This window comes from Denticeps clupeoides, chromosome 10 (assembly GCF_900700375.1).
Source record: "Denticeps clupeoides chromosome 10, fDenClu1.1, whole genome shotgun sequence".
In the NCBI taxonomy this organism is placed as follows: domain Eukaryota; kingdom Metazoa; phylum Chordata; class Actinopteri; order Clupeiformes; family Denticipitidae; genus Denticeps; species Denticeps clupeoides.
The window spans coordinates 17,615,866-17,899,820 of NC_041716.1; the positions used below are offsets into that span (position 1 = coordinate 17,615,866).

At 42.5% G+C, this 283,955-nt stretch overlaps 16 protein-coding genes, 1 long non-coding RNA gene, 7 other non-coding genes and 2 pseudogenes across 35 annotated transcripts; 14 read left to right on the top strand and 12 right to left on the bottom strand.

Moving 5' to 3' along the window:
* The first annotated feature begins 10,322 nt into the window (after positions 1-10,322).
* LOC114798678 (ubiquitin-conjugating enzyme E2 H-like) lies at positions 10,323-10,874 on the top strand. Its single transcript, XM_028994567.1, has 2 exons — positions 10,323-10,525; positions 10,619-10,874. Exons 1-2 carry the CDS (start codon positions 10,323-10,325, stop codon positions 10,872-10,874), a joined length of 459 nt encoding a protein of 152 aa, XP_028850400.1.
* A 12,136-nt stretch (positions 10,875-23,010) lies between these two features.
* On the top strand, positions 23,011-23,137 carry LOC114798964 (uncharacterized; annotated as a pseudogene).
* Positions 23,138-25,187: 2,050 nt separating this feature from the next.
* LOC114798961 (uncharacterized) lies at positions 25,188-25,392 on the top strand (annotated as a pseudogene).
* Positions 25,393-26,146: 754 nt separating this feature from the next.
* LOC114798942 (U1 spliceosomal RNA) lies at positions 26,147-26,310 on the top strand. Its single transcript, XR_003751152.1, has one exon. It is a non-coding gene; the product is annotated as a U1 spliceosomal RNA (small nuclear RNA).
* A 5,959-nt stretch (positions 26,311-32,269) lies between these two features.
* LOC114798348 (uncharacterized) lies at positions 32,270-36,996 on the bottom strand. The gene is made up of 3 exons (XR_003751053.1): positions 36,898-36,996; positions 33,192-33,318; positions 32,270-32,931 (listed from the first exon to the last, which is right to left on the bottom strand). It is a non-coding gene; the product is annotated as an uncharacterized LOC114798348 (long non-coding RNA).
* On the bottom strand, positions 34,353-34,516 carry LOC114798943 (U1 spliceosomal RNA). Its single transcript, XR_003751153.1, has one exon. It is a non-coding gene; the product is annotated as a U1 spliceosomal RNA (small nuclear RNA).
* LOC114798956 (U2 spliceosomal RNA) lies at positions 35,276-35,466 on the bottom strand. Its single transcript, XR_003751159.1, has one exon. It is a non-coding gene; the product is annotated as a U2 spliceosomal RNA (small nuclear RNA).
* A 5,126-nt stretch (positions 36,997-42,122) lies between the features above and the next one.
* On the bottom strand, positions 42,123-42,286 carry LOC114798944 (U1 spliceosomal RNA). Its single transcript, XR_003751154.1, has one exon. It is a non-coding gene; the product is annotated as a U1 spliceosomal RNA (small nuclear RNA).
* A 755-nt stretch (positions 42,287-43,041) lies between these two features.
* Positions 43,042-43,232, bottom strand: LOC114798957 (U2 spliceosomal RNA). Its single transcript, XR_003751160.1, has one exon. It is a non-coding gene; the product is annotated as a U2 spliceosomal RNA (small nuclear RNA).
* Positions 43,233-49,935: 6,703 nt separating this feature from the next.
* On the bottom strand, positions 49,936-50,099 carry LOC114798945 (U1 spliceosomal RNA). The gene has a single exon (XR_003751155.1). It is a non-coding gene; the product is annotated as a U1 spliceosomal RNA (small nuclear RNA).
* A 753-nt stretch (positions 50,100-50,852) lies between these two features.
* Positions 50,853-51,043, bottom strand: LOC114798958 (U2 spliceosomal RNA). The gene has a single exon (XR_003751161.1). It is a non-coding gene; the product is annotated as a U2 spliceosomal RNA (small nuclear RNA).
* An 8,204-nt stretch (positions 51,044-59,247) lies between these two features.
* Positions 59,248-98,892, top strand: ndrg3b (ndrg family member 3b). 5 transcript variants are annotated; one of them, XM_028993008.1, is made up of 17 exons: positions 59,248-59,400; positions 72,335-72,414; positions 74,423-74,455; positions 82,919-83,024; positions 83,949-84,069; positions 84,952-85,014; positions 85,180-85,240; positions 91,482-91,568; positions 91,709-91,765; positions 92,810-92,913; positions 93,257-93,322; positions 93,443-93,494; positions 93,770-93,817; positions 93,891-93,926; positions 94,041-94,092; positions 96,397-96,435; positions 97,484-98,892. In XM_028993008.1, the coding sequence occupies exons 2-17, from the start codon at positions 72,358-72,360 to the stop codon at positions 97,654-97,656; spliced, it is 1,155 nt and encodes a 384-aa protein (XP_028848841.1). In that variant the 5' UTR covers positions 59,248-59,400; positions 72,335-72,357; the 3' UTR covers positions 97,657-98,892. The 5 variants fall into 5 exon arrangements, with proteins under 5 accessions (XP_028848841.1, XP_028848844.1, XP_028848842.1 ...); XM_028993011.1 differs by lacking the exon at positions 96,397-96,435; XM_028993009.1 differs by lacking the exon at positions 74,423-74,455.
* A 1,355-nt stretch (positions 98,893-100,247) lies between these two features.
* sla2b (Src like adaptor 2b) lies at positions 100,248-108,484 on the top strand. Its single transcript, XM_028994269.1, has 8 exons — positions 100,248-100,457; positions 102,033-102,162; positions 103,574-103,673; positions 104,359-104,445; positions 106,037-106,140; positions 106,665-106,814; positions 107,158-107,290; positions 107,455-108,484. The coding sequence occupies exons 2-8, from the start codon at positions 102,072-102,074 to the stop codon at positions 107,585-107,587; spliced, it is 798 nt and encodes a 265-aa protein (XP_028850102.1). The 5' UTR covers positions 100,248-100,457; positions 102,033-102,071; the 3' UTR covers positions 107,588-108,484.
* A 264-nt stretch (positions 108,485-108,748) lies between these two features.
* Positions 108,749-116,041, top strand: edem2 (ER degradation enhancer, mannosidase alpha-like 2). The gene is made up of 11 exons (XM_028994719.1): positions 108,749-108,945; positions 109,308-109,418; positions 110,166-110,205; positions 110,303-110,408; positions 110,538-110,663; positions 111,569-111,780; positions 111,963-112,104; positions 112,233-112,357; positions 112,741-112,885; positions 113,874-113,995; positions 115,419-116,041. Exons 1-11 carry the CDS (start codon positions 108,827-108,829, stop codon positions 115,890-115,892), a joined length of 1,722 nt encoding a protein of 573 aa, XP_028850552.1. The 5' UTR covers positions 108,749-108,826; the 3' UTR covers positions 115,893-116,041.
* LOC114798772 (NUAK family SNF1-like kinase 2) lies at positions 116,040-124,317 on the bottom strand. Of its 4 annotated transcripts, none has more exons than XR_003751116.1 (8): positions 124,058-124,317; positions 121,975-122,095; positions 121,681-121,832; positions 120,897-120,962; positions 120,356-120,475; positions 119,694-119,826; positions 117,610-118,320; positions 116,040-117,559 (listed from the first exon to the last, which is right to left on the bottom strand). XR_003751116.1 is itself a non-coding variant. In XM_028994721.1 (8 exons), exons 2-8 carry the CDS (start codon positions 122,063-122,065, stop codon positions 118,038-118,040), a joined length of 744 nt encoding a protein of 247 aa, XP_028850554.1. In that variant the 5' UTR covers positions 122,066-122,095; positions 124,058-124,317; the 3' UTR covers positions 117,899-118,037. The 4 variants fall into 4 exon arrangements, 2 of the variants coding, with proteins under 2 accessions (XP_028850553.1, XP_028850554.1); XM_028994721.1 differs by lacking the exon at positions 116,040-117,559 and having other exon boundaries at positions 117,899-118,080; positions 118,182-118,320; XM_028994720.1 differs by having other exon boundaries at positions 116,040-118,320.
* Positions 124,318-131,399: 7,082 nt separating this feature from the next.
* slc26a6l2 (solute carrier family 26 member 6, like 2) lies at positions 131,400-142,507 on the top strand. 2 transcript variants are annotated; one of them, XM_028993470.1, is made up of 19 exons: positions 131,400-131,715; positions 132,824-132,963; positions 133,364-133,474; positions 133,597-133,775; positions 133,999-134,163; positions 134,506-134,658; positions 134,919-135,001; positions 135,737-135,884; positions 136,134-136,247; positions 136,676-136,753; positions 136,879-136,974; positions 138,733-138,839; positions 138,933-139,002; positions 139,099-139,191; positions 139,294-139,395; positions 139,499-139,783; positions 140,392-140,446; positions 140,861-141,003; positions 141,477-142,507. In XM_028993470.1, exons 1-19 carry the CDS (start codon positions 131,576-131,578, stop codon positions 141,501-141,503), a joined length of 2,289 nt encoding a protein of 762 aa, XP_028849303.1. In that variant the 5' UTR covers positions 131,400-131,575; the 3' UTR covers positions 141,504-142,507. The 2 variants fall into 2 exon arrangements, with proteins under 2 accessions (XP_028849303.1, XP_028849304.1); XM_028993471.1 differs by lacking the exon at positions 131,400-131,715 and having other exon boundaries at positions 132,960-133,296; positions 133,461-133,474.
* LOC114798085 (sodium- and chloride-dependent creatine transporter 1) lies at positions 142,032-152,482 on the bottom strand. Its single transcript, XM_028993477.1, has 14 exons — positions 152,014-152,482; positions 151,073-151,330; positions 148,249-148,380; positions 147,376-147,622; positions 147,054-147,186; positions 146,246-146,380; positions 145,970-146,073; positions 145,301-145,425; positions 145,108-145,220; positions 144,532-144,672; positions 144,066-144,168; positions 143,420-143,520; positions 143,064-143,234; positions 142,032-142,891 (listed from the first exon to the last, which is right to left on the bottom strand). The coding sequence occupies exons 1-14, from the start codon at positions 152,042-152,044 to the stop codon at positions 142,760-142,762; spliced, it is 1,926 nt and encodes a 641-aa protein (XP_028849310.1). The 5' UTR covers positions 152,045-152,482; the 3' UTR covers positions 142,032-142,759.
* Positions 152,483-153,754: 1,272 nt separating this feature from the next.
* p4htma (prolyl 4-hydroxylase, transmembrane a) lies at positions 153,755-166,426 on the bottom strand. Its single transcript, XM_028993478.1, has 9 exons — positions 165,834-166,426; positions 165,010-165,091; positions 157,670-157,848; positions 157,263-157,353; positions 156,313-156,478; positions 155,648-155,833; positions 155,441-155,531; positions 154,654-154,759; positions 153,755-154,171 (listed from the first exon to the last, which is right to left on the bottom strand). Exons 1-9 carry the CDS (start codon positions 166,179-166,181, stop codon positions 153,975-153,977), a joined length of 1,446 nt encoding a protein of 481 aa, XP_028849311.1. The 5' UTR covers positions 166,182-166,426; the 3' UTR covers positions 153,755-153,974.
* LOC114798087 (secreted frizzled-related protein 5) lies at positions 161,840-164,722 on the top strand. The gene is made up of 4 exons (XM_028993479.1): positions 161,840-162,033; positions 162,833-163,005; positions 163,710-163,799; positions 164,345-164,722. Exons 1-4 carry the CDS (start codon positions 161,855-161,857, stop codon positions 164,662-164,664), a joined length of 762 nt encoding a protein of 253 aa, XP_028849312.1. The 5' UTR covers positions 161,840-161,854; the 3' UTR covers positions 164,665-164,722.
* ap4b1 (adaptor related protein complex 4 subunit beta 1) lies at positions 166,229-172,245 on the top strand. 4 transcript variants are annotated; one of them, XM_028993475.1, is made up of 11 exons: positions 166,229-166,290; positions 167,192-167,315; positions 167,405-167,629; positions 167,797-167,927; positions 168,050-168,197; positions 168,881-169,377; positions 169,505-169,588; positions 169,980-170,083; positions 170,517-170,724; positions 171,065-171,337; positions 171,435-172,245. In XM_028993475.1, exons 2-11 carry the CDS (start codon positions 167,203-167,205, stop codon positions 171,860-171,862), a joined length of 2,211 nt encoding a protein of 736 aa, XP_028849308.1. In that variant the 5' UTR covers positions 166,229-166,290; positions 167,192-167,202; the 3' UTR covers positions 171,863-172,245. The 4 variants fall into 4 exon arrangements, with proteins under 4 accessions (XP_028849308.1, XP_028849307.1, XP_028849305.1 ...); XM_028993474.1 differs by lacking the exon at positions 166,229-166,290 and adding an exon at positions 166,663-166,841; XM_028993472.1 differs by lacking the exon at positions 166,229-166,290 and adding an exon at positions 166,663-166,805.
* Positions 172,246-175,803: 3,558 nt separating this feature from the next.
* On the top strand, positions 175,804-181,839 carry LOC114797611 (alpha-1,3-mannosyl-glycoprotein 4-beta-N-acetylglucosaminyltransferase C). The gene is made up of 5 exons (XM_028992498.1): positions 175,804-175,948; positions 177,968-178,070; positions 178,444-178,581; positions 179,127-179,253; positions 180,032-181,839. Exons 2-5 carry the CDS (start codon positions 177,990-177,992, stop codon positions 181,162-181,164), a joined length of 1,479 nt encoding a protein of 492 aa, XP_028848331.1. The 5' UTR covers positions 175,804-175,948; positions 177,968-177,989; the 3' UTR covers positions 181,165-181,839.
* Positions 181,840-184,123: 2,284 nt separating this feature from the next.
* Positions 184,124-185,300, top strand: LOC114798059 (thyrotropin subunit beta-like). Its single transcript, XM_028993437.1, has 2 exons — positions 184,124-184,288; positions 185,037-185,300. Exons 1-2 carry the CDS (start codon positions 184,124-184,126, stop codon positions 185,298-185,300), a joined length of 429 nt encoding a protein of 142 aa, XP_028849270.1.
* A 6,960-nt stretch (positions 185,301-192,260) lies between these two features.
* LOC114798435 (mitochondrial glutamate carrier 1) lies at positions 192,261-195,675 on the top strand. Its single transcript, XM_074933652.1, is given in 10 exon segments — positions 192,261-192,352; positions 192,994-193,119; positions 193,225-193,280; positions 193,764-193,854; positions 193,932-194,050; positions 194,131-194,323; positions 194,400-194,428; positions 194,431-194,553; positions 194,640-194,715; positions 194,796-195,675. Coding segments are annotated over 10 exon segments (993 nt in total). The 5' UTR covers positions 192,261-192,332; the 3' UTR covers positions 194,956-195,675.
* An 892-nt stretch (positions 195,676-196,567) lies between these two features.
* tspan2b (tetraspanin 2b) lies at positions 196,568-210,102 on the bottom strand. Its single transcript, XM_028994154.1, has 8 exons — positions 209,945-210,102; positions 204,978-205,080; positions 201,664-201,761; positions 201,278-201,352; positions 201,088-201,168; positions 199,126-199,173; positions 198,943-199,026; positions 196,568-198,334 (listed from the first exon to the last, which is right to left on the bottom strand). Exons 1-8 carry the CDS (start codon positions 210,011-210,013, stop codon positions 198,269-198,271), a joined length of 624 nt encoding a protein of 207 aa, XP_028849987.1. The 5' UTR covers positions 210,014-210,102; the 3' UTR covers positions 196,568-198,268.
* A 5,178-nt stretch (positions 210,103-215,280) lies between these two features.
* On the bottom strand, positions 215,281-235,325 carry ngfa (nerve growth factor a (beta polypeptide)). The gene is made up of 3 exons (XM_028994324.1): positions 235,145-235,325; positions 217,661-217,756; positions 215,281-216,287 (listed from the first exon to the last, which is right to left on the bottom strand). Exon 3 carries the CDS (start codon positions 216,274-216,276, stop codon positions 215,584-215,586), a length of 693 nt encoding a protein of 230 aa, XP_028850157.1. The 5' UTR covers positions 216,277-216,287; positions 217,661-217,756; positions 235,145-235,325; the 3' UTR covers positions 215,281-215,583.
* A 41,672-nt stretch (positions 235,326-276,997) lies between these two features.
* On the top strand, positions 276,998-281,658 carry LOC114798513 (potassium voltage-gated channel subfamily A member 3). The gene is made up of 2 exons (XM_028994286.1): positions 276,998-279,051; positions 281,169-281,658. Exon 1 carries the CDS (start codon positions 277,040-277,042, stop codon positions 278,552-278,554), a length of 1,515 nt encoding a protein of 504 aa, XP_028850119.1. The 5' UTR covers positions 276,998-277,039; the 3' UTR covers positions 278,555-279,051; positions 281,169-281,658.
* The last annotated feature ends 2,297 nt before the right edge of the window (positions 281,659-283,955 follow it).

Here is a 283,955-nt window from a genome sequence, read left to right on the forward strand (position 1 = left end):
GGGAATAACAAAAACATATAACCGGATATTGTGCCATTTCTTTTGGCCTGGGTTGAAATCCGATGTTGCTCAATATTGTCGATCGTGTCACGTTTGTCAGTTGGCTGGTAAACCGAACCAGTCAATTCCACCCGCGCCACTTTGTCCTGTGCCTGTCCTAACCGAACCATTTTCGAAGATAATTTTAGATTGTGTTGGTCCACTTCCTCGTACCAAAACAGGTTTTAAATACTTGCTGACGATAATGTGTAGTGCCACACGTTTCCCGGAAGCAGTTCCGTTACGCTCACTAAAGGCTAAGAATATAGTGAAAGCCTTAGTGAAGTTCTTTTCTACTTTTTGGTCCAAACGGACCAAGGTTCAAATTTCCTGTCTCGCCTTTTTAAGCAAGTTTGGAGGAATTACAAATAAAGCATCTGGTATCAAGTGCTTACCATCCTCAGTCGCAAGGAGCATTGGAACGTTTTCACAAAACTCTGAAGTCCATGCTCCGTACTTATTGCTTAGCTTCGGCTAAAGAGTGGGATGAGGGTCTCCCACTATTGTTGTTTGCCATTCGTGAAACTCTTCAGGAGTCTTTGGGATTCAGTCCTGCTGACCTTGTATTTGGTCACACCATGCGTGGTCCACTCAAGCTGCTTAAAGAAGCCTGAGTAGCTGAACCATTTACAGAGACTAATGTGCTGGATCATGTCAGTTCCTTCCGGGAACGGCTTCATAATGCTTGAGCTTCCTTACAACATGCACAAGGGTCTATGAAAGCCCGATATGATCAGAAAGCAGTCTCTTCATCTTTTCAGCCAGGTGATAGGGTTCTGGTTTTATTACCACTAATGGGGTCTGCTCTCCAAGCAAAATTCTCAGGTCCTTATGTGGTGGAGTCCCAGTTAAGTGACACTGATTACGTTATTCGCACTCCTGACCGAAAACGTAAAATGCGTGTATGTCATGTGAACATGCTCAAGAAATACGTTATGAGAGACAGTGATGCAACACAGGACAATGTAGATCCACCGGGAAAAGGAGCTGCTGTGTTATCTGTGGCTTCTATGCCCCTGCTGGATGCTTATTCTCCCGAGGAGGATGGGTTACATCTAGAAAATGTTCCTGTGTCTTCGCATCTATTACACAACAGTGTGATCTTACAAAAGTTAGACGCACATATGTCACATTTGCCTCTTAACGAACGGGAGCAGGTTATGATTTTCATTCGGACATATAAGACATTGTTTGGGGATGTTCTGTCATGTTCTACAGTGTTAAAGCATGACATTGATGTTGGTGAACATGCCCCAATCAGACAGCACCCGTACAGACTAAATCCCACTAAGCGTATGGTAATGCAGTCTGAGGTTTATTATTTGTTGGAACATGGGTTCTCTGTGCCAAGCTGTAGTCCATGGAGTAGTCCCTGTCTGTTAGTACCTAAGCCTGATGGTACAGTTCGTTTCTGTACTGATTACAGAAAAGTAAATGCAGTAACTAGATCAGATTCATTTCCATTGCCCCGAATGGAAGATTGTGTTGATAGGGTTGGTTCGGCTCGTATTGTCAGTAAATTAGTGGTTACTGGCAAGTTCCGTTGACTCCCCAAGCTTCTGAAATTTCTGCTTTCGTCACACCAGATAATTTCTTACAATATACGGTTATGCCTTTTGGGTTACGTAATGCGCCAGCGACTTTTCAGCGTATAATGTCTAAAGTGCTTTGTGGAATTAAAAACTGTGATGCTTATTTAGATGACATTATTGTCTATTCGTCCACTTGGTCCGAGCATATCCACACTCTTGACAGCTATGTTCAAGCGGCTGCAGGATGCATCGCTGACTTTGAACTTGCCAAAGTGTGAGTTCGGCAAAGCCACTGTGACTTACCTGGGTAAAGAGGTGGGTCAAGGCCAGGTAAAACCTGTGAAGGCTAAGATTCAGGCCATTCTTGCCTTCCCAGTTCCCACATCGAAAAGGGAACTGTGCCGATTTTTGGGAATGGCTGGATACTACCGGGCTTTTTGTAAAAACTTTTCGGATTTAGTGTGTCCATTGACTGAACTGCTGCGAGGCAGATTACAGTTTAGTTGGAACGATGAATGCCAGAATGCTTTTATGTCTGTGAAAACCCTTCTTTACAGTACCCCTGTTCTTGCAGCTCCTGACTTCCAGCGCCTTTTCAAACTGGAGGTGGATGCCAGTGCTGTTGGAGCTGGGGCTGTGCTGTTACAGGAAGATGTGTATGGAGTTGATCATCCCATTTGCTTCTTCTCAAAAAAGTTCTTAAAACATCAGGTGAACTACAGCACCATCGAAAAGGAGGCATTAGCACTGATTTTAGCATTGCAAAATTTCGAGGTATACATTGGGTCCACCGCACAATTTTTTCTGACCACAGTTTTTTTGGGTGAATCAACATAGTACGTTGATTTTTGGTGGTGGGGGTGTGACGTCCCGTGGCAGACTATGGGTGTTTTCGGTTGTGTGTGTGTGTGTGTGTGTCTCTCTCTCTCTCTCTTTCTGTCTCTTTAATGTTGCAGGGTGGCTCCTCATCAGCCCATGATTGGACTCCTCCCACTTCCTGCCATGACTGGTAGGCTGTAATAGGGAAGAGGATTCAAAATGGCGGCTGTTTTGGGACATAGGAGGAATGTTGGTGAAGAGAAGAGGTGTTGGTGAAAAGGAGAGTGGGGTGTTGGTGAAGATAGAATGTTTGTGTGAGAGAAGAATATTGTTGGTGAAGTGAAGGATTGTGACCAGAAGACAACACTTAGACTGCCCAGACCTGTTTTGTGTTTGTTTTGTTGTGTAAATGTCTTTGTTTGTAATAAAGTATTAGCCTTAAGTGTTGTTGTGAACTCGATCCTGACCTACTTCTTTTCCTAGGTAGGTCACAGTCGCTTTCCCAAATTCACATTTGGCAAGGTTGAGGGTTAGCGGCGCTTGTTGAAGGCGCTTAAAAACAGACTCTAGAGTCTCAAGGTGCTGCGAAGGTCTCACGAACAGCGAATAAAAGCAAAGGGAGTCCCTCATCCCATTCTTTAGCTGTGTCCAAGCAATAAGTACGAAGCATGGTTTTCAAGGTTTGGTAAAACCTCTCTAGTGCCCCCTGTGACTGAGGGTGATAGGCGCTAGAAACAGCATGCTCAATTCCAAGGTGGGACAACACCTGCTTAAAAAGACATGACAGGAAATTGGACCCTTGGTCCGTCTGCACCACCTTTGGAAGCCCGAATAGTGAAAAGAACTGGGTCAGTGCTTTCACCACGGTTTAGTTTTTAATGAGCGTAAGGGGACTGCTTCAGGAAACGGGTGGCACTACACATCAGAGTGAGCAAGTATTTGTTTCCAACACAATCTAAAATTATTTTCTCAAAAGGTTCCGTTAAAACCGGTATGGGGTACAGGGGTGCTGGTGGTATCGTCTGGTTCGGCTTCCCAGCCAACTGACAGACATGGCATGAACGACAGTGCTTCGCTACATCTGCTTTTAAACCCGGCCAGAAGAAGTACCGCAGAATACGATTGTAGGTCTTCGTTACTCCCAGGTGACCTGCAAAGACATTGTCGTGCCCCAATGTTAAAACCTGCGACCTGAATTTAACTGAAACCACTACTTGGAAAACAGAATTCCAAACCAAATCATCCGCAACCGGAGGAGTCCACTTCCTCATCAAAACTCCATCTTCCTAGAAATACGCCACCGACTTCCTCGTTAAATCCTCCTTACGAACAACCACAGAACGACACTTAACTAGAGACTAATCTTTCTGTTGTGCCCGGGAAAGTTGTGCTTTACTGACTGTAAGTGACAGCTCAGATTCTCCACCAGTGGGGCAGTGGTGGCCTAGCGGTTAAGGAATCGGCCCCGTAATCAGAAGGTTGCCGGTTCGAAACCCGATCCGCCAAGGTGCCACTGAGGTGCCACTGAGCAAAGCACCGTCCCCACACACTGCTCCCCGGGCGCCTGTCATGGCTGCCCACTGCTCACTTAGGGTGATGGGTTAAATGCAGAGGACAAATTTCACTGTGTGCACCGTGTGCTGTGCTGCTGTGTATCACATGTGACAATCACTTCACTTTAAACTTGCCGTGGGCAGCGACCCTGCTGTTGGGCTCTGAGGCGGCTGTGCTGTGGACGAAAAATCTAAACCCGGCGCAGAAATAAAAGTGTCGGCCAAATAGATATCACTCCGCATTCGCGACTGAGCTCGAGTTACTGTCGCAAACTCGGAAAACTGTCGCAAACTCAGCGTCCACCTCGACCGGACTGGGTGACTCGTGGGAGCGTCTATCACTTCCAGAAGAGGAAGTACCTTCCCACCCGCTAAATCATTCCCAAGGATAAAATCAACTCCTTTAACAGGCAGCTCAGGACGAACCGCCACTTTACACAGGCCGGTATATAAATCCACATTTTTACTAAGTGCAGGGGCGCCTTCACGATGACCAACTCGATCTCCTGTACTAAAATATGAGACCCACAGAATGAATCCCCAGAGAACGGTAAAAGACCCTCTAAAATGAAAGACTGGGCTGCTCCGGTATCACGTAAAATGCGGACCGGGACCTCACCTCTGCCCTCCGGCGAGAGAGAGACAGTACCTCGTAACACGAATGGTTCAAAAGACGCATCTAAGGTAGAAGGTGCGTTCACAGCACGAATAAAACCAACCCCTTTTGGTGCAGGTCCTCTTTGCGTGTTTTCCTTCTTCAATGTTGGACAATCCGCGATGAGATGGCAAGTCTCATGGCAGTAAAAACGCGCCCGAGATCCCCGCGGCGAACTAGGTGGAGATCTAGAATATGTTCTGCCGCCCCGCACACCTTCTCCATAGTCCTTTTTCCGTGACTGTGAAAACACAATTTTATGTGTTAAAGAGTACTCGTCCGCACACACAGCAGCCTGTGCTAACGTGGAAACCTTCTGGTCGTTTAAATGGGTTGCCACAGCTTCAGGAATACAATTCTTAAATTTCTCAAGTAACATTAACTCCCGCAGCTGATCCCATGTAGTTACTTCACTTGACACACACCACCGGTCGAATAAAGTTTCTTTTTCTCTGGCAAATTCAGCAAACATAAGCTGATCGGTTTTTCTAAATTTTCTGAACTTTTGCCTGTACGCCTCAGGCACAAGTTCATATGCATTCATTATGGCAGTTTTAACCAGGGCATGATCACAACTTTGCTGCACAGTGAGAGAGCAGTAAACCTCCTGAGCTTTTCCCACAAGCACACACTGTAGCAACAGAGTCCATACGTCTTCAGGCCACTTCAATGTGGTCGCAACACGCTCAAAATGGTTAAAATATTTCTCCACTTCCTTTTCAGAAAACGGAGGTACCATTCTAATGTGCCAATAAAACATTGGACAGACTGTATGCCAACACAAAAGAGGCATACAGTTCATCACCTCTCCCTCCCCTGGGAAGATCTGATCACAACCTGGTGCACCTTGTCCCAGTGTACGAGCCCTTAGTGCGCAGGGAGCCAGCAGTCACCCGCACAGTACAGAGATGGTCTGAGGAGAGCGAGGAGGCTCTAAAGGACTGTTTTGAGTCGACTGTGTGGGATGTGCTGTGTGACGACCATGGGGAGGACATAGACAACATTGTGACATGCATTACTGAATACATAAACGTACGGTGCTACCCCAACAACAAACCCTGGATTACTGCAGAAATCAAGGCCGTCCTCAAGCAGAAGAGGGGGGCCTTCAAATCAGGAGACAAGGAGGAGCTGAAAAGGGTGCAGAGGGAATTAAAAAGACTAATCAGGGATGAAAAGGACAGCTACAGGCAGAGGATGGAAAACCAGCTCCAGCAGAACAATGTCTGCGGAGTCTGGAAGGGCCTCAGAACCATCTCAGGCCACAAAGAAAATAACTCTCTGCCGGTGGGGGATGTGAGGTGGGCAAATGAGCTGAATCACTTTTTCAACAGGTTTGATTCATCTGCCACTGACTCTCCCTCCAAACTGTCCTCTCTAATGCAGCCCTTAACACCTGCTGCAGACACCCCCACCTCTATTCACACCTCCTCTACACCCCCCAGCCCCACCTCTATTCACACCTCCTCTACTCTTCACACCGCTGACTGCTCCCCCTCCCCAACCACGGCATCCAGCACCCATCCAGCACACGGCTCCAGCCTGTCTCTCTCAACCACGCAGGTTAGGAGAGAACTGAGGAGGATGAAAGCTAGGAAGGCAGCGGGCCCAGATGGAATCAGCTCAAGGCTTGTCAGGTCCTGCGCAGATCAGCTGTGTGGGGTGTTGACGCACATTTTTAACCTGAGCCTGAAGCTGGGGAGAGTCCCACAGCTCTGTGGGTACCAGTGCCAAAGACTCCACATCCCAAGGACCTCAACAGCTACAGGCCGGTGGCGCTGACATCCCACCTGATGAAGACCCTGGAGCGGCTGATCCTGGCCCAGCTTCGGCCTATGGTGAACTCATCACTGGACCCGCTTCAGATTGCTTACCAGCCTGGCATCGTTCCCTCTCTCACCTGGAGACCGCTAGGAGCACTGTGAGAATCATGTTCTTTGATTTCTCCAGTGCTTTCAACACCATTCTACCCACAATCCTGAGGGACAAGCTGGAGCACACAGGAGTGGACCTTCATCTAGCCACATGGATCCTGGACTACCTCACTAACCGACCACAGTATGTGAGAACTCAGGGCTGTACGTCAGACACAGTTGTCTGCAGTACGGGGGCTCTGCAGGGAATGGTTCTTGCGCCGTTCCTCTTCACAATCTGTACTGCAGACTTCTCACACAACTCCACCAACTGCTGACCCAGTGGAGGTGGTGAGTGACAGGAGAATGGTGGCTAAGCTGTCATCCCTGTTGGACAACATCTCCCACCCCATGCAAGAAACTCTGACAGCACTGAGCAGCTCCTTCAGTGGCAGGCTACTGCACCCACGATGTGGGAAGGAGAGGTTCAGAAGGTCTTTTCTTCCAACCGCAGTCAGACTCTATATCAAAGACCTCACAGCTGACCACACATACACAGACAAACACACACACTTTGGCACATTCTGTTAAATTGTTAACTGTTTAAATTGTAAATTTGTACATATATACAGATACATATTTATGTTATTTTTTGTGATGCTATTACCTTCTGCTTCTGTCCACTTTCTGCCGTGACAAGTGCAATTTCCCACTTGTGGGACTAATAAAGGTTTATCTTATCTTATCTTATCAACCGACATCGAAAGCAGGTGGTGAGGGATCAGATGAGGGTGAAGAATGGGCATATTTAGAAGCCAACTCGAGCTCCACACGTTTTAATTGTAGTTCGTGTTGACGCTCGCGTTCCCGTTCTTCCCCTTCCCACATTTTAAGCTTTAGCTCATGATCCAACTTCTTTATCTGGAGCTGATGTTCCAGTTCCCGAAGTGCCTGAACTTCCCGTTCGGCACGTAATTTTGCAGCGTCAAGCTGCATTTGTTTCTCCTGCAGCGACATTTCCTTCAGCTGCATCTCGGCCTCTACACTGCCTGCAGAATGTAGTGATTCCTCCACCGAAGGCGGGCTACTGGGCTTAGAAACGGAACCAATAACACCCTGCTCTACCAGGCTGATTTTTATAGCTTTCAAAACAGTATCTTTCAACCGTTTATCCGCACCAGTTATGGGAATTTGGTAAAATTCCGCTACTGCCACTAGCTGGTCCTTGGTGAAACTGTCCAAAAATTCTTCTGACGGACTCTCAGAAAACCCCACGAATTCCGAAGCCATGTTAAACGATTTAACATCGTAAAGTCTACCCGATTACCGAAAGCACTGATAAAACGAAACTAACTATGTGCTACGATAATATTAAAAAAATTTACGAACTGCATGCTGGCTAACAACCACGACCTGCGGTGACCTCGCGTAACCCTGGAAGTCCAGCCCCTACACCTGCCTATACAACACTGCCTACCACCTCGCTAGTCTTCGAGGAAGTACCGGTTTTAGGCAACTTTAAACGCGGAACTCGCGGCTTCTCCCACCAGAGATGCCCGACGCGTACCTCTCCCTGGGGTTTTCCCCAAAAATAAGAAAGGCAAAAAAAAAAGGGTGGTAGTGGCCTAGTGGGTTAGACACTCGCCTATGAACCAGGAGTTCCATAAATTACAGACTCCTCCTACAAAAAGGAAAAACACCAACAAGACAGAACATACAAACCACACGTCACATGATCACGGGACGTAACAGACACATACATATCAATCACATGGTTTCCGTCATTTATAAAAAGTGCTTGAGAGTAAGAGCCTTTGATTCATGAAACAAAATGCATTTTGTTCTTCTGAACAAAATATGCTTTCTGGATTATCATCTGGACCATGTCACTTTATCTTTGCCGTTTAGGTTTTTGAAGTTACTGTTGTTTGAACAGACAACGCTGATCTTGTGCATCTGTCCAAGAACCACAGCACAGCACACGGCACTTTTGTCTGTTTTGGAAACAGTGTGGCAAAAATGGGAATGCATACAAACAATCAGCTTTTCAGCTTTTCTATGATTCCTTTTTTTCTGCGGTAAACAAGGTTAAATGTGCTCGTTGGAGAATCTGTCGAATCGACCCCACATCGGTGACACAAGTAGAACAAAATGACCAAAATACAACAATTTGAATCCCACTAAGCATGTGTGGAAGGGGATGGCAAGAGAATTTTACAATAAAGGGACATCAATTCAAGACTGGATGCCTTTCATGAAGTCATCTTCACTACATGTACCAACATTCCCACCATTTTGTCTATTTACATTTACATTTACAGCATTTATTAGACGCCCTTATCCAGAGCGACTTACAATCAGTAGTTACAGGGACAGTCAGGGTTAAATGTCTTGCTCAGGGACACAATGGTAGTAAGTGGGATTCAAACCCGGGCCTTCTGGTTCATAGGCGAGTGTGTTACTCACTAGGCTACTACCACCCTATTGCTCCCAGTTTATTTGTGCATTTTGAACCTCTGTGTACATTCTGGTTATGATCCAGTAGCACAATAAAGCAAATACATGTAATTTTCCACCTGGCCTTAAGATTTGCATTCACTAATCATGCGATAAGACAAAACTTTATTTATCCCGAGAGCTACATTCTTTTGTCCTATAAACATGCTCAATGCAATGAGAGGAAATAACAATATTCAGTACAGTGTAAGAAAAGGAAGAACAGAACAGTAGTAATAGTGCAATAAAGAGCAATTTACAGTTTTTTTTAAGTGTTCTCTGTTCTTTCTCTATAGTTGATACAATGTTTATATGGGTGGTAGTAGCCTCGCCTGTGAACCAGAAGACCCAGGTTCAAATCCCATTTACTACCATTGTGTCCCTGAGCAAGACACTTAACCCTGAGTGTCTCCAGGGGGACTGTCCCTGTAACTTCTGATTTTAAGATTGTAAGGGTGTCTGATAAATGCTGCAACTGTAATTAAAGTTTTTTTATTAAACGTTGCCTTTATACTTAACATTTCATTATGCAGTTCAAATTGGGTTTAAACAGATATTTCATAAGACTGTAATATGTTGGTTCTGTGAATTTAAATTTGAACAATTGTTCTGGGAAGTAATAATTAAACACACTTTGAAAAACAAGTGAAAAAAAATAGATAATAACTAATTATAGTAACCAAATAATTACTTACGATTTATTATTAAGTTGGAGTAGGTTTTTAAATACAACTGATACCAAGCTAAAGTTAAATTTACAATATTTGCAAATAAAACCCTTTAGTTTAAGTTATTACTGTTATGGCACACATTTGATAAAATATCAATGGGAGTGAGATCCTTGCCCTCTGAGAAACTACTCAAGAAAGAAGCTCAAATCCTATTGGCTGCCTTTTGTCTTTGCATCCTATTGGCCTGTTGTCTGTTATGACTATCCGCGACCGGCCTTCGCGGGAGAAACGAGACTTTTGTAGATTAAAAGTACAAAAAGTACCGTGCACGTTGTGTGTTGTGTGGTATTTTCCGCTGTGTTTGTGAGATTTGCTGTTTTAATTTAGTCGGTTCCTCCCAGCAGCGTTCGGCATCACGTTGAGTTCACAGTTTCTCCTGTCTGTAATGTGATTGGTCGGTGGCCTTATTTAATGCTAACTTTGCCCAGTTCGTGTTTTTAATAGTAGATTATCGCATGGCGCTTGTTATTTTCATCTTCATAAAGTGGCTAAATTGGTCACACTAGAACCCGTGCGACATGTCTTGTCCGTTGTTACAATGGCGCTGAAGTCAGGATCCCCGTTTCTGTGAAGTGTGTGTTTGAGAAAGATTTCCCTGACGCTGAGCAGTACTAGCGCTGTCATACTCCACATTATCGTAATAAATGTCCTCTCCGAACCCGGGCAAGCGGCGAATGGATACCGACGTGGTGAATCTCATTAATAGAAAGCATGAAGTTACCATCCTCAGCGTACTGAACGAGTTAGTAGTGAAATTTTACGGACCACAAGGAACACCTTACGAAGGAGGTGTTTGGAAGGTGCGAGTACATTTACCAGAAAAATACCCTTTCAAGTCCCCATCAATAGGTTTTATGACTAAAATATTCCATCCAAATATTGATGAAGCGTCAGGGACTGTTTGGTTAGATGTGATCAACCAGGCCTGGACTGCCCTTTATGATCTCACCAATATTTTCGAGTCATTGTTACCTCAATTGCTAGCGTACCCTAATCCTATTGACCCTCTGAATGGAGGTGCAGCTGCCATGTACCTGCATCGGCCAGAAGAGTACAAACAGAAAATCAAAGAATACATCCAGAAATATGCAACAGAAGAGGCTCTGAAGGAGCAGGAGGAAAGTGCCAGGGATTCCTCCTCGGAGAGTTCGATGTCCGACTTCTCAGAAGACGAGGCCCAGGACATGGAGTTGTAATGAAAGCCAGACTCCTAAATATCAGAAGCAGACTTATGATATTCATATTAAAACAAGGCAATTTTTTTTATTACTAAACAGGAATTTGTATGACTATATAAATAGCATCTAGGTTAAATTGCACCCTTCCGTGAAGGTTTCTTCATTTCTTTATCATCCAGCCCACAAATATAGCAAAGAGCATTGTCTCATCCATAAGTGGTTCAGGGAAATTTATTTACTCAAAATGTTACTATCATCATATATTTTTATGCATTTAAAAGCAACCCGTACTCTCACATAACATCATCTGCGAATGAGCACCTGAATGTGGTTTTTGACTTTTGACACCTAAAAGGAAAAAAAAATTGTAGCTTGTAGCTTAACTCTAACTTAATTATATATTTGCCATGTTAATATGCCTACTCTGTGTCCTGTTTTTTCTTTGCTTTTACTGTACGGCGTACGGCTCGTACGGCGTAACGCTACTGATCTTATTTTGGGATGACTGAGAAGTCCCCGGTGTTTCTCTCATTGTCATGCACTCTTCATGCAGCACGCGATGCTGTTTCAGGTGGTGAAACATGTTTGTTGTGCTTAGTCGCAATTTTTGTTAAGCATGACCTGCACAACGTGTACATCGTCTTTTCTGAATCCAAAATACCTCCAAATAATGGAAGATGATTTATGTTTTGGCACCAAGTCAAATTCTGCACTACCACCAGCCGCATTATATCCCGCACTCATTTTCTTTCTTTTTCATTTCTCCGCTGTCTCTGTAGTGTGTGCGCGCTGTCTTTAGCGGTGCATTCAAGGCCACTCGTAAAACTGATGTTCGTTGTGTGACTGCCAGAGTTGTATGAAGGGCGGGGCGAGCGCGGGGAGGGGAAATCTATATCGTCTATATCGTTGCTTTTTCCGATAGTAATATCTTGAAAGTTCATATCGAGATATAGATACGATAACGAAATATCGTTCAGCCCTAGTGTTGATGGACGCTTTTCTGCTTTTCGGTTTTTCAGGACTGCACTGCTGTGTCCTCCTCTCTCGTTGGCAAGCTGGCTACAAAAACCGACTGAGTATCCTGGGAAAAATTTCTCTGTAACATTTTCCTACCAGTTTTTGTGCTTTTAAGACTATTTCATTTGCCTGGTCTTTCTGCAACACTTTCTGCTTGAGGCTGAGGAAGGGAGAACTGACATCCTCAGAAAGCTGATGTCATCTCGAACCATCTTGAATTAAAAAAAACTGACAGTGGATGTAACCGTGGTTTCAGCAGGATATGATAATGAATAATCTTTCATCATAAATTGAGAATGTGTGTATAATTTCTGCAGGCAAATTCTCTAGAGTGGGATTCTCTCATTATTTACACAAGGTGCTGCTGTAGTGTCCCATCACATGGACTCTTCTAGCTCCTCCCATCTGGGAGACACTTTCGCAGCATCGGGACCCGGTACACCAGACTGCAAAATAGCTTTTCCCCACATCAGACTGCTGAACTGACTCGCTGCCCCTGATTCCCCCTCACACAAAAACGGACTGTTAAATGACTGAACTGCAGTTTGCATTTTACACATCACTGTCTCGGTGATGCACTATGAACAACAACCTCATTCTCAGGAGTTCTGTCCATGTTGAAGTTAAACTTTCATACTGATTTATTTCGGTATGTCTACTCCATGTGAATATGTCCACTTTGTGTCCCGTTTTTTTCTTGTTTTCACTATAACCGCAGCTTTGTCATCCTGTCTTTCTGTATGCTGGACTGTATAGAGTTAAGATGACAATAAAGTTTACTTGTATTTATTAAGTCCCTACGTCTAGCGATAATACACAGCTTTTGTTGGAAAACATAGAAATAGGGATGACAAGGACTACAGAGAACTGACCAGGGACCAGCAGAACTTCCTCTAGATCAACACTGGAAAGACCAAGGAGCTGGTGGTCGACTTCCGCAAGCACAAACATCCTCCACTATAACCACTGAACATCCAGGGTATGGACATTGAGGCTGTGGAGACCTACAGGTAGCTTGGGGTTAATCTGAAAAGGAACTGGACTGGACTAACAACTCTGATGCCCGATGACTAAGAAAGGTGGGGCTCGTGGACGGCCAGCCAAGGAAAACCCAGGAGGAGGGGTGAGGAGATTATGGAATTTGATTTCCTCAGTGTGTGCATGTGTGTATGATGGGGCCATTGTGAATTCTGGGAGCCAGGCCTTCATAGGAGATCATCTGTAGCAGCCAGGGTCCTGTATCTGGATGTGAACTGTTAACTTTGCTGCTCCACTCTGTGTCGCTCCAGCACTCCGCTGGGCTCTGGGTCTAAGGATGGCAGAGGCTGGACTTGTGCCACAGCTGTTGCTTTGTGTGCCCCGCGACCAACATGTAAACGCTGTAGCAGAAGATTAACCTCCTGTGACAACTGCTCAATGATAGTGGCCTGCCGCAAAACCCACAAAGCTGAGAACTCCGCGGGGTTAATGTTTGGCTCAGTCATTCTGACACAGAAATGAGGAGAGACAGGACAATGAGCACCTGAATGTGGAAACAAAAAAACAGTTTTGGAGAGGCGCAAGGAGGCAGGTGAATTTCCACAAAGTTGATCTGCGAGTGTGGGGTTAGCCCAAGCTGCAATATCCATCTTGTCCTTTTATAGGAGTCAGGTCACCCCATTTCTGCTGCGCTTCTGGTCATGTGATAGTTTCATCAAGCAGCCATTTGTCACGCTCGGACTCTGTGATTAGATGAAAGAGCGAATTTTGGCAGGGACGTGGAGGTCTGACCTCGTGTTGCAGATCGTACTGTGACAGGACATTGGCAACATCCAATTCTGATGCGTCTATTGTTATGTTTGCTGTTTCTGAATGAATACGTGGACTCTCGACACGCGTTTGCTTCATTATTTCTTTTATTTCCGTATACCAACAATGCCTTACAGAAGCACTCACAACTCGGAACACATGCAGAAAGAACACTGCCCAACACTCCCCTTGTGCATATGTAACATCTTTCCACTGACGAGGCAGGTTGAGCAGTCCTTCACCGTAAATTCAATATCCCTGTTGATCCCAGGCCACCACACACTGTCACAGCAGCGCTGCTTGATTTTACAATGCCCAGGTGTCCTTCATGAGCCATGGCCAGGATGCGAGGTTGTAGGCTGCCGGGGATGACGGCCCGCAGTCCTTGTGCCACACAGACCTCATTTCAGCAGGATAGCTCTTCTTTAATCCGATGAAATGGTGCCAGGTCCTTGGGCACTGTGCATGGCCACCCCCCTTGAATGAATTTGCAAAGCTGTGACAGCTGAAGCCAGTTGGAGGTCCTGTAGAGACACAACCTCCCGGAGTGGCCCATGAAACATATGGATAAGCTCTGACTCCAGTATATCTATGGCTGCGCCTGGAGGAGTGTCTGGAGTCGCCCTGGAAAGGAGGTCTGCCACAACATTGTCACGACCGGGGGTAAACAGCGGAGTGAAATTAAATTGGAGGAGTCTCTCCGACCAGCAGTGTAGCCGAAGCGGCCTGTGCCCCGTGCCTGAAGATGAGAGTGCCTGATGTTGTAAGGGCCTGATGGTCTGTGTGGAGAGTGAAATGTCCGCCATATAAGTATATATGCCACCCCTCACATACCCAGACACAGGCCAATGCCTCCTGCTCCCCAACTGAATACTTCTTCTCAGCTGGAGTCAGAGATCGGGAGGCAAAAGCAATGGGGCGCTCAAAACCATGTTGGCATTGAGAAAGGACAGCACTGAGCGCTACACCAGAAGCATCACAGGTCAGAAAAGTGGGACAAGACTGGTCAAACTGAGCAAGCACCAGTGGTGAGGTAAGCTGGGCCTTTAGCTGATGGATGGCTGAGGAGCAGGCTGAGGACCAGGCCCATGGGGCTCTGGTTTTAAGAAGCACGCGGGCTACAGGGGCTGTAGTGGCAGAATTTTGAGGGAGAAAACACAAGTAGTATGCCACCATTCCTAGAAAGGATGCGAGCTGGGCTGGGCCGGAGGATTCAGGGAGATGTAGAAAAACCTCCACATTAGAATGTAATGGTGTGATGCCCTCTCCAGACAGGCTAGTGGAATTTGGAGAATTTTGGATCCACGCATGGCCGGAGAGTCCCAGACTTCTTCCGTGCAAGCACCAGTTTGGAGACCCAGGGTGAAGGCCAGCTCCAGCAGGTTGTTGAGTTCAGCAGTGACTTCATCATGGAGAGCCAGAAAGAGGCGGCGCAATGGCTGAATGACCAGTCGTAGCCAGTTTGAGCAGGGGCTGGTGGTAAAATGAGGTGAGACAGCCCAGGCCAGTGGACAGAGAGGGCCAGCGCTGCTGCCAGGGTGAGCCCACCATGAGAATGGTGGCACCATCCACATCAATCACTGAAAAGCCCCGACTGCTATACAAGTCCAAACCCATTAGGTTAGCCCTATGACGAGAGACGTGAAAAGTAAAAGATGGTAATGTCACACTCTGATACTGAAGCAGTAGGGAAATGGTGCCCACCATGTCTATTTTGGAATTCCTATATCCACTCAGGAGCTCACAGTCAGGGTGGAGGTTTTGATGGGAAAAAACTGCTTGACAGGGGACAGGTTCATGAAGGAGCGTGAAGCCCCTGTATCCAGCAGCGGGTGGAGACGTTGATGGTCGGATGGTGCCATTGTGTAGAGCTGTGAAGGGAAAAATGTATGGGCCTGAACTTCTCATGTGTTATTTGACCACCACCTTTGGTCATGAAACAATCAGAAGACAAATGTGTATCTTACATCTGACCTTGTTGACGCAAAACATGTACATTTACAGCATTTATCAGACACCCTTATCCAGAGCAACTTACAATCAGTAGTTACAGGGACAGCCCCCCCCCCCGGAGCAACTTAGGGATTGTGTCTTGCTCAGGGACACAATTGTAGCAAGTGGGATTTGAACCTGGGTCTTCTGATTCATAGGTGAGTGTGTTACCCACTAGGCTACAACCACCCCTAAAAATTGCATGTACACAGTCCAACAAGCTTTGCCGAATCCAGGGATTTAACCAGGGACCTTTTGATCTTCAGTCTAATGCTCTCCCAACTGAGCTATTTCAGCTCGCAAAAGCTGGACATAAGCTGATAAAGGAAAGATTTAACTTGATGGGCACCACTGTCCAAAGTGGTGCAAGCTTGTTTTTCGACCTTGTATGGCCAGAGTGGTATAAATGCTTGTGAACTGGAATCAAGACTTGGGAGTTCTTCCATGCGCATGGTAAATTAAACTTGGTAATCAACTCAGTTGACTTTCTATATTGCAGCTCCCCAGACGTGACAATTCCCACCACAAGAGCCTTCACCACAAACTTCTCCATGGCCTGGTGTTCACATTTGTACAGTGAGTAGAGGTGACCCCATGGGGGGGTGGTGCCCGGCAGCCAAGTCCCCTGGTCGGTGTGGAGGGAGCTGTGCTGCCTTGGTGGTACTGAAGATGGCCGTATGGTCATGATAATAGAAAGGTACTCAGTCAATGGACTGGGGTGAAACTGGTGGTGGTGATGTCGCACAAAGAAGGGGTTGTGGTTGGAGACAATGATGGTGGGAGAGAAAGTGAAAGTGATTGTGAAATACTGCAGCGCAGCACACCATGACACAACGAAATGTGTCCTCTGCTTTTAACCATCACCCTTGGTGGGCAGTGGGCAGCCATGACAGGCGCCCGGGGACGGTCGATCGGGTTTCGAACCGGCAGATCGGGTTTCGAACTGGCAACCTTCTGATTACGGGGCCGCTTTCTTAACTGCTAGTCCATTGCCCTGAGAGGAGAGACACCACTCCAACACCAAACTAGAGGACCAGCAGAGGGGACTATGGGTGTGATGAGGAAGCTGAGGGGCTTGGTGTGGGTGTCCATCCGAAGGCTGAGAGGGATGGTCCGTGTGTGATGGGGCCAGACGTCACCGGGTGACATCCACGGAGGTAATGTTGACCAGGTTGTGAAGACATTCAAGGGGAATGTGGTGCTGCTTTAAACCTGCAACCCTTAAAAAAAAGAGTTGCTTCCATAACTGCTAGGCTACCACTGCCCTATTTATAGATTAGAAAAACCTTTTAAATTGCCTGATGGCAACCGTTTGGCAGCCCAATGTTCCATATAAAGGAGGGGTTCATTTTTCAAGTAACATTTTTTTTCAAGCAACAACAGATGAGTACAAATACATTGGTAATAACTCATAGAGTCAGATTAACAAGGTCAACGCAATCTCTGATGTCCAACCTTAATTCCATTTTTAGGATGACGGGTGGGCTTTTTACACACTGATTAAAGAAGCAATAAAACTGTGCATCTACGTCATTACTTCAAACTTTGTCAATTCCATTACATTAAATTTCTAAATGAACCTAAACTTTTTATTATACATCCAGCATATTTAACAGTAGGAATGATTTACAATAATTTTAACTGCAAATAGAAAACACTGACAACATGCATGAAAAGCACCCCACCCTCAACGACTACATCCCTTGGCTGCAAGCCGTCATGCAAACTTTAAATACTGCAGGAGCCCTACAGATACAATGGAGCCTTAAACCAAACTCCAAGATCTGGATACAGCCTGTGCTGGCCACTTATGCAAGAAGGCCAGTAACGTTATCCACATTGGGCAAAACATGCATGACCAGCAGGACATGTCCGCCAGACATGTCACCTTAACGACCTCCTCCCCCCTCACAATTCAGACACATACTGAAGCAAACTCCTGGAGTCACACAGAAATGAAGACCCCATCCAGCACCCCTGACCCCCTAAACTGCTCAAGTCAAAAAGTCAAAGTCAACTTTACTGTCATCTCACTTTACACAAGTACACAGAGAGACAAAATGGCGAAGCTTCGGGGATTCACAGTAGGCAGAAAGACATGAAACAAAAGTTCTGTAATGTATGGTTACATGTTACGCCTTTTATATGTTATTTTAATTACGTTAAAAAATTATGTTCTAATAGGAGGTACGTCGTATATAAACCACAGGAGTTTTGCGACAAGTATTGACGGCACATCTGTACAAAAATGTTCGCGCTCTGTTCTGCAGGGGGGAGGAGCTATCTGGCTCCTCTAAACCAATCAGATCTCTTACATCACCAACCCCCCCCTGCAGCGCGCTTTTCCCGTGGTCCATCAGTTCAGGTGAAGACGGACATTCAAGGTAAATGTCTCCAAATGTTCATTTACAAAATGCATGTTTGATCTGAGTAGTTTGTATCGTGTACATGTCTGCAGGTCACGGCGCCCAGAAACAAGTTCAGTTGTGATGTTCTGTGAGTTTAAATTCAGAAGGTGACTTTTTAAAACTGCGCGTTTTCAGTCTGTATTAACTTTGTATGTCGCGCAACGCTGTCGACGTGTTCATTGCTTTACATTTACATTTACGGCATTTATCAGACGCCATTATCCAAAGCGACTTACAATCAGTAGTTACAGGGACAGTCCCCCTGGAGCAACTCAGGGTTAAGTGTCTTGCTCAGGGACACAATGGTAGTAAGTGGGGTTTGAACCTGGGTCTTCTGGTTCATAGGCGAGTGTGTTACTAAAAAGTAGTCTTTAATTTTCTGTTACAGAAGTCCTGTTCAGTACGCGTCGTAATTTATAGATTAAGTTTTAGAGGGGTCATGAAAACCAAGTTACTCTCTTCAGATTCAAATTTTTTGAAAAAAAATGTTTTGAGCTGCCATAAACTGCTTCCTGTAGTTTTTAGTGGGGTAGCATCTTTTTACATTTACATTTACGGCATTTGGCAGACGCCCTACACAAAGTTCGACAACAAGAAAATGACAATTTAATCTAAATATTCTTTAAAGAGGAAGGTCTTGAGCTGTCGTTTGAAAGTGCTCAGTGACTGAGCTGTTCTGACCTCGAGGGGAAGTTCATTCCACCACCGAGGGGCCAAGACAGAGAAGAGTCTAGATGAATGTCTTCCTTTTACCTTCAGAGATGGAGGGACCAGGCGAGCAGTACTGGAGGCTCGGAGTAAACGAGGTGCAGTGCGAGGTGTAATAAGGGCTGTGAGGTAGGATGGTGCTACTCCATGTTTGGCTTTGTAGGCCAGCATCAGTATTTTGAACCTGATTCGTGCAGCTACTGGGAGCCAGTGGAGGGAACGTAGCAGAGGGGTGGTGTGGGAGAATTTGGGAAGGTTGAAGATTAGTCGTGCTGCTGCATTTTGTAGTAGTTGTAGAGGTCGGATGGTACATAGTGGTAGACCAGCTAGAAGGGAGTTACAGTAGTCCAGTCGTGAGATTACTAAGGACTGAACCAGTAGTTGGGTGGCCTGGGTTGACAGATAAGGGCGGATTCGTCTGATATTGTAGAGAAGGAATCTACATGAGCGGGAAAGATTGCTGATGTGAGTTGAGAAGGAGAGTTGGTTGTCTATTGTTACGCCAAGGTTGCGGGCTGTTGCAGAAGGAGAGAGCTGCGAGTTGTCTAGGTAAATAGCAAGATCCTGATGTGGTGAAGAATCTGCTGGAATGAATATTAGTTCAGTTTTGGTGGGATTGAGTTGGAGGTGATGGGCTGCCATCCAAGACGAGATGTCGGTTAGACATGCAGAGATTTTGGAAGCAGCATGTAGATCAGAGGGAGGAAAGGAGAAGAGGAGTTGTGTGTCATCAGCATAGCAGTGGTAGGATAATCCATGTGAGGAAATGACCTCACCAAGTGATCTCGTGTAGAGGGAGAAAAGGAGAGGACCTAGCACCGAGCCTTGAGGGACACCAGTGGAGAGTCTACATGAGGTAGAGGTGGATCCTTTCCAAGTCACTTGGTAAGATCGCTCATCAAGGTAGGAAGCAAACCACTGCCATGCTGAGCCCCGAATTCCAAACCTCTTCAGGATTGACAAGAGAGTCTTGTGGTTAACGGTGTCAAATGCAGCAGATAGGTCGAGGAGAATAAGAACTGATGACAGTTTTGCCAATCTACATCTTTTATGTAGTTTTATGCGCCAGAAACTGCTTCCTGTAGTTTTTCATTTCGATTAATTTTCCCAAACGACAATTGCTGTTTGTTATCCAAACATTAATCGTTCGGGCCAGTGGCACAATGGATAACACGTCTGACTACGGATCTTAAGATTCTAGGTTCGACTCTTGGCTGGCTCGTGCAATTGTGTTCTTTTCTACGGCAGTGGTGGCCTTGCGGTTAAGGAAGCGGCCCTGTAATCCCGATCAGCCAAGGTGCCACTGAGGTGCCACTGAGCAAAGCACAGTCACCACACACTGCTCTCCTGGCGCCTGTCATGGCTGCCCACTGTTCACTCAGGGTGATGGGTTAAATGCAGAGGACAAATTTCACTGTGTGCACCGTGTGCTGTGCATCACACGTGACAGTCACTTCACTTTAACTTTTAACTTTAACTGATCATATTAGAATATTGTCACGGTCAACATACCACCTCCAGCCCACCAGAGGGAGCAAGATCAGCCGGGGAGACAGTGACCCGGAAGCGGAAGTGACGGAAGCGTGCATGTCTGCAAGTGCGTCCCCGAACTCACATGTTGACACAAATTAAATTAGAATTGAATGAAAATTGAACTGAAGAGTGTCAGATTAAATATGTGAACATTTTTTTCTTTTTTTTAACATGTGCAAACAACAGCACACAGAATAGACCAAGAACCGAATCTGGATTCACACGTTGTCAAATTTTCCTGCACCTGCAGCATTTCTGACAACAGACAAAAACAAATTAATAAAAATAATAAAATAAATAGGTTTGCTTAAATAACAAATTAAGATTACAAAATGAAAAAGTTTAGCATTGAGGTTCTCAGCTGTGTATCTGCTTGTCATACTCTGTGTTAGTAGGACAACTTAATTAACTTGCCAGTTCTCATCTAAATAGTGGCAAGTTATTGTTATATACCTTTCTGTTGTAAGTGCTATCCAGCAGTGAGTCGTAATGGCCACAATTGTGCAATTGAGTTGTGTTTTAAGTGATTTTTTTCCTCTCTTCAAAACAGGCATCAATTCTACGGTAATAGTAGGCCCTGATGGTATATCATAATTATTATAGCTAGGCAGCTCTCAAAAACCTTCACCACAGACGACGCTGATGGGCATAATGTCCTTTAGATCCAACTACAGTTCATCAAATTATAGTCTAGAAGATTTAAAGTTGGGTTAAAAGAATGTGATTTGGAATATCCCTGAATTACTACACTTAATGCACAATATAGTTATTACTGTAATTCTATTGCCTATTGACAATGTTTAACACAGAGACCACAGACTAGGCTACAAACAACACAGTTAGTAACCTAAATGATTACTGATATTACCAAAAACTAAATCCCAAAATATACATTTAATATTATTTCATGACAGTTGATACTAGAAAAGGAAGACTTGATTTGTGTAGTTACCATATCAATATTTTGTGTTGTAACCATCCCAGCAAAACTTTCTGACTTCTTTATGGGGGTGTTTCATCTGGTACATCCAGATTCTTAATCTTCTTACTTTTCAATTGTGATTACCAAAATATTACCAATAATCCTAAACACACCTCGACATTCCAGCACTGAGGTTGAAGTTTATTGTCATATGTACAAAGTACAGCGTACAGAGCACAATGAAATTCTTACTTGAAAACCTCTCCCACGTAGACAGAACATAGAACATGATACATAGATGACATAGAAGACAAAGTGCAGCAGCAATAAATAATAAGTCACAGAAGGGTCAATATATCTAAGTTGTATAAGAAAGTGATTGTGCATAATTTAAGTGACAGTGCAGTGCATACTATGTGTTGTATAGCCTGATGGCACTGGGGTAGAAACTGTTTCTGAATCGTGATGTGCGTGTGTGAATTGTCCTGAGTCTCTTGCCTGATGGCAGGAAAGTAAAAAGTGACAGTGCAGGGTGGTTGGGGTCCTTCAGGATTCTATAATTGCATGTGCAGCTATCTACATCGGAGGAGGTGCTGTGGCGAGGGTCAGCAGCTTCAGGCTCCTTGGGGTCACCCTCAGTGGAATCTATCCTCACGGGGAGTATCACGTCCTGGTATGGCAGTTGTACATATAGAATTTGAAGTGCGTAAGAACGTAAACAGTATAAATAATAAAAAAAAAAAAAGTAAAGTGATTGTCACATGCGATACACAGCAGCACAGCACATGGTGCACACAGTGAAATCTGTCCTCTGCATTTATCCCAACACCCTGAGTGAGCAGTGGGCAGCCATGACAGGCGCCCAGGGAGTAGTGTGTGGGGTCATTGGGCTTGTCCGGGATAACAATCACCTCAATGTGTCTACACTTTCTGTAGAGCTTTCTGGCAGGTAGCAAAAAAGGGCAGGACACCAACATGGGGAACGTTCATATTGACCTCTGGCTGCAGACAAAACACAATTAGTGTTTCGTTTGAGTCTTTCTGTGTGATCCAGACAGAATAAGAAATATTCTTATTCTAGCGTTTTACAAGCTAGATGCTAGTTTTGTGCAGCCGGGCCTGTACCTTTGATGGTGATGTGTCTCCACAAACCACCTATGTCATTTGTTATTTGTATTTTAACCTGAGAATCTACAATTAGAAATTAAAGCGAGAAAGTACATATTTAAGCCAAGCCATAACTTTTAAAAGTGACGCACACACATTTTCTGATTGTGGAATGTTAAGTGATTCTTATGGACAATTTTGAATGTTAACCAAATGTTCGTATCATTTCAATGTTTATTCAAAGCGTCTCTCACTTGGTCGGATGTGTAATGCAGGATTCCACCTGTAGGTGGAGAAACGATACTTTTATATATTTAAAAGTACAAAAGACGCTCTGCTTGTGTGTTTTGTTGTATTTTCCGGGGAGTTCGTGTTTTAATTTAGTTTCTTCCTCCAGGCAGCGTTCGGCATCACATTGACATAATTCGCTGTTTATCCTGTCTGTAATGTGATTGGTCGGTGGGCGTGTTTAATGTTAAATGTACTCGCTTGGTGGTTTTAACGCTAGATGATTGCAAGGCGCTGGTTCTTTTCATCTTTTTGAAGTGAGCGATTTGGTGTCAGTAGAACCCGTGCGACGTGTCTCCTCCTCCTGTTACGATGGCGCTGAAATCGGGACCCCTGTCGCTGTGAAGTGTGTGTTCGAGAAAGACTCCCCTGACGCTGAGCGCCGTCGAGTATCGCTTCTCGGCCTTTTGGCTAAGATCAAGTGTAGTATCTGCCTGAAGGCAAGTGACATTGTTTGTGTCCAGAGGAATGGTCCCCAGCGCTTCGTTGATGTGACTGTCCTCGCCGATGGAAGCTTTACGACCATGCTGGAGGCATGCAGAGACAAGAAAGAGGAGGGGTTGAAGGAATACACGATGGAACAACTCTGGTGGGCAGATAAGAAGATTATCACCGTCCACGTCTTCAACCCCTTCCTACCTGCAGAGACCGTCAGGAAATATCTACAGCAGTTTGTCGATCTTCAGCCTGGCCATCGGGAGATGCGGGACGAGCTGGGAATATGGAATGGGAGACGCCAGTTCCAGGCCCGGCTGCGTTCTGATCCCTTGGCTCCAGACGGGTTGTGCCACCCACCGGGCTATTTTAATATCGAGGGGAACAGAGGATACCTGTTTTATCCACAGCAGCCTCCCTTCTGTAGACTTTGCTTGGGTAGGGGCCACACAGCCGACGCCTGCACAAACATGAGGTGCAGGAACTGTTTGGACAAGGGCCACATGGCCAAAGACTGTACCGGGCCACGCCGCTGCAGGATATGTGGCGGTGACGATCATCTGGCCCGGGCCTGCCCCAAATATAAACCTCTGTATTCAGATGCTTTGGTTGATTCCCCTTTCCTTGAAGAGGTTCGGAGTCAGCCGCAGGGGAACCAGCTCTTTCCACCCACCAAGGAGACAGGGTCGGCTGTGGCTCCAGAGACCCTGGCAACCAGGCCCCCTAAAAGAAAAGGGGAAAGTAAAAACAATCTTACGGTTAAGCAAAGCAGAAGGGAGGCTGAAGTATCAGTAGAGGCCCTTTCCCCAGCCAGGGCCTTGCCAAGCACAGGCCGAGAAAGCAACACCATGCCGGCAGCAAGTGTTTTACCGCCAGAGGGAGTCGGATTTTCACCTGCTCCACCCCTTTCCGGTCAGTCCAGTCAGTCTCAGGAAGGACCCCGAGGAGATTTGGAAGAAAAGCAACAATTGGATTACATCGATGAGGGTCTCCGGAGACTGATGGAGTTGGCGGGTGGGGTGGTTGGGTGAAAAAGGGTTTTATGGCTGGGATTTTATAATTTTATAATTTTAATTTTTATGAATGGATTGACCTCATTCCCCAGGGTGCTTTTGGTAAAGTTCGGGATGATTGTGTGTTCGGGATTGGGATGGACGTCGCTAGCTTGTGCTGCTTTGGGGTGGTGTTCCAGTCATTTTTTTGGCGTCCGGACCATCGTCTCGTTTTTTGTCCTCGGTGGCAAAAGTGGCTGCAGTTACATTTTAAAACCTTCAAAGTAAAAAAGATTGCATTTTATTTCACCTTAATGTGTGGGAACGGTGGGTTTGTTTATTATTTATGGGTGTTAGTGTGGATGATTAGGTAAATATATAAAAAGAACATTTTAATGGACAGCAATGATGATTTAGAACTGTGTGCATTTAACAATTTTTAAAGTGTGTGATTTTATTAATGGTGAGTGTTTTATATAATGTGTGTGTTGTGTTTTTTTATTTTTTTGTTGTGTGGTTTATTTATTTATTTATACTGAAAAATAATACACTAATAACATATATGTGTGTGTGTGTGTGTGTGTGTGTGTGTGTGTGTGTGTGTGTGTGTATATATATATATATATATATATATATATATGTGCACTGTACATGGAGAACGTTGTCATTAAGAAGTCCTTTATTTCCTTGTATGGTTTTATATATTTATCTAACTTATTGTGTGATGTGGTGGTGGGGTTATGGACTCTTTAGGGGGTCTCCCTTTTGGTCCCCTTTTCACAACTTATTTAGGTGAGTGTTTGTTTTCAGGAGGCTTTTTTAAGCAGCACACAGCAAGGACACCCTGAAGTGAGAACAGTAGTACCCTGGGGATAGGCCAGGAGAGATCCTTCGCCTTTGGTTGGATACCAACATATGGTATGTAGATTTTATACATGTAAAGAGGCCATGGGGTCATTCCTTTTTAATTTGGTTTTATCTTGTTTTAAAAGTGCCTTAAGATGTCATTTTAATTTTAAAATCTTAAGACTTAAAAAGCAAGACTCTTAATTGTTTTTGTTGTAATTTTAGTAAGGATACTAGTTTGATGTATTTATGTAAATGTTTTGGTTTGTGAAGGTGTGCGTTTGTTTAACATGTGATGGAATTTTGAATAAAGAGATCTTGGAAAAAAAAAAAAAATAAAAAAAAAATCTGTTCTTATCAGTTTAATATCTGATACGTCCCCTACCCGGGGACCATATATTAAATTGATTTTTGGAACAGGGAGATGGAATAGGGGCTTGCTCCGTCCACTCCACGCATCGACCTGGTATTGCAGTACCTCCAGGAACGGTGCACTCCCCACTCGGGGAAATCATGCGGTATTAAAATAAATCTGATTGCGGGAGCGATATTACAGCTTATTACGTGATCATTATTGTGGTGATTGTCGACTGTTATGAGAGCACGCGCGCTGAATAGTGACGTACTGACTGCAGGGACAAAGGACCCGAACTACGTCACTTTATTCGTCGGATGAGATTCCTAATGTCCAGGCTAAAACTAAGTTTAGATCAGTGTCTCGCTGCCTCGATGTTTGACATGTTAGAGAATTTTACAATTTGTCTCTTGTTCGCTATCGTAACTAATCAGATGTCAGGTCGGAACAAAAGTTATAGTCGTTTTTTCTTCCGGACGTTTCTAAATCGCTGCACCGGAAGTAGCACATGGCTAAGCTTCTTTGTTACGAAAAGTCTTGAAATAAAACATGTAGACGAATTTTTTTTTAAATGCAGCTTTATTGTTGTTTATTGCTTTTTTCGGTGTAAACACGATCGCTCGTTTTTTATTGTGTCCTGATATATGGTTATTATTTTCTGAAGGCGGTGGTGTATTTTAGAATGCATTATGGGATGGGTCACATGACACTTCTTGAAAGCTGTTTTCGGTGCTAAATGCTGCTTTTCGTATGTTGCTGGACTCGCAGTGTCGAGGCTCGTTTTTTTCTGGTCGGGGTCCCGTGTGTACCGGCGCTAGATTCGTGTTCTGCCATTACTGCACCGTCGTGGTGACATGTGTTTGTGTTAATGGCGGCGCCTCTCTGGCCGTGTACAACTCATACTTACCTGGCAGGGGAGATACCGTGATCAAGAAGGCGGTTCACCCAGGGCGAGGCTCAGCCATTGCACTCCGGCTGTGCTGACCCCTGCGAATTCCCCAAATGTGGGAATCTCGACTGCATAATTTCTGGTAGTGGGGGACTGCGTTCGCGCTCTCCCCTGACAAGCTGGTTCCAAAGTAACTTTCAGTTTTATTGCATGGAGGATGAAATGTGTGTAGGTTTCTGGTTTTGTGATTCAATTTCAACTATTATGGATTAACAGATGGTGTGTGTGTGTGTTTGTTTCCCTGGGTGTTCAGGTGTCTGATGGCCCTGATTTTGAGCTTCCTTGTTTATCTTTGCCTTTTTCCTGTAAAGGTTGAATGTGTTTGTTGTTGCACGTTTTTCATCAATCGTGACAAAATGGAAATTTGACTTGTTGCGCACAACGCCACACACAAATGCTGGTAGATAAAATGAATTGGTGGCAAATTCATTAAGAAACTTTTTTAATTCCCATTTGGAATACTATCCGTGTTTTGGATGGAGTCCAGTTTGGCCGCATGATGGCGCTGACCGGTGCTGCACGATCATAATGAGCATCCAGTGGCTCACATTGTAACAAGCCCCCCCATCCAATCTCTGCCGAAAGCCAATGAGATAACTGGTGATGGACGGGATCTGCTTGTAAAGCACGTAAACTACAGCAAAGGGGAATTCTGTTATTTACACGAGGTGCTGCTGTAACGTCCTCAACCTCCCACACAAACTCTTCTCACTCCTTCAGTTTGGAAGACACTATCGCAGCATTGGGGTTCGATCGACCACACGGCAAAATAGTTTTTTTCTCACAAGCCACCAGAGTGCTGAACTCACTCCCTGCTTACTTACTGTAACTGGAGCTTTGCCATCTTGTCTTTCTGTATGCTGGACTGTATAGAGCTAAGATGATGATAAAGTTTGCTGTTAGTTTCCCAACAAAAGCCGGCTGTATCGCTAGAAGTATCGTGATATAGTGCTTTGTCAATGTGTTGTCCTAGTAATGGTGCAAGTGAAGAAAATGCACTTCTATATTGCTGTAGTTTACGTACTTTACAAGCAGATCCCGTCCATCACCAGTTATCTCATTGGCTTTCGGCAGAGATTGGATGGGGGGGCTTGTTACAATGCGAGCCACTGGATGCTGGAGCCACTGAGGCCATCATGTCTTCTCACTTCTACTCAGCATCCCACTGGAAACACAAGCAGCAGTCAAGTGAACCACGTCCACCAGTAACATCTGAATCATTGGAAACAAATGCATAACCCCCCGTCCCTGAGGGAAAGGAAGTCTGTAATAAAGAGTATGTGCTGCAGTCCACACACATCTCGCTTCAGGCCCTCGGGGGAGATGCACTATTGCACTATATCGTTTTTTTTAATCTCTCAATCTGCAAAAATCACTTTATGGTCTAGGGTGAAGGGGGTGTCACCTGTTTGCCCTTTATAACATGCTGGCCAAGTTATTAGATTTTGTGTAGTCAAAAAAAACATAAAAAGACTGTTGAATGCAGACACATGCATATCAATCACATGGTTTCCGTCATTTATAAAAAGTGCTTGAGAGTAAGAGCCTTTGATTCATGAAACAAAATGCATTTTGTTCTTCTGAACAAAATATGCGTTCTGGATTATCATCTTGCACATGCCATTTTATCTTTGCCGTTTAGGCTTTTGAAGTTACTGTTGTTTGAACAGACAACGCTGATCTTGTGCATCTGTCCAAGAACCACAGCACAGCACACGGCACTTTTGTCTGTTTTGGAAACAGCGTGGCAAAAATGGGAATGCATACAAACAATCTCCTGGTTCCGTGGTTCTATTGTTCTATTCATCAGACCATTGTTAGAAAGTCCCACTGATGAGGTTTTTTAAAATCTAATTGTGACGACAGCTTTTCTAAGATTCCTTTTTTTCTGTGGTAAACCAGGTTAAATGTGCCCGTTGGAAAGTGGTCATGAACAGTAACAGAGCTTTCCCTGTCGAATCGACCCCACATCGGTGACGCAAGTAGAACGAAATGACCAAAGTACAACAATTTGAATCCAACTGGGCATGTGTGGAAGGGGATGGCAAGAGAAGTGTACAATAAACGGACATCAATTCAAGACTAGATGCCTTTCATGAATTTTGAAAGCACTGGGCATTTCAGGTTGTTATAAGTATTTTTTATGTTTCACTTTGAAATTAAACATTTCACTATTAGTTTGCTACTTTTCATTGATATACAAGCAAGTGTCCTTTATCATATCGCATATTGCAATATTGATCTCAATAATCGCAATATGTCTTTTTCCCCAAATCGTGCAGCCCTAGTTCATTTATACACCACATTTAAACACATCTTAAGATGACCAAGTGCTATAAAATAACTTTATTAAATTAAAAAGTGCAACACACAAATATATTTGTCAATAATAACCTATATGGGACAAAGCACAGAATATACACTGCAAAAAATGCTTTTCTAAACTTTTCCTGTTTTCAGTCCAAATATCTAAAAAATCTTAAATCAAGATACATTCACTAGACACATGAAATAGCATAAGAAATTGTCTTGTTTTCTGAAAAAACATCTGAAAATTAAATGATTGCTTAAAACAAGCAAAATTATCTGCCAATGGGGTAAGAAAACTAATCTTAATGAGATATAATCTCAAACAGAAGTTTTAAGCATCACTTAATTTTCTCATGGAATTTTTCTTGTCTAATATTCTTGATTTAAGATTTTTTAGATATTTGGACTGGAAACGAGACAAAATTCCTAAGTAAGAAAAACTTTTTTGCAGTGTAGCTATACATGACAACACATTGAAAAATGAATGGTCCAAAAAACGCTAGTGAATAAAAACATGTCTTTAGTCTTTTAATACAAAGTAACTATAGCACCCCTGCTTTACTTCTGTTATTAACGCGCTAAAGCTAACTTGTCATGCTTGTCAAGCTGGATAATGAGTTAAACACCAGCACCAGGGACATTACGTTCCTCACTTCAAAACGGAACAAAAGTAGGATTCTGTAGTGACTTACCCTGCTGCTGAACTCCCTTCCTCCTCATCAAACACGCGTTTCAGGTGCAGGATCATTGCCGTGGTGCTCCCGTGCCATGCCATGTTGCTTTTGCATATTTTCGCGCAAGAGAGACCAAGTGTGCTCCGCGCTCAAATAAAGTTGTCTCCGCGTCGTGCGACACAATGCATCGATTAGGAAATTCGTCGCCAACTCTTTTAGTAATCGATTTTTATTGATTCAATCGATTCGTTGTTGCAGCCCTAAAAAACACCCAACAACACTTAGTAACTATAAGATAAAAACTAGTGGTGGGCCGTTATTGGCGTTAACGTGCTGCGTTAACCTGAGACTCTTTATCGGGCGATAAAAAAGATATCGCCGTTAATCTATTCACAAAGTTGGGTTGGGAGCTGGGTCTATACTACGCAAGCCATTGTGCCGGAGTTAAATGTTTACACTAGATTTATAAGTATATTTCTTCTTTCTTGTGTCTTTTAGTTTCTTATTTCCTAAAGACCTTTATTTTTTATTTTGTATACCTAGCACGGATGTATACCTGCACTGTAGGGGGCGAGAACGAGTCTTCGAACTGTGAAATTACTAGAGCTGTAATACTCGGATCCTTTTTAGGATTCGGCTCCCTCTGAGTCACTCACTAAACTGATCCGGGCGTGTGAGTCACTTGAGTGGAGCGCTAACCCGCTATCTGATCCGGATGCGTGAGTCAATTGAGTAAGTACGCACCCGGATCAGAGAGCGGGTTAGCGACCTGGCGGTTAACTTCATCTTCAACCGGACTCATGGTGTAGTTAGGACTCGAAGGATTCGGTTCAATGGAGACCTCAGATTCGTGACTCATGAGTCACTTAAAGGATCCGGGCAATCAACCCGGGTGAGTCATGAATCGCACAGCTCTAGAAATTACCACATCACGTGTCGTGGAAACATGGATGCAGCTATGAAGCCACCGGGTTTGCTTCAGGGAAAATTTATTTTTAAGATTAATCTAGATTAATTTAGATTCATATAGATTAATCTAGATTACAGTGAGATTACTCTAGATTAAGAAAATTAATCTATGACCACCTCTAATAAAAATACAACCTTTTAAAAGAAGTTATTAAACCACTAGAGCAACTCATATTATAAAACATTATGTTTGTGTCTCTGTGAATGTAAACAACATAAACCCCACCATACCCACAAACCCTCAAAATCATATATGTGCGACATCCCGTCAAAGGGCAAAATAAAAACCAGACCTAAAAGGCAGAGCCATACATGTGCAAAGGTTGAATAATAAGGCAAACCTTCCAATGAAAAAACTCATTAACCACTGAGTGTCTTTGTAATGTTTGATGAAACAGTTTTTTACTCTTCTTCTTTTGAAAAATGTGGAGCCCCCATTTTCTTGCTTTTAGGGGTTGCCATTGGGGTCTCTCCTACAGACTGCACTGTATGCGTTATCCTACTCACGTCTATTGGTTGGTCTTTTGTCAATTTCCCCTTCTGTTATCCACCAAAGCATCAGCATAATAAGGCTTGAAGTTAGGGCAGGTTCTGGCCACATGGTCCTGCCCTCTATAAGATATACACCTGTGTGGCCTTTGTCCAGGCATCTCCTACATTGCATTTTGGTGCAAGACTCTGCAGTATGATCGTGACCATGACATCTTCAACAAAAGGGTGGCTGCTGAGGGTAGAGAAGGTAGCCAAAGCTTCCCTCAATTTTAAAGCTAGCAGGCGGATGGCAAAACCCATCTAAGTCCACTGCATAGGGGCGAAGGTGAGCCTGGAATTTGCGTCTCCCATTATAGTCTATAGTCTCAGCTCATCTCTCACATCTTGATGGGCCAGCTGGAAAATCACATATTGGCTTAGAAAACGACATGTGAATTCTGCTGGTAGGAAAGGATTAAAGATATGGACTGTTATTTTGTGCCTATCTAACTAAAAAAAACGTTTTTATCATTTTTATCTATAATTACTCATGACGGTACGGGTGATTTCTGCAAGGCAGATTTAATGCACTTGAAACCAAGTGGGAAGACAAGTTTTGTTTTTGTGTGCTTTGTTATTGCAATTTCAAATATTGTGGTGTATAGACCAGGTATAAGCTTTAGAACTAAAAGCACAATGCATATGTGATATTCTGTCATTGTGAATTGTTCACGGAATTAAAACAAAAAAAGTAAAAAAAAAGTTAATTAAAAATATTAATTGAACCTTTTTTTTTCTTCAATTCAGTGGACATTAAAAAAATTGAAATATGGAGGAAGCCTGTATTGACTCATAGAGCATATTCTAGTGCAGGGGTCACATAACTGCCGGTGCAGAATCCTGACTTGTGGCTTTTAACATTTTGTTAAGATCTTGCGAGCATTATGGCAAACTAAAGAAAAGGTCCTTTATGTAAATAAGACAACTCTCCATAGAAAAACACAACTGAACATGATGTAGGTGCTTAGGTGCAATCTCATGGTAATTTAGATGGGTCTCAGAAAAGCATGTCTGAAATATGATAGGTATGGCATTAAAGGGTTAAATAGCCCTGTATTTTCTGTGAGACATGTATGCCATCCATGTTTGTTTTCAGTGATCCAGATGTTACTGGTGGACGTGGTTCACATGACTACTGAGCATGTTTCCAGTGGGATGCTGAGTACAGAAGAGAAGACATGATGGCCTCATGGGAAATCAGCATTCAATGGCTCCGCCCATCCAAACGCTGCCAAAAACAAAAAAGATAACTGGGATGGAAGGGATCGGCTTGTAAAGCACAAACCACAGCAACATGGAAGTGTATTTTGATAGTTTGCACCATTACTGGGACTATGCATTAACATAACGACATATCACGATACTTAAGATAAGTTTATCCTTTATTAGTCCCATAAGTAGGAAATGTACATTGTCATGGCAGGAAGTACAACAGCAGCAAAAGACAATACTACCGACACTATGTCAACTGTATAATATAAAAGTTCAGTTTAAATAAGCAAATAAAGAGTCCTAGAATAGCAAAATAAAAAAAGTGAATGTAAGTTTTAAAAAAGTCAGTATATATATATAAAAAAAAAAAAAGGTAGATATACACATATTGCACTTAAGATAAGTGGAGATGTATTGGATATGTGTGTTTGTATGGCAGTGGTTGGCAGGACAGACCTTCTGAATCTCTCTGTCCCACATTGTGGGTGCCACAGCCTGCCACTGAAGGAGCTGCTCAGTCCTGTCCGGGTCTCCTGCATGGGGTGGGAGATGTTGTCCAACAGGGATGATATCTTAACCACCATTCTCCTGTCACTCACCACCTCCACCAGAGCTGGCCCTTCGGATCAGCCTCATCCCGGGGGTGGCAATCAAAAAACTCAACCACTGAGTGAACTCCTACTGTCTTTGTAATGTTTAATGAAACAGTTTTTTACTTTGCTCCTTCTTTTGCTTCAGATGCTACCTCCCCAGCAGACCACACAATAAAAGATGGCTGAGGCCACCACAGGATCATAAAAGGTATTCAAGAGTGGACCCTTCACCCCAAAAGACGTGAGCCTCCGCAGCAGGTACAACCTGCTCTGCCCTTTCCTGTACAGGGCATCAGAGTTGTTAGTCCAGTCCAGTTCCTTGTTCAGATTAACCCCAAGCTACCTGTAGGTCTCCACAGCCTCAATGTCCATACCCTGGATGTTCAGTGGTTGTAGTGGAGGATGTTTGTGCCTGCAGGAGTCTACCTTGGTCTTGTCATGTTGATCTATAGTAAAAAGAAAAAAACGGGACACAAAGTGGACATATTAACATGGAGTAGACATACCGAAATAAATCAGTATGAAAGTTTAACTTCAACATGGACAGAACTCCTGAGAATGAGGTTGTTGTCCATAGTGCATCACCGAGACAGTGATGTGTAAAATGCATTTCACAGTCCGTGTTTGTGTGTGGAGGGGGAATCAGGGGCAGCGAGTCAGTTCAGCAGTCTGATGTGGGAAAAAACTATTTTGCAGTCTGGTGTACCGGGTCCTGATGCTGCGAAAGCGTCTGCCAGATGGGAGGAGCTAGAAGAGTCCATGTGATGGGACACTACAGCAGCACCTTGTGTAAATAACAGAGAGAAGACCAGGGAGGACACAGCAGTGCAGTCCTGAAAAACAGAAAAGCGTCCATCAACACCACGTTTCACAAGATCTCATTATGATCGTGCAGCACCGGTCATCATGCGGCCAAACTTGACTCCATCCAAAACACGGATAGCGGCGTGGTGCGCAACAAATCAGGGTTCCTGTTTGAACAGAAAACATTTTGTCACAATCGATGAGAAATGTCCAACAACGAACACATTTAACCTTTACAGAAAAACGGCAAAGATAAATGCGCTTACGAAGCTCAAACTCAGGGCCATCAGACACCTGAACACTCAGGGAAACACACACACACACTAGCGGGCAGCGGTGGCCTAGCGGTTAAGGAAGCGGCCCCGTAATCAGAAGGTTGCCGGTTCGAATCCAGATCCGCCAAGGTACCACTGAGGTGCCACTGAGCAAAGCACCGTCCCCACACACTGCTCCCCGGGCGCTGGTCATGGCTGCCCACTGCTCACTCAGGGTGATGGGTTAAATGCAGAGGACAAATTTCACTGTGTGCACCATGTGCTGTGCTGCTGTGTATCACATGTGACAATCACTTCACTTTACCTCTGTTATTTGGACAATTTTACATGCATTATTAATTTCACTAGTTTAGTGTTGTCTGTCTCATTGTCTACATGTTTTTGTGAAATGTTTCTCCTGCACTGCCCGTGTCCCGTTTGCACTTCTTGTCAATTTGTTTAAATGTGGCACCACATTTCATGAGTTACGTCGAAGCGTCTGACTACACTTCTCTGAAAAAAGATTTAAGTTCATATTTACATTTACGGCATTTATCAGACGCCCTTATCCAGAGCTACTTACAATCAGTAGTTACAGGGACAGTCCCCCCCCTGGAGCAACTTAGGGTTAAGTGTCTTGCTCATTGACACAATGGTAGTAAGCGAGACTTGAACCCAGGTCTTCCGGCTCATGGGCGAGTGTGTTACCCACTAGGCCACTACCATCCTATTGAGTAACAAAACCAGAAAACTACACATATTTCATCCTCCATGCAATAAAACTGAAAGTTACTTTGGAACCAGCTTGTCAGGGGAGAGCGCGAACGCAGTCCCCCACTACCAGAAATTATGCAGTCGAGATTCCCACATTTGGGGAATTCGCAGGGGTCAGCACAGCCGGAGTGCAATGGCTGAGCCTCGCCCTGGGTGAACCGCCTTCTTGATCACGGTATCTCCCCTGCCAGGTAAGTATGAGTTGTACACGGCCAGAGAGGCGCCGCCATTAACACAAACACATGTCACCACGACGGTGCAGTAATGGCAGAACACGAATCTAGCGCCGGTACACACGGGACCCCGACCAGAAAAAAACGAGCCTCGACACTGCGAGTCCAGCAACATACGAAAAGCAGCATTTAGCACCGAAAACAGCTTTCAAGAAGTGTCATGTGACCCATCCCATAATGCATTCTAAAATACACCACCGCCTTCAGAAAATAATAACCATATATCAGGACACAAAAAAAAACGAGCGATCGTGTTTACACCGAAAAAAGCAATAAACAACAATAAAGCTGCATTTAAAAAAAATTCGTCTACATGTTTTATTTCAAGACTTTTCGTAACAAAGTAGCTTAGCCATGTGCTACTTCCGGTGCAGCGATTTAGAAACGTCCGGAAGAAAAACCGACTATAACTTTTGTTCCGACCTGACATCTGATTAGTTACGATAGCGAACAAGAGACAAATTGTAAAATTCTCTAACATGTCAAACATCGAGGCAGCGAGACACTGATCTAAACTTAGTTTTAGCCTGGACATTAGGAATCTCATCCGACGAATAAAGTGACGTAGTTCGGGTGCTTTGTCCCTGCAGTCAGTACGTCACTATTCAGCGCGCGTGCTCTCTTGACAGTCGACAATCACCACAATAATGATCACGTAATAAGCTGTAATATCGCTCCCGCTACCACAATCAGATTTAATTTTATACCGCATGATTTCCCCGAGTGGGGAGTGCACCGTTCCTGGAGGTACTGCAATACCAGGTCGATGCGTGGAGTGGACGGAGCAAGCCCCTATTCCATCTCCCTGTTCCAAAAATCAATTTAATATATGGTCCCCGGGTAGGGGACGTATCAGATATTAAACTGATAAGAACAGATACTACACTTGATCTTAGCCAAAAGGCCGAGAAGCGATACTCGACGGCGCTCAGCGTCAGGGGAGTCTTTCTCGAACACACACTTCACAGCGACAGGGGTCCCGATTTCAGCGCCATCGTAACAGGAGGAGGAGACACGTCGCACGGGTTCTACTGACACCAACTCGCTCACTTCAAAAAGATGAAAAGAACCAGCGCCTTGCAATCATCTAGTGTTAAAACCACCAACCGAGTACATTTAACATTAAACACGCCCACCGACCAATCACATTACAGACAGGATAAACAGCGAATTATGTCAATGTGATGCCGAACGCTGCTTAGAGGAAGAAACTAAATTAAAACACGAACTCCCCGGAAAATACAACAAAACACACAAGCAGAGCGTCTTTTGTACTTTTAAATATATAAAAGTATCGTTTCTCCACCTACAGGTGGAATCCTGCATTACACATCCGACCAAGTGAGAGACGCTTTGAATAAACATTGAAATGAGACGAACATTTGGTTAACATTCAAAATTGTCCATAAAAATCACTTAACATTCCACAATCAGAAAATGTGTGTGAGTCACTTTAAAAGTTTTACTGACCATTTGAAAACCCCATTTTCAATGTTTGCAGTATTGCTGAAACTTCTTCACACTATTACAGTATCTAGAGCAGCAGCAGAACTTTGTCAATGGTTTTCAATTAACTATTCAAACTCTAGTGTGTATATTATTTTTGTTTGTTGTTGGTCAGGGAACCATGTCCCTGTTTATGCCCCCCCCCAAAAAAAAAGAAATTTCAGAAAACGGGCCATGGTTTAAATATGTACTTTCTCACTTTAATTTCTAATTGTAGATTCTCAGGTTAAAATACAAATAACAAATGACACAGGCGGTTTGTGGAGACACATCACCATCAAAGGTACAGGCCCGGCTGCACAAAACTAGCATCTAGCTTGTAAAACGCTAGAATAAGAATATTTCTTATTCTGTCTGGATCACACAGAAAGACCCAAAACTCGGATGTAAAGATCGCAAATATCATAGCTTACCACTTACAAAACGCGTGTTCATGACTCCCCGCAAAAATGACGCCTAGACTCCGCTTATCAAGTATAAGATTTAATCTGTAAATAATGGTGATAATTTAACGACTAGAACTGAACGGGACTTAAAAAACGTAAAAGAAAAACTTTTACTGCAAAACTAATCTCCAAACATGAAAGTTACTAAAAAAAAAAAGTATAAACCCATCAAATGAAACCATTTAGCGTTTCTCGACATACAGAGTTAATACAGACAGGTAACGTGGAGTTTTAAAAAGTCACCTTCTTAACTTTAAAACCACACAACTTCGCAACTAAACGTTTTCTTGGGCGCCGCCTGCGCTCGTGAGCAGCAGACATGTACACGAGCAGCACGACACAAACTACTCGGGTCAAATATAAATTTTTGTTCATTTAAATTCGGAGGCACTTACCTTGAATCCTGAACTGATGGACCACAGGAAAAGCGCGCGTACAAGGCGTGGGTTGGTGATGTAAGAGATCTGATTGGCTTAGGCCTGCAAGATAGCCCCTCCCCCTGCAGAACGGAGCGCAAACATTTTTTTGACTGATGGTGCCGTCAACACTTGTCGCAAAGTGCTGTTTGTATTCGACGTGCCTCCTATTAGAACGTATGGATTCAGCGATAATGTATTTACATAATTAAAATAAAACGTGAAAGGCGCAACCTGTGAGCAAACATTACAGAACTTTGCATTGAAGCACTTTTTCACATCATGTCTTTTTGCACACTGTGAATCCTTGAAGCTTCACAATCTCATATATGACTTTGAGTCACATTTAATTTTTTAATAAAATATTAAATGAAGGCGAGAGGGCACCACAGATCACGCATGAGAGAATGTGTGTGTTTATACAAACATGGCTGAAGCCTAAGCTTTTTTTTTTTTTTTTTAGATTTTTTTCCCCAATGCACTTAAAAATGGCTGCTGACATCAGATATAGTGTCAAAAGTGCAACTTTATTGCTATGATTGTCCTCAAGAGTTAAAATGCGTAGAATCCCAAAACAAAAAGTAAATGAGGCTCTGTCATTCGACAATTTCAAGCTTTAACCCAGGTTTAAGCAAAAGTGCAACAGCTTCACAGTAGCTTAAATGTTCTGTTCAAGAAATCAGATAATTACAAATTTTGTAACATATAACATAATTAAAAAAAATAAACTCTTCTCAGTATAGTGTGAATATAAAAAATGAAACATGCCTGTGGCAGACATATAGCCTGCTCAAAGAATGAACAAACTTTTATCTATAACAAGAAAACAGGTGCTTTGTGGCTGAGTAAAACTGCATCTCCTCCAGCTCACTGCGGATCTTTTCCCGAGTTGTATTGTACAGGTGAGGCAGCGCTACATCTGCGAAATACTTGCGACTGGGGACAACGTACCTCGCATCTAATACTTTCAGCATGCGATTAAAGCCTCGCTTTTTGACTGAATAAATTGGCAGCATGTCTGTGGCGATATAAAACGTGATCGCGCTCCGTTCTTATCATAAGGCACACAGTTTGTAAAGCTGTCAGGAAGTGTAGTTTGCTTTTTAGCAGGTGTGCTAGAGGAGCCGTTTTCTTCGGGATGTTTATTCCTCAGGTGCTGGAAAAGATTTGTTGTACTGCTGCTTCCAGTATATATTTTGCAGCAAGGCTTCGTCTGTCTTTCATCCGCTGCATCAAAACCAAACCAGTTCCAAATGACGGAATGACCTTTCTTTGGAAGTAGTTCTCTGCTACACGCTGTCATGTTGTTTTGACTGTGTTACGCGGGGCGGGGGGTGGCTCATATCGCGCTGCGGTAACAAACAAGGACGAAATGCGGGAAAGTCCAAAAAAACTATTGTGGCAAAAAAAACTCGAGTTTGCTAAATAAAAATAGTTTTAAACTACAAAATAGATAAATCGATGAAATCGATTTTTTCCCCAGCCCTACTACATACCCAAATCAGAAGCCTTGGATGAACAAGGAGGTGCACGCAACAATGCCTTCAGATCGGGTGATGCACAGGCCTACAGCATTTCCAGGGCAAATCTGAAGAGGGGCATCAAAAAGGCCAAGCACTGCTGCAAACTAAAGCTAGAAGAGTACTTCTCCAACGCTGATCCTCGACACTTGTGGCAGGGCATTCAGGTCATTACAGACTATAAACCCAGCAACTCAACCCCCACAACCACAAATATCCTCTTTTTGAATGAACTTAACGACTTTTATGCTCGCTTTGAAAAGAGACAACAAGCAACCTTTTGTCAGGATCTCCTCCTCGACCGACCACTCGCCCATCACACTCGCCTCCTCAGATGTTTGCACTGCACTGAGCCGGATCAACACGCGCAGGGCTGCTGGACAGACATTTTTAACATGTCCCTCGCCCAAGCAGCTGTTCCAACATGCTTCAAATCCACCTTTACTTTACTTTACTTTATTTAGCAGACGCTTTTATCCAAAGCGACTTACAATAGGAAGACACCAGCAATTCTCGTTCGATTTCTATAGAATATCGAGTTTACAAACTAAGAGCCCTGATAAGGCTTAGACTTGTCATTGAAGAGCATGCTCGGAGATTGTTGGGTGCTAGACTAAGAAAAATTATAATGTATTTATACATTTTGTATTTGTTTGTTCAATGTGTACGCATGTGCTTGTGTAAGTGTTAGATTTGTCTGTAATATTTTTGGAATAAGAGGGTTTTCACCTTCTTCTTAAAAGTGGTGATAGTCTCGGCTAGTCGTGTGGAGGAGGGCAGGTTGTTCCACCAGCCAGGGACAACAACGGAGAACAGACATGATTGGAATCGGAGACCCCGTGAAGAAGGAATTTTTAGTCTCCTTTCGTTTGCCGATCTGAGAGAGCGTGTAGGAGTGTAGCTAGGTAGAGGTGTGTTGATGTAGGAGGGCGCAGTTCCATTTACAGCCCTGTAGGCAGCATCAAGGATTTGAACTCAATGCGAGCAGCTACCGGGAGCCAGTGGAGGGAGGTAAGAAGAGGTGTAACATGGGTGTATTTTGGCTGATTGAAGATGAGACGGGCTGCCATATTTTGGATCATCTGGAGTGGTTTTATGGTGACTGCAGAGGCTCCAGCCAGGAGAGAGTTACAGTAGTCGAGTTTGGAGATGACCATTGCCTGGACGAGGAGCTGCGTAGCCTGTTGTGAGAGAAAAGGCAGAATCTTGCGAATGTTATAGAGAGTGAACCTGCAGGATCTGGAGATCGCAGCAACATGATGGTTCAAACTCAGTTTGTTATCTATCCAAACTCCAAGGCTTTTTGCACCTCTATTGTGCCAGTGCCGAAACACTCTAGCCCAACATGCCTGAATGACTGCCGCCCTGTAGCACTCACACCCATAATCATGAAGTGCTTTGAGCGGTTAGTCCTGGCACATCTGAGGGACTTTCTCCCACCAACTCACACCAGTTTGCTTACCGTAGCAACAGGAGCACAGAGGATGCAGTCTCCATAGCGCTGCACTCTGTACTCACACACCTGGACAAGCAAAACACATATGCACGGATGCTGTTCGTTGATTTCAGCTCAGCATTTAACACTGTCATCCCATCTAAGTTAATCACTAAACTTAGAGCCCTGGACATTAATACCTCACTTTGCACCTGGATTATGGACTTTCTGACCAGCAGACCACAGCATGTAAGATCAGGCCACCACTGCTCCACTACTGTCACGCTCAGCACTGGTGTACCACAGGGCTGTGTGCTGAGCCCCTTCCTCTACTCCCTCTTCACCCATGACTACTGACCTGTGTATGGATCGAACTCAGTTATCAAGTTTGCAGACAACACCACGGTGATAGGAAGGAGGTCCAGCATCTGGCCACTTGGTGCACAGACAATAATCTGCTCCTTAACATCACCAAGACCAAGGAGCTCATTGTGGACTTGCATGATCCCATCCACATCAATGGGATGGCTGTGGAGCCTGTTTCATCCTTCAAGTTCCGGGGGACCCACATCTCAGAAGACCTGTCCTGGATCATTAACACCTCCAGCCTCACCAGTGCCTCTTCTTCTTGAGAACATTAAAGAAAAAACAGCTATCCACTACCATCCTGGTGAACTTCTACCGCTCTACAATAGAGAGCATCCTAACCAGCTGTCTCACAGTGTGCTATGGAAGCTGCACTGCTGCTGAGCGTAAGGCGATGCAGTGGGTGGTGACGTTGAGGTTCCTTTGATCAGAGTACCGTCCCCACACTCTGCTCCCCAGGCACCTTTCATGGCTACCCACTGCTCACAAAGGGTGATGGGTTAAATGCAGAAGACACATTTTTTTGTGCGTTGTGTGTTGTGCTGTGTATCACAATGATACATTTTTTGCTGATAATGGGTCTACACATGCTCAGCCTTTTTCATCTACCAGTCATTTACAACACAACACAAACAATGTCTGCACTGTGTTGATGTATTTTTAATGCATCAAACATTTCTTCTTAGTGTACCTCTTTACTTCCTTATGTCCTAATGCATTTAACAAAGATGCAATCAGCGCTACAGCCACAAAGCAACCTTTAGTTCTTCCAGGGTTACTGACCAGACCAGATTACATTGCACTATTACTACAAAAGGACTTACAGGTGACACCCCCTCCACCCTAGACCATACAGTGATTTTTGCAGACTGAGGTTAACAAAAACATTATAGTGCAATAGTCCATCTCCCCCGAATGTCTGAAGCGAGATGTGTGTGGACTGCAGCATGTACTCTTTATTACAGACTTCCTTTCCCTCAGACACGCCCTACACCCCTACGTGTTGGATCGAACCCAGATGCTGCGATAGTGTCTTCCAAACTGAAGGAGTGAGAAGAGTCCATGTGACGGGACTTTACAGCAGCACCTTGTGTAAATAACAGAGAATCCCCCTCTAGAGAAGACGTATTAACAAATTACACACACATTCTCAGTGTATAATGAAAGATTATTGAGGGTGCAGTAACACATCTTGTTGAGACCAGAGAAACGAGACAGAAGACTGAGGAGGACACAGCAGTGCAGTCCTGAAAAACAGAAAAGTGTCCATCAACACCACGGTTCGCAAGATCTCATTATGATCATCATGTGGCCAAACTTGACTCCATCCAAAACACGGATAGGTGGTAGTGGCCTAGTGGGTAACACACTCGCCTATAAACCAGAAGACCCGGGTTCAAATCCCACTTACTACTATTGTGTCCCTGAGCAAGACGCTTAACCCTGAGTTGCTCCTGGGGGACTGTCCCTGTAACTACTGAGTGTAAGTCACTCTGGATAAGGGCGTCTGATAAATATTGTAAATGTAAATGGACAGTATTCCAAATGGGAATTTAAAAAGTTTCTTAATGAATTTGCCACCAATTCATTTTATCTACCAGCATTTGTGTGTGGCGTTGTGCGCAACAAGTCAAATTTCCATTTTGTCACGATTGATGAAAACGTGCAACAACAAACACATTCAACCTTTACAGGAAAAAGGCAAAGATAAACAAGGAAGCTCAAAACCAGGGCCATCAGACACCTGAACACCCAGGGAAACAAACACACACACACACCATCTGTTAATCCATAATAGTTGAAATTGAATCACAAAACCAGAAACCTACACACATTTCATCCTCCATGCAATAAAACTGAAAGTTACTTTGGAACCAGCTTGTCAGGGGAGAGCGCGAACGCAGTCCCCCACTACCAGAAATTATGCAGTCGAGATTCCCACATTTGGGGAATTCGCAGGGGTCAGCACAGCCGGAGTGCAATGGCTGAGCCTCGCCCTGGGTGAACCGCCTTCTTGATCACGGTATCTCCCCTGCCAGGTAAGTATGAGTTGTACACGGGCAGAGAGGCGCCGCCATTAACACAAACACATGTCACCACGACGGTGCAGTAATGGCAGAACACGAATCTAGCGCCGGTACACACGGGACCCCGACCAGAAAAAAACGAGCCTCGACACTGCGAGTCCAGCAACATACGAAAAGCAGCATTTAGCACCGAAAACAGCTTTCAAGAAGTGTCATGTGACCCATCCCATAATGCATTTTAAATACACCACCGCCTTCAGAAAATAATAACCATATATCAGGACACAATAAAAAACGAGCGATCGTGTTTACACCGAAAAAAGCAATAAACAACAATAAAGCTGCATTAAAAAAAAAAAATTCGTCTACATGTTTTATTTCAAGACTTTTCGTAACAAAGAAGCTTAGCCATGTGCTACTTCCGGTGCAGCGATTTAGAAACGTCCGGAAGAAAAAACGACTATAACTTTTGTTCCGACCTGACATCTGATTAGTTACGATAGCGAACAAGAGACAAATTGTAAAATTCTCTAACATGTCAAACATCGAGGCAGCGAGACACTGATCTAAACTTAGTTTTAGCCTGGACATTAGGAATCTCATCCGACGAATAAAGTGACGTAGTTCGGGTGCTTTGTCCCTGCAGTCAGTACGTCACTATTCAGCGCGCGTGCTCTCATAACAGTCGACAATCACCACAATAATGATCACGTAATAAGCTGTAATATCGCTCCCGCAATCAGATTTACTTTAATACCGCATGATTTCCCCGAGTGGGGAGTGCACCGTTCCTGGAGGTACTGCAATACCAGGTCGATGCGTGGAGTGGACGGAGCAAGCCCCTATTCCATCTCCCTGTTCCAAAAATCAATTTAATATATGGTCCCCGGGTAGGGGACGTATCAGATATTAAACTGATAAGAACAGATACTACACTTGATCTTAGCCAAAAGGCCGAGAAGCGATACTCGACGGCGCTCAGCGTCAGGGGAGTCTTTCTCGAACACACACTTCACAGCGACAGGGGTCCCGATTTCAGCGCCATCGTAACAGGAGGAGGAGACACGTCGCACGGGTTCTACTGACACCAAATCGCTCACTTCAAAAAGATGAAAAGAACCAGCGCCTTGCAATCATCTAGTGTTAAAACCACCAAGCGAGTACATTTAACATTAAACACGCCCACCGACCAATCACATTACAGACAGGATAAACAGCGAATTATGTCAATGTGATGCCGAACGCTGCCTGGAGGAAGAAACTAAATTAAAACACGAACTCCCCGGAAAATACAACAAAACACACAAGCAGAGCGTCTTTTGTACTTTTAAATATATAAAAGTATCGTTTCTCCACCTACAGGTGGAATCCTGCATTACACATCCGACCAAGTGAGAGACGCTTTGAATAAACATTTCAAATGAGACGAACATTTGATTAACATTCAAAATTGTCTATAAGAATCACTTAACATTCCACAATCAGAAAATGTGTGTGCGTCACTTTAAAAGTTATACTGATCATTTGAAAACCCCATTTTCAATGTTTGCAGTATTGCTGAAAACAGTGATTAAAAAGCAACAAAACTGACCTTCTTCACACTATTACAGTATCTAGAGCAGCAGCAGAACTTTGTCAATGGTTTTGAATTAACTATTCAAACTCTAGTGTGTATATTATTTTTGTTTGTTGTTGGTCAGGGAACCATGTCCCTGTTTATGCCCCCCCCAAAAAAAAAGAAATTTCAGAAAACGGGCCATGGTTTAAATATGTACTTTCTCGCTTTTATTTCTAATTGTAGATTATCAGGTTAAAATACAAATAACAAATGACACAGGCGGTTTGTGGAGACACATCACCATCAAAGGTACAGGCCCGGCTGCACAAAACTAGCATCTAGTTTGTAAAACGCTAGAATAAGAATATTTTTTATTCTGTCTGGATCACACAGAATGACCCAAAACGAAACGTGCAACATCCCCTCTGCCGGATCCGGTCTGCACATGCGCAATGGACACTTGACGCAGTAAACTATAGTGTAACCATAAAAACCAACGTGGACCGGGACAGACAAGCGAACACATAATATTTTGTGGAAGGGCCACCAAGCGCCGGTCTGAAGTCGCCCATGAAGCCAAACTAAGGGCGTAATTGTGGGTCTAACATTACAGGTGGGGGAAGGGGGGCAACGCGCAGTCAGCGGGCCCAAACAGGGGGGGGGTCGGTATGTCGAATGTAAAGATCGGCAATATCACAGTTTACCACTTACGACACGCGTTTTCATCATTCCCTGCAAAAATGACGCCTAGACTTCGCTTATCAAGTATAAGATTTAATCTGTAAATAACGGTGATAATTTAACTGCTAGAACTGAACGGGACTTAAAAAAACAATCAAAGAAAAACTTTTACTGCAAAACTAAACCGTCGGGCCTGATCTCCAAACATGAAAGTTACTAAAAAAAAGTATAAACCCATCAAATGAAACCATTTAGCGTTTTGCGACATACAGAGTTAATACAGACAGGTAACGCGCAGTTTTTAAAAGTCAACTTCTTAACTTTAAAAGCACACAACATCGCAACTTCACTTGGGCGCCGACATGTACACGAGCAGCACGACACAAACTACTCGGGTCAAATATCAATTTTTATTCATTTAAATTTGGAGGCACTTACCTTGAATCCTGAACTGATGGACCACAGGAAAAGCGCGCGTACAAGGCGGGGGGTTGGTGATGTAAGAGATCTGATTGGCTTAGGCCTGCACGATAGCCCCTCCCCCTTGCAGAACGGAGCGCGAACATTTTTTTGACTGATGGTGCCGTCAACACTTGTCGCAAAATGCCGTTGTTTGTATTCGACGTGCCTCCTATTAGAACGTATGGATTCAGCGATAAAGTATTTACATAATTAAATTAAAACGTGAAAGGCGCAAAATGTTAGGAAACATGGGGAAATGGTGGCCTAGCGGTTAAGGAAGAGGCCCTGTAATCATAAGGTTGATGGTTCGAATCCCGATGAGCAAAACACTGTCCCCACACACTACTCCCCATTTGCCTGTCATGGCTGCCCACTGCTCACCAAGGGTGATGGGTTAAAGTCAGAGGACAAATAATAAAGAATAAAGTTCACTTTGACTTCGAGTCACATTCATTTTTTTAATAAAATATTAAATGATGGTGAGAGTGGCTGTAATTGCCATGGAACATGTACCTTGGTGGAGGAATAATAGGAAGGCCTGTGGATTTCCAGAAATGCCACAGGCCCAATTCAAGTCTGTGTACAATTTAGTAGTAGTATATGACGACCAATACTGTGACCTCATACCCAGCAAGGACCCTGGGGACGGATCATTTCTCCAGAGGGCACCACGGATAGCGTATAGAACATACACACAGTGCAAATATATATATACACACACACTACAGGCCAAAAGTTTGGACACACCTTTTCATTCAATGTGTTTTCTTTGTTTTCACTGATTCTCACTGAAAGCCTCAGAGGAAGGGGCAGAGGTGGCCTAGTGGTTAAGTAATCAGAAGGTTGCTGGATCTGGCCTCCACAGTCACCGGACCTGAACCCAATCGAGATGGTTTGGGGTGAGCTGGACCGCAGAGTGAAGGCAAAGGGACCAACAAGTGCTAAACACCTCTGGGAACTCCTTCAAGACTGTTGGAAAACCATTTCAGGTGATGACCTGAAACCAAGAGTGTGCAAAGCTGTAACCAGAGTGTGTGTGTGTGTGAGCATCTGCGAGTGTGTGCATATGCAGTGTAGTGTAGAGAACAAGTTCTGACATTCAAACAAATCCTGTTAAATGTTCTGATTTGTATTGTTCTTTATTTTTTTATAAATTATTTATTGCTCTGGCATGTCAGGTGGCACGTTATTTAAAAAAATATATATACTTGGCAGATGTAAAGCATACATGTGTATGTTTTTTGTGTTAGTCCATTTTTATTTTATTTTATTATTATTATAACAGCTCAAGGAGCAACATGAATGCTTTTCTTGTTTTTTTTTTATTTTTATCAGATTCTATGATTAATCGATTATTAAAATAATCGTTAGTTGCAGCCCTAATACACACACACACACTCACTCACACACAAAATGAATACAGATCTGTACTAAAGTGTGCAAAACAAGTTGAATAAGAGATATAGCAGACAGGTATGAATAATGTAATATAACAGTATTTGTATATTTGTGTTAATTAGTGCTATTGCCTAAATCTCTCCTCTCTATCCTCCTCCGGCTCCACAACAATGGGCCCTGTCTGGCGGCTGGAGTTGTTCTTAAATGCTACATGTCTACATGTCGTCCTGGTCCATGGAGATATTGCATGTAAAATGGTGCTAATGTTACAGAAAAAAAAAAAACAATTAGAGGAAAGTGGGACACAATAGAGGGAAAGAGCAGGGAGCGTGGAGCTAGGGGAGAAGAACCGCCAGCATCTTGGGGAAAGGAACCCCTGGAATTAGGTGTGAACTCCCCCTGTATGCGGAACATTAAGCTTCCAAATGGTTGACCTTTGATGTTTTTTTGCTTAGTTCAGAGAAAATCCCTGATACATTAATGCAGTGGTCATCCACAGCCCACAAGATGTTCCTATCTTGCAAGTTGCTATGCTTTAAATAATTACAAAGGGTTTTAATCTATTAATGGGGCAGTGGTGGTCTAGTGGGTAAGGATGCAGACTTGTTTTGAAGGAGGATCCCCTTCCAGCAAGGTGACGCTGAGGTTCCTTTGATCAGAGTACCGTCCCCACACACTGCTCCCCAGGCACCTTTCATGGCTGCCCACTGCTCACAAAGGGTGATGGGTTAAATGCAGAAGACACATTTTGTTGTGCGTCGTGTGTTGTGCTGTGTATCACAATGATACATTTTTGCTGATAATGGGTCTACACATGCTCAGCCTTTTTCATCTACCAGTCATTTACAACACAACACAAACAATGTCTGCACTGTGTTGATGTATTTTTAATGCATCAAACATTTTTTCTTCTTAGTGTACCTCTTTACTTCCTTATGTCCTAATGCATTTAAAAAAAGATAGTTAATGCCTTTATTACACCTCGCACTGCACCTCGTATTCTCCGAGCCTCCAATACTGCTCGCCTGGTCCCTCCATCTCTGAAGGTAAAAGGAAGACATTCATCTAGACTCTTCTCCGTCTTGGCCTCTCGGTGGTGGAATGAACTTCCCCTCGAGGTCAGAACAGCTCAGTCACTGAGTATTTTCAAACGACAGCTCAAGACCTTCCTCTTTAAAAGAATATTTAGATTAAATTGTAACTTTCGTGTTGTACAGAATATACAACAGAGTGAATAAAAAGATGTATTCATAGTTGGGGGTCCTAGTGAACCGGAATTGATCTCTTCATCGATGGTAACTTGAAAGCACGTTGCAAGTCGCTCTGGATAAGGGCGTCTGCCAAATGCCGTAAATGTAAATGTTAATAACCAACTACTGTTCTGTTCTTCCTTTTCTTACACTGTACTGAATATCGTTATTTCCTCTCATTGCATTGAGCATGTTTATAGGACAAAAGAATGTAGCTCTCGGGTGGAAAATTACATGTATTTGCTTTATTGTGCTGGTGGATCAAAATGCACAAATAAACTGGGAGCAATAGACAAAATGGTGGGAATGTTGGTCCATGTAGTGAAGATGGCTTCATGAAAGGCATCTAGTCTTGAATTGATGTCCATTTATTGTACACTTCTCTTGCCATCCCCTTCCACACATGCCCAGTGGGATTCAAATTGTTGTATATTGGTCATTTCGTTCTACTTGCGTCACCGATGTGGGGTTGATTCGACAGGGAAAGCTCTGTTACTGTTCATGACCACTTTCCAACGGGCACATTTAACCTGGTTTACCACAGAAAAAAAGGAATCTTAGAAAAGCTGTCGTCACAATTAGATTTTAAAAAACCTCATCAGTGGGACTTTCTAACAATGGCCTGATGAATAGAACAATAGAACCACGGAACCAGGAGATTGTTTGTATGCATTCCCATTTTTGCCACGCTGTTTCCAAAACAGACAAAAGTGCCGTGTGCTGTGCTGTGCTTCTTGGACAGATGCACAAGATCAGCGTTGTCTGTTCAAACAACAGTAACTTCAAAAGCCTAAACGGCAAAGATAAAATGGCATGTGCAAGATGATAATCCAGAACGCATATTTTGTTCAGAAGAACAAAATGCATTTGGTTTCATGAATCAAAGGCTCTTACTCTCAAGCACTTTTTATAAATGACGGAAACCATGTGATTGATATGCATGTGTCTGCATTCAACAGTCGTTTTATGTTTTTTTTGACTACACAAAATCTAATAACTTGGCCAGCATGTTATAAAGGGCAAACAGGTGACACCCCCTTCACCCTAGACCATAAAGTGATTTTTGCAGATTGAGAGATTAAAAAAAACGATATAGTGCAATAGTGCATCTCCCCCGAGGGCCTGAAGCGAGATGTGTGTGGACTGCAGCTTGTACTCTTTATTACAGACTTCCTTTCCCTCAGGGACGGGGGGTTATGCATTTGTTTCCAATGATTCAGATGTTACTGGTGGACGTGGTTCACTTGACTGCTGCTTGTGTTTCCAGTGGGATGCTGAGTAGAAGTGAGAAGACATGATGGCCTCAGTGGCTCCAGCATCCAGTGGCTCGCATTGTAACAAGCCCCCCCCATCCAATCTCTGCCGAAAGCCAATGAGATAACTGGTGATGGACGGGATCTGCTTGTAAAGTACGTAAACTACAGCAATATAGAAGTGCATTTTCTTCACTTGCACCATTACTAGGACAACACATTGACAAAGCACTATATCACGATACTTCTAGCGATACAGCCGGCTTTTGTTGGGAAACTAACAGCAAACTTTATCATCATCTTAGCTCTATACAGTCCAGCATACAGAAAGACAAGATGGCAAAGCTCCAGTTACAGTAAGTAAGCAGGGAGTGAGTTCAGCACTCTGGTGGCTTGTGAGAAAAAAACTATTTTGCCGTGTGGTCGATCGAACCCCAATGCTGCGATAGTGTCTTCCAAACTGAAGGAGTGAGAAGAGTTTGTGTGGGAGGTTGAGGACGTTACAGCAGCACCTCGTGTAAATAACAGAATTCCCCTTTGCTGTAGTTTACGTGCTTTACAAGCAGATCCCGTCCATCGCCAGTTATCTCATTGGCTTTCGGCAGAGATTGGATGGGGGGGCTTGTTACAATGTGAGCCACTGGATGCTCATTATGATCGTGCAGCACCGGTCAGCGCCATAATGCGGCCAAACTGGACTCCATCCAAAACACGGATAGTATTCCAAATGGGAATTTAAAAAAAGTTTCTTAATGAATTTGCCACCAATTCATTTTATCTACCAGCATTTGTGTGTGCCGTTGTGCGCAACAAGTCAAATTTCCATTTTGTCACGATTGATGAAAACGTGCAACAACAAACACATTCAACCTTTACAGGAAAAAGGCAAAGATAAACAAGGAAGCTCAAAACCAGGGCCATCAGACACCTGAACACCCAGGGAAACAAACACACACACACACCATCTGTTAATCCATAATAGTTGAAATTGAATCACAAAACCAGAAACCTACACACATTTCATCCTCCATGCAATAAAACTGAAAGTTACTTTGGAACCAGCTTGTCAGGGGAGAGCGCGAACGCAGTCCCCCACTACCAGAAATTATGCAGTCGAGATTCCCACATTTGGGGAATTCGCAGGGGTCAGCACAGCCGGAGTGCAATGGCTGAGCCTCGCCCTGGGTGAACCGCCTTCTTGATCACGGTATCTCCCCTGCCAGGTAAGTATGAGTTGTACACGGCCAGAGAGGCGCCGCCATTAACACAAACACATGTCACCACGACGGTGCAGTAATGGCAGAACACGAATCTAGCGCCGGTACACACGGGACCCCGACCAGAAAAAAACGAGCCTCGACACTGCGAGTCCAGCAACATACGAAAAGCAGCATTTAGCACCGAAAACAGCTTTCAAGAAGTGTCATGTGACCCATCCCATAATGCATTTTAAATACACCACCGCCTTCAGAAAATAATAACCATATATCAGGACACAATAAAAAACGAGCGATCGTGTTTACACCGAAAAAAGCAATAAACAACAATAAAGCTGCATTTAAAAAAAAATTCGTCTACATGTTTTATTTCAAGACTTTTCGTAACAAAGTAGCTTAGCCATGTGCTACTTCCGGTGCAGCGATTTAGAAACGTCCGGAAGAAAAACCGACTATAACTTTTGTTCCGACCTGACATCTGATTAGTTACGATAGCGAACAAGAGACAAATTGTAAAATTCTCTAACATGTCAAACATCGAGGCAGCGAGACACTGATCTAAACTTAGTTTTAGCCTGGACATTAGGAATCTCATCCGACGAATAAAGTGACGTAGTTCGGGTGCTTTGTTCCTGCAGTCAGTACGTCACTATTCAGCGCGCGTGCTCTCATAACAGTCGACAATCACCACAATAATGATCACGTAATAAGCTGTAATATCGCTCCCGCAATCAGATTTATTTTAATACCGCATGATTTCCCCGAGTGGGGAGTGCACCGTTCCTGGAGGTACTGCAATACCAGGTCGATGCGTGGAGTGGACGGAGCAAGCCCCTATTCCATCTCCCTGTTCCAAAAATCAATTTAATATATGGTCCCCGGGTAGGGGACGTATCAGATATTAAACTGATAAGAACAGATACTACACTTGATCTTAGCCAAAAGGCCGAGAAGCGATACTCGACGGCGCTCAGCGTCAGGGGAGTCTTTCTCGAACACACACTTCACAGCGACAGGGGTCCCGATTTCAGCGCCATCGTAACAGGAGGAGGAGACACGTCGCACGGGTTCTACTGACACCAACTCGCTCACTTCAAAAAGATGAAAAGAACCAGCGCCTTGCAATCATCTAGCGTTAAAACCACCAAGCGAGTACATTTAACATTAAACACGCCCACCGACCAATCACATTACAGACAGGATAAACAGCGAATTATGTCAATGTGATGCCGAACGCTGCTTGGAGGAAGAAACTAAACTAAAACACGAACTCCCCGGAAAATACAACAAAACACACAAGCAGAGCGTCTTTTGTACTTTTAAATATATAAAAGTATCGTTTCTCCACCTACAGGTGGAATCCTGCATTACACATCCGACCAAGTGAGAGACGCTTTGAATAAACATTTGAAATGAGACGAACATTTGATTAACATTTCAAATGGTCCAAAAGAATCACTTAACCTTCCACAATCAGAAAATGTGTGTGCGTCACTTTAAAAGTTATACTGATCATTTGAAAACCCCATTTTCAATGTTTGCAGTATTGCTGAAAACAGTGATTTTAAAAAGCCACAAAACTGACCTTCTTCACACTATTACAGTATCTAGAGCAGCAGCAGAACTGTGTCAATGGTTTTCAATTAACTATTCAAACTTGTATATTATTTTGTTTGCTGTTGGTTAGGGAACCATGTCCCTGTTTATAAAATAACAAAAATACAAAATTACAAAATAATTTTTTTTTGCCCGGCTGGACAAAACTAGCATCTAGCTTGTAAAACGCTAGAATAAGGATATTTCTTATTCTGTCTGGATGAAACAGAAAGACTCAAACGAAACACTAATCGTTTTGTCTGCAGCCAGAGGTCAATATGAACGTTCCCCCTGCTAGTGTCCTGCCCTTTTTTGCTACCTGCCAGAAAGCGCTACATAATGCGCTGTGAAAGTGCAAGCGCACGTCCACATTACACCGTAAATCTCCAAATGCAGAAAGTTTTTGCTACTTTCGCTTGTTTGCTAAAAGCGGAGGTTTGTATGTTAGTTTTAATATGGTTTATCTTAAATATTATTAATGATTTGCTTGTTTACTTTGTGCATTAGACACATCGAGGTGATTGTTTTTATACTGTTTACGTTCTTACGCACTTTGAATTGTGTATGTATGGCATGAAATTCTAATTTTAAATTCTTCTATTTCTGAAGATGAAAGACTGTGTCGAGCACAATGCAGTGTGGCAAGTGCAATCCCAGCAGTTGCAGAGTTCTTATTTTGAAGGTACCTGATTGCTGGGCAGTTATATTTTGAATTAATATTAATACAACTGAACTTTGCAGATTGCAGAACAGTACCTTTAAACGGGTCATATTAGTGATGTGAAGACGAGCCAAAGTGCTGTGAACTCAGCTTGAATAGAAATTTTATGTGCACTGCTGGAATGTCGAGGTGTGTTTAGGAATATTGGTAATTTTTTGGTAATCACAATTGAAAAGTAAGAAGATTAAGAATCTGGATGTACCTGATGAAACACCCTCAGAAAGAGGTGTTGTGGGATGGTTGCAATACACAACAGACACAAAATATTGACATGGTAACTACACTGGACTACACATGGTAACTGTTGTGAAATAATATTTGGGTAAATCATTTACTTTTAATCATTTAGGTTACTAACTGTGTCATTACAAACACTTCCAAACAGTATAGCATTGACTGAATTTACAAAAGAAAATATGCCTGATCTTTGTATTGAAAATATTTTAGCAGAGCAAAAGGTTAACACACTTTATTATGAACTCATAAAATACTTGTCCTAACCTCACATATTTTAATATAGATGTTTAATATATATATTTCTCAAATCGTCATAAAGGTTTGTTTCATTGTTTCAGATGACTTATTACTTTTACTGTCCTTTAGGTGCAGTGTGACCTCTGCAGTAGATTTCCAACATGCCAAATACAAGAAACACTTGTCCACTTTTGTTTGAGGCAAATGTTCTTTGTTAAGTTTTTCTTTAAACCTGCTTGCTTGTTTTTATTAAACATTTAAAAAAATTTTTTTAAAAACTGAGGAAGACTTATTTTTTTTTATCACATATGATGCCCACAATGTGGTTAAAACCAGCAAAAATACTTTGAGAATAGGACGCTAATAACTGCTACCCCACTAAACACTACAGGAAGCAGTTGCTGGCAAAATAAAACTGTGTAAAAATCTACTACCCCACTAAAAACTACAGGAAGCAGTTTCTGGCAGCATAAAAGTATGTGTAAAAATCTGCTACTAAAGATGCTCATATTGACCGTTTAACCGTTAACCAAAATAATGAACTTTGACTGATTATTACTATCAGTTAAATGGTTTAAAATGTTATATATATATATATACACACACACACACACACACACTTTCGAAGCAAACATCCACAAGCATTGTGCAATGAAGGACAACAAAACGTGCCCTCAGTGTAATCAGGGAGAAGATATGATGCACTGTGATGTAAAGGACATTATGCCCATCAGTGTTGTCTGTGGTGAAGGTTTTCGAGAGCTGCTGAGCTATATTAAGCCTAATTACGATATCCCATCAAGACATACTATTACCGTAGAATTGAAGCCTGTTTTGAGGAGAGGAAAAATAGCTTAAAACAAAACTCAATTGCACAAGGTTTGTGGCCCTTACAACTGACTGCTGGACGGCACTTACAACGGAAAGCTATAAAACAATAACTTGCCACTATATAGATGAGAACTGGCAAGTTAATTAAGCTGTCCTACTAACACAGAGTATGACAAGCAGATACACAGCTGAGAACCTCGCAGCTAAACTTTTTTGTTTTGTAATCTCAATTTGTTATTTAAGTAAAAAATATTTAGTGCAGGCCTATTTATTTTATTCTTTTTATTTATACTAATTGGTTTTTGTCTGTTGTCAGAAACGCTGCAGGTGCATGAAAATTTGACGATCCAGATTCTGTTCTTGATCTGTTCTGTGTGCTGTTGTTTGCACATGTTATAAAAAAAAAGTTCCCATATTTAATCAGACACTCCTCAGTTCTATTTTCATTCAATTCTAAGTTCCGCTTCCGGGTTGCTCACTTCCGGGTCGCTCTCTCCCCAGCTGATCTTGCTCCCTCTGGTGGGCTGGAGGTGGTATGTTGGCCGTGACAATATTCTAATCTGATCAGTTAACAATTAATGTTTGGATAACGAACAGCGGTGGTCGGTTGGGAAAATTTATCGAAATGAGCATCCCTATCTGCCACCCCACTAAAAACCACAGGAAGCAGTTTCTGTCAGCATAAAACTACATAAAATTATGCAACCCCACTAAAAACTACAGGAAGCAGTTTCTGGCAGCATAAAGCAACGTGCAAAAACTGCTACACCCTATGAAGTAGAAAAACTTTTTTTAAGCATAAATCCTTTTACAGATGTCCATTCAGGAGTATGGGTAGGAAATATTGATAACGTAGCAAAAACCGACATATGTAACTGAAAATGTCTGATACGGTAGCAAATTCTGGCAAGGCAGCAAAACAGGGCAGAACACCGGTCTAAAGCAGAAACCACCAAGCCAAACCAAAATAAAACAACAACAAAAAAAAAAAACCTGTATGACTGTGTACGTGACAAATACATTTTGAATTTGAAGAGAGTAACTTGGTTTTCATGACCCCTAGGTGCCAAACACCGCTTATCGAGAATAAAATTTAATCTGAAAATTACGACGCGAACCGAACAGGATTTAAATACTACTTTTTACTGCGCCACGAAACTGTCGTTACTATAAAGCAATGAACACGTCGACTGAAACCATGCAGCGTTGCGCGACATTCGAAGTTAATACAGACAGAAAACGCGCAGTTTTAAAAAGTCACCTTCTTAATTTAAACCCACAGAACATCACAACTGAACTTATTTCTGGGCGCCGTGACCTGCAGACATGTACACGATACAAACTACTCAGATCAAAGATATCCATTTTGTAAATTAACATTTGGAGACATTTACCTTGAATGTCCGTCTTCACCTGAACCGATGGACCACGGGAAAAGCGCGCTGAAGACCCTATAAGGGGGTTGGTGATCTGATTGGTTTAGAGGAGCAAGATAGCTCCTCCCCCCTGCAGAACAGAGCTCGAACATTTTTTGTTCTGATGGTGCCGTCAACACTTGTCGCAAAACTGCTGTGGTTTATATACGACGTACCTCCTATTAGAACATTTATTAACGTAATTAAAATAACATCTAAAAGGCCTAAAATGTAACCATACATTACAGAACTTTTGTATCATGTCTTTCTGCCCACTGTGAATCCACGAAACTCTGTGTACTAGTGTACAGTGAGATGACGGTAAAGTTGACATTCAAATTCAAATTTTATTTGTCACATACATAGTCATACACAGTATGATATGCAGTGAAATGCTTTTTGCGACTGCTACAGACCACAGTATTGCAAATGTTTCAAGTATACAATGAACCAATATGCAAATATTGCAAACATAACCAAATATTACACTTTTACGTCCAAATATTACACTTTTACACTTTTAACATAAAATATGTGTAACTGGTAGGGTGAAGGTGTGCAAATGAATGAAAGACAATGTTTAAAGAAAAGAGTCATAAAAAAAAGAGCAGAAAAGTGATGCAAAAGTGATTTTGTGCAAGGAGTCCGGAGTGATTGAAGGTGAAAGTGCTGGAGTTCTATGTAGTGTTGTTGTTGAGAGCTCGGACAGCCTGCGGGAAGAAGCTCCCCCTCATTCTCTCTGTGTTGGACTTCAGGGAGCGAAAGCGCTTCCCTTATCGCAGCAGAAAGAAGAGTCCATTGTTGGGGTGACTGGGGTCCTTCACTATCTTCCTGATCGAACCACCCTCTGTAGGGCTTGTCTGTCCTGCATAGTGCTGTTCCCGAACCAGGTTGACTTTGACTTTTTGACTTGAGCAGTTTAGGGGTTCGGGGGTGCTGGATGGGGGGTCTTCATTCCTCTGTGACTCCAGGAGTTTGTGCTTCAGTATGTGTCTTAATTGTGAGGGGGGAGGGGGTCGTTAAAGTGACATGTCTGGGGGACATGTCCTGCTGGTCTTGTATGTTTTTCCCAATGTGGATAACATTACTGGCCTTCTTGCATAAGCACAGGCTGTATCCAGATCTTGGAGTTTGGTTTAAGGCTCCATTGTATCTGTAGGGCTCCTGCAGGATTTAAAGTATTGCATGACTTTTATATTTATATTCAACTCACAACTCAATAATTCAGTAATAACTACAGACAGGATCACAATATATTGCAAAATTGATTTATTGTCACATCCCTACTGCTGGTCAATGGCAATAGACAACACATCTGTACCACTGTGACACTGATGGCCCTCCACCAGTGACAGATGAAGGATCTAAAGAAGGTCCTGGGGATCTAAACATGGCTGTGCAACCCATCTAACTGAAGACATTTTAACCATGATTGGTTATTGATACATCAAGATGTTGACAGGATACTATGGTGTGGGTCTGTTAGATTAAACTAATTTTAAGTAAAAACTTAGGCTGTTCAAGTGTAATAATCAGGTATATAGGCCAGAGAAAACAAAACATAAAAAGTATTCATAAAAGTAAATAAAATAAATGTAAAATAAAAGCATTTTGAAAATATTACAAAAAGGTATACACTGGCTGTTACAAAGGATTACAATACAGAAAAACCTGAACCCCAGCTGTAATACCATACACATGCAAAAGGCAACAAGAGCCATATAAATGTCATGAACAAAATCAAAAACAACACATTACTGTAATTTGCGATACAAAATCCCACCCCTCCTCCATTCATTCTCCAACTCTCACACTGTGGAGCCATCTGGTCACCAAACTTCGGCCTACACACTGTCATCATACAAAACCAAATGCACACACTGGTATAACACACCGTAACCTATACAGAGACCTAAACAGAATACAGAAAAGCTTAAAAAAAAAAACACAAAGTCAATAAATTTACATTTTAAGCACAATAAATTAAATAATTTAAATTGGTGCCTTGAAAAAACATGGAATAAATAATACTTTGCTATGGTCATGAATTAACTAATATAATGAAACTAAGTTGATCTATACAATAAATCTGGCGCAGAAACCAGTTGCATCATTATAAAGAAACCCCTACAGTAAAACTAATCTCACACAGAGAAAACAAAACATACATAATATGCATTTAGATGAACAGTCATGTGACTTGTTACCCCAAAAGAGTACATGAAATAAAATTACCAGGTGATACTTTCACTGTGCTGTCCTTCCACATTCTTCTACTGTCTACTGCATTCTTGAAAGTAAAAAACATAATTTTTAATCTTTTTACTTATGACAGTACGGGTGATTTCTGCAAGGCAGATTTAATGCACTCCAGTTGAAACCAATTGGGAAGACAAGTTTTGTTTTTGTGTGCTTTGTTATTGCAATTTTACATTTACATTTACAGCATTTATCAAACTCCCTTATCCAGAGCGACTTACAACCAGTAGTTACAGGGAAAGTCTCCCCCTGGAGCAACTTAGGGGACTCAGGGTTAAGTCTTGCTCAGGGACACAGTGCTAGTAAGTGGGATTTGAACCTGGGTCTTCTGGTTCATAGGCAAGTGTGTTACCCACTAGGCTACTACCACCCATATGATTTATAGACCAGATATGTTCTGATAAATTCATAAGCTCTGAAAGTGCTGGATTTACTAAATCTGTCCCATACGGAGCCGGCTGTACCGCCAAAACATAGGTTATAAAACAAACCTGACAGAGTATGTCTATTTTACCAATACAGCATTTATAGTTTAGTCAGTAGAGGTTTGGTCGATGAGAAAACGCATGCCATGCAAGTTAAGCCATACAACTTGCACTCAAAGTATGTGAGTACCAGGCGGTAAACATTGTGACTCTGCACTGAGGGCAGACAGATGAGAATTTTTTGCAAAGCAAACTGTCACCAGCCCATCACCCAAATGTGCACACAATCCATCAGTGCTCCCGGTAAATCCCCATTATGATCAACCCTTCCCTTTCTTCAATGCTAACAATGACAATATGAGTACAACTGTCCATAAAACATCACCCACAGTGACACAATTGCATGAAAAATTCCCAAATATTCCTAGTAGGTCAGTATTATGCAAATTAAGCAAACCTACTGGTTGCGATACACTGCTGGACCTATACATGCATTTATATACATGCAAAATGTTAATAATCTGTTTTGGACTGTCAGCGTTTTACTTTCATTACTTTCAATTAAATCAAGCAGAGTTTTCTGGTGATCACTATGAAGTTGAAGATCTTTGGAAGATAATGAACAGTACATATAAGACCTGAGGAAACCTTTTGAATATATTGCATTTTATAAAGTTCTGCGAGCCTTAGGGCAAACTAAAGGAGAAGTCCACTATCTAAAGAAGACAACTCTTCTGAGAAAAGCACAACTGAACTTGTTGGAAAAAGAGGTTGCCAAGAGTCTTAAATCTGAAGCTAACAATCATGAAAACAGCCTTGGCACTCGCCTCAAAAATGAGAGGGATCTTTTGTTGGCTGACACAGAGAGAAGAATATCATGATTTGAAGAGTACTGGGGATTGAGGAACTACTACATCAATATTTTGTTTATGTAGCTTTTGTCTAATTAGATATTAACAAAGTTATTTTGCATTAAAAACTGCATTAAAACTACAGACCACAATAATTAGGTTTAAGTTAAGTAGTTTTGTCAATTGTGCTTGTGTATTTGTCTATACTACTGCATCTCATTATTCTTTTCTTCTTAAATTTTTCTTAAGATTATTCTATGGTTTTTCATTGAGAAGAAAACCATGTGCAGAAAACCCTGTTTACTACTTTTAAAATTAATTTTATGTTATTCCCAAATTGAGTACAGTTGAATAATGGTCTAGTGCATCACTGTGATGTCCTTGTAATCATGGCCAACATTTAAACACTTTGTGATTCCAACCTGGGATGACCAACCACATTCCAATATATATTGACATATTTCATAACAATCTCTATCGACTGATTTCTTAATGTCACGTGGTTTTTCGACAGCCTGCGTTCTGCAGTGGCCACCACGACGGCCATGATTAGAAGAAAGAGGCCCCGCCCCCGCGCACCGCGGAACCGCCCAGAGGTGTGGGCGCCACCGCGAGGAGTTCAGACGGCGAGAGCCAACCGTGCGCGCCGCTCGCAGCTCCTCGCCAGCTACGCGGACGTTACTCCAGGGGCTTTTCTTCCTCACTGGACAGCCTAAGTGGGAGGCCAGCAACGCGCTCGTCCGGTGAGCGCCTTTTTACTACTGAATGAAGGATGCGATACCAGCATTTGCGGTGAATGGGGCATCTGTCTGCTAACGGGCTAACTGTGGGTAATTTTTAGCCGAGCTGGCATCATCGGGAACCGCTTCCCACAATGTGTTCAACCGCGTGCGTTGGTTGATATAAAATAGAAATAAAACTCTTCGTGCGTCTGAAAATGCCGCAGCGCCACCGCAAGAACCAATTTGAACACAGAACGCATACGCTAACTTAATGTACTGCACTATCTAAATGTCCGCAGTTCATACTCTGTATATGCGCAATAACATTCGCCGTGTGTGCTTGTTCGCCTCCTTCGTCTTTACCTCACAGGAAAATGATGCTAAACTTATTATTTTTTTCTGGTACTGAAGCAACGTCTCATTTACTATGAATTAAACCTGGCGTTGAAGAGCTAGTTAAATGTGAATTACTTTCCTTGCTGCCGACACTTTCGTAGACTTTACCTGTAGCTTGTGTCTAGTAAAGTGCACCACTGCTGGAGCATAATGTCTGTATTGCGCAGAAATCGGTTCTCCTGGGTTCCGTACCGCCTCCGACTTCAAATGTGATGGTGGTTACGTAAAAATGAGGAACACAGGCATGTTTGTATTGCACGGAAATATTAAGCCTCTTCTTAGGCACCGTGTTGCGCAAAGCGCATTGTGCTGTGACATTAGACGCGTGTATCCTTTAGGGTGTTGGGCCAAGCGCTGCCGTGCTACTAACCCAATTTACCGAAATGCGCTGGAAACAACAACAGCGGCAGCAGCATCAGCCAGAGAGCAAAGCCGAAAGATTATCCACGGCGATTTTGGAGCCCAGATGGCCTGAGATATATCCCCCATCCGAACTGGTCACGTTTAAAGTCTCTGTGTGTTTAAAGTCTCTATTCTGTCTTAGATGACCTGCATGTGCCAACCATTCATATAGTTGATCAGCGCATATATATATATATATATATATATATATATATGTGTGTGTGTGTGTGTGTGTGTGTGTGTGTGTGTATATGTGTGTGTGTTGGAAACGTCTCTCTTTATGAGAATCACTCAAGTTCTCTGGAAACGTCCAGAAACATCTGGTAGATTCTGAAGAGGAAACATCAAAAGTAGGTTCCTCTGTTTAAGATGTCTGGGTTAAGGTTTAACCCAAATATAAACTGAGAGTGATTCTATTGCCACATTGGTCAGTAGGTCTTAATTTTGTATTTTCACTGTTTTCTTTATGGCAAAAGGTTGGTTATTGCCTCTGATTGTGACTCGGTAGTGGTGGGGATCTGTCAGTGTGGAAAGGTCTCACCTAGAACCACCATGTCTATGCAGTTGGACCTTAAACTGTAGCAGATAGATTGCGGGTATGGACAGACAGGGGAAGTTGTCATGGTAACCCGAACCGTGAGGTGGGGGGTTGGGGGGACTCATAAATCAGATTTGGTAGCTTTTGGCTGAAGTGTGATCACCTCAATAAGCAATAAGCTTGAAATGTACAGGTAATACAATAGGCTAAGTGAGGTAGGCTCCATTATTCATGTCTTATCTAGAATGATCAACAGGAGAAGATTCTGCCAAAACTGATGCAAAATTCATTCCTTTCCAAGCACAATTCACAGATGTCTATGGACAGAGATTCTAGAGATTATGTGTATATGTAATGTATATCAAATATTAGCATTAAGCCTTTCCTCTATCTGTCCATGTTGCTGACCTTGTTAGTGGTCTAAGACATACATAACTTTGAACTTTTTTTATATATAAATATCCCGGCCACCCAGTCCCATCAGAGTGTTTTTCAGCCAGCGCTTACATCACACCAAGGCCTCCAGCAGCGCTCGGAGGGGTAGTGTGGGTTTCTGTTCAGGGAAGAGGATAAAAGATGGAGATGTTCCAGTCTGGAGCCTGTTCCATCCCTATTGACCCAGAGCCCTTGGCGTTGGTGGATGGTGTGAGAAAGACGCTTTAGCCTTCTGCTGTCTGGTCCCACCCCCCATCTGAGTGCCACTGTCCTCTTTCAGCAGGCAGTTGCAGCACTCCCCATCTTCACTGTTTTCTCTCCGTCCCACATCCACCCTGTTTTTGTTCTATTTCTGGCTGTGCTCTCTGATATAAGGGGTAGATGCAGTGAGGGGTTGGCCGCCCCCACCCTGAAAACTGTGACTTTTCTGTCTTGTCCCATCATGTCAGCTCTCAGCTGTCATCAGACTGATGTTCTCAGCTTTTAGTGTGAAAATTCTGATCGACAGTTTAATGGAAGGTGGCAGCCCTGACATTTGTGAGGGCACTATATAAGCCCGGCTGTAAATATTTTTCCAGCCGTTGACAGGATTCTAAATTTAGACTCTATTCTCATTGCCAAATTGTATTAGATCTCTTATAAGATGTTAATTTTCTCCTTATACAATAGCTTTTGCTGACAGCCTGGGAACCACACAGACATGATTTAAAATAAATAAATAAAAGATTGTAAAATCAGGCACGAGAGCAGTCAGTGTGGTAAGGCTGACAGGAGATTATTGCACTTTTTAAGCCCCATTAAGCCCAAAGGAAAACATCCTTGGCCTCACTCCCCTTTACCACCCTCCTAATGTCACAACAGTGTTCTGTTATCATACGGGTATTGTAGCCATCAGAAGCCGGAGATGGTGAAAGCCATCTCCTCCCTCCCTCCGACTAAAAAGCGCTCATGACCTCTCCCACATTGTAAAACATGACAGAGAAATCATTAAAAGGCTGTGAAAGGTAGGGTACATTTTTCCTCCCCCTAAAATCACACACTCTACCACCATTCCATTGTCTGCATGGAACATGAGCGCTGAGATGGAGCAGTCTGGAGTACATTGTAGCACAGAGCTGGAGAACATCAAACCCTCACCACTGAGCTGCACATGAATATTCCGCTCTTCATTTGCATCTCTTTGTCTCCCCAGTGTACCGTGCTGGCCTGGCCTGTGCCAGGGAGCTCCCCTTGCCCCCAGAATGTGGGAAGCTCAATGAACGGGCGCCACCAGAGCCCTGCCTCCCACCGGGCAGCAGGCGTCCTAATTATCTGAATTTAAATCAATTTCTATGCCGAGCCGATCGTTGTGTGTGTGTGTGTGTGTGTGTGTGTGTATGTATATAATATATATAAAACTCTGTCAGAGTAAACAAGCAAGGTGGTTTACTTTTAATTTGTGAAAGAACCAGGCATGATTTATTCTTACGAGGTTCATTACAATTGTTCAAACAGACGCAGGTTCATAATTGGATTCATAAATGGCTATCAAAAGAATGTAAACATGCTTGTTTTGCTAGTATATTATATGGTTTAAATAATTACTAAAGCTAGCAGTCAGTGAATAAATGCTTCAGCCGGTTATACTAGCCATTATACTAGTATATTCATCCGAAAGGGGAATCAATTTATTGTTTGTCTTACTTTTTAGTTTTTTTTAATTTAGCTGTGGGCAAATTGGTACCAAGTAAAGTAACTGTGTACATTTTCTATGTGCTGTCCAGTTTTGTTATTTGGCAGATGACATGCATGTTATTGCTTCTGCTTTTGACCTTACCCAAAGGGGATGATGCTTCTCTATCGACTTCTGTCACTTTCATGTCAGCCCAAAGAGTCCATTTCGCAGAAAAAAAGTTTTACTAGAATTTTTTTTTTTTATTCTGCAGATCCATCCATTTAATTGTTTCTTATGATTGAAACATGAAATTATGTAATACTGCTCCTTATTCGACAACTTTGAGTTTAAATTTTATGTTGCATGTTATTGCAACCTTTTGAGGTGTTTTGCTGGTCTGTGGCAGCAAAATATGATCATTGTTTAATTGATTTTGCAAAGAGATATCTTCTTGTCATATACAATAAGAACCAATGCCTTTGATTCTGTGACCCCATCACCTTTGGTTCTGCACCTTTGGCACAGGAGACACATCTCCATAGGTTGGCCTGAATGAATTGTGGCTGTGCAAGATGGTTTGTGAGTGTCACATTAAGACTTTCAGAAAGTAGAGAGAGTGATGAATGAAAAGAGGCCATGGATACGTCTGTAAAACGATAGCTTTCCCTGCTGCTAAGGGTCTCTTTTAATATTGCATGTGATGCGGACCACATAGCATCAGATTCCCCTGACTGGCTCATTTTCGGCTCCCCTGCGGAGATATTTTATTACCTCTGAAGCTTTCAGTGTTTTGAAATATTAAAAAATGATTGCGCTGAAACCAAGTCAGAGGTCTTTGAGATCATCGGCTGAGTGTTCTCCAGAGACTCTTAAAGTCTTTGAGAGCAGACAAGTGGCCTGTGTGAAGTGTCATTTTTTTTCCTCCAAACATCCTATGCTTTCTTTTGGTCTTTTCTTTATGTTCTGTCCTGTTACGTACTCCTTCCGAGTAGTTATCGTAGCACTACCTGTAGCATGTTATTTTAAGGTTCTTCAGGTGCATGAGTGTGTTAGAAATGAGCTGCATCCTAGATCTCCATGTTTTTAATCTCACCTTTTGTTATGGTGTTTAAAAAGCTTTATTTTGTTGTAAAGTGTACGGTTACTCGGTTTAGTATCCAGTAAGTGTCTTCCCTTGAGCAGTTTAATTATTACTAAACGTAATACACTACGTTTATTACGTTTTTTAATAATACACCAAACGTATGTAACAAAACATTTTTTTCCCTTGATATTGGTAGTATCCTCACTGGTTAACACTGAACCAAACTGGAAGCCTGAAACTACTCATTGTAAGTCACTCTGGATAAGGGCGTCTGATAAATGCCATAAATGTAAATTATTATTGTTATTATTATTTTTTTTTCAGTTGGGTTGTACTGGATTGCTATATTGAGGTATATTGAATCGTAACACCATTTAGTTTTCTTGCTGATGCAACGCCTTATTTTTAATTGACATCGGGTTGTTCATATGAGCTCTGAACAGAAATGAAACAGAACATTATTGCCTTAATGTCCTCCTGAGATGGGAGAGCTGATCAGATGTGAAGCTGTAAACACCTGTGCTTAACTCCGCATAACTCCGATTACTATTATCAGTGCCTTGATATTGATGCATCACAATGCAGCCCATAATTTTTCTACATGGTCACATGATTTTTTTTTCCAAATACAAGAGTTAAGGTCTCATACACCTGTGTGGACACTTTGATTTGCTACAATGAGAAGAAAAACGGTCTGCATTCAGTCCATACAGTGAGTGTGGACTGAACACAGATCGTTTTTCTGCTCATTGGAGAAAATCTAAAGCTGAGAGAACTTTGCTCACTGGCACCTTGGTGGCTCAGGATTCAAACCGGCAACCTTCTGACTACGGGTTTCCTTACCCACTAGGCCTTGCATCAGGCTGCCACAGTCACTACCGGCACTACTTTTTAACAAGAATTTTTATACCACCGCCAGAAAATCAACAAGCAACGTCATTATGATGTAATCGGTTATGTTCTGCACTGCATCGATGCAATATTGTCCACGTCTGCACTGCGATGCATCTATTATACAATTAATTTCATTTGTATGATCTTTAATTTCACACGCCTCTCGTTTACTAAATTTAGTTGCGTTAAAATAATAGAAATTCAACACTGAAAAAACACAATGCATCACATTACATGCAGTGATAAATGTACTGGTCAAGTGTCTCCTTTCAGCAACAGGCAGGAGCAAACTGATCAGATCATTTATCTTTTTCAGCTCAGTGAAGCACTTTAAGCATCAATATTGGCAAGTCTAAGCATTTAGGAACAGCAACTCTGCCACAAACCGTGTAAAATTCACAGAGCAGGGTTAGTGACTGAGATAAGAACCATGGTACTGATTTCATAGCTGTTTACTTCCAAACGTCCATAAGCATGTGAGCTCAGAAGCTTGATAGAATGGGTTTCCATGACTAAGCAGCTGCACACAAGGCTCACATCACCAAGGCCAACGTCAAGTGTCAGATGGAGTGGCGTAAATCACACCGCCACTGAACTGTGGAGTGGCCAATTATCCAGATGGAGGTGGGTCAACTTGATATTAAAATCTATAGTACAGGCCAAAAGTTTGGACATACCTTCTCATTGAATGTGTTTTTTTTTTTATTTTCATGACCATTTGAATTGGTAGATTCTCACTGAAGGCATCAAAACTCTGAATGAACACCTGTGGAGTTATGTACTTAACAAAATACGGTGAAAACACGTTTTATATTCTAGTTTCTTTGCTCTGATTACTGCTTTGCACACTCTTGGCATTCTCTCGATGAGCTTCAAGAGGTCGTCACCTGAAATGGTTCTCCAACAGTCTTGAAGGAGTTCCCAGAGGTGTTTAGCACTTGTTGGTCCCTTTGCCTTCACTCTGCGTTCCAGCTCACCCCAAACCTTCTGGATTGGGTTCAGGTCCGGTGACTGTGGAGGCCAGGTCTCCACTTTTTAAGTACTTAACTCCACATGTATTCATTCATAGTTTTGATGCCTTCAGTGAGAATCTACCAATGTAATTGGTCATGAAAATAAAGGAAACACATTGAATGAGAAGGTGTGTCCCAACTTTTGGCCTGTACTATAGATTTTTTTTATTTAATCCTAATTATTATAACTGTATAACGTATATTTGTCTTTTTTATTTATTTATTTATTACAGCATTTACCAGACACCTTTATCCAGAGTTACAATTAGTATTTACAGGGACAGTCCCCCAGGAGACACTCAAGGTTAAGTGTCTTTCTCAGGGACACAATGGTAGCAAGTGGGGTTTGAACCTGTGACTTTGTGGTCTTCTGGTTCAGAGGTTGATTTAGTTTCACTTTTGCAGAAATGGAAAGATAAAAATCATACCAGAAAACAGTCTTATTAGTATCACCTATATGAAAGATTTGTTAGAATTTCTTTTTTACAACTGCTTTGCCTAAAAAAATCTTCTAATCAATGAAAAATAAATGAGTCATGAATTGTTTATAATGTGTATAATGAAATGTTCCTGCGCCATAGTGACTGAACTGCATTTTATTTATTAGTCACCAGTTAACTGAATAACAAGGCATTTCATAGTGGTTTAACTGCCCGCAGACTGGCTGCCAGCTATATGATTTGTTCATGGCCCTGCTTCTAGTCTGGTGTCATCTATAGACTAGTTTTGAGTTACAGCCTGTAGGACTTGCACCCACACAGGAAATGCATCTTGTTGTGGTGCTTAATAATTGATTGAAGGTGGCAGTAACTGAGCTCCCTTCACATGCCCTGATGTGACATGGTTACAGCCACAGAATGGATGGCCAAGGGAGATTTGTGATTGGTTTGTATTGGAAGTTTGACCTGATTATGTCTCAAGATTAATTAAGCGTTTATATCATCAATAGTATAAATATATAAAACAAGTCATACCAGTTCAAATCACAGCAATTGTTCTTTAGTGCAAGTCAAAAAACTGTTGTCTATCATTAGCCCTTTGTTTGCTGGACATCACCAATAATACGTTTTGAGACCAGATATTATTCATTCAGCTCACTGCTGAAGACTAACACTGTGGTGGGTGGAGTGGTATGTTCAGCCTCTCAACTGTCTTCTCCGCTACTGACGTCATGCACTAATCAAACTCGGGTTAACATGCCCAGGGTGGCTGACGCACAGCCATTGCTGTGGTAACAATTGTGCACTTGGGGACAGATCAGTTCTGGCTGATGAGGCTCAGGGGGACAGAGGCTTGTTGCTGTTTTTTTTAAGACAGGCTCCAGGCTCCAGACAGTCTCACATGTATCCTGTACCAGTGAGGCAGCACTTGTGCAAGACGATGTAATTTGCCATGAATTGCTGCCCCTGCTTTGCTAATCTTTCCTCTTCTGTCTGACTGTGGCAGACTCTCGTGTCCTGGCCAGGCCGATTAGAAATCGCTCCAGCTTATCTAACTACCTCTGTAAAGCTCAACCTCCCAGCAGTCAGTCTGAGAGGATTGTTATATTTTAAGGACAGTCTGTAGGACAAAATATCACTACAAAACAGGTTCAACTAGGGCTGAAACAATTAGTTGATTTATAAAAAAAAAAAAAAAATTGGCCTGGAATTTATAGTGACATGTTGTATTACAAAACCACGTAAATGGAATATAATCCATTTGCAGCACAGTGCTGCAGTTCGTCACCTCTAGACTCAAATGGCCTATAACAATGGACAAATGTCCCATGATCATGAGGGTGAAGAACATTCATATTGTGACTAATCACTGTTTTTACCAAAACCAAAAATGAAGAAACAAGGAAGAACCTGGCCCAAAGACTTCATTACAATACCTGTAGATAAACCTGGTTGATTCGTATTTCAAATTAAAATACCACAATATATGCCATATGGAATTTTGTAGTTGATTGCTCAAGTCTGCATAAGAGCTGCTGCCAAATGCTGTAAATGTTAATGATTGTAGAATTGTTTTAATTTGTTGTGTTGCAAGTGATTAGTGGTATAATGATAAGTTGTTATGTTATTCCTTGAGCAATATATAAAATGTTATTTATGTGAATGCAACATTTAGTGAGCAGGTCAAATCATAATCATAGTACATATAATACATTACTTTAACTAAACATTATGCTTTTCTGTGGGCTTTTGTAAAATGTGTTTGGTTTTGTTCTTGTTTTTGACAGTAGTGTTGTTATGTTCACACACTAGCTATTGAACTTTATTGTGTTGTGTGAAAGGGAGAAAAAGGTGATTCTGAAATCTTTCCCCCTGTGACCTGGTAATGTTAGTGGTAATCTCCTAACACCACTCCAGTGGGAATTGGGACAATTGGATTAGCAGGTCATGAGGTTACTGGATGTGATATAGTTGATGATGCAGGGGTACTTTGATGGAGCTGTAGTCACATTATGGCAGATGTAATTGCTACCATATTTGCTCATGCTGAGATTTTGTAGACCATGTAATAGTGTTTAATTCTGACAGATGTTGATCTTAGATGGTAACCTTGTACCTGTTTATTCTCCACAGAGATCAGTCAGAACTACTTCTTACTGTGGATCTTCTTGCCTGAGCCATATGTTGATTTTCTCAGTAGGTCTTGCCCTTTCCTCATCACATGTGTAGTCTTATCTGGGACAGTGGTTGTTAACTCGATCCATCCATTCTTTTCTCAAGTTCATATCTATTGTAGATCTGTTTTTCATGGCTGATTTTAAACCAATGAATCCATACGTTTATAATTTAGAATGTTCCATAGTTCTGTGAATTTTAATCATGATCGCGATTTTGGCTGCCACAAATTAATCGTCAGTATTAACGTTTGAATAGTGGGGCTCAGCTGCATATCAAATCTGGCACTTTCGCAAACCAACCACCGCCGATGAAAAGCATAGTGTATGAGCGAAAATGTCGCACTTTTGCGCCGCGTGTGGCTGTACTAAAGAGCAAACAATGCATATAGTTGTATAAATAAGATTTTATTATAGAATCTTGTATATTATGAAAAGTTGTGTTCAACAATTAACATTATTCATGTTTCAGACCATTTGTCTTCCCACCCACAGAGCTGCTGTTCTGACACCTGTATATATTGCAGTTCATTGTCTATAGTTCTTGACTCATCTATACAAAATGCCTCTGTATATGGTCATACCCTTTCTATTATATTTTCCAAATAATTAGGTAAACAGATGTTAATTTATCATAATAAATATAAAAAAAAATAATTATTTTCTTAGTGACCAGTAGGAGGCCAGAAAATGTTGACAGGATATTTTTTATTGCCAAAAATCAGTAGACCAGTAGTATGCTCCTGTTCCTTGACTTATATGCCTTTTCTGTGTAGTTTTTTTTTTCCTTGTTTGCACTTTATTATTGTGCTCTGCAATTGCTATTTATTTTTTTGTTAGCCCTTAGTCTTGGGTAAATTTAGTTGTATTATTTATGAGTTATTGTGTATTTGAGGTTTAATTTTGAACAGTGCTATAAAAATGTTTTACCTAAAATAATGAATAACCGTGATTATTAATCGTGATTACAATATTGATCAAAATAATCATGATTTTCATTTTGGCCATAATTGTGCAGGCCTAGAATGTACCATTGTGCTCTTTAAATACCACTGTTTTTCTTCTATTATTATTTTTTACAGATTTATTTAACTTTCTTCAGTGTAGACTAAAAATGAAAAAAACTGTGCCCTTGAATAGCTCATTCCTACTGGTTAAATAAATCCAAAATACCATTTGTGGCATATTTCTTTCCAAGAGCCTGAAGGTGTGAACATGCGTACTTGTGTACTTTTTATTTAGTTTTTTTCCTTGTGAGCTTTGGAGTGACACCATTCTGATCGCCGTAATCATACTTTTGAGTCACTGACAATCCATTCATCACAGAAATAGGTTTGTCACAGGATAAAATCTAATCATGTACAAATGGCACTAAATTTTAAAGCAGTCGTGTTGTAATACACGTTGTTGTTATTATGTGACATTGTTATTATTGTTATTATTATAATCACTTTGTTGTATAATAGCATCATCTAAATGTACAATTCATAGTTACAGGAATAGTTCCTCACTTGAGCCACTTGCTGAAGGAGAGTGGGATTAGTGGGATTAAAGACTGCATCTTTGCTGTGAGTTGGATCTTGGCAAAAATCTTTGCCCATTGTACCAGGCAAATAACTTTTTTTAAAATATATATTTATTAGGGCTATAACAATAGACAAACTGAGACCGAAACTGACATTCAAAGGTCGACGATCTCATGTTGCATTTGAAGACCGAATACACACCTTCCAAAACCACTGTTCCATGGACAGCCTGCTCTCATTGCATTACTAATGCAGCAAAGCAAATTTTTTACAACACATTTAAATCATGAAATCATTATTATGTTTACATTGTTGGGCGCCATTTAGTGAATGGACATTCTGGGTTAAATTTTTCTGTAAGTGAAGCCCATATTGCCGCCCTGCCCCCTTCTTGGCACACTGACCACCATGTCACCATGTGTCATCGCCTGCCGTTTTCTCACCAAGCTTTTTTTCCTCTTTCTCTCTCTCTCTCTGTCTCGCCTTCTCTCTCCCTCTTTCCCTGCCCTTCATTGCTCGATTCATTACTGCATTGGCATGAAGTCGTTGGTCATGTGGTGGAGAGGGCAGCTCTGACAGTATGTGTCTCCTGGCCAATAGCCGGTGTGTGTTTTGTTGTTAATCTGACTATGCTGTCTGGCTTCTGTTGAAGCCTGGAGGGAGACGTGGTGACAGCCAATGTCTTTTGGAAAAGGTTGGCACAATGATATTGTGACTTTGCCCTTGTGTGCCTTACGTGGGACTTCATAATGCTGTTGAATGCCACTGTTCATTCATTGACATTCAGCCTGGTCTGTCATGAATAAAATATAGCTTCCAGGTCCTAATGGTCGTCATTTGTCTTCGTGGATGGTATGTGTGATTTCCGATGTGATTCTAAATAATATTTTTTTTCTATTAACTTTTATAATACAAAACCTGGAATTGTAACCTGAACTGCTCATGACTGAAATATCATAATGTGCAAATATCAATTTAAAATTAGAATTCCACTGACCGATTTGTCTTGTGAAGTCCGGGAGTTTGTTGTTTCTCACACTTGGTCATTGAGATGGGTGCTATCTGGTAACAAAGGTGTCTTCCTCTTACTGACCCTGGCAGATTGAGTAATTATTTATTATATGCCCTAGACCTAATCTATTTTATTCCAAATCATCTATTTTAATATGCTTTTTAATCGATACACAAAAATATTATCAAATAAATGTAATAAAAACAAATATAAACTGAGGGTTTATTCTCTTTGTGATGCACAGGATATTTTGATATTACAAGTTACTTTATTCCCATAACTAGTGGTCAGAATTAATAACAAGTGTGACATGTATGTAGTAATTGTGCTTTACTACTGTGTAGTTCAATATAAAGTTAAGAGAAAGGCCATACAAGCGGTTTGAAATCTTGCCATGTGATGCACGGCATACAGAAAACTAGTCTCACTTGTTAAAATCAACTTCCACAATAAAATTCTGTGGACTCTATAAACATTCAGACAAATATATTGCACCAAATATTTTAATGTATAATGGGTTTCAAAACTGTGCAACACTTGAATAAAGCAATGTTTATGCATTACCAATATATGCAACTAAAATGACCAAGATGGTGTAATGCGTAGGACAAGATGCACGGGACAACGTCTCTGGTCTAAAAGCTACACGAGTGCTGTTTAGTTTAACATATGATAACCAGTATTAAGTGTTAAAATGTGGTATATTGTATAAATATTTTAATTAAGCCTGATGCACTATTCAATATAAAAAGTTGAACTTTGAATGTCTGGGTTATGATAACTATTTGTTTAGCGTAACTTATATGCATGAAACCATATTTAATGTGTTATTCAGTCTAGGATCCTACTTTTTCTTGTGATCTTCGATACCTTTGTTTGGTTGCTAGTTGCCTGATTTACCAGTTAAGGGCCATTTGGTCTTCGGTCAATGATGCAGCTTTGGTCCTGTTTATTTTCTGGGATATTAATGCGTGAAGTAATTCTGTGCACAATCTGTGCACAGGCTCATTTAAGGCTCATTTATGCTCCCTTTTTGTATGAAAATGCACACACTTCAAATGTTTCAAACAAGGGCAGTGGTGGCCTAGTGGCTAAGGACTCATAATCAAAAGATTGTGGGCTCGAATCTTGAACCGCTAAGATGACACTGTGGTCCCCTTGATCAAGGTACCATTCCCATACACTCCCTGACTGCCCACTGCTCCCTGAGGGTGATTGGTTAAATTCAGAGGACACATTTTGTTGTGCACTCTGTGCTGTGCTTGCTGTGTGTCACAATGACGATCACTTTGCTTCATGGTGCACAAGCCTGTAGCAGAGAGTTGAGATTAAACCAGTCTAATAGGAGAAATGTAAATGTTTTTTTCTTCCCTCTCTCTCTTTTTAGCTGATTGACTGCTGTCAGACACAATGGATGAGTTGCAGGATGTTCAGCTGACTGAGATCAAGCCTCTTCTGACAGACAAGGTGACAATCCTTCTTTCCTTTTTTCTTCTTGTTTCACCTTTTCTCTTGTTTCACTCACTCATCCATCTGTTGCTTTTAAGGCTACAGAATATTAGCATATTTGATCTTGAACTGTGTTACACTGGTGATACTTATTCTCCCTCTAATGGTACACCAGCAGTCTCTGACATGATTGATACACAGCTATTGTGTGTTTTAATTGTGGTATAGTTATTATTCTTAATGTACTGTATTTAGTACAGTTAACATCCTCACTTCAAATGTTTTTGCATTATTGACAGTGGATGACAGGCGATATTGTATATACAAGTAGTGATATTGGCTCCTGTGTAAACAAGTTCAGTATCAGCCTCTGGTGTTGTCCTCAGTTTCTTTCATCCCAGAAATCAACTCCACTATTCTTTCGACAGCCCCAATCACTCACCTGACTTACCACTCACCCTATTTCACACACCGACTCGCCAGTTTATAGGCAGAATCTCATCGGAAGAGCTCAGTGGTGGAGCAGCTTTAGAGATGGTTGAACTAGGGTTCAACCAGCAACAGGGTTGCTGTGGTCATTGAAGCCCAGTGCATTTTAATTCATATCTATGTCACCTTTGCCCGGCCCCTCTCAGCTCACAGGTTTTGTAATTGCGGCCTTTGTAATTGTCCCAAATCATGTCCCTGATCTCCATATTAATTGCAGGTTGCCATCCCTGGTTCTCTCTGTCGCTGGTTACCCTTGGAAACCAGCATTTCTCCTGCAGCACAGCCAGAGCAGGAGGAGCTCATTGCACCATAGTCTGATAGAAACGTCAGATTGGATCTGTCAATCTCACAGTCTGTTAGAATCAGAGCTGCAGGAGACCTTGACATAGCATGAGATGTGATGTGAGCTCAGTCAGTGGCCTTCTGTTGGATAAAATTGGATTTTTGTGATTAGGACATGTCCCCGAGGCTTATCAGGGTGTTGGGATGACAGACAGGAAGACATTAGTGATTCCTCTCAACCCCAACACATTTAGCCTGAGGGTTTACCTAGGCCTTTTTTTTCCTGAGGCATTTCAGAATCTGTTTGGCACACCACCTCTCCCACAATCCCAGTTGAAAATCTACGTATCTTGTATTTGGGGTGTGCCACAAACTTTAAGTTCAAATTCAAGATGTTTCCTCTGAGTGCTGTGGTTCCCCACAGTCAAAAGCCATACATGCTCAATGTGCTCCAGCAGCCATGATGGAAAGTCATGTAGTAAATTAGATCAGTAGATCCTTAACTGTGAATCTTCACTTGCGTAGAGCATAATCTTAACTTTTTAACAGTTGTTTATTCCCCCCATTTAAATTACAATGGGCACCACCCTGCTGGACACTGGACATTCATCTACCTTGCTCTCGCTCTGGTCCATTGATTTTGATTTTAGTTTTTTGTCTTTGAGTTAAGCATGACTTTGGTAAAACATTTGAAACATCTGGATGCCATCGCTTTCTCTCTTCCTTCCAGTGATTACCTGCTGCTGGTGCTTATCCAGTGCTTGCTTTTTTCTGCTTCTTCTGAGTCTTTAAAGGCAGAAGTGTTTTTTCCATTGTATTCTCCAGTTGTGAGTCTTGCTAGAATAGCACTGATTTTCAGGAAGCATTGAAGGTGCAGTGTGTAAGATTGTGACACCTGGACAATTTAAACATGTCCAATAGAGGGCAGTATATCAAGAAATTAGAAAACTATCCCACCCATAGAAGGTAAGGCTAAAGGCCATTGTTTTCATTTTTAACACATAAACTTTCAAACATGTGTTTTGTTCTTTTATATATATTGTAGAAAAATTTGTAATATTAAAATTGAACCAAATTTTGTACATTCTTGTGACTGTGCTACCCCATTATGGTGTTTTGAGGAAATGGACACCAGCATAGGCGCTATATTGGTAGAAAAAGTGGCTCCAGCGTACCACTTGATGTTCTTGGTTTGGGGGGGAAAAGAGATTAATGTGAAACTGTGTGTCTTTTTGATTTTATGTTTTCTGTTCAGAACGGACGAAACTTCCAGGACTTTGACTGTCAGGTGAGTCTTGCACAGACTGGATTCACTTGCTAATGCAGTACAAAGTAGTTTGGGCCCACACTTGGATTTTTAAATACTGTAGTGTATGGCTGTGCGGTATGGCATGATTCATATGGATGAAACAAAATATTTATTGTTGTTGCAGCTCAGGTGGCAAGTTATTAAAAAAAGTATATTTGGCAGATATAAAGCATTCATGAGTGTTTTTTGTGTTAGTCCATTTTTATTTTAACATTTCAAGGAGCATTTTCTAAAGGTTTTAGTTCTGTTTTGGAATAAAGTGTTGGAAATTGCTTTTGTTTTTTCTAAAATCTGATTATCTGATCAATCAAAAATTCGAATTATATTTAATATAAATGGATCTTTCTGTTACCTTCCACACAAAAAAAAAGCAGGATTTTCCGTGAAAACATAGATGTGACCGTATCACCCAACAAGGTGGCATCTTGTCTGCTGTGTAAGCTCTTGGCACATAGATAATCACACCAAGCAAACAGGATGTGCCTGGGCCAGTTCTCCTATTTTGTGTAGAATCAACTGTGAATGGGTGTTCTGATCTTTGTGCACACAAACAAACCAGCCCTTAATGCCTGGCACAGGTATGATGTTGTTATTGGGCCTTTCATGTTATTTTTTTATGTTATTTGCAGCAATGTAATTAATTAACCATGGTGATAAAGATGCTTTCTCTGCTTTAACCAAGAGCTTAAAATTAGGTCAGCAGCTCCACACTACACACACACACACACACGCACACACACACACACACACACACGCACACACACGCGCACACACACGCACACACACACGCGCACACACACACACACAAAGCCTGCAGTGTGTGATTCCGTACTGGAATTGCCATGTTGAAACAGTGCTGCAGAGAGAGTGTGTGTGGGCTGGTACAATTGTGGGGGGGTGTATATTTCTTTGTGTGGTGAGCATCTGTGCATTGCACACACACCTACACATACTTGTACATGCGTGTAATGTGCAGACTATGTATCTAGTGTCTCGAAACAGCTAATACTTCTTGAAATCCGCTATTTACTTTTACAGATGTTACTCCACTTCCCTTCAGCTGGGTCCCCTGCCATCTATGACCCAGGCACTTTATGACCTTTCTGTAGCCAGAGGTCATAGCAATGGTGTCACAGACCCGAGTGCGAGTGTGACTTATAGATTAGTTGCTGTGCTGTAGGCGGAGTCATTGGTGGGGGAATGGTTGTCATCACTGGTCTGGACCTCCAAGTCACCTCCATTACTTAATTTGATGGTCACTCACCCACGGATCTATTGAGAGCAGGGCTTAGTTAGGCATTCATCATTCATTAAGCACCAAATAAAACAAATTAAGTTAATTGGCTCTCATGTTTTTAGAAAGGTTTGCCAGTCATTACATTATATACATTAGTATTATTAATTTTGCTGGTGTACTGTTACTCAGGGCAGTGATTGTGTAGCGGGTAAGTAAACATACCCATAATTAGAAGGTTGCTGGTTCGAATTCCGAACCATCAAGGTGCAGATGAGGTCAACACGCACTGCTCCCTGGGCGCTTTTCATGGCTGCCCACTTCTCACTGCTTTTGTTAAAAGCAGAGGACACAAGGTCTGCAGCCAGCTCTGATCTTACACTTGTGCCGGTAGGTTGAAGATGATGTCATGGTAACACAGCTGCTCTGCTGTGGGATTGAGCCCCACCTCTTTCCTCATTAAACAAGAAGTGATGTCATGGCTGCCCGTGGAGGGCGTGTATTGTTTTTTTTTAAATTGCCCTGTAGGAACTGTTGGTAGCAAAGACTATGATTACCTTTTCACTTCCTCCCACATGTTCTCCCACACAGAGCTTCTCTCAGTGCAGATGAATGTACAGAAGGGCTTAAAAATAGAGGAGTTTGGACCAGCTTGACATTCAGAATGATTAGTCCGATGGTATGTCCACAATAGAACAGGGCATCTGTGGCACCTTTATTATTTGTTTTGTTTCAGGTGGATTTTGTGTGCGCATTGTAATATGTGGCATTCTTGAGGCACATGATGTGTTCCTCCAGTAGAGGGCAGATTAAGACTCTTGTACTTGCCTGTATTGAAGTCTTTATTTCCTGACTTAATACTCAGAAATTGACCTTGATTGTTTTTTTCTGAATAAATAATTATATTTGGGTGAATTATGTATAGACCCAGCATTCCCTTCCTACCACTCAATCAAGGGTTTTTTATGCTTTGTTCATGTTTTGTTTGTGTAAAAATATTTTGTTTGTGTACTTACTAATTACACTGTAAAAATACCCCAATATCGAAGAAACATAATCAGAGTTCCACTGACTTTTTGAGATGTCAGAAACCATTTACATTATCTATCTATTTATCTATTTATTGATCTTTTTGCAGATTTGGTGCAAACAAAACCACCAGTATGACAGGATGCACCTGCTCTTTGATGCATGTGCACACATATTCAAAGGAATATTCTCACACACACATGCCTACAAAAGCCTGTGTATTTGTGTGCAAAGAGGTGGGTGGGTTTAGCTGCTGTTTGGGGAACCCTTGTCAAAACTAAATTCTACACCCCCAGACAGAGGGATGCCCCTTCAATGACATACAGGTGCATCCTGGGAAATGACGTGGGAGGAATATGAGCAACACCTTTTGACTTATATGTATATTTATATAAATGTCAGCACTGCAGTTAGGGTGGTCTCCCCATCTGTGGTGGGTTCTTTGTTTTGGAGAAAGTGAGATATAAGTCTCGTTTTAGTAACTGGTGTGCTGCCTTGGCACCAATTCCCTCAACCTGACCTATTTCAGCCATGTAGATGACAACAGCACACACAGCTTCCTCAGTTCCTTTTTATGCCACCCTTTTAAAACCTGATCCCTAACTAACAAAACCAAATGATAATTTTATTTGTCACATGCACCATCTTTCAGAAAACATAATGCAGTGAAAGTCTTTAGTGCATTATAAAAATGGACCAATATTGTTTTTCAGATCTGATATTGATACAGATTATTACTAATAAATAGGCTCTTATAACATTGAAAATTGGCAGATGATTTATGATACGATATAAAATTAAATGCATAAGTGTTATACATCTTCACAATAGTTGCAGCAAGAATAAAGTAATAAAGCATTTAATGAAATGCATAGCAGCTAAAGAAGCTGATTTGTAACCTGAAGCATTCAAGTCTACTTCTAAGGTGCCACTGAGCAAGGTACAGTCCCCACACACTGCTCCCCGGGCGTCTGTCATGGCTGCCCACTGCTCACTAACGGAGATGATTAAAAGCAGAGGACACATTTTGTTTTGTGCACCGTGTGCTGTGCTGTGTATCACATTGACACAAATAAATCACTTTCACTTTTTTTTTTTTTTTATCTTTAGTGAATGGACTACGCTCTCATAGGTTCAATTTCAATGCAGCAAGGGTTATTGTTGGCATTTTCCACTGTGTAACTGGAAATCATTGCATGCAGAACAGTAAATGATGCAATGGATTGAGAGACTGCAGTGGAGCCACACCAAATGAATTAATTTGAAATAATTATTAATTTATATAAAATAAAAAACATGTCAATAATTGTGTCATCTGTTAGCATGAATATAAAGCATGAAGGTAGTGTTGTATTAGATAATTTAATTAGCTTTACAGTTTGGTCAAACTTATGTTGTCCGCTTACTATTTCTGTAGATACTGTCTTTTGTTTCTGTGATTTAAATTTTATAACATTTAGCAGGCACCCTTAGCCAGAGTGACTTACAATCAGTAGTTTTATAAAACATTAGAGATAGTATTAACTTTTAATCATTCAGGAACAAAATGGATGTACGTGGGGTTACAATTCACACTTATCCAGACAGTATGTTACCCACCACAAGTGTGGTCATTAATATTTCCAGCATTTATCAGACACCCTAGACCAGACCGATTTACAGTCAGTAGTTACAGGGTCAGTCATCCTGGAGATACTCAGGGTTAAGTGTCTTGCTCAGGGACACGATAGTAGTAAGTGGAATTTGAACCTGTGACTTTGTGGTCGTTTGGTCTGGTCTGTAGACACCATTCACATAACAACAGGAAGGTTATTAGTTTCTGCTTGAAGATCTTTAATATACAGTACAGGCAAAAGTCTGGACACACCTTCTCATTCAGTGTGTGCATCAAAACTATGAATGTACTTAACAAAAAAGGTGAAAGAACTGAAAACATGTTTTATATTCTAGTTTTTTCAAAATAGCCGCCCTTTGCTCTGATTACTGCTTTGCGCACTCTTGGCATTCTCTCGATGAGTGATTCAAGAGGTCGTCACCTGAAATGGTTTTCCAACAGTCTTGAAGGAGTTCCCAGAGGTGTTTAGCACTTGTTGGCCCCTTTGCCTTCACTCTGTGGTCCAGCTCACCCCAAACCATCTCGATTGGGTTCAGGTCTAGTGACTCCATCACTCTCCTTCTTCGTCAAATAGCCCTTAAATAGCCTGGAGGTGTGCTTGGGGTCATGGTCCTGTTGTAAAATAAATGATTGTCCAACTAAACACAAACCGGATTGGGATGGCATGTCGCTGCAGGATGCTGTGGTAGCCATGCTGGTTCAGCGTGCCTTCAATTTTGAATAAATCCCCAACAGTGTCACCAGCAAAACACCGCAACACCATCACACCTCCTCCTCCTCCATGCTTCACAGTGGGAACCAGGCATTTGGAATCCATCCGTTCACCTTTTCTGAGTCTCACAAAGACACAACGGTTTGAACCAAAGATCCCAAATTTGGACTCATCAGATCAAAGCACAGATTTCCACTGGTCTAATGTCCATTCTCTTCTGCTTGTTGCCTCTCCTTAGCTGTGGTTTCCTGGCAGTTATTTGACCATGAAGGCCTGATTTGCGCAGTCTCCTCTTAACAGTTGTTCTAGAGATGGGTCTGCTGCTAGAACTTTGTGTGGGAGTTATCTGGTCTCTGATCTGAGCTGCTGATAACTTGTGATTTCTGAGGCTGGTGACATGGATGAACTTGTCTTCAGAAGCAAAGGTTATTCTTGGTCTTCCTTTCCTGGGTTGATCCTCATGTATTCCAGTTTTGTTGTAGCGCTTGATTGTTTTTTGCGACTCCACCAATTAAAGTTTTTGCAATTTTCTGGAATGACTGACCTTCTTTTCTTAAAGTAATGATGGCCACTCGTTTTTCTTTAGTTAGCTGATTGGTTCTTGCCATAATATGAATTTTTACAGTTCCCCCATTGGGCTGTCAGCTGTGTAGTAACCTGACCTCTGCACAACACAATTGATAAAGCAAGAAATTCCACTAATTCCACATCTGTGAAGTGAAACCCATTTCAGTTGACGACTTCTTGAAGCTCATTGAGAGAATGCCAAGAGTGTGCAAAGCAGTAATCAGAGCAAAGAAACTAGAATATAAAACATGTTTTCTTTTTTCACTTTTTTTTGTTAAGTACATAACTCCACATGTGTTCATTCATAGTTTTGATGCCTTCAGTGAGAATCTACCAACGTAAATGGTCATGAAAATAAAGAAAACACATTGAATGTGAAAGTGTGTCTAAACGTTTGGCCTGTACTGTACATACATGCATGCATGCATGTTTAAATACACAGAATATATTAGATATTATATTTTGCTAGTTCAGGAGGAGGAAAAAGTGATTGGGTGAATTGTATGTGCAAATGAAGACACAGCTGCTGTGAAGCAAAAATCCAATCATTTGTGCTGGAAACTCTACTGAGTGTAGTGCACAGGGGCGTTTCCTTGGTTGCTACTTTTAGACTGATCTAGCAGACATCAAGCCAATTTCACAGAGAAATGTGGTGCCACTGTTGCTTTGCTCCCCAAATCTCTGTCTAATCCCCTTCTTTTATGAGGGGGTAGCATCATATGCCAGAGCCATATGCTGCAGAGATTAGGTAATAGAATCTTCTCAGTGCTGTTCAATCCAAAAGTTGTCATATTTCCTGGTTTGTTTGGGGGGGGGGGTTGTGTATTTTGGTCTGATGGGGCTTCTTCTTCAGCTGCTTTTGTAAAGCTACATGAGTGCTTATGTGTGCGGCCTGGCCTCTGCCTCGCCTCTTCTCCTTTGTCCACCTGATCCACTAAATCCAATTAGAGCTTTGAGCTCAGCCCCTTCTTACGATCCCACTACCCGTTAGGAGCTTGACTCCCTCTCATTCCGTCTCCTTTTCTCTTTCCTACCCTCTTTCCTTTACACGCCTCTCCCTTTGCGCCTCCCTTGCTCTCTCTCCCTCCCTCTCTCGCACTCGCTTGTTCATTCCCATTCCATCTCTCTCTCCCACTTTTCTCTTATCTGTTTGCTGGGACCAGCTGTGATCTTCAGAAGCAGCGCTGCTGTTTTATTTCAGCCACCGGGATTTTTTGGGGGGCGGGGGTGCTGCCCCTTCAGCCACCCCTGTTCTTAGAGACACCAGACACTCCTGTAATACTCCTGGATGAAAATGGCAGACAGTCTTGACTTTAACGAGATTGCATGTTCAGTGGTGAGTGGGGTAAGTGCTTCAGTTGTACTTGGCTTTCGCTGCTTCATCTAGAGAATGGGGAAATGTGTCTTGTGTGTGCATGCGTGCATTTGTCTGTGTGTGCGTGCGCACTTGCCCATGGCCATATGGCTCGCTGGTGTGGGTCTGACAGTGCAAATAACAGCTATTTGACAGTGCTTGTGAATTTGCTTTAATATATATTCAGCTATGTGTGTGTGTTAGCTGTGTCGTGTTAAGTTTAGGAGTGTGCACATCCATATCACCCTGGCATTGGACATTGTGGCAGACTGTCCCACAAGTGGTCTGGAGAGCATACATTTATGAATAAAAAGCATTGTAGATCCTAATTTAATCCTAATCATCATTTTGCATAAAATGTTAACTTCAAATGCTCTTTTGTTTGTATTAAAACGTGTGCGTTTGTTGTGTTCACTGCTATTTCTCGAAGAGCCAAATTAGCCCAGTAAAATTGTGCTTGTAGTGCTCCTGCAACAGTTAATCATGTGGCCAGTTTATTGATTATGATTGTGGGACCCCGCCCTTGCCATGACTCTCTGTCCCTGAGCCTCAGTGTTATCTCTCTGAGGGAGGACACGGCCTCTACTCCCAACTGACTCAACACAGTGCTGCATTTGGCTGAGACATGTGACTGCACCGTTGTCGTGGCAACTGCGGGGGGCTCAGCCTGCAACTTGTTGAATTGCCACCACGGTTGGCGTTCTTTGAGACGCTTGTGATGTTCAACTTGAGGGCAGGGGGTGGTTAAGTAGTTAAAGAGTGGTGTTTAGGAGCTTCATAACAGGAACAAAGTGATGGTCAATGATCACTTCTGAGCTGTAGGCTCATAATATTAATATATTTTTAGCTATAATGAAGACTGCTGACCCTGGGTCAGTGCTGTGAAGTTAATGGGCTTTGGTTCATAATGCCAACAAACTGCAAGTATCTGGGATTGTATGTTTAATGCAGTTAAACCAAATAAATATCATGGTATTAATAACACTATGCTTCATGTACATCACATCTCACACACACACACACCACACACACACACACACAAGCACACACTCTGTAACTGCAACGTCTATTTTTAAGCCTTGCACCTTTTCTAACCTGCACACTAACCTTGCAGGTGTCAGCTGTTGGTGCACTTTGTGAAGGTGGTGCACATCTACAGAACTATGCGGCTCTGGAAACCTTTTATGGATCTCCTACTGCCCTTTGATTAAATATGAAATTTGTAACTTGCTTGAAAAGGATTTCACCAACTCTTTGTTCTTGTTTGAGTGAGTTTCAGTATACTTTCTTGTAAAGTGTGTGTGTGTTTTTTTTGTTTTTTTTTTTTGCTCCTGCATACTTGTCTGTTTTAGCCAGTGCACAATGTTCCACTGACCTTGTGTTTTAAGTATATCTGCACTAATACGGGCCATTTTGTTACACTCAGGGTCAACTTGAATGCTTAAATTTTAACATGTTGTGGTGTGTGCGTTCTTTTTGCCTTCATCTATAGACTTTTCCCTATAATCTATTTCTAGATGTGTAAAACCTTGTGTGGCAGTGTCTTAATTTTAGGGGTCTGAGTACCTGTAACTGTTGAGTTACTGAGGTTAGATGCTCAAGTATTATTGTGATGAGGGTCATGGCATGTGGTGTACTGGTGTGACGGAACTGACATAGGCCCATGGTTTCTCTGGTGTTTGGCAACAAGAACAACAATCGTGACACGTAATTTGTGTATTAATAAAACCCCTCTGATGCTGTGTGTAGTGGGTTTAGGCCATTAAACTTTTAGAGCATCATCATTTAGAGGCAGATTTTTTGTCATGTGACATTTCCAGATGTGAAGTGGCCTGTTTCTGTCTGCATTAGAAATAGTGCTCAGCAGCTCACAAGTTCATTATTATATACAGTATTTGCTGTAGTTTTCTTGTTGTTCATTCTGTTTGCAGGAGCATGACATTGAGACCCCACATGGAGTGCTTCATGTCACCCTGAGGGGATCCCCAAAAGGAAACAGACCTGTTATCCTCACCTACCATGACATCGGGCTAAACCGTGAGTTCCTCCCACCTCTAGCACAGGCAGGAATATGCCAGAATGAGTTTGCTTAGAACAGTGGTGGTCCATTTATATAATGTGTAGATGACAGAGCATCCATTACTGAGCCCACTGTGTGACAAGCAACAGTGTTCAGGCATTAGTTGCTTAGTAACACATACTTCACACAAACCCACACTTATGGCCATAAATACATTTTCTATTGTATTTATTGTGCATGCACACAATGAAATTGAAGAACCAAATCGAAATGTAGTCCCTTCATGTATATTGAAATATTTGGAGCAGTGGTTTGGGCCTAGAGGGTAATAGACCTGTAATCGGTAGGTTGCTGGTTCAAATCCCGAATGGCTAAGGTGCCACTGAGCAAAGGACTGTCCCCACACACTGCTCCCTGGGTGCTCCCATGGCTTCTCACTGCTCACCAAGGGTGATTGGTTTAATGCAGAGAACACATTTCGTTGCCTGTAACCTTTTCCATAATAAAAACGTAGAATTGAAACAAAAATATTACAAGAAAACAAATGTAAGTGGTACTGGAATGTGATGTAAAAGCATGGAACTGTAAGTGTAATTTAATGGATATGAAAGCTTTTTTAAGTTTTGTGTATAAGCTTTAGTATATAAGCTTTTTTAAGTTAAGTTTAGTGTATAAGTTTAGTCAAAATCACAAGCCTATGCCTTTATTATCACAGATTCACTCCATTGTTTCCAGGTATTTTGGGAAATTCCTAGGGAACAAACTTCCCAGTTTTTTTTTCTAGATCTAGACTGTTTACATTCTTAAGTACCAAACTTGTCTAACTGTAATCTGAAGGCATTCGTCCTCTAAAATGTCACCCTGTACTGCCGGTGCAGTACTATCAGTCGGTGCAGTACTATCAGTCTTTCTGTCTGTCATTTATGCTCTTCTTTCCACAGATAAATCATGCTTCAATACCCTCTTTAACTTTGAGGACATGCAGGAGATCACACATCACTTTGCAGTGGTCCATGTGGATGCTCCGGGGCAGCAGGAGGGGGCACCACTGTTCCCCACCGGGTACTGAAAAATACAACTTTTCAGCATCAGCATCTTGTTAGCTTTTTTAAAAGAACATGATTGGGCTTAAACAGTATTTTAGCTATATATTGATCTGTTAGTTTATCAAACTTTAAGAGCAACAAGATTCTTAAGTGAAATAAAAGAATTGTGCAAAAAAATACAAACAATTACAAATTAGAGACTACATTAGTAAAATGTAATTACAGAATAAATTCAATGTGCAGTGTGGAAAACATTTTGACACACCTTGTCATTCAATGTGTTTTCTTTATTTTCATGACCATTTACACATGAATGAACACATGTGGAGTTATGTATTTATCAAAAAGTGGAGATCTGGCCTCCACAGTCACCAGACCTGAACCCAATCGAGATGGTTTGGGGTGAGCTGGTCCGCAGAGTGAAGGCAAAGGGGCCAACAAGTGCTAAACACCTCTGGGAACTCCTTCAAGACTGTTGGAAAACCTTTTTTTGTTAAGTACATAACTCCACATGAGTTCATTCATTGTTTTGATGGCTTCAGTGAGAATCTCCCACTTTGAATGAGAAGGTGTGTCCAAATCTTTGGCCTGTACTGTATAAAAATGTAAATTAATTGTATTAAAATATAGATCTTTTAGGCTGTTCCAAAGTCATGGATGCTAAATGCCTCCTCTTTATGCTGTATTTTCCACACCCTGAAAAAAGTTTTTTTATTTTTGATTATTTTTAAAAAGCGTAAATTGGTTTCTTTACACTTTTCATTGACAGGGTGTTTTTTACTGTAAGAGGATGTTTTTCTTATAGCAAGACCCCACTGAGGGTTGCTGATTGTTTGTTTTTGTGTGTGTGTGTGTGTGTGTGTGTGTGTGTGTACACGTGCACATATTTTTCCTTCAGGTATCAGTACCCCACCATGGATGAGTTGGCCGAGATGCTTCCCTCTGTGTTGACTCAGTTGAAGTGAGTGGGGCAGTGTGGTTACACTTTCTACATCAGTGTTGCATTTTTTTTTTCTGCATCTAGTCAATTGATTGAGTGGAATGTGTGTGTGTGTGAGATATATCAGATATATATCGATATATGGTATATGTGAAAGCAGCAACCAGTGGTCTCTCTCGGCTGCAGGATAAACAGCGTGATTGGCATCGGTGTTGGAGCTGGCGCTTATATCTTGTCAAGGCTTGCAGTAAGTTCACTTCCATTGTCTTATGTGAAAAATAAAATGGCTAATCAAAAGTCTCATGACGATAAAAGTTGTTATACTGTAAACATCTGTAATACTGTAAACTGCTTAACTAGCCTCACAACAATGCATTGGTAAAATTGATAATTCTGACACAATTTGTTCAGCTTTAATCTTAAAAAGTAATCCTTATTATTGTGACCACAAGCAAATGTCTGTGTGGCACAGTGCTATTAATACTCGTTGTACTGTAGTACACACGTACACACACACACACACACACACACACACACACACACAGCATGCAGGGAGCAGGTGCTCTCCTCACAGATGGCAGCATTTGGCCTTTTGACTTGAACGGTCGCCTCAGAGAGCCTGTGATCATGTTTTTGCTGCTACCATTTGCTGTGGTTGCTGTCTGACAATTACATTGTTAGTCTGAATTTAGAGAGACATGGGTGTGTAGACGTTTTACATAAAAAATAAAAACACATTCTACAGTCTATCCAGCAGCTCAGCCTGTCTTCAGAGTGTAATAACGCCTGCAGGAACATCAGTCAGCATCTCTGCAGCTAATCTCTTAAACTGTGCAGTTATAATTGCATGCTCTTCGTCTGCATTGGCACTCTTATATTCATAAATCTCTCTATAGACAGACAAAGAGTACTTGTGTCCAACGAATCATGACCTCACCCAATTATGCATAAAAAACAATAAATCTGTTTTTCCACTTGTTCTAATATAATGAAGGGCCAGATCTTTTTCAATGATAAACTGCCCGCCCCCCCCCGTCTTAATTCAGCCCGAGATTAACATTCTTCTGTGCTTCAGTGTTGAAAGTCGTGAGTTTGTGAGGAGCATATCGGAGCCATGATTACATATGCATGGAGCTTTGTGCACCTTGGTGCGTGAGCAGTGGGAAGCATTTTGGAAACGTGTTAATCACAGTTTATTTTAGTCTTGCCACTTTTCGGAGGTGTGTGGGTGTTGATCAAAGATGGAGAGAAATTGACAGCATATGAGGATCCCAAAATGTTTTCAGCTTCTCTCACTCTGTGTTGCAAAGTCTCTCTCACAGTCGCACTCACACGCACACTCATCTCAGGTCACACCAGAATATTAAACACTATAACAAAAATAGTAACAGTGGTTTTGTATTAATTACAGTGATTGTTTACTATCAGGAATATACAGATGCGTGTTATGCATTATGACAGTGTTGCTATCATCACTGCGAGAGAATCTTTTTAAATGTTTGACTGCATTGACAAAACCAACCAGTGAACACGTCTAATCTGATTAATTGTCTGTGGAAATCAGAAACTAATTTTGAACAGTGCTTTTTCTGAAAAAGCATAAAGCAATATTACACTCCACAGTGTAATTTGCTGCCTAATAAAGTTTTAGTGAAGCTGTAAAGCAAAAACTGTATTGCAGTTTTGTTTTGTGCAAAATATACACAATGCTTTTAATTTGTTCTATGGTATGTACAGTCCCTGACAAAGGTCTTGTCACTTATCTATTTTGTAGAAACTGCTGCTATTAACCTGACTTTTAATTAGTCGATTGGTGTTAGAAATAGCTAATATGAAAAGCTAAAACCCTACCAAATGATGTTTAATGCATTGAAATGAATTAGTTTCACTGAAAAAAGATTAATGATTTAAAAAAGACAGAAAGATCAAATTTTGGCAAGACAAAAGTTTTGTTGCCTGTACAGAAATTGAACAAATTTACTGCAAATGCAAAAAAATTAGTCAGCAAATTAAGTAGTGGTGCAGTGAGATCCAAATGTAATATCTTGTATGACTTCCATGAGCTTTAAGAACTGCATCCATGCGGTTTGACAAAGATTCATACAATTTATTGATGAAGTCATCAGGAACAGCAAAGAAAGCAGTCTTGCATGCCTCCCAGAGTTCATCAATATTCATTCTACCTCACACATGCTAAATGATGTTCATGTCCGGTGACTGGGCTGGCCAATCCTGGAGCATCTTGATCATCTACGCCTTGTGGAACTTTGATGTGGAGATTGAAGTATGAGATGGAGCAGAATTTGGCCTCTTTTATGGTTGGGAATATAAAAGGTAGCTAATATTTCTTGGTATTTCAGACTATTGATGTTGTCTTCCACCCTGCACATCTCTCGCACAACCCCATACTGAATGTAACCCCAGACCATGATTTTTCCGCCACCCAACTTCACTGTTTTCACTGTTTTGCAATATTTGTGGCAACTGTGGTGCAATTCAACAGAAGATTCATCTGAAAAATCCACCTTCTGCCACTTTTCCAGCATCCATCCTTTTAGCAGGCTGTGGGCTTTGGCAAATGTCACACAGTTTTTCAATTGTCTTTTGTTTAGTGCTGGCTTCTGGGCACTGATTCGACCATGCAGGCCATTTCAAGACAGAATCCGACAAGTTGTTCTGGTTGACACAGGGACTTCAGGTGACCAGGTCTCATGGAGCTCTGCTGAACTGGAAAATGGGCTGTCCTTGGATTTTCAAGCCAACAAACGGTCCTCTTGAGCAGTTGTCTTGCGGGGTCTGCCTGACCTGGGCTTGTCAAAAACGTCTCCAGTCTCTTCAAATCTTTTTTTATCCTCTGTACTTGACCGTGAGACACAATGAAGGTGTCTGCCACATCAGTAGTGGACCTGGTCTTCAGCCTCTTGATAATCAAAACTTTAGTCTCAGGGTGAATCTTAGGCATGTTTGCAGAGGTCTAGTTGCAGTTGATGTGAAGGTCTGGTGTACTGGGCTTCTTTTTATACACACCTAATTGATCCATTATTAGTCACAGGTGAAGCTCATATGACAAGGCGACAACACTTATGTCTTTGCAAAAACGGACTCAATGGGCTTTACCAAGCTTTGAATATTAGAATAATTTTTGACAGTTTTGTTTTGCACTGAAACATTATTAAAAAAGCTGCTGGGAATAAAATGAGCCATTTCTTGTAAAAAATCTTGATTAGAAATATATTTCAGTGGCACTTGAGGTCAATTTGTACACAAGCGAGACTTTTGTCAGGGACTGGACACATTATTGTTCACATTTTATTTATGCATATTTATAGATAACATTAGTATTTATATATTACTTAATTACTTCCACAATGGGACAAAAATCGATACAGCAGTACATAGTTGAACTCTAAAACCTTCTAGAAGCTATTTTTTTATAGCAGCAAAAACAAACAAAAAAAAATCATACAGTTAATTTTCTCTATTGTTGAAAACAATTAATCTTTCATAGATTTGTCAGGATCTTTCATAAAGTGTCAGGATTTAATTGTAGATTACTTGCCTGCAATAAATTGATAGTATTGAATAGAGCTGAGCAATATGGCGAAGAATTTATCATGAAATGCTTATCTGACTTTTATCACAATTTCTTTTGATATTGCCAGACTAAAACCGAATATACCAGTGATAATTAACAGTTTGACATAAAAAAACTATGACTTTCACTGACCCTATTGCTTTGTCACGTGGTACTGCATCCTTTCTCATGTACTTAAGTTGCTTGAGTTTTGACACAAATCTCCCATGTGGACGAGGCTTCCAGTTATTGGCCAGCAAGTATTTGAGTGCCGACTCAAAGCATTGTAATTGCAAGGCCAGTAGCGAAAAAGTAAAAAGTATTTTTTGTAAACAAAAAATAAATAAAAACATCGTTTATATGATTATCTAAATAATATTCAGTGAAACTTAGATGTAATTTTAAATTTGTTTTTCTTTAAGTATTTTATTTTTGCTTAATATTAGAAATGTTTTATTCAATCATTTTGGCACAAATCTGATTCCGTAATTGTCTAGCATGAGCTACATGAACAGGCAACATGCCTTGTCTCATCCCATCGTGTTTGCGCTTATCTCATTAGGGATTAGGGAGCCACTGTCAATGTGCAGGAGACTCCCAGAACTTTCAAAAGACTTAGGACGTCTGGCAGCTATGTGTCTCCGATTCAAAATAATCAAGATACAAAATATGTTAATTTTGCCAATTTTATCATGATTGCGAAAAATGCACATAGCGGATGCACATAGTAATCACCCAGCCCTAGTATTGACTTAGTATTTGTTTTACATTGTATTGTTGAGCCGATTTTGCCTAAAAGTTTAGGTTAAACTGGATTAATTCTAAACAAATTCCTGAAAATGTTCAAATCATTACATTTGAAAAGCTGAATTTGAAAATTTTAAAACCATTCAACTCAGAGATTTGTAGAGTTTTTAAGCAGCAGGTTCACTTACATTTAAGCATTAGACTCATTTAGTGAGAATTCTTTAACTACTTCTTTAACATTTAAAGCTTTCAAAGTAATTAATATATTTGCATGGTGGTGACGGACCAGTGGATTAAAACATACACTCTATAAATATGTCTGAGGATGCATGGGTTCGAATCCCCAGTCCACACCACCAAGCAAAAAGGTTAAAATGGCAAAGATTGGCGCTGTGGTAACTCCCAGCAATGCTAGATCATCTGCTGTAAAATCTCAATTGTGTTTTTTGATGATTCTGGTCACACCATAAACTAAGTTACAAGATCTAAGTTACAAGATCTTTGGGTTTCGAGTCCGTGCAGGGTTTTATATACATGGATCATCTTGCAAAAAAATCAGCTGTAATTTTTGATTGAAAATAAGCATGAAAAATCAAACAAAGAGGTTCAAATCATAAAAAAAATTCTCACAAAGATATTTTTATTGACTGAGCATGCTCCTGTGATGTCCAATCTTACAACTTTATGCAAAAGAGAGACAACAGCAAAAATTAATTAATTGATTAAAAAGAACAAGACGACAATATGGGGTAATTGTAATAGTCGGATTGTGAGACTGAAGGCTTGTAAAATACTCCAGGAAGGGGACCCCACACCTTGTGAAATTCTTTGTTGGTATCACTAATTGAGTAGCTTATCTTTTTGAGTCTTAGACAGGACATTGAGCATGGGTGGGAAGAGCAGCACCCTTCCATCTGAGTAAGGGAATCAAAAGATAGTGTCCGGCATTTTACCGGGGTCATACATGCATCATCACTGATGCCAAAAAGTGCAGCCAAAGGTTGTATAGGCTGTTTGAGGACTGAAGAAAGGGTTTTAAATATCTCCCGTTAATATTTTTCAAGGCTAGGACACGACCAATACATATGGATAAGTGAGGCATCCTCCCTTCCACATTTATCACAGCAGGGATCCACATTTGGGTAAATACGCGATAGTTTGACTTTAGACTGTAAAAGACAATGACGGGCACATAAAGATGTTGAATTAACCAGTTTAAATATTGAGTCCCATGTTAAAATCCTGCTCCCAAGCAGTTTTGATTCTATTAATAGAGGCACATATCATACCAGCCAGTTTGTCTTAAATAAAGGGTATTAACCCTTTACGATAATGTATTTTTGGAGTGTTTTCTCTTCACTACCTGATCTTCAGTTCATTCTCTCTCATTCTTTATGAGAGAGAGTTCATTCTCTCTCATTCTTTACTGTTTGCTGGATCCTGTGCAAGACTGATCGTCTACTAACCCTATTACAATTAGTAAATCGGCTTCATCTATTCAGTCCATTTTATCTAATTATGGTCTCTAATGTATCTCTCCACCCTAATGGAAGAGGGTACTCCTTTTTTTCACAGGTCCACCACACAATTTTGTAATTTTTCAGGATAAATTAAACTTGTGTAAAAGTGAGTTGTTCCCTGTTGATAGAGCACCAGCTTCTGAATATTCTAATTTCCCATTTAAAACAGCACAAGATCAATTTACTTACCTAGGTTATAACACTTACAAGGAAGCACAAATGGCTCTTTAAAGACGATTTTCTTACACTATTAAATCATACAAAACAGTCCTTGAAACAATGGTCCCCTCTTTCTACATCTTTAGTGGGAAGGATTAATTCAGTTAAAATGAACGTCCTACCTAAATTTTTGTATTTGTTCCAGTCAATACCTACCTTTTATACCTAAATATTTTAATTTTTTATTCGTTAGATTCAGATTATCATCTTATGGAGAGGAAGACATCCTTGTTTGAATAAAGCTCCAGAAATCTAGGAATTATGGAAGCCTAACTTTGCCTACATTTTTAGTTATTTATTTTTAACCAAATTGTTTAAAATATACCTGGTGAACAATTGTCTTCAGAACTTGATAGATCCATACTAGTAAACTGATAATGAACCATTATGGATATTGATGTATGCATTTCTTGCCTCTGTGCCTCCAGCTGAATGAGCCAGCCTTGGTCGAGGGTCTGGTCCTGATTAATGTTGATCCATGTGCCAAAGGCTGGATGGACTGGGCTGCATCTAAGGTTGGTGCCTGGAACCCCCAGACAACTTTTTCTGATTGGGTTTTTCTGTGTTCTCCAAATGCCTCCTCATTTTTCAACATAATCAAACACAGTTATATGATGTGTAATGTCATGTCATTTTTTTTTTTTTTTTTTTTTAGCTCACTGGTTGGACCAGCAACCTGGTGGATATTGTAATGTCACATCACTTCAGTGCGGTAAGTCAGGGGTCCAGATATAAGGGTTGTAAGTGAGTATGAGATGAAAAAGGGAGTAAGACTTTTCAAACACCACTACATCTCACTGGTCCTGGCATACTGTAAACTTTCACTAATGGGGTGAAAGATTAGCTCATCTGCCTGAGACTGTGCTTTCATATTTGCAGAGGTATTAGCATTAGGGCTGCAACTAATGACTATTTTGATAGTCAACTAGTCATTAACACATTATAAGGCTATTTCAATCTCAGTCTATTTAATGTCAGCATTTAAAGTGAAAGTGAAGTGAAATGGTTGTCATTGTGAAACACTGCAGCACAGCAAACGGTGCCAAAATGAAATATGTCCTCTGCTTTTAATCCATCACCCTTGGTGGAGCAGTAAGCAGCCATGAAAGGCGCCCAGGGAAGCTGTGTGTGGGGACAGTGCTTTGCTCAGCAGCACCTCAGCGGCACCTTGGTGGCTCGAGATTCAAACCCTCAACCTTCCGGTTAGGGGACCGCTGCCTTACCCGATAGGTCACCACTGGTCAGACTTTCCTGCTGCTGAGACAATTCCCTCTGATTGGACAGGTGTTGCAGGGGAGACATGGTCCTAGATTTTAGATGTCTGATTTGGCTGCCGTTCTTGGTCCGTTCACTGAATGTTATTGCGATTCCAACACAATTGTGGTGTATTACGGAAGTTCCAGGAGTCTCCCACATACTGATAGTGGCTCCCTGATGCCCAAAAAAATCAGTTGGGGCATGCTTTTAATTAACTTCTCAAGGATCAAATTTATGAAAGCATCATGGCAGCATTATTATTGTTTTTGTTGACCGTTCGTTTCACCCCTAATTACCATAATCCTCACTGCCCATTTTAGCTGGGTTTTGGTGACTGAATATTTTTCACATTTATGTAAATAATGATTCATTCATTTAAACCATTAAATGATTCATTGCCACCTCAGCTGTCTTCCTGTTGTGCGTTTTGTTGCACTACACCTATGGTGGCAGTGTTTAATGTGAGGTGCACTAGAATTGTGTTCTGTAACCTCCATAGGATGAGCTGACTGAGAATCAGGAAATAATCCAGACATACCGACTGCACATCGCTCAGGACATGAACCAGGAAAACCTGGCGCTCTTCTGCAACTCGTACAACAGGTCTGTCTGTGCACCCTCATTAGGGATATAACAATGCACTGTGAATGTGAGGTCCCTTCTTTCACCAAAGCTGTGTTAGAATTACACATAAAAGACTTTATGTGTGTGCTTATTTTTTTATTATTTTATTTTAGCCAATCTGTTTTTTGCATTTATTTATTTTTGTAAATAAAATGCTTTTTGAATTGCAATTTTCATCAAAGCACAACAGTGTTAAGTAACATTTTCATAATTTGTCTGTAGCTCATTCTGTGAAAATTGTGAGATTTTGAAACCATGAACCATATCAAACCACTACGTCCCTAGTGTTCACATTCACTCTCCGCTGTGTTTGTTCTAACAGTCGTCGGGATCTGGAGATTGAGAGACCTATTCCAGGTCTTAATGAAGACACAGTGCACACACTGAAGTATGTATTGTTGCCATTACGTGAGTGTGTGACTGCATGCATCTTGTTTTTTTTTTTTTCTTTTTTCTTTTTTTTCCTGCATCTGAATACCTATTTGTCCTTTCTTTTCTCCCCACCCAGATGTCCAGCTCTGTTGGTGGTGGGAGACACGTCTCCGGCTGTCGAGGCTGTGGTGAGTGTTGCAGATAACCTCTTCCCAAACCATTCTCACAGTCCAGGAGACATACCATTTTACATTCATGGCATTTAGTAGATCCCTTATCCAGAGCAACTTATAATCAGTAGTTACAGGGCCAGTCCCCCCTGGAGACTCTCTTTCTGAGAGACACAATGCTAGTAAGTGGGGTTTGAATCTGTGACTTTTACCCACCCTACCAGGCAGTCCAAAGTATCCAGGTTTGTTGTGCTATCTGCTCTGATTTTTTTTTTTTATTCTGTGCATCTCAGGTTGAGTGCAACTCTAGATTAAACCCAACAAAAACAACTCTCCTGAAGGTAAGTAGTCTCTCATGTTAGTTTGGGAGTGTAATTAGAAAGGAAGGACTAACCCTCCTTTTTTCTCTTTTAGATGGCAGATTGTGGCGGATTGCCCCAAGTTGTCCAGGTGAGTTTCTTCAACATCTATCTATAAGCATGCAACCATCACCAAAAAAAAAAAAAGTAATGACAAAATCTATTAGCCTCACTTGCTGAATGTACTTTAATATTTTTCCCGCAGCCTGGTAAACTAGCTGAGGCCTTCAAATACTTTGTGCAAGGAATGGGCTACAGTGAGTATCTACTAATATGCTACTTTAATAATATATCAGTTTTGCAAAAATTCTTGTCTGTCACCTTGTTACACCTTTAATTCCCTTCACCCACTCATATGCATTTTGCTCAGTTGTTCCTGAGTGGTTTAATAAAAATTTTTAGAAGAGTAAGGCCATGTGTAACCTCCCAAACGCCTGTCCTCTGTCTGGTTTGCAGTGATGCGCAGCCACGTTAGTAAGTACTAGAGTGGTTGAGTGATTTTACCTGTTTGCTGCTCTGTCACATTTACTTAAAAGAAACCAACAGAACGTTTGAACGGTTTCAGACAAGTGTCTGTCTAACAGCATGATATAGTGAGTGTTTGATTTTGTGTGTGGTTTGGAAGCATTTTTGAGCACCTGAAGCCAGCGTAATATGAGGAATGTTTTAATTAAATGGAAGCTTTAAATGGAATTGTTATGTAAGGGATATTTATTTGTCTGGCAGTTTGTTGTTTTTTTTGTGTCCTAATGTCCTAAAAAAATATTATTTTATCTCTTTTTATTAAATTTTTTATTATTTGTCTGAAATTTTAATTGATGGCCCTTAAAGGATTTTTGCTATGTGGGCTGAATGTTCAAAATGTGAATAAACCACCTACAAATGAATTTATTTTATCTTTATGCGTGTATACCTGAAGGCTGTGGTAAACTCATATAAACATTGATCGTTACCCTTTGCTGCTCTTCTCTAACAGTTTTCTGAGGTTTTAGTAGAACTCACTGATGATTAACTTCACTGAGGTTTTTCATTGGCCAGAGCCCACAGTGCAGAGTGTGTACCACAAATGTGTATTAGAACTGAAACATGGAGTTAAAGGGGATTTCCTCCTCTTGTGAAGGCGTGAAAACCCACAGTAAGCATCCTACTTACTCAAAAACACCCGAGTGGAGAAAAGTTACCCAAACACCCAGATTTTCTTTTTATTTCTTTTGTGTGCTTTCCCCCTCCCTTGCGTTGCGCAGCCTTTTCAGTTTTCCCATCAAAAGAAAAGCATGAATCACATGTGTGATTTAAACAACTAATGCTGGAGAAAGAAATGAACAAGGATGGTGTTTGAAGTTTCAAGTTTTGCCAGTGTTCCCTGTGTAGTACATAGACTTCAGGCTTGCTGGTCTGAAAGTGATACACATGTTGGACACATTAACCAGTTCATGGCCATGCCCAGTTTCTGTCTTTACAGTAGGATTGATTGAAGGTTTTATTAGTGAAAGTGATTTTTTTTTTTTTTGGTCATTCTGGTGAATTTTGTTCTCTGCATTTAACCCATCACCCTTAGTGAGCAGTGGGCAGCCATGAAAGGTGCCCGGGGAGCAGTGTGTGAGGACAGTACCTTAATCAAGGGGACTTCAGTGGCACCTTGGTGGTTCAGGGATTGAACCTGCTAGGCCTCCACTGCCCCAAGTTGTAGTCTTGCATCAACATTCAACCATTAATACAACTTTAGAATTAATTTAAACTCTTCATTAATTATAGGTTCCAGTCCCTCTGAACCAGTGTAGGCATAAGTGATTGAAACGTGAAAGGGATTGTCATTGTGAAACACTACAGCACAGTGTGGAGCAGTGTGTGAGGACGGTGCTTTGCTCAGATTGGGATTCGAACCAGCAACCTTCTGATTACGGGGCCGCTTCCATAACCGCTAGGCCGCCACTGCCCCAATTGAGTAAGAGGATTAAGTGTTAAGAGGTAGTTGCAGTAAGTGAGTCTCACTAGGTTCATGACCATACTACTATCTATTTTACTCCACTATGGCCTTGCAACTTGGTACAATACCTGTGAACCTTTATCGTGTTTATATCCGAACCAAAAAAAATTTGCAGCTCATCTAATTTGGATGACAGGTACAGCAGTCCCCCACTCTGAAATCTGAGCAGTATGTGAACATGCCTAGTGGCCAGCGACCAGAACTTACCTAGTGTTACAGATCTACTGGTGAACCACATATTTGGTTTTGACAACTTAAACCAACTTGGGTGGTTTTTGAACCGGTCTGGACTTGACCCTCTGCACCACCGACTGACTTTATTTAGCAGTAGTCTCATGAGGTAGTCTCCTTGTACCATTTCTTTTTAATTTTTTTCATTCTTATTCTGTAAAGCACTTTGAATTGCATTTTTATTTGTGTCCACAGTAGTGTGTTTCTTCTCCACAACTGTAACTGTAGATTGTTCTCCACAGCTTCTTTCTTTCTTTTTTCTGCCAAAGATGTAGCAGTAACTTGAACCTATCTCCCTGTATTGCCTTTCTTCTCCTCCTCCTTTTCCTTGAAATACCAACAGTCCCTCACATGCTGCTCAGCCACCTCAGCAGCGAATCAGGTACCAGGAGTTTTTGGTTTGGCCAGCCTGCCCACCTCAGCCTTCAGTGCTGCTCACTCTGCACTCCTGTCCCCCTCACCCCCCATCACAGACGCCGTTCCCTGTTTCTCCTTATCTACTGCTTCCTGTCTGAGAGACCAAGCATGAGTGGCACATTATATTATAGACTGTGAGAGAAAGGGGGATCATCTGAATATTTCTTTATATGCCTCTCTTTTGTGTGTGTGTGTGTGTGTGTGTGTGCTCGTTGAGTGGCTGAATGTGGGTTTTTTTTATGCACTTTGATACCTTGATTCAAATATCGCATGAAACATTCATTTTTGCAATTCCAGTTTATTCATTTTTCTAATGCAGTAAAAATGAACTGGAACTCAATCCTGATGAGAGGATTGGAATATTTTCATAGGAGAATAATGACCACAGTGCAAGACAAAACATAATTAGACATTTTATGTCATTCTGCTTCCCATGGAGCCCCTTGGGTCTCTAAACAACATTGTCACAAAAAGATACATGAGGAGCCACATGAAATTACAAAACCATCTCACTAAACAGGGAAAATGGATAACGGACCAAAACAAGCAGTACAAGTTTTGAAAAATAAAGAATTTCTGGCCCATCATTTTAGTGGAAATCCTATATAAATGCTGAACCAAATAGATCGAATTTGCTATTCTTATTTGTCAGTTTCTTGTCTTGCATTGTCAACTTGTAGCATTTAAAATGGCTGTGAATGCTGGTCCTCATTCTCCCACACATTAGACCCCTGGGAATGCTCATTGGGTCGGTGCGATTGTGCTTGATCCCCGTCCCACATACTGGAAACTGCATAACTTAGCCCTACTATCCAGTATGACACAGCACATTTGAAAATGGACTTCTGATGTTCAACACATGGAGTCCTGCAGCACTGCAGAGGCAGTCAGCAGACCTGCAGTTCACCAGTAACTGGACTCTAGGGTTGGAGAACTGTCCTCAGCCCAGGGTGTGGTAGTGTTTTTTTATTATTTTCTTCTGCCTTTAGTCATTGTTTTTTGTCTGTTTCCAGTGCCCACTGCGAGCATGACTAGACTGGTGCGCTCCCGCACACACTCTTCCTCCAGCATGGGCTCTGCCGACGGGGCCCGCAGCCGAACGCAAACCAACTCGCAGACGGAGGGCGCCACCGCCTCAGCCCATGACAACCAGGCCAGCCCGCAGACCATGGAGGTCTCCTGTTAGACCACCAAACCCAGCCTCAACCTGCCCTGTGTCCAAATAAAGCCAGCGCCCAGGATCCAACCTCTTTTCCTCGTCCTCACTCCTGCACCCTCTCTAGTCACTCAACACTTAACCGAGCTCTCACAGTGAAGGGATGCGCCGTTTCAGATGTAACTGCAACTGTTATCCAATGTAAAGTGTAACTCAAGTCCAACTTCTCTTCCTGTGGACTGTTGGGTTCCTCTCCTATTCTCCTTTGACATCTGATGCTCTTTCAGTTGTCTGTTTATTGGTTCCTGTTCATGTGTATTTCTTTAGCCATCCTTGATGCCTGTAAATGCCAGAGGGTCCTGCAGAGAATATCTATACCTGTCCTTTCCCAAGGTCTTCCTCTGTACAGTTTGACCTCTGTCTCACTTCCTGATCATTCCTACATTTTATTAAAAACCTGCATTTTTTTTTTTCATTTTCAGTACTATTATTATTACTCTTACTGCTATTATTACTGCTGTTACATAGTGATTTTGTGAAGATCCTCTGCTTACCTTGACTGCAGACTAGTTTGAGACATGTCCTTGTTTTGTATCGGGAAGTAAAGACAGCATGGTTCCGTTGTAGCTCAATCTCAGTGGAAGTGTGTTTTCAAGGTTGGATGTGTCTAAATGTACGTAGAGGTAGAGGCAGCATTTCCTTTTCTCTTTGTATGTAAGAAAAATGTTATTAGATTGAAGTTGGAGTTCCCTCAGGAATTGATGCTCAAATGGATTGTGGTCCAGGACCATGCAGCAACATAGTCGAACAACAGCCTGATACGTTGAGGCCCCAATGCTGAGATTCACCTGAAATTCTGAAGCAGGTATTCTGCTTAACCATTGTAACCATTTATGTTTGACTTGCAGGTCTAGAAAAACATTTTTTTAGTGACCTAAAATGTAATCAGCCTGAAAACTTTCAGAAAGAAATTACAAAATAAAAGATGCAAGATGCAAAATACTAAGAAGGGAGTAGGTCTGGACGAGTTGTAGGTCCTCTGTCACATGGGGGCGTTTTTCCTGTTTCTCTTGTTGCATTTTCTCTCGTTTTTAATGAATACGTATTGTTTATTGAACTCTAGGTGTACTGCACCCTTGGCTGAGCTTGTGGTGATAATGCGTCGTGCTTTGTCCTCCACGCCTGTAGGAGGTGCTGTACTTCATACTGTATGCTGATTATATCGATTTGTACTGATTAGCAAATAAAGCTCAGAGTTGTACAAAATGGTTTCACTTTTTCTTTTGTTGGTATGTCCTTTTCTTTGGTATTTGAGTATTTTTTATATGTAGTTTTTAAAAAATAGTGATGCCACATTGAGGTTGTCTCTTGGTTTTGGCCCTAATATAAGTCACACCCGTACACAATGAGACCATTACATGAAAAACACAAAATGAGGTGTGTCTATCACCCCAATACAATTGCCTCTGTATCCCAAAAATGTCTTAAGTGAAACAAACACCGTACGAATGGCATACACTAACTCTCTCACAATATCCCTAACTTATTGTGAGTAGTGTATTTCCATTCTGCTATGTAAAGCAAAATGTGTTGGATATTTGCAATATACATATTCACAATTCACTGGTTTATCAATACAAGAGATTTTTATTGATTAAAAACAATGAAGGTCTATCTCTATTTGCTTGTTCTGATATGTTTATTTCTATAAATCCTAAAGGCATACATGGCCTTAGCAAACACTATCCAGCTCTTACAGCTCTTTGGGGAAAAAAAAGGCCCTTATGGTGCCAGAGATGTAGCTCTGGTGAACAGAACACCTCTGGTGGTGTTTCAACATAAAACAAATTACTCATCGACATCCTATCTCTTCTATAAACTCCGCCTTAGCGACTTAAAATCGCCATGACGTTGTTTTTCTTCAATGATATAGCAAGCTTCTTCAAGATGTTCATCATTTCAGAACCAAAGCGCTTCCTGCCTCGTTCCCATCAACTTTAACAAATCAGGTTGACTCAGGTCCTGTAGATGGGTTGTGGCCTGCCTGGTTTGACTTTCCAACCACATGTTTACCAATGCTCTTTCGTTTTCAATATGTTCTTGTGTGTTTCTGGTCCAAAGATTATTTAGTTGAGGCCAGGCTATTTTTAGCATCAGACATTTTTACTTGAGCAACACACCCCCAAAAAAGCAACAAAAGTAGCTGACTGCAACTTCCCATGTACAACTCAGCTCTTCTCATGTTCTTCCCAAGCTGATCTGCTGCTCTGATTAATCTTGGTTCAAAATGAGCAAGTGAGTGGTGATCTAGGTTCCCACCTTCATCCTTCCTGCTGCTGCAGGCAGGCAGGCCTGGAGCAGTGTAGAGTACTACATTGTGCAATCTCATGGAACCCTGTTTCCATGGTAACCATCACCATGGCAATTGGAGCAGCAGCCTCATTTAGTAATGCTTGTGGTTAATGAATACCCAAGTCCTAATTGCCAGGGCAAAATTTGACAGAACAAAAGTCTGTCTGTGTTGAAAACACCGTCCCCCCCTTGTGTTTTTCTCTCAGCTCTGAAGTTTGCTCAGTGCGTCACAGGAAGCCACTTTATTGAGGTGTGGTTACCTCTCCCTCTCAGAGGAACGTGTGTCAGGGTGCACCAGCAGATAAGTTGACTGCTGACTCTGTGGCCACCCACCTCGGAAGAGCCGACAGGAACGCAGCACCCAGTGAACGAGGTCCTTTTCACACTCCCACCCCTGCCTGTTCAGAAGCTGCCGTGCAGATTCATCAGACCAAAGCTGAGGACCACTGCCTGCGTACACTCGCTCACAGTGCAATGCAGTGAGTATCTTCTGACCATTTTCATGTTTGAACATTGGAGAGTAGGTTAATTTTCACTTTTCTGGACAGGGTGATTTACATTTGAGGCTATATTATTCATTACAACTACTACTTGTCAACCTGGCTGGTGAGGACTGTAATTTAGTTTTCTAACCTTTACCAAGGTTCCCCTATGACTTTTTTCTTCTTCAAGACCCCTGGAAAAAAACAGATGTGCAGAAGAATGTTGAATTTCAGTCATTTAATATTTCCATTGCTTGGTGGAGAAAAAGACCAAAGGTTTTCTTCTTCTGGTTACCTTGATGTGGAGATAAAAAAGTGCATCCTCTTTGAGAATTTAAGATATTTTCATTTTTACAGATCAGAAAGAAAGGAGGCTGAATAAAAAACTGGACTGCACACAGTCAAATGTAGACAAAAGCCATGTAGCCAAACCATCAGTTGGAAAAAACAGAAACATGTTTCCTACTGTCTACTCATTTTTCATTTTTTCCTTAACTTGAAGGGAAGATGCTGTTTTCTTCCGGGTTCTTTTCTTCTTGGAGTGGCAGTAACACTGAGAACAGGCTATTTTAATCCTTCTGATATGGGGTCTACATGTTGGACATGAAGACCCTGATAACCCATTGAGCTCCATCTGGGAAGACAGGTGGTATTTTCTGTCCGAGGGCACTGGCACATGTCCCTCGGCCACAGAATGTCTATAGATATTTTCCACATTGCTTACAATATTAGGAATAAAAAGGGAAAAAAATGGATACTAGGGACAAGCAGGTAGTCAAATTATTATAATCAAGTCTTACTTTAGTTTGGATTGTTGATTGAACTTCTTTCACACTTTTGGGACCCACACACACACACAAGTTGCTTAGCCTTGCATGATCGTAAAATGTCATTACAGTAAAATGACAGAATTAGTGCAGAACACATCCACGTTCGTCAGTCTTGTGCTCATTTTACCACATGTAGGGTACATGGTGTTTACATGTACAAATGTATGGGTACACGTGATTCTATCACTTCAGGTGGTCATCTAGATAAGAGCCTGGTCATTGCTGCAAAAGTCAGACGTCACTGTAGTGCTGGTTTAAGAAGTGGTTTCAACATCCTTCCTCCAACACACATAAATAAGAAGCCCAGTTGTAATGAAAATAGAATTAGAGTAAATCTGCTTACGTTTTTCTACATCTGTTGGTCATGTCTTTGTTTTTCATTGAATTCATTACATGTTGCAGAAACATGAATTACTTTTTTTTTTTTTCCCCTAGTTTTCCCAACAACATATAATAATGATAACAAATATAATCATAATAATAAAATGCTTCCTGAAAGCCATATAGACCATTCTATGTCAGCATTCAAGTAACAAAACTCTAAAAGGGCTTTTGTGTTGAATTTGTATGATTTATTCCTGGTTTTGTTTTTGGGCCTGCATGAATGTACAGTGTAAATATATATTTCTTTCATAGTCATCATACAGACATTCTTGTATGATTTCATGCAGCAGCTGCTAAAATTGCAAAATGGGGCTGTACAGGCTGCTGACGGCCATATTTCCCTCCTGACGCTCCTCAGGTCTGCTATCTGAGTCGTACGACAGAGCTCCAGACTGCCATGGGCAGCAGGCCCAGCAAAGAGCGGCGGGGATCCGGCTCTCATGCCACCTTCCTGGGGCCGGAAGAGACAGCTGAACCGGTGGTTCTCGGTGAGTCGAACCTTCATGAGACACCAGGCCGAACTGCACACATGCGTTCCATCACCATGGGGTTCCTCTGACCGAGATTTGGCCTCACCTTTACCTACATTAGAGTACACACTGTAAATTCTGCATAATTTGAAATGCATAGGTGTAATATCTGAATAGCAATGATAAATAGTTTATTTGTCTCCTGCGTGCATTTAAAAAAAAAAAAAAACATACAATGCATCCAATAAAATTCTACATCATTGTGATAATACATTGATTGGACACATCAAATCAATAAAATCCTGAATGCATGTATGCTGTGCACCTACCAAACCTGCCGCAACTCACACTTTCTTGTGTAGGAAGAGCAGAGAGTTTGCTGTTCAAAACCACAAGTCAGAGAATGGGTAGTGACAGTGAAGGCAGACTAATAAATACATGAATGGTATCATTCATATGATTTTTTTGTTCCATACTGTGCACCCGAAAGGTAGGCAAAGAAAAATAGGAGAATAAAACAAAATGTCCTGGTTTTGTTTCTAAAACATTTGGCCTTGATGCGACCATATCACTCATTACAAGTTGTCATTACATGCTCTACACCGTTGCTAAAAGTGAAAAGTCCTGTTAAAGTGGAATCTGTGGACTCTGCCGTGACTTGCAAACACACAACCGGACATTTCACACTCAGCTGGGCAATTTTTGTGTTTGTGTCTGAATTTTTCCACAAAATCCCAAAGCGAGTGTAATCCGGAGCGAATAAAAAAATTGTTTCCATTCCCTGTCTAGGCAAACCACACCTCACAGCGCTCTAGGGATTAGTTCACACACATTTGTTCCTTTTATAAAAACAGATGGGACTTGTACCGCTATCTGAAGTCATAATTTCTTATTCTAATTTCCCATTCCATTCCAGATTCAGACATTGCAGAACAGGTTGGGCAGTGAAGATTGGGTAATAAACACCGGGCCGGGTTTATGGAGGCGAAAATGTGGCTTTCCAGAAAACTCGCTTGTGAAAGAAAGTGAAGTGATTGTCATTTGTGATGCACAGCACATGGTGCACACAGTGAAATTTGTCCTCTGAATTTAACCCATCACCCTTGGTGAGCAGTGGGCAGCCATGACAGGCGCCCAGGGAGCAGTGTGTGGGGACGGTGCTTTGCTCAGTGGCACCTCAGTAGCACCTCGGGATTCGAACCGGCAACCTTCTGATTACGGGGGGCGCTTCCTTAACCGCTAGGCCACCACTGCCCCACCAGGCCATTAGTGTTCATTATCTGTAGAATGATGGTTCAGTTCATGCCCTGGTTGTGAAGGATTAGTCTGTTTTGACTGTCTTTTGTCCTTTACTTGCCTGATGGTGCCTTTTACTCTGATTTCCTGTCTTTCCCTTTGTTGTTCACTCTTCATGTTTCTCTGCACACAGACAGCGGCAGGTACGTCGTGGTTGCTCTGTATGACTACCCGTCTGGAGGCCCAGCTGAATGCTGTGTTCGAGTTGGAGAGCGACTTGGTGTGCTCTCAGAGTAAGACCATGTGCTTCCTTGCAGAATTCCAATTAGTGACTGTATACTTTTTCATTAAAGCTCTCATGGGATCTTTAACTTTTAGTTAAACCTTTTGAAAATCTCTACACTGAAATCCGTGACATCAATGTTTGATTTTTAAACTATTGTGCTAGATTTACCCTATAGAGGATATTTATTTCAAGGGGCAAAAGGATTTGAAAGGAAGCACCATTTCAAATATGAAATATTTAGCTGTGTGCTCAATCTCCTGCAGTCATTGTGCTGATGTCACGCATGTTCGATGGAATCTGCCTGATCCTTTTTGTCTGGATCAGGTTTTATAAATATAAATAGTGGAGTGAAAATTAAGTTATTGTCATTGTAAAACACTGCAGAAATGTGTCCTCTGCTTTTAACCATCTCACTTGGTGAGCAGTGGGCAGCCATGACAGGCACCCGGGGAGCAGTGTGTGGGGACTGTACTTTGCTCAGTGGCACCTTGGTGGATCAGTATTTGAACCAGCAATCTTACGATTATGGGTCCGCTTCCTTACCTGCTAGGCCACCACTGCTGGGTCTGATGATCACACTCTGAACCTCAGACTGATGAACACACAGCTCATTATCAGCTATGGTAGTGTGTGGAGAGAGATGGAGAGATAGGTGTCTGCTTCTGCCTGCCTGACTGTGTGTGTTCCTTCAGTGAGGGCGAATGGTGGAGGGTGAAGTCGTCTTCCACAGGAAAGGAGAGCTACATCCCCAGTAACTACACCACCAAGGTGTACAACAGGTGGGCATCACCGGGCTATTTGTTAAGAACAACACACATTTTACATAAAAGATGTAACACTTCCAAGTTGACTTCATTAACCAAAAGCATACATATCTTGACCTTTTTGTTTCATAAAATGAATACAACACACACGCACAATAGGGTGGACTTTATATGAATGTAATTTCTTTTTTTTTTTTTACCTCCACTGTCCTGTTTGATAATTCTATGACAGAACATTAAATTGTTCTAATTTTTTTTCTTCAGGCTCACTGTGTATTTGGGCCATTGTCAAATGACGTGTGAATTGCCAAATAAGATTTTGCACAAGTCTAGACAGCACTGTCCCACGAGTGTTAATATTATACTTATTTATGCTCAGGTACACCACTGTTCATGTCATCAGCTTTCTTAATGACGCTTGTTTTAACTTGTTTTTACACTTTGTGTTCTTGGACCATTTAATGTCTTGAACAAAGAAATAATGGACAGAAAATTATACTTTTTGTATGTTTAGTCTACATTAGGCAACATCATCAGCCATGATATATCAAAAATAACTTTATCATGCTCAGCATCAGGAGCTCAATTCTTATCTTCTACATCATCATCTGTGTCTACAAGGTCCTCTATGTCAGCCAAATTGCCATCAAGCAAGTGACCTTCCATTTAGCCATCTATAAAGTAGCCATCACATAGATATTTATGAATTCTGCATCAAATTTTTGGTTTTAAATATCATCTCTCAATCTGTAAATTTTGTCATTGATTCATCAAATTACTGTATTGTGGACTATGGAAGACTATAAAAAAAAGTTATATATAGCCTAGTTATAGTAGCCTAGTGGGTAACAAACTCACTTATGAACCAGAAGACACGGGTTCAAATCCCACTTACTACCATTGTGTCCCTGAGCAAGACACTTAACCCTGAGTGTCTCCGGGGGGGACTGTCCCTGTAACTACTGATTGTAAGTCACTCTGGATGCTGTAAATGTAAATGTAAGTTATATAACGTATATAATGGTCATTTGTTATATAACAAATGACCATTGATGGATTTACCACTAAATCTCCCTTCATACGGGCTATATGTGAAGAAGACAAGCATCAGATTGTATACAAAAGGTTTCTTTGCAATGTTTATATCTCATGGTCTCAGAAATGCATGTCTCAAGCATGATACGCACAGCATTAACTCAGATGTGGGTAGAGGTGGAGACACATGCAGTCACAGCTGATTGTTGTGCAAGAGGTGGGTTTAGCGTAAGTGCATCTCAGGCTCCCACGTCCCCTGTGTGATGTTCCTAATTAGTCATTTCGTGATTCCAGTGTGGGATTCAGGAGGGAGTGACTGTACATTTTGTTTACCGTAATCTATAACTCTTTCCTAAGTAGGACACGTTCTGTGGAAGTTATTGAACAGTTAGAGATACAGTTTCCACTTCAATTCTGGTCTAATTTTTCTTCTGCTGTGTGCACATCACCAACTCTTCCGGTTGTGTCGGTATAGTTTCCTTTGTTTTCTACATACAGCAGATGAGCCCTCTCAACAGCTCTCTCTCTCTCTCTCTCTCTCTCTGTGTGTGTGTGTGTGTGTTATCCACAGGTGGCAGTATGAGAGCATCAGCAGAGAGAAAGCTGAGGAGCTGCTGCGGCTTCCATACAACCAAACGGGGTCTTTCCTCATCCGAGAGAGCCAGACCCACCTGGGTGAGTTCAGGCTCATTGAGTGGCGAGAACGGTAATGGATCTAGAGATGTAGAAAGTCAAAGTCGTCAGAAGTAATCAGATCATTTTCATTTTATGTTTTCATCTTCCTGTGTAAAAAACTAAAAGTCATTTACACCCCTTGGTATGCAGTGGTTGCTGGAAGTTTGGGAAACTTTCAGAATTCAAGTACATAAACAAATGAAAGAAACATTATCATTTTAATTAGTCATCTATAGATGATCCAGTGTGAGTGCCATGTTTCTTTTGTTTTCTCTCATTTTGTTAACAATAGGGTGACAATGTTACTTATTGGTGTTCTTATTTATTCCCTAATGTGCAATTGAAAGATTGTAAAGCATGCATTATTCCATATAATGAACCATTTTTTAAATGTGCAATAAAAAAACTCAGATACATTTATTTGCAGAAAAACAAAATTCAGTCCACGTTCTCAAAATAAATGTAAATGTGCCCCCATGTGAAGCTGTGAAGCTGACTGGCAAACATCTTCCTGTGCCCTCCAGGTTCCCACTCTCTGTCTGTGCGTAAGAGCAGCAGCACGGACCAGTGTAACATCAGACACTACCGCATCCATCAGCTGGAGAACGGGTGGCACTTCATCACGCCCCGCCTCACCTTCCCCACCCTGGCCTCGCTGGTGGAGCACTACACAGGTGGGCCGGGCACTTCAGTCTTCTGCCCGCCAGGTCATTTTGGGCTATATTTACATGTGGGAATGGCATTCATTTAAAAACCTGCTTATTACAAGTTCTTATTTTGTATTCAGTTCAAGAAATTGCTTCATTAGGCTGCAATAAGACATGATAGTTATATGAAATAAACACAGCCAGTTCTTGACTGTAACATTAATATTGAACAAGGTAGACTGCTATTGTCTGTAATACTGTTTACTGTTAGAATACTGAAAGACTCTGCCTCCTAATAGCATAGTTTTTTTTTATAAGGAGCCTGTGTGTACATAACTAATCAGCCCCATCATGTCCCCAACCCTTGCAGAGACAAAAGATGGCTTGTGCTGTTTGCTGAGAGAACCTTGCTTCATCCAAGGGTCCAACAATGTCCCGGTGATAACTGGCCCCCCTCCCATGGCCATCAGGAAACCTACGCTCAATTGGAAAGATGTGAACAGGTTGGTACCATTCTGGCAACATACAAAATAATTCAATAAAAAAAAAAATAACTCACTATTTAAAAGAACTCTTAAAGTGTCTTAGAAAGTGGCTTTATGTAAGCAGCCATTTGAATTGGTCCTGCCACAATGAAGCATTTTTTTGTCTGTGCCTTTTTTTCCAGTACCATGATCTTTGGTCCTAGCAAGGCTGACTTGGAAGACTCTCTGGTTAGCGAGGGCCTGAGGGAGGCAATCAATTCCTACCTTTACATGACAGAGGAGTGTGGGGAGTGCCTGGAGAGCTGGGAGACCTGAGAATGCCAGGGGGAGTGACAGTCACAGGGAAACCACAGTGAATGCTGAGGACAGGCTTCACTCTCCCTGCTCCTCAGCACTTCACAATCATGAGCCACTAAATGTCCAGACCATGACTTCTGTCTGGGCATGAAGACTCCTGGACCATGTAGCAAAGGGTCACCTGAAGTCCCATAGACACAGCAGAACTTCGGATCGTAAAGCATGGCTCCTTTCGAGGAAAGGTCCTTTAGTTCATGAAATGCTGAAACAGCAGCACCGATGCACAGGAATGTTTCCAACTGTGTGAATAAACTCAATGTAGAATTTAATCTGACGTCCCACAAGGCTGTGTGAGGAGGGCAGGTGGGCACACAGGTAGACGAACTGGACAGACTCTGCTTCACTTGGCACCAATGAGCTTCAGTTTGACCTGTTGTTATCAGTGCACATCCAGATCAGTGGTGGCATAGCAGGTAAGGAAGCAGACCCGTAATCAGAAGGTTGTCGGTTCGAATCCCGAACCTCCAAGGTGCCACTGAGCAAAGCAACGTCCCCACACACTTGTCCCTGGGCGCCTGTCATGGCTGCCCACTGCTCACTAAGAGTGATGGTTAAAAGCAGAGGACACATTTCACTTTTTTTTAGTAGAAACAACTTCCAGAGGGACTTTCAATCAGTATTGACAAGGACAGTCCCCCAGAAGACACTCAGGGGTAAGCTCAGGGACACGATAATAGTAAGTCGGATTTGAACCTTGGTCTTCTGGCTATAACCACCCATTTTGTGACATGAAACAGTTTAAGTAAGGAAGGTTTGTATATGTGTGTTCCTGTATGAGCACCTGTGTTTAGGTGTTTAAGGTCATTTTGTTCAGAAAATGTACAATTTAATAAAGAATATTTTATGTTCAAATGATAAAATGTTTTGGTTCTTTTATCACTAAACGCCTGAAACATAAGAACATTCAGAAATGACGATGTTTTTATTACTAAAAACATCGTCATTTGTAAATGTTTCTCGATTCTGCACACATGAACGAGTCGCAGAGTTTTGAAACGTGATTTATATTCATGCTAAATATTGGCCATCTATCGCCATCTGCTGGTGACCGCTGTAAACTACAGCAGATCCGCCTACGTCACCATTCGGATGTGCGCGTGCGCGCCCGTGTGACCTACTTCCGCTCTCTCACGTCAAGTCTGGCAGCGCCGCACAAATGCTTCGATAGGACGCAGTATTCATAAATGAATGCATTAAATGCATTATTTCTTCATGAATAAACTCCTGTGTACTGTTTTATACGCCACGTACATCTTCCCCGCTGTCAGTTATGGTCAGGCGAGAGAGATGTCGGAAGAAGAGATGGCCCAGTACAGGTGGGTCACGTAACTCCCGACATTTATTAAACGCATCGATGTTTCATTCTGTTTCTGTAATGGGGTTCTGCTGTGAGAAATGCTATCAAATTTATGATTTATTGTGACCAGACGGTCCCTGGGCAATTCAGGTTTCACAGACTACTTCTTGTCTTTTGACTGGGGTTGTTTCCTTTATTCATATTAACATTAGTGACACGTGCAGGACTAGAAGAGTCTAGAAAAGAAAAAAGCTAGAACTCATTTTTATCCACAGTTGTTAATGTGGCCACCTGATCGGTCGCTCTTGGCTTAAACTGCCGAGGAGTTGTTCTGTAGTAGAATTGCACCATGACTGTCATTTACTATGTTATGTCCTACAGAGAAAGGGTAAAGGCCATGTTCTATCATGCCTACAACAGTTACTTGGATAATGCTTACCCATACGATGAGCTGCGACCTCTGACCTGTGATGGCCAGGATACATGGGGCAGGTGGGCAGCACTTTACTGATCCAGTTCTGCACCTGACTACACTCGCTGCACATCATTGACCTTTGACCCTTGAGGAGGCTGTTCTAGCCTCATTCATGCACCATTTATTTAGTCTGCATGACTCCTCTTGCACTGCTAAGACTTCACCCAGAGCTTCACTTCCATCTTTTATGTCAAGGGAGGGAAATGATCTTATCATTTTGCATATATGTTGATTTTGATAGTGATCAGATTTATTATGGAGAACCTTATCACTGGAAAACCAGATGTTTTAACTGACAGTTTTCATGCACCCTACTTCCTCATCCTGGATGATTTAAACCCGCTTCGGTCAATGCGTCACACATCCTTTCTTTTCCTCCGTTTTGTACTACACAAATATTTGGACCACACCCACTACCAGTCCTTGTATGCAGGCACAGGCAAGGACTGGAAACCTTTAGAACTAGATTAAATAACTCAACCACAGATGAGAACAATCTAGGAATGACCAGGCCAACCAAAGACAGAGCATTTGTCCTCAAGTGCTGATGGGCGACCAGAGATGTTACACACAGTTTTGAGGAACTTCTAACAAAAATTAATTTATGTTCTGTGCTCAACAAGACTCAGTGTCCACTATAATGGACAAATATTCTCAAAGAAAAGAGTCTCAGTAGGCTAGTGTGTTTTCTGCTTAGGCTTTTTGAAGAAACTTTCCTGTGAATTGAGGAATTAATTGTGTGTTTTTTTCCAATTTCACTGTAGCTTTTCACTTACCCTGATTGATGCCCTGGATACCCTGTTGGTATGATTTTTTTCTTAATTATTAGGAAAAGTATGCTTTGTGGTCAGGGCTTTTCATGTTTGATGTCAGTACACCTGATATTTGTCTTCTGATGCAGATATTAGGAAACCGCACAGAGTTTCAGCGTGTCACGTCGCTCCTTCAGGACACAGTGGACTTTGAGATTGATGTCAATGCGTCTGTGTTTGAGACCAACATCAGAGGTAACTTCAACAAGCTGATGCACCTCAAATCCTGTCGGAATAGAGGGGGAACTTGTTTGACAGAACGCTGCAGGTCCTCTGCGCTCCACAGCGCATGGAGGACTGAAATGTGACCAATTTTGTCTGCAGTGGTCGGTGGCCTTCTCTCAGCCCATTTGCTCTCAAAGCAGGCTGGGGTGGAGTTAGAGGAGGGCTGGCCCTGTTCAGGGCCGCTACTACGTATGGCCGAGGACGCTGCGCGGAAACTTTTACCAGGTGAGAAGCCACAGGATCAGAAATGGGAAAAAAATGCACCAAAAATACCACAGATACCTTAATTGTTTTTCACTACAGAAAGCTCTGTATAAGCTGAAATGAAGTGGTTGACATAGTGATAGAAACAGGTAGACTCATCATTCTTCCTCCAGATTGCTTGACATTTCACTCCCAGCAGCTGACAGTAAAAACAGTGTTAGTGGTGACTGGGTGAGGAGGACGTTGGTGACTGGGCGATCAGTGGAAGATCCCTGTGACCTTCGCTATTGTTGATGACTGTCATGACTGTGACCTTTTTTTAAAAGACACCTCTGTATCCCATTCACCTAGTGTCAGCACCACTGCCAGTTGATATAAAATCAATCTGCCAAAAGGTCACAGAACATTAAATTGATTTAAGACTCTCTGGAGAACTTTGTTCCTGTTTGTTTGCCTGTGTGTGTTTAAAATTACTTTTTTGCATTTATTAACATTTAAAATACATCTCGAACCAGGATGTGAATATTTAACCTAACAACATAAAAATAATAATAATAACATAGTAGTAGTAGTTTACTAGGTAGTTGCCTAGTTGGTTTTACACATGAACCAGAAGAGCGCAAAGTCCCAGGTACAAACCCCACTTACCTACCATTGTGTCCCTGAGCAAGACACTTAAACCTGAGTGTCTCCAGGAGGACTGTCTCTGTAACTACTGGATAAGGGTGTCTGATAAATTCTGTAAATATTAATGACCACACATTTGTCTTGGGTAACATACTGTCTGGATGGCCCTAAATCCCACTTACATCCATTGTATCCCTGAATGGTTAAAAGATAATACTATATCTAATATCTTCTAAAACATGTATAACCTTAAATAAGTTTCTGGCTATAGTTGACTGTCTTTATTGACTTGTGTGCAGCATTCCAGACTCCCACTGGAATGCCCTATGGCACTGTGAACCTACTGAGAGGAGTGAACCCAACAGAGACTCCTGTGACCTGCACCGCGGGGGTGGGCACCTTCATTTTGGAGTTTGCCACCCTGAGCCGTCTGACAGGCAATCCCGTCTTTGAGGAGGTGGCACGGAAGGCCCTTCGCGCTCTCTGGAAGACGCGATCAGACATTGGACTGGTACGCTTCAGGGTCTGGACTGGGGAAATCCTGCAGTATTGCTGATAATGACCTGAAAGCATATTTTCTGCTTCAGCTGTGTATATAAAGCACAACCTAAGTTGTATTACTATTATTATGCCACGTTTTACACCTGCTCATAAAATATATGTCTTTATGATTTGTTATTGAACATTTTTCAGGTGGGGAACCATATTGATGTCATTACATCCAAGTGGGTGGCCCAGGATGCAGGGATTGGTGCGGGCATCGACTCATACTTTGAGTACCTTGTGAAGGGTGCCATCATGCTGCAAGATGAAGAACTTCTTTTCATGTTCCGGGGTAAATTACATTCTGATTCTAGTCACCGAGGGTATTTCAAGCTGATTTTTTGTCTTGTTAATTAATGTTTGTTAATACAAATTCTAAATCGTTGTTCATATCTGGACACAATTTCTGTTTGTTTCCAGAGTTTGACCGTTCGGTGAGGAACCACACTAAGTTTGATGACTGGTACCTGTGGGTTCAGATGCATAAGGGAACAGTGTCCATGCCTGTTTTTCAGTCCCTGGAGGCATTCTGGCCAGGACTGCAGGTACAGAAATAACCCATCTGACACGGAAGGCTTCTGTAATTACTTAATAAACAGAATTCAAATGAATTAAAATATGATGTATTTACATTTTCACTAATTTATCAGACACCTTTATCCAGAGTGACTTACAATCAGTAGGTACAGGGACAGTCCTTCTGGAGACACTCAGGGTTAAGTGTCTTGCTCAGGGACACAATGGCAGTAAGTGGGGATTGAACCTGTGGCTTTGTGGTTTGTTACCCACTAGGCAGGTTTGTTACCCACTAGGCTACTACCACCCCAAAAATCACAAACAACTCCTTTATCATGCCTTACAGGGCCACTTTTGCTACAGTGTTCAGGTTATTTGTGTGTTTTGTGTGTCTGTGTTGGAAAAACACCAGAGCTTGTTAGGCGACCTCGATAGTGCCATGAGGACCTTCCATAACTACTACACGGTGTGGCGGCAGTTCGGTGGGCTGCCTGAGTTTTACAGCATCCCCCAGGGGTACACAGTGGACAAGAGAGAGGGCTACCCACTGCGACCAGGTACTAGCACATATGTGAAACATAGGGCTGCTTGTTATGTAGTAAAACAAAATTGTATTGTAATTGTGAACATTTATATTTTGAGTATCATGATGTAGATTAAACATTTACCTGCAGATATAACAGCAAAAAAACACAAATGTGAAAAGTTCCTTTAACATTTTATGGTTAAATTATCCAAAATTAAAACCAGGGCTGTGGTTATTTGGTAATTGCTGTGAGTCTGGCCTGTGACTTGGATGCAATATTCATCCTAGCCAGAAACAGTTCATAAATATGGAGATGGAGAGTTTTAGGGCTGATTCAGATTGAATATTTCTAAATGGAGACACACAACACCTAGCCATCGGTAGCATTGCCACAGCTACGTGTGCGTCCATAGTGCGCCTGCCTCTAGGTATGTATTTTTTCAGTCTTACAGAGATTGGGAATCAGGTTTGACCAGGGGAAAATATGTAAATGAACATGGTAGTGGCACACTGCATCAACTGAATAAGTCATTTGGTGCAAATTAAAAAACTTAAAAAATTACTCTTTGACATGCAGAAAAAAAAAAACAAAAGCAGTTTGCACTAAATTTTATTTCAGTTTTAATTAATGTCGGTCTGCAGGATGTTTAATTAAAGTGTACAATTAACTGCCCTAGTTAAAACATAATATTAATATTGGTATTGTGAAAATCTCTGTAGCATCTTCCAGCCCTTATTCTAGTACCACTGAAACATTATTCTGATTATTACTGACTGTAATCCACTGTCAATTCTGCAAACACACAGCAAGTGATCCTTAATTGTTCTATATTGAGGATAGTAAGAATAAAAACTATGCTGCATTTAAACACTCAGCAGCTGTGAATATTAACAACAATCTCAGAAACTCTAATCATGAAAAGGGAGCCTGAGTAATAGGAGTTTTAGAAGGTCAGGCCTACTGTATGATATATTCCTCTATGTTGCATTAATATCCTTGTATCTGTGTTGGATTTCAGAACTGATCGAAAGTGCAATGTACCTGTACAGAGCCACTGGAGACCCAACGTTTCTGCAGCTCGGCCGCGATGCAGTGGAGTCTATTGAGAAGATCAGTCGAGTCAAATGCGGATTTGCCAGTGTGAGTTTCTCAATCATTAAACCTTTACACCAATTATGTGAGTACATGACACACACAAACATCATTGAAGACCGTGTTTCTTTCTTTATGTTAATCATGAGCTTTTGACCTTGTATTAGAAAACAAGTATCATGCTTAGCTTCAATTTGATAACAGTTCCACAAATATCTGTACACTTCAGAGCAGGGCACAGCAATGTCTATATTTAAATAATCAAGGACCAGTCATGTTTTACCACAATGCCAGTCTCTAATATTACAGAATATTATTACAGTCTGATATATATGTAGGTAGTGCTGCACGATTAGTCTAATCGCAATCGTAATCGCGATGTCAGTCTGTGCGATTACATGAGCGCAAAAAGCTGCGATTTAAATGTGATGTGTTTGGTCACATGACTTTCGATTCGGTTCAATGGAGACCTCAGATTCGTGACTCACATAGACATATGGGGGTACACGAACGTCAAAGTCGCCACCATATTGCGATAGGCTGTGCTGTGCAGTGAAGCATATACATGTCTATGGAGAGACTGCTTGTGCTACTTGGGGCTGTACAAACCGCTGTACGCTCCAAACCAGATCCCGGGGGATTACATTTCATAGGTAAGGCTGGACAATTGTTTTGAATATATTTGGCCATTATAAAATCCCGTTTTATAAGTCTTAACCTTAGCTAAGATAGGCTAAGCTAGCGAAGCTATGCATTCCTGTGTTCAAGTCAGCCTCCAAACAACGTTTTGGCTAAACGTAGGCATTAACTATTTCGACTGTTCTTAGCTGTTTAGTTAACTTTTTTCAAACTTTGAAGGTTTCCTAAAGAAATTCACCTCAGTTTACAAATCTTAACCTTAGTTAAGCTAGCAAAGCTATGCATCCCTGAGTTCAAGTCAGCCTCCAAACAACTTTTTGGTTAAACGTAAGAACTATAATACGATATTTTATAATGGCCAAATATAATCAAAACAGTTGTTTAGCCTTACCAGGGTTTGTCGTTCAACAGTAATGTTTTTTTTTAAGGAAAGACTTTTTTGTGATTATTTAATTTAGTAGAATATTGTATTTTGAAAGCACTGGGCATTTCAAGTTGTTATAAGTAGTTTGTATGTTTCACTTTGAAATTTCACTATTAGTAATTTGTATGTGACTTTTCATTGATATACAAGCAAGTGCCTTTTATCATATCGCAATCGCATATTGCAATATTGATCTCAATAATTGCAATATGTCTTTTTCCCCAAATCGTGCAACCCTATATGTAGGTCATAATTCCAAGAATTGGATTATGACCTTTTAATTAGAACCAAATGATGGACTAAAACTACTTTTTGTCAGCTCAATGGGCAATGTTTAATTTACTAACTGACTATAATTAAAGTGCAATTTGTTAAATTAATAAAATGTTTTTGTTTCATTCAACTCAGATAAAAGACATTAGGGACCACAAACTGGACAACCGCATGGAGTCTTTCTTCCTGGCTGAAACCATTAAGTACCTCTATCTACTTTTTGACCCAGAGAACTTCCTTCACAACACCGGCTCTACGTTTGATCTGGGTGGGCCACAGGGGGACTGTGTTCTGGGGGCAGGGGGTTACATCTTCAACACAGAGGCACATCCGCTGGACCCTGCTGCCCTGCACTGTTGCAGCCGGGCACAGGAAGAACGTCTGGAGCTCCATGAGCTTCTTCTGACACTAAGTGAGCCCCATGGCACCTCTTCCAATGGAACGCAAAGGCGAAGTGATTCTGAAACGCCTGATCCCAGCACTCTGGGCTCCAGAGAGAGCATTGTGATGAAGCCTGGGAGCCAGAGAACCAACACACTGTCCTGCCCAACACAACCTTTCAGTGCTAGACTGGCAGTCATGGGACAGGTCTTTAGTGACAACACATAAACTCAATGTAGATATAATCTATCTATTATATAATATATTTATGTGGAATTCTGCTGAATGTATTTACATGCATTGAGTGTATTTCAAGGAATGTGAACTTTTTCTTAAAATAAAGTCAAATTCTATGAATAAAATGATGAAAACAGCAACATATCAAAAAATTTTATCATGTCTTGGGGGAAAAAACAGCATTGTAGTAAAATAGGGCTGGATGAGAGGAAAATAAATAAAATGATTTGTTAACGTATAAGATATTTTCATGGTACAAGGGCCATGTTCCCTAAAGTCACGTTCACCTGTTAAATTAATTAAATTAAAGCTGGTTTTAAATTACAGTAGTGATTACATACACCATGTATAATGTGTATTAGGACTTTAGGGAACAGAGGGAAACAGGAGAAATGGAGGAGATGGATGGTGCTCCAGGGCATGGCCGTATGGCAGATGAGGGTTTAAATCACCCAGAATGAGGAAGAAAGATTTGTGAAAGCAGTCAATCATTGCTACAGTCTTCTCATATTTCAAACTTAGTTTCTAAAAATATTATTCTAGACGGTTTTGTGGGTGTAAGAAATAATACCAATGAAATCAAAATATATTTGTTGCAACTACTTTCAAAATGATCATTCTTTGGTTTTAGATCTTAGACAGTTTCATCATTTGCCAGTTAATGCATAATATGTTAAGTATCACCACAGATACAGTGTTATTATTATAAAAATAACTAAAGTTCCTGTTCTGTTTCTCAAATGGAAATTGACCCATTAAGGCCAAAATGTAAAACCCCTTAAAGCACGAACAGATTAATGGGCCACACAGGACCAAATGGTGCAGCTCAAAGCGGATTTACTGTAACGCAGGCGCTACTGTTTCACGTTAATCACCCAGATGAGCTTGTCTGGCCTTCATTCTGCCGAAGGGTTTTTCTCCTCAAATGCCGATAATCTGAAGGCATTCATCCATTGGGGTTAGGGTTAGGTCTCTCTCAGCTGGCTTCTGAGAATTTATGGAAATTCTCCCTGAAGTGTAGGTTCTATTCTCAAGTTTTCCAAAATTCCTGTTTTAAGGACTGTTGATCTGGATGGGCCACAGGGGGACTGTGAAGTTATCTGTATCTGCCTCTACTGTAGTAACATTGAAGAGGAGAATCTAACTACCATTTTGGTTTTTGGTGATATTATATCTGTCACCCAGAACATGATTTTTATAGATGTTTTAAAGGTCCCTATGATGAAAATGTCACTTTGTGAGATTATTTAACAGTAACACAAGTTCCCCTAGCGTGTGTCATGGTCCTGCAGTGGCTAGAAATCTAGAATTGCATTGCAGTTTGGATTCATTTTAAACATCATATCAGGGGCCCTTTAAAACAAGAGCCCTGTGATTGTCAGCTGTAACTCACACTACTTCCTCATTCAGGATGATATGAACCTGTGCTGGCAAATAATATGTATCAAAAAAGGGTTGTGTTCTAGCTAAGTGCACAGTGTCTAAGACTGTATCTATGCACCACCATTTTCAGACTGGTGCTCGACACATTATACGTTGCTATGTTATTATGCTATGACTGCATAATAACAGTCTTATTGACTTTCAACACTTGGTCAGTGTTGAAAAAAAAAATACTCTGAACAAGATACAAGATTCAAGTCTGAAAAACAAAATATCTTCTATATCAGTATTACCAAAGAAGCAGTTGAAGACATCCAACCCATATCCAATCCCTGGGGTTTCTTGTTGTCACTTTGTCCCTCATGCAATGGCTTATGCTGCATATTGGTTTTGGGAAGATCTTTTGACAGGTTCTACCTTTCCAGCTCATCCTCTGGACTGGCCTCATTTCTCTCCGTTGGCTTGTGGTGGCCGATGCTAGCTGACCAAGGCTTAGCTTCTGACTGAGGAAGCTTTGAGTCGGATGTGAATTTTCTGTTGTATTTCAGGATGCTCTTTGTTCTCCTGCAAACCTGTACTTTTTCTTGATCATTTCTTGATATTATGCTGTCACCGTAGCAACTGGTGTCATCTCTTGCTCCAACTCTCAGTTCTAGGGGAGGGGTCTTCAGAATGCCTTTCTTGGGAAGTTTAGAAGGCTGGTGGTGCTGGGGAGTGGCTAAGGAGTTCAGATTACATACTTGGGTGGAGTTATCAAGTGGGTGTGTCTCCTTCCTGCAGCACAGCATCAGGCGCCCTGGAGAATATGGTGGACAATTAAGCTGGAGCTGGGAGTTGGATGGTGGACATTCCAATATGTCATGACGGTGGGCAGGTAGAGACATGTCCTCATGGCACCTGGTGCAGGACGTAGACGTAGAGCAGGGAAGTGGGCCGTCACTTCCGTTGTTCACCCACCAGTGGCTTGCAATGTCCTCCACTGTTGCCCTGTCCTCCACACATACAGTCAGCATCCAGTCAATCAGAGGGCAAGCATCTACCAGAAAAAGAAAACATGACCTAGGGTTATATATGTATTTTGCCATAATATTTAATCCAAATGAAACCCAGCCACCTGGGATACACGTGACAATGTATTCCTTAGTGCCGGCCCCAAGCCCAAGTAAACACGGAGGGCAGCTAGTGCAAAACTTTCCCATAACGATTATGTGGACAACCATACAATTTTCCATTCCGGTGATTAGAGCCTCAGTGGGCATTAGGGCCTCAGTGGGCATGTAGGTGAACGAAACAAAAGTAAAGAGGCAGTGATGGATAGGTATGGTAGCTTTGGTGAACACATTTTTTTAGAAGATGAAGGAGACTGCAAGGTGGTGACAGGAAGGACCGTTTGTGTCAGGCAGGCACCAGCAAGGGTGAAAGAGAAGGTTTACAGGACAGTTGTGAGTCCAGCGATGTTAAATGGGTTGGAGACGGTGGCATTGACATTAAGACAGGAGGCAGAGCTGGAGGTATTGATATTGAGATTTATATTGGGGGTAACAATGATGGACAGGAGTAGTGCATCAGAAGAGCAGTCAGGGTGGGATGTTTTGGAGACAAAGTCAGAGAGGTGAGACGATGGGTATGTGGGGAGAAGGATGCGGTGAGAGAGGAGTAGCATGCAGGGAGCAGCCAAAAGTATAAGAAAAAGATTTTCTGAAAATATTGTATGCGCCATTATTATTATTTTAGGCATGTTTTATTTAAAATACTGATATTTATGTTGTGGGCATCACTCTCATTAATAAAATGTACTCCTACTTTACCAAACTAACTTTTTCAGAACTTATAAAATAAGATTATCCTTTATTAGTCCTGCAAGTGGGAAATTCGCACATCATATATACAGGGTGGGCCATTCATATGGATACACCTTAATACAACGGGAATGGTTGGTGACATAAAACACATTTTATAAGTGGTCAGAAACTTGTAAATAACTCATGAAAGAATAAAGTTACATTAAAATCAATTTCTTGTGAAATTGCCAATAAATTTGATGTGTCACATGACCCTCTTCCTATCGAAAAAACAAAAGTTGGATCCAATGGCCGACTTCAAAATGGCCACAATGGTCACCACCCATCTTGAAAAGTTTGCCCCCTCATATATACTAATGTGCCACAAACAGGACGTTAATATCACCAACCATTCCCATTTTATTAAGGTGTATCCATATAAATGGCCCACCTTGTGTGTGTGTGTGTGTGTGTGTGTGCGTATATATATATAACAGCTCTACATTTGTCAGCACATTGCAGCAGCAGAGGGCAACATGCATAAATATTGCAGTACTGAAAGTGATACTGGTGATGTGACTATCTAGACTCAGGGGTCCTGCTGATGGAGAGTGTAGTGTCAGTGTACCTGATGGACATGGGGGTCTCCTGTATTGGCCCAGACTGATCTGTTGTCTCAGGCAGTTGCTTCCGTCTCCATCAAAGGGCATGGAGCCGTGGACCAGAGCATAAAGCAACACACCCAGTGCCCAGCAGTCCACCTACAGTACATACATACACACAAACATGCACACACACAACAATACTGCTTGTGAAACACATAAAATGTACACTACCAGTCAAAGGTTTGGATGCACCAACTCTGTGGTGGTTATGGAGATGGAGCCATTTTGAAGAAGTAAAGCAAGAAACATATTTAGTATTTTTGTATCAGGAGAAAGTGAAGTACGTTCGATGAATCTGTTTTTTCAGAGTCGCTTCTTTTTACTTTTATGACTGCTTTGCTCACTATTGTCATCATCAAAAGCCGCTTCATGAGAGAATGATAAGAAAGCCATCACAGCAAATGCTCCCTGATTTGGAGAGTCACAAATGTTTTGTCTTGTTAGCTGTTTATGTTTATTTCATAGTCCTGTGTCCATTGTCCATAGTTCAGTTTTGCTATAATGTAAAAAATGTAGGACCCAAATATGAGAAGGTGCATCCAAACTTTTGACTGGTAGTGTGATTTGAATAGAACAGTCTAATAAAGCAATGCACACACAAACACTTAAACACACAAATCCTTACCTCTGGTCCCAGGTAGGGTAGTCCATTGATGATCTCTGGTGATGCATACAGAGGACTCCCACAGAATGTGTCCAGTAATCTTCCCTTCTCATAGCGGTTAGAAAGGCCAAAGTCAGCCAACTGGGAAACAAATCAACCATTTATTTGACCTGATAATACTGAACACCGACTCTATGCCTTCATATCTGACATTAGTAACTATCTGGCATTAGCAGAATTTGTGTGAATGTGTCCAGGCCCACACCAGGTATTCACTAGGCATGAATTTTGTGTACGCCATTGGCACTGTCTGTAGCACAACAAATTGGAGGTCCAAACTAAGACTAAAATCAAAATAACATTTCATAGAATACTTGTAGGTGAGCTCAAGCAACAATTGATTGTAATGTAAAGTACCGTGAAAATGTCTGGGCCCACCAGATTTTTTTGCTTTCAAAAAGCCATTCTTTGTATGTCTCTAGAGAGACAATTTCATATCATTGTTCAAATGTATTTTTTATTTCTTCAAGCATGTAAAGACACATCTGAATAGCCTCCTCACCTTCACATCCCGATTGTGGTCCAGAAGAATGTTCTCTAGTTTCAGGTCTCGATGAACAACACCATTCTGAGGAATAAATATCTGAATTACATACATCCATCATTGGTAAGATGTCCACATCTGAGGGGGAAAAACAGCAAAAATATTTTTGACCTAAAACCGCCCTGAAAGCTCAAGTCAAGTTTTGTGTCAAATTAAGATTAAAGGATTTGCCAGATTTGAAGGCTGTGCTATGAGGGAGGCGGTGGAATGTGTGTCTGTAGGAATCTCCTGTCACAGTACATTTTTCTCCTCTGTTTGTCATGATCCACAGATTTTTGGCCAAAGCTCTTAGTTCTATTAAGTGTTAAGAGCATTAACATGTGTGTGTGAATGTGTGTTTGTGAAGTGTATGTGTTTAAAACGTGTGAAAGGGGATTAATCAGTTCTGTAATAAAAAAAAGACTTTTAGTCAGAATGAATTGGAGCATTGTAGAAATAGTGTGTACAGAATCATGGCACAGATTAGAAGTAGATTGAATAAACTGTAAATTGGTGTGTTTTTGAGAAATTTTCATATGATTCAATAGGTCTACAAAAGTAAAATAAATAAATAAATATTTGTCTCTGGTTTTGAAGTTACATTTGCTAGACGCACATATCCAGAGGTAGACTTTATGGCTTTATGGTTTATGTCTCTTACACAGAAACAGTCACACTTACAGCTTTTACTGACGTATTACTCCAGTCTCTTAAGACTATATAAAATATGTTTGTATCTGTGTGTGTGTGTTTGTGTACATACCCTGTGACAGTAATGCACTGCAGATACTATCTGTCTGAAGAAGTGTCTGGCCTCTGTTTCTGAGAGTTCCTCTCGTTGCTGAACATAGTCATACAGCTCCCCACCACTGGCAAACTCCATCACCATAACAATCTTCTCCCTGTTCTCAAATACTGTGCTCAATGCACGCATGCACACACACACACACACACACACATACACACATACAAATGGTTTTGTCTCTTTCAAGTGCATTTGTGAATGTGTGTCTGCACATAATTAAACCTATTTATAAGAGTGTGTGTGCATTCTCACCTTCATGTATACGGATGATGTTGGGGTGTGTAAGGGAGCAGATGATGTCAACCTCTCTCTCTAAGTGAGCTCCATAAGCCCCATCTCTCATTCTCTCCTTCCTGATACTTTTAATGGCCACCTGACACACACACGCACACACACACACACACACACACACACACACACACACACACACACACACACACAGCATCATTACATTAAACCCTCTGCAGACAACTGAACCAGACATTCCTCATCTTTTCATCCTCTAATCCTCACCCAATGAACAGTGGACCTGGTGAAAAGTCAAATGCTGCTTTGACCTACTTACCCACCCTTCTGTCATAGTTAGTGTGTGTGTCTTGCAGGAATGTGCTAAAAGGTTGGCATCTCACACCCAGCCCTTCCCTTCTGCTTTTTTGGCACCACTAAAGCCACTGAGCCGATAAGACACACTGGTCATTGTTCTCCTTCATGTCTCGTGCGAGTGTGAGTCTATGTATTAATGTCTTAGTGGGGACCGAATGTCCTCACAAAGTCATGGAGTCAGGTATGGGCTTAGATATAAGTCCACATTCCTGAAAAGTTTAAAGCACGTGTGTGTGTGTCCTCGTTCGTTGTTAAAGCCAGGTTACAATTATTTGCATTTATTAACCCTGTAACATCTGTCAAACAGCCGTTCCTTCTCATTATTTCATGTGTTTAGCAGAAAAAAGGGGAACTGTCTGTGGTGCTGATTCCTGAAGTGTCTGACTCCAGTAAAAAAAAAAAAAACAGCAGCTCCATTCACAGTATTTACATATGAATGTCCAAGGTGAAGTGTGTGTGTGACTGTGTGTAAGAGAGAGAGAATGGGTACTCAATTGGATGAGCATTTGTCCTCAGTGCCAAAAATAGATGTTTATTTCAATAAAAGATGACATGGGGACACTAAAGCCCGAGCAGCCAGGAAGGCCTCAAATCAGGATGCACGTGGTGTCAAGTGGCAGACAGTCAGGGGTCAACTGATGCCTTAATCTGATTGCCCACCAATATTATCTCTAATAAATCCATGTTTGTTTGTGTTAATGTGCGGGGGTCTTTGTTTTTGACTTTCAGGATTCAGACATACAGTGTCCTGACGGCAGGTTGTGTCCCAGATATTAAAGAGGATTTATATATCACTTATATACAGTACATTGTAAAACACAAACTTGACTAAAATCTGATTACAACAAGTAAAATGTGAAGGACACAATTTTTGGACCATCCTAACAGTAAAATATTGCATTTCACTGCACACTTTTCACAGTACATATGTTCCATTCAAGCTTGTTTCAAATGTACTGTATATTAAGAAGGTAACTGTACTTAATTTACTTGTGCTTGTAATCCATATAAAACATACAAAGAGAATGAATATTATTGCTAAAATATACCAAGGATGCTTTATTGTCATTCAGACCATGCAAACATGGAACGGGAGGAATTGAGTACTAGTAGTGATCATCAGCACCGCAACCATCTGCACACTTGTTACACCTTCATGACTAATTTCACTGGTTTTTAGCACTGTCTGTATTCTTTGTTTGTATGTCCTCTTGATACTCCTGCACTGCTCGTCTCGCACTGCCTGTGTCCCATGTTTTTGCACTTTATGTTGCCCAGTTTGTCTGCGTCGCACGTGTGTAACTTTGCTTGAATGTTACATGTAGCACCAGGTTCCGGAGAAACGTTGTTTCTGTTCACTCTGTACCATCTGACATGTATGTGACGGAAATGACAATAAAGCTGAACTTGACTATGACTACTGAAGCACTCCTGTACAATTATGATGAAATATATCAGTAAGATAGCAAAAAAAAAAAAACACACTAAAACCAATAAACCCATGTGAATGTCAACATGGATAATACATTGGTGAAATATGAAATATTATATTGCTTGTGTAAAATATTTGTGTAACTACTGTGTAAACATGAATACAGTTATTAATTATTTGTGGACATATCGTGTAAATATGAATACAGGTATTAATAATTTGTGTAAATCTTGTGTAAACATGAATAAAGTCATTCATCATATGAATAGCCCTATTTCATGGGTGTCGTGTTCTTCTCACCGTCTCTCCGCTCCCGCGCTCCACCGCCTTCTTCACCTTGCCGTACGCGCCCGATCCCAGCGTCTCCAGCAGCCGGTACCGGCGCGCCACGCTGTGCTTGTGCCCGTGCCGCTTGACGCTCAGCGGCTCGGGCGGGACGCGCTCGGTCGGCCCGGGGCTCCGGAGACGCGCCAGCTCCGATCTTACGGCTGAAGTCGCGCGAAGCAAACCATGGGCTCCGGTTCACGAATCGGCGCTGCGGCGCTCGCGTTCGAACAGACGATGCTCGGTACCAAAAGAAAAAACAACGGTGGCCGAGGCCACGTGGACGGCCGGTGGGCGGGACCGTCGTGCGACAGGCGCCTCCTCCCTGCCAGAAGTGGCCCGGTGGCTTCAGAACATTTCTGCCCAAAGACGCAACAGCAGTGAGCTTGTTGATTCTTATCGATTCTTATCGATTCTTGTGGATTCTTATTGATTCCATTTTGTTGGCGGTGCAAGTAAACAGGCTGTCCGCGGTGTGCCAGGAAGATTTGAGGGGGACACATTTACATTTACATTTACCGCAGTTATCAGACGCCCTCATCCACAGCGACTTACAATCAGTAGTTACAGGGACAGTCCCCCCCTGGAGACACTCAGCGTTAAGTGTCTTGCTCAGGGACACAATGGTAGTAAGTGGGCTTTGAACCTGGGTCTTCTGGTTCATAGGCGAGTGTGTTACCCACTAGGCTACTAGCAACCTAAGACAAATATACTGTCTAATTATTGAGCCAATTAAGCAACAGACAAATAAAGGGAACAGAACTGTAGCAAATTACGAATCAAACAGAAACATCCAAATGCAAATGAATTGCTGTAATGAAAACAGATTTTTAAAATGAATGTTCATGTCTGGTGTGTGGTCTAGACACTGTAAAAGTCCATAACGTAAAGATGTCCCTATGATCGTACACATTTGTTTTTTTTTTTGCATTTGCATTCCATTTGCATTTGCCAAAATTCTAGATGCCACTTACAGATGCAGTGTGGGTTGCTCCAACCAAATAATATTTCAATAAATTAAAATTGAGATGTGCTAACCAGGGTTGTCAAATAAATGCACATGAACTAATTTTATATATGATCACCAGGTACTCCACCAAGTTTCATCTTACAGCGGTAGGGATCTATAGCATGCTATATGTGAGAAAGTATTACAGTTATGGATTGAATACCAAAAACCAGCACCGGTAACAACATCGCTCCACATAGTTCAACATAATTTGCACAGTTGTGGGTAGCATTGGTCGGGAATCTGAAGTGTACTTTCATCTTTTCCTACTTTTCCATTCCATTTCTGGAAATTTGTGGTAATGCTACTGGTTTAAACGATGTATGTAGTTATATTTATTCATGACCTACAAAAGGATGTTTTTTAGGTCATGAGCTTGGTTCAATCACGTTAATCAAGGTAATGAATTATTGCCTGACTGTCCTGCTGAGTGTCTTTCCATTGGCCAGTAGGAGGCGGGAGCACTCAGGCTGAATGTTGGAAGTATTTTAGAGCCACTCTACCCAAAACGTGCTTGGCAACAGGAGCGATGTAAAGAAGCTGCCATTTGTCTTGCCATCAACTGAACTTGTGCAAGATGTCCACCTGCTTGGCTGTCCTGCTAAAAACGAACAAGTTCAGAACAACCGCAGAACATCAGCATCATAGCAATGTCATATAGGATTCGATTTATTTATGTTATTTATTCTCAATGTCTGTGTGTGTTTGTATGTTTATCTCATGATTATGAGGCCACTACCAAATGAACTCATAATCACCCCACGTTCCCCTTTCTGCTGACATCATGGTTACTAAAATATCATCAGAAACAGATGAGGACAGTATATTTGGTCCTCTGAGTCAGAGCCAAACTCTCTACACCCATACGTTCTCTGGAGATGTTGAGTCATGAGGTTAACATTTAGAGTCAAACCATAAAATTTTTTCAACACATACACGAAGAAAGTATGATACATTTCAGATAATCTACTGTCATTTAGCCACTTTGGGCCAAATTCTGACCATCTCAAATCTCAAAAGCAGTAAATGCAAAAAACATTTACGGGTGTCTGTTGTGCCGCTTATGTATAGTGCATCCGGAAAGTACTGACAGCGCATTACTTTGTCCACATTTTGTTATGTTATTCGAAATGGAGCCTTATTCTAAAATGGATTAAGTTTATTTTTGTCCTCAGAATTCTACACCCAACACCCCACAATGACAACGTGAAAATAGTTTACTTGAGATTTTGGCAAAATTATAAAAATCGATTTCAAGTCTGGGTTCTGGCTGGACCACTCAAGTATACTCCGAGCCTCCAGTACTGCTCGCCTGGTCCCTCCATCGCTGAAGGTAAAAGGAAGACATTCATCTAGACTCTTCTCTGTCTTGGCCCCTCGGTGGTGGAATGAACTTCCCCTCGAGGTCAGAACAACTCAGTCACTGAGTATTTTCAAACGACAGCTCAAGACCTTCCTCTTTAGAGAATATTTAGATTAACTTGTAACTTTCTTGTTGTCGAACTTGTGTACAGAATCTACAACAGAGTGAATAAAAAGATTGTATTCATAGTTGGGGTCCTAGTGAACCGGAATTGATCTCTTCATCGATGGAAACATGAAAGCACGTTGTAAGTCGCTCTGGATAAGGGCGTCTGCCAAATGCCTTAAATGTAAATGTAAATTCACAGAGTCCTGAAACCACTCCTTTGATATCTTGTCTGTTTGCTTAGGGTCATTGTCCTGCTGAAAGATCAAAAGTTCAAGAGCGCTCTGGAGCAGGTTTTCATCATGTACATGTGCTTTCTCAGTTTTTTGTTTATTATAAGTCAAATTTTTGTCATTATAGGGTGTTGCGAGTAGAATTCTGAGGAAAATTAATTTAATGAATTCAGGGAATAATAAGGCTTAATAAGGCTGTAACATAAGAAAATGTGGAAAAAGTGATCTGCTGTGAATACTTTCTGGATGCACTGTACAAGCATCATTCAACCATATATTTCCAAAATAAGACAAAATAAGATATAATATACACATATGGCCTTGAGGTGCAACTTAGACATTGTCATTACTGACCCTGTCATTATATATACATATACGACCTTGGGGGTGGGCACACTGAATGGCATCCAGAGGGCGGTCTGCCTGTGCCCACGAAGACATTGAGGTTTCTTGGGAGGGGCACCAACTGCAGTTTGGCTCCAATCCCACACTTGTCTTAACAGCATTTTTAGGATTTTTTTTATGATGTCTATTGCCTGGGCCTCCTAAATGTTGGCTTCATGTCCACGGGTGGGCGGGGCTGTGGAGTACAGATACACATGCTCACATTCACATGTGTTAAATGTGTTACTGACAGGCCAAAAACAAAAAGTGGTTTACAAGTGGTTTCCGTTGGTCAAATTATGGTCGCTGTTGCTGTCTTGAAACAGGAGCCTCAATTAAAAAAAACCCTCTTACCAGCAAAAAATGTGTGCAACATTATTAGTTATTTTGAGGATGTTGGTGAATGGTGAGAACATGCTCAATGTGCATTCAGAAAGACATATTGAACCTGGAACATTTTTCAACCATCATTATAATATCAATATTATAGTAACACTTAGGTAACAATGGTAACTGTGCAACTTAGGTAACTGTGCAACTTGGGTGTCCCATCTGAAAGCTGAGCTTTGGGTCACTAAGGCACACAAACCCTCAGACCACGACAAGGTAGCAGTCTCATAGGGGGGAAACTAAAAAAACACTGTATGATGTACAATGCATGTCCAAGCTGTAATTCGCCGGACTCAAGGAATTATTCAGCTCTATAGAGCAAAAGAGCAAAATCGGCTCTAAAATCCCACAGCGTATGACCATCTGAGAAACTTGAGCAGCTCATTAGCATACTAACAGTGATTGGATATTTAGCTGGGGGAGGCATGGTGGGGATCTGTGCAAGAACAGAGCTACTGTAGTAAATCTTGTCCATATTCAGTTTGTGCGTAATCCATAATTTTCTTTCTCAACTTGGTTTAAGGGGGAGGATTTTTGTTCAAGTGGGCGTTGCCCCCTCTTGCCCCAGCGTAGAAACAGTGTTCTGACAGATCAGCATACTTTGTCAGAATAGCATACCGGCAGAGCACACTTAACCTGAGCCCTAAACCTAAACCTACCCACATGTACACTGACATTATGTACAGTTTCTAAACTGTATTTGGTGGTATGATAGAATGATAGACGCGACCGAAACACGCCCATGATTGCGTGATCTTCTATATCATTAAGTCTTCAGTTTACCTTAATAGTATTTGGTTTTTTTTGTATGTGTTATCCCTGATATATGGAGCACACAGCTATTTAACACGCCCAAACTGGCACTTAAGTTCAGACTTGTTCCAACTGAGGTTAACAGGAATGCAGCAGAAGGTTTGAGGTTGAGACAGAAGGACATATGCCCATATAACACAACAGGTCCAGAGCCAGTTAGTCCACAGTATTTCTAAGTTTCAGAATTCAGTTGCAATTACTGCATCCTTTGTCAAGTTATTAGTACTCTGTGTTTGAATGATCTGCAGTGTGTAGTTTTTCTTCAGCAACTTCTAGCTCTTCAAAGCACGTTTCTGAATACAGGGTAGATATGTTGGGTTGTCAGACACTTTATGACCAGCCGTGATACTCACTCACTTTCCATAACTGCTTAGTTCTACTTAAGGTCTAAGCTACCAGAACCCATCCCAGGACACTGGGCTCTCACACACACACACACACACACACACACACATACACACACACAAATAGTGTTCATGCAAGAGTAATTCACCTAGAGAATAAAAACTCCTCACACACAAGGACCGAGTCGGGATTCAAACCCACAGCCTTGGAGGTGTGAGGCTACGTTGCTTACAATATTACACTATATTATAAATTCTGCACATTAAAAACCCATCAGTTTTATGGGCATTTTAAAAATACTAAAATACTGAGTGTTACATGACAGGCTCTAACCAAGTCTGTTTCAAATTAATATAATTTTAATAAAACATATCCATTTTTATAAAACATCAACAACCAAAAACATATTTTCAAAGGCTGTCCAAAACTACTCACACATTCAAGCTGATTTCCTGGTTAAGATCTTGAATGTGTTATCAGTCTTAATCGGATCTTATGACAATGACTTGAGGGCAGCATCTGGATCTACAGTTTCTCATTAATAAACCAGGGGTCCTGGAGGGCCTTCTGACAGACTGTGTTCACTCCAACCTTCGGTGCTTCAACCAGCTATGATCATCAGGTTGATACCGATCACCTAATCCCAATGAAACAGTGTTTAGAACAGTGTTTCTTTGTGTTGGTTATGGGTGGGAAATGATTGGGAACTGCAATAGAATTCAATAAGAATTTTGTTCTGCAAAAAGACTGTAAGAAAATTAACTACTATGGGAGAGCGCAAGTGTATGTATATATATATATATATATATATATATATACACACACACATACACACACACACACACACACACACACACACGCTTTTATGTGAATATGTTGAATTTTTCAAACAGGACACATATGTGCAAAATGAGCAGAAATGTGCGAACATTTACACATTTTAGGCAAATGACAAAACTATAGATACAAAAATGTTTTTGACCAATGACACCAAACAGACACGCTGATTACTGTTAGTATGATTTAATTATTATTTCAATTATTTGAAAAAAGCTGTATTCATACTCTATATTGAGAAATATCAAAAGGGAGTCACCGAGGAGTGCGATATCATACCGAGGAAAAATGATCTCTGGGTGCTGACGCCTCTCTCCTTCAGTGTGAGGGAGACACTAATGATGTAGCCAAGCATGCATTAGCTTTCGAGGATATCCTGACTCACTTCTGCCTCTCTTCAACACGAACACCGTGCTGATCGTGCCTCCATAACCCTCTCAGAAGCAAAACCGTCAAAATAATGTTGAGGTCACATTATCATAGGGACGCCTGTGCTCCTCTGTTAAGTGTAAACTTTTGAACCAGCCCAGTTGTAAGCTGCAACCTTGTCTGAGGAGGTAAAGCAGCACTTTGACTGTAACTGTATGTTTTTTTTAATTAACTTGATGTTATTGCATTTACTCTTGCTTCTTATTTTACTATTTTATTCATTTTTGCTTTCTTTTCACTTTCAGCATTTTCAATTTCTATTATTTACATATTTTGATAAGAACACTAGGTGGTTTGGTCTATATGGTTTTGATCTAAAGCAGCATTTCTGTATGAAAGGAGATATATAAATATAGCTTATGAATGTCAGATGAATGAATGACTTCATGCTGTTCTGTATTAAAGTAGATAAATAAAGAAATTCATGAAAAACGTCTCATGAATCATTCTGATTCAAGGCTTTTTCCTTCTTACACATGTAATACAAGAACCCTGATCAAATCCCTAACAGCAGTGCTATATAGAGATTAAACCCTGCTGTCAAAAGCTTCTTGATACATGAGTTGTGTGACATTAAAGAAATGCCCGCTGCCACACGGAGCAGCTACAGTAAGAGGGTTTGGCAGCTCTGCCGAGGGTCGGCAATGAATCCGGAGTGAGTGATCACTCTGCAGAGTCGGGAATGTTCGCCAATGAGTGAAACATGATTCTTTAATTCACAAAAAGCTCATTGAGGAGTGTGACAGAAACCGAACAACCACTGCAGGATGAGGCCACTTTCTGTTCCTGACACACTGGAGGACAAAAAGGCACAAATTATCAAAACAATTATTATTTATATTACGTTATATTACTTTTTATCGCTTTTTCATTTTTAAGCAGTAGCGTAACCCTGATCACGTTCTCACTCTTTGAACGCTTGATCCATGTAGCTGGGGGGGTTCCAAACATCTTCAAAACTTCACTCAAATTACTGAGCAAAATTATGGTGTAATTTGTAATAAAAAGAATTGCCAACCGATGGGCCTTAGTGTGTGAACGTGTTAAGGGCGTTCAACTTTTCGTTTAGCACTGATTCATTTTCATGTAAAACATTTGGATTCCAACTCTCTAGTAATGTGTATGTGTGTGTGTGTGTGTGTGTGTGTGTTGATTCGTGTATTTCTATTTGTGGCACATTTGCTCATTCATTATAACATTCCATCTGATTGTGTTTATCGGGGCTCTGTGTGTTTTAGCAGTTTCCGGGGCTGAGGATCGTGAGTCACGTTTACGGCTTTTTTCTCATGCAGGTGTGTGTCACAGCATGTTGGTGGTAGGTGTGCATGTGAGAAGGGAGGGGGAATTGGTGGGGATTCCTTGATAAGGACCGCAATGAGAGTGTTGTTCTTCCAGTCTTGCTCTGTTCCTCTGATGGAGCCATAACAGTCGAGGAGAAAACGTCACTTGACTGCAGAATCCCAGCGTAGACGAGCTCCTGCTTTTTCCTTGTGAGTGGCAGTAGTTTGGCCCAGCAGATCTTTTACATTAACTTCTCTGAGTTGGTCAGTGAGCTGGAGGTGAGGAGGCAGGACAGTGAGGTGAGAATGGATGGATGTGAAGGCTCAGTCGGGGGGATTCGGGTGGAGAGAGACGTTCTGAATGAACTCCGGCTCGATCAGGTAGCAGGACGGCGGACATGCTCCTTCCGACCCTCCCTGAAGGAACGTCTGAGCAACTCCGTCAGGTAAGATACTCCACACTCCATACACTCCCTCACCAAGGGGGTGTGAGGGAGAGTGGGTGTGACCCATCGCAAAGTTTGTAAAATTTTCTTGTATGCCATGTTTATTGATGTCATTTATTTGAAGAAAAAGGGCTGCATTTTTAAATGATTTTAGTAAAAACCTCAGGGTGTTCAAGTGCACAATCTGAACATTTTCAGTGTTTTATGTTATAATCTTTCATTTGTACAACCAAAGAATAAATGATACTGGAGATCTTATGTAACCTTTACCAAACTTCCATACCTTAATTAATTCTTAGTTAAGTTAATTCTTCTTTTGTGGCTTCATCACAATCACTATGAGGAAAGTATGCTCAGAGCACATGTCAAGAAATCCATTTAAAGAAGGAGAAAATATTGATCTGAGATTTTTCACACCTAAAAGAAACATGCCATTCAGGCAAATTTGACTGACTATAAAAAGATTGATTTTCCAAACAGAAATAACTTTCAGATGTATGACGAACTGTCTTTTTGTTGTCAACAATTTGTGGACAAAGTGGTATTCAGATGATCTGAACAATTTTCTGTTCTTCACACAACAGAGAATCTTGTCATTCCATGACAGTTTGGTGCACAAAACGACTCATTGCTTTTCATTGATAGTGGGAGGAAGGGATTTATATCAGTACCAGCAAATTCTGGAACACCACACCATCTATTCAAAGACTGAAGTTAAAAAGATGTTGGGTCCTTCAAAAAAATAATAAATGTTTACAAGCTGTAATACTTACCAATGAAGGTGTTACTAAGTACCAAGCATGCTGGGTCCTCAAAATTTGTCCTTGTAAATGATGGACCAACAAATTATGTTGCTTACAATATTAAAGAAATGTATGCGTTTTTGTAATCAGTACTTCTGCCTTTGTCACGATTCCCAGTAACAGGCATTTTAAGCAAGGGTGGACAGACTTTAACACTGTATTGTCCCTCACACTCACTCTGACTTTGTTTCAGACTCACAGAAACAGTTTTCAACATATTAACGGGGTTACAGTGGTATGTGGTAAAATAATAGATGAAATTATTTTAATTTTTTTCCTCACAACACTCTCTTTCATCAACACAGATGTTCTGTACCTCAGCTTAAGCGTTGGCTTCTGACATGGGTCCCAGTTCTCTCCTGGTTGCCACGTTACTCCATCAGAGAGGATGGACTTGGCGACCTGATAGCGGGAATCAGTGTGGGCATCATGCACTTGCCACAAGGTAAAAACACCCAAATTGCTCTATTATTCATTCTTCCATCCATCCATCAATTATAAATGAACTCATATTAACATCCTACCTTCTTGAGACTTTGCCTACTCCCAGTCTTGGAGTGCTTCATTGACACATTAAGACTAACAGACCGAAATCTTCTCTTTTCCTGAGTTCTAAATCTACCCTTTCTTATACTTTTTCTGATGCACTGGTTTGACCTGCGTGAGCCATTTGATTTTGAAGGAAAATTGGAAGATCCCCAGAAGCTGAAATGACCTTTTTTCAGTTTTCCCTGCAAATCCTTAAGCCATATAGCACAGTGGATTCTCCTGTTCTGAGGTTTGTTTGCACATTAAAGCTTGTCTGAAGTAAATCATGCTGTTTGGTATATCTCATGCTCCTGTAGGCATGGCCTATGCTCTGCTGGCGTCTGTGCCTCCAGTCTACGGGTTGTACACATCTTTTTACCCTGTGCTCATCTATTTCATTTTTGGAACCTCCAGACACGTCTCCATAGGTCAGTAGTACGCACTGTTCACATGGTTACTTGTCCAAGATGTGAGTGAGTGGGCGGAGACAGTATGTTATTAATTCGAATTTCTATTAATGTTTTTTTTGTATGTCTATGTGTGTGTGCAGGCACATTTGCTGTCATTAGTATGATGATTGGCAGTGTGACAGAACGATTAGCTCCTGATGCTCATTTCCTGGTTAACGGAACAAACAGTTCCTCTGGTTTTTATATAAATGAGGCTGCAAGAGACACATACCGGGTCCAAGTGGCCACAGCCAGCACACTTCTGACTGGAGCTTTTCAGGTGTGTTTACACTGACATCATATCTCATTTAAAATTTCTAACTCTGTGTGATGAAACATCTGTAACAATTATTGAAAACTCTGCAATCCACATGTGTATGGTGTCTGATCGTTGTTCCATTCCATACTGACCACCCAATCTCTAACATTCTCCAGTGAACCATTATTTCAAAATGTCTCCCCCACCATCCCAGGGCCAAACATTTCCTCTCTTTTATTCCCAGGTTGTGTTGGGCATGATGAGGTTTGGGTTTGTCGGCACGTATCTGTCTGAGCCTCTGGTCAGGGGGTACACCACTGGTGCAGCTGCCCATGTAGTCATCTCCCAACTCAAGTACCTGTTTGGGGTCAGCCCGCAGCGTCACAATGGACCACTGGAACTGATATACGTGAGCACACACAGAGATACACACACACACACTTTTTTTTACGCCTGATACAGTGAACGTATCCTTTGCATGCGTATTTATGTTCATTTTAAAAGGAGGCAAGTCACCTCTGAGGCTCTCAAACACAGGAGCAACATGCTTGAGGTGTGTCTGCGATGCACCGGCTGCATCTGGACACATTTGTTGGGTTAAGAATTTATTGTGATTAATTAATTGCAATGTTTAATATAAATTTGATAATTGTCTGACATGTATTGCATTTAGAAATGAGTCTGATGACCTTGAGGGTTAATGACACCTGACATGTTGAGAAAGTCTCCCTGTTTCTTCTTCTTTCTGCAGACCCTGGTAGATGTCTGTGCCCTGCTTCCCCAGACGAGTGTCCCCACCCTGGTCATCAGTGTTGTGTCTCTGGCTGTCCTCATTTTAGTGAAAGAGATCAACTCCATCTATAGCAGGAAGCTTCCTCTGCCAATACCCATCGAGCTGCTAGTGGTGAGTGGCCTCTTCTGTGTTCAATTTTTATTCGCTAAGTCACTCATTTGTTATTCATGTCTGTGGTGCTTAATCATTCATGACTATATTTCTCTTCATTTTTAATCCTGTTTTCCATGTTAGTTTATTTAAGCCAGAAGAGGGAGCTACCATCACACACACACTTACAAAAACCAAGACACACATGCATAACCTTTTTTGTGAAGCTTACTGAAAGTATAATTCAAGAAGGAAAAATAAAGACGTGTGTCTGTTTACAGATCATAGCTGCCACACTGACCTCTTATTACATCCACCTTGGAGATATACATCAAGTTCAGGTAGTTGGAGAGATCCCAAGTGGGTGAGTTGGTCTTGTGTGTGTTTATGTGTGAGTGTGTGTTTGTTGTTTCCATCCAGCCTTCACTTTCTGGACTAAAGGTTGTAAGTGAGGTCAGAGATATCAAAGAAACAGACGCAAGATGTGAGGTCTTCTGAGAGAGATTGTGTGCGTGTACAAATGTCTCGATGACTTGCGGAACCGAATGAAGGCCAGTCTCTCTCTGTGCCAAGCCGTGGTGCCAGCTGCCGCTCGATGCAGAAACTCTCCTGATCTGATAATCTCTCACAGAGAGAACACCAAGTCCCTACTGAAACTGCAGTAAGCAGTTCAGCTGCCCCAGAGGCAGATTTCTGACAACTATTCCAAATAAGTATGTGAAACAGATGGGTGCATTTAGTACGGTGGAATTAACCACAACACAAAAATATTCCTGTGTGCAGAAAATGTTATTTACAATAGACAAGACACTCGCACCGTTTCTCATTCTTTTCATTTAGGATTATGTGAATACATTATTTATGATAAATGAAAATTATGTGTCCACCTGAGATTTAATTTGATTCATATTAACCATATGAGCTTAATGTGCTTACAAATTAAATGTAAAAAATTAATATTTGAAATTGAATTAGAAAACTACATTTTCATTAAAAATGTTAAATAGGAAATCTCTCCAACTGCATTTAGATGATGACCACTGCAGTTTAGCGCCCTCTTCAGGTCTGCCCGTTAAGCCTTGTGATCTCTGCCTCCCAGACTGTTGCCTCCTGCCATGCCTGACCGTGGCCTGTTCTCCTCCCTGGTCGGTGATGCCTTTGCGGTGGCGGTGGTGAGCTATGCCATCAGCATCTCCCTGGGCAAGACCTTTGCCCTTAAATATGGATACAAGGTGGACAACAATCAGGTCAGTGAGCCAAAAGGGTTCAACTGGTATATTTAGCTGTGTTTCAGCTATTTCATTGTTTTGCATTGTATTGCTGGTTTGTACCATTTTCTTATTTAGACTACACCGTGTTTAACAAGTGCACAAAAAAGGTGTAACTCCAACTTCTTGACCCCTGTATTGGATAAAGTTGGATTCTATTTTGGTCTGAACCCACATGGTAAAATGACCCTTTAGCCATCATTATCCTGTCTCTCTTTCTGTCATCAGGAGCTGGTGGCACTGGGTCTCAGTAACACAGTAGGTGGCTTCTTTCACTGCTACTCTGTCACATCTTCCATGTCCCGCAGCCTGGTCCAGGAGAGCACAGGCGGTAAGACACAGGTGAGATGAACACAGCCTAGTAATATACAAGCCTGTGATCCACAAGACCACAATGACCCAGGTTCAAACCCCACTACCATTGTGTCCCTGAGCAAGACACTTAAACCTGAGCAAGACACTCAAAAACTGATTGGAAGTTGCTCTGGATTAGAGCGTCTGATAACTGCATTTATTTTCACATTTATTGCATTGAATTGCATTGCTTCACTATATTTCCGTCATTCTGCCAAAAGCTTTACCTTGGACACTGTGCAAGAACAAGAACACAAACACACACATGCACAATAGCATAATGATTATATTTGCATGCTACTTATTTAGTTATTTATTAGACTTTTTATGGAATCCAGCTAAATGTTGCATGGACATTAACAAGATAGAATCAGAACGCTCAGCTGGTTTCTTACATTTTTTTCTGCCATTTGCAGATGGCTGGAGCAATTTCTGCAGTCATAGTGCTGATAACTGTCCTGAAGCTGGGTGCCCTTTTTGAGGAATTACCAAAGGTACAAACATATTTTGCATGTAAGACAACAGTCACATGCAAAAAAAACCCCCAATGGTTTATTTATTTACACACAACTAACCACATACCAATCCACATGTGTACCCATGTCTGTGGGTATTTTAGGCTGTTCTGTCCACCATCGTATTTGTGAATCTGAAGGGTATGTTCAAACAGTGTGCTGACCTCCCTCTCCTCTGGAAGACCAACAGAGTTGATCTGGTGAGTTTTGTTTAAGGAAGCTCAGCCTTCACCCTGCCTTAAAATAAGGAAGCATTTGTAGGAACAACTTTTAGAAAATCAAGGAATAACTTATGCTCTGGTTACCTTTACTATGGTTACAATAGTACTTCATGGCAATTCTCACAGTCTCACCTCACCTCACTTTCCTTAACCTAATCAGGGTTGTGGGTGCTGGAGCCCATCCTGGGACACTGGGCCCAAACCCACATTAGGAAGAGCACACACACATACATACACACACACACACATATGAACAATAGGTTAAAATGAACAAATAGGTCCTATCATGAATACAATTAAGTTCATTCTGTTTTTTATTATTGTTATTTTAGCCAATCGCAGCTTCCGTCACATTTCCCTGCTAATTTTCACTGAGGGTAGAAGGTGCTGATTACTGAAGGGTTGAGACTCCTGCCTGGACATGTTCCTTGGTGTCACCGAACCACAGCAAAATAACCCCCCTTTGCTGAATTCTGCACCGTTTATAGCTTCACAGGTTCCACAAGTGGAACAGCCAGCTTGCCTTTCAGGCTTATGAATAAAATGTTTCAAAAGAAAAGCAGGCAAAATGAGCTTCAAATTTTTGCTTAGACGCTCCATGGCTGTTGATTTTACAGGTCCCCTATCATGAAAATGTCACTTTGTGAGATTATTTAACAGAGTTCCCCCATCCTGAACTACGGGAACTATTTAGAGTTCCCCAAGCCTGTCTATGGCCTGCAGTTGCTAGAAATGATGATAGGTGTAAAGAGTGTTTTTGGTCATTCAGAGAGCAGAAGATCAGATGGTCGGACCTGTAATTTGTCCCCTCATGTCGTCATAAGGGGAAAGGTCACCTCCCATTTCTCATGCTTTTTCTGCCCAGAGAATTTACCACCCCTCCCCTAAAACATCTCCACCAACCGTAATGGCTTCCAAATGTGTGAAAAATGAGCACAAATGTTTTTTTCAGTTCTGTCCTGTGTTTGCTGGAAAAACACTGACTTACTGTCTACGCCAAACATTGTGGTTGGTGAATGGTGTTGATGACGCCATTTGCGCGCTCAACTTTTATCGGCTGCTCTCCTCCTCATTAGCATTTAAAGCTACAGACACCGACATGGCGCATCCTGGGGAAATCTCTTTGTGGGACTGGATCAAATGGGCTGTAATTCTGATCCAAGGCTGAATTCTGGAAAGACTACAGATACAATATAAGGGGACCAATAAGACCGACATAAAAGCAAAATAATTTTCATGTCAGGGGATATTTAAGGACAGGCTCACAATGATACATACAGTCCAGTCTAATGTTTGTTAGCTTTAGGGTTCTAAACTGTTTCCAGCAGACTAAGTTCAGACTTACTTGTTGGCTATAGAGTGAGATTTTCCTTCTCACACTGCACACTGAATGTACTTGGCTGTACTTGAACGTCCTGGTGACCAGGCATGTCAGGGTTTACCCAGGTGTACCCAGGTGTACTGTACCCAGGTAAACTGTAATACTGCGGAACTTTGGTTTCAAAGATTCTAATGTGAAAGATTGGGCACGAGATTCCTGGCTCGAGATGCTGAAGGCACGTGAGAGTCAAAAGAATTTGCGAAAGAACTGCATTTTATTCTCCAGGGCCGAATCAAAAGAATGTCTGTCATATCACTGAAGTTCCACTATTAATAACAGCAAGTGAAAGTGTTGAGAGATGCGCTGGTTTAAAAACGGAACTCCTGTTGAGTGACAGCCTCACTGTCTGTCTGCAGCTGGTGTGGGTGGTCACCTTCGCCTGCACTCTGCTGCTGAACCTGGACGTCGGCCTGGCCGTGTCCGTCACCTTCTCTCTGCTCACAGTCATCCTCCGGACGCAGCGGTGAGTTACGGCCACCTGCAATTACTCGGAAGCGCCGTCGTCCTTGCTCTGATCCAACGCGCGTTCTCCACTCTCTGCCCCTCCCCGTATTAGTCCAAAGTACTATGTTCTAGGCTGGCTGCCTGGGACAGAACTTTACGTGGACGCGCAGACCTACGCTGAGGTGTGAGACGCACTACACACACGCAGGGACGCAGCCTGGAGAAATATTATTTCACGACCAGACCTGACCTGTGTGTGGGTTTGTGGCTTTTTGCAGGCAAAGGAGATTCTTGGCATCACTATTTTCCGCTGCTCCTCTTTTCTTTATCATGCCAACGCTGAGCTTTATCGGCAGGCTCTGGAGGAGAAGGTGCCATGCGTGCATGCGCACACACACACACACACACACACACACATACACACACAGACCTCCAGTGGGCTTCTTGTTCACTCATGCCTGTCTCTCTGTTAGAGTGGGATCAATGTCAATAAGCTGCTGAAGCACAAGAGGAAGAGGATAGCGAAAGAGAAACGAGAAGCTCAGAAGAACAGAAAAAGCAAGCAACTAAGAAATGTCAGTTCATCTCTGTGTTAATGCAGACACATACACACACACACATTTACTTTGCATAGACCAGAACATGTAACCCCTGACCTGCCTGCTCCCTGTGTTTCAGAACGCGATGGTTGTCATACCAACCAATCAGCCGGCATTTTCTGTCAACAAGGAGACGGAGTTCGCCCGCCAGTGTGGCTCGGACCCCTGCACAGACTCAGCGAGTGTGGGCCAATCAGAATGTGTCGCCAATGGCAACGTTAACTGGGGCTTCCAAGATGAGGAGGACACATGTGCCACTTCAACCAGAATACACATGTCCAGCCAGAGCAGCACACACTCGGTTATCCTGGATCTGTCCACGGTCGGCTTTGTTGATACGGTTACACTGAAGATGCTGAAAAATGTAAGGGAGCAAAGTGCAACAGCTTTGATAAATAGTTACACACATAAATTTGAATAACTAACAGACCCTTGTTAGAACGAGTTAAATATTAAGTGTTAAATGAGCTCAGCACAGTATTTAATATAGTCCCAAGCATGAAATAAACTGGATGTTACTGAACTGGACGTACCATTAATGCATACAGAAGAGAAGACATGATCAAATACATAAATAAATAATTGCATAAACATATAATATATACATATATTTGCATAATGTTTATTATAGCACTAGTATGTCAACGTAATGGATTGAAAAAGACAAACTGTGTGTGTGCATTATGATGGCGGCGAGAGAGACAGGCACAAAGGACGGGCTGTATAAAGGTGGCGACGTAGGAACTGATAGAGAGAATGGAGGTCAGGCGGCATGCGACCTTGGGGACGTTTTGAAAATGAAAAAACAAGCTGCCCTTTAAAATGTGCTGCTCGACTTTGTCCTTATCAAGAGAGACGTCCCTCAGACAGAACAAACACTTCTGTGTTCTGTAAAAAAAATCCCATTCTCTTCTCAACAGGAGGACAAGCTGGAGACGGATGTTGACACGTTTCTCTCTCTCTGTTTATCAGATAGTCCGAGACTTTGGCGAGGTGGATGTGGCTGTTTACCTGGCAGGCTGTCAGGGTGAGTGAATGTCTTCTGTCAGCGGGATGATGCCAGGGTGTCCAAAACACACTTTCAGCACAAACACACACACACACACACACATCCTCCCACTCGCACAGTCCAACCATTTTATATGCACAATTACAAAAAAATCAAATATTGCTCAGAGATTATATATTACATGAATCATACAAAATGTGAAATTTGACCAAATGTATTGAATGTTGTTTCATGGTGCTTCAGTGTGGCTTTTAGCTTCTACAATTACATTTTATTTATTTGGTGGACACCAGAGCAAATTACAACATGCTTTCATGCTACCATCGACTGCAACTGTCAATGTACAGTTGTACATGAAATAGTTTGTATGTGTAAATTTACAATATAGATAAAAAGTAAGTGTGTGTGTGTGTGTGTGTGTGTGTGTTTCAGTGTGTGTGGTACAGCACCTAGAACAGGGTGGGTTCTTCTCTGAAGGAGTGTGTAAGAGCAAAGTCTTCCCAACCATCCACGATGCAGTGCTACACTGTCTGATGCTCAAAGGGAGAGAACTGCCCAGTCACCAGCCTATACAGGTAAAGATCTCACACACAGTGGCCAATAGCGGGTAAGGAAGGGGACTCAAAACTGAAGGGTTGCGGGTTCAAATCCAGAACCGTCCCCACACACTGCTCCCTTGGCACCTTTCATGTCTGCCCACTGCTCATTAAGAGTGATGGGTTAAATTAGTTATGTGCACCATGTGCTGTGCTGCAGTGTGTCATAATGACACTTTCACACATTATTGACAGCCCTGGACATGCACAGCCCTGTGTTTCCACAAATTTTTGAAAATAAGCATCTTTCCATATGAGGGCCCACAAAAAGTACACAGTAATTTTTTGTATTATCATTTTTCCTCACATATTAGATGGCTTCTTTGTGTACCTATTCATATGAATAACACACACACTCAATTGTACTGCCAGAACACACACTGATCTGTTGCATGAGATAGGAAATGCGATGTCATCACAGAAACTGACAGTTTGCTGCTCTATGGTAACAGGATTTGACCTGCGTTACCAAACTGTGACCAGCAGGGGTCAGACAGGAATTTCCCCGACAGCCTACCTCCCTCCACAACCCTCCACAGCCCTCCACAACCCTGGGTTTCCAAGACGACAAACACAGTTACCACGGCGACAGGTTCCTTTTATTTAGTTTTTTATTTAAAACCTAAGAAGTCAGCAATAAAATGTGTCATCATTATTGTTATGAGTAATGAGCAGAGGTCAAAAGTGGCACAAGTAAATTCCCCCCCTTCCCTCGCTCTCAGAACAGAGCAGGGGAGGCAAAATGAATGTGAATTAGAGTTCGTGTTTGGCTCTTTTTGTTAAAAGAACATATCTCTGATGGAACCTCTGCTGAGTGGCCTCAGAGCTTAAAAAGAAGTAAAGAATGTTACAGCTTTTTCAAATATATATTTGTGCAGTGGGTTTCCTCAACCCAGACACCCAGTTCTCCTCAAGACTCTTGCTGATCCCTTTATCTGTGAGTCAAGCCCTGAAGGTGAAATTAAGTCATTTGCATGACGTTCTTTAGTGAAATTAAAACCCCAAAATATTTTTTCATCATTTTTCTTTTAATGCACATCCTTTGTACATGACAGACGCCAACTAGTTACACCAAAGATGCACACAGCCAGGGTTTTGAGTATTTATGATTCAATAATTCAGTTTGAATTAGTAATCTGCAGGAAATTGAATACTGTTAAGTAGTTTTTCAGTAAGGTGTAGTATCAAGCAAATTCAGCATGATTACATATTTGTCAGTCAGTAAAACACAAAAATCATACATTCAGAGTACTTGATATAACCGCCGGATACATTTGTGATGATTATAGTATTCAGCAATACTGATTTCTTTACTATTATAATTAAGTTATTCACAGAGGCCTTTTCATATCCTTATCTCTATGTATTTATATTCACCGTAAATTCAAGCCATTTTTTTTCTTTTAATGCTTTACACATTTATACATCCATTAAAGGGGGGTGAGTTCTGTATTTTCTTTTCCTAAATAAAAAATAAACACTGCCTTACGTTTTCTCTGTGACTGTTCCTCGCAACACTATCACGCAGACAGAATACTGGAAACACAACACTTCAGATCTACTTAACGCGCCAAAAAGTATAATTGTACACAGACAGCAGGAAGGAGAGACAAATACAATACTGTGAGTGTCAAAGACTAGATTAGTGCCTGGTGCCTCAGAAAGGAATGCCTGTGTGTATGATAGATTGAGGTTTAGTGCCTTGTGTGTGTGTGTGTGTGTGTGTGTGTGTGTTTTAGATGACACTCTCGTACAGCAGAGTGTTTTTGCTCTGCTCTGTGGTTGGCAGTAGTTTAGTCTCTGTCTCAGGTGGGAGGAACTCCAGGTGGTGCCGCCCCCAAACGGGTGTGGTCAGGTGTTGCCATCGCTGAAGAGAAACAAGAGTGTGTGATCCACACATAAATGACATTAAACTCTCTTAAAGCAAGCGAACAAAAAATAGTGTATAAGTGTACAAGGGCATGTAAAGTGTGTATTGGACTCAGTGCAATAATTTGAGAGATTGCTAATTGTGTAAAGTGAGCCACAATAACACACACCTCTGGGAGGGAGCCCTTGCAGTGCAGCAGTCTGTAGAGAACAGTGAAGGGGATACAGAGCATGGAGGACAAGGCCAACGCCCAGCCCAGTAACTCCCCCCACCAGGGGTACACATACACCCCGTTATACACCAGCCGCTCGTAATTCACCACATGGAACAGGAATACACCCTGGTCACACACACACACACACACACACACTTAATAAAACGGGAAATGTCTGTAATGGAAGATAAACTCACTAGTGTGCTGTACAACATGCAGAGCGAACAGATAGCATTTATTCTCAGCTCTTCGTTGGTCACAGTTAAAAACACCCGGTACAGCGATGACTGAACTTAAACACATTAACTCACTATACAGACTAAAGGTGTGATGTACAACCAGCACCACTTCATATAGGGTAGGGGGCGGTAGCCGATCATACGAGCCACGTCGTCCATGAAGCGATCTGCTCCTGCGAGTAACAAAAGGTTTTGTAGAAAGAAGTAAGAATGAGGGTGAGTGGCTGAAAACAAATGCAGCAGGGCACAGTCAAAATCAATATAAGCTAAATTATTATAAATTCTGTGCACAAGTTACTTATTGACTGGCACATTTAGAAATAAATTGTTTTTGATACATTTGAATTAACCAGCGATATATGTTTTGTCAATGTGAAATATGTGAATTATTTGGTTAGCATTGAGAAAAATATGGAGGTTTTTGATAAAACGTCAAAACAGTCGCCCCTCGACATTCTTTAGAGAATGTCTTTTTTTAAGTTATTTTAAGTTTTCCGTATTGTCACTGCAACCCACTCTTGGCCTCTTGTGATTTGCTGCTTTAATAAAGGCTGGGCCATTTGTATGAGGTTCATATTTCAGATCTGCTTGAGCCTGCAAGCAGACGGGACAATCTGTCTCCTTATTGAAGGCGAATGCCACAAAAGAGGATCTGACATGAATACAGGAAATATCTGGCATGCTTGGAGAGCTGGAAGTGATGAGTTTTGAGGCCTACCATAGACCCAGGCTATGACAACACACTCCCAAAAGGCCTGCCACAGCAATGTCATCCCACTGGCTGAGTAATAATCAAAAAGCTGGAACACATACATGCCACCCTGAGAGAGAAGTGAGAGAAAGACTGAAATTGTGATTCAAATCAACTTCAATTAAACCATTATTTACAGCCGGGATTGGATGGAATAAAATACATCTGAAGTAAATGTTCAAGCCCCGTATTTTACCTGCATTTCAATACACTACTGTACTGTAATAAAATACATTGCTAAATAGATTCAGTATTCTGTCATTATTATGTTTTTCTGTCATTATTACGTTTATTATAAAGCACGCAGTGCTGCGGTTATTGAACTGCTGGCGATGCCCCTCATGAACCCAGGTCAGATGTCCTCTCTGTGCCTCGAACACCACATTTATCCTTTCTCTCTTCTTCATTCTGCTCTTCTACCCTCCAAACTCACCTCCGTTACCATAGAGAGATCCAGGATGAAGCAGATGCCGCAGCATATTGCTACGATGACCTCACGACGCAAAGAGCCAATCAGAGATTTGGGAGGAAGCATGTCCATGAGCCCCGTGATGAAACCTTCCACACCAACAAACTGAGACAGAAAAAGAGACGAGTCACATGACATGAGCCCAGTCTCTCCACCTACAGAGACCAGTGTCTCTTAGCTCATGCTTAGTATGAATATTATGGGATTCTTATAACACCATTAGTTCCAGTTATAAAATTTGGTTGGTGGAGATGTGCCCAGCAGTGGGCAACAGGTCACACAGTTGTGACCACAAATTACTTAAATCCCAAATTAATTCACAGAAAATAAAAATATTCAATTATTAATAAATGCAATTGTTTATTCAATTTATTGTGCTGCAAAACAAAATGTGTCCTCTGCATTTAACAATCACCCTTGGTGAGCAGTGGGCAGCCATGACAGGTGCCCGGGGAGCAGTGTGTGGGGACGATATAAACAGAGTTTAATGCTGAGGACAGAATGAAGGCTGTGGGTGTGGTGCTGTGGCAGGAGGTTCACCTGACTGTCTAGGCCCAGAACCAAAAGCATGAAGAAGAAGAGCACCGCCCACAAGGGAGCCAGTGGCATCAGGGTGACTGCTTTCGGATAGGCTATAAATGCCAAACCTGGACCTGGGGACACAGCAATTGAGAGCAAAGAATCAAGAGAAAATAAAAAGAGATGAATTCAGGAGATAAAGGTGTGTGCTCACCACTCTCTGCAACGCGGCTTATGTCCACACCCTGTTCTGCCGCCATGAACCCCAGGACGGAGAACACCACGAAGCCAGCGAAAAAACTTGTTCCGCTGTTTATGAGCGCCAGCACAAATGCGTCTCTGGAAAAAAAAAAAAGATAAACAAGTGATTTGCACAAGTGATGCATATTCTTCATCTCATGGACACAAACTTCGGAACTTTATATGCACACACGTTTAGCGGCAGTGATGGTCTAGCGGGTAAGGAAGTTGACTCATAACTGAAGGGTTGCGGGAACACATGCAAAGGGCACATTTCTGTGTGTGCACCGTGTCACAATGACAAAAACAAACAATCACTTACAGTGCATTCATAAAAAAAAAAACACGCAGACACACACACACACAGGCAAAAAAAAGGCATGAATACACACAAATCCAGTGAATCAACATACCAGACATTCCCAGTGTAAAAGGCTTTTCTGCCCATTTTAGGACGCAATGTTTGCAATTTGTTTTGTCTTATTTAGGCTGCGTACACACACACAGAGTCCATGTCCAGCAGTAAGTAAACTTGCTATGAATCAAGGCTGATCCTTCAGTCAGGAGTCCTCTGAATAGTACTCTTTTTTTTCTCCTCTGTGTGTGTGTGTGTGTGTGTGTGTGTGTGTGTGTGTGTACTCACTGGTAGCAGTTGTTGTTGAAACGGTTATAGCTGCCCAAAGCGGTCAGCGCTCCCAGACCAATTGCATAGGAGAAGAAGATCTGAGTCCCAGCATCAATCCACACCTAACACACACACACGCTAACGTTTCATTACACAATAATCAAAAACACCTATCACGTCACCATTATTATAATAATCATTACAGACACACACCTCTCCAATAATAACATGATCACAATAACACACCCCTATTTCATGAATCACACACACTGAAGACATATTGACCACACACACCTGTGCCTGTGTAAGTTTGCTCCAGTCTGGTTTCAGGTAGTACACAATTCCGTCCAAGGCTCCAGGCAGCGAAACACCATGAACAAACAGAACCAATAGGACCGCGTATGGGAAAAGAGCTGTGAAGTACACAACCTGTAACACAGACACACACGTGCGCACACTTAACATTAAAGCTGACATTTCATTACAGCACAATTTTCTTTTGCACAATTGTGGTGTGAAAATACACTTCAGGCAACGTATACAGCAGTTCTTCATCTTATTCAGTTCATCATCAGGAGAGGTAAGGTTGTACAGATTTCAAAATCTGGATAAATTGGATGACTTCTCACTCCTTGAACAACCAAACGAGGGATTAATTGCTGGTAATTTTAAAGAAATTATGTACACATGATTTGTGAAATTATGTAAATTCTAAATGTACCAGTCTATCAAAGCAGACTGATTTTCAGTTTCTTTTAAAGTCATTGTCACCAAATTCTGTCTGAGCTTTCGATATTAACACACACACACACACACACACACACACACACACACACACACACACACACACACACACACACACAGACACAGTAATCTGCTTATAGGTGCCTGCCTGAATACAGCCCTTTGTTTTTGTGCTGGACAAGTACCAAGGTTTCCAAAACTCCAGACACAAAACAGCAACTACACACACAAACAGACCTCTAATAACACGGTCATAAACCCACATGCATGCACATGCAACGGGACAAGCATCTACACATTACTGAACTTATATCAACACACAAACACACGAATATTAACACAGACACACACACAGCACCTTGCCTGTGGATTTCACGCCCTTCCAGATGCAGAAATAGACAATGACCCAGGTGACGATCAGACAGAGCACCATGTTGCCACTGATGTCCCCCACCTCATCCAGCCCCCCAGAAAGACGCAGCACGTTCCTCCTGACGGAGGAGACGATGGGACGAGAGACAGAGTCAGAGAAAAGAGTACAGAGGTAGTGAGGACAGACAATCGTCCAAATGAAACACTGCTGTTTGACATACATACTCATTTAACGCAGCTAAGTCCAGCAAAGTCGAATGAGTGCTTCAGAAATAAAATACAAAACAGACACAGGCAAGATCACTCACTCCCAGAATTCCATGACGGGTGACTGCATGCCTTCCAGTTCAACGCAGCTGCTGTTTGTTGCCGAATGGTTGGGACACACTCGCCGGAAGTCCTCTGTGCAGTTTGGCGTGTTCCAGTGGTTGCCGCAGGTCGCCCATGGCAGTGGTGAGGTAAAAGAGTTCAGCAGAAAGTAGAGTCCCCAGACCAAGATCATGATGTAGTAGGTGTTGCAGAAAAACACAATCACCATGGAGGCAAGGCCCAATCCTGAGAAAGAGACACAACATGGAATATAGCAGACAAAAAAATTACACAAAGGAAAGAAAAAGTGTAAATCTGGGCATAAACATCCAAGTCACGCTCAACCTATCACAGCAAGTACATTATATGCAGAGGTTCACGTCATAAATGAACCCTAAACAGAACATCTGTAACCAAAGGCAAATCTTTTGGATACTAATATGAACCTATATACACTACCACTCAAAATCTAGGCCGCACCAACTCTACGAAAGCAATGACAGCTATTGTGAAGAAAGTAAGTTGAATAATCACATTCTTCGGAGTCACCTGCCTTTAGCCTCAGGACAGGACACTATTGTCACCATAATCAGATTTACGGGATGGTCATTTATTAAGTAAAAACCGCAACAAGCGGTCAACACTGGAATTATAGAACAGGCCAATCGCCATCCCCAGTGTCTAACTTAAAGAAAAGGGTTTACGTCTGAGCACTTTTGTTTTGTATAGTTTTGAGTGTTCAGTTTACAGTTGTTCTACAAAGTAGATTTCTTCAGAATAAGAAAGACCCACAAATGATAAGGTGAGTCCAAACATAATGGTAGTGTGTTAAATATGTTAATTGTAACTATGTATCTCGTGATTTAAATTACCTTTGAAGAGGGGCGCAATGTTCCATGCCGACACCCCGCCCTGTTTCATGAACTGGCCCAGCGCAATCTCCAGAAAGAACACAGGGATCCCCCCAACAAAAACCATCAGAGCGTATGGGATCAGGAACACGCCTGGAACACCACACAACAAACACAGTCAACGAAACGTACACACCTCCACCAGACACAACTTACAGCACAGTCAACAAGACACATAATGCCACGCATAATCCTACAAACCAAGATGTCATTTAACACAAACAGCATACAGAATACACAACTTAAGCATAACACAGCACCAAACCTTTTAATATATTACCATAAAGGGGTTGTGCTGTAATGGAACTATCAGCCAAGCAGATCAGTGGTTCCCAACCTGGTTAATCACAGGAGGGCCACAGAATTGTATCTGTGCTGAGGTTACCAAAATTCTAATAGCAATCATTAATTGTTTTCTAAAAAAAATCCCAGTAACACACCCAAACGCTGTATAATCCTGTATGCTATATAGACTAGAGCTGTAAATCTCGGCCCTGGCCTGTCTACGGTTCTGCAGTGGCTAGAAACGGCGATAGGTGTAAAGAGAGCTTTGGTCATTCTGCTTCGCAATTATTAAATTGACATTAGCTGAGTTTTTAAAAGTACTTTTGCAGATGAATTGTGTTCGTTTGTTAAGTTGCTAGAGTGACAAACTTAATTCGAATTATATTAAACATTCAACACACTCTCCCAACTCAACAATAACATTTCGATTTAATTACACAAGAGTCAAGGGAGCGTCTATCTAAGGAAAATTCTCGAAGTTGGAAGTTGTGTCTATGACAAATACAAAAAAAAAAAATGAACACAACATTCACTTCCAAACTGCCACAGTCACTCGAGCAGCAAAAGAACACAACATTTTACTCCATCTGAAATGGAAAAAACAGGATTTAAAACAAAACAAAAAAAAGTCTAAAAGTAAAAAGTAGGCCTGTAAAGGACAAAGCAACCATTTTGGGCAATGTGTTCCACATGAATAAATATTATGTAGAACACAAACAGAAAAACTTTTATGTGCCTGTAAAACGCGTCTAATCAGGCTGAGATCAGTAGGCACGGAATGGCGCACAATGGGTTAGAAATTGGAATTATGATTTGAATTATTTGAACATGTAAAGAGTGAAGAGTATCAATATTCAGGTTACAAATGCATGTAATAAGGTTGCAGCCGGCAGAAAAACTAAATCGCATGAAGAAAACTTTGGTATTTGAACATTAAAAAACCAGGAAAGAGGGCTGGGAAACGCTGATGAGAATACGATCTCTGATCTAACTTACAGGGCTACCGGAATGTTAAATTCGGTGTAGATTCATAAAATAGTCGAAGAGGGAAACAATTTCATTTAATTCCTCAACTATCTCAGCTTAGTCCTTGAAATGTGGCAGGAAGACTGAAAGGGGCAGATAGGCACACTGACAGACAGGTAGACAGATAGACCCTGTCTGCGGTATTTGACAATTCCGCATTGTCAAGTTATCTTGGTTTCTGTCCTCTGTAGCAACATCAGCCCATGACAGTGCAGCACGAGGAACGTAGAAAATTCACACGCTGACACCACTGTACCGACATGGGGGGTCAGATCTAGGGGGTTGCATGACGGACGCCACGTGCATGGTCGACCAGACACACACATCGAGCAGGAAGTAAAAGGAAAGTAGGAGGACGGTGCAGGGACGCCCATCAGCGCGCATGCTCTCATCCGCTCTCCCGCAGCTCCGAGAGCGACAGGCCTTATAAGGATGAAGACAGACATAGGAGGGAGGCAGGAAGGGGGGGAAAGAGACGCTGGAATGAATGGCGGCGTTCAGGAGAAGCGAAGGCAGGCGGGAGAGGAGGAGAGTGCCTTCCCTTCTCAATCGGCATTGTAGTGGCATTGTGACGCAGGACTGTTTTGGTCCAGTGGCCCATTAGCTCTTATTTCTCCATCAGCGGCATCGTGTTGCAAAAGGGCGAGTACCTGGGTAACGCTGCAGCGCTCCCACTAAACAATTCTATACAAGTAAAAAAAAAAAAAAAAAAAAAAACACTGGATGAAGGTCCCAAGCGGGCAGCCCTGTGACACAGTGGGTGTGAGTGTGTGCACCCACCCCCCCCAACAGGCACTGGAGGAGCAGGAGACAGTGCTGATATTGTGTCTAACAAACAGGAGTGCCTCAGTGTGGTGTTTCTTACAACTGTGATACTTTATACCAGGGTCACACAAAAAAAAGTGAAAGGGAACACAGACACCACAGAAATGTGCACAGACGTCGTAATATTGCCGAGAGAGAAGGTGAGGCCGATGGTGAGGCCGGCATCTCGTTCCCTTTGGATCGGACAGTCACATGATGAGAAGCTCAAACTTTTTAAAATGAATTTGCTTCTTTCCTACTCTTTACATAACAGTCTTGCTACTCTAGTTTCATTTAATTTGACTGCTAATTTGTACCTCGTGGTTAAATGGAGTTTCTATTCAGTTACAATTGAATTAATTTGCCAAAATGGCTTTGTCAGTCATAGGGCTGCTTTTCACTCTCATGCCTACTGTAAGTACCGTACGTTTCAGAGCACTTATTCTCTTCTTTTAACTTGAGTAATAAAAGTCAATACTTCTGAAGTACTGATTAAAGAGTCAAAAAGCCAATCTGAACTGCAGTGAAGGATGTGTGTGTTTCTGCCACCTCTACTAGTAAGAAAATGGTTGAATAGCACCGTAACAGAAAAGTAACTGTAAAGATGTGTCTAGTAATGAGTTAGTAGAGTGTGTGTGTGGGTGTGTGTGTGTGTGAACCCGCACTTCACCTCCTCCATTTTTATAGCAGAGATAAGGGAAGCGCCACACATTGCCGAGACCAACGGCGAAGCCCACACAGGACATGATGAAGTCCATCTGTCTGCTCCACATCTGCCGCTCTGGCTGCTCCAGAGCCCCGGGGGCGTCGTACACACATGTGGCGTCACCCCTGCACGCATCGTTCGAGGGCACGAGCGGGCACGCCACCTCCCCCTCCTCCTCCTCGCCAGCTACCTCTGACCGTACCGGGGAGAGACCTATATCACCTGCGTGGGAGAGGGGACAGAAATAGGATTGGTCACACCTCGCACCCCTGCCTGGAACACACTGTTAACTAGAGCCTGTCTCCTCCTAGGTCCTCATCGAACCCAGGTTCATGTGGGTTCACAGGCTTTCCGTCTTCATTCGACCCAAACACACACACACACACACACACACACTACAAATCTTCAGGTCACTGCCATGTTCCAGTGACATCAGCCCCTCCAATCAGAGCGTAACTAAACTCAAAAGCAGTTTATACCAGAACAGAGCGGTTCCAGGGAGCGAGGAGCCAGGAGACGCTCGGAAGGGGTCGCTTTCATCCCAATGCTTGAAAATCATTCAATTCTTACAGGATACACCTCATTTCATATGTATAAAGATATATATATATATATATATATATATATATATCTCATAAAAATCTTCATGGTTTTACCTCAGTGGTATGTTCACTCTAGGAAACCTCACATGTGCTATTCTGACTTGATGTGATATCTCTGCAGGGCTTTTAGTATGATCTCCTGCTCATCGTGGCCATCACTGGGATTAGGATGCTCCAGAGGCTGCAGCATTTCTACGCGGCATCACACCCACGGCCCCCGACCACGGGCCGCTGCGCCGCAGGTTATACATCCACGCCGAGGGCCAACGGGAACAAACGTGGAGAAGGAAAGACGACACTTACTCGGTGGTTGCTGCCCGACTCCAGGCGACATGCCGCCGGTTAGACAGCAGTCGCTGCTGCTCCAGGAAAATAAGATCGATGCAGGTGACAGGCAGCGCGTCCGCGCCTTTTATACAGTTCTTCAGTTTCTGGTTTTATGTTCGACACGTTTTTCTTTTACAAAAATGTACAGATGAGTGTGGGGGGAATTTGGCGAGGTGGCAGGTGCGAGATGGATGCGGAAAATCTTTACTGCGTCCCAGCCGGCGGTGGAACCCAGCGCTCAGAAGCAGTCGACGAAGCACTTGAAGGTGAGCCTGAAGAAGCGCATGGATGGAGGATGGAGGGAAGCGGGAAGAAGCCTGACGCGTCCGCCGCCGCCGCCGCCGCTGCTCGCTGCTCAGGGCTCCAGGGGTCGGGCTGCGCGTCGGCTGTCTCGCTCCATCGGTGGGAATGGACGCTGCGGCGTCGGCGGCGCGCCTCCTCCCTCCAACACCCCCCCCCCCCCCCCCCCGCGCGCGCGCGCGCGCGCGCTTACGTAAGCGGCGGCGCCGCCGCTTGTCCAATCAGAGCGCGTTCCGCGGGTCGGATCGGCACGCGCGCGTGGAGATTACGAGGACGAGCACAGTGCTGTCGTGTTGCCAGGTTCGGTGTTTTCCGGAAAATCTGGTTAAATTAAGTTTAAGTTTCCGCAGGATGAGGTGAACAAAAAACATTTAAACAATGAGAAATTAAACGACGTTTGGAAGAGATTTGGCGAAACCCTGCACTCTGTCTGTTTTCTCTTTACTTTGGGCAAGACTAGTTCTGCCAGATAAATACTGTATTTTTAATTATTTGAAGCTGTTTGTTAAAGCCAATATTACTTGAATTGACTGGCGTTAAACTATATTTAAAGGAATGTAAATCTTCAGACAAATAAAGACCCAGGTCTCGTTTTGTTAGAAATAAATAATACACCAAATACGTTCAAATGATACACCAAAAGCTTCATAACTCAGTACCAATGTAGTTATATTCAACTAAAAACATAAGGAGCGTTTTTTGTAAATCCAGATGAATATATAAATGTCTACATACTCGAATGTGGCTCAAAGCATTACATAACTTTTACACTAAGCTGGCGTACAGGCTGTAGATCTGGTGCAGGTGGGTAACAGCAACATTCCCTCCACTGACGAAGGAAAAAAAACGAACCTGGCAACGTGGTTTTAACGTGAAATATGCGTGGATGTGCGAGAATTTCCGCTACCGTTGTGAACTATGGTATCAATGGAAGCCGTGATGTCTTTATCCGGATTTGTAATGTTGTTTGGCAGTTATCCATTTAATCTGTCTGAATCTCGTAACATGCACTCCGCTGAAATCTTATTACCCGTTGCGACATTAATTCTATAGAATTCACCCGAAGGCATATACGAGACCAAATGTTGTGTTTTATAGTCACGCGAAAAGCCTCTTATCTCTGAAATGCGGTAATCCAGCCCGGAACGTTGCGTTTTCTGGCCAAAGTCGACGAAACGCACCTCCCTAATAATACGTCCTGCAGACGTAAAACGAATAAACACTCTAGTCGACAAAATGATGTATTACACTGCAGCAGATGGCAGCTAATAATGAAATGATATCAATTCTTTTAATTAACCTCATTACTCTCTTTAATGCTAACTGCGCCTCCGCCTGGATACTCGGAGAATTGCCGGAGCTCATAATAACTCCCTGTTCTTACAAGTAATTCATGAAAGCTCTGAACTCGTTTGTTTTTGTTCCCAATAAATAACATTTTAATTGATATGAATACAATTATGTACAATTATTCATACTTGATGTAATGGTTTCAATAAATACATGTGCCAAGTGAGGTTATATATTAATTTTAACAAATATTCACAAATCATAAATAAATAGATAATTTAATAGACACACAACACACAAGTGGTTCTCAGACACTGAATGCCAGTGGCGGTCGGGGCTGTTTGATGTCACAGGTCCTGGTGGAAGTCACTGTGCGCTACTTCCTGATCTTCATATTCTGGTTGCCTGGAGACCAGACGCTGGTAACGGGCCTGGCGCTGCTGGTCTGGATCAATGTTGACCCAAACGCTGGCCACCCACTTAATGCCACGTGTGACCACACAGTCCCCGTGCAGAGAGAACTCATCCAGTTCCCCCATCCAGCCTGAGAACACAGGATGAAAATTTTTATTTTAGGCTACCTGGACATGATCATCCTGGTGGGGATGCCTGGTGGGCTTTACACTCGTCTATGAACCAGAAGACCAAGTCACAGGTTCAAACCCCACTTACTACCACTGTGTCCATGAGGGATCCCGGGGGACTGTACCTGTAAATCTCTCTGGATAAAAAAATGCCAGTATGTAAATGTACTGTGGTAAGTAATCCATTACTATACTATAGGGGTGGTAGTAGCCTAGTGGGTAACACACTCGCCTATGAACCAGAAGACCCAGGTTCAAATCCCAATTACTACCATTGTGTCCCTGAGCAAGACACTTAACCTTAAGTTGCTCCAGGGACTGTCCCTGTAACTACTAATTGTAAGTCCATCTGGATAAGGGCGTCTGATAAATGCTGTAAATGTAAATGTAAAGTACTGATACAGATAAAATCCATACAAATAAAAAAGAATTGTGTTATTACCCTGTCCATCTGAGAGGTGGTTGTACCAGAAAAGGGCTGTCCCTGATGCTGGTTTCACTTTCAGATTCCCTTTACTGCAGTACTGCTGTGAGAGATCTCCCAAAGCCTGAATCAGAGACAGAGTGAGACACAGCAACGTTCAACCACATCTGCGCACACACACACACTCTCACGTTCAGGCCCACTGTCATCTCATAGGTGACGTCTAACAAGGTACTTCCAACCTGCCAAACTCTGATAAATGGAGTCCAATGGGGCTAGAAGTGCAATCCTCATTGTAATGAAAACATATTGCTATCTCCTTATTATATACATATTAGAGAAAATACATTATTACATTTATAAATTTTTAATTTTCAAATTATGTACATGGAATGTGCCTTTATACTGTATATGATGATTATTATTATTAGGATTAAGTTAAGACTTTTTGGAAATGCTTTCTAAATCTAAGATGACTTGTACATGGAATATTTTGAATTCCTTAGGCTTGCAATACTTTCAGCAAAAGGAGAGAGAAAGGAGAAAATCCTTGTGCTGCTGTGAATCTGGACCAGGTCTGAAAGTGATTCACTGCAACCCTAGAATTTAGTAGGTGTGGACATTAAACATGCAGTAAACCCGTCACACACTCACACACACACACACACACACACACACACACACACACACACACACACACACACACACTCTCGGGTACTGGCCAGAGTATTTACTGCCAGTTGCTAAGGCCACAGTGGGAGGATGGTATGGTGTTACAGCAGATACGTTGTGGGAGGAAGCGCACCTCTTCCTCATAGGTTCGGTTATCTGCTACAGGAAAGCTGGTTTCCCCTCCTCCATCCACAGAGTTCAGATAAAGCAGGAGAGTGAAGTACCTACACACACACACACACACACACACACACACACAATATTCACAGAAACAGACATAAATCCATTGGCCCTCTGCATTTAAAGTGAAGATCCACATTTGCACCAGGCAGGCACACACCTGCAGGCGACATGGCGAGGGGTGGATGTATTTGCTGCCAGGTGTGTGTGGGTGCAGCTGCTCTCGGGGTGGGTGGGGTTGCTGTCGTGGTGGGCGTGGCTGTAACCCCCATGCTCGTAGCGCACCACCTCCATCGGCTCACTGATGTCGACCAATGAGGAGGGGAGGCGGGACAGACGGGCCACTCTGATGAAGAAATGAGCAACCTTGTCAGACATAGACATTCCAGTTTATGCAGAAACATTTTAATAGGAGTAGGAGCAGTGTCTGTGTGTGTGTGTGTGTGTGTGTGTGTGTATCTGCGTGCCTGGCACAGATGCACCTGCAGGTGCAGTGCAGGTGAGTGTTAGATCTGTTATGATTAAGTCACAGGGACAGCCGCCTTGAGCAACGCAGTGATACATACAACATACTTGTATGTACATTGTATGTCTTCCCCTCTGTGCAGTTGTAGCATAAGCAATTTCCTTGCGGATTAATAAAGTTTCTTAATATTCTCTTGATATTCTGATTCTGATATTAAGTTGGGACCAAATCTGTGACTTTGCAGGCTTACAATTATACTCCCACCCTTTACAAAATTGTTCATTTTCACTGGTTAGTTTAGGGGATGAAGCTTGACATATATCTTTAATATATATCTGTGTGTGTGATGATGTCGGCACCTGGCTCTGATGTTCTGTAGAGTTCGGTGAGCTCCATGGCCCAAGTGCAGGTGTGTGTGCGTGCTCTTATACCGCTGTTGGCTCCATGTTTCGGAATTCTGCTCAGATGCCACATTCTGCAGCACAGAGCTGCTCAATCTCCTAAAATCCTGCAGGGACAACACACCTGCACATGCAAATACAAACACACATAAAAAAAAAGATTTTGTATACATTTCTATGTACTTATTTTCAAAAACGTTAACCAACCATTAATAGTGATTTCAGTATATGGTGAAATAACACACTTTGCAAAACATTCTCAAATAAACCCATTTAAATAATTAAATGACACCCTCTCATCCATGCATGGTTGTAGAAGGGCCCGGTATCATTCCAAAAAAAAAAAGTCTATTGACCCCTCATAAAAAGTCTGTACATTTTAATTTTAAGTAGTGCTCTATACCTTATTCTTTCAGTTAGTGATGCTTTATCAGAATATCCAAGACCAGACTCTTTTTGTTTTATCTACACAACTACACCACGCAACAAAACACACATTAATTTCCTTTTTGCATGTATTTGAAATCTAATATATTTCACATACACACTTTGTTAAGTGTGTTCTTTTTGTGTGAGTGTGTTCTCTCATTCTCTCTCTCTCTATCATGTTACTCTTGGGTCAGCGATCGCCTGGTCACTCTTTCCCCGCCGGAACCGAACCCCAGCAGGACCCCAGCAACACAAAAGAAAGAGGGCAGGGTGGGAGGAAGTAGACCATTGTAGGCTGTGTGTGTCTGATGAAGATAGAGAGAGCGTGCTTTTGACACTGAGGATAGAGTGGCGAATCATGGCTGACCCCCCTCACCAAAAAGGGATTTTAATGAGCGATGATGGGGCATCCGGAAGCTTCTGTACAAAGCCTGGGTGTTATTTCTCAACATCAGGTCAAAATGGACACACACACTTACCAGCAGGGTTGGTCTCCAGCCCCATGTGGATTTCCCGGAGGTTGTGTGCACTCAGCCAGGTTCCATCAAATGAGTGCGACAGACTTAGAATCTGAACACCACCACCAACAACAAAAACAACAACAGCAAAGAAAGCGGTTCGGTTCTGCTCTCAGACACAGCACTTCTGGGAAATGAAGCACAAACAGTCTTTCTGGTTGTGTCTTACTCAGGGACACCATGGTGGTAAGTTTGAACCTGGGACTTTTTGCGGTCACCTGGTTCCACTAGGCTACTACCACCCTAACCAATCAATGGCATTTAACTCTGTAAACAAGTGTGACACTTTAAAAGTGAAAGTGATTGTTTTAAACAGGGCTAGTAAACCCACCCAACAGTTTCTTCCCATTCTCATCCTCCCCCCTCACCTCCTCTCTCTCCAGCAGGCCATCTTGGTTCAGGTCAAGGAGGCTGAACAGCTCTTCCTGGCTCAGCTGCTGGTCCAGGCCATCTGAAGCTCCCACTGGTGGGCTCTGTGTCAGGCCCTTCAGCTGGGCCAACTGTGTCACCACAGCACCCTCCTCCACTGTCAGGAAACCTGGGACCTCTGCGGTGCAGGGACACAAAACCAGGCTTGGGATGTAAAGGAATACATGGAAAAGTGATACATTTACAGAATCCATGTCACATTTACTACCATTGTGTCCCTGAGCAAGACACTCAACCCTGAGTGTCTCCAGGGGGGGACTGTCCCTGTAACTACTGATTGTAAGTCGCTCTGGATAAGGGCGTCTGATAAATGCTGTAAATGTAAATGTAAATGTACTGAAGTCGCTCTGGATAATCTGATAAAGGATACAAATGTAAATAAAAGACAAATGATAATACAGGAACATGATTTCAATTGTTCTTTAGGCGGTCACAAGTAAAATATTTCCATCAACCACAGAAATGAATTCAAATATTCGCTTATTACCAGTCTAGCCCTCCTACAATGATGAAAAACATCAGCTCAGACCGTCAGGTCTGGAATTTGTCCCCTTATGTCGTCATAAGGAGAAAGGTTACCTCCCATTTCTCATGCTTTTTCTGCCCAGAGAATGTAAAAATGAGCACAAATTGATTTTTTTTTTTTTGCCACACAAGACTCTGAAGAAACATTTTTTTTTCTGGAAAAACACAGACCCAACATCATGTCTGCGGCAAACATTGTGGTTGGTAAATGGTGTTGATGATGTCTGATGATGTGAATGGTGTTGAGGATGACTTCATCTGCTCTTCTCCTCATCCCACATTTAAAGCTACAGACACTGAAATGCAGCATCCTGGGGAAATCTCATTGTGGGACTGGCTAAAAGTGGCTGTAATTCTGTGCAATGTCTGGAATCTGACAGTACAATTCACAACACCAGGGTTATGATTTTGTACATTTGGTGGTAAACACAGGTCACCATGGAAACCCAACCAGGATGCAGCTACACAGCTGCTACCAGAACAGGCATGGCTGAGCTACAGTAACACTTCTATGGGGTCAGACAACAGAGCCAGGCCTGTATTCCTCAAGAGCAGTGGTTCCCTCTGCAAAGCTGCGCAACCTGGTGAAAATCAGGTACTCTGCCTTCCAGTCCAAAGACAAAAAGGCTTATTCTACAGCCAGAGCCAACCTGTCATGGGCATATAAGAACCTAATTGAGCTTATGCACAGAAAATCAACAGCCACTTTGCATCTTCAAAGGACAAAGGACCCTTTCCCACCCAGAGAAAAAATTACACTTATGCCAGAATGCTGTTTATTGACTTAAGCTCAGCATACTCAATACTGTCATCCCTCAGAAGCTGGACATGCTGGGAATAAGCTCTCCACTCTGAACTTCCTAACAGACAGGCCTCAGTCTGTGTCTATAGGAAATAACTCCTCCAAGGTCCTCAGACTGAGTACAGGTTCCTCACAGGGATGTGGGCTCAGCCCACTGCTGTTCACTCTGTTGACACACGACTGTGCTGCACTGTACAGTTCAAACCACATCATCAAGTTCGCAGATGACACAACAGTAGTGGGGCTCATCACCAACAATGATCAGTCTGCCTACAGAGAGAAGATAAAACATCTGGTGGATTGGTGCTGGACTCTCAATATCAGCAAGACCAAAGAGATGGTTGTCAACTTCAGAAAGAAACCGACTGTCCCCACCCCACTGCACCTTGATGGATCTACGTGAAGTTCCTGGGTGTGCACATGACAAATTACCTCTCTTGGAACCTCAACACCACCTCCACAACCAAGAAAGCCGAGCAACGTCTGCACTTCTTCAGGAAGCTAAAGAAAACCAACCTCCCGCCTCCCATCCTCCCATCGTTCTACCGAGGGACCACTGAGAGGGTTCTCTGCTGCTACATCACTGTCTGGTATGGGAACTGCACTATCGCTGAGCAGAAGGCCCTGCAGCAGATAGTGAAGACAGCAGAGCACATCATCTGGGTTCCACTTCCACCATCTCCCAGCTCTTCAAGAAGCACCTCATCCGTCAAGCTTGGAACATAATGAAGGACTCACACCAACCCTCACATACCCGGTTCTCCCTCATACCATCTGGCAGACGGTTCCACAGAATCAGAACTGTAACTGCCAGACACTGCAATAGCTTCTTCCCACAAATAGTCAGAGCTCTCAATGCACCGCCATCACCAGAAAACTGATTAAGTCAACAACAATACACTTCCAGCCTTATGCACCTTTTTGACATTTCACACTAAATCTGCCACATTAACATTTAGCTCATGTTTGGCTCGTGTGTCGTGTTTGAAATATCCAGTATATATATAGAGAGAGTAATCTGCTATGGGGGGTCTGTGTGAAACAGCATTTCAAGACACTGTATGCTGTGTATACTGTTGTATTGACAATTAACCTCTCTTAACCTTTCTTTCCGTCCCTTTCCCTGGGGGGGTGCTAGAGATCATAAGGGGGTCCGCACAATTTCATATGTGCTAAGGTTACCAAAATTATATTTTTACACATTACATTTAGCAAATCCCAATAACACATCCCGCAGTACACTCGTAGTAGAGCAGAGTAGCGTTCAGTCGGAACAAGCCGTGAAGTGGACCCTTTGTTTCAAATTCTTTGAGACACCAGATTTTCCAGGTTCAATGGGGCTCAGTGTTGATTGATCTTTTATTGAAGGAAGGCGTGGCATTTGGCTACTGAGATGCAATTGAGATACCGTCTGACACCAACCCACCACTCAGCCGCTCCACTATTAAACATCCTTTGATTCACACCACATGCAAGCCTACAGATCATTGTGATGATTTTATCCTGAACACAGACATGTTTGTCCTGATCTTGCCCTTCAAGTTGTTCCCTGTCCTGCTGATAAACACACACACACACAGGTATTAAATAATTACGGCTACAGCGTTAATGAGTCCCCCTACCCTCTTAGAAGCTCTGGGTGAGGGGCTGTTCATTCGTTATGCTAATGAGGCTGGGTTCTCAGTACGCTGCTGTCATTGTTCTGATGGGCGGGGTTGATGAGTTTCAGTATGCAGCAACACTGAATTATTTACCTTTGATCTGTCTTGGAGGCACACGCACAATCACACAAAAACACAGACAAAGAATTAATGAAACGTTTCCGGAACGCTGCTGTTGTTCTGGGTGGGAACAGTAAAGGTTTTCCTCCTCATTAGACAGTGATTGGGATGGAGGGGGGCGGGTCAGGGGCTGTCCTGTTCCCTGGGGCTCAGGAAGAAGAGGAGGAAGTCAGGTTAAACCCAGGTTATCCTCACAGCAGGACAAGAATAACACACACACAGAGACACACACATTCCTGCATATTTATGCTTGCTTGACATAGTTAATACATGTTTAAATAACAATGCATAACTAATTCTGCTGAACGGCACCTAATCCAAACCGGATTTTGTTAATTGGGAAGTCCACTTACTGCAAATTAAATATGCATGGTCCTTTTTTTTTGGAATAACAGTCATAAATAATAATAACAATAATAACAATTTGTGATGGCAGTGAAATGAAAATTTAGTGGCCACACAGTGATCATTTCACTTTAAATTAAAGAATGAGGGAAATTATGACGAGAAAGGGTATAGTAAGGGGGTAGCTACGTCTATCTACTATTCTTTGTTTTGTTTTTCATGCCAAGCCTTGCTTTTTTGTGCACTTTTTAGTTTGATGGTATTGTTATGGTATATTGATGGTATATTGATGTTTGGCTCTGGCATATTTTGTAGTAAGCGTAGGACGTTGTTTGTGGTGTGATGCGTCTGCACGGGGGAGGCGCCACTGCATTATCAGACACAATCATCATCAGAGAAAAGCAAGTGAGAAAGCATGCACAGTCCCATGCCCCGCCCCAAAGAGGCAGCCAGTCACAGTGCAGCATAAATACACCTTTGCTGGCAATGCCCTTCCTTTTGCCCTCACACACACACACACACACACACACACACACTGTCCTGCTCAGCTTAGCGAGAAGATGGACATGGTTGTCGCGCTGCAGCTGCTGCTAGCGCCCATCTCGGGCATGTTTCTGGATGGTCAGTGGGATCCACGCAGCTCCTCTCGATGTGTGACCATTCCTAGGAACATGGCACTGTGCCAGGGCCTGGGCTACACCACCATGCGTCTGCCCAACCTGCTGGGCCACGAATCGCCCGCTGAGGCCACCCAGCAGAGCGCCAGCTGGGTCCCCCTGCTCGCCCGAGAGTGCCACCCTCACGCCCGAGTCTTCCTCTGCTCGCTCTTTGCCCCCGTCTGCCTGGACAGGTAAGAGGTGCCACCCTATTTTCAAACTGAGAATGGTGGTACGCGCAGGATTACTAGACTTCAGACTGCAGTTTGTCTTGGTTCTCTTGAGTTTATGATTGGATTTATTCTGTGTTGACTCAAATTCTCAAGGTCACAGAAAAAGTGCACGCTATAAAACACATTTAAAAATGACAAAGTTCAAAGCAACCATTTCTGGGCAAAGCTGACCGGCCCTCATGTAATTTTAATACATTCATCTATTCAGTGTGAACTAACATTACAGTGAGCACGAAAATAATTTGCTATTGCCTCCATATTACACGGTGGTGCGTCTAGGCCTAAACACATCACACCTAAACAGATGTCTGTTCAAAATGTGCCATGTGTAAAGAGGGATACACCAATCTTTTCTGTGTGTGTTTATATGTGTATGGTCACAATGAGGCAAAAAACAGTCTATTAATAGGTAACACCACAGAAGTTAAATGAAACTACAGTATCAAGCCTGAAAATAAAAGAAAGTACATATATTCTCTCATGTTAAGTACTTAATTACAGTACACAAGTATTTGTTCTTGCCATATATGGTTTCAGCCTATATCACTCCACCTCATCATTCCACCTATGACCGCAGTTAATTAAAAAAATTGCCTATAAAAAGAAGGGGGTGATCTTTTCTATACCCACCACATTGCTTAATGGATTTTTATTGATATATTTGCCCTGACTTCCTCCAACCCCTGACCTCTTTAACCTTTCACACTTCCCCAATGTCTCTCTTTCTCTCTGCCTCTCTCTCACCTCTCTGGTCGCTCAGGTTCATCTCGCCCTGTAGGAGTTTATGTGAATCGGTGAGAAACAGCTGTGCCCCAATCATGGGCTGCTATGGTTACCCCTGGCCCAGGATCCTCCAGTGTGACCAGTTCCCCAGAGACCATTTGATGTGCATTTCGTCAGTCGCACATGGAAACAGCAGCATCAGACGCTGGGGTGAGTGACCAAATCTCAGCACACGTTTTATTCATTTACCACTGATTTACCATTCTGTTTTATAATTTACCATTCATCTCAACTATGGTCCATATGGTCGCTCTGGATAAGCTATCCAGTTCAATTTTAACTTAATATCCTGATTTTGTTCTCTATGGGACAGCATCAATGTAAGACCTTTAAGAAGCAGTTCAAAGTAAAGTAAAGTAACACGTTTTTTGTTGATTGGTGCCAGTTTCTGTCCAGTTTAAGCTCCAGTTTAAGTCTGTTGCTCAACATGCACACTTTCACCAGCAGGAGAGAGAAACGTCTGAACACTACTGTCATTTCAGAGGGCATTTCCACATAGGGCAGCTTCAGGGTCCTGTTTTGAATAGGGTGATAGTAGCCTAGTGGGTAACACACTCGCCTATGAACCAGAAGACCCAGGTTCAAACCCCACTTACTAACTATGTGTCCCTGAGCAAAACACTTAACCCTGAGTGTCTCCAGGAGGGGACTGTCCCTGTAACTACTGATTGTAAGTCGCTCTGGATAAGGGAGTCTGATGAATAGGGTGTTGGAAAATATAGATACAGCAAAATATTGTGATATCTAACGTGGTGATATTGTATTGATAGGAATATAAAATATCTATATTTTTGCATACAATTTTGTCCAGTTTTCAGTTCTCAGTGTGTCAACACCTATTCCCTCTTCTCCAGCTGTACCCCAGGCAAGCTGCAGAGACTGCGAGTTGGAGGAGGCTGCCTCTGCTAAGGAGCTGCTGCACATCTTCTGTAAGAGTGACTTTGGTAAGGACAGTTCCAAAACCCTCAACCAGAACTCCAAGCCCAGGCCTCCTGACCCCACAGACAATCCATGTTGTATTTTCCCTAGGTTTGAATAAAATGAGGGGTGTTGTGGGGGAGGGTGGGTTCACTATCCTAAAATATATGTGGATACACTTTATGCAAACGTTATATTTAAAGGTCCCCTGACATTATTTTTATATCGTTCTTATTGGTCCCCTAATACTGTATCTGAAGTCTCGTCATGGGGCTGAATTACAGCCACTTGTATGCAGTACCACAATGAGACTTCCTCAGGACGCGCTGTTTCACTGTGGGGGACGAGGAGGAGAGCGGCCTATAGAAATGACTTCATCAACACCATTCACCAACCACAATGGTATTAATGGTATTAATGTAAAATTTTCATGATCGGGGACTTCCATCATGAATCTTATTCTGCACCAAGGCCTCTCTCACTACTCCTTCCAGGCTAATGGACAAATAAAAGTATTTAGCTCTTAATCAGGTACTTTTTCAATGATTGTGTGTCACTTCTCCCCTCTCAGTGGTTAAGCTTCGACTGATGCGGCTGAACTCCAGCGCTTCAGCTCTGGCCAAGTTCTCCCTGGGTTCTCGGCTAGAGGTGTTGAAGCACGGGCCTCTCCTCGGTGGGGAGATGCGTGGACGACTGGCGCTCTGGCTAGAGAGGGACGCCACCTGTGTGGGCAACCTGAGCCGCCACCACCCCGATGGGGGCACCTTCCTGCTGACGGGCAGCGTGACAGGCGAGCGCCTGTTGGTTAACAAGGCATTCAGCTGGTCTAAACGCCAGCGCCACTTAGCCACAGCAGCGCGCAAGTGGAAGCAGCACCGCTGCAGGGGATGAGTCCAGGACAAACACAATGGAAACGCAATTCAAGGACTCAGTGTGGGTGAAAAACAAGAAAGACACAAACTTCTGAAATCTATAAGATAATGAGAGAAATTATTTTATATGTGCGTTTGAATGTATTACATGTGTGTTTGATATATTAAATATCTATATTTTTGTGAAGCACTCTTGTGTTGATCTTGTTAAACAGAATTAGTATAGGTGTAATTATAGCAACAACACGCATTTTTACAACATTACATTTATTCCTTTAACTACCGCTCTGTACCTGGAAAGCTTCCTTGAAGCGACTTAACTGTAGTTCATGGTTGCTGTGGGTTTTGGAATACAAAGACTCACCAAAAAGAAGAGGCTTCAGACTCAGGGTCCGAATTTCGTGTTTTCGGTCAGGCACGAGTGAGACCCTCTGCACGTGACCCACCTACACCAAAGTGGTCAAAAGGGAGAAAAACAAGAGAAAAGAGACAGTCTCTGAAACAAGTGCTGCATCTCATTTTGTGGGTGGCTTCCTTCTAAGGGTGGCCATTTTGAAAGTTTCCTTAAATGGGTCCTTCTTTGAAGGGCGTAATCTACCATCTGAAGGGTGCAGCCCCTGAAATAAGGTGTGAATGTGAATAAATTTAAGTTGTTGCTAAACCAAAGGTACACTGAAAAAGTGAACACTGGCTAAACTAAAAAAAAATTAAGAAATCTGTCACACTGTAGGATTTTAGCGTTGACATAATATAAATAAACAGGTTACAGCAGGTTTGATTGGTTTACTTACATTTATTTACATTACGTCAATGCTAAAATATAACGTGTGACAGGTTACTGCAGGAAAACTTTAAGACTGTTCACTTTTTACATTGTTTGGATGCACTGAATGTGTTTAATGTGTGTTTTTTCTCATTGCAGTAGTTTTAGTTTGCTCTTTTAAACTAGTTTTTTATATATAAAAATATATATAATGATGATGATATATAATGATGATTATATATAATGATGATGACAACGGGTTTGTTTGGTTTATTCACATTAGTGAATATTCGTGCTTAAATATTAGGTGTGACAGTTTAGCCAGTGATGACTTTTTTTCAGTTTAAGCTGCTGAATGCAATATTGCAATCATGCACCTCGAACATTATGACAGCACTGGTCACGAGGCAAGTTATGAGACCCACCCGTATACCCTCCAAGCGCGACAGGCGGAACGCATGTCCCTGGCCCGGTTCCGGGTCGGGCGGGAGGTCGAGATCAGCGACCGAATGGGCCAAGGGGCTGCTGGGTCCCGGGGAGTCCGGGTCGCCGGTTCCGGTGTTGTAGTGCACGTAGAGCAGCAGCGCGATGATGTTGATGATGTAGAGGTGGAAGAAGACCATGACCACCACGAAATACGCCCGCGAGCAGACGCTACTCTTGTGCAGGATCAGTCGCTCCTGCGGACGAGGAGGTCGCCGAGGCGACACGAAGATGGACTCGTCTAGTCCTTCATCACACGCGCTGTTATAGCTTTCCTGGCATTCCATCATCCCTACGCCAAGAGCATGACGGTCGAGGTCGCAGATTCCATCGGTCAGCGTGACAACGCGGTTTCCTTAATCACGATCGCAGCCAAGGCGATGAAATCGCGACATTGAGGTGCTTGTCATCCCGTCCCTGTAATAAAATGTTACCTTCGATAAGTCTCAGTCGGTAAATGTGGATCAGGACCCCTTGACAGGACAGCGAAACTAGGGTTTAAATTAAACATCCGGGTATATTGATCAAAGTATTTAAAATAAGAGTCCTTACTTGCGACACTGCAAAACTGGTGATAGCGTTTTTTTTAATAGTGTTATCATGTTTTAGGTAAAAACGTAAAATCCACATAGTACAAGTGTCTTCGCTATACTGACTTTAGAAATTGGTTCGTTCGATAAATGTAATACGAAACCAAACATGGACGCCACACAAGCAACTTTTATTTTGAATGAATATTGAAAACAGGAAGTAAACATGTTATCTGCTTCTTTTCCGCTGGAGCTTAGTCTCGTTATGGTGTTGATGGAAACGGCTGTATGTGTAAAATTAAAGCCAGTGTGCTTTTGTTTGTGTAGGGAAATCTGTGTAAGCTTCGAGCAGTTGCGCAGGATGGACAAATTATAAGAAACGAAGTAAGAAGCGTTCATATTTCCGGCCAACGAACAGCTGTCAGTGTATTTTGGTGATTTAACCTGCAGCAAGTTATTTATTCTGCTTGAATGTGCATGTTGTCTAAATGAGAATAAGGAAGTGCTGGTTTTACATGATTTTTACACTTCGCTCTTATGTTGTGATCAGTATTTAGACAAGTGGGCGATGTAATGAACAACCGACGCTTTATCAAATGATTGCAATTAAATTGATGGATGCCATTACTCAACACTCAAATGATTAGTTATTTCCTTAAAGTACTAAAATATTCCATGTTGTTAGTATTAGTTGATTTGGGTTGATTTGGCAGAGGATGTTCCTATGATATTATACTTTTTTATTAAATGTGTTTTGTGTTTGCATGTAGTACGATTCAAGATGCCATACTTTGGTTCTGAAGAGACGGTGAAGGAGCTTAAGAGGGCTCTCTCCAACCCCAACATCCAATCAGATCGCCTCCGCTACAGGAACTACATTTTCCGTGTCATTCGGTAAACCGGCCAGACTAGAACTTGAGCAGTTAATATGTTTAATATGAGCTCTGAATAAGCCGAGTAAACCTTTTTTCTTGGTGGGGGAGGTCCATGACGCAGGGTCTGGATGTCTCGGCTCTCTTCATGGAAATGGTGAAGGCCAGCGCCACAGTGGACATCGTCCAGAAGAAACTGGTCTATCTCTACATGTGCACCTATGCCAGCCTCAAGCCTGACCTGGTCCTACTGGCAATCAACACGCTCCGTAAGGACTGTGCAGATCCCAACCCCATGGTCCGGGGTCTGGCTTTGAGAAACATGTGCAATCTTAGGTGGGTTTTAATAGAAATATCAGTACAATATGAAATCCAAATATATAGACACACACACAACCAATAATATTATACTGGTCTTCAACTATTGACCTCATGTACAGTCTTGGGTTTTTTTTTATTTGACTTTTTTGGTGTTCAGTATCTGCTGGTGATTTTCTGCACAGGATGCCTGGGATAACAGAGTACATTCAGCAACCCATTATGACTGGACTCAGGGATAAAGCTCCCTATGTTAGGAGGGTGGCAGTGCTGGGCTGTGCCAAAATGCAACGTCTACAGACCCTTACAGAAATAGGTACCAACATTCTATACCTTTTTTTTTTTACGTCTTCAAGTCAAGCCTTTTTCCCTTATGTGGTTTGCAGAGGCTGTTTGTGTTAAGCTTGTCCAGCTGTGTTCTCTGTATTGGTCCTGTAGATGCCACCATAGTGAATGAACTGTATGGCATGCTGAGGGACCCCGACCCTGTAGTGATGGTAAACTGCCTCCGAGCCCTTGAGGAGATTCTGCAGGCCGAGGGTGGTGTGGTGATCAACAAGCCCATTGCCCATCACCTCCTTAACAGGTGAGCACAGTATAACCATTGCTTATGAGTGCAGCTAGATAGCAACTATTCCCTATTAAAAAAATATTTCGCTTTTATATTAGTTACCTAAAACTGCATCTGAAATCTCTTTCTGTAATTCAGCCATGGTGCAGAATTACAGCCACTTTGATCCAGTACCACCATGAGATTTTCCCAGGATGCACCATTTCAGTGTCTGTATCTTTAAATGTTAAAGTTGAGGGGGTCTTCATGGAAATGACCATAAAAACATTTAATTAACCCACTGGTTCTTCAGAGTCCACATGACGGAACTAAAAAAAATACGTTTGTGCTCATTTTTACATCCAATCACCGAGCAACTGCAATGCTTTACACGTTTGGAAGCCATGATGGTGGGTGGGGAAAAGCATGAGAAACAGGAGGCAACCTTTCCCCTTATGACTACATAAGGGGAGAAATTCCAGATCTGACCGTCTGAGCTGCTGCTCTCTGAACAGTGAAGCAGAATGGCCAAAGCACTCTTTATACATACACGTTTCACCATTTCTAGCAACTGCAGGACAGACTAGGGGAACTCGTATTAATGTTAAATAATCTCACAAAGTAAAATTAGTAGGTGACCTAATTATAATATGTTTACTAGTTGAATCATCATGTGGTTTCTACACGTCGTCCATTCTAATGTGAAATATTACCTTTAGGCTTAAGGACCTGGACAGTTGGGCTCAGAGTGAGGTGCTGACCTTCCTCTTGCGTTATCGGCCCCGAAGTGAGGACGAGCTCTTCGACATCCTCAGCCTGCTTGATGGCTTCCTCCAGAGCGGCCACACCCCCGTCTTGGCTGCCACACTCCGCCTTTTCTTGCAGCTGGCAGCGGAGCACCCGGCGGTGCAGGTGGATGCCTTGGTGCGGGCGCGAGGTCCCCTGCTGAATGCATGCGGAGCGCAGTCTCGGGAGCTGCGCTTCGCCGGCCTGTGCCACGTACAGAAGATCCTGAAGAGCCAGCCGGGACAGTACGGCGCGCACTACAAGCGCTTCTTCTGCAGCTACTCAGAGCCCAGCTACATCAAGTTCCGTAAGATTGAGATTTTGGTGGAGCTGGTGAATGATGAGAACGTTGGACTGGTTCTCGAGGAGCTGCGTGGATACTGCACTGACGTGTCATTGGAACTTGCCCAAGCTGCTATTGCTGCCATAGGTGAGAATAACATTGATTGAGGTTCAGTTATCTTTCTCATTTTGTTCAATTTCCTTTAATAAGTTAAACAGAATTTTATGCAGTTTTTAAAAACTTCTTTCCTTTTTTTTTTCTCCACGTACAACAGGGCGGATAGGAAGAATGTACAGTGAGAAATGCCTAGACATACTCACTGGGCTGTTGGGATTGAAGCAAGAACACATTACATCTGGTAGGATCTAAAAGGAGGGGGAAATCTTTAGAATGAAACTGTAATGGGTTTGTGCTAGTGGCTGGGTGTCTTTGAATGGCGACCTCCTCCACCAATGTCCCACTAGCACCGTGTTGAATGATGCCACACCTAACTCAACAAAGGCAGTAGATGCGCATCAGCAGTGGTTTCCTGTTTGACAGTTATATTATTAGGCATATAAATCTTTCGAATTTAAAATTCATTTTCATTTCACCGATTGATTGCTGCTTTTGACGTGGGACTGTGAGCAATAATGCAAAGCAGACTTCATGTGATTTGAAACTTTACAGCTCTCAAAAGCTTTCAACGTGGCCCAATGTGGTCAGCACCGGGCTACAGTTCACACCTTTTACCTTGTCCCCATCTCCAGCGGTGGTGCAGACCTTCCGTGACCTGACGTGGCACTGCCCTCAGAGTACAGTACTTGTGTGCCGGGCTGTGGAGGGCTGTGAGGAGACCATTCAGGATGCTGAGGTAGTTTAACACTAGTGGGTAACACACTCGCCTATGAACCATAAGACCCAGGTTCAAATCCCACTTCTTACCATTGTGTCCCTGAGCAAGACACTTAACCCTAAGTGTCTTCAGGGGGGGATTTGAAATACTGAAATACCCTGTAAATACTAATTGTAAGTCACTCTGGATAAGGGCGCCTGATAAATGCCATAAATGTAAACACACACAGTACTAAATACTGTTGCGTTCAGCTAAACCAGTGAGGTCATTTTAAATTCATGCCTAATGCTGTAACAAAAATCAATGTTCAGATGATTATTATTATTATTAAAATTCTGCTGTTTTTACAGTATGTATGCATGTATTAAGTTTATAATTTTCATTGAATTAGTATAGAATTTGAGAATAGGAGAATCCCTGTCTGATGTAGTCATATCAATTTTGCCTGCAGGGAAAACAGGCCCTGTTGTGGCTGCTGGGAGTTCATGGTGGCAAGATCAACAGCGCCCCTTACGTTCTTGAGGGTTACATCAATGGACTAAAGTCTGAAATGTCATCTGCAGTCAAGGTAGAGCTCCTGACTGCTGCAGTTCAACTCTTCCTCGTCAGGCCTGCAGAGATGCAAGACATGCTGGGACGTCTGCTGCAGTATTGCATAGGTAAGGTATGTGGTGCGCAGAAGGGCCAGCTCTGTATAGCTCAGTTTCATTGATACTGTTGAGTACTGATTCTGTAGTGTAAGAGTGTAATCAACATATGTTATCCTACGGTGTTTAAAATTATTAATACTTAGTCACAATTAATAATTCTATATATTAATCTGGTATCTGAATATCAAACATTTGAAATTTCACAATATGTTTTTGTTATGAAAGTTATCAGAAAAATGTATCTAACTGGACCTGGTATCTATGTTGCCAAAGTGATTAAGTGATCATGAAATGTGAAATAATGGTTAAAAGCAAATGTTCAACAGTTTCTTTGTCGGTCACGTTGTAGAGGAGGAGAGTGACATGTGTGTTCGTGATCGGGCCATTTTGAGCTACCGACTTCTACAGTGTGGGGTTGCAGAGACACGAAGGGTCATTCAGGGGCCAGAGTCAGACCCATCCATGGGTGTCATCATTGGCCGGCCAGAGGAACCTGTCAGCAACTGGGTCTCCACTTTCAACACTTTAACTCCACTGTGTGGCCGGGTGACAAGTCCAGAACCCACCACTAGTGGGTGTACTAACCACACAACTCAGAATGTGGTTGCCGACCCACTTGCAGGTGAGTTACAGCATTATTTCATTGGCATCGCTAATGGTTGTTTTTTTTTCGCACTCTTCCATGTGTTTCGTCTTATTTTTTGGTCTTTAAATGTCAGGGACATCAGAGGAAACAGAGGTGTATACCCCAGAAGATAAACAGGGAGTCATTGGGATGTCTTTAGGACCTACTCTTTTACATGAGGACTTTGAGAGACTCTGGTTAGAGCTGAAACTGTCCCTCAGGGAGAACCTTGGCTTCCCAGGACCCCGTTCCTCTCCAGAGACTCTTCAGGCCGCCCTGCAGCTGGTCAAGATGCAGACCCTGGCATTCAGTCGCGCAGACACCTTGCCCTGGAAGGCGTACATTTATACCCACTGCTCGGGAACACTGGTCCTAGCAGAGCTGTTGCAGCCAACCGCTGAACCCGAATCCGATGGCATGGTGCTGTCCATAAAACAGAAGCCGGAAGACAGGCAGGTTCTCCAGGAGTTTGTTGCTGTGCTCAAAACTGTGCTTCAGACCTTGATCAAAGGCACCTCCTGATTTTATTTTATCAAGTCTGTGCAAAATATGAATATCATAAATGAGTCTGGTCCATACTGGGTCTGCTTTATTGCAAATGTGCTCATGGCAAAAGATGAAAAATGATTGAGCAAAATCTGCCACTCTTGTTAGGTGGTAACTTATACTGAAACTGTCCCCTCTCCGTCCCACGTGACTGAAAAACCCCATACCGCCCCTACATTCACCAACAGAGGCCATTTTTTTTTTTTTTATAACAGTGTGAGAGGATATGGTGTAAATTGCCACATTGATAAAATGCATTTTTTCATGCTCAGTTCTGCTGACGGTTTATCTTCTGGTCACTTCTGATTAATGTTTACTCAAGGTTTACGTCAAATAAAACAGATGCAGTGGCGTGCAAACATTTTGTCTCCCTTGTTTAAAAATGAGGAACTGTGAGACTGATCAAAAGACATAAAATTAAAGATGACTTTTTTTTTTTTTTTTTTTTTACCCCTTTTTACTTAAGATTCATGAAATTGTAGCTAATAAAAGTAAAGGAACATAAAATCTCATGTATATTTTTGCTGACGAGGTTACACATTCCACATTGACTTAACAGGAAAGACCAGGTGATGGACATTCTAGAAATTCTCTGACTCTTCAGACCTAAAATGTTGTTGTGGCTGCCGCGACATGTTCTGCAGGGATACATGGTTCCTGGGGATCTGCTGCATCCTGCCTGGTCCCTGTTTGAATGCAGTATGAGTTGTGTTTGCATAATTGGCCTTAAATTTGTTTGTTCTGTGTGGGCATCAGACTTCGCAAATTCCCGTTTTCATGGACAGGATATCACGATGCAGCCGAGGATGGATGGGTCTCTGATTTGGTGATCTGGAGGTGGCACCCCTGCTATTTGCAGGTGATTAACTCATGACCCCAACTGACCATGACCTTTGACCTTTAATGTGCAGTTGAATGATTTGCATCAGAGTACGAGTGGCTGAGTATAGAATCGCCATCTCAAAATCAGAGGCCATTGTTCTCTCCCAGAAAATGGTGATTCTAGAGATTCAACCCCTGCTGTAATGGAGCCGTGAGGAGCCATGGAGAGCTGGGGGGACGGTATTGGACGGGGACTACTGAATTCAAACCCTTGACTTTATGGTCATGTGTCCTGATTTGTACTTGTTGTCACAGTGGGTAGTTTTGTGGCCTTACACTTCCATATTTTGCGTGCTGGCTTTGTGGCGTTGGCCACGGGCAAGGAAACAGATCCGTAATCAAAAGGTTGCCGAACCACCAAGGTGCCACTGAGCAGCGTCCCCTCACACTGCTCCCCGGGTGCCTTTCATGGCTTCCCAAGGGTGATGGGATAAAAGCAGAGGACACATTTTATTGTGTGCATCATCGGCTGTGCTGCAGTCTTTCACAATGACTACACTTTCACTTTAAAGACTGGTGACTAAAATAGGTGTCCTAGGACTGTTTGGCACCCACAGTCCTAATCTGGATTAAGTTTGTTCTAAAAGTGATTGTTAGTCTGGATGTTATTCTTTGCAATAGATGCAATTAGTTTTAACTTAGTTGAACTTATATTAGCACATGCATTTGTTCTGTTCTTTCTTGATTTATAAATAAAACTATGACCCTCTCATTCCTTTCTTATTTTTAATGGCAATGAAAACTCAGTTGGGTAAAGTACAAAGAACAATATAGAAATGTAATGTTTTCGCCCTCCTATGTCGCAGAACGGTACAGAAGCACTTCACACACCTTCATTATCCTCCAGCACTTATAACAAATACCTTAGTGATTTGAATTGATGTTGGCCATTTTTTGAACAGTGGAACATTAATGGTCATTAATTAATGGTTATAGAGACAGGTCCAAATCTGTTTGAATAACATTTAAATTTGATTTTACATTCAAATTAGTATCTTTACAATTCCATGTTAAATAAGAGATGGGACTTTAGAAGTAGAAGGAATCTCAGGTCTGCAAAAATAGTAGGGGGACATAGGTGGTCTAGCGGGTGAGGAAAGGTTGCTGATTCAAATCCTGAGAAGCCAAGATGCCACTGAGGTCCCCTTGATGAAGGTACCGTCCCCACACACTGCTCCCCGGGCGCCTTTCATGGCTGCCCACTGCTCACTATGGTGACAAGTTAAAAGCAGACGACACATTGTGTGCAGTGTTTCACAATGACTATGACTTCATGTTCACTTCAGCAACGAGCTTCTACATGAAACAGCAGTGGACATGTGACAGAGAGGTAGAGTGGAGTTCTTTTTTTAAACTTGTAACTTGTGAAACTGGCTTGTGCGGAAATGTGGTTGAGGTTACTGCATGTGTTCTAAACAAATACGTGTCCAAAGCAGACTGTGCTCCATACGGACCTGTTCAGAACCGCAACAGGTTGCATTCAGTTACACAAGCAGCAGAGTTAGCACAGGGATACGTTTTCATTCCCATTGTATTACCACATCACTCCGGATTATGTATTTCCAAATGGCCGGGTGAAACAAGAAGACTCAGTCTGCACTATAGCACATTGTTACATTATTTATTTGTAGATGACCAAGTAAATTCACCTGACTAGACAAAATCACACACATTTGGGTGGGTGCAAATTTCTTAGCTGCAGTCAGAAGAACAATGAACATGTTGGACCCCAATTTAAGACCCCACTTCTCTACACAGACCTATTTTTAAATGTGTAAAGTTAATTTTCTCGTACGGTCCCCTACTGTACCATCCCTCCGATTGACTGACCTCTGCCAGATTCTTCTACACAATGAAGACAGACAGTGGAGCCCAATGGTGGAACAGTTCTGCTGGTCAGTTTGTCGGACAGCGTTGGAGGGCTTTTAAATAAAGTCCATGACCAGCAGTATTGACCATTTGCTGGTTTAGCATCTTCTGTAGGACAGTAGCTTTGATCCCAGGATTGTTGGTGAACACAGTCTAGGTTTATAAATGGACAGAGTCAGGCAGATAACAAGATAAAACAGTACAAGTATTTTAGGTATTAACTTTTTATTAACATTTTGTCACATCATGTGGAGTGTGTTGCTCTGAAGTCTAGCAGATTTGTTTGAGTAGAGATGTGCTTTTGATGTGCCATGCACTGTATATTATTTTGTTGTTTTCTGTTGCGTTGAATGTGAATAAAGTCACCATTCATCTGCACTTGCATCCTTCGGCGCCAATCATTTCCAGAGGCATTACAATAAAAGAAAATAATAACAAAAAAAAGTGAAGTGATTTTCATTTGTGATACACAGCAGCACAGCACATGGTGCACACAGTGAAATGTGTCCTCTGCATTTACCCCATCACCCTTGGTGAGCAGTGGGCAGCCATGAGAGGCACCCCGGGAGCAGTGTGTGGGGACGGTGCTTTGCTCAGGGCCACCTCAATGGCTCCTTGGCGGATCAGGATTTGAACCGGCAACCTTCTGATTACGAGGCCGCCACTGCCCCAAAAAACACACCCAACACACACACTATATACAACAACAATATAGATAGCGTCTCAGCATACATGAATTCAGAGTGTATTTGGTAAGAGTTTGAGGAGTTTACCCTCCCAGGTAGAAACTAGATGCCCTCATCTGTCCACAAAGCCCATTACATCCACGTCCTTCAGTGGGGGTTCGAGGTTCGAGGCCAGGTTGTCGTTTCCCTCAGGATCCGCATCAGCCGTGTCTCTCGTACTGAGGTTAAGCGTGTAATATAATGTACTGGGCCCGGTCATTTAATCGCCATTTTTCGTCTCTATTGCGTGGCGTGCTGCCAGTTCCTGCACAGGAACTACTTTTTCCACTTCACGCTATGCAACGTCCCCACGATCATTTCCGCGGCGTGGCGTGGCGTGGCGAGCCTGCCGGGGGCAGGAAGTGAGTGGAGATGCCCGCGGCGGGGACGTTTCTGTAACGACGGGAGGAATAAGGAGGAATTGAGGCGTGTTCTGCTCTCGCCTCTTCATCTCCACGTTGGACCCCGACGTCGGCTGTTTTCGGGTGAGTTGTCCGGTGGGAACAGCCGGCAGCAGCCCGGCGTGTGGCGAACTCGCCGGTGAAGCAGAAGACCACGAAGTCCCAGGTTCAAACTACAGCCGAAGGTCTTTTACTTTAAATTCTTTTAATTTTCATGCTGCTAAATGACGTTTCTCAGACGCCCTTATCCAGAGCGACTTACAACCTGTAGTGACAGCGACAGTCCCCCCCTGGAGACACTCAGGGTTAAGTGTCCTGCTCAGGGACACGATGGTAGCAAGTGGGGGTTCGAACCTGGGGGAGAGAATGCCAAGAGTGTGTAAAGCAGTAATCAGAGCAAAGAAACTAGAATATAAAACATGTTTTCAGTTATTTCCCCTTTTTTTGTTAAGTACATAACTCCACATGTGTTCATTCATAGTTTTGATGCCTTCAGTGAGAATCTACCAACGTAAATAGTTATGAAAAAATAAAGAAAGTACATTTAAAGTCCCCCTATTATGATTTTTTAAAATAGTTTTATATCGGTCTTATTGGGACGTGGGGGAGAGCGGTGGGACGTGGAGAAGAGAGGCGGGACGTGGAGGAGGTAACCTTTTGGGAATTTTCCCATCTGGGGAGCTGCAATAAAGAATGTCAACTGAGTTGATTACCAAGTTTAATTAACCATGCGCGTGGGGGGGACTCACAAGAAGAACTCCCACTCCCAGGTTTAAAGTGAGATACAGTTGTTTTCTGACTGCCGCTGCAGTAGCCAAGACATTCTATGACCAAAGGTGAATGTCACACGACACGTGAAAAGTCCAGGCCCATAAATTTTTTTTATTTCACACTTTCCCCTTATGACGTCATAAGGGGACAAATTCCAGATCCGACTGTCTGAGCTGCTTCTCTCTGAACGGTGAAGTGTAATGACCAAAGCTCTCTTTAAACCTATCACCATTTCTAGCCACTGCAGGACCATAGACAGGCTGGGGAACTTGTATTAACTCGTATTAAATAACCTCACAAAGTGAAACTTTCATAATTGGGGGACCTTTAAATAACGTGGTGAGCTTCCTCTGATCTGGCATGCATTCTGGCCGGAATTTATTTTTTTTTATTGTACACGCTGGTAGGTTGTAGTTAATAGTACAGCACGCCTACTTTTCTTCCTGAATAACTGCTTATTTCCATGTAACACATATCTCAATATGCAACATTCAACTGTTTACATCAAACCTGAACGTTTCCTTGCTTATTTTCAGCCTAGCGCGCGTAGTGCGTGGAGCAAAGCATGCTGGTCCACCCACAATAATGTCGGACTTTTAAAAGCCGTACTTGTCAGGTTTGGGCCGGTTTGGGCCCAGCTTTTAATTACAGCTCTGGGCGTCTGATAAATGCTGAAAGTGTACAATATAAATGTAATGTGTGTGTATGTGAATCGGGGTGGAACTGATTATGTGAGCAGTCATTTTTTCGAATCCATTTTGCTGCCGATGGTCAGGTTATTGTGTAACAGACCCCTTCAACGACACTATTATCACCATGCAGTTCACCTTTGAACAGGATGGTTCAGTTTTATTATAGGGAACAGCAGTGGGTGGAGTGGCGCGTTACACAGATCACCCAGGAAGCAGTGTTGATCAGACACCCTTATCCAGAGTGACTTACAATCAGTAGTGACAGGGACAGTCCCCCAAGAGACACTCAGGGTTAAGTGTCTTGCTCAGGGACACAATGGTAGTAAGTGGGATTTGAACCTGGGTCTTCTGGTTCATAGGCGAGTGTGTTACCCACTAGGCTTCTGCCGCCCATCATGCATCTCACTACGCAATTCTGTTTTTGCAGAATTTACACAGAAAACATGATAATGTCATAATATGTTGTTGCTTTGTTGCTCACCATGAGCAACATATAATTTTAATGAAACCAGTAGAGCTGGTTCAGTGGCACTTCCTCCATAAAATTCTGGTAACGTAATGACTGTTTTGACTAACTTTTTTGCGTTCCAGGATTGCCAAGCAAAGGCTGCATAGAAAAAGTTTATTTCCTCTTTCTCATGCGCGTAGCCTGCATGTTTGCATACATCATTTGCACTCTCTATGCATTTAAAAGCAAACTTAAACCTCGACACAATTTTGAATTTCTCCTCTTCTCTTCAGCAGCCTGGGGAAAGCTGTGGTTATGAGGTGCTACTGGAACCGGGCAGTTTCTCTTCTCATCGCAACATGCATCCTGGTGTTTCTAATGAGCAAGATCTCCGAGGTAGGCACGACTCAACTGGTGATCGTGAACTCTAAAAGTATTACTTTTTACTTTCGTGAAAAACAAGGATAGGCTAAACCTTTAGGTATGTGTTGGAATGAGTAAAACATTACATTTTATGGTATTTCGTTATATAATATTTTATATCCCCAATCCCAGAAAGAAATGTGGGGTGCTGTTTAAAATGTATATAATAACAGAAAAGCTCATAAACTCATATTTTATTCACAGTAGAACATAGCAGACCTGTCCAAAGGCATTTTATTATTTCATGAAAAATAGCTAATTTTCAATCTGATGGACATCTAAAAAAAATTGGGGCAACAGAAGGCTGGAAAAGTAAGTGGAACTCTTTTGGAATTTGGGGTTACAGAGAGTAATCACCACAGAGCATGATCAGGGCGGCAGAATGCTGCACCAGGTCAGATCTACCGCCTCTGCCGGACGCTCACCCCAGGAGATGCAGAACCGGAGCATCAGAGGACAAGGATCCAAGACTCGTCCCTCCCCAGTAACTGACTGCTCGACCTGCTGAAATCAGCCAAATGGTTCAGGAGTCTTATGGCCAAAACAGAGAAAGACTCGGGAGGAGCTTCTGCTCACAGGCCATAAGACTTCTTAACCAGGACATGCCACCACACCCACTCACAGAACTCCACTACTGCAAACATCACGTTTCTGGTAGCGCTATCTACATAACCAGCAGCTAACTCATTTTACTTTGGTGATGTTATCTTCCATTCATATTTATTAATTGTTTTTCTAATACATAGATTACAGGCTAAAAGTGCTGACACACCTTCTCATTCAATGTGTTTTCTTTATTTTCATGACCATTTACGTTGGTAGATTCTCACTGAAGGCATCAAAACTATGAATGAAGTTATGTACTTTATGTACTTATGTACACATTGAATGAGAAGGTGTACTGTATATTACCATATATATGGTATTGTAACTTACTTGAATTAATTAGATTTTTTTTGCAGTCTTATAATTGATGATGAATAAAGAATCTTGAGTTGTGTGTACTTTTTGTTTTTTTGTGCTGTTCAGTTCCAAGCAATCAGTGAGTCAAAAATCATTGCGAGGACCGTGTGGCAGTCCCAGGAGAAGATGCGAAGTGTCCTTCCTTTTAATCTGACTATACAGCTTCTCGCCGGCAAGCCTCTACCATACAAGCGTAAGTCAGAACAAAGCAGTTCACTTGTTGCTCTGATTGTTCCAGTTGCAGTACGTGGATTGATGTGATTCGTTGAATTGCTCTGCTGCTAATCATCGGACTATAATGTATCATTATTAGGGTTGTAGGGATTAACTGGTTTTATTCTAAAAAATAAAAACACTACCGCAATCCATTAGCAAACTCGGACAACGCTACAAATTATTTAGTTCATGTAGTGTTGTTGGCTACTGATTGAAGATCTTTGTCTATAACAAGCTTTATGTTTCCTTCTCTGGAAGTCTCATAAAAAGGGAATTTCAAACATAGCCTGTTTGTGACAGTCCTGAAATGGTAAAGCGTTTGTCTGCAGATCACGGTCGTTTTAAGTAGGGTGATCAGACGTGTGGGCGAGTTGAATTTTTGGTGTCCTCTCAGACTGTGCAGACAGTGTTCAGTAGTAGCGACAATCTTCTGTCACCTCATCGTTCAAGGCTGAGCTCAGGAAATGTGAACATTCTCACCTTTTTGCACTTCAACTTCAACTGATTTGTGAACTGTGAAATGTGAAAGCTCTAATCCGGACAGGTTTATCATTATTTTCTTGTCACTTCATTCAAATTAAGGATTTTGAGCTTGATGTGCACTTATTTACATATTTAATTTTTCAAACTGTCCAAAAACTGCGACAAAATAAATTCACATAAAAAAAATCAAGATAATCATGAAATCTGGATTATTTAGTTGCAACCCTGATCATTATGATCAATGGCTTATGAAGGGCGCTGTTGTCTTCCAGAATACCTGACTGTGGGACTGTCTTCAGTCAAGAGGAAAAAAGAGAGCTACCTTCTGAACACTCTGCAGTCCATCTTTTCTCAGTCTTCCCCAGAGGAGCTGGCTCAGATAGTGGTGGTGGTCCTTCTGGCTGAATTTGATGCAAACTGGGTGATGGAGACCATGGAGAGCATTTCAAAGCACTTCAAGGACCAGCTGGACCAGGGTCTGATGTTGGTCATCCACACACCGCAGGATCAGTATCCGCCCCTGGTCGGGCTGAAGAGGAACTTCAACGACCCTCCGGACCGGGTGGCCTTCCGCTCCAAACAAAACGTTGACTACGCGTCTCTGGTCCACTTCAGCAGAAATCTGTCCGACTACTTCATCATGCTGGAGGACGATGTGAAGTGCTCCAAAAGGTTCCTCACAACCATTAAAAAGCACATCCATTCCAGGGGGAGCTCACCGTGGGTGACGCTGGAGTACTCCAAACTAGGATACATTGGGAAGCTGTACCACTCCATGGACCTGCCTCTCCTTGCACGTTTCCTGTTCCTCTTCTACCAGGAGATGCCTTGTGACTTCCTCCTGTCCCACTTCCGGACCTTGCTCATGCAAGACAAGGTCATTCGCTACCAGCCTTCCCTCTTTCAGCACATGGGCACATATTCGTCTTTCCAGGGCAACTTGAATCACCTGAAGGACAGCGATTTCCATGAAAGCCCTGCGGATAACCCTCCTGCTGACATTCACACAGACATCATTTTCTACCAGAATCACAGGCCAGAAAACGCCTACACCCAAAGCTCAGACTTCTTCTGGGGAAAAGCTCCGACTCTCACAAACTATTTTCTGGTGGCTTTCCACTCTCCTGTGATTCTGTCTCGGATTGTCATCAACACAGGATCAAAGGAGAAGAAGGATTTTATTTCATCTGCAGTGGTGGAGGCTGGACTGGTCTCAGTGAGGACCGGAAAGGGCCTGAACTGTTTGGAATTTTTCCTTCTTGGCTCTTTCAAGAATGGCCAGTTTGAGATGAATGATGTCCAAAAGGTGGTCAAATCCCCGTTCTCCTGTTTGAGAATCAGAGTGACAAAAGACCACGATAACTGGATTATCATACAAAACATATACCTCTGGACAGCCCGTTAAATCCCAAAGAGAAATTAATAAACGTGCCACACTGCCTATATGGACATGCCAAACACATATTTTAGAGCGTTGAGATCTGTATTTTTGTAGTATTTTACAATAAGAATACTGCAGGATTTTTTTAAGGTGGACTCCTCGTTTATTTCTGGTGGCCCCTCGTCCTTTCATTGCAATTTCTCTTTTTGTGAGAAGCATATTTTTTACAATCAGTTTCACCATATTTTACAGTATAATCAGTATAAATTCGGAAAAACACGTTAGAAATGGCACGGTAACATTTCATTGTGACCTGTTTGTGACAAAACTGCTACGTATCATATTACGACTGGGTCTGTAGCGCCAGGATGGACGTTCTAAATTGTGAAGTGTTTGTCATTGTGATACACAGCAGCACAGTACATGGTGCACACAGTGAAATGTGTCCCCTGCTTTTAACCCATCACCCTTAGTCAACAGTGGGCAGCCATGACAGGCGCCCGGGGAGCAGTGTGTGGGGACGGTGCTTTGTTCAGTGGTGCCTTGGCGGATCCTTAACCACTAGGCCACCACTGCAACACACTCTCCCGTAGGTACAGCTGCAATTGCCTGTAAACCAGAGTCTGATTATTGATGCTTGTGATGTCAAGTATGTTACCATGTAAGTTTGAGAAAACAATATTGTATTCATGAAATTTGATTAATTAAATTATTTGCTGTATGTTGGAAAGTGACTGGTCATTTTACACACATATTTATATATTATACAATTTGTGCTTTATACACAAATACGAATAACATCTGTCATCATATCTTTTATTATCTCAGCAACATATTGGCGGAGTTAAAATAAATGTTCCAAATTATGGTCGAAATGAATGTGCTTAAACATGAAAAGATTAGATGATGATGGGGGGAATTAAAGGGTATGATGTTATCAGATGCCAGAATCAGAGAAATCCCTTTTTCTCCCCCCTTGAGGTCCCTTTTGAATCCCTTGGGACGCTGTTGCCAGGGAGCCTGCCATGACCAGGGTTAAAGACTCACATATGCCACTGTGCTTGATAAGGTGCTGGGGGGAGCCGGTGAGAATTAGGAGGATTATGATGAGAAAACATGCCTAGCTCTCCTACCAGGTGGATCAAGAACACGTGACGTGTGGGTTCTGCCGTTCACCCCCCCGATAACCCCAAATTACCAACAAGCGCTCGGAAACAATAATACAGAAAAATCACTTATCAACATAACCAATATTAAAGATAGAGAGATCGCCAGTGCTGTTTAATGGGACCCAAACACTATGGCCTGGGCAGTTGCAGTAGCCAAATTTAACATGAACATGTATGATGTTTGGATGCCCTTAGAGTACAAATACTTTTACATCATACATTATACAATGTATAACAATCAGTCCCTTTGCTGCCTTGAGCACTTTCACCAAATGTCGGGAATCTTTGGAGCTATTTTGCCATTATTTTGTCAGCCTGAAGTGGTGATGAGACTTTTTTTTTTTTTTTTTCAATGCCAAAAAAGTCGTCAGGCTTGCAGAATAAACCATGGCTTACTAGAACTTGGCAATGGAATCTGTCTTTGGGAATGTTGTCTTGCTGATGGGGAAGGAGGTGGAGCTGGTGCATGAGGCTAGACCTAGTTGGTCTCACTATACACATAGTGGAGGCATCTCTCCCACTCTGGACGTCCCGCAGGTGTTGGTATACTCAGTGTTGGAATCTGTTTTTGTGAATTTTCTCCTACAGTATTACTGTACTCGGTACTCAGCCTTCTTGGAGAAAGTACCTCAGCATTTAGTACTCCTAAATATTGATTTCAGTCCGCATCAATGGGCAATGATGGAGTATGAGTGAGAAACCTGATTGGGTGCATTTATGTCATAAATAAAGAAGATTTGGAGGCAATGAATTGTTATTGGACTCGGAAGTCAGCGATTGGCCAATATAAACGGCAAACCTTGCCGCTTACAGGCCACTGAAAATGTCTGGCCCCTGGTAAATGTATCGGTTTGGTAATCTGGACCAACAGAATTTGCTATAGCTTAACCCCAAGCACATCAGTTTGATCTGGATTGCAATTTGGTGTTTCTGGGCACCCGAACCATTTTTGTGCTGATTAGAAACAAACAAACAAAAAAGTAATAAATATTAAAGAAAAAATTTAAATACATTTATACGTATGGTTTAGATGAACAGATGAGAATTCCAAAAATATTTCATTTCTAGAACACAACAAAATCAAACATTAAGCAAGGGCCATTCTAATGGCAGGGGGGATGAGGGAAGCGTAAAAAAAGCCAGACCTTCCTTCTACTTGAAGGACCACCTGACAGTATAGGGAGTTCGGCCGAGTCCTCCTGATGTTACAGAGCTCGGACGACTTCTAACGGGTGAAGTCTGGAGAAAGTGACCCGGTCCGTGGGTCTGTGCAGGGCGTCAAAGCCATGCGGGCAATACGCAGTTCAAATGACGTGAAATTAACAAATCAGTTTGAAAGATGGTAAAACTGTTGATGAACAGGTTAAACAGATGAAGTATTTAAAGACTTGCTCTATTCTAGAGTCATACTAGAAATAAGCAGCCATGTCTTCTACAAAGTTGAAAATGTTTAACTAAACTGGCAACATGCAGGACGTGGGGACGTTTCAGTGGCACTTCAGTTGACTTGAAGCGGGCAGGGGGTTCACGTTTGTTCTGAGGGAAGATAAGGGAGCGTGAGGATCTGCGAGGATTATGATGAGTATAAAAGCAGCGGGACGACTGAACAACATTGCCAGCATCCTGCAGGCAAAGTAAGAAGACAGAGAGTATTCTAACTGAGGGTCATTCTTCACGTTTTGAAGCTGAAGGTAGGCTGTGTGAGTGAAATCAAGAGCATGAATTATGAAAGGGATGTAACGGATACACTTGATTGTCTTTTCAGAATTTCCTCCAGGTAGGGGTCCACAGTTTTGTACGTGGAGTTTATAAAAATGGGCGTGGCGGTGTTGGCTCGCAGCCTCGTCCTCGGGCTGCTGGGAGTGGGGGTTCTCCAGGCGTGCATGTTGCACAACATCACCCTCCACATGGAGAGGCATGAGTGTCATCACTGTCTGGCCATCAACACCACCATCTGCAGTGGACTGTGCTACTCTCAGGTGGGGAGAGTTTTTAAATACGTCTCCTGGGCCATAAACCCATAGATTAGTATGTTGTTATGATTAGTATGAGTAGAATATTGGTCTGTATTTCTATTTAAACATATTACTTGAGAAATATAGCTAATGTCAGATTTAATAATTTAATAATGGACACATTAATATAAATTAACCTATCCAGTAATCCAATGAAAGGTTCCAGAAACCTCTTTCCTGTATTTATTCCATATGTTTAGTGAATTATACTTAATAGTTTGTTATGGTGAAGAGTACCATAAAGATTAATAACTGTAAAAACTAGTCATTTGAAAGATCACTTTTTGAAAATGACTTTTCTCATATTTAGTAATTAATTTGTTTGTCATATGTGTAGCAGGTCAGTCTGACAAATATTAATTTCTGACATATCTGACAAATATTACTATTAAAATGTCATGAAGTGGTTTGCTCATTCAATGTATATTTGGGTTTGGATGCTTTAGTAAAAATATAGTTTTACATTTTAAATGCAAATTCAATTGCTTATTGTTCTTTTGAATGCTCTGTTTCAGAAAAAGTTTAATTAATGTATTTTGTCCTTTACTAACATGGATAATGAGAGAAAAAAAAATGAACCTATCAGCCACTATAACATGTTCTAAACTTACTCCTGATTAGCTTAGTCATTGTTTTCATATTTGAATATTTAACACTGATCCTTGGTAGAAAATCACACCCCTCATCACCCAGCCTCTTGTCTTTCTTTCAGGACACAAACATCAAAGAGTTTGTAGGAAAGCGCTTTCTGATCCAGAGGGGCTGCATCCCTCAATCGGTCGAGTACCATGTAGCTACGATGTCTAGGTGCCCGAACCACATCAACCCTCTCTTCTTCTACCCAGTGGCCCAAAGGTGCCACTGCTCCAGGTGTAACACTGACAAGGCGGAGTGTGTCCCAAAGACCAGGATGACTTTCAAGTGTTCCAAACCACTCCACTCGGTCAACACAAGTTCCTTCAGAGGATTACCTTAAAAAAAAGCGTCTTTGTGTTCCACTCCCAAAACCACCCATTCAAATGTATATGAAACAGTTTACCAAAAACTCATACATTTAGACTCCTCTTTGTGTTTAAAAGACCTAACACGGTGACTGTTGTGTACTGAAACATAAATGATAATTAAACGACTCTTTAACTTAACACAATCACATATGTGTGCACTGACCAGAAATATTAAGGCTAGAGTGATCATTTGTATTTTTTCATGCCTCTTGGAGCTTATCTGTGATATATCACTTTACATCATATTGATTCATCAATCGTGTGAAAGTGAAGTGATTGTCATTGTTATACACTGCAGCACAGCACAAGGTGACACAACAAAATGTGTCCTCTGCTTTAACCATCACCCTTGGTGAGCAGTGGGCGGCCATGACAGGTGCCCGGGGAGCAGCGTGTGGGGTATATAAACAGTTTTCCCATCTCTCTTTTTATGAAATGGCATTTAAATGAACCTTTAGGACAAAAACAATATCATCTTGAACATTCAGACAAAGCTGTAGTACAATTTGCATTCATTTCAATGCATTTACTGTTGGTTCTTGTGGCATTTTAAGCCATTTTGAATAAACTGTAAAATAGTCAATAGAATAGAATAGTCATCCATTAAATTGAGCACGATTCATGTGGTAATGCAGCAGTCACAAAATACCAGGACGCACCAGGTCACAGATAAAGAATAAAGTAAAAAAAAACATATATTTTTTTAAATTTACATTTTATTGACAATGTGAGTGTGCAGGGTATTATTTATCTGTCTTGCGTCTTTCACATCTGTAGTGCTGTGTGATTCATGTCTCACCTCGTTAATCACCCAGATCCATTAAATAATCCATGAGTCACGAATCTGAGGTCTCCATTGAACCAAATCCCAACTGCACCATGTCCAAATTGGTAAACTCATTCATCTTATAATCAATAAAACATCAATTACTACCATAAAAGTTCCATAATATCTGGCAGTTTCTTTGCACCTGCTGAATCACTCACAGATGGGTTAGCACTCCTCAGCAGAGTCAGTACATCCGGCTGTTCCTCTGGCTGGAAATTCTGATTCACACTGAGTGGCTCAGATTGAGTCATTTGTCATTTCTGCTGGCCACTTATCTGCGTGATAAGCAAGGGGATGTATGGCCATTATACATCCCACTCATGGTACTGATTGCGTTGTCCCTGGTACTCCAGTTGGTGGGCGGAGACTAGATATTTTCACAGGTGAGTGGGATGAAGTGGGATTTAGTGAAATAATATTTTGCCAGATGTGGTCATGTGATTTAGTTGAACATGTGAGAAACAAGAAAACAATGGAACAGACTGACACCACAACTTCTGTCATGGTCTTAACCATTGTGGTTATAAACATATTCATAACAGCATTGTGGCCACTTTGAGTCCACTAGGTGAGGATCGCGTGTCCAACTACACCCTGTTTCCTGTTTAGTAGGGCTGCTCATGTTAAAAAACTACTTCCTAGGAGGAAGAAAGCCCCCGTCTTGTCTTTAAAATCAGTGGCTTGCCTAATTTAGACACTGGCTCAGGGTGCCATGGATATTAGTTTGCTTCTGCTGATAACAGCATTCAACAAGGGGCATGTGTGGCCACATTTTATTCCAATTGTTCTGTTTATCCTGCTGTCACTGGCATTATAATTCTGTCATATGATGTCATGTGATTCTCTTTTGCAATACTGAGAGTGAAGAATAAGCAGACATGGTATAAGACTGACATCCTTGCACGGTCTGCATAATTGTCGTTGTGAATGTATTCATCACAGCAATGTTGACAGAATTAAATATGCACGAGCTGCCAGCATCTATACCAAGAAAAAGGCCACTAGGTGAGGATCACAGGTGAGGATCACATGTCCAACCCCACCCTGTTTTTATTTTAGTCTTGGAGTTCATGTTGCAATATTCATGAATGTATTACAAATATTCAAGACATGAAGTGCAGTTGTGGCCTATAGCAGGTAAGCAGGTTCGTAATCGAAGAGTTGTGGGTTAAAATCCTGAACTGCCAAGGGGCCTGTAACAGAGCTAGCACCTGTTACCAGTACTCTGAACAGCCATATAGGGTAACCAAATGGTGTTTGGTCACAGGCGGCGTGGTAGCGGTGAACATTTGCACATCTCTGCTCTTTTTGCACATTCTTGCACATTGTGCACATGTTTGTCTTGTCCAGTTATGTCCTGTTTGACCTGTTCATAGTACAGAAAAGTTCTACTTTTCTCCTGTAGAGGAACTTGTACAGTATTTAAGCTTTAGTTTTAGTTTAGTGTGTATACACATACATATTTTTCTTTAATGATTGCACTAGGGAGGGATGTCTGTGTGAAACATTATTTCAATACACCGTATACTGTTGTACTGACAATAAATCAATCTTGAATCTTGAATTTTGAATCTTGACATAAATCGTAATTCAATGTCAGTATTTTATTATTTAATTACAAGCCTATTAAGACTGGCCCAAGTTTTTGGTTGGGAGAGAAGGGTGACTGGCGAAGGAGAGGGGAGAGAGAAGGTGAAGGAGAAGGTGACCTGGAAGCACCTACCAGCTCCACTGAAGCAGGAGGAGAGGCAGAGCGAGCTCAGCAGAGGGCCAGTTCTCTGAGTCAGCCAGGCTGATGAAGGTCCTCATTCAGTCGCAAGTTGCACAGGAAGAGCGAATGGAGCAGGAGGTGGTGCGACAGGAGCAGCGATGGAGGACAATGCAGCATCAGTTCCAGCAGCTCCAAGGCCAAGGGGGCCATGTCAGGGCAGCCACCATCACCGCTCAGCTATCCTGCACAGGGGGATCTGCAGGTCCTCCATTACAGTACCACTGAGGTGCCACTGAGCAAAAGCACCTTCCCCACACACTGTGTGCCTTTCGTGGCTGCCCACTGCTCACCAAGGGTGATGGATGAAACGCAGATGACACATTTTGTTGTGTGCAGTGCATTCACGAATTAGAGGTGTCTACATCAGCGTGTTCATCAACTCTGCTCTCTGTGGCCTGTGAGAGTGTGTCATTGATGTGTATGTGACGTTGCAGCAGCGCCTGCACACGATGTCCTCCAGAGGTTCATGATCTGATTGTACAGCCACCATACACATGCTGATGGAAGCATTTTGTAGCAAACACGATGGCTAGAAGCCATCTGAAGCTTTCTGAATTTGTGCGTACCTCTTCTCTGTGTCTGTAAGAGCACGGCAAGCAGGTTCCCAGTCCATCTTGTAGGGGCGAAGGATGTCTGATTAACAAACTGATTAACAGTTCCTGTTGGGGTGACCAATCAGATTTCAAGGGTGGCCAGTGCTGCCCCAGGCTTAGCCCACCTGGCATAGAAAATGTTACAAGAAAACAATAACCATCAAATTCCTTACTACAATAAAATAAAACAACGGATAAAAATATAATATAATACACTTAAATTCATATTTTCCACATACTCAGGGAGCCGCGCTGTAGGGATAAAAGAGCAGCAAGTTGCAAACCCCTGGTCAAGTGGATTTATAATTACAATATCAGTCTTCATACATATAATACACAATTAACATGAAGAAACATGGAGAACACAGGAAGTACACGTGGATCGTGCAGTAGCATTAAAAGCAACACAACCATGAAATACACACCCGTGTATAAAATGCAAGAATAAGGGAGATAACGTCAGGTCCACTGTACACTAATTCCGCTGTAGCGAGAAGTAAAGTAAACAGGAATATATTCGTAAGACGGATGAATATATATATATATATATATACACACACACAGAATAATTATAGCAACCCTAATTACCAACAGTGCCGTTTTACGTCTCCTACCTCAGCAGTACACGTGCATGTGCAAGCACTCACAATATGACTAAAAATACCAAATAATTGATTAATTAATGAATCTGCTTGCACGATTACTGGGGTGTCGGAGACCCCTCCCAAAAAAAACATAAAAATAAGCATAAAATCAAAAGAAATAAAAAACATCTAAAGTTGTCTTTTCAAATCTTGCAGAGGGATGCAGCACTCTTAAAATTGCAAAGCTTCTGAAGCGTGATCATCGAACAATCAAGCGTTTCACTCAAAATATTCAACAGAGTCGCAAGAAGCGTGTGGAAAAACCAAGGCGCAAAATAACTGCCCATGAACTGAGAAAAGTCAAGCGTGCAGCTGCCAAGATGCCACTTGCCACCAGATTGGCCATATTTCAGAGCTGCAACATCACTGGAGTGCCCAAAAGCACAAGGTGTGCAATACTCAGAGACATGGCCAAGGTAAGAAAGGCTGAAAGACGACCACCACTGAACAAGACACTCAAGCTGAAACGTCAAGACTGGGCCAAGAAATATCTCAAGACTGATTTTTCTAAGGTTTTATGGACTGATGAAATGAGAGTCTTGATGGGCCAGATGGATGGGCCCGTGGCTGGATTGGTAAAGGGCAGAGAGCTCCAGTCCGACTCAGACGCCAACAAGGTGGAGGTGGGCTGGTATCATCAAGATGAGCTTGTGGGGCCTTTTCGGGTTGAGGATGGAGTCAAGCTCAACTCCAAGTCCTACTGCCAGTTTCTGGAAGACACCTTCTTCAAGCAGTGGTACAGGAAGAAGTCTGCATCCTTCAAGAAAAATATGATTTTCATGCAGGACAATGCTCCACCACACGCATCCAAGTACTCCACAGCGTGGCTGGCAAGAAAGGGTATAAAAGAAGAAAAACTAATGATATGGCCTCCTTGTTCACTTGATCTGAACCCCATTGAGAACCTGTGGTCCATCATCAAATGTGAGATTTACAAGGAGGGAAAACAGTACACCTCTCTGAACAGTGTCTGGGAGGCTGTGGTTGCTGCTGCACGCAATGTTGATGGTGAACAGATCAAAACACTGACAGAATCCATGGATGGCAGGCTTTTGAGTGTCCTTGCAAAGAAAGGTGGCTATATTGGTCGCTGATTTGTTTTTGAATGTCAGAAATGTATGTTTGTGAATGTGGAGATGTTATATTGGTTTCACTGGTAAAAATTAATAATTGAAATTGGTATATATTTGTTTTTTTTGTTTTTGCCTAATAATTATGCACAGTAATAGTCACCTGCACACACAGATATCTCCCTAAAATAGCTAAAAATAAAAACAAACTAAAAACTACTTCCAAAAACATTCAGCTTTGATATTAATGAGTTTTTTGGGTTCATTGAGAACATGGCTGTTGTTCAATAATAAAATTATTCCTCAAAAATACAACTTGCCTAATAATTCTGCACTCCCTGTATTGTAACAATGAAAAAATTATAATGACCTAATCAAATATAACTTTTTGGAACAGCTAAAAAAAATAGATTTTTCTCCCTTGGGGGGAATTATTCAATGTAATTTTTCAACCCCAATAATAACCGAGTGCTCACTCAACCAAGCTGGTTAAAATGGTACGGCCAACATTAGGAGTGTCGGAAATTAAAATATCCTGCAAAGTGAGTTTTTTTTCATTTCTTTTACAACAAAAGAAAAAAATGTTGAGAACCCTGGCAAAACTGTCATTTTTGTCTCTTTGGAACCATGACTACAGTGTTAAAATTTGTGCACACCAAAATAAAGTTTTAGCAAAGTAATTTGTCCGTGGAGTGTATTATTTTATCCTTTTAATCGACTGCAAATAATAAACTAAATCAACAAAGTGCAGAGGGTGCTGGTGCAGTGGTGGCCCAGTGTTTAAGGAAGTGGCCATAATCAGAAGGTTGCCGGTTCTAATCCCTGTCCGCCAAGGTGCCACAGAGGTGCCACTGAGTAAAGCACCGTCCCCACACACTGCTCCCCGGGTGCCTGTCATGGTGCCCACTGCTCACCAAGGGTGATGGGTTAAATGTAGAGGACACATTTCACTGTGTGCACCGTGTGCTGTGCTGTTGTGTATCACAATGACAATCATTTTTTTAAATAACTTTTTTGGTGTGTAAAACCATGGGTTTGTATTCTACTGACCCTGATTTTTTTTTTGAGAGCCAGTTGACTGAATGGAATTAGTCTGAATGTGCCCTTGGTTTAGATCAGAATAAAGGACCGTGCCCTCTCTGAAGGGCAACAGACTGGTGTGTGTGTGTGTGTGTGTGTGCGTGTGGATGTGTGAGAGCATGTGTCCCTGTAAGTGTGGGCGCCTGTATTTAGACTCTATTTCTGTGAGCACGTGTGCAGGATTTCATGCTGTGTGTGTTTGTGTGTGCCGACTGTAAAATGATCTGTGGGTTTCTGAAAGCTGTGTAAGATGCATGAATGATTCAGAGTGGGAGAGACTTATGCCTTATGCCTTAGTTGGGGGGAAATGTCCTCAAAAAGACAGGAAACCATCAGATATTATAACACGATGCATGAAAAAAATGGGGATATTACACTGGCTGTAATAATAATAAAAACAGAAAAACCAAAAGATTTGCTTGTGATTTCTGAGTTTATGTTCGCAGTAAGGGTATCGGGTTATAAAGTTTTTTTTTTTTACATTGTTAAATATTACTACTACTACTACTACTACTACTACTACTACTACCATTGCTACTAATAATTATTTTATATTATAATACAATAACCAAAAGATCTGACTGTAGTTTTTGAGTTTGATTTCAGGTTTAGGGTTATAAAGCTTTTCTTCAGTGTGATATATTACAACTACTACTGCTACTAAGAACTGTAATAATACAGAAAAACTAAAGATTTGCCTCAGGTTTATAAAATAGCTATAATAATCATAATTCTGGCAACAAATTACACATGTGAAAAAAAGTCATGGTGTGTGTGACTCAGTGAGCAAGGTCATAGACTAAATAAAGAGACTCTGTGGGGAAGTATTGGAGTGGAAGTCACTGACAGTGAAATAGTACAGTTGAGGGAGGGAACATGCCGGAAAGAGGAGGACGGGAGGTGCCGACACCCCCTCCACCCTATAAATACCAGTCCTCAAGATCCCAGGGACACCTTGCAACTCCTCTACCTCCGGCCTGCCTACTCTGACGGTCACCTCACATTCTTGAAAATACAATGGCCCAACAGCAGATCAGGTAAAGTCTCACTTTTAAATCATTATTACTCAAAAATAAATACATAGACAGTTGTGGAATTAATTATCATTATTATTATTTTTGCATGGACAGATAAGTGAGAATTTATTGATCAGAAATCAAAAAAGAGATAATTGATAATGAAAGTAAAAAAACTACCACTAAACATTTTTATTTATTTCGTCTAGCACTTAACAATCTCCGAGCATGCTCTTTTTCTGACAAGTTAGGCCTTATCAGGGCTCAAAATCTCAAAATCTATAGAAACCGAACGAGAATTGCTGGTGTCTTCCTCTTGTAAGTTGCTTTGGATAAAAGCATCTGCCAAGTATAGTAAAGTAAAGTAAAGTAAATATGGGTGGTAGTAGCCTAGTGGATAACACACTTATCTAACTCAATGACCATAAACCCCACTTACTACCATCCCTGAGCAAGACACTTAACCCTGTGTCTCCAGGGTGACTGTCCCTGTAACTACTGACTGTAAGTCTCTCTGGATGAGGGCGTCTGATAAATGCTGTAAATGGAGAATATGAGTGCAAGAGTCAGCGCAGATGAACATCTTGAGGAGTGGCTAGAGTAAAACCAGATATTGAGGTCAGCTTGCCAGCCGGTCAGTGTGATACCCCCTTCCTCCACAGCCTCCCTGCCAAGCTCATCAATGGCGGCATCGCTGGCATAGTTGGCGTGACCTGTGTGTTTCCCGTGGACTTGGCAAAGACCCGACTGCAGAATCAGCGTGGTGGTCAGCAGGTCTACAGAAACATGTGAGTGCCACCTCAGCCCATGCTCTTAGGACGTGTCCCATGCAGTCGGTGGGCAGGGCGAAGCGGTCCTTGATGTGGAACCTGGTTTCTTTCTCTCTTCTGCAGGATCGACTGCCTCATCAAAACAGTCCGGTCCGAGGGCTACTTCGGAATGTACAGAGGTAGGGAGCAGACTTCAGTTTCCTTGTAGGCGTCACATGGTGACATGCTACTATCACATGGTGACATGCTACTATCACATGGTGACATGCTACTATCACATGTATTTATATGGCACACATGTTTCAGCGGCCACAAAAAAAGCCTGAGACAGCAGCTTGTTTTTTTTAATGTTTGTCTACTGCTCATTCGCGGCAGTCAGAAATGAAGTGAAGTGATTGTCATTGTGAAACACTGCAGCACAGCACACGGTGACACAACGAGCTGTGTCCTCTGCTTTTAACCGTCACCCTTGGTGAGCAGTGGGCAGCCATGACAGGCGCCCGGGGAGCAGGCTCAGTGGCACCTTGAACCGGCAACCATTGGATTGCGGGTGTCTTCCTTACCCGCTAGGCCACAAAAATTGAATTTTTGTTGCTGCAGCGAATCGAAATTGCTGCCATAATGAATGTTAATCGTGAAATATTGAATTCTGTTGGTTTTAGGGGCTGCGGTTAACCTCACACTGGTAACCCCGGAGAAGGCCATCAAGCTGGCTGCCAACGACTTTTTCCGCCACCATCTCAGCAAGAATGAGTGAGTGACCCGGATCTGACACGAGTAGATCGGCGCGCGTTGAACGTCCTGACCCCGGATTGTGTCTTTGCTGGCAGGCCCAGGCTAACCGTGCTGAAGGAGATGCTAGCGGGGTGCGGCGCAGGCATGTGCCAAGTCATCATAACAACACCAATGGAGATGCTGAAAATCCAGCTGCAGGACGCGGGGAGACTCGGTGAGCCGGAGACAAAGCGGGCAGCTTTTTTCGACTGAATCTCGGGAAAATAAGACTGATTGTCGTCCCCCGTTCTTCAGCCGCCCAGCAGAGGAAGCTGATGGTGCTGCCCACGATGAAGCTGGCGGCCGCGGGCACCGTTCTGAGCTGCGCCTACAGCATGGGGCCGCCCACAGCTGCCAGGAGGGCGTCGGCCGTGCAGATCGCGCAGGAGTTGCTTCGCACCCAAGGGGTCCAGGGGCTGTACAAGGGCCTGGGGGCTACGCTGATGAGGTCTGATGGCCACTGCTGGCTGTTGGCGTAAAGGAGGGCCTCCTCGTTCTGACATAATTTTTTTTGGCGGGTTTAGGGACATCCCCTTCTCGGTGGTCTACTTCCCCTCTTTGCACACCTCAACCGGCTGGGCCAGCCCTCGGAGGGGGAAAACGCCCCTTTCTACTGGTGCTTCGTTTCTGGCTGTGCGGCCGGCTGCGCGGCAGCGGTGGCGGTGAACCCGTGCGACGGTAAGCTCGGTGTAACTTGTCGTGGACACCACGGGCAGAGTAAGGAACAAGCGGAGTGATGTGGGAGTTTTTCTTCTCTTCTACAGTGGTGAAGACCAGGCTACAGTCGCTTAGCAAAAGTACAAACGAGGAGAGCTACAGTGGCGTGGTGGACTGCGTAAGGTAACTGCCGTTTCTGGTGAGGGACGCTGCGATGCCAGTGAGTGCACGTAACGATGGGATTTGTCCTCGCCCCCCCACAGGAAAATCCTGGACAGGGAGGGGCCGAAGGCACTTCTGAAGGGAGCCAGTTGCAGGGCACTGGTCATTGCTCCGCTTTTTGGAATTGCTCAGGTCATGTACTTCATCGGGGTCGGAGAATTCCTGTTGGGCCAGTCGCCCTACAACCTCTACTCGACTTAGACTACCTCACCCGCACAGACGAAAGCCAAGGCCCCTTAAACGCTCGGCCACGAAAATGTCAGACCGTTCACAGCACATGAAGATCTGTGGAGGTTCCATGATCACTTTTTTACTTTTCTGACTCGGTGACTTAAAAAACATTCACAATATTCCCTCAATGAGGGAGAAAAGTTTCCAAACATGCATCTCCTAACCAACTCACCATGCTGACAATAAGATGGGCAATCATGATCCTTTTAATGCTCTTGTCGAAGTATAGAGATTGAACATTAATATGCCTCAGACATAGAGACTTGGAACTGTGAAGAGCTTTTGGTCATTTTTGACCAAGGGACCAAAACTTTCACCAACATAGTTGGTAACTTTGGAGGGAATATTAGGTTTAAAGAAAATCATGGCAACTGTAATAATCAATTAAACTGGACTGAGAAATTTACATTCACATTTCCAATATTGTTTTATATTTGAATGCTTAATGTCTGTGTCACTGGTCTTCAGTGTTCATGTTGAACTGAGCACCCTGATCTCTTCTGGACTCCAGAATAATGAATTGCTTTCCCTGTTCTTTTTATTAACTTTTAAAATTTGTACATTTTAGTTATATACTTAAATGTATGAAACGTATAGTAGCTATCATGTAGCAGTAATATTTATTTCTTTTGCTTATGTCTCTTAGCTACTTGTAAAGTGCAGATAAAAAAATAAATGCTTTTCTCTGTCTTGTCTGTCTGTTCACATGCATGTGTGTGGCACAGTAGCTTAAGGCATTGGCAACTTGTGGCACACAGATTAGGCAAGGCTACTATTGCACAAAATAACGAATTTATCAGACTTCAACTATAACCTAGCTGTTGTGTTGTTGAGAGTCATGAATTTAGTCTGTGTGGATTCTACCTGTTTGAGTGTGAATGCAGTGTCCCAAAGCATGTAAAAAAATGGCAGTGAATTTATTCATCACAACTTAATTTATTGCACGCTTATGCACTCTGAAATCAGTAAGTCTGAGGAATATTCAACCATTGCACATTACTTTATATCCCATGCCAGTATACTAGCATGCCAACAAGAGCTGTTGCAATAGGCATCATCTCTGCACTTGGCTCCTGAAAGTGCCCACAAGGCACGACGAGTGAAAGCCGAACCCAGCCACTCCGCATAGCTTCCAGCATGCTGAGCTTCTTCAGCTGTCGCCCAGACCTCACAGCGGAAAGGTGAGAGTGGTGCACGATACCCTCGTCAGAAGGGGTGATCCCGGACCTTTACTTCAGCTCCTCCGCATGTTAATCATAATGCTGCGCAATGTGGAATGCATGAAGTCAATGAAGACCATGAAACATTGAGGTGGTGAAGAGGCCAAAAAAAGAGACTTTTTTCCATACTTTCAACCATATCTATGTATGTGTATGTGTGTGTGTTACTTGTGGCTAGGCAACATTCTTAATCTTAGTGCTGCGGGATTACACAACGTGTTGCAGGTCTTTCATGGAGCCAAATAGTTTGAGAATGAGACCCACACGCCATCCTCTGGAATGGAGAAGGGCATCTCAGCACACCTCAGGCCTATCAGCTGTGGCTCACACATACTTTACAGTAAAAATATCTCGAAACCACAAAATCTTCAGAAAAGTTTATTGTTTCTTGTACATTAATCTTCCTGAGCCGGAAAGCCATCAAACTCAAAACGTTTCAGCCATTAAATAAATTATCACACAACTTGACCATAAAAAAACAACAACAGTATAACTTTTTACAGTAAAAAGAACAATCCCTCCGGACCTTTTCATTTACCTTCATACACAGTAAGGAGTGAAGGGCTCTAGTTCACTGGAAGAGCACCACCCCTATGGAAACAAAGGCTTTGTTTGAATATGAACTAAAGTTAACATCACTAGCGGTTTCTGTACACCAAACACACCCTCACTCCTCCATCACCTCTACAGTACAGCCGGTCGTCTTCTGTTCCCGTCCACCATGCCGGGTACACAAAGACCGTCTCATTTCCGGACCCCCACATCCGTCGCCCGGCATTTAGGAGTCATATTTCTGTACCGGTCCGACCCAAACGAATCAAAAGGTTTAAATAAGCAATCTGTAATCTGCTAAACTCATTACTTCATTTTGCCACCTAAATGTAATGCCAACCGACAGACACACTATCCGAAGTCTGGAATATTATATTAAGAAATAAAACAAAGGCACATCCTCTGCTACCAACAAGGCAAGAGAGGATACAGTATTTCTCACTGGCCGCAAGCGGCCGCTACCGGGCTGCACGTTACCGAGCTGCACGTTACTGGCCCTCTGGCTAAAGACGAAAGCTAGGGGGAAATTAAAGCCGGTCACACTATATTTTACACAACGTCTACACTGCATGTAAGAAAATGTAATGCACTGTACCTACATTTCACATACCGGTATAATTAGGATGAAGTAATGCAGTATGGGGCACATTTCTACATTTCGCTCCACGCTGTGTGTTAAATTGGACTCCAATGACGGTTACAGCAAGGGGGCGCTGTAACGTAATGTGTTTTTGTCGGTCTGGCGGTAAGGCACAGATTATTGCTGTTCTGAGCCAGACACAGTCTTTAATTGACCTGACATATAACATTAGCTGTGCGTGCAACACCACAGCAAACATTACATCAGCTGACAGATGTCCTTAACCAAAATACAGACTGGACAGGCAAGTTCCTCTATAGCAAGAGACAGATCAAATGTCCAATCTAATGACAACATCAGGGTACAATATATGCACTACAAGCTAACTGCTGATTGTTGCCATGGAAACAACATAAACCGTAGGGAGTTCATATTTCTATATAATGATGTGCCCATGACGAAAGGGTAAAGGTCATATTTATGGTGCCGTGAGCAGCATACATGTGTTTTTATGTTGGACGCGCAAATGTGGACAAAAAGTATTAGATTTTGAGTATCAGCCGACCTCTCGTCCAATCAGAATCCGGTGTCTACACATGCAGTTGTGCTATATTTATCTGACATCTGAAGCTGAGGTGGGGCTCCTAGGTGTATCAGATGGCAGATGGGGCAATACAGAGTTAAACCAAATTAGTGTGACCATAATTACAGAAAAAATAAACCATTGGGGGCAGGGCTAGAACAATGCATATAGAACAAAGAACTACGCTAATAGAGAACTATAATAACACAGTCATCTGTTGATTTACAAATAGAACACAGCAGAAGGCCCCGGTCAGATGTTGTTTGGGTTTCTAAGAGCCCCACTGGTTGGCTTTGATCTGCCTCAGGTTGAAGGTCAGGAGAAGGATTCTAAAGATGTGCACATGCGTTAGATCACCTCCCGACTGTTCCGTACAGCACAGCAGAGAACCATGCTGAAGATCATACCAAGAATCTGTGGAAGGAAAAATTAAACCGCATCAAAGGAACAGTAACAATTACCAAAACAAAACCACAGGTTATACCCTAGTACCACAGCTACATTTATATATCACAGCTACAAAACATTGTCAAAAATGATGCACATGAATTGCTTGCACTGAAATGTACTTTATGTATCTGGCATTCTGGGGCTTGTAGTTTAGTGGGTAAGACACTCGCCTATGAACCAGAAGATCATAAAGTCAGGTTCAAACCCCACTTATTGCCATTGTGTCCCTGAGCAAGACACTAAACCCTGAGTGTCTCCAGGGGGGGGACTGTCCCTGTAACTACTGATTGTAAGTGGCTCTTGATAAGTCTGGTAAAAATGGCGCAAATGGAAATGTATTTTGAGGGTTTCACTAGTGACTATTTATTTGTTCTAAAGCGGAACTGCAGGTACAGAGATCCAGGAACAAATTCTCGTTGAGTTTCACTGACTGTGATACTTGATATCGGTGAAAGTGTGTGCTGTCAACAAGTTCTCCTGACGTGGAAGGCACGTGAGTTTAACTGTCTGAAGATCCTGTTGTACCTCATTACCATCATTCTACCTCTCAAACACAAGTGGAGTGTCTTTACCATGATGCCGGCGATCCCGATCCCCACGTATCCAATGATGAAGAGTTTACTGTCAAAAAAGTCCCTGATGGCAGCGTCACAGGGCTGAAAAACAAAACAATGGGTCAGTCAGCGAGAAAACGTCTGCTCCGGTAGAGTGTTAAAAAAATAGAATCGTGGCCAGGCAGCACCGCCGCTTCTTACCGCAGTGCTGGTCGGGCAGGCGGAGTCCTGGGTGCCACAGCAGTTCAGCTGCACACATCAGGAAACAGAGGACAGGATTGGTTTTAAACAGAAAATGGCTTTATTTTATAAGAGAGTGGTGATAAAGTAGACTGTCGATAAATAGTGCATACGACGTCAAAAAATCTGTAAATAAAATGGGTAAATAAACGTAAACCAATCTGGCAACACTCATGGCTGGTTCACTTAACAGACAAACAGCCATAAATGGCGCCATCTAGTGATATTTTCTTGCTTAAACCCAGAACGTAAAACAGCAGCACTTTTCTGGATAGATTTTGCATAAAATAATCAATTAATAAATATTCTGACCAACGTAATACTTATAAAAAGATAGGTCTTTATTGATTCAAGCTGGAAAATTACACAAAACATTAAATAAATAATCACTGTTCAAAACAGGTTGATATACTGGCCATTCATGTAATAAATATTTCTTCAGAAACACTGTTCTGTGGAAATCTCAGTCCCAAGCCAACTTGCCAACGATTCATATGAAGTTTTATTTCATTTGTATTCGCCAATGTGCGACCATTACATTATATTGTACGTATTGTGAGCGGCAAAGGTGGCCCAGGTTCAAATGTCAAACTACGAAGGTACCACTGAGGTCCCCTTCAGCAAAGCACCATCTCCACACACTGCTCCCCGGGCGTCTGTCATGGCTGCCCACTGCTCACTAAACGCAGAGGACACATTTCAATGTGTCACCGTGTGCAATAGGCGTGATGCAATCCTTGTTTCATTTCAAAATTTTTCATAATAAATAGAATAACAAGGCACTGAATTGCATTTTGTGTTGCGTTTTGTGATGCAACTCGTATTGCCAACTGTCAGACCGCTCATTAAGATGGGCCTTCACTAACAACGTCACTTCCTTGTTCATGGCCTCACCAAAATCCATTCCACATTTGTTCATTTAGTCATTTGTGCTTTTCAAAAACCTTGGGGAAAGTCATGCAGAACTAATGTTTAACATCAGAGTCATTTTCAGGGCGGAACAAAGAATTCACATTACGTTACATTCGCAACCTGTTAATTCACTGTTTCCAGAGCCTTAGAGCAAAAAGCCCCCCTTTTATTTAGATTTCCCAAACGCATTCAGTTTTTGTATAAAATGATGGGAATTAAGTACGAAGATTTACAGAGCAGATACAACTCTGACATGGGAACCACTACATTAGAGGGTAAAAAATGACAGATATTTACAGGTACTGAAAGAAAAAACGTCTGAGAGGAACGAGGCAATTCTGAACCATGGCACGTCCATGTTTAATCGCTATGCCTGCTTTTTGAATTTGTGCAAAACACGAAAATTCAAGGGAGATGGAGAAGTCCGTTGTACGGCTTCACCGAGAGGCTTCCATGGCACTTAAAGAGAGGAGTTCAAGTCAACCTCCAGGCCGTTGACAGTGTCACTGATCGAAATGAACAAATCACTTGGTTGAATGGATTCTGGTGATGCCATGAACAAGGTAGTGACGTTGTTAGTGAAGGCCAATATCAGTGCTTTGGACATTGAATTGTCAATTGCAAAATGACTTGAAATCATGAAAACCCAGGGCAAAAAAAGAGAAATGCAATTAAGTGAATTGCTATTCTATTTATAATTCAACATACTTTAAAATTCACTAAAGATTGCATCAGCACGTTGCACATTTAATTGGCAATTGCAAAATGTAATATCAATGATTGAATTGCCAATTGATGAATTTCCATTAAAATTTTTGTGCTTAAAATCTTCCATAAAAACTATACTTTACTTTCTCCTGCTACAAAAACACTAAATATGATGTTGGATTGAATTCTTCAAAATGGCTCCATTTTAGTCTCCATAACCATGTGCATTCCAAACTTTAGACTAGTAGTGCAAATGCAGTCATTCTCGAATTTAATGGTGGCACACTGTGGAATCAAACTCACCGCGGTGTGGAAACTTTCCATCAATGTGGTGATATTAGACCCCCTCAATTCTATATAGTAATTCTGAACATCCTCAATGATCTGAAAAAAGCAAACAAACAATGCAACATCAAGCTAAAATGCCCCAGTTTCATAAATTTGTCCTTGTCATTAACAAACAACATTCACCGCATACTGTAGAAAAAGTTACCTTATCTTTGTTCAGGAACCCAAACACACCGGCAACTAACTCCGCTCCGAAGATGATCAGGAGAAAGGCAAAGAACTGCAGTGATGGAAGATCATATCAGGTAAAGTCAATATGTATTCAATTGTGTTCACATGTATATCTGTCCATGACAGGGCAACTGCCACCCTAGAAACCCTTCGGGTTTTTAAGCGCAATGCCGGGACTACAGCTGATACAACTACTGTGAAGCAGGGGGTTTGAACAGAAAAAGAACAATGGTAGTCATTGACAAAGTGTGAAATAATGATGCAGTTTTATTTGTTCCGTTTTAGTGCTTCTTAATTCAATGCAACTGTTATCATTTAAAAGGGTTTTCTAACAGTGAATGAATTTATCAGGTCACCTACCGAGCCCAAAAGGCACTGGGATTCCCTGACAGCGCCACAGCATCCAAAAAAGCCCACCAGCATCACCAGTCCCCCAGCTCCGATCAGGATGTAGACACCTACAAAAATGAAAAATTGGGACAGAGTAAGATGTAAATGTTGTACTGTTCGGTCTGTTCACGATTCCAACGGGAAAGCGCCAGTGCAGTGCAGAGTAGTTCTGAAAACTACCAGCAGGGGAAGACATACGAGCAGCTTTCCTCCCTCCCAGAAAAGAGAAAGGAAGAATAAAGGATGAGATCATCCTTTATTGAGATCAATAATGGATCCATCAGGTGGGAACACAACAAAGCCGAGCTAAAGTCAAAGGTGATGTCAGGACCTCTCCCCTCATTTTTCTTCTCTATACCCAGCGGGGGTAACATGCACACCAAATGGGGTCCGTTCCAGCCCAGAACACCCCACTGGCTGAGAATGGGCCACAGGTGGCCCTGGTCCACAGAGATGATGACAACCCTAGATTCATGTCTATAAAGCAGTATTCCTCATTTCCGATAGTAATAAGGTTTATATCAAATGCCTTCCTCTTCTATAAACAGATTGTTTTTTATCAAAGTGAAAAAATGGTGCGACAGGTCATTTGTTGGCATTATTTGAGTACTGACTGTAGAAATTAAGATGTTTTTGTACTGCGAATCCTTTTTATCTAGAGCTATCAGCAATATTCATTGAGATGAAAATATTTCAATATTTGTAACAAATACAGCACATATGAAGGTTTTCCTTTGAATAATTATGATAACAAATGGCCTTTTTTATTGAGATGCACTGGTTTAGTGGATATTAAATATTTAGTGGAAGTTTAAAGTGACTTGTCACTTCGTCACTTTAAACTTACCTCTGTTGCACTACATGGTTTTGCACTCTCCACCATGTGCCCTTATTTGTATATGGTGTTTTTAAAATTGTATATTGTGTTTTTTTTTTTTTTTATTGTATTTATACTTTGTATTCAATGTTACTGTTACTGTTTTTGTATTTAATGTTACTTGTATGGGTCAGAGAGTAATTTCAATTCTCTGCATGTCCTGTACATGTGGCAGAATTGACAATAAAGCGGACTTGACTTGACTAATTAGTGAATGTGAAAATGTATTTAAACAGCATATTCCAATCAATTAACACAATGCCCTTCTGCATTCAGACTATATCAGTGCTAAAATTATTACTGATACTAATAAAAATAACACCCAAAGGACACCTCTCAGTCATCTGCAACTCTACTCAAATGAAGTTTCCAATCTAGCCACATGCCAAACACATTCAAACGTGAAAAACTGCTTGAACGTCTAAAGAGAAAGCAAAACTATACAGAGCGCGAGGACGGCATCTGCTGCTTTACAACAGCAATATTGACTCCGTCGCCTAGGCGACCTTGGAGAGGGCGCTTCACCGCTCATCCGAGCCTGGCTGTTCCGTCTGGCCGACCACGGTGTGTGAGGTTCCTTTTTCGCCAGAATTAGGTCATCATCACACCTCGGCATTTCCTCCAGACACACCTCCAACCCCACCTCCAGCAGAGGTCACAGCTCTCTGCAATCCAGCCGGCTCCGTGTTGATCTCTGCACGCCTGATGCTCCGCTGCCCCACCCAGAGCAGAACCCACAGTAATGCTGATACGTCCAAAAAAATAATGGAAGCAATTATGGAAGCGCCAACACCGGGCCATAGAAAGCCCCCATCACATCATCTCGGGTAAGAAGAGATGCCTGAATTATGCAACATTGTCATTTTTGTCATTGTTCCATGTGAGGCTTGAGAATCTTTCGGCACTGCCTCCTGGCAAAGATGCTCAAACACTCCCCATGGTGACCAAGAATAAACATTGAGAAGGTTCCAGAAGCCGAAAGGCATGTAATGCATTCGGAAAATGCAGATATAGCTGTTGGTACCCTTTGGCTATGAATCATGAACCTATATCTTGTCATTTGTTATGGTTTGTTTTTTCATTTACGCAACTAAATCACAATTTACACCCAGACACGTTTCATGAGTTCTGAAGATTCACAGTTCTGAAAAAAAAAACAGAGCTCAGTGAGAACAGCTCACACAAACACACACACACACGAGAATCCATGACTAACACACTGACTGCCTCAAAGGCCATTATTCATGTTTCTTTCTGAAGGCTGGGGATGACATCAGATATCTGGGCCGCAGCTAAGAGATTCAAGGAGAAAAAACAGCTGAAGTCCCAAGGCCAGGTACCTGTCCTCTTTCTAATTGTGGTCCACACAGGATGCTTTTCCAAACCTGTAGCTTCACAAATGTAAATGTAAATGAAAGAACTTCAATACCACCAGGACTCTTCCTAGAGCTGGCTGGCCACCTAAACTGAGTGATCAGGGGAAAGGATCCTTAGTCAGGGACGTGAACAAGAATCCGATGGTCACTCTGTCTGAGCTCCAGAGGTTCTCTGTGGACAAAGGAGAACCTTCTAGAAGGACAACCATCTCTGCAGCAATAAACCAAATCAAGCCTGTATGGTAGAGTGGGCAGACGGAAGCCACTCCTAAGTACAAGCTTGCTAAAAGGCACCTTAAGAACTCTCAGACCATGAGAAACAAAATTCTCTAGTTTGACAAGACAAAGATTGAACTCTTTGGTGTTAATGTCAGGTACCATGTTTGTAGGAAACCAGACACTGCTCATCACCAATACCACCCCTACAGTAAGCATGGTGGTGGCAGATTCGTGCTGTGGGATGTTTTTCAGCTGCAGGGGTTGGGCAATGTACAGAGAAATCCTGGATTTCTCTGTTTTTTAAACTTGTCATTATGGGGTGCTGTGTGTAGAATTATCCAGTTTGGAATAAGGCTGTAACATATTAGGTAACATATTATGTCGTATTCTAAACCAATCAGAGTCCAGGAAGGTTGATGCCCATCTCTGATATAGGAATATCAATCAACATGAACAAAATGTCAGCACGAATGTTGTTTTTTACATTCCACATGTAACGTGGACTGACTGGGTGTTACATTTGGTCCCCTTACATCCCATCCCTGACGACACACCAGTCCCAATAAAATGCCTCCTTCTGAGGACCATTTGTGTCTCATATATTCTGTACGATGCCTAACAAATCAAATTTACACTTGTGAATGCTCGGGATACGTTGGAATAACGATCATTCCCCTTTGATGTGCCACTCAAAACATGACATGCGACTCCCACAATGCAATGGTGTTTATGCTGACAGAAAACAAGGTGGGCGCCTCAGCTGCGGTGTTCGTGTTGGAACAATGTGACAGAGCCAGCTGCTACCAACTCACCGATGAAGAAGGCGTCCGGTGCTCCCTCACTGGTCAGCATTGACACCGTCTGAGGGTCCAACCTTAACCAGAGTCCCACCGCCAAAACCAAAGACCCCATCATCTGTCGAGAGGAAATAAAAAGAGTTTTATAAATATGCATGTTTTCAATATACATAGATGTGAGTGTGAGAGAGAGAGAGAGAGAGAGTACATAAGGCCGATACCATAGGTTTCCATGTTTATCTGGCTGGTGCAAGAGGTCTCGGTTTACAAACCTGTACGTTTTCCTAACTTAATTTACATTTATGAGAGTGACCCACAATCAGAAGTGACAGCGGCAGTCCCCATCGAGCAACTGAGGGTTAAGTGACTTGCTCAGGGACACAATGGTAGTATTTGGGATTTGAACCTGGGACTATGTGGTCTTCTGCTTCATGGAGGAGTGTGTTACACACTAGGCTACTACAATAACAATGTTTTCCATAGTAAAACGTAACCATACTCTATCACTATAGGTACTTTTGGGGCTACTCTAACGAAAAGTTTCCACTCCGGTCAAAAGTGCATGTAATGAATCTTATTTGCCATGAGATTTCTTTCTTGAGAACGTGAAAAAGTGTGGAACCGGATGACCCTGCCTTTTCGCATTGAGAAGAAGTGCTCACCTACTATCCTACTATCCCTTTAAGAGTGCGAGTCTAACATCAAGCCGTTAAGAGTCCCGCTCTTACAACAGAGACGCAGAAGCACTTCCATGCAAATGTATAGAACAATCTGACAGATTAGACAGACTATTAATAGAGCCAAATTCACGATATGAAAATATATCCAGAAACTCAAACAATGTTTGCATAGAGGCAATTTTCATGTATTTGAAGACTTCTTTTTCACAACTTCTTATTAAGGCCTACACTGAAAGGCCTACACTTGTAATGCATTTTTTTAGTGGGAGCGAACAATTAATCTCAAACTCTGGACCTTTAACGCTCTCGGTTCATTTGAAGCATAAACGTGATTGGTGCGGAAAGTGAAGTGACTGTCATCGCGAAATTCTGCAGCAAAGCACACGGTGCCACAACGAAATGTGTCCTCTGCTTTTGACCATCGCCCTTGGTGAGCGGTGGGCAGCCATGACAGGCGCCCGGGGAGCAGCGTGCTTTGATCAGTGGTTAATATAAGAACACAGTGACTATAAAACATATTAATTAGCAGAAAATTATCATCACACGGAAGATGTTTTCAGCCGACTGCTCTAAAGAGGAAATAATGCAGCAGGTGAACAGGAAGCGAAACTGCAAACGTCAAGTTGCCGGTCAGGGAACAAACGTCTTCATATTCATATTCAGACGAGACCCTGCAATTCTGCCGTTAGGTGAAGAGACCTGTCTAGCACACGTTCTCAGGTCTTAAAGCACTACAGCGTGTTGCATGCAGCTGACAAACGGCAAACGTCGCGGCTGAGGGATGGAGGCCTGGGCATCTCGCGCTGAGCTTGCTTTATGAGGCAAACGCACCAATCGTAAAAAAGCTGACGGGAGTCGCAGGACTCCCAACTTAACTAACGTAACAGCCTCTGGCGTGTTTTCGTTTTCACGTTTGGATATTCTGCCTTTCGATTTACTGCCACTTTTACAGCGCAGTTAAATATGTTACTCCGCAAATTTCCGTAGACGTCTAGATTTATTCTCCAATAAATGTTAAGAATTTAAAGCCACTTTCTCATTTGAACTCCAGACGTGGAGCGACATTCTCTCAACTGTCGTCTTCTTTTGTATTCAAGAGAAGGAAAGAAGCGGTCATCTCCCAAACACCCTACCACCCTGGGACGATGATGACGCGTCATTGTTCGAATAGTACCACATCTGAAAAGATTTAACTAGTTTGCAGAAGTGGCAACCGTAACCCCATATGAATATTAATAGTAGTTGACAAGTAAGAAATACACCGCATTTAATCCCACAGTAGCTGCGTTGAACACTCCTGGCCAGGTGTGACAGCCAAGGACATGAGGTGATAGTATCCACATGGTGCCATGTGCGTTAACTGGGTCAACCCCCCCCCAAAAAAAGGGGGTAAAATATACCATTTGGGTTCAAGTCATTACATTTGTTCCATATACCCACTCATAACATCTTCCCTTATCTAAGGTTTAACACACACATCACAATTGAACTGATGATGGTGATTTTGATGAATCCCAGCAAGCTGTCACGCAGATGATGATGAGTAACGCTTTTCGGGCCGGGACTAATTTCTTTCTTCAAAAAGCTGAAGCGATGGATGAGAGTGTGTATGATCATATATCTGTGTGTGTGTGTGTGTGTGTGTCCATGTGGATGAGCAGAAAGAACCACCACCACTTCGGAAAACATGGGTGTGTCTCTTTGTCCCATAGTTGTGGAGGGGTGGCTGCTGCTGGCCTTTCTGGTGATGGGGGGGGGGGCATTTAAGCCAGTAGCATTTAAAAGTTATTTACTCACATTTGAGCTTCATGCATGATTTTTGAAACATATTCCAAACAACATTCCTGTTTCTTTTTTATTTATACGAGTGGCTCGAGACAGAGGCCACCGGCGTCCCGAACTCCAGACGTCCACTCATGCAGACCCAATTTAATGGCTTCCTCGCCATTGTTCTCTTGTGACAGGGTCAGGCATTATTATTACAGATTTATGGGAACAGCGACGAGCAAAGTGCCGGTCTTTGGCTAAAAATGGTCCCGTGCTGCGACCCGTCCCGCGGGAAGATGGCCCGGCGGTGTTTGCGTTGCGTTCGTACTAAACTAAGAGACCCTGTGTCAATATTTGAATGTAACCATAACACGCGCATATTGACACAAGGAGCTGCGCCGCAGTTAATGCTGTCCGGAGAGACTGTTTAAATCACCCTGGCGGCGGCCGATATTATCAGGCCGTGCGCTGGGGGGGTATGTTTACCGTACGGCCGGGAGCGACGCGTTCAGGACTGGGCTTTCTGGGCTTTTGCACTCATCCTCCACGATCAATCAGTCTTCCAATCCATCAGCAAGGAATAACGATAAATTGCCCCCAGCCACAGGGGTCCCGGATGTTTGTCCAAGACCATAATTATAATATAATGTGGTTATTAGAACATGTTATTACATTATGTGACGTTCGTATGTGCACAGTTACCGGAAGATTGTCTGTTTACATGGAAATATGACTATTAGAAAAAGAAAAAGCAGACAGCAGATAGGATGTGAACCATCTCAACTCTGGAAACAGCCATTACCGTTCTCTAGCAACAGCTCTCATTTCCCCCCATTTATCTAGGTCAGGATCATGGCAACTGTCTGTCTGTAGCTTAACACACAGACACACACACACACAATATACCCACATCAATCTCATCCAAACCCTTGTTTATCCCAGCTTTCATTTGTTCAGTGTCCTGTTTTTTCGCCACACGTCTCTCGCTCTCTCTCAAGAGACTTTTTCAACGGATTGTGGAAGCCCACGATAAGACAAACAAAAAAAAAAAAGACACAAAATATGCTACTTGCAGAAGGAAAACTGGGTAAAAATCTTATTGAATGAACAAACATGTTGTTACGGCTGCATTATGTGCAGTAATAAGTATTTTATATATATTATTGGTGATTGTTGTTCCTGTTTCTGAAAGCTTTTTGTACGTTGACATGTATAATGCAGCGTAGTGTAGTGTAGAAGACAGCTGGTGCAGCCGGCACAGACCGTTTGAGTATTTGGTTCAGTTTTATGCACAAGTGTTGGTCTCGTTGTTAATTCAAGATGAACTATGAACTAGTTCTTTTTCATGTTAACGAACTGGCGCTAGTCATTGGAGGCCATTGGAGACTCTTGCTCCCGGGCGTGCTGGGGCTCGTGTCGCTGCTGTGCATACGAGGAAATCGAATCACTATGTCAGTGATACTCCAATATGGAAAAACTCTCTCTGATTGTGTTAAATGTGCATCGCCTGCATACGACTCCCAAAATATGGAAATTAAATGCACAGTACGGAGCAATACATTACTGTGCAGAACCTAATAGGTGATGTGTATTTCTGGGTGAATTTAATGCCTTTGTCGTTTTTTCCCGCCATGCCCTTCCTCACCGCTGCTGCATAATTTCCTGTTGCACAGAACCGAAAAAGATGGAAAGAAACACAGTCGATTTACGGTAAGGAGGTTACGTTCTGCTGTTAATGCTACTATGTGTGTGTGTAGCTAACGTGTACGGTTTCTAGTTAAGTAATAAATGGAATATCCAAATCTGTGCCGTGCAACTAAAAACACAGCTTCAGTCAGGATGATTCTGGCTTGTGACGCCTTCACCTAAAATAAACTGAACCGCTGAAATAAAATGCCGTCATCTTCCCAACACAGCAGCAGCGCCCAATACACACCTCACTCACACACACACACACACACACACACACACACACACCTGGCACTGTTGCACTGGGAAAAAGCGTGTGTGTGTGGGCAAAAATGGTGAAATTTACCAGCAAAACAAGCCGGCGCTGTGCATTTTCCAGCGGTTACAACATGTTTGTTAATATAAATGCACGAATTTCCATTTAAGGGCCCATAACGCGCCTCCTTTTCCACTGCGCGGCGTCTTCCCCCTCAAAACACGCCGCACGGAGGAAAAAGGGGCGGATTTTCCCTCAGTGGAAAATCTGATTTGAGGTCGACGAGTCGGGACTCACCCCACCAAACCCACCCACTCACCCACCCACCCACCCACGCAGCCAGCAGGGGCCGGAGACGCCGAAAATAGCCCGGGATTGTGGGGCGTGTGCGTACTGATGGCGGTCGGGATCCCATTAGGACACTTTTACTTCGATATGCGAAACACGCACGCGCACACACACACACACACACACACACACACACACACACACACACACACACACACACTTGTTCGCACCTGCAGGCTTCAAGCTGGCGGATAAAAACGATGCATCGCGAGACCGTGAGGCCCCGCGCGCGGAAAACTCACCCAAAATATGAAGTTGAATATGAACAGGAGATACTTGACGCACTTCATGCCGCCCTCGACCTTCCCCATCGCCGCGTCGGAGGAGGTGATGCCCGCAGCCGCTCCGGATCGCGTCAGCTCCGGCGCCGCGGAGCACAGAGTGGCGGTTCATCTCGGGCGCGCGCATCGCTCATTTGAATAAGGGGAGGGGCGCTACCGGGGGGGCGGGGCGGGGCGCTGTCTGGATGGAAGCGTCGTTTCATCGCGGGATTTCCTGGTGAGACGTGAGAGGTGGCGGGAAGAAGGAAAGAAATACAGTCGGTTTACATGAGCTTTAATGGGTGAGTTAACAGCTGCACTGATGAAGTAGTAGCCCTGTTAGTAATAATGAACCAGAAGACCCAGATTCAAACCCCACTTACTCCCACTGTGTCCCTGAGCAGGACACTTAACCCTGAGAGTCTCCAGGGGGGGACTGTCCCTGTCACTACTGACTGCGAGACTCTCTGGGTAAGGGCGTTTTTATAAATGCCATAAATGTAAATGTAAGTACAGTATCTAGTACAGACCAGATGTGGGTTCAACTACATGAAACCATAAATGATTGTTTTTGTCATTTTTATCTTTTTAAATGAAAGTGAGATGATTGTCATTGTGAAACAATGACACAACAAACTGTGTCCTCTGATTTTAACCATCACCCTTGGTGAGCAGCGGGCAGCCATGACAGGCGCCCGGGGAGCAGCGTGTTGGGACGGCAACCTTTAGATTACGGGGCCACTTCCTTAACCAGTAGGCCACCACTGCCCCTAAATGGATAAACAATGAAAATTATGAAATGGCATTTAAATGAACCTTTACGACAAAAATAATATCGTCTTGAGCATTCAGACAAAACTGTAGTACAATTTGCAGTAATTTCAATGCAATTACTGTTGGTTCTTGTGGCATTTCAACCATATTGAATAAACCGTAATAGTCATCCGTTAAATTGAGCTGTGTGCTGTCTTTTTGTGTTTTTTTTGGGCTGCTTAATACTGATGATGAGTATGTTTCTGTTCAAAGAGCCTATTATATTAAGGTTGTGCTTGTGTTGGGTGAGTGATACTGATCACTACTGAAAAGAAAAGCTTCTCTGGGATAGTTTAAAGTTCAGTTTAGTTTAGTTCAGTTTAAAAGCCCGAGGCTTTTTTTTCAGCCCAGGACCATTTTTTTCTTACTGTTAGCTCGTATAAACGTGTTAAATGAATGTCTGCACTGGGCTACACTCTGCGCTGCCAAGTTTTCTGAAAAGAACAAATAACGTAACCACTTAGCCGCAAAACCAATTAGAATCTGAATGCAGCAGCGACAATCGCCAAGCCATTACAAACCATTATTATTACATTCCAGCCCTCACTTGCAAATTACTCACCGCCGCTGGACTTCAGTTTTAAAAAAAAATCAGCCCAAGGCTGCTGGCCACTCTACATTTTCCACGGTCTGGCCTGGATGAAAACCCTCCTTGAGAATGGCAGATGCAAATACCAAATGCACATAGTTGTGGAAGAGCTGCATTAATGCCAGGAACAGTGAATTTGGCTAGAAAGCAGAGGACGCTGCGCTCTCATTATTGCCTCAGTGGAGCACAAATTAATGACACTTATCTCAAAAGTTCCATTTGTTAAATTAACATTTTAATAGTTTAAACAATTCAGATGTCTGCAAATTAACCTGAATCTTTTCTGGTATATCTGCTATATTTTCTTTGATAACATACAATACACCAAACCTCTATCATTATTTTTCTCAGAATCATTAATAAAGGCGATTCAAGCATTCTAGAGAATTCTTTTAGTATAGTTTCTTGGCCTGTCTGGGGCCCAACTTGTGCAAAAAGGCTTCGTGAGGAACATAGCTTTAAGTTAGTTAGGCTTAGATTAGACATCATGCTACAGTTTCCAGTGCATCCACTCTGTAATTCATTTAGGATAAAAGCTCCACAGCCAAATGAATGAATTTGTGAATGAACCGACTTGATATTAAGCAGTTCCATCAGGTTAAAGAAACAGGAGCATTAAAACAAGGACTAACAGACAAAATAGCAGTTTCTAACCTGGTTTCTAACCAGGGCACTGAATGACAATTAATCTCCACCTTCGGTTCAATTCATATTCCATGTGCAATAAAGATACATGTGAAATAAGGAGTAGGCTTTTGTGCAGATTGATTGTCAATTGATTGTAAACTATTTCAGTGCAATGCAATATATATATATATATCTCCCCAGTTCAGGAACTGTACCTAATTTTATTGTATTTGGAATTATTGTATTTTGATTCTGGAAGAAATGAGAAGCTTTGGCTTTTTCAGCGCTATGTACAGGCTGCAAATGGAAACGCGTAATTATACTGGAACTGGAGATGTTATTATTTTTCTAAAATGATCTTATCATACATCTAGTCACAGTGTGATGCATTATCTACTATAAGTAAACCAGTAAGTGATGAAATAATGAGCTTTACTGTGTCTAGGGTTTGAATTGTTTTTACCATGAAAAAATGGAACTAAAGAAAATTCAAATAAAGACAGTAAGTGTTGAAAAATAGTTCTAGAGCGCTAAAAAAACGTACAGTGGCCACATCGCATACTGCACATACTCGATTGATGAACTCATGTTTTTTTAGTGAAAGTGAAAGGCCTCTATATTCTGCAAATGAAAGTTATACCACATCCACATGTTATAATGTTGTCACTCACATAGCTATGCAATATCTTTTCCTTTTTTTTTTAAAGGAAGTTTGAGTACTTCTGGAATACATTTGTGACCCTTCTGGAATGCTTCAGCATATCTCCAGGAAATCTCTACAGGATGAGGCAGCGGAAGGATGGATGAGCAGAGTGACTATGGACAGGGAGTATTCGTTTATGAGCTCGGCTTTAATTACCGATACACTTTGGACACGGAGGGAGTGTACTGTTTAGTCTGAATCACTCAGTTGCTTGATGAGAAGAAATTGTAAGAGCAGATGTTGAGAGGGCCCTTTGAGCCAGAATACACGTTGTACTAATTAAGTGTTTGTGTGTTGCTGTGAATTCTTGACGTCCATTGCAACAGTGCAACAACACAATAGAAATGAATGAAACCACATGTGTGTGTGTGTGTGTGTGTGCGTTTGCATTCATGACCACACGATGGCAGTGTTGCTCTTAAAATACTTCAATGATGGCTAAAGCTGGGCACTGAGAACTTTAGAGTTTACAGAAAGGATAAAAAGTGTGGCATTCTAGCTTTGGGCTGCCTGTCTGTGAAAGTGAGATTAAAAATTCTAAGTAGTGTCCATTCCTTGATGCCGTGCTGGCCTAATTTTCTCATCCGAGGCCTTCCTCGAAAAGCAAAATGTACATTGTACATAGTAAACTTGAACTAACTGGAGCGGAGCTCAAACAAACAGACACAGTGTTTTTACAAATACATACAAAAAGATAAGAATTATTATAAATACTAATAGCCACAGCTAGCTTCGGAACATGCATTTCGAGGATTGCCATATCTTCAGCGGGGTCAATAATAAATAACAAGAAGGCAAAATTCACCAAAAAACATGAAAGGCATCCTGACTTTCGCTGGGAGTGTGGCGACATTTCTACCAACACCCAGTCATTTCCCACACTTTAACATCCTCCTCCAAATCTAATAAACCTTTAAATACACAGATCATAAAACACATCCGATAACATCCTAGACTACAGCCAAAGACTACAGCCAAGTCGAGGTTTATGTGATTTATTTCTTGGATCGGGTCCTGGACGCTGTGCAATTGAGTCCAAGAGCATCTATCATTTTTTTTTCACCTATAATAGTTTAATATCAACATTCATTCAGTGTTCTCCAAAACCCGACACTTGCTCACTTACTTATTTATAACAGGGAACCGTTTTTTGACCAGGGACGCTACTGTGGGCACAGGCATGCAGCAGCGGGGCTTAAGCTCTCATGATGGATCCCAACAAGCAGCTGGGCTGATGCCACTGATGCCACCTCGACCGGGCAGCACGACGAACGGCGGCTCAGAAGGAAACCCCGTCTAATCCTGCCATGCGGCTCTGCTGTTCACAAAGCTGTGTGGTGGAGCCCAGGGCGTGTTTCAGGAATGTGCTCCCATGCATTGTCCATGTTTCTAAAAACTCACACAGCACCAAATAATTTACGATCGGGCGGAAGAGTTCGAAACGTTCACTTTGGTCTCAATGGTGGAGGGGAAGATAAATACTTCAGATGCTGATATGTGGGGAGCTACATTCAGGGAAGACTGCCATTGGTTTGTAATGAATTCAAGCTTCGAAAATAAAAAAGAGAGGGAGGCTGAGACGGAGCAAAAAGTGTCGCTCATCCTTAAACTCTCTCCTCTGCTGACACCACAGTCGTCCTCCGTAAACATCCTCTTGTCCTGGATCAGGGTTGGAAACATGGATCCCAGATGCACACCTGACCTTCCTGGTTTACCCATTATCGCCATGGCGATTACCGACGGTAATCTGTCTCTTTCCCCGTTGTATATTTTCCCGAGGTGACCCGCGGCCTGGCACCGTCGGTGTAAGGTTCCCGTCGCCGCAGAGTGTTGGAGCGCCGGGCTGTTTAGAGAGCGTGTTTTGGCCCATTCTTCAAAAACGCCTTTGTTATGATCCGTGGAATGTGGCTGGAAGGAAAGGGATCTTAAGGGATTGCAGCGAGTCGAATCGCAGGCCAGCCCATTCAATGAGTTCCACCTTGACGACACTGCGGCACAAAGCGGCACAAACAACAGGCCTTCACAAGTGTTTTTCATGCTCTTCCCTTTCATTCTTGATGGCAAGATGAACAAACAAACAAAAAATGTACCATAAACCAGGCCCCGATTCAGGCGTCCGCTGCACATCATCACATGGAACTGTCACTTAAACACAAGGACATAAAACTGCACACGTCCAAAAAAGAAAAGTGGCGGTTTAATGGATTCCATCTCGACTCTTAAGCCCGGACAGAATGCACATGAGCTTTGACAGGTTTGGGGACGCGCCACGGATACTCGGCCCATTGGGTGGACATGTCTGAAATCTGTAGAACAGATTTCTTCATTTCATTTAAAGTGAGATCTCTGCAGCTCGGCACGTAACAATCTATCTAGTGCCGAAATGTCAAGGTTCTTGAAACTATCATATCGTCATATCCTATCTGGTCAAAAACCTTGCACCATAGAACCATAACTATAAATAAAAGCTATACACATTATATATATTCAAGTATCTGAATAGCTTCAAGATGGACCTGTTACTGCAATGTTCTCCTGTCAGTTTTTGGTAGTTTGGTACGAAATAAGAATACAATCGAATACAAGTACTGTAGGAGTTTAATAAATAACAACATCAGCAACAACAACAACACAACAAAAGCAGTATGTATACTGTATATACATATAGAATTATAATTATATTTATATTTGACTGTATAAACTATATAAATACAACATGCAGTCTTTATAACTTAAAACGACCAATAATTTACAGCGTGAGGTAGGGTAAAGGGGGAGGGGCCCGGGGTGTAGGTGGGGGGGGTCAGACGCTGTGGGGAATTTCTCGAAGTCGAATAGAGTCCGACCATCCTGTACAATGAGGGCTGTGGGATTGGCGGTAAGGCGGGGTCAGTGCCGCCACGTCTTGCGGCTCAGCACGCACACGCAGGCGGCGTTGATGCGGATCAGCCGCCAGGCAATCTCGTTCTTGAACTTGGTGAGCGCCCGCACGTACGTGTGCGTGTTGGTGCAGTAAGAGTTCCAGTGACGACTGTCGATGCCGCGGCAGCCTGACGCGCCCGATTTGGCACCGCCGCCACCTTTGCCACCGGGGCCTCCCCCGTTGGCACCACGGCCGTTGGTGGGCTTAGTAATGCGGCAGGTGGTCTCGTAGAACAACTGCTTCTTCACGATGTTGTTGATACGAACGTCCGGCAGAACCATCACCTCTTTGCCCGCGATGTCCGTGGCGCGGGTCATGTTCCTCACCCAGTGGTTCACACTGTCACACACAGAGTACTCGCCGCGGTGGAGGGGCTGGTCGGCCTTCCGGCGAACCCTCTGGCCCCCGGCCGCCCTGGCCGGCTGGTCCTCAGATGGGGCCACGTCACTGAAAAGCACGCGGGGCGAGCGGTATCGCCGCTTGTTGAAGAGCTTGGGGTCGATGGTGGGGATGAGGTCCAACGGAGAGTCCCACTGCCGGGGGTCAGGGCTGGGGGGCCGTGGCTGTGCTCCGCTGCTCATCGTCTTGGCCTCCCCTCTCATGTTCAGTACAGCCTGGACGCTGATCAGGAACACCAGGACCAGCGTCGACGACCTCATGGGCACACGTCCTGTCAAAAGTGATAAGCATGATGATCAGGCAAAAGGACAGGCCAATCCGACCTGGCCCCAAAGCAAGGGACTAATGCAAGGTCAAAGATCAAATGTTGATAAATCGATAAAACAAGAGATCAATGCTCTTTATTTACTTTTATGCATGTGATATATTGACAGGTGCGGATGTAAATCATCCAGAATGAGGAAGCAGCATGCATGACAACTGTCAATCATCAGGCTCTTCCATTTTAAAACTAATTTAAGATTGCGTCCTGGGCAAAAAGAATAATTTCACACCATCAAAAAAAAAGGGATTTGTTTCTCTACATACAGATAACTACCAAGTTGTCTTTTCTGTCTCAATGTGATTTGACATTAAAGTTCACTTGTGTAAATAGTGTCCCGCTGAAAAGGCACAACTCCAACATGAACCACAAAAAAGACAGAAAAGTGTTCAGATCATTTCAGGCTTTCGTTATTTTGAACTGTAATAATTTGTATGCATTTAAGGGGCAATAATAGTTCAAGCTGAAGTTCATACACCTCAAATAACAGAGCATATTTGCAAGTCCAACACTTGCCGTCGCACAAAATTCAGAGGTAATATGTTAAACACAATCACAATGTCACAATGTAAACACAAAAAAAAAATCTGCACAGATCAAGTACTCATTGATATTTCACATTCTATTTCTGATCTCTCCGTTATTTTTTTGAGTGAGAATTACTGTGAGTTTCTTTCTATAGGTCCCTATAAGTTCCCCTTCTCGCCTCCACTGGAACCTTTCAGACTTTGTAGCTACACATCACAGGTTCCTGTCCCTCCTATTCTGGGCTCGTACCAGTTGAAGGAAGATGAGAATGAGTTGCGGCTGAATGTGTCTCTAAAACTTCATGACAGTGTAAAGAACAGTTTTGAATACTTTCCTGAAACATGTGGAAAAAAATTACATTTAATTAGCAAATCTAAATGTAAATCTTCCGCCCGGGAACAAGCCACATACTTAGCAAGCAGTGCTGTGCTTTGCACAGGTTGCGCCATACCTTCCTGGCAGCGAATCAGATTTGGCTCAGGGCGTACGTCCACTTTTGTCACGTACACTAGTCCGCCCATCGCAATTCTGAAATTGCAGCACTGATACTCTTGGTAGAAAACCATACTAGTGTCTTCCCACATTTACAGTGTAGACAGAACGCAGGCCAAGTTTTGGCTGATTCCCTCTGCGATGCACTGTATAGCTGGCAAGATGATGTACGGGGCACAGCATTGGTGTGCAAAGTCACTGATCTGATACGCCTATGCTGCAAATCTTACTCCCGCAGCAGTATTGATGGTTCTCCTAGTAAAACTTTAGATATTAGACTCATTCCAGACACAGCCACCTACCTGTGAAGTGTTTCCAGGTGAAGTGAGACCCCTGTCGGATCCTAGAGCCAGTGTCCGGCACAGGCTGCTTCTCGGGCACCTGCCATCATGACAGCCCTGAGTAACACACACACACACACACACACACACACACACACACACACACACACAAACATACACAGAAATAGGGAACATTTTAAGAAAAGCCACATGTACTTCTTGAGTGATTAATCATGATTTTACAGATTCAACTTACATACAGTAAAGCTTACTCCAGCACTAGGCACAAGGGCTGCAATGCTGAGCATACACTACACAATTACAGTACCACCACTTTATGAAGAGAGTACTTTTTATTGATTTGCTAATTAAATGCAATTTATACTCATGTTTCAGGAAAGAGATTTTAAATGCATACATATTATTACAGTTCAAAATAACGAAAACCTGAAATGATCTGAACACTTTTCTGTCCTTTTTGTAGCTCATGTTGGAGTTGTGCTTTTTCAGCGGGACACTATTTACACAAGTGAGCTCTGTCAAATGTCACAGTGTAGTAAGAGTGACGTTTAACAGGCCATGCTGCAGCCTGAAACCTGGCCAAAGGGCACCAGTTAGCATCACTGTCATTGAGCTAAACTGGTTCCAGTTAAAACCAGCCTTCATTTGTACTCATAAGCTGCTTCTTGAATTATTTAGTAGAAGCACATTGATCTGAAAGGGATAATGTATATTCTGTATTCATGAGAAAAGATTTTGTGTCTGGTGATTTAGACAAAATGCTTCATTTGCAAGCAATGTAGCATTGTGAATGTGAAAAATGTATTATCATAAAGATCCTAATGTACCCTTAACTCATCACATGTCACTCATCACGTTTTTGTGAGACAACCTCATATGTTTTGGTTTTAGTTTGGGGCAATTATTCTTTATAATTTGACATTTTTCTGGTTCATCCCAGGGCTCCATTTCAGAGTAAATCAGAATGTAATATCAAAAGAATTTTATTCCTAATAATAATTAAAAAAGAATTTGTTTAAACCGTGCTGGTATTAGCTTACATGCTCTTTCTTCAAATTAATTTATAATGTAAAATCTGATAAGTGTAATTGATAAATACCTTAAATACCTCATTTATTTTTTGATATATTACCCTGCCCTATTAGCTGGAATGGATTAAGTGGAAAAGGCATAAATCACTTGTCTAGAATAAACACAACACTGAGCACCTGTCTAATGCCTCTGGGTGGTCCTAATGGACGAGAGAACAAATGCGTCTTTAAACAAACTCACTGGAATGTAATATTTAAATAAAGAATAACATCAAAGCCCCAAAGCATAGACGTCTAATATTTCAAAGTACATCAGGGTTGGACTTCTAACCAAAAACTCTCATTTGGGTGAAGGCCTGTTGTTGTCTACAGAACAGCAAAATCCAGAGGGGACGTCCAGATGGAATCGATGAATTCAATGAACAACTTAATTCAGATCAGTGGAGTACAGGCCATTGCTGAAAGAGATGGATTGAAAGAGAAGGAATTTTGCTTTTTTTTTGTTATTGCCATGTGCATAAGACACACCAATCATGAATTGTGGTCTGTGATCTTCAAAATGATCCATTATAAAAACATTATACAAAAATACATGGCAAATTATAGTGAGGTAATGTAAAAAAAATGTCTATATAATGGTGACCATGACACATCACAAGCCATATGCATTGGCATTATTTGTTCTATTCATATTTTGACATGTACTATGTGGCCCATGACTCCACTTTTATCCGGCTTACCTCAAATAATAAAAGGAAAGCCCTGGATATGGTTACCACACAGGAATCTTTTGCCAATTTCCCATTATGAATTTTCCATCTCGACCTTCTCATAACTGGCCTAGATGATTATTATCAGTGATGGATGAGGTAGGTTGAAAAAACGTCAGAGTCAGTCAAAATGACTGAGGAGGACAGTGTTTCGGGTCAGCAGCCACGTTGCTTTATCACTTTTCCGCCGGAATATGAGGTGTCAGAGATGTTTCCCTTTCCTAGCCCCACACAGGCCCCACATGTGTTTGAAACACATATGTTATGAAATTAGTAAAATAAAAAGCAAGAATTTGAAAAAAAAAACTTATTTTTTGAAAGACAAAGAATTCCTTCAACGCTTTAGGAAGTCCCATATTTCATTGGCTATTGGCTTTGACAACTACAATTGTTTATGTGATGACAACAACCACATGCCTGGAACCTCCACATGTTGGGCAGGAGAATGACCCGAACCTCATTGCACACAACACAAAAGAACGTCTCTACCTTCAAATACTACAGATCTAGACCAGTTGACATTTTTTAATTTCTGTGACTGTGTGCGAGGAGGTGACGGCTCCACGAAACACGAAGACCAAGGTTCAGTGAAATGCACGTCCTTGGTGTAAGGCCGCCTGATGCCACTCAGAGCCCTCTCTGAGTGACAGCCTTGAGGTAAACCATGAGGACTACCGCCGGCAGCAGGTTCATGACCACCCACCACCACCGCCTGACCTCATTAGATATAATAGCGCTCGCTCACTGAATGCCATCTGCCCAAACTGACAACCAACACTGGGACACACGGAAGCCAAGGCAGGTCCCCAAACGCTCCCCCCAAAGCTGCCGGGGTATTCATATGGTAAACGTCGCATTGCTGTGGGTAACCTAACCCAGTCCTCTGCTGGCCCCTCTTTGAAGAGCCTCAGGACCTGGGTCAGGCCTTATCAGACAGCCACCAGCGGGTTTTAAATGTCAAAGTGCAGGCCGCTCACCTCACCGCAGACGCAAGGCCCCATTCACAGGGATCTGCCTGTATGATATTAACGCTCAAAAAAGTCAGAGGAAGGATTTTGTGATTTTACGTCCATTGCTCATGTGTCGAATTCCAGCTTCGCCCCTTTTTCGTTCCTCTCAGACAAAAGGCTGCAAGAGATTTTCATGCAAAGATTCCTGCATGTGCCTGAGAACCACAACAACAACAACTTTATCAAAGCAGACACCGGTTCCTCTGTACATTCTGTGCATTTCCCTACATTTTTACCCGGCAAAGGAACCAAATAAGGCCACGTTTGATACAGTAGTTACACACAATTTTGGAGCGGGATCCCTTACAGGGCATTCAGGCCATGAACCGTAACTTTTCGCTCGCAAGTTGGTGTGCCTGAAGAGTGGATGCAGATGGGCTCTGGAATGAGGAGCAGATGAGGTCGAGCCTCGGGGCCGTTAGATGGCAGCATTGTCCTGCATTCTTCACATACCTCCAAGCCAGTGACAGTAGCCCTGATTCCTTTCCACTAATCACAAATCAGCGCTGGGCCCTTAAATTTCTGGTCGCTGGCATTCCAGGCACAAGACTGGTATTCACAACAGTGCAGATGCGAAGAGCCACATCTGGAGGACAATTGTGGGAGGGGCCGGTGGGGGATGGTCAGTGTCGGCGTTTTTCGGTCAGTGTTGTGGTTTATACTAGTTAGATTAATTGCTATGGGTTGCTTTACAGTTCCCAAGGAGAAACACAGGGCAGTAAACATTGTGAAATATTACAAATGTTTATCATGCACATGAACGTTTAAAGTAAAAAGGCCTTTGTAGGGGAGAGTAAATGGAATTGCGCACAGTTTAGCAAATTTAAACTCCACAGAGGAGAGAAAGCAGGTGAAGGGAGCCGTAAAATGAGAAAAAGGTGAAGGCTGAGCCCTGCCGCTGCTGCACCGCTCCAAAATCCACTGGCCAGCATGACATTCTCCAAGGATCCGCTGCGACTGAACAAATAAACTCTAATTACGATAAACTCCAACTTGATTAAAACATGCAGTCATGGCAGCTTTTCATCTTTTCTTGATCCAACGCGTCTTTGAATTCTGTGTGAACTCTACAGCACGGTCACTGCCGACTTACACAAGAGCTTATGTGAGGACAACTGACAACTGTGTTTGTACTGCAAAGGGTCGAAAATGTAATCTACTGTGCAAACTGCAGAGTAAATTCTGTAACCTGAAAACACATTTTACTATGTACATGTAAGAGTACGTTTTTATTCAAAAATACACCGCAGGCCCGAGGTCTTGGCCCCACCCTCAATTTAAACCCCTCAACCCCTCAAACATTTGAAATACAAGCATAACTTGTATAACAAGGATAATTTCCTTGTTTTATAGTCTGTAATAACACATTATTAAACCACAATGACATACCTGTCTGTCTGTCTTTACTACATTCACTTTGAAGGCTTGAAAAGGTGCAGGTAGGGTTTGGACGCAAGTTATTTTTAAAAAATGGCTGGAAAGAATGCAATGAATCTGTGACTGTTGTTATATATCAAGTGTTTTCTTATAATACTTTTTCTTATAATAACATTCTGAACAGCAATATATACATTATTGTTCATTTAAAATAAATTGAATATGTAAGTATATTCATATTGGAAATGTAAACAAGAACAGCATGTGCTTGGTCCACGGGAATCCCTACATCGTGTAGCTTTTTGTTGTGTAGACTAGGATGTGCTTTATAATATTTCTGCAGAATAACGCATCAGATTTTCAGGTGTTACCAGAAACAGGAAGTGGAACAACTTTCCTAACTCGCGTCGCGGTTGCAGAAGAGCTCAGCTTCTGCCGCTGCCAGGATTTTAACGAGAAATAGCTCTTTTTCTGCCAATAGCACCAGTTAAGATTGACAGGGCGCTGACTTTTTAGCCTCACCATAACCCCTGACTGAACGACATGCTGCAGCAGGTCCCAGTTGGTCTCCGTTTAAGAGCAGTATAACGTGAGCTATGACTCCTGGGAAACCTCGATGACACTCAGGCCTTCCCCGCGCTCTCACGCTGTGTTTGGCCAGGTAGGCCGCGCACGTTGCAGCCGGGTTGTTGAGCAATCAGCGCCGGCGCTCCGGCCCTGCCTCTGTTATGTGGTCGGTCTCCAGCTGAGCCTGCACAGTTCAACCTCTGCCACATGTGGGGCTGATATAAACACACACTCACTTGATTGATACAGGATGACTAAGGAGACGCAGTATTTACATAGCCTAGAGTGTGCTTTGTATTTTAATGCTAAAAATATGTGCTGTACGCTCTTTTCAGGGAGCCTGTATAAACACTGCCCACTTGGAGCACTAAAGGTTGAAAAGGTTTAGTTGAATACCTTTGACTTACAGTGTTAAGGATGCTTGGAATTTCCTTTAGCATCCGTTTATGAACTTTTTTCCTAAACATTGCTGAACCTGGAACGTGCTGGAATATGTTTATGAACTCGGGAATTCCAATAAAGTTTTCCTTATGAAGTAGTTTGGGAGAGAAAAAGTGTAATATTTATTTCCCCCCCCTGTCTCTGTGCAATTGTCACAGTTTTAGTTATTTTTGTGTGATATTGTAGGCTACCATTTCACATTTGATAATTTGTTTACATTATACTGAACTTTCAAAGTTATTTTGTTTGATTCCGAACTTTATATTAGTTGTAGAGGTTTGGTTAGTTGTAGAGGTTTGGTTTGAAGCCTGTATTCTCTGGAATAACACAGCTGGAGGAATGAAGCGCAACTGCAGCGCAATGGAGTCTTTAACGGCTACGGAATGGTAAAATGGCATAGAACCGTAAAACGTTACAGTCCTGTCATCGTTACATGAAATAAAATCTGATACAATTCACACTGTGCAAAAATATTCCTGTTAAGGTCCCACTGGGATAATGAGGACTATGATTTTCATATTGTTATTAATAACCAACAGTAACGTGTTATTTAAAAATAAAGATTATCATCATAATGTAAGTCCTTTTTTTTTTTCAGTTTTAACTTGGCTGAATTCTATCATTGTCAAATTAAAAGACATTTTAACGAAACAAATACCACATGCAGAAGCAGAATATGATGAAATTCTATAGGCTTTGAAACCTGTTGAAACCTGGCAACGGCTCACTTCTGTTTTTATGAGGTTTTTTTTTTTTTTTTACGTTCTGTGCCAGAATAGCCTACATTTCAGGCCCCTAACAAGCATCGACGTAATGTTTGCCAGGCTTATCAGCCACATGCTGTAGGAGTGCAAGGCCTCAGAGGGAAGTTCCTGCACCGGCCCTACGCGGGAGAACCCTGTGAATAACGGTAGTGTGTACTTTACATGACTCACAGCTTTCATACCGGTCGCTAGGAAGGAAGACAGAGTTGTGTTAAGATTAGCCTCTTAAAATAATGTTTGTATACTAAAGTACCCAAATACAGATCAAAATCAGATTGCAAAATTACAAAAGTAATATTTTCATATTTAGAACCCATATCTGTGTGTGTGTGTGTGTGTGAGAGAGAGAGAGAGAGAGAGAGAGACTATGATAGTGTTTTGAATGGTAACAACAACCTGTTAAAAGATTTGGTTCCGAATGTCAACAGTGTCCTTTGCCAAAGTACACACTCCTTTGGTGGTGTTGACAGAAGGAGGGAGAGAATAAAGGAGTGCAAGAGACTGATGACCACACGCCTATCAACAGGTGAGGGAGGAAGAGAGAGAGAGAGAGAGAGAGAGCGAGAGGTGGTGAGAGAGGGAGAACCAGAAAATGATGCGGATGGAAAAGGGGAGGAGGAAGAAAGGGAAAGTGATTTAGGGGCAGTGCATGAGACGGTGGTGCCACCAGCTTTCTTTCTGTCACAGCCATGAGGCAAAAAAAGAAAGAATGAAAAGGGATCAAGACAGCCAGCCATCGTCCTTGTGCCTACATTAAATAGACACTAATGCAAAGGTTCTAACCACAAACCTTTTTACATACAACAATGGAACAAATCATCACAAACAGGGCCAATAAAACAGCAATTCATAGAAATAAATTGTATGTTCCAAAAAAAAAAAAGAATCTTTACACATGAATGGAGTCCTTGTGGAAACAGGATTCCTGTTTTGTGGTAAGATCCATGCATGTTTGATTCGACTGACTCCCGAAAGATTCACATCAATACACAAGAGAAAGAAAGGGAAACACACACACACACACACACACACACAATCTGATCAAAGGCACCAGCTAACCGCACGCTAGCTGTGGCACCGAGCCGTAAACGGCTCTACATGTCTGCAGACATGTCACCAGCATGGTAAATCGGATGAATTATTTCACATATGCGCTTCTGGGCTGACATTCTAGACGCCTGAATCCAGACGCGGTTCAGCTGCTGCCATATGTGGCCGAACCGTTGCGGGTCTACAGGAGAATTCACCAGCGTGCTGTCTGGGATGTTGGCGCATTTTACGTTTGTTAGGTTTAATTAAGGCTTATTACAGGCTGGGACGGGCGTCTTGACTTGTGGTGGCTGTGCCCCTTGCTGCACTTATGGCGCAATACAGATGTAGCCCAGGTGGGAAGAAACCGAACGAAAAGACACAAAGTTGAAAAGACTTTTCAGACTGAGAGGCCTCGTCTTGTCCCGGCCAGAGTCAAACGCTTTGAAAGAGAGGAGTTCTCTTTAATGTCTCTTTAATAGTATCTCGTAGATAACAAGACCCTGAGCAAGATATGCGAGTCACATACCCTCATATAACAGATTTCAACTTGTTTACACATTTTTCTTACTCAAGATTCGTTTATGGCCTCACCTCCCGTTCAATGGCCGACATATATTCCTGTGTGCCCAGGAAATGGGTGCACTTTCAATTTTATCTTATCACAATCAGAATTCTTATTCTGGCTGCTCTATTTTATACTGAGTAGTATGCCGAGTTGTGACCTCTATACTCTTCTCAAGCTGTTTCTCCAAAGCAGTTTTAGGAGAATCTCCATTAAAACCAACCAGTTTACCTGTGGGCATGAGCAGCTGAGAACAGTTTCTACCAACCACAGTAGCGGGAAAGTGATGATGTGAAGCAAAGTGTTCATTTATAGGCTGCCACTGACAAGTCCTAATAAATTCATCGTTTATGTCTGAGTATGCCACTTCGCAGAGAACTAGGACAAACGGGACCGAACAACTGCGCAGTTCGGGCTTCGAGGTTGTAAAGTCGAAAAAAGAGCGCGGTCTGATTATGGTTCACGTCTGGGTCGCGGGGAACGCCTCTGATGTTTTAAAATTCATATGCGACAGCAGCCACAGCTTAGCAGGCTTTGTTCTCCACCAGGGTTGGAATATTTCTGTATTGGCCCTGGAGAGAGAACTAATGCTCAGGTCTCTTTTTTTTTGCCAATCAGAGAAGATGACGACAGAGAAAAACCGGATCGTTTGATATTGATTGAACGCTGTTATTTCTGCAACGCGAGGCCCTGATTAGGAAACGGATGGTTGAATGTGAACTGAGTGCGATTGTAGAACATCTTTCAGGCATCAGTTTATTATGAAACCACTATTAATTAGACTCTCATGCGATATGCCTCGCATCATCAAATCATATCACAATTTAATCCATTCTATGTAATTAACAGAAATCAGAGGGCCAGTGCAGGTAGAAAAGAAAGCCTTCCATCTACAAGACTATGCTGGAAGTAAGTCATATTCTATAAATCGTGCCAGTCAGCTGGAGAGGGTCACGTTTTCTTTTCACTTTGGCTCTGATCAATTTTAGAACGCGGCTCAACGTGGCTCCGTCAGCAGATTTTTGGAAGCGTCTTTTCCGTTGTTCAGGGGTCGGGCATTTTTTTAAAGCTTCCTGGATACGTTGACTGTTAAGGTCATTGAGATGTTTGCTTAACAGTGAAAGCAGATGGAGGGAACGGCAGACACTGTCCATTTGTGCCTTCGCCAGGTGCTACGCTTTACTCTCCGCTGGGTAATCAATCTTCGTCACGGTTCCAGGTACTGGACATTGCATAACTATTTCCTGATCAAATTGTGATAGGGACTCTGGAAATAATAAACGTCCCTAAACGTCCCTCCGTTGTTGCAGGGAGAAACGTAGGTGCCTTTCACTCCTGATTTCTGGGACTGGAGTTGAGACATACAAACATATTTAAACTGACACCATTGCTTCAGTTTTGTCTGTGCAAATAATTAGAGCTTCAGCACAATTCAAAATGGTGATATGCTGGAAATGCCAAAGATCATTAAAAAAAAGAATGGCACTATAACTTCAATTTAACGTGGCATTACAAAAAACAATACGCAAATCTTACAATAGAGGAACATACATTTTTTATTTTGATTGCTGTACTAACGTACGAGTAACAGACTTGTTACTCGTACGTCAAATAATTGGTATGTCCACATGAGGCATGACAAGATGACATTAATGTGATTTATTGTCTTTGATTATTTTAATGATTGTTATCCTTTACAGGGCTTCTCTTTACTTTTATACTTTAAACATGTTTCATACTTTTTACTTTTTTTATACACACATATCTAAACTTTTGCCACCTCTGCTTATCCGATTAATCTGATCTAGTTAGTTAGCTGGGTTAAGTAAGAGTGTTTTTAAAAAAAACCTCTTGGGTTTATCTGGCTAACCCCAATCCAAACTGCCAGAATTTGTTTTATGTTCTTGCGCTCCAGTCAAACAAAGAAATTCTTTACAAATCTTCTTGCTCCAAAAAAGTACATATTTAACGACAAACACATTACACGTCTGGTCCAAATTTACATTAATCTTGCCAATAAAACATGCCTCATACACATTTGGTGTTTCTAACTTGTAAGTGTGCTGTGAGGAGGGGCCAGTGACCTCATACCAGTAAACACACTAAATCTGCAAGCCCTGCAGACAGGATATGAACATAAAACAGCATTTAAAGGTTGATTGGAAGGTTCAGCATGGCCTACTTGAGTCCTGAACTGGTTTCTACTCTTGTATAAGTAATGTTAAGTTGCATGGTAATAGCATTTAGTAATGTATTTTTTAAATTTGACCCTTAAGAGTTTTCTTTTTAGTTAACTTTTTCCACCTTTAATGTGACCTAATGTACAATGTTTGATATGATTTATTGTCATTTTTTATTGACATAAAAATTGGCATTGTAACAGGGGTGTGTACAAGTTTAATAACCACTGTAAATTGAGTCTCCAAATCATTTGAGTAGCCTTTAGATGGGCCAGAACTGAGCACAACTGTGATTTCAAAACCAAAGGTTTGGCCTTCCTGCATATGAAAAAAAACTCTGCTGATGATGAAGACCCATAATCCAAACCTGATACTAAGCCGTCATATGTTGGCAAATTTTCAGTTTAGACTGCAATTAAATACATTTATTAGAATGTTTTTTGAAAGCTTGAAATTCATTTTATCGCACTTTTATAGAGGAAAACTGTGCGCCTGTCATGTTGGGACTGGATTCGTGTTTCGCTAAGATCTGAAGGCACAGATATCCGCAGAGTGTGGAAATTCACAAAAGACCAGTGAAAGCGGCTTAAAAAAACTCTCTTCGGTGGTTGCAAAAACACGGCCTGCTATTGCTTTTCCCTGATGAGCTATAGCTGCTCAGTGGCCTGTGAGTTTTCAAAACTGTGGCGGCGTTTAATGCTCTTGCAATGATGTCTCCTGTTGCATGGACTGTCATACCCTCAGGAGCCAGCTAATCCAGAGCTGTGGAGCTCTTTATTATTCCTGTCAGTCCCTGTCTTATTGCCACCCACCCACCCACCCCACAAATCCTCTGTGGGAGGGTAGGCCTTGAACATCAGTTGTAGATCTTTTTCCAGACAGCTGCTTTTTTTAATGACCTTGACGCTCAACAATGTACTCGTGGTAAGATAGTTTGTTTTTTGGCTACTACAGTTATTCTCAGTGGAAGAGATCTCATTTTTTTTTTTGTTTCATAGAGCAATTGCAGAGACACATGCTGATGGGAGTGCAGATTCTGAATCTGTAGGGACGGTGGCACAATATCCTGAGTACGGCTATACTTCCAACTGTTCCCCTTCTCCCCTTCCTTCCTTGGCTTTTCTCAGCATTGCTAATTGAGACCAGCGATGGCCCAAAAACCAGTCCAAACCTCTACAAGCCTGAGCTGCCCGCAACATTTACTCATGTGCTCCTCATTTTACCTTTCATTTACTGTCTGGAGATTTGTTTACGCAGTTTATGGCTATTTGTCGCAACAATTTTAAGCGATAACATTTGCTTAATACATGTGCGTCACACCTTCAAAAAGACATTTCACCTTCTGATGCTGTTCAAAATGCTCGGCGCTTTCGTTGCATTCCGAGAACTGATTAAAAAGGCCAGCAGAACCATGGGCAGTTGTAATGAGGCTCATAAGATTCATTAGTACCCCTCATCACTGACCTTCAAAGGGATTAATGCATAATGAAGAGCATAATGATACCTTTAGCAAGTGCCTGTGGACCCCATTCACGTGACCCCCCAGCCGAGCTGAGACGGCCTTTACTACCAAGACATGCTGTTTTATAAGCTTGTAATGATCCCGAGTCAGACCTGGCTGGATGGAATCTGATGTGCGGCTTGGCTGTTAATGCAAAAGGTTAAGCCACAAACCAGATTGGTTTTTCCCATTGTGCAGAATAAAATAAATACGTAGCGTAATAAATAAAACCAGGGGCTTTTGTCTGGTCTGCGGTGACCACATGTTTACATTCAAAATGCCTTGAAAAGTGGTGCCTTATGTAATCTCTCAGTGCACGCTTACATACGCTGCTAACAGGCAAATTATGCCATTAACAGTTGCCCAAATTAATTACAGTGCTTTCAAAGCTAAGGACTACATTTTAATTCCTAGACTTGATGTTATCTATTACAATTATTCTTTCTAACATCTTTTAACAGATATAGAAATATAACAGAAATATGTAAGAAATATTTCTTATTTATGAGTATTTATGAGAATGTATGTTATTTTAATGTTTCTACTCAGTCATGTGATGACAGTTGTTTCATGCAGTTCTATAAGTGATCTGCTCAAACCAAGTCTGTTTCAGAAACAGAAATTTAGAAGAGTGAATGTAATAGCTGAATCTCCATTCATACTCATTTTATTGAATCTTTAATTCTTCAAAAGGATATTTGCTCATTTGAGTGAATTTGATATAATAAGTCGTAATTACAATTTCTGCATGGCTCAATAAAAGCTGAAGATCTATGGCATTGATAAAGTGTTTGTTGGTGAGGGACAGACTAGCTCTGTGTTATATTTTGATGCTATCAGTCTCAAGACACGTTGCCCTCTTTTCTTTTAGCTTTGCTGCAACTAAATGGTCATATTTGCACATCTGCTGCTGTCACTTTTTTGTTTGATTAAATAGTGATGATAATCATGGCTCACAAAAGCTGTACAATTTATACCACACCATTATTCTGAGTTATGAATTACATAAAATAATTAAATCAAATAAGACTGCATGTGAATGGTTTGTAGGGTTGTGTCACTTGAAATGTGGCACTGAAATGGCACAGTGTGTTATTCTTGTTGATAAATCGATGCCATAACTCGAAATTCTGAGAAGAACACAGAGAATGGGATCCAGGTGCAGAAAGAGGCTTAAAAAAAGGGCAGAGACCAGGGAACTCGTACCAAAGCATCCAACATAGAGACGAGGAAACACAGACCTGACAGAGAGCGAAAACAGGAACTGGGTTCTTGTGTGCTGCCCTCGCTGTTGTGACAAATGCAAGAGTGATGTCAAGATGAAGTGAAAATATTTAACGGCATAATTAATAAACCATCCAGAAAACAAATCTCAGAACTGAACTAATCTGATGCCATTATCCTTGTTTGACTTAATTTATGATTTTTTTTTACAAATTGCAGGACCACTCAGAGGTGCAGCCGTCAGCTGATGAAACATTAGAATTTAAATCCTAATGTCTAGGCAACAATTCAACAGGTAGAAGATGGAAAGTGTTTTATTGATTAATTGAGACACTAGTCACCATGAATTCTGAAGTCAATTCTTTTGAATAGGGGTGGTGCAGTTTCAGAGTTACAATAAGTTTCAGCATGTAAAAAGGGGGTTAATCAACTTTTATTATATTAATTGGGCAGTGGTTGCCTAGCGGCCAAGGAAGCGGCCCCGTAATCAGAATCGAACCGGCAACCTTCTGATTACAGGGCCGCTTCCTTAACCGCTAGGCCACCACCGCACCAGGGGACCTATTTCAGTGTGCCTTCAGGAAACACAGGTTGTCCTGCATTGTACATGTCCATGTTGACTGTGCGTGCAACAGGTATTCTGTTTATTGCCATAGTGCCATTTATTTATTTATTTTTTAAAAAGAGATCAGTTGTCATGAGATCAGTGTTTGCGCCTCCTTTTCACCCCATGGCATGACATGAATTAATGCCAAATTACAACAGTGTCATCATATGCTCAGTCCATTGCAATAGCCAGTTGGTAATTTCCTAATAAAGGTGGTAAGTTCATTTATTTTTTAGAATACTGAGATTACATTGTATAGTGTATCTGGAAAGTATTCACAGTGCATAACTTCCACTTTTATTCCAAAATATTCTCAAAATAATACACACAACACCCTTACCTATAGAATGACCCCTAGTTGACAGCTCATGTTAGAGCACAAACCAAGCATGAGGTCAAAAAGAATGTCTCAAGACACAAATCTGCATATGGTTACAAAAAAATCTCTGCTGTTTTGACTGTCTCAGTAAGCACAGTGGACTCAATCATCCGTAAGTGGAAGATCAAATCCACCAGGACTAGAGCTGGCAAAACTGAGTGATCAGGGGAGAAGGGCCTTGGTCAGGCAGGTGACCATAAACCCAATGGTAACTCTGTCAAGCTCCAGAGGTCCTCTGTGGACAGAGGAAAACTTTCTAGAAAGTTTTAAGAATCTAAATTCTCTGGTCTGATGAGACAAAGATTGAACTCTTTAGTGTGAATGCCAGGCAATCGCATTTGGAGGAAACCAGGCACCACTCATGAACTGGCCAATACCATCCCCACAGTGAAGCATGGTGGTGGCAGCATCATGCTGTGGGATGTTATTCAGCTGTGGGAGACTGTGAGACAATTCAGGATAGAGGGAAAGATGACTGCAGCAATGTGCAGAGAAATCCAGGATGAAAACCTGCTCCAGAGCGCTCCTCAACTCAGACTGGGGTGATGGTTCATCTTTCGGCAACACAACGACCCGAAGCACACAGCCAAGATATCAAAGGAGTGGTTTCAGGACTATCAAAGGAGTGAGCCAGAACCCAGATTTGAATTCACTTGAACATCTCAGGAGATCTTAGAATGGCTGCACCGACACTTCCCATCCAACCTGATGGAGCTTGAGAGGTGCTGCAAAGAGGAATGGGTGAAACTGGCAATGGATCGGTGTGGCATCATATTCAAAAAGACTTGAGGCTGTTGTTGCTGCCAAATGTGCATCAACAAAGTAGTGAGCAAAGGCTGTAAATATTTATGTATATGAGATTTCTCCTTTTTTTTTTTTTTTACATTTTTTAAATAAATTTGCCAAACCTCAAGTAAAGTTTTTAAGTTTTGTCATTATTAGGTGTTGAATAGTGTAGAATTCAAGTCATTTTCAAATAAGGCTGCAACATAACAAAATGTGGAAGAAGTGATGCGTTGTGAATACTTCCCGGATGCACTATATGTGTAATTTCAATATTAAATGAATTTAATGAATTAAATGAATCATGTTTGGTCAGTCCATTTAGATCATGTTCAGTCAGTCTATCTATAAAGAATGCGAAACTATTAGCTAAAACTGATAAGAAAAATCACAAATCATGTCTTTTCTCACTAATCTCTATTTGGTCTACCAACAGGCCTATTGCATCCCTGGAGGAATTTCAGAAGTCCAGTGGGGGGAAACTTTACCTTTACTTTTAACTGTTTCCAGAACACACCAGAAGACACATGTGAGCCTTAGAGACCAAAGGGGAAGATGATGTTCTGACATATGCAGTTGCAAGTTCATACAAATACTAGTGAATAGACCACAGTTGTTAGGGATCCTCTGGTAATTAATTTAGTGTTTATATCATTATACTATGAAATATTATGAAATATTATTTGTTTAGGTTCTGAGCTGAAACACAAGAAAAACACAAAATGAGTTTTGTCAGGACCAACTGCCAGCTGATTAATTATATATTGTAATTTATTGTCATTTTTTGTAATATATTGTCATTTTTTCCCCATCATAGTAAAAAAGAAAAAAACATCATAGCAACAAAACAAATAACAGAATGCACCATCTTGATAAGCCTTTTCATGCGTGTGCATTTGAACGTCACATGGGTCAGCGTATCAGAGTAAAACATGCCTGAGTGCGGCTTTATACCGGGCTGACTCACTCTGGTCCTTTTCATGAAGCTACAAGCCTGCGCCTCGGCCTCCTAAAGCAATCTGTCAGATAACGCCGAGGACCCACTGCGGCAGGAGCGGCAGGCTCAAAGGAAGGCGTGCTTTTTCCGCGTGTGTTTGAACAGCGCCTCGTGTAGAGGCAAGTCACACAGTGCATGTCATTGTCCTGGGGTTCGGGGAATCCGTGGAAAGGCACGGGCTTCTGCGGTGAAGTCCACACACCGGCAGAAGCGTGAAACAGGCCCTAAGTCAACACTCGGCTGTCGGAGGTTGTTGTTGCAGCGGTAGTAACCGACCAGATGATTAGCCATTTGTCAGGGCTGTGGCTACCCGCACAAAGGGCCGAGCCGGACCGAGCCCGACGGCGGTGAGATGAGCACATTGTTCACCGTGTGAGCGATGTGGAAAAGATCCAAAGACGCTCGGCCCCAGCCTGAATGCTCATGGCAAATAAAGGCAAAAATGATGCATGTGACAGTTTTTATACAAACACCCCTCCAGTGTGGGCATGAGCCCAACATGCGGCAAACATACCAGAGCTGCATGAAAAAACCACCAACGCATGCAAAATGAAGCCATTTCCCTGACGTGAAACTATAAAAAAAAATATATAGACTGTATGTGGGGTTCTACCTGTTCCTAATTATGCGGGTTAAAGTCTCAAGTGGATCACATTATTGTGACGCGTTTTTGATGCGTGCTTTTTCGGAGAGCGCGAGTCTCCATGTCCCCGACAGGGCTGAAGAGACGCAGCAGGCGTCGTAACCACATAGCAGACTTCGTAAAAATAAACAAACTTGCTAGTATTTCATCTCTGGTTCATCCACCTGAAGGGAGCCGTCTGAGGAAGGCTTAGCAGACTAACCCGTCTGTGACCTCCGACTGAGGTCATCTCAACACCCAACTCTCCCCTGCATGCAGATTTGCACGCAGCTTTAAACTTTCCCATTTTTCAGGCTCCATAAGTCCATTGGCTCAGAATATACATACCTGCGTGGACCAGTCATGACACACCTATGCCGACATGTAAAATGGAAGCACAGCTGGGATTCGAACCTGTGACCCCGATGGTAGCCCCCTCTGCACAGTAAGGGCACCACATTTAGGCATCGCCGCATGGAGGGGTGGCTGACATGCGAGCGTCCATGTCCGTGACGCCGCCGGAGGGAACATATGGCCTGAACATGAGCCCCGACCTCCGGGGTTTAACCCGCAGCGTTTAGCAACACGTTACATGCGCCGGGGAGACCCTGTTAGGACTCATTACCACATCGGGGTGGGATGTGAGCGGAGCACTACAAAGGGAACCCTTTAATTCAGGCTCAATGGGAAACTGAATCCGGCTCATAAATAATGATTGCAGACATCATTGTGTCGAGGAGGGGGTGTGGGGGCTGTGGGAGAAGCCACTACCCATCTGCCTCGTAGGAAGGGTGCATGTTTCGGGCAAGAACCTCTTAAAAGCCCCAGGGTAAGCTTAACCCTGGAGGAACTGTAATGATTGCAATGAACTTAAAAGCGTGCGTCTGAGAAGGAACAGGTTCAAAAAAATACTTTACATTTAAAAAAAAAAAAAATTGCGGGCGATTCCATTTGTTTTGCAGAAGCCATCAGAACTTTGAGAGGTGCGTCGCTTCCCAGTTTATTAGGGCTCCCCATCTCCTCTCCTAATGTTGTGAATGGCGGCCGCGCCGTCGACTGGCACGCCAACGGCCGTCCCCGCCCAGATGAGCGTGATAGCGGCTGAAATGCGGCCCGTATCTGCGCTCGCAGCGGGACCGCTGGTGTAACCCGACCGGACCCGGCGCGAGATGTACAGAAAAGAGAGAGTGGGAGTGAAGAGAGCGGTAACCCGATGTCCCTGGGGGTCTGTCCCGCGGGAAGAGCAGAGGGACAGGCTGGTTTCCCGGCGAAGTCTGGACCCTCCTGTCCAGGCGCAGCTGTCTGCAGACAGTTTACGCTCCCGTGGCCTCAATAACGCAATTAAGGAGCTTTTTACTTCTCAGGCCGGTCTGGAGGGTGCCTGACATGTGTTTCTGCTCTGCCTCGCCCTCTCGCTCTCTTCCTGCTCTTTTGACACTTGTTTATATGCTGTCAGCGGGACAACTTTAATTACTTGTTTCCACTTGCTCCATTATTCGATCCAGGATCGACACCACAGGCTGGAAGGCGGCTTCGCCCTCGACTGAGCCCCGCTGACAGGTAAGCCAGGTCCTGTTCACCGCAAACGCAAACATCCCGCGAGAAAGCCAGAAAACCATTAGCTGCCTCGGTCTTACCTCAGTCACTTTACACAGCCCTCTTATGTGTCATGAGCCCAGGAGACAGTTCAGTACATTCCACGTCCCACTAGTCCAACAAGTTTATCCCAGAGACCCAAATCCTCGTCCGCCTTTTAGAGATGAGTGTACAGGTCCTGTGCCATTCAGTCCTCTTCAACTCCCACTCTGTTTGGGTAGATTGATTGTTCTGAAAGTTGGAGGAGTCCCATAAGCAAGTCCGGCACCTCCTCACAGGCACCCAGCAGGTCCTAGTGCCTACCGCTCCCTGGATTGCTGTAGGCCGGTGGCTCCGTAGATCCCTGCCTAGAAAGAGAGAGTGGGTGTGTGTGGGGGAAAAGTGGCTGCTGTGGGCGTGAATCCCGGGCTGACATTCTGAGCTGCATTATCTGCTAACACTTAGACATTTCCCATGGAGAACACCCATTTGTCTCACCTAGGCTGGTTTATAACTCGACTTTGAAGTCTGAGCCTGATCACCTCTTTGGACATTTGGGTGTCCAGATGTCTAGAAACCAGATAACAACACAAAGAAGTAATATTAAAAAAATCTAAATTGGATTCTTTATTAGGAACTATGTGACATGGTGATGTATTCCTATTTATCACGTAATATGAATTTAATAGGACTTGGAACTAGGACTAGGAAAGAGAACACTTTATAGCCCAAATCAAATGCACAACTCTGCACGTTTACATGCGAAGTGTTGGGAGACGAGTCAGTGGCAAGACTAATTCTCTCAGACGCTGAAACCTGGTTTTAATAACGTGGGATGGGAAATTCCCACATGCACCGCCCCCTCAACAACATACACTTTCACTGCGCCCAAAAGCGCCACATTGTTCCCATCGCTCCTTGGATGTTCGCTGCCAAACACGTTTGACATTTAACACCTATGGTATGTTTTTGAAAAAAAGAAAAAGCTTTGGAACAGCTTTGCAATTTACCTTCAAAGCCTTCAGCCTTGCTAATTGTCCTACATTTTTAGACCTTACAGGACGAGAGTTCATGAGATTGTCTACTCTAGACTTAGAAATGACCAAAATAAAACCAGGCCGAGACCTCAGTGAACTCAACATGTTCAGAACAGAGACTTTAGGGGCTGTGAAATCTAATGTGCAAAGGCCTATAATGGTCAAACTCCCTGAACCTGACCACACCCAACGTTGAACTAGGACACTCAACTCGTATATCCCAACGGAATCGGTCTCAAGAACCAATTTTTCACGTTCCACGTTCACTATTAATCTCTGTCCTTATGGATATCCATTTCTGTGCCTCTGGCACGTTGCAGTCCCGGTGTTAGTCAAGGGACAGGAAGGATACTATTCTCATTTATCATCTTTTCTGGATACCACCCAACAGGTAAAACTGTAGGTCTGATCAGGTCAGACACTCATCTACACCTACAATACCTACGGTGGTAGGCAAACCGACAATAAAAAAATCAATCCTGTAATTTCTGAAGAGCAAAAAAAGTTTTAGAAAGTGGGGTAAGAATAATGTGGTTCAGGAGTGGTCTTTTATTGTAATAGTCCAATCAAAACCGGAATACTTTTATTTATATGCATTCTAGAAATATAAGCTTTCAAAAACTTTGATGCACCTACTCTGTGGCGTTATGGAGATTAAGATGGAGCCATTTTAAAGAAGAAAAGCAAGAAACATATTTATTGCATATTATTTATTTGTATTTGTTGCATCAGGAGAAAGTGAAGTATGTTTGAATCTGTTTTTCAGAGTCGCCTCTTTTTTAACATGGCTGCTTTGTTCACTATTGTCATCTTCAAAAGCCGCTTCATGGGATGCTCATTAACATGAGTGAAAGATAAGGAAGAGTTCATCATAAACTTTCAGGACTGTTGTAACCGTCACTGTTGTCTAAGAGATGCCGAGGGTGTGAAATGCTGCCATCACAGCAAAAGCTCCCCGCTTTAGAGACCCAAATGTTAAATCTTGTTTGCTATTTTTTTTTTTTTATTACATAAACTAACATGATGTTGTTTCATAGTCCTGTGTCTTCAGTTTTGGTCTATAACAAAAGTTAAATAAGGGTGGCAACACAGTCTAAATGTTTTAAATGGTTGCCAGAGAAGATTTACACCTCTAAGGTTATATGTAACTGCACTAACATCAGGTCACATGATACACTAAGGAATGAAACGCTGAGTACAATCTGACACCCAGGCTATTAACTAAGTGCACCGTGCTAATAGGGGTCTTAGCAGAAGCCAAAATGAAATATCCAGGCCTTTGTGGACAAGCTGCTTGAAGATCCCTTTGCAAGGAGAGCGATACCGCAACGATACAGGCCCTCTGAACCAGAGCTCAGGTCCAAGTCAGGAAGAGGGTTTGGGGGGTCGGACATCCTTCATATTTCAGCTGAACTGACAGCTCGTTCATTCACGGCCAGCCTCGGACGGCCTGTTGATCTTTCCAGACGTGCTTGTGTTTGACACCTGGTGGGCCGCTCCGTTGGTGAACCATGAAAACTTGGTGCACTTCCTGATCGGGTTTCTTGCACTCTCTTCTCTTCTCCCAGCTGTTGCACATGTAGGGACACTTCAACATGGCCCTGCAGCTGTGTGTTCTTACATCTGGTCTTCCTGCAAGAAGATGGACATGCTCCAGAATTAACCAACTAATGAAAAAAGAAATGAAAAATGCCTTTCTGAATAGATATTTTGGGGGGAAACAGACTGCATGCTCAAGTTTTAATTGATGTCTTCATGTGTTTAAATCCATTTATATCTGTAGTTTACATGCTGTTCTTATCTCATGGGGCTAAACACTGCTGATGTTCAAACTGATCCTTATTTAGGATGTAGGCTTATTGCAGCAGCTTTTTGTCTTACATGCAAATCACTCAACAGCATTTATCATGGTTACAGACACTTGGCATGAAGCTGCATGCTCTTTTATAATTTCACCCCTCTTTCTCGTCTCATGACAATGACGTGTATTACTGGTAGCCTGAGTTGATGGTGATTGGCATTTCGCGTCAAAGGGGCGTGGTAGCTCCAGTCCCAGGTGACTAAGTAAATGGTGTCAGGATGTAGTTTGGGCCTACAGCCGGGATGTTTTCATGTCCCTGTGTTGGCTGGGCGCCCAGATTGCTGTAGGCTGAAATGGGCGAGTCTTGAACGAGAAAGCTCTCATTTTGGTTGTGACACTCAGAGTTATCATCATAGCTGCTGTAGATCTAGATTTTAAGACCAGTATATGGGTGTATCTGCCTAAACAGGAATGTTCAGATTGAAAATGTGCTATTATTTCAAACACTGAATAACGTAAAAAAAATATTCAAGATGACAATGACACCAGTTTTGCGATACATTATATTACATGGTAAAATGCGAAGCATTTTTAAGTTCTCTCAACTTCACGCCCATGTCACAACTACTAAACTAAAAAGGCTTTGCAGCCGGTTGCCTTAAATTGAGGTTTTCCACACTTTTTTATATTGTACAGTGTAGATAAAACATTAATATATTGCACATGTGCACATACATCATTACTTTTATGACCAGTATTAAGGTTACTGCCAATAAGTGTAATGACGTATTGGACACAAAGCCATGCTACTGCTACTTTCAGAAAAATATGATGTTCCCATTAACAGTAATAATGAGCCTTCCACTTCGACCTGAAAGGACAGAATGGCTTCCCCGCAGCCCCATTGTTCCCGTTTCTGTGTACTTCCTACTTGTACATCACAGCAGGCTCTTCGTTCATTGACTCTTCTGTCTGCACCTCCCACGGCACTGCGCTTCGGAATCCTTCCTTTGTCCGACAAAGGCCGCCCATTGGCAAGCAAACATCCCGGTCGTCCTCCGTCAAGCGCTGTGAAGCCCTCGTCCAGATCATTCTGCACAGAGTAAACACAGTGTGCGCTAATCCAGATCTGTCAGCGCAATGTATTTCCATGTGACGTGCGCACGATGACTGATGTTAGTCCTACCTGAGTGCTACATTCGTGCATTTTATGAACAATTTATATTGGCATAGCTGAAAAAAAGAAAAGACTTCATGACTGAGAAGTTGAAAGTGACAGAGTGACTAAAGACTCTGAGACACTGAAGTGCTCACAGTTCAAAGACAACTTGTCATTTCTGCTTTATATTATTTGTCATGTACTGATACCAGCTATTCAAAAGAATAATGGTGATTAGAATCCGAACCAAGGCTATATACTCATCATGCTCCTCAGAGAGCCACTGTTGCAGGGCATCCTGTCACCCCTGGGCCATTTTTAGGCACTGCACACCAAGAAAACCATGCTGTCTGGAGATTCTCTGATCTAGTCACCGAGCATCAAAGTTTGAACAAAAAGATTCTTAGATTTGTCCTTTTTTCCTGCTTACAGTAAATCAAGGGCTTGATGTTCACCTGAATAGATATCCACTGCTTGACAGGTGCCATTATAACCAGATCCCCAGTGTTGTTCATTTCTCCAGTCAGTGGTTTTAATGTGTGAGATTTATGGCTGGCAGTGAAGGAGACACATTAATATGAAGTCTTTATTCCAACTGCACCAGACGTCTCTACTCAGTCCTGATTGACTGGGACTTTGCCAAAGGACTTTGTACCTTATCCCACACGTTTATATTCCATCCCCAGCTCAACCAACATGTAAGTCTTTTAAATTCAAGAGGACAGAGGATGAGAAGGAAAAACGAAAGAACAAATGATGCAAAAATGCATCTCAACGCATATGTACAATCCACTGTGTCACGTCCGTGAGCTGACGAAGGAAGGAAGCGCAGAAATGGGACGTACTTACAAAGATTTTAATGAACACAAAGGAAAACCTGCACTAGGGCCAAAACAAAGAGAACAAACAGAAACGAACCCGCATGCGTGTGGTGATTGCCAGGAACTGACAACATACAAATAGTAAGGAACAGATTCCACTGTAATGTCGCAGCGTTGAAATGCCGGCTGCATTCCAGTTTTATGGGAGTCCCAATCCATTAAGCTTAAATAGTGCCAGGTGCAATGGATCGGGACTCCCTAATCAGGTGCATGGGCACCTACTGTGACGCCCCCTCCTTTGACGCTTCCACCACCCCCAGGGAGGTGGTCCCGGACCCTCCGGCAACAGCTTACCATACCACAGGGTGATGCTGCACGTCCCTGCTGGTGCCCCCAGCTCTCCTCCCTGCACCGCCCAGGGAGGCGGCCTCGGACCGCCCGGAGACCAGTCACCGCACCGCAGGGTGGTGCCTTCTGGCGACATGCAGCCCCTGCCACTGCACGTCTCTTTTGTCATTGTCAGGCCAATTGGTGCCAGGTGCAATGGAACGGGACTCCCTAATCAGGTGCATGGGCCCGGAGCGTCATAAACTGTTGATAAAGAAAAACAATGCTAAGTATAGCACAGTAGAGCACAAATCATTTTGAATATAATTAATTTTCCGCACTTAAATAAACAAATGCATTAGAGGGTTTCTGTTAAGTTTTCATTTTCAGTACTCACCTCACATATGAAGTAACATCAAGGATCAAATGATCAACTTTTACCTGAGTTCAGTTCTTTTACCCGTCCCACTACGCGTGCATATTTTTAAATGAATAATTCATGTTGACGTTAACATCCGCTGCCTCCTACGCTCTATACGCTCTCACTCTATTCTTCTGTTTCCACATCCCTCTGCATTCCCACAACTGCAGCCGTGATTTCTCCAGAGTAAATCCCTGGGAAAAAAAAACACAATCCAACCATTGTTGAATCTTAAGTAAATTTGAGGTCTGGGCCCGAGCCAGAAAGGGACTAAAAACTCAAGTTGCGCTCCTGTGTGTTGGAAAGTGACACAACAAAGCCAAACTGCAGTTTAGCCCCTCGCATGTTCACATGAGAAACAGCAATTACAGCAAATGCAAGATCGGGTGTTCTGGTGGCGGGTTCTGTCTCTGCCGCTGTATGGGGTTACACACGGAACGCCGTGACAAACGTGACTTCTCATTTGCTTGGACGGAAGTTCGTATGGTCACTTAGTCGCTCTGCTCCCTCTGTTCCCTGATCTAAGGGACACTTCCCTGTGAATCATTTTGAAAGTACTTGCCCCCAAGTTGCTCTGCTTATTCCAACTAATTTCCGTCGATTCTTGGGGCATGGACAGCATTACGTGTATTCTCTCAAATGAATCACAGATGCGCTGGGTTAGTGTTACTTCTGGGAAATCTGCGATTTGGTGATTTCACTTACATAACACTTACATAACATAACACATACACATGCATACACATTTAACAAATAAATACAAAATGTATAAATACATTATAATTTTTCTTAGTCTAGCACCCAACACTCTCCGAGCAGGTTCTTCAATGACAAGTCTAAGCCTTTTCAGGGCTCTTAGTTTGTATACTTGATATTCTATAGAAATCGAACGAGAATTGCTGGTGTCTTCCCATTGTAAGTCGCTTTGGATAAAAGCGTCTGCCAAATAAAGTAAAGTAAAGTAAAGTAAAGTACATAAATTCTAATCTACTACAATACTGATAATCAAAAACACAAAAAAGTAGCTCACATTTTCCTGTAATTAGTTCATGCACAGGTTTGTGGCCATTTATGTTCAATTTTACAGTGTTGTGTAAGCAAGATAAATTGGTCAGGTGGAAAAGACACGAAATGTTCTTCAAATTTTGCACAGTTAAAGAGGCAAAATTTCAACGTACATGTTCATGCAAAATTCCCCCGCCAAATTCCCAGGCTTCTCTATGGGTGGAGGCTGTGAAAAGTAGTGTAATTATATAGGATAGGGAGCTTAAAGAAACACAACACTTAACCTTCCTCTAGTAAACACACACTCTCTCTCTCTCACACACACACACACACACACATACAGGTTAACTACTGTGAATCTGTAAGTGGCAGTTGGTTGCACACCCGCACTCCAATGTAACACTGCGATGCCTCAGCAGCATGCTAACTCCTTCCTTCCATTTCCAGAACTCCATAACCACATACTAAAGCCAACAGTTGCTTAATTTTATTATATGTAATAAATTAAATATAATAAAGATGATATTTTCTGCCTTTTCAGGACTAAACCTACAAAGGGTGATATTAAACCATAGCTCAGGAAAGCAAAGCCAACATAATGTTTAGACAGGGGTGTTGAGGGGTGAAGTTGTGGTGCCTTGGCAGGAGCTGAGGGCGGTGGCACAGTGATGTGGCTCCGCGCTATGAATGAAGTTGCGATAAGGGGATGGGAATGGAGGGGGGGGGCTCACATGAAAGGTGACGGGGGGGAAACACCCTGCGTCCCACCCCTTTTCATGTACACTCACCACTCAAGAATCCAGAGACTCTCAGACTTGTCGGGGGAAGCGCAGTGACTCACTGACGGAGGTCGGAGGCGTCCTAATTAACTTCACATCGAAAGAGTCCTCAGGGGCCAACAAGCTGTCAGTTGTATATTGAGTTGTTAAAAAAACGCGCTCACACACACAAACCCCACAATGCTCGGTGTTCCTTTAAACACCTGGCCTCCTGGCTGTTTCACGATTCTTCTACTCATTGTTCTAAAGTCTACTCCAGGAGCTGAAACATCGCCCTGAACGGTTTACACTTTCGGCTTTTAACGTCTTTGACTATAAACAGGTTAAAATTTGCATGAAATTGAACGGATTCTGTGTTTTAAGTTACAGTTTTTTTGGAAATTAATAGCTTGCAGAAAAGTCCGATACTCTGGAGCAGCACACGGAATTATCATGATGAGCTACACGCAGTCGGGCGAATGTTTCACCACCCAGATTGAAGATGTATTTACATTTGAAATAATTTGGGAGACTGTTTGGATGAAACCATAACACACATTTCACTAGAAGACTTAGGAGTACACTGGCTCAGACTAAATTTAACAGCAATTAATGCAGTATATAAACAGCGGATTGTGAACGTCAACTTAATAAATCTGTGAGCGTTTTGTAATGTATTAGCATTCCATTGAGGCGCTGGTAACATGACGATAAAATAGGAAAGTTCTTAAGTGTGAGAGAACATTTGCCCACAAGCAGTGGTATTGACATGATTCCATGGCTTCAGCCTTGATCCAAAGCTTACAAAGCTCACCAGGATGAATTCTACTGTAGTGCTGACTGTTTACCATTGGATGTCAGCACAAGAGACATAATTCAAGTGAATAATGCTGCACGTTCAGTTGATGTTGCTGCCTTGTGACTACAGTCGCCCCATGAACTGGACCCATGCATAGTGTTGTAGTCAAGACCGCCTAAACAAAGACCAAGACTTGAGGGTACCAAGACCAAAAAACACTAAGGCGAGACAAGACCAAGGCTGGTCGAGACAGTGAGCAAGACCAAGACCTAGACCGAAAACAGATGAGGGCTAGAATCGACATCACCTTACTCAGATCAACTGAGAAAAAAAGCATTGCTGCAAAGAGTCATTACTTGTGAAATCTAATTCATGTTATCTTGTCCTTATATCTCTCATTTAAAACCTCCCAGATTTGTTACGAGGCCTGATGGAAAATGTAATTCTCAGACGTTCAAAGGAAGTCTCTTATACCAGGGACAGAGGCCTGCTATGAATATGGCTATGTAATGATCCCTTGCTTTGAGTGGAAGACAATGGACATTTCAAGTTTTATATTCATTTTGGGATGTTATACAATTAAATTATTGCTGCTCTTGCACACAGACAGGCTTCTAATCAGATGTTTTCTGTGAATAGTGAAAGATAACCGGCTCAGCCGATGGAAGGACTACACAGACTTCAGTTGCATTATTAACTTCATCCAGGAGCAATTACAAGTCCTGGAGAAAATCCACAGTTATAGATGATTGTTGACAAAGTGCAGAGAAAATGGCCTTAAAGCAGAAAAAGAAGTTAGAATCATATGAGCCAAGTTGGATTCTGAAGGTTCAGCATACAGGCGTAAATGGGAGCTTCACAGGAGACTTCTCAAAGGGACCTAATTATATTTGGCAAGTTGATTCATATGACAAGTTAAAATTTTTTTGCTGTGAGTGTTCTTGTGTGTATCAATGACTTCTCGTTAAAAAAAAATTTCAAAGCTGTGATCCATGAGTTATTGGGGGCTATTTTATTAGAAATATTAGAATACTGTCCTAAATTTAAGACCACAGATTGTGGTACACGATAATTTGTGCACACAGGATAATTTTCTCCATTTCACGGTACATGGGGCTAGCTGCTTGCAATAAACTAAATATCTCCCTCTGAACAATTGACTTTGTCAGATTGAGTTTTTCCTCATAGTTGGACGACAAGAAATGCAGAGCTAGTTATCATATATAAAGAAGTTATAATACTTTTAATAATGCCTTCTCTCCAGATGTCTGGAGATGCATCTGATTGGTTGCATTTGAATTTAGGGGCGTAATAAATAACGATACTGTTCTGTGAGGATGCTGTCTTTTTTCCCGAATAGCATTGAGACCAAGAAAAGACTGAAATCGCAAAAAAATAGTCTCGAGAACTACAACGCTATCTATGCAACAAGACATCAGAAAAGTCCTTTAAAGTGGTGGACTGAGAAATTTGAATATTTCATTCTTAATTAAAACCAGCACCTTAACAATGGCCTCCCAGAGAGTATAGCAAATCCTGCCTCGCTTCAGACAGACTAGGACTAGGCCATTCTGCGAACACCAACTAAAATATGAGATGTGCAACCTCAACGCAGCATCTGGTTTAGCTATCAAGCTTCCATGGGATTTGACAGAATGAAATACAGGGGGTAGCGGACATTGCGTTGGGGGAGAGGTGGAGGGGCTTTGGGGCTTGGTCCATCTCTTCCCCTCCAGGGCAGGAACATTAGTGAAAAGTCTCTTCCCTTTTCTCACAAAGCCGTAAAGCATCCTGTCGGACTTCAAAGAGCTCCGCCACGGAGATGGAGGCCAGGGGCAGATGTCTCTTGTTTGGTTCTAGGTGGCGTCACGGAAAAGACCTGCCAGTCGCTTTCTTGGATGAGCCCAGCGCAGATCCTCACACCAACTCTGAAAAAGCAGGCCACGTGCTGTGGGCTGTGGAGGAGAAAGTCGCGAAGCATTTTTACACGCTGATTTGGGAGGGTCACACCTTCATGCAGAACACATCCAAATCCAGGACAGAGCTTGAGAGTCAATGTGGTTCGTTAGCATTTCTGAACAACCGGTTCCCTCTGAAATAACCTCTAGACAGCACAGCACTTAAATTTTACGTTGCCATGTTGTCAAACAGCAGTATTTTTTTTTATTTTTATTGAGGAACCGAAAGAGTGACAATAATAAAAAGAAGGGAAAAAAAATTGTCCGGACATCCCGTCAAATCCTTCAGTCTCTTCATCCATGACATACTTTATGATGTTAAGATTAGGGCTGTACGTTTGGGGTCGTTGTCCTGCTGCAGCATAAATGAGGTGCCAATCAAACACCTAGCTGGTGGTATTGCATGATTGATAATCATCTACCTGTCACCATTAAGATCGACCAATTCTCCCAACTCTGTTTCCAGAAGTGCCTTACATAACAAGAACGGAACATGCGCCATCCCTCCCTGTTACCGTACAATTCTGGCTGGTTTTAAGCCTCCTTCACAGCTGTTTCTGTTTCAACTTGTCCAACTTCTCTGCCTAAAACTTGTGCACAGTACACTATATAGAAGAATGAAGACGTTCAGATTTTTTACTGATTTTGATTGATACATGGTCAAATTCTTATCTCCTCTTAAAAATATAGATTTGAAAAAAAAAGGTTTATTTCTGTTAGAGCTTCTCTCTAACTTGATACCTGAACTGTTTGGAACTTTTAGGAGCCAAACATTACAGACCATTTCTGTAAATGATTAGCTGCGTAATCCAAACTGTGCATTTTGTGATCTCTTTTATTAGGACTGAAATCCTTCGCTTGAGGTTTTAATATTTTTTTGCCTGCAGCCACCCACACTCACTGACATTATATCAACTTCTCCTGCAATCAAGACAATTTTGCTTACTGTGTTACAATAAAAGTTCCTGTGTGAGCAAATCCAGCTCGTTTTTATTACAGCCCTGAACTTCCAACAGTAATTGCCTCATGTTGGTCTTTATTGGCTGCTTTGCTGCTTTTACTTTCGCAGCCACAGAAAACATTCTTTAGCTTTTTCATAGCTTTTCCTAACTTTATGTGGATGAACTTTCTCCTACGTTGGCAGAAATGCGATACAAACTCTCATATTTGTGCTGAGAAATCGCACTGTGTGCAATATAATCTGTATGTTCATATAATTGCGTTCAACAGCTTACTGGCCCACCTGAAACTGGCAATAAATAAATTTAATGTGATTTAAAAGCAGTTGTTGGGGTCTAAATATTGAAACATAAATGTCTTTATGTTTGAATCCGGTCCGGCAGGAGCTACTCCAGGTTTGGAATTCGGACCGGAAGTTCAGTTCGTCCTGGTTGTTTTTCTGATTGTGTTCACCTGTGTATGATTGTATAAAGCTGCCCTGTTCGTGTCCTGTTCGCCGTCGGGCCATTACCATGTATTAAACCTGTTTCGTGACGTCATGCATATGCGTCCTTCTTCCTCGCCATGTCCAACCATCGTGACAATGTCCCATAAAAACAAACTCTTGTCAATATTATATCAATGAACATTCAATGGTCAAATACTTTCTGTAAAAATTGCTCGATTTTTAAATAAGATGAAATTATTCAGCATCAGTCCAATGGTTAAGTGCAAAACTGTATTTGAGAGATAAATATTTATTGTCTGGCATGGACCTTCTGAGTAAATGTGGAGTAAATGGGGGAGTGGATGCTCGGTACATTGCTGCATGCGAAATGCATACGGCCTTTCCTGAACCTGGTGCTTCCAAGTTGGGCCGTAACAGTTTTAATACTACTTGAATATTATGGGGCAGCACATGCATGAAGAATTCAGAGGTTTCAGAGCACAGACTCTGACCTCTCCTAGGTGATCTTATGATCAAAATTCCATAAAGTTCTACTAGATTTGTTTCTCAAGGAAGAATACTTATTCAGGAATGCTCAGACAATTATATCAGACCAAAGGTTTCAAAATTCTTTGCAATTTGCAATCACTTGTGTTCAGCAAAATGTGACTCAGTATTCATAACATTCTCTGTGGAGTAAATTCCTAAACGCAGGAATGCAGTCATTTAAAGATAAACATCCACAAAACACAGAAAATTCGTCATTTCTACTTTTTGGCATAATACGTGTTTGTTTTTTTCAGATCTGGATCATTTGAAACTCAAGTGACTGCAGTCAACTGCTTGATAGATCCACAGTGGAGTGAACGTTATAGCACAAATAGTGCAGATGTTTACAAGACGTAGGCAGGCTGCAACATGCCGGCCTTGTGTGACTGCAGTACAGGACCATCCAGCCTCCTCAAAGAGCCTGGGGCCACCAATTAATAAGTCACTTACATGAGGAACTCACTGCATGTGTCATAGATCAAGTTCCGACAATATTTTTCTTACGTATAAATACATTTGCTCTATCTTTTGATTTATAGCGTTATCAGCCTTACATAATAAATCACTTGAATCTTCGCTAATCGTTTTTTCATAATGGCAGTGTAACTCATGCCACAGGAAGCATGTAACAATGTTTAACGTAATTCAGAAATGCCGTTTTCTACGAGAAAAAAATAGGAATGTATTATGAAACGAATTAGAAAGTCTTTCAGGAAGCTAGGAATTGTGATGTAGACGGACCCACATTTGCTGATGCACCAAGTACTCAGCTGGTCTGAATTTGGACAATATTTTTGGTCCTTTAATCGGTGCATTATTATCAGCTAATAATGTAATAATTTCATTAGTGAACACAACATTCCACAACATTCCATTCTCAGCAACTAACTGTTGCTGATAATGTGCCTCTGGAGTGAGATTTTGGGGTTTGTGTGGCTGATGTCGGCAGTGGGGAGCGGTGCACGGGGTGGGTGATTGCTGATCTATTGCACATGCTAGGTTTGCCGGATGACCCTGAATTTCACTAGTTGAATCTGAGCATTCTCAATAATATTATTTGAAATTTTGGTCCCTGAATATTTTTCTATGAATTTAATGGCATTGAAAAATATGCACTGAAATTTTTTACAGGAAAACTGTAGACTCAAATAATCAAAGACTAATAGCATTTCAAAGTCAGTGTCAGGATTGACTGCAGCTGTGCTCAACACCGGTGGCCAATCCAGACAGCGCTTAAATGCCGGATGTTTCCGCCCCTTCCAGGTCTCCGGCATTTTCGTGAACTTCAGTTGGCAACAGTGTGCATGTTTGTAATTTGAGTTCTGGCAATCGGCACACGCCTACGGGTTAGTTTGTGTTCTTTATTTAAGTTAAATCGTTTTCGGCCACCGCGCCATTGTTTATTTGTATTTATTTATTGTCCGTTAATAAAAACCCCTTCCCAACATGTCAGACCTCTGCACTTCCTTCCCCCGTAAGTCCGTAGTCGTGACAGTCAGATAGAACAGGTTTTCTTCCATACAATGGCAGTATGACTGGCCATGCCTAGTAACATTACACAGCACTCAACATGGCATTATAAATATTCAAGGCTCTCAAATTTTGAAGACAGTTCAGAGTGACATTCCACCCCATGTATTTACAACATTTACATTTACAGCATTTATCAGACGCCCTTATCCAGAGCGACTTACAATCAGTAGTTACAGGGACCGTCTCCCTGGAGCAACTTAGGGTTAAGTGTCTTGCTCAGGGACACAATGGTAGTAAGTGGGATTCGAACCCGGGTCTTCTGGTTCATAGGCGAGCGTGTTACCCACTGGGCTACTACCACCCTGTGTGTAAAAATTTGTGCTGTGACTAGAGAAATGTATAAAACTTGCCCAAACCATGGATTGTGTACAAGGATGTTGTGTGAATTTGTTGTAATATTGAAACAGAAGATGACTTACTCTCTGCTTGTTACGCTCGGAGGTCCTATGGATGTGGTCAATACATGTAGAATTCATATGTGTGTTTTCATTAGTTGTGTGTGTTGCATTTTCTCTGAATACAATCCTGCTATTGACTAAGCCCCCCTTTTTTGATTGGCTGGTAAGTGACACGCTCTAGGACCTCAGCAGAGATGTCCTTGTTTTATAGGCTTATGACATTTACATTAACAGCATTTACCAGACACCCTTGTCCAGAGCACATTCTACCGAGGAACCATCGAGAGCATCCTGTCTAGCTGCATCACTGTGTGGTTTGGAGCCTGCAATGCGTCCTGCCAAAAAACTCTCCAACGCATAGTCAGAGCAGCTGAGAGAATCATCGGTGTCCCTCTCCCCTCCCTCCAAGACATCTACAGTACACACCTCACCAAGAAAGCCCTCTGCATAGCAGCTGATCCCACCCACCCAATGCAAACCTTCTTCAGCCTGCTGCCATCAGGGAGGAGACTGCAGAGTCTCCAGGCCAAGACCAGCAGACTGAAGGACAGCTTCACCCATCAGGCTGTCAGGAAACTCAACTCCCTCCCAGCTCTGCCCCCACTCCCCTCTTCAGCTCCACAAACTTTCTGAACCCTTACACACACGAACTGACCATGCACCAGTCACTCTGTGCAGCTCTGGTCTGCCAACTACCTCACTTGTCACTTCGTCACTTTAAACTTACCTCTGTTGCACTACATGGCCTTTGCACTCTCCACCATGTGCCCTTATTTGTATATGGTGTTTTCAAAATTGTATATTGTGTTTTTTTTAAAAAATTGTATTTATACTTTGTATTCAATGTTACTGTTACTGTTTTTGTATTTAATGTTACTTGTATGGGTCAGAGAGTAACGTAATTTCAATTCTCTGCATGTCCTGTACATGTGGCAGAATTGACAATAAAGCTGACTTGACTTGACTATTCAACCAGTAGTTACAGGGACAGTCATGGTGTCATGCTCAGGGACACAATGGTAGTAAGTGGGGTTTGAACCTGGGTCTTCTGGTTCATAGGCGAGTGTGTTACCCACTAGGCTACTACCACCACCAGTGGCATAATTATGTTTCATAGGCATATTTTGCACATTATATGCACATTAGCCTCCAAATAATTTTTATGTGTGAGAAATATAATGTGTGGTGGGACTACGTGACAAAATACTAAAAAGAGTCACTGTTAAACTTCAGAGCCCAGAATACTCTCACATCTGGAAAAAACGATTAAGAAATTATTAACAAACCTGTTTTTGCATTACTGAATTTCAAGTCTTTAGACACATTCTTCTCCCTCCTCTTCTTCTAAACTGTCCTTTGATCCCACTTCCAATCACATCTTCTTCAGCTGCAATGAGTACAGTAGGGGACACTAGGGATGTGCGGGATTTCTTTTCCGATCCGATACCAAGTAAAATTCAGGTTGGTATCAACGATACTGATCTGATACCAATAATTTATGCAAAAACTTAATTGTCATAGACTGAATAAATTGCTTTCACTTTAAGAGGAACTTAAATGCTTCATTGTTGGTTTTTCATATTATGGGGAACACAGGAAGTGACTGAGTTCCAATCTGTGTCCTTCATTTGATTCAGCAAACTAATTAAAGCTGCACACATAACTCCGCTTATGCTCAACCATTGTTGTGAATTGAGTCAATGAGTAGAGACCAGCCTATGCATTTCTACAGCCGTATTTCACATACTCTAACAGTCGGAAGAAGTCGTTTCGGGGTATAATTTAAGACATAAAGTATAGTTGGGTGGTAGTAACCTAGTGGGTAACACACTCGCCTATGAACCAGAAGACCCAGGTTCCAATCCCACTTACTACCATTGTGTCCCTGACAAGGGACTGTCCCTGCAACTACTGATTGTAAGTCGCTCTGGATAAAGGGCGTCTGATAAATGCTTTTAATGTAAATGTAGTTGCATTCCACTGTGTTCTTGTTAAACTACACATTTGCCCCAAATTACTAAAATATTTTTATTTTAATAGGAGAATCAATTCTAGAACATGTATATGTGGTATCTGTTGCACACCCAGTGCCACTGCGTCACGTTGATGGGTGAGGAGCAGTGTTTCTACTGGCACATCTACATTCGTTTTGAACGTGGTACTGAGAATAGAAGAGCAAAAATATTGATCCCATGGTGCTGGTTCTAGAACAGTACATTAAAAGTACAGTAATCATTTTACAGTCTTCTTAAACTGTTCAATGGATTTTTAAAAAGTCAAGGACAGTTCGTCATAGCAGAACAGAGCATTTGCTGCAGGAAACAAGCACTTTGTTTGCCTTGTGGTTACTTCACCTAACTGTATGTATATTCTCAACAGCTGCTTATCCAAAACTTTTCTTATTAAAGCAGTTAAAGTGTAATTGAGGGTAAAATAATGATAATAATAATAAAACTTCATAAATTTTATTTTGAATGCTAGACTCATCACCTTTGCTACAATCAGTCTAAACTCCCATGACAAGGTCAACCACACGCGTGACCAAACGTCGTGTTTTTGACCAGCTTGGCTGCCTGCTCAGCTGGAGCCAAGAGCTCCGACAGAGTCAAAACAAAATGATGTTAACCCCTCGGCCCAGATGATAGAACATCCAGATGGGCTTCGCAGGATGCCGGCCTCGGAGTTCAGTCCTGCACAGAGCTCTGGTTTCTGAATTTAGAACAATTCATTTTGTGTCATGCCTCATCTGAATTCCTGTGACTGAATCTGTATGTGTTGGCATCAGAATCCAGAGCAGTTCCACTAATAGTTTTTCAGATTTTGATAAGAACAGAGTTCATGAGCTATGTCATTTTCTAAAGCACACCCAAAAATCCTGCCTTGTTGCTAAGTCTTTGGATCAAAATACAATTATTCTCTTATTAGATCCATATTTTAACATTGGAAAGTAACCTCATCAGAATGCTTTCCCACTCCTCCATGTGTGCATTATTTACATCTTATTGGGTATTTTCTTTCAAACAATCAGAACTCAAATACACACAAGGTGGTGAAATCACATGATATGTTTACCACTGATTCCACATTCCATGAACCGTCATGAGTATGGTTTAGTTGCGGATTCAGTATTGCCAGATTGTACCAGCAGCTTAATATGACTGTATTTTGAGAAAAATTATCGTACACATTTCCATTCTGACGTTGCTCAGAAAATCTGCTTCAATAACACATTGTCATGGCCACTGTCATGGCCACTGTCCCACTGCCGACATCACAGGGAGCGCACAGAAAAAAGACAGGGTCAACAGCCCCAATAAAGCATGGGCGGATCTTTTTTTAAAGGAACAATCTTTTTTTGTTTTTTGCTTCATTGATGCCATCGAACAAGACACGTTTCCTGCCAAAGCCTCTGACCCACCTGATGATGCCCTAATCAAACCATGCCCACGGACCTGGATAGAGGATGATACATTTTTGTTCACCCCTGCCCTGGTAAAACTAAGTTGCTCTTCTTTGCCCTGTGCCCCCCCCCCCCTGCTGACCCGGACTCTTCCTCTCTTGGCATTGCAGCGCGTCCCAGCCCCCGTCATCATTTCCCCACACCTCCACGTTGCAACAGCAACAGACAGATTTACTGTTACAGGCTTTAACCACCCAGTAAAACTGCCATCTTTCTCCCATTCATTGCTGTAAGTCTGATGCCGATGGTGCATTTGCTTACTCTTCTTCTGTAACTGCAACTCTGCCATGCAAATCCATACTGAAACCACTCATCATTGTTTACTTTGTGTGACATTAATTAATTATTTTCAAGGTCATTACAAAAGGGAAGCCCAGGTTCAAAGCCTCTTGAATTATTGCATCAACCACTTTAGTTTTGACCGGCATGGCAGGTCAAAATAAAGCGCAGAGGTGGGACATACTGAGAATGGGATTTATTTATAACAAACACAAAGGAAAACCGAATGAGGGCCAAAAACAGGGGAGAACAGAAACAAACCCGCAGGCATGTGCCGATTGCCAGAACTGAAAACATTCATACAGATGAGTTGCACGGTCCACATAAAAATGTCGCCGCCACCATCAGCTGGTCTAAAGCACTTTAGAATGCATATGGCCTCTTAATAATATATATATATATATACTTTTTTTGCATGACTTTTCATTAATCTTCTTGTAAGAGGTACAAGTTCCTTTATCAATGCCAAAACGTGTGTTCACCAGCTGTCCCTTACAAACAGAAGTGTGGGAGGCTGCATGGAAAACCTGATTTGGTGACACAAGTTTGTTTCAAACCTTGTGGCTTATAGCTCTCTGTTCAATGTCCTTTTGTGTTCCTAGTTGTCGCTAACTGGGTAAACAGTTTATGGCGAAACAATTCTGAAACTTAAAAAGGAATGCTGCACAGCTTCTGGGAAGATCTTGATTAAAAGCCAAAAATAGGAGAAACGGCTGTGCTGTTTGTCTAGCCCTCAAACATTTCCTTTTAAACAAACATGTGGTTATTATAACTCATCAGAGGACTGGCTTCCATGGCAAATGCTGAGCTGTCCCACAGAATGACATCACTGGTTAGGGAGAGGGCCATACTTGGGACGTGGGGATAAGCCGTCGTACTGGGAGAGGACACTGGGCGAGCGGGGCAGGAGGACCGGGGACGCCTGGCCGGCGAGGGATGAGGAAGCAATGGACGCGCTGCCACGCAGCGGGGAGTCAGTTCAGGATCTTTGGGAAGGACCGGGGCAGAGGAGAACCGGAAGACGGCGGGTTTCAGGATGGTCTGGGATCTTGGACTGGACGGGAGTAGGTCTTGGGCGGCAGGACGGTAGGGGAGCATGGAATCCCGTCTTAACCGATGGGCCAGGTAGGTTCAAGGTCAGGGGCAGGTAGAGGTTGTAGCCAGGAAGTTCCGGTCGGGGTCCCTTTTGTGGTTTCCAGGGGGTCAGGCAATTCTCGAAGTCGTGGGCAGGCGAAGGTCGTATTTCAGGAAGGTACAATTATCTTAGGTCGGGGGTGAGAGAGCTAGCGTCTCTGGCGAGTAAACTCATACAACTCATACAAAGAGCGGGCGTGTCTCCTTGGGGTTACCTCACTTTTATACTTGCCACCGCCCGCTTCCATTTCCTCTTCCGGGTCGTCGTCTCCCAGGCTGGTGAGGCGCCCTCTAGCGGGCTGGAGGCGCGTTGGCCATGACAGTATTAGTATAAAAGCATATGTGGTTTAAATGCTAAATGTTGCATGCCTCAAAGAGCTTCAAAACCGCAGTCAGCAGGAAAGTTGAAATATGACACAACGCAATCTTCACACAAAGAAACAGGATATGTGAAATTCAGCATTGCCCTCAAAGTGCATTGAGAGCACCTTGTGAAAATGAGGTCTTATATAACTGAATGCATTTTCATGAGACACTAGTACTTTTTTTTTTTACTATCCCTCATGCCAGATGTGTTGATGCAGAGAGGTACAGGAACTCTGTCCTCTCTCTGTGGTCCCCACTTCAGGCCTCACATACAGGAAACTGCACCTGGTGAGAATAATTGTTTCAGTATGTATGTACATATTCATGAGCATTCAGAAGGTGGTCCTTCAACAACAATTACTTTTCTAACAAGCATGGAGATTTCCCTCAGGATACTAAAACTCAAATTATAGCAAGAGTGAAATTCAGCGAACTGTCGTTTTTGATCTGAATAAAATGCATGATGATCAGTTATTGTCATGAAACAAATAGCATGCAGGTCTTCAGCATGGAATCTTTATGGAACCTTTTCAATGCATGCACATCGTTTGATGTTATAAAACACACAGAAAACATCTGCTGAGATACCCAAGTACCCAGACTTCATAGGTCCCTAAAGCAGATACCAGGTGTCTGAACATAAACATCAGAAATGAGAAATACATTAATCAAGAAGCATATGGGAAAATGGAATTCTAGTCCTGATTAAGATATTTATGACATTAACAAAATGTCATATAACTCGAACAAAAAAAAAAAATCTAGTAAAGCATATATGGTTTAATAATCAGTGAAGAACACTGTGACGAACAGCTGAGCGGTGATGGTGGCAGGGAAGACGACACAGAAGTGGAATGCCGTTCGGAAGCAGACTCAGTTTATGAAATGATCTTCCAACTTAAAAAACTCAATAAATACATTACAAATTAATAATAAATCGTAAATCCAATCTCTCTCAGAAATTGCCATTCGGGTCTCATGTCTGGACTGAAAGTTTGGGCCAGTCTTATAGCCATGGACCAAATGATGGACCAATCAATTATTTGGAACTGTTGTAAAAGATTGCACATTCATAAAATAATAAATTAATATACATTTAAAAATGTTTCAGTTACAAAATCTCACATTCATTTAAAAATATTTTTACAAAGTAGGCAATAAACCCCCACTGCCTCAATGGCATTTGGTGATTTAAAATCCCCCACAGTCCTTTCCGTTTGTTCTTAGCTGACCAGTCCTATAACAGAATTAACAGATTGTTTCTTTACTATGAAAACTGCACACTGATCAGGCAAGAATTCTACACCAATAAAATGGTACCTTTATACTGCTGTTCAGCGTGTTTTATACTGTAACAGGCCTCAGCTCTGTTACAAGGCCACATGGGTCTGGAACTTTAAACTTAACTAGATCAGAATTTGACTAGATTGCAGCATTTCTCACAGAGAAGCCTGAAGTGTTCACAATGCGTACCTGATAAACATCTCCAGAAGTGCAAATACACTAACTGGTGAAATAAAATGTTTAGATTGAAAGATAGAGTGGGTTAGAAAGCATTGAATGCATGTCATGCATGGCAAACGTTCCCAGGCCATTCATCAGCATTCAGGGCCAATCAGAGTCCCCACCGAACTGCCAGCGTCTCAGTTGGATTACTGTCCCAACAGTCGATGCTTCAAAGCTGAGACCGAGGCATGAACATCTACCGTGGAAAACATCCAAAGACAAAAAAACCCTTCATACTTGATGGATTTGAACCTGGCGCCGACTGTCAAATCCCCTGCCTTTCCAGTAGCACTTGCGGAATGCGTCCATCAAACGCTACAACACCAACATGCTTTTAGCTCTGGCACTTTTCACTCCGTTGACTTTTCAGTTGAGGAGAATATTTTTTTATAAAGATATTAAATAAGAGTGCAGTAGCTGTAAAGTAACAATAGTTTCTTATTGTTGGTGAATCTTCACTACAGTTGAATAGTGGTGATGATTACATGCATATTGATGATTACAGCAAATATTAATATTTATGTTAAATAAATATTTACATAAACATATAATTTCCAAAAGATTCACAATATTAAGAAATAAAAATAATTCTACTTGTTGACACAACCACAGCAGGACAGCAGCAATAATTAAAATAGCAATCTGAAAAAATCTGTTAAGGATCAACTTAGGTGTCAGCGAGTGATCTATGGTTGGCACAACAGGATCTTGCACTTACAGTATCGCCAAATACATGTCCTGGGTACAGGAAAGACGAACAGATGTGGTCTGGTCGAAGGAATTAAAAACAGGTCTTCCCAGCCCCCCTAATCTCACTGTGGCACAGAACAAGTGGACTGAATTTCAGCAAGTTGCGGAAACAGGTTTGATTAGACAAGCTATACAACATTTTATTGCACATGAAATCATATATTTGAGAGAAGTTTTAAACTTGTAGCTTCTTCTCTAAAAACAAGAAAACAGCAAATTATAAGACATTATAATTTTATCAAATTAAATGTCATGCCATGTCTCTATCTGAAATGAACTTTTAGTGTCATCGTCTATTACACCAAACAGAGGTACAGGAGCTCATGGGTTACATCCGTGCATCGTTTTCATCATTAGATCTTATGTCCTGGCATTCTATTTTTCTGCATAATTTATTACTGTCTAGCATACACTTGGAAGGCTTTTACTGTCATTGTACAAATTTAAAAATTTTTATGTTTTTTTAGAATAAACCTGAATATAAAATATGTTGAATTATTAGCATTATTAGCATAGTGATATGAGATCAGATTGTTCATCCGCCACCATTGCCTACATTGACCAAAACAGGTTTCAGGAAAAGTTGGGTCGCTTAAGTTAAGAAAAATGTCTCTACACTTCCCTGCTATTTTATACATTATTTGTGCATTGCTAGAATCTCTATGCTTTTGAATAAAGGTTAAAGCCATTTTTAACAATAACCTTAGTCTATCTAATGTAAACACACCACAGCGGCGCAGGGAGGAAGCAAACTATCAACTCCAAAACATAAACAGGGATTTATTACAAGACAAGAACCATAAGTCGACCACTGACATACCAGGTGACAGGGACCAGGCTTGAACGCAGACTTGAAACTTTCAGGAACATTTATAACAAGCTACAGGTGACAACCATCAAGGTAATTAGGAACACAAAAGACATGAAACACCAGGAAAACCTGACCCAGAGTGGCAGGTAAAGTTCGGGCCATGACAACGCAGCTATTTATTCCCAAATCTCCAGAATCCTGTTGTAGTGTGTGAAAATGCTTTTCCATTCACTATTAAGAAGCTGTCAGCTGGCCATCTTCTACAATTGGACACAGCATTTAATTGATCCATTCAAGACATTTTTAACCACATTCACAATGGACATGGTGGTTCTCTAAATTCTTATAGGTTTTAATAATATGTTGGACTGTTCTTAGCCCATTGTTAGTGGCAAGCACCATTGCTTACAAACTTGAATTGGCTTGAGGGTCCAAAACACATGAACACTCATGCGACATGAGCTAGAGGAAGTTGGGATGGGCGTGACATCATTGTGCTCTCTTCTGATGGCCGTATGCTCAGAGGCTGTCCAGGGAACTCCTCCAGTCCATTTCAGAGAGTAGATCCCCAGCTCCTATGTCTCTCTCCTCTGTCTTCTCCAGCCTAGGAGGTTGGAACTACTATGCTGTTTTCTGTGGGCCGCCCCATTGCCCTTCCTTCCTCAGGTTCCCCAGGGGGTCCCATTGGACTAGCCGTCTTCATCCATCTACCAGCTGGTGTAGTAGTGGTAGGAGAGGTCAGACAGGGCACTGGAGCACAGGAGTCCATCCTCTCAGAAGAAGAACAGAGAGAGATAGAGAGGCAGAGAAAGCAAAACAGACAGAGAGAAAGAAGAGGAAAAAAGAAAGGGGCATGACCAGACAACAAAAGGCTGAAACCTGCACTAAAACTGGTGGAATGGAGCAAGGCAGAGCCAGGTGATGTGGAGCTGGACCTGGTGCAGTTACCCCATTCCTAACTCTTACCCTTACCCAGAAACTTATAGAATTATATAGAAATGGAATAATATGTGCTATAGAAAAAATGACCAGAAAATAATGGTTATATATCAAGATCTCAATACCCAAGAACACTTTCAACACAACTCAGCTCTAGACCTTCCAGAGCACTGTGCTCACAATCATCTATCCATCAACCCCTGGCCCTTGAAATAAAATACAGATATTGCATATGATAGGCACTCGGGTGGAGGAGCGGCTAGGCAGGTGTCTGTATTGAAGCCCCCCCCCCCCCCCCCCCCCCATCCCCACCGCCCCATTCAGTGCCTCACCTCACGGCCCACCCCTCCTTACCTATTCCCCACAGATCAGGTGTCCCTCTTTGAAATCTGGGATGAGATCAAACAGCCCACACTACTTAGGAAGACAGCTCAATTGATACAATGTCCTCTAATGAGGACTCGTTTATCTGGGCTCAAGGCCAAACAGACAAGAGCCATTGTGCAAAAAAATAGGTCCGGACTGGAGAAACGTTGTGCTGTGGTTTATAGAAATTGCACCAAAAATGTTGGAGCCTTTTGGTTTGCCCATGAATGTACTTAAATGCAGCACAATGGAAACCGTCAGGATGCGTTGTCTCTGGGAAAAGGGGGAACATGAAATGGAAGACAGCAGACACATCTGGAGGTTGTCTAATCTGGGATTTCACAAGTCCAGAAAACTCCTGGAATGCGAGGAACATAGAAACAGACACACCTTAACAGGGAAAAAAAGAATGAACAAAATTAGGCACGATTTTAAACCAAATGGAGAATAAATGCTCACGGAAGCAGACAGGCATGAAAACCTTCATTAAAAGAGAGTTTGCAGTTGTTTGTAATTATTGTGTGTTGTAGGGTGGCATTACTCAGGGTGTAATGATCAGCCCAATGATCTCAGTGTTGCAGGGCTTTGAATCCCATAATGCTCCTTAAAATAAGGATTCAAGTGCAGTTGAAGACAGTAATTGTTTTGAGCAACATAACACTTGCAGTGTTTTCAGATGTTCATAACCAGAACTTTCCTGAATCCCCAAATCCTTTTTGCCCCGTTACAACGACAATATTACTAACAGTTTCATTAATTTCATCCAAGTTAATTCACCACATTAAATGAGAATCAGATGACTAATCTACAGTTTTCCCTAATAGTACATATGTATGGTACATAAAAGAGTAATACAAGTAGAGTAAAATATTTTCTCCACTCCTGGTTATTTTCATTGCGATCCCTGTAGTGGGTGTACAGGTCCACCAGCCAACTGGGTAATAAGAGCAGTTTGGATCATTTCTGTTTACCTGAAATGTCAACTGTGCTTATTGCAGGTCAGCGCTTTGTGGTTTGTAACAGTAAAGTCTGTGTGATAATACGTATCTGCGCATGTATGTTTGTCTCGACACCCCTTCATTATGGGGGAACGTTAAAGAAAGGTTGCCGTTTTCCCTTTTTATGACTCACATGCAGTCAAACACCAACTTGCCTGTGCTCTAAAAGGTAGAATGGAAAATATGCAGTAATGTGTGTCTTCCAATAGGGTCAGTGAATAGTCTTTCACTCTGTAATTCTAAAACACCTGGTGGATCCCTGCTAAAGACGCCCGGTGAGCATGGATGCACGGGATGTGCATGTATTTGCCTGCGTGGGTGTGCGTGTGCGTCAGCGGGATGGCCATTCGTACATCACCACCTCTTATTTGCTGAAGATGTGTACATGTTGACGGTCAGACCTTGAAATCTTCAATAGCAGGTCTGAAATCCAGATGATGCACAGGAAGAAAAACGGTAACTTTCAGCAATCAATTAATTCTGGTCCACAAAAGCGAACTTCAATATATCTTACTTTGACAAAACCAGACCAAAAGGACTACCAGGCCAGCCAAGAGGTCCTTTTGTGTTGGAATTCTCATTGTTTTCATTTGCTGCCCCCATCTGGTAACTTCACACACGACACAGGAACCCATGCTGAGCGGCAGTGATGAAAAGCCACAAGAGATCATGTTGTGAGGCATCTGCTGCCTCCTTATGGGAGTATTTCTCCATGAAAGGATTGTAGATTTTTATCATTACTGCCATCTCAATAGTCCATAGACATGGTAAACAGAAAGCAACTTCCGTTTTCTGCAAAGCCGCTTTTGTGCTTAATTCAGCGGGAGCTATAGGTGGGTATACATTCCATCGTCTCCCCACCCTTCTCCGCACCCGTCTCCCTCTCCGGCTTCCATGGTCAATAAACCCAGACTGATACACGTCTGATCCCCCCCGACGGTCAATGGTAATGGCCTGGACGTGTGGAAACTCAAGCTCTCATTAATACAAGGGCCACAAAGGGCCTACTGTTCCACCATGCCGGCAGATCTGGCTGTGGCCAGAGTCAGGTGGATTGAATGTCTCTGGCCCTTTGTTGTGGCTTTTGTGCGAGGAGACAATGAATTTCTTTTTTAATCTTAGATGAATGAGACCTTTTCCTTTAGAAAAGAAATGTTGCTACCATTATGCCCATGTTAGCTTTGAAATCCCCCTGTCTCTTTGAGAGGAAAATAGATACTTTATAATAAGCAGAAATTTGTTCAAACCATGAGAGTGCAGTGTTGTAGCGGAAGTAACCACCAGAGGGTAGTAAATGTCCTCTTTTTCTACTTTGACGGCGACTAGAGGCTTGGGCATTACATTTATATTTACAGCAGTTATAGCAGTAATCAGTAGTTACGGGGACAGTCTCCCTGGAGCAATTTAAGGTTAAGTGTCTTGCTCAGGGACACAATGGTAGTAAGTGCGATTTGAACCTGGGTCTTCTGGTTCATAGGCGAGTGTGTTACCCACTAGGCTACTAGCACCCTGGGCAGCATTCATCTCACCAATGCTACACTTCAAACATGTCATTTTTTTCTGATTGGCAAACAAATGACGTGATTCGACTGAGCAAACTGACAAATCGGTCTCAGGCCTGGGCAGACGTACACAGGCTGGGATTTTTGGTTCAGACACAAACACTTGACAACAAATTCAAACAGAAGTGGAAAGCAGGGAGAGTGCTGCAGCAGAAGGATGGAGGTCTGTTGTGCTGAAGCTGGCACTTGAAACAACATGTTGAAGCTGCAGGTCCAAGCGTGCTGTCTCCTCTATGGATGTGGGGTTTTATTTATGGTCCCCCACATGCTCAGTGATGCCTGGCACTTAGAAATGTAACCGCAATGTGTGCAAACATTTAAGAGATTAGGTATACTCAGACCAGGTACAGGTAGTATGCTTCATCTAGCATCAGAAAAATGAGGTATTGGAGATATGAAGGTGAGATTTTAAATGGATATACAGGTCCTTCTCAAAAAAATTGCATATTGTGATAAAGTTCATTATTTCCTGTAATGTACTGATAAAAATCAGACTTTCATATATTTTAGATTCATTACACACAACTGAAGGTAGTTCAAGTCTCTTATTGTTTTAATATTGATGATTTCGGCATACAGCTCATGAAAACCCAAAGAAGGACCTCTATGTTAGTGGTTTCTTTATAGAATGAACTGTAGAATATGCCCAAATGTTCTTAGCTAAAATAGCACATCAGACCTGCTTGAGGGACACATTAATGGAAACATTGGCTTGTGATTTGCTTGTGATACACGAAGGTTTTTGTACTAAAACAGTGCTGTGCAGTACAGTGTACAGTATATACACTGTATACAGTACAGTATACAATCAGACACTCACAGATTACATATATATACACACACACACACGCAACTCAGAAACAGAACTCTCTCTGCTATAATGAAAGCACCACCCCTTTTTTATGCTGGTTACGTTTTGGTGACTGTATTCATTGCACGTCTTTAGGTCTGACTGGGCTCTAATTATTCACTTGTTTCCTTCCTGAATCAACACGACTGACTAATGAGTTTTGGGCAATCATAAAATCTATTTTTACAAGAAGGAAACAAAAAATGCATCAGTAATCACTTGTTTTTCATGATTTATGATTTAACAGGAAAGTGCAACATTGTAATGACTTTAATGGAAAGCTTTATTTTCATTTGGAAAGGGTTGCCTCATGCAATATACACTGCTCAAAAAAACAAAAAGGTACTCTTACACAACACAATTTAACTTCAAGTCAATCACACTTCTGTGAAATCAAACTGTCCACTTTTGGATTGACACTGATTGACAATCAATTTCACTTGCTGTTGTTCAAATGGAATAGACAACAGGTGGAAATTATAAGCAATTAGCAAGACGTCCCCAATAAAGGCGTGGTCTTGCAGGTGGTGACCTCATACCACTTCTCAGTTCCTATGCTTTCTGGCTGATGTTTTGTAGACTTTTGAATGTTGGTGGAGCTTTCACTCTAGTGGGAGCAGGAGACGGAGTCTAGAACCCATACAAGTGGCTCAGGTAGTGCAGCTCATCCATGGCACATCAATGTGAGCTGTGGCAAGAAGGTTTGCAGTGTCTGTCAAAGTAGTGTCCAGTGTAAGGAGGAGCTACCAGGAGACAGGGGACTACATCAGGAGACATGGAGGAGACCGTAGGAGGGCAACAACCCAGCAGCAAGAGTGCTACCTCCACCTTTGTTTAAGGAGGAACAGGAGGAACTACCAGAGCCCTGCAAAATGACCTCCAGCAGGCCACAAATGTGCATGTGTCTGCTCAGGTGGTCAGAAATGGTCTGACTCCATGAGGGTGGTATGAGGGCCCGAGATCCACAGGTGGGGGTTCTGCTTACAGCCCAACACTGTGCAGCACGTTTGGCATTTGCCAGAGAACACAGAGATTGGCAAATTTGCCACTGGCACCCTGTGCTCTTCACAGATGAAAGCAGGTTCACACTGAGCACATGTGATAGATGTGAGAAGCTGTGGAGAATGTCTTGCTTCTTGCACCAGTTTGGCAGTGGGCCAGTAATGGGGTGGGGGTTGCATTTCTTTGGGGGTTGCACAGCCCTCCATGTGCTCGCCAGAGGTAGCCTGACTGCCAAGATGTACCAAGATGAGATCCTCAGACCCCTTGTGAGACCATATACTGGTGCAGTTGGCTCTGGGTTCCTCCTAATGCAAGACAATGCTAGACCTCATGTGGCTGGAGTTTATCAGTAGTTCCTGCAAGATGAAGGTATTGATGCTATGGACTGACCCGCCCGTTCCCCAGACCCAATTCAAATCGAGCACATCATGTACATCATGTCTCGTTCCATCCACCAACAGCATGTTGCACCACAGACTGTCCAGGAGTGTGCAGATGCTTTAGTCTAGGTCTGGGAGGAGATCCCTCAGGAGACCATCTGCCACCTCATCAGGAGCATGTACAGGTGTTGTAGGGAGGTCATACAGGCACGTGGAGGACACACACACTACTCGTTTTTACTTGTTTTAAGGACATTGCATCAAAGTTGGATGAACCTGTAGTGTTTTTTTCACTTTTTTCACATTTTGAGTGTGACTCCAAATCCAGACATGCATGGGTTGATAGATTTGATTTCCATCAATATATTATGTGTGATTTTGTTGTCAGCACATTAAACAAAGCATTTAATAAGAATGTTTCATTAATTTCGATCTGGGATGTCTTATTTTTGTGTTCCCTTTTGTGTTCCCTTTTTTTGAGCAGTGTGTAATTGCTGCCATTTAAGTTTGGCTCTCTACAAATGGTCCCTAAGAGCAGAGTTCATTATATTAGGATGGGACCGAGTGGCTGAACAAATCAGTGCAGCCAAGATTTGACTTAGACAGGAGAGAGAGAGAGACTTTTTTTTGACTTGCATCAAAATGAAACCCAAGACCCAATAATCTCATATACAAGCTCTGGAAAGCACATAATATGGCTCAGTGTCAAATGTGAACTTTACTGCTATTAAGACCTTGCAACATGGTCTTCACCATAAACACAAGTGCATTAAAGACAGCAAAAGATGAAAATAAGAAAGAAGAAGTGAAATGATTGTCAATGTGAAACACTGCAGCACAGCACACAGTGACACAATGAAATGTGTCCTCTGCTTTTAACCTTTACCCTTGGTGAGCAGTGGGCAGCCATGGGGGCAGTGTGTGTGGACGGTACTTTGCACATTGTTAATTTTTTAATGCAACCAGAAATATATCCTTCACACTGGTGATCACATAAAACTCACCACATTATAAGTAATATGAAATCTAAATATATATTTATACTGTCTGTTTGTGTGAGTGTGTTCAGCTGTTCAGCAGGGCACATTGTCTGGCAATGTTTGTATTATTTGAAGCCCTCGTACCCGAAGCCCTTGCATTTTATTCTGTGTAACATCTTACCACCCTGTACCCAAGATAAAATGATACCCCAGGACTATGAATAGGTTTAACTGTCTGTGTAATAAAACCAAAGCCCTTAGCATCTGGTATGTAGCGGTAGCATTACGATTCCACAGGATTGAGTAAACCATCTGAATCATCTGCACACGTTCCACGTCTCCACCAACACACGGAGAGGAGGCTGCACAGACTGCAGATGATTCAGACGCAGCAGAAGTGACAACCCGTGTCACTCAATGAGACAACCAACGGTGACCCTCATAGGTTCATATATTGCATATATTTATCTGTCAACCCAGGCCACCCAACTACTGGTTCAGTCCTTAGTAATCTCACGACTGGACTACTGTAACTCCCTTCTAGCTGGTCTACCACTATGTACCATCCGACCTCTACAACTCATACAAAATGCAGCAGCACGACTAATCTTCAACCTTCCCAAATTCTCCCACACCACCCCTCTGCTACGCTCCCTCCACTGGCTCCTAGTAGCTGACCCCCCACATCAGGTTCAAAATACTGATGCTGGCCTACAAAGCCAGACATGGAGTAGCACCATCCTACCTCACAGCCCTTATTACACCTCGCACTGCACCTCGTATACTCCGAGCCTCCAGTACTGCTCACCTGGTCCCTCCATCTCTGAAGGTAAAAGGAAGACATTCATCTAGACTCTTCTCTGTCTTGGCCCCTCGGTGGTGGAATGAACTTCCCCTCGAGGTCAGAACAGCTCAGTCACTGAGCACCTTCAAACGACAGCTCAAGACCTTCCTCTTTAAAGAATATTTAGATTCAATTGTAATTTTCTTGTTTTCGAACTTGTGTACAGAATCTACAACAGAGTGAATAAAATAGATGTATTCATAGTTGGGGGTCCTAGTGAACCAGAACTGATCTCTTCATCGATGGTAACTTGAAAGCATGTTGTAAGTCGCTCTGGATAAGGGCGTCTGCCAAATGCCGTAAATGAAATCAAATGCATAACATTCAGACAAACCACACCCATCTCTTTCTGTCTCCCTCTTGTTTCCTCTCTTCCTTTCCCGGTGGTCTGGATTAATCAGAACCCGGTATAAATTATTCATCCATGAAATAAAGGATCTTGATTGTCACTTTTGTTGTCCAATGGGATGCATTATTTAACTGTGCATGAGTTAAGGCGGCGGGAGCTGCGACTCGTCGGCAATTTTAAGTATTCAAGCTTGTTGCTCCCCTTCAGTCTCATCTGCTACTCCGGGCCCGCCTGACTGTCTGAGGACGGACAATGTGGGAACGGCCTGTCAAGCTCAGGTGTCTACCTGTCAACACTGGTAACAGCCAATGACCATGAGGGCCTTGGCGTTCTCCGGTCGCATAGTTTTGCAGTTTTGCTCAGTCTTTTTATTTGAATCTGGTTATAATTCTCTACGGCAAAACATTCCTCTAAATTACTCTAAGCACGAAAAATGAAGAGATTATGATATACAGAGCTGAAATATAAATCCTAACACCCTTCTTTCATTGCTATATGACTTTTTCAGTATGTGCACATTTGAATGACTTCTATGATTGTGATTAATTCTTAGAATACTTTTCATGTTAAAATCATTCATAGCCAGTCAGTAATTTATGATCAGTGGTTCTTATGGCATATTGGCCTCAAAAGTGTCTATTTAAACCAAAACTTTAATCCAGTGACTTAAATGAAGCTGCACCATCACACCACAGTGAAAAGAGACCCCATCTCAGCATGGTGCCATGTAGACCACATCCATTATAAACTGGATTAGATTATTTTTCATGGCTGCCGTTGCTGGGAGGATTTCATCACAAATCACATTATAGCAAACCAAAATTGTGGTGTGGGGAACATGGGTGGGAGCAGCAGATTTCAATGGGGACATGCCGAGCTCACAACAGAAATGACTGAAGTGTCGCCTGCGCTCGGCTGTGGCGCTGTATATAATTGAATCCCAGGAACAATTACCTGAGCTGCAGTCGCTGCGCCCCCTCTGGTGGGGATTTGAGCTTTTTAATATCATAGAGATGGAAATTCTCAGAGGATTTACATCATCGCGTAAAATCGCCAATTGGAGGGAATTCATTAAAAAATGTCTGGGTCAGTAAAGTAGTGGTGCACCAGGATTTTTGAGCACTAACTCTTCAATCAGAAGAGTCAACTCAATCAGACTCGACTGAACTCATGCTTGGGTGAAGAGAAGAAGTTATGTGAAAACAGTGTGGCACTTACGGGTTACTGAAATAATTCATCATTCTGCAGGTTGCAGGTGAAAAACCCTATTATGTGATGTTTCTCACCCTCCTCACTAAGTCAAATATAATCAAGCATTTATGGGAATAAAGGCAAGTTTTAATGATGGATAAATAGTTTGCGGCGTCCTTTACTTTTTAGAAGTATGCCTACTTCATATTCTGCTGTGTGCATCCAATTCACACCCTTTCAGAAGGAGTCGTGAGAGGTGGTGAGATGGTGTGACCAGACACGACTGGTGGACCTTCATCATCTCTGCTCTTTCACTGCTCTCCACTGAAGGCTTTTTCTCCACATGATCAGAAACATTATTTCATTTATTCCTTCATACTGATGGAAGCCCCTTTATCAACATATGGATGTATGGATAAATGTGCCCAGCCATCACAGGGTGAACACACACACGCTGTCAGTTGCACCACTGTAACACCCATAGTGTGCATTTGTGGACATTCCATTATTTCAGTATTTTTACTCGACTCTTTACTCAACTCCAGTAGGTTACTAACACCAGTGTTAGAAGTGTGTGTTTTCATGCGTCGCTGACTCTTGTTACATTTGTAGTAACTGAATGACTTTTTCATCCTAGTATACACACACCTTATCAGAATTTATCCGAAGCCTTTATTCAGAGTGCCTGGAGACACTCAATGTTTAGTGTCTTTGTCGGGGTTGTGTGGGGACGGAAGCACAGACGTAGGGCATTTTGAAAGTTTATTTAATAGAAATCAAACTGGCTCGATGGACAAAAAAAGAAACACAAAAATAAACTTAAACAAACCCTAAGACGTGTGTTGCTGAGACAGCAACACAAACACTGCAGAAAACGATGCCAGAGTCCAGAGTTCAATGTTGCTGCACCTACTGGGTGCTGCCGACCTGCTTTTCAAGGAGTCCTGAGTAATCCTGCTGAAATGGCTCCAGCTCCGTGACGTGATCACAGCCTTGGCAGCGCCTGCGACGGCCCACGATGGCCCATTACAGTGGTGGCTGCAGCTAAAAACACTTCAAGGCATTAAAGGAAAAAAAAAGAAACACAGACCATTAATGGACACCAAAACCATTGTTAATGTCCCATTTCATTTAACTTCAAACTAAGATGGTTTGAAGGTGGCCTAGTGGTTAAGGACGCAGCCCCGTAATCAGGTTGCCGGTTTGAATCCCAATCCGCCAAGGTGCCCACAATTATCATTTGAAAAGGATACTTTTCTAAAATGTTAACTGGATTTTCCAGTTAACTTGATTGGCTGACACAAGAACATTAGTGCATAACCCATAGGCATGGCACAGTAGCACCTTTTCTAGAGTCTATGAGAGAACTGTGAGGATTCCCCCTGATTAGACAATGGTCTCAAGCTCTCACAACTCCTGTCACAGGGGTACAATGTGATATATGTAACACACTGCCAAATGTCGAATCACCCAATCAGCCTTATGAATGGGCCGCCCCTAACCAGTTGCATTACCTGGGTGCATTAGTACAACTTTGATTTATTTAGATTTAGAACACTTTCAGTTGGACTCGCATGTTTAATTTAATTTAAAAGTATCATGTTTTAAATATCACATAATTCTCTAATACCACATAGATGTACACATTGAGAACTGGATGAAATGTCTATATGTTGTGCTGAATGATACATGCTTATTCCCCCCAGGACATTTCAGAGCTAATCAACCATACAAAACACCATACTGCTTTACTGGTTTTATTTTAGACAAAGCTACAAGCAATCATGTTTTTTTAGAGGCTGAAATGACCACAAAAGCCCCCTGCCCACTTCAACAGATTTCTAAGGAGTGATTTCTATGTTGTGTTGTTGCTATTGTTATGGGTACACTTCCTGTGTTACACAGAGAAGAGTAATTGGATGAATCGGCAAAGACAGACACATTTAACCAGCTGCAGCTCTCCTGAAGGAAGCCTGACAGAGTAATTCCATTTGTAGGAAATGGCCCTAATCCCAGAATCGTCAAAGGGAACATTGAGAGAGAGAAATAAAAAGCGCCGCATATGCTGTCATTGTGGTGGAACCTCACTTCCATAGCCGAACAATAGGATTCATTTATTTTTCTAATTAACACAGACATGGCTGACTTAATCTTGAGCACAAAAACGCTCTTTTTTTAATCCTCAGATAAGACCGCTTGCAGAGCTGTACAAAAGATCAAATGCTGCACTGCAAATTCTGCTGTGGCACATGATCATTTGTGGCGACAACTTAATTAACTGACAGTGATCTTTAGCTGGCTGCCACAGTGGCACAGTTGGCAGCGCTGTGGCATCATGCCTCCAAGGTTGAGAGTCCAAATGCAGTTTACGTGAATTTTTTTAGATTCGCAGCATTTCGCAGATGCTCTTATCCAGAACGATAAAATATGCATAACTGAATTCCCTTACTTGGTTCACTTGGACCCGATGTGTAGATACCGTTCACATGAAATTAAAAAAAAAAAAGAATTGTTAGGATTGGAGGCACCTGGTGACATCACCTGTGCCCAATCAGGACAGCTGTTGAAAAAACCCTGTGGCTCCGCCCATGAGCCCATGGGGAACTTTTTAGTGGACCCTGCAACTGTTTGTGTTTAGTAGTGTTTCGAGTTCTGGCAATCGCCACACGCATGCATGCTAGTTTTGGTTTCACTGTTTTCGGGCATCGAGTCTGGTTTTGTTTCTGTTTTAATAAAAATCCCATTCCCAGAATGTCCCGTCTCTGCACTTCCTTTCCCGTCAGCTCGCCGTGGTGACAAGAATAAAAACCGCATTAAGTAAGTGTACGTAATAGAATAAGAATAAATTAGGTTATACATTTTTAACATCAGTATTTGTCAGTAATCGTGTTTTATGCTTTCACATTCTATGCTTTCAGAGAAAACAAATGTATTCATCTCCTCATGTATAATAAAGAGTGCATAATCTTTTATATGTTGATTCACATTCATATAAATGTGACAAGAAAAGAGTCTGACTGAAAACAGACTTTGGCATTTTATAATATGTACCTCTTACAAAGGTATAATTGTGTAAGTATTTATTTCATTTAAAATGCTTTACTTTGAATTACATTTATATGGAAACTATTTTTTCCTTATTTCCTTCTCTGTTGGCCAGTTAGAAAATATAATTAGCAAGAAGCAATTGTACTCGTGTGTCCAGTCTTTTCTGAATGACTTCAGTTGACTTTATGTCCACTTCAGTTGACTCTATAACCTGATGAACGCTCTCCAGTGAAAATAAGTCAAGAAGAAAGCATCACAGACCTTCACAGTCCTTTCTTTTCCACAGGAGAGCTCAGATGAGCCATGCAAAGTGGGTCTGGTGTGATGGTCGCTCCTGGCAAAGACAAAACGACCCAGTTACTAAACACAGACGCCCTAAGACTACGGGTACGAAAGGCGGAATGTCCACCCTATGAGCACAGACTAGGAGCACACGCACTCACACACACCCAGAGTCATCAATTCATCTTATTTAAATATTATTTAACTATTAACATTTTGTGCAAACATTACTATCAAATCAGTCATGTTCTGAGTCTGTGCGTTGAGGAGGAGTAAAGGAGCCGGTTGCACACTCACCCACTGCTGTGTCCTCCGCATTGACGCCTAACGCTGCTGGGGTATTTACTTCCCAGCAGGGACACGGCGTATCTGCGTTTGGACAGGCAAGTGTTGGCAGGAGTGGAGCAGACAGTGATGATTCTGCCCGTCTGCTGCCCTCGGCCATCTGGCGGAGGGAATGGCGTGTTTCCCTCAGCGAGGCACCGGAGAGACCAGCAGAGCGCCGGGACGTCTCAAGTCCGGGCGACTAGGGGGATCTCCAGCAAATATGGAACTTGTCAAGACCGACCAACTGAATGGAAAGAACGCGCCTGACTCCTGACTGTCCCCGGAGCAGGGATGGAGAGACCCTCGGCTGAAACTTCCCAGCATGAGACCAGCATTTAAAGGCTCCAGCCTGTGGCAAAGTCAAATATAGCATTTAGTGCATGGCCCTGCGGACAAACATAAAGAGCACACGCTCCACCGCAGAGGGACACCGCAGTTTCTGCAGCTTCTCATGTATAGCACTGGCACAAGATTGTTCTGTTGTCCACCTGTACTGTGCAGGTGTCCATTAACCCTGCCCCCTCTATCTCAAACAGCCAATGGTAGACCTTCACCTTCACCTGCCGTTCTTCCCACCCACTCAGAAATGGGGTTATTAATCGAAAAAATTAGTAAGTCAGACACTGATGTTGTGAAAATTGCATTTTTATTGCTTTGCTCTTGTTATTTGTGAAAGTTGAGACAAAGACAACTTTGGATGATCAATGCATATTAACATCAATATAAAAGGTAATGGATTACTTCTATTGTTGATTATATTTTTTATTTCAGATGGTGTTGGATTTGCAATCATCTGTGGTTTGTGCCACTTTCCAGTCTGTCCTTTACATTTACATTTACATTTACATTTACGGCATTTACCAGACGCCCTTATCCAGAGCGACTTACAATCAGTAGTTACAGGGACAGTCCCCCTGGAGCAACTTAAGGTTAAGTGTCTTGCTCAGGGACACAATGGTAGTAAGTGGGATTTGAACCCGGGTCTTTTGGTGCACAGGCGAGTGTCTTACCCACTTGGCTACTACCACCTACTACTACCTCCTGAAATGTTACTTTAAATTGTGGGAGAAAGTGAAAGTATCGTATTTTCTTTATAATTTATTAAAAAGGCTTCCTGTTCCAGTAAATTTAAGTCATTTTTTGTTGCCGATAGAGTGACGACAATTTTTTTATTATACGGGCACCAATACAAACCAGTTATTAAAGCTGCAAGATATTTTGAAAAGAAAAACCACTATCAAACATTGATTAAATATTGATTTACCAATATAATGACCAGTTGTTGTGCAATATCCTGATTTCATCAGGACTAATTACTGTAATTACTGTTGTGAAGGTGAAAAACCTTTAATTAGTTTTACTACTGACTAAAACTGTGTACATGTTTGTTAAGGTGAAGTCATGCCTTCATGTCCTTAGACGGATCAGAACTGGAAAAGACAGAAGGCGTGTCAGACCAATATAAACTGCTGCTGGTCTCTTTTCCTTGCGCAGCTTGATGAAAGCGGTTGCCATGTCTGTTCTCTCTCATGCCAGCAGCTGCTGATGAACTTGATCGTTTGACATGTTCATTCAAATGAGCTAAAAAAAAGGGGCCGAGTGGCTCGCTGCGGGAAACAGGAGACGTTCCCGTCCACTCTCTGCTTCGCAAAAGAATTGATTAAAATCGTCTGTGTTGCCATGGCGGTGTGGCAGAAAACAACGGGCTGCAACAGAAAGGTCTGGTTTTTGAACGAGCAAGGCAGAAAGGAAGAGAGAGGGGTGAGGATGAGAGTGGGGTGATAACACCTGCAGATGGAAGGGCTTCCTGAGGCACACCAGGGGAAGATGGAAGGTCTCCCCCGCTTGTACATCAATGATTCATCTTGTCCTTGCTCGAGGGCAAACAAATATTACTGTTCCGGTTTCATCTCCAGACGGCAAACATGACAGAAGCCCCACCCTGTCTTCCATTTAATTAATTTATAATAATTGCTCTTTAGCTCCCATTTCATAAATGAAGACATTGATGTGCTCAGACACCGTATACAATTTGTATCCGTGAATACAAATAATTCAATCAATCATAATACACACTTTGTCATTTATGTACAATTATGATGTTCTTTATCTATTTCTATGGAAGCCATTTCATGTCCAAATCTACCTTCTTTATATGATGATCAGCTCTCACCAGACAAGGAAAGGCTCTGGTTCACTCGCCTATGAACCAGAAGATCCAAGTTTAAACCCCACTTACTAACACTGTGTCCCTGAGCAAGACACTTAACCCTGAGTTGCTCCAGGGGGACTGTCCCTGTAACTACTGATTGTAAGTCGCTCTGGATAAGGGCGTCTGGTAAATGCTGTAAAAGTAAATGGGACAGTGCTTTGCTCAGCAACACTTTGTGGCTCAGGATTGGAACCGGCAACCTTCTGATTGCGGGGCCGCTTCCTGATCCGCTAGGGCCACCACTGCCCCCATTTATCGGATCTGAAAAAATGTGCCCAAATTAAAGATAAAATAAAACAGGCCGATTCCATCTGATCTCCAAATTGCCATAACTGCATGAATTTAGAAACAATAGGCTGCTACAGAGATCTCATCCCCCCCTCAAGCAGTCGAAGCTTCAGAGCCGACATCATCCCTGGCATTTAACAGAGGCAGGAGAGAGGGGGTCGTGCTCTGTGGGACACCCTGCCACTACACCCCAAGTGAGGAGGAGTGAGAGCTGCTGCTCAGCGCCGCGCTCCAAATTCTGTTTTCAATCACCCAGGGCCAAAAATGACCCGATGCATCTTTACAGGGGAGGGTGTGTTCATTAATGAACTCCCTCGCTATACAGACTCTCCTCGTTACCGTACAGTATTGCTTTGGTAATTGTGTTTTGATACAGAACAAAATAGCTTTTGTATTTTATTTTTACATTTCTATTTATTTTAGCTTAGGTTAGAACAGAGGTGAAATTTGAAAAGAAAGAACAAAAAATCTTTGTGCACTGTGTGAAGTAACCTAATTTTGGAGGTTAATAAGGGACTTTGGACCAGACTAAATATAGTCATGCAAGTAGAAACCACATTAGACCCCGTGGCTGTCCCTCAGCACTTCTCCCAGTAGGACGGGTTTCTATTTTTTTAATCACATGGCCTGGATAGGAAGAGGAATTTGGGAAAGACGTGTGACAGCATTTATCGTGCAAAACGTTACACTTACACTACACTTACCGTATATTATAATATAACATGTTGAATAAAGTATGTAATGTTAAAATATGTCCAACATCCCATGTGCTAATTTGTCTTATTAACTTTCACTGTGTGACTAAACGTAGCATATAGTCCATCTTAACTTGTGTTGTATTACATTCTTGTGTTTTTGTGTGTTTACACAGAACCTTGCAGACTCGCTAGCAAAGCGAATGTATTTTAGAAGATGATGAATTCAGCCGCACAATAAATGACGTTTCTGATGTAATCCAGTTTGCAAGGCATGCAAATCAAATCAGGAGGACAGCAGATGAGCACAAACAGTGTCCAAGTCCTTCCTGCACAATTAGCCCTATTAAAAACAAATAGGAGTTGAGAGTTCAGCGTTTCCTCCCCTCCTTCATCCGGAGATTTGGTGAGCGAGGGCGGTGAGGGCCACAAGGACAGCGAGTCCTCCGAACTTTCACAAGGACAGACCGCAGTCTCACGGAAAGATAAAAAAGTCAGTGAGAGCACAGAGAAAGGGGAGTAGGTCTGGATTCGAATTGCCGCCCAAAGCAGGAAACTGATTAAGTATCCAGGACAGAAATGGAGGATGATGTCATTCTACGGCATTACAGCTGCCAGATACTGACTGATGGATGTCTTCACACACACACACACACACACACACACATTTCTCTCAGATACACACTCACAACAGGGGCACAGAAAGCACAAATAGGGTTGATGTTAAACCCAGAATAAGCCTTATTAATGAGAATTAATAACAACAACAACAACTTAATTAAATTAGCTACACATGTTTATTGTGATATAATGTCAACAACCTTAATAATAATAATAATAATTATAATAATAATAATTTAATTACAATAAATTTGACTTCCATTATTTAAATAACATTTAACCATAATACCAATTTCCATACACATACATCCAGTATTATTTATTTAGGAAAATTAGCTTCTGATTACACGTAGGCATATAAAATATGTTTCAATAACAGCTCTCCAAATAAAATTGATCAAATTTACCTAATGTCATCAGGAAACTTACTTCCCCATAACCACATTTAGCTTGTTCCACTTTACAAATGGATTTTGATTCAATTTCAGGACATGTAAAAATAAGACCAAATGAAAACAAATAAAACAAAAATCACAATGAAACCGGTTTGACATGGCGAGGCGGTAGATCTGAAATGATGGCTTGACATGACGAGGAAGAAGGATGCATACGCACGATGTCACGAAACAGGGGTTTAATACATGGTGGACGGGAGGCATCCAGTAACAATAACCCGACGGCGAACAGACACAGACAGGGCAGCTTTATACAGTTATACACAGGTGAACACAATCAGGAAACATTAACACAGGATCAGCATCGGACCGGATCATGACACCCTCAAACAATGCAAATGACCAATCAGCATTATGCCACAGTATGCCAGAAGATGTGACACAACGTCTTTCTATTAGTGAAATCAGTAAGTGTTTTAGTCCATTGAGCTACAGACTGATATGTCTTTCTATAATTTTTTTTGTCATTTATGTATTTTTTTCTACATTACTTTAGTCTTTTCTTGTGTTATGTTGCTGCAACCCAATAATTTCCCTGGTGTCTTAAAAAGTCTAAATAGCTTTGTCACACCCAAGGTGCGGAAAGAGACGATGGACACAGGGTTAGTTAAAAAAAGTTTCTTTTGTTGTCACAAGATTGCACAAATAATCCACCACGCCGATGCGCTGAATAAAGGGATTCCCAGCTGGCTTTGCTGTCACGGTTACGAGTCCAACGCCTCGTGGTAGATCGTGCACCCTCCCGGGTCGCCAATAGCAGTGCAGTCCTGGACACACCAGAAGTCAAACATGGTCCTGTATGGCACACTTAAAGTGGCGTGTAGAGCATGAGAGATTTATAATCAAAGTGACGTGATTGTCATTGTGAAACACTGCAGCACAGCACACAGTGACACAACGAAATGTGTCCTCTGTATTCAACCATCACCTTTAGCGAGCAGTGGGCAGCCATGAAAGGTGCCCTTCAAACCGGCAACCTTCTGATTACGCGTCCATTTCCATAACTGCTAGGCCACCACTGCCCCATAATAAATGTATTATAGCAAAATGTGAATGTCTGCTACAGTGCCCAAAAATGCGTCCGGAATGGTCATGCTGCAGATGACAGGTGATGCGTCCGTTTGAAGGACCTTGTTCCTCTCCCCGACTGCTGAAGGACGTGTTAAAAGATTCTCTCGCAGATCTCTGGACATTTCAACAACCCACATATAAAGAACGGTCACATCAACCTTCGCTGCAATTAAAGCTGCACCTTTTGCCAGCTATTTGTGAAGGATGCTGGACAATCATTCTTCTGTGCAAGGTGCCTGGATGAAGCTGATGAGATACCAAAGAACTTCAAAGATCAGGACTCTTGTAGAAAAAGGAAGGTATATGTATAGGTATAGTTTCGTGTTCTCTGTGTTTTCCTAATTTCCTAATTGTGTTCATCTGTTGTCATGTGTCTAAATATATCCTTGTGTCCTGTCATATTTTCCAGCGATTCTGTCCTTTTTTCCCTGCCCTGACGGATCCCTGACTGAATGTTTCTCCGATGAACAGTAAGCCTGGACTTTGTAGATGTAGAGAAGCATGCTCTGACAAAATGTCAGACATCCACACGATCTGCCTTCATCTCATCACTGACCTCACCGTGATAAGATCCACAGACAGCGTCCCATGATTAGTAGACGTTGTAAATGACTGGACCAAAAAAAAAAAAAAAGGTGTAAATGGCTCTCAGGTGATGTTGATCAGAACAGAAGAACGGACGAACACTCCGGATTCAGCACCGAGGACAGTTCCCACACAGCAGCGCGACACCAAGGGCAGAGCGATCAGGTCTGAAGAACAACCTGTGCTCCAGATATGTCTACTTTGTCACGGAGTGGAAATGTCACCTCCTTGTCACCTCCGAGGATTTTGGCCCAATTCAAATTCTGCGTGCGCGCGCGCGAGCACATTAAAGCTTTTGCGACGGGAGGGGTTAAGAAAACACACACACACACACACACACACTTAAAAAGAAAGGAAAGTCAACGCAAAATCAAAAATGAATCAGCTCAGATTAAAGGGGAGGCTACTTTTTACAGGATTCGATTTGGAAAAAAACAACCACAACAATAATAATAAAAAAGTACTTTATTATGAAGCAATAATAAAACGTGTAAAGCAGCTTTTCTGACATCTGCTCTCCGATTGGCCGAGCCGCGGCCTCGCGCGCCGTGGGCGGGAACGGGCGCGCGTTTATAAACGGCGGCGCGCGCGCCGTGGGCGGGAAGCGGGGACCGGGAAGGGAGCGCGAGGGTCCCGCCGCCCCGACCCCCTGCATGGAGGACCACCTGAGCCTCCTGCACTCCCCCCCACCGTCGTCGAGCGGCCGGCGCGGCGGCACGCTGGTCAACCGCGGCTACGCGGAGAGCGAGGCGGCCGACGTCATGACGGTGGCGGCGTGCGACAACGTGCTGGAGGAGGCGGCGGCGCCGGAGCGCTACCAGCCCGACCACGAGTGCTGCGAGCGGGTGGTCGTCAACATCTCCGGGCTGCGCTTCGAGACGCAGCTGAAGACCCTGTCCCAGTTCCCCGAGACGCTGCTCGGCGACCCCAAGAAGCGCATGCGCTACTTCGACCCCCTGCGCAACGAGTACTTCTTCGACCGGAACCGGCCCAGCTTCGACGCCATCCTCTACTACTACCAGTCGGGCGGGCGCATCCGCAGGCCCGTCAACGTGCCCATCGACATCTTCTCCGAGGAGATCCGCTTCTACGAGCTGGGCGAGGAGGCCATGGAGAAGTTCCGCGAGGACGAGGGCTTCATCAGGGAGGAGGAGCGGCCGCTGCCCGACCACGAGTTCCAGCGGCAGGTGTGGCTGCTGTTCGAGTACCCGGAGAGCTCGGGCCCGGCGCGGGGCATCGCCATCGTGTCCGTGCTGGTCATCCTCATCTCCATCGTCATCTTCTGCCTGGAAACGCTGCCCGAGTTCCGGGACGACCGCGACCCCTCCACCGTGGCGCCCATGGTCAACGGCACCGGGCCCTACTTCGTCAGCCCGTTCTCGGACCCCTTCTTCGTGGTGGAGACCCTGTGCATCATCTGGTTCTCCTTCGAGCTGCTGGTGCGCTTCTTCGCGTGCCCCAGCAAGGCCACCTTCTCCAAGAACATCATGAACATCATCGACATCGTGGCCATCATCCCCTACTTCATCACGCTGGGCACGGAGCTGGCCGAGCGGCAGGGCAACGGGCAGCAGGCCATGTCCCTGGCCATCCTGCGCGTCATCCGGCTGGTCAGGGTGTTCCGCATCTTCAAGCTCTCGCGCCACTCCAAGGGTCTCCAGATCCTGGGACAGACGCTGAAGGCCAGCATGCGCGAGCTGGGGCTCCTCATCTTCTTCCTCTTCATCGGGGTCATCCTCTTCTCCAGCGCCGTGTACTTCGCCGAGGCCGACGACCCCGACTCCAGCTTCAGCAGCATCCCGGACGCCTTCTGGTGGGCCGTGGTCACCATGACCACCGTGGGCTACGGGGACATGCACCCGGTCACCATCGGCGGCAAGATCGTGGGCTCGCTGTGCGCCATCGCGGGCGTGCTGACCATCGCCCTGCCCGTCCCCGTCATCGTGTCCAACTTCAACTACTTCTACCACCGCGAGACGGAGGGCGAGGAGCAGGCGCAGTACCTGCACGTGGGCAGCTGCCAGCCGCTGGCCGCCGGCGCCGAGCCGCCCAGCGGCCGCAGCAGCCCCTCCCTCGGCAAGTCGGAGTACATGGTGATCGAGGAGGGCGCCAAGCAGCCGAGCGGCCACAACTGCGTGGGCGTCACCAAGGTCTTCACCGACGTGTAGCGCGCAGCTGGTCGGGTAAAAGCCATTCGAGTTTTGCACACATTGTCAGGCTAGTGTTAACAACACAACACAACAACAACAACAACAACAACAACAACAAATACGTGTAGAGTTTCTAGAAACCCGGACGCTGGACGCCTCCAAATCACGCCTGGGATGATACAGTCTCCATGGCGACCGCGGTCTCCACGGCTACGCCAGCTAGTGTTGCCATGGCATCCCCTGTCTGTTTCCACAGTAACGCTCCAGATGGTTTCCTGGAAGCAAGACAGCTGAAATAAGACCCGTTTTGTTCATGATCGGACAGAAGCAAAAATAAATACGTATATTTATTAAAAGTAGCATATCTTGTATAAGTGATGAAACTGTCACGTCCTGCTCAGTGGACACTGACCCCACGCCACATTTCTTCTGCTGGGAGGCCGTGGACGTGAATGGCCGTGGACCACTCCGGCTGCACCACAAGGGGGCGCTCTGTTCACACGGACCGCCGAGAGGTGGGTGTTTCTTCCTTAGCGACACGCTCCGTCCACGCTCGTCCCATTCGCCCAATCGGCTGCATGCTGTAGCGCGCGGGACGCTTTTTCTGGAATGGGTGACATCACAGCCACTGGTGAGCAGGGAGGAAACGGAGCCCCTCACTTCCTTTAACCGCTTCAACAGAGACGGTGGCACTACGCTACCGCCACTCACCTTCAAGCGACATTGGCCGGTGCTGCCACCTTGTGTCTCGCGTGGCACAGGTGACACCTGGTGACAAATGGACGTGTCCTTTCTCCTTCCTCCTAGTGAAAGAGCGGCAATAAATCACACGGCCGCCGCCGCCGCTTTGTGTCTTCTTTAACCGCAGGAGAGATGGACGTCAGGGGAGATGTTTCCTGCTCGGTCTGACCAAGGCCTTACTTATTCTCCCATATACTTCCCATGACCACAGTAAGAATAAAGTAAAATAGAATAAAGCTTTTTTTATTCTTTGGAAAACAGGATTTCTTCAGAAGACGTCTTAGTCAGTCAATCCGGAGCAAAATCTTTTAATAATGAACAAATACTGGTTTTCACAAAGTTTGCTGATTCAGGGGTTTTGTTTTATTAATTTTTATAATTGTAGCCAAGTTTATGGAAAGAGTCAGTATATGCAGTGTTGGCCCTTTTTTAAAGACCTCTGCAATTGGCATGCTGTCAATCAACTTCTGGGCCAAATCCTGACTAATTTTGGGATTTTGTGACTAATTTAGTGACTAATTGTAAGCCCACTCCCTTGGACGAGTAGCAGCCCCACACATGAATGGTCTCAGGATGCTGTTGGTACGAGACAGGACTGATGGTGGCGCTCACCTTTTCTTCTCCGGACAATCATTTGTCCAGATGCCCCAGACAATTGGAAAGGGAAAATGTCTCTACCCCAGTCCTCAGCAGTCCTATCCCTGTACCGTTTACAGAATATCAGTCTGTCCTCGATAGCCTTCGCCTCACTGTGTGTATGCAGATGCCCTCACTCCTGCCTGCTGCCAGCTCATTCATGGCAAAGAGGGACTTTCCAACTCATCTGATCGGTCCGTGCAAATGGCCATCATAAAAACGGGAGCAGCAAACGTTGTGAACAGCAGTATTTGTGTGATTTGTAAAACGTTCGCCCCGCACTGTATATATACACAACAATTACTTCTAATATTTATAACTTCACATTTACACCATAAATATCAGACGCCATTATCCAGAGCGACTTACAATCAGTAGTTACAGGGACGGTCCCTCCAGAGACACTCAGGGTCAAGTCCTCAGGGACAGTAGTAGTAAGGGGGGGTGGAACCTGTGACTTTGTGGTCTTCTGGTTCACAGGGTACCGCCCCTTTTGAAATATTTTGTCTATGGTGCATTTGGCTCAACCAGAAAGGTTCAATAAATCTTATTAAGGACACTGTCTCACTGTCCCATTGTCACAGTATAGTGATATTAGATTTAGCCAATCAGCAGGACTGTGAAATGACCGCTGTTATGCATCACACTATATGCAGGTCATAGAATTCTGTCGGTCTATTTCTATTCTCATCCAGTTGAGACACGGCTATAGAATCGTTTGGAATATGTATTTGTATTTATTCATGATTTACTATTCCATCTCTTCACTCCAGGGCAGATATGTGTTTTATTCCCGTTATTTCTCTTTTTTTTTTTTACTGCACCATAAATTGCAGTTGCCCGGGAAATATATTTACCGCAGTAATACTGCTGTAGGCCTTTAAAGGGAGGCTTCCCGACCTGCACACAAACCCGTCTCCGTGCTGCGGCTCTGGAATCTGGGACACTGCACATTTCTTGGGGAGCATTAAGCGTGCGAGCGCGTGGCTGCTCCCACTCTCGTCTCCTATTGGCCCGTTCACTGGGAGGGACGCGGACGTCTGTCTGTGCTCGCTGTCCACCTGTGTGTGCTTGAACGTTCATGCTCGTGCGCTTTGTCTTTCCCGAACCACTTTCCTGTCCCCACTCATGTTGTCCTGCAGTACGTAGTCTGTCTTTACTCCACGTCCTGTGTTTTTTTTTTTAATGAGGTTTAATGAATGATTTAAAATTGGTAACTATTGTTTAAAATTGATTTTCTCTCTTCCCTGTACAGCATCAGAAGGAGAGAGTGAGACGTCATGGGCCTTCATCTCACCTTCCGCCAGCTTGCCAAGTCCAGGAGCCGAACCACTAAAATCATAGGTGCCTTCAAAAACGCCCATCAACAGCCTTCAACCCAGCCTGCCTGGCACCTGAAATGCCCGCCAAGCTCCGCCCGCTCCGGCGGGCATGCTGTACTCCCAGACAGGCGGCAGCGTGTCAGGCCCAGTACCTTTTGGTGCCATTCTGTGTCTTCTGGACACGGCCGATCAGTGTCTGACGCGGGTGAATAGTGTGATTTATGTTTGCTGGTATCGCATTCGTTACGTTGCGGGGGTTCTTATCGTATAACGCTGGACAAAATCTCCAAACTCACGTCACCCGGTCCTTCTGTCCGGTCCAGAAGACATAAAAAATATATATATAAAAAAAAAACCAGCCATGTAGCATATCCTACCATCACATCGCTGTGTTCTGATCAACTAAACGCCTTCTAAGTCTCAGCCGCCTCCTCTGCTGTTTTATTGGATGCTTCTTCAGTTTGTGGGCGTGTGCATGTGTGTGCAGCGTGGGGTAGCTGCAGGGACTAGGTGACGCCGAGGGGTTAGAGTGCCACAAGCTGGATCATGTCAGGTCACGTGACCTTCTAGAGGACTGCAGTCCATCGGAGAGAGTGAGATGACGATGAGAAAGACGAGAGCCCAGAGAGCCTGGGGGTGCATTGCCTGGCATGAGGCAAGAGTTTATTTATATATTTCATTTTATAGGGTTTTTTTTTTTTTTTTCGTGTCTCTTATAAAACGTTCAAAGGGAGAAGGAATGTGTTCACACACACGTGCACATGCAGCATCACACATCGCACAAGTAGCATCTGTCACCTGATTAAAACCACATCAGAGCACCAGCCTTGTTCTGGTGTAAGGAGGCCATTTTAAACGTGGATGTGCGTGTGGGGAGTGACGTTTCTCAGCCGAGCGCGAAAAGGACGAAACGAGCGGCTCTTCTACCCGCTTGGCCGCAGCAGCAGAACGGGGATGCAGGTGCCGGCTTGATGACTCCAGTCGCAGATGGACTGAGCAAGGGCCCGTCAGCACTCGGGCCGAGCAGGACCAATCGGCAGGAAGTGACGCTGGGGGACCAGATGGAGTCTGATAATGACAGACACGTCTTAGTTTGTCCCATACTTTTTTTTTTTTTTTTTTTTTAGAGCACAGCCTTTTAAAGTCACAACATGCCGTGGTTCTCTGCACATCACCATTCAGTTTCAGCGTGGAGAGAAGTGCATTTGTCGGTGTTCAAACGTTTGGGATCATTTCGAAATTCCCATTTTTTCCAATAGGAAAAATCCGTGAAGTTTGAACAGAAAATGAATTCAAGTAGTTTTCCAGATACCAGCATGGCAGACCATTCTAATAATGAACAAAGCTGTTTTTATTTTTAAAGCCCACGGTGATTTGTTGTTTGGGGCGATTTTTTTTGTCGAAACACCGATTTCTTCCAGAATGATGCACATCACGTTTTAAACACATATCAATACATAAAATGATTTTAAAGCTCTTTTCTACTTCCAAAAGGATGCAAACTACATTGATTAAAAGTTAAATAAAATTTGTTTGCCAATGCCCTCAAGATGGTGTTGCCATCGCTACTGAGTCAGGCTTTTACCACGGCGAAATAAGCGAAGGAAATCCAATTAAATCTAATAACATTTATTATAACGAGTCTCAGAAAGGCATCACCAGGACACTTTTAATAATCAGCTGACCACAGCCCAGATCCTCTTCACTGGTCCGCCGACATCCTGGCTAATGGGCAATTCATATCTGGTATGAGCGCAGACAGTTTTACTGTTTCGTCCAGATTACCAGTAAGACCTCTGACCCCAATTCGCCCAGACTGCATTGCGAAGCTTGTGATCTTGTTATCCCAAATGTCTTTTCCATAAGGTCAGCTGGGGACTTAAATCCCTTAAAGCCACATCTTACATGCAAAAAAAGAGAGAGAGAGAGAGAGAGAGAGAAAGAGAGAGAGAGAGAAAGAAGGCAAAAAAGAAGGACAGAGATACGTGCACAAACTGGACTATCATTTATCACCGCTCTCCTTCGTGGTCAGCATGCAAAAGCATAAAAAGGCCACATCACCAGATATTTTATTATCACTGAATCACCAAATTCCAATCTGTTGTGTCTGCAAAGGCAAAGCTAAATATATAGTACTGATGAACTGAGAGAAAAACGAACCTGACAGGACTTCCGGGACGCATCACTGCAGCCTGAAGACCTTCAGGTTGACCTTCCGTGGAAAGAATAAAAAATGATAATTAACTACGTGGAGGACCTGCAGACGAGGGCCGGACGGGTCCTCTGCCGGCCCGCCTCGTAACTCAGGAAGTAGACTCGAGGGGGGGTTGCTGCTCCCATTAGAGACGCGGCACCCATTAGTACACAAAGAGCGGAGAACACTTTGTTCTAATGTACTCACAGTCTCGCTCAGTGGGACTTCAGAGAGGAAGAGCGGCAACGTGAGATTTTGCTTAATCATCATCGTCAAGTTGGTCTTCACTTCAGCAGCACTCTGGACTGCTGCACAAGGGTCATGTGCCTTTTAATCCCGTGGCCACAAGGTGCACGGCAGATCCTCGTTCAATTCTTTCAATTCATACACAGGACAGCTTATTAATAGACACAGATGCATCTTTGCCGGTGTAGTTTTAAAAAAAGAAAGCCACACCCAGCACTATCCGCATGCATGAATAAAGCAGTCGCACTTGCACGCACAAACGGCGCTAATACTCTAAATT

What these genes read in the sequence shown, in the direction of transcription:
- LOC114798678 (XM_028994567.1), top strand. Translation starts at nt 10,323, where the DNA reads ATGTCCTCTCCGAACCCGGGCAAGCGGCGAATGGATACCGACGTGGTG. An exon ending in CCTTTCAAGTCCCCATCAAT is followed by an intron (nt 10,526 to 10,618) that starts AGGTTTTATGAC and finishes GACTGCCCTTTA; the next exon opens with TGATCTCACCAATATTTTCG.
- ndrg3b (XM_028993008.1), top strand. Translation starts at nt 72,358, where the DNA reads ATGGATGAGTTGCAGGATGTTCAGCTGACTGAGATCAAGCCTCTTCTG. An exon ending in TTCTGCAACTCGTACAACAG is followed by an intron (nt 92,914 to 93,256) that starts GTCTGTCTGTGC and finishes TTGTTCTAACAG; the next exon opens with TCGTCGGGATCTGGAGATTG. An exon ending in CTCCGGCTGTCGAGGCTGTG is followed by an intron (nt 93,495 to 93,769) that starts GTGAGTGTTGCA and finishes TGTGCATCTCAG; the next exon opens with GTTGAGTGCAACTCTAGATT.
- sla2b (XM_028994269.1), top strand. Translation starts at nt 102,072, where the DNA reads ATGGGCAGCAGGCCCAGCAAAGAGCGGCGGGGATCCGGCTCTCATGCC. An exon ending in AGCTGAACCGGTGGTTCTCG is followed by an intron (nt 102,163 to 103,573) that starts GTGAGTCGAACC and finishes CTCTGCACACAG; the next exon opens with ACAGCGGCAGGTACGTCGTG. An exon ending in GCTGGTGGAGCACTACACAG is followed by an intron (nt 106,815 to 107,157) that starts GTGGGCCGGGCA and finishes CAACCCTTGCAG; the next exon opens with AGACAAAAGATGGCTTGTGC.
- edem2 (XM_028994719.1), top strand. Translation starts at nt 108,827, where the DNA reads ATGCATTATTTCTTCATGAATAAACTCCTGTGTACTGTTTTATACGCC. An exon ending in GGCCAGGATACATGGGGCAG is followed by an intron (nt 109,419 to 110,165) that starts GTGGGCAGCACT and finishes ATTTCACTGTAG; the next exon opens with CTTTTCACTTACCCTGATTG. An exon ending in TCAAATGCGGATTTGCCAGT is followed by an intron (nt 113,996 to 115,418) that starts GTGAGTTTCTCA and finishes CATTCAACTCAG; the next exon opens with ATAAAAGACATTAGGGACCA.
- LOC114798772 (XM_028994720.1), bottom strand. Translation starts at nt 122,065, where the DNA reads ATGAGAGATGGGGCTTATGGAGCTCACTTAGAGAGAGAGGTTGACATC. An exon ending in CATCATCCGTATACATGAAG is followed by an intron (nt 121,833 to 121,974) that starts GTGAGAATGCAC and finishes CATTGAGCACAG; the next exon opens with TATTTGAGAACAGGGAGAAG. An exon ending in CAGTGCATTACTGTCACAGG is followed by an intron (nt 120,963 to 121,680) that starts GTATGTACACAA and finishes TTTATTCCTCAG; the next exon opens with AATGGTGTTGTTCATCGAGA.
- slc26a6l2 (XM_028993470.1), top strand. Translation starts at nt 131,576, where the DNA reads ATGGATGGATGTGAAGGCTCAGTCGGGGGGATTCGGGTGGAGAGAGAC. An exon ending in CACTGAAGATGCTGAAAAAT is followed by an intron (nt 139,784 to 140,391) that starts GTAAGGGAGCAA and finishes TCTGTTTATCAG; the next exon opens with ATAGTCCGAGACTTTGGCGA. An exon ending in TTACCTGGCAGGCTGTCAGG is followed by an intron (nt 140,447 to 140,860) that starts GTGAGTGAATGT and finishes TGTGTGTTTCAG; the next exon opens with TGTGTGTGGTACAGCACCTA.
- LOC114798085 (XM_028993477.1), bottom strand. Translation starts at nt 152,044, where the DNA reads ATGTCGCCTGGAGTCGGGCAGCAACCACCGA. An exon ending in AAGCCGCGTTGCAGAGAGTG is followed by an intron (nt 145,221 to 145,300) that starts GTGAGCACACAC and finishes CTGTGTCCCCAG; the next exon opens with GTCCAGGTTTGGCATTTATA. An exon ending in TCACACCTTTAGTCTGTATA is followed by an intron (nt 143,235 to 143,419) that starts GTGAGTTAATGT and finishes GTGTGTGACCAG; the next exon opens with GGTGTATTCCTGTTCCATGT.
- LOC114798087 (XM_028993479.1), top strand. Translation starts at nt 161,855, where the DNA reads ATGGCACTGTGCCAGGGCCTGGGCTACACCACCATGCGTCTGCCCAAC. An exon ending in GCCCCCGTCTGCCTGGACAG is followed by an intron (nt 162,034 to 162,832) that starts GTAAGAGGTGCC and finishes CTGGTCGCTCAG; the next exon opens with GTTCATCTCGCCCTGTAGGA. An exon ending in CAGCAGCATCAGACGCTGGG is followed by an intron (nt 163,006 to 163,709) that starts GTGAGTGACCAA and finishes CCTCTTCTCCAG; the next exon opens with CTGTACCCCAGGCAAGCTGC.
- p4htma (XM_028993478.1), bottom strand. Translation starts at nt 166,181, where the DNA reads ATGATGGAATGCCAGGAAAGCTATAACAGCGCGTGTGATGAAGGACTA. An exon ending in TCTGAAGCCTCTTCTTTTTG is followed by an intron (nt 157,849 to 165,009) that starts GTGAGTCTTTGT and finishes CCTGCACCGCAG; the next exon opens with AGGTCCCAGGTTTCCTGACA. An exon ending in CCTCGCCATGTCGCCTGCAG is followed by an intron (nt 155,532 to 155,647) that starts GTGTGTGCCTGC and finishes GTGTGTGTGTAG; the next exon opens with GTACTTCACTCTCCTGCTTT.
- ap4b1 (XM_028993475.1), top strand. Translation starts at nt 167,203, where the DNA reads ATGCCATACTTTGGTTCTGAAGAGACGGTGAAGGAGCTTAAGAGGGCT. An exon ending in TACATTTTCCGTGTCATTCG is followed by an intron (nt 167,316 to 167,404) that starts GTAAACCGGCCA and finishes TTGGTGGGGGAG; the next exon opens with GTCCATGACGCAGGGTCTGG. An exon ending in AGACCATTCAGGATGCTGAG is followed by an intron (nt 170,084 to 170,516) that starts GTAGTTTAACAC and finishes TTTTGCCTGCAG; the next exon opens with GGAAAACAGGCCCTGTTGTG.
- LOC114797611 (XM_028992498.1), top strand. Translation starts at nt 177,990, where the DNA reads ATGAGGTGCTACTGGAACCGGGCAGTTTCTCTTCTCATCGCAACATGC. An exon ending in CCAAGACTCGTCCCTCCCCA is followed by an intron (nt 178,582 to 179,126) that starts GTAACTGACTGC and finishes TGTGCTGTTCAG; the next exon opens with TTCCAAGCAATCAGTGAGTC. An exon ending in CAAGCCTCTACCATACAAGC is followed by an intron (nt 179,254 to 180,031) that starts GTAAGTCAGAAC and finishes GTTGTCTTCCAG; the next exon opens with AATACCTGACTGTGGGACTG.
- LOC114798059 (XM_028993437.1), top strand. Translation starts at nt 184,124, where the DNA reads ATGGGCGTGGCGGTGTTGGCTCGCAGCCTCGTCCTCGGGCTGCTGGGA. An exon ending in GTGGACTGTGCTACTCTCAG is followed by an intron (nt 184,289 to 185,036) that starts GTGGGGAGAGTT and finishes TCTTTCTTTCAG; the next exon opens with GACACAAACATCAAAGAGTT.
- tspan2b (XM_028994154.1), bottom strand. Translation starts at nt 210,013, where the DNA reads ATGGGGAAGGTCGAGGGCGGCATGAAGTGCGTCAAGTATCTCCTGTTC. An exon ending in TATTCAACTTCATATTTTGG is followed by an intron (nt 205,081 to 209,944) that starts GTGAGTTTTCCG and finishes TCCTCTCGACAG; the next exon opens with ATGATGGGGTCTTTGGTTTT. An exon ending in CCTGCCCGACCAGCACTGCG is followed by an intron (nt 199,027 to 199,125) that starts GTAAGAAGCGGC and finishes TTTGTTTTTCAG; the next exon opens with CCCTGTGACGCTGCCATCAG.
- ngfa (XM_028994324.1), bottom strand. Translation starts at nt 216,276, where the DNA reads ATGAGGTCGTCGACGCTGGTCCTGGTGTTCCTGATCAGCGTCCAGGCT.
- LOC114798513 (XM_028994286.1), top strand. Translation starts at nt 277,040, where the DNA reads ATGGAGGACCACCTGAGCCTCCTGCACTCCCCCCCACCGTCGTCGAGC.